Here is a 236465-nt window from a genome sequence, read left to right on the forward strand (position 1 = left end):
TTTTTCAGCAAGGAATTCTAATCAGCAGTCAGGACCTTCACAGCCTTCACAGCCAAGATTAATCAATAGGCTCTCATCACTGTAATACATTCAAAAAAGGCCTGTCTGCGAGGAGGCATTGCAAGTGTGGTTCTGCAAGACATACTGTGCTGGGCTGGTACAGGTAAGTATTTACTATTTTCCTTTCTGTTTGATATTGTTAAATAAATGTGTCACATGAGATGGGCTTACAGAGGGTGTAGAGAGAGAAAACAACAGAAATTTGGTACAAAATCATAACAGCATTTGCACAGGGGAGGGAAATCTACCCCTTTTTAAAATGGAGTTTCTCAGTCTGTCCCCTCTCTACAGTAAGCACTTTCCTGCAGAAGATTGGAGCTTCTTCTACAAGATGTATTTCTACTGGAGAGTCTAACACCCGTAAACTCTGCATTACAGGAGTAGAAAGCAGCAACATAGCCAGGCCCCTCCTCAGCCTGGCTGGACCTTGCTGGTTACCAGCAATGCTGCTGTTCCAGCAGCAGCACCTGCCTTGCAGACCATGGCACTGCATTTCCTAGAAATGCCTTATCCTTCATCATCACCTAAAATGCAGAGGTGCTACCTCTGCAAACAGTCCTGTGATTTCCAAACACCTCCTAAGCAGACAGTATTGACTAGAGAGTTGTGGGGATAGCTTGGGTCTGAGCCTTTTGCAAAAGACAAGCAGGCAGCATGTATCTAAGGAAGTACCTATGCTTTTTCCACGCAAAAAAAAGGAAGGTTTGGGGGTAAACAGGCTAAAATCAGAGAGATCTGCTGCCAGCACTGTATCCCAGGTCAGCAGTGGCCCAGAGAGGAGTGAGCATGGTGCACGGGCTCTGCAGGGGCGGACAGGGTTGACCTGCGGTGTGACAGCTCCTCTAGCTAGCGAGCTGCACTCTGGAAGGGAAATGGGTATTAATAGTGACATAGTAAATTATGTCTAATAACATGTCAATCAACTTATTTTCCAACCTGGTTCATTGCCCCAGCATACACATGTCCAGACTCTACCAAAGAAGCATCAGTGTTTGTACCTGTGTACAAGGATACATGCACATACATACCTACATATCTCTCTCAAGGAGAAACATGCAGCAGTATAAATGGTTGCTCATTCTGCGTGCCGTTCTTCCAGTTATTGTGTTACGGCTGTCCGACACTAACTGCATGTGTGTATCATGAAATGTGAAGGCAGATGCTTTATACCAGAAGCATTTCTGTGACATTTGCCATCTAATTATTAGGCCATTTGACTCCTTACATGTTCAGTATTTCTAGAAACTTACATTTCAATCAGCACTTAATGGTTGTGTGAATACCCAGTCTCATGATTTATTATCGAAAGCTTTTTTCTCTCTGCATGGAGGCTCTCTAAAAGTTTCGCACTATGAATTGCAGTTAACACACCAACAGAGAAGTACATGCTATGAATACATGCTCTTAACACTTTGTTTTTATCATTTTTACTGTATGTTTAGCTTGCTAGGGGAAAACAATATTAGACAAAATTTCTTTATGCTATTTCTGGAAAGGGCGAAATGGCATTGCAGAGGATACTGCTAGTATTCTTTACACTTGAATGGAACCAAAAAGAATAGGCCATGACTGACAGTCTGGATAGGATAACAGATGTTGATACTCATAAAATAGAACAGGTCGTCTATAATTATACCTTGAAGTATTCGATCATGAAAACCTGTTTGAAAATACTGAATGCTGCCTGTTTCCCACCCAGGAAATTATGATAGTGTTCCTACAGTTCATTAACAACACTAGCAAAAAATGAGAGGCAATTTAGAAGCTTTTATTCCACAGAGAGTCTCCTCATGTTCAGCATACTGATTTGAAATTTGTATATAGCTTTACATTAGTAAGACTTTGTCCGATTTGCCTTAGATATTAACAGAAGTTCCCACTGCAAGTGCATGGCCCCTGTGCTCTCTGTGCTGGGCCAGTTGCCACTTGGGTTCTGAAAATAATTTAAGATGGTGATTTTAACATTTAAACTAGCCCATGGTATGGTGGTAAAAAAAGGAGATAAGCTCAACTGCATGACATACAGGAAAAGCTGTAAACTCAATATTGCTAAATTAGACTACTAGAACTGGTGAATTATTCCATTTACCTGTGTTTACCCTTGCTTACACACTGGTGGAGCACATCTGCTTCAGCCAGTGCCAGCCTCCTTGCAGGATGTGGCAGCAGCTGTGGCCAAATTAGCCTCAAAGCCAAATTAACTGCTGCTCTCTGTTGCCTGTCTGCGGTAAGCTTTATACCAGGGGAAAAGAGAGGAGCTTAAGAGACATGCTCTAATGCCCTCCCAGAGTTGCCTTCCCTGCCTGACAGAGGGGTCTGGCACTCAGGACAGCCTGCATGTCCTAGAGGCAACATCAGGCAGTCTAGTGACACAGGGGCCTTTCTCAAACATCCCTGGGATCCCCTGCGCTGAAGCTGCACTCATGGGTTTCTGGCCGCAGGAGGAAGCCAGGCTTTGGACTGCTCTTCAGGGTGGACCTGGCAGGCTGTCATCCACTGTGAGGCCTTACAACACCTCAGTCACCCGTTGTTGAACACTGTCACGGGCAGGACACTGGACAAGGTGAAACTTTGGTCTGAACCATACATAGGCAATCCTACCTTGGGACATAATGACCTAAGAGAGGCCTTCCCAAATTTTTATACTGGAATGGAAGACTGAGTGAAGACACTGTTAGCGGTAAGGGTAGGACATGTGGTATTATGGAGATGTTGGGAAGTTATGTTTTAAATTCTATTCACTACATTAAAATCACCTTTGCAATCTACTTAGAATAGCATCCAGACACACTAAAAAAGACTAATTTTAAGTAGAACAAATAAATGAGCTGTGAGAAAACTATTTTGGGGGAGTTCATTGTAGGACTATTATAAAGGGGAAGTGAATGCCTGTGGTGGGACCTCAGTATCTGATTAACAAAGCTATGAACATTCATTAAGTCTCTCTCTCCTCCTAAGACTACCAGCTCCCACTGCTGTGGACTCTTTCCCTAGCCCTTCTTGGAAGAAGAGTGCCTGAAAAACAGGCCAGCCCCTAGAAAGGGGTGTCTGAGGGAAACCCAGATGCTCCAATCTGATTTGGGGGTCTCTTACAAAACACACCGCCTCACAAACTGGACCACCATCAGCCTCAATTTTGGGGAGAATAAGTAAATTACGTAGGTCCCAGTCCTCAAAGCTACTCCTGAGACAGGCAATATTTACAAATGTTTTTTAGCAAACATATTTTCAACAGGAGAAGTATCAGCAAGCAAATCTTTACCAACGATCGTGTCAGTCTGGGTAGGCGGTCTCAGCCTTAATACAGAAATTTTTTCTGCAATGTTGTTAGCATTTCAATCAAGTGAGAAATGAACCCAAAAAGTCTGGCTTTGATCTGGATGCTTGCTGCCAAGAGCTCTTCTCAAGGGCTGACATTTATATAAGCCAATGTGTGGCTTGGCTCAGCATGACCCCTGACACAAGCACAAGAATTTGCCATTAACAAACCCAGTAGATACCTCTTTTGCCAAACTGTTAGCAATAGTGACCTCCTCATTTGACAAGGACTAAGTAAAAAGATTATATTTATACATTTTATTCCCTTTGTACCTGGCTTCAGTTATTGAATTCAGATGCTATGCACAAGGGTCTAGATATTTTTATTCAGGATTTCATACAGTTAATGATGGGGCTAAGTTGTCATAAATGTGATGCAAAATATTGCCATTCATGTTGCCCTGTTGAATGATGCTGACAGCATGCAGCACAGAGAGAGAAAAATGCGAATGATCAGAGGTCTAGAGGACATGACCTGCAAGGAAAGATTGAAGGAGTTGGGATTATTTAGCCTAATGATGAGAAGTCTAAGGTAAATTGTACAACAGATTACAAATGTGAAAAACGTTGTTGCCAAGGAAAGATTCAGAGAACAAAAATAATGGAATTGCATAACCAAAACCAGATACAGAGTTAGATACTGAGAAGAATTTCCTGATGGTGAGAATAATTAAGCACCAGAATATATGGCTTGAATCTCCATCATTTGAAATTTCACAGAGTAGACCAGATAAATCCCTGAGATGTATGGCTGCTCCCGTCTTAGAGCAGGATAATGGACTAGACGACTTCTCCAATCTCCTATCTCATGTCTCCTCTTTTCCATACTGCTATGGCCCAGGTATGGTTTTCGTATTGCTTCTTCAGAAAATGAACAAATGAATGAAAGGAAAAAAAAATCTTTCTCTCTTTTTCTTCTGTTTCCTAAAATAAACATTAAAACGCTCTAGTTTGACAGCTTCTGAGCACTGAAAGTCTAAAATCAGTGTAATCCATAGGTTCATAATCCACTTTAAAAGCTACATTGCAGGCAGCCACCAACAGCCAAACCAGGTGACCTGCTAGCCTGAAATAGTTAGCCAGGCTCCTGCAGCAGTCAGAGGTAGCTAATTTCCATTAGGCTTCTGCATCCCAGAGAATGCTCAGTCAGGTCTTTCTGTACCCCTTGCTCCATTTGGAACATCGACATGGTACCAAAAACCTTGTGAAACTGCAGAGTTTCACGTAGTACTCCAAATGCATGCCTATTATCTCGGCTATATTAACCATTCCTGCTGTCAGGGCAGGGAGGTGCCACTGAACAAGAGTCTGAAAACAGTGCAGACAAAAAAACTCGTGGATGCCTGGAGAGAAATCGTGGGAGAGCCCTAGCCAATTCCCCAGTTTTTTTGTCATTAACATTGGAACTGTACAGACTCTTCCTGTGAAAGTACCATGTATTTATTCAGTGGCATAATGATGGTGTTTTGTTTTCCATTTCTTCCCTAGTGATCTCTAATGTGGTTGCCTTTTTGACCTTCTCTGAGCATTACATTGATGCTTTTTAGAGTATTGCCCATGATAACTCCAGATCTTTTCTCCATGAATCATAGCGACTTATTCAGAGCTAATCATTATATCTTCCTAGTTGCAGGGATTCTTTTTTTTTTTTTTTTTTTTTTTTTACTCCAAAGGCATTAACTGCACTTATTGGCACTGAAATTCATCTGTTGTATTGCTCTGCATTTATTCTGATGAGGTCTTCTCTGACTTAAATGTAGCAACATTGCAACATATAGAGCAAACAAACTAATACAATATGACTTCATTGTACAGGCATCATGTAAAGCATAGCAGAACTCAAGGTACAAATCTGAGGTCCCCACATAGATTGCAGCCACCCAGAAGACTGAACTGACACATAATGTAACCCAAAGAAAAATATGTCTCTCTGCCTCTGTCTCTCTGTCTCCTATTACCGGACAGATTTCTCTCTTTCACAGAATGTTCCAGCAGATCTCATATCCAAAAACAGCACTAAGGTGTATTCGGTATCACCAAAGGTTTCAAATTTAACATGAGCTATATTACTTCAGTTCTTTCACATGAAATAAAATTAAAAAGTAAAGCCTCTGTATTCACTTTATTGTTGGAACAATCTATACATGGTGATCATGATGCTCGCTAATGAACACAGAGTGCTCAGAAAGCTGTATCTTGTTGAATATCAATAAAAGTAAAGGGTAAATCATAAGGGAAATGCAAAAAGTTATTGTACTGGTTGCATGAAGGGTCTGTGTGTGGTTTCTTTTTTGGGGGGTGAGGGGACTTCAATCTTGAAAACACAGGCTACTCTAAAAGTAACTGGAAAATAAGGGAACAAGCATTTAAAATTATCTCAGCAATGATTCAAGGACACTGTCAGCTGACCACACAGTGTTCACTTGTCTGTGAGCTTCAAGCTGAAATTTTGTTTTGTCTATGGAGCCATCCTGTTTTCGATCCTAATAAGTCAGTAAGTACAATATGACTTCCTGATACAATGCAATATAAAAAAGAAACAAAACATGCCAAATATTACCTTCTAGGATACCATGAAAAGAAGTCAACTGCTATTCCTATTGCAGCGATGCTCAACATTGCTGGTTTCCCTGATGGATGACACAGTGCTCTAGCAGGCAGCTCGGATATGCAACCATGGAGATCAAAACAGTGACCAGGGTATGGGCTTTTCCTTCCTTCTCTTCTGAACAATAAGCGATTTGCGCTTTGATGTTACTCACCCTAGAGGGGACCTGGCATTACCTGGGCCTCAGAGAAGTTGCCCCTGCAGGCACTTCAGTTCCAATTGCAGACTTTGCTAGCAACATTTGTGTTTTCATATCAAATACCACTTGTAAGTTTGGATATAGAGAAAAAACAAGGTGTTAAATAGGTCAGAATAAATTCCTGATCATACTGAATGCGATGTGTTAGAAGACACGGTGCTAACACAATCTATTTCCCTCTGCCTTCTATCTTAGCTGCTTAGTTTGTATATTTGCTACTCAATTTTCTTGATCTTTCATCATTTAATTTCTTACCACAACCACTGAACATCTCTTTTACCAAACTTGCAACTGTGGCATTCTCCGAAGTCTCAAAGGCGTCCAAATGGGGAAGCACCGGACAATTTCGCTAAATACTGCATCAGAATCATCTGCATCTCCCTCAACAGCAGCGGTGGTGGTGGCATGTCTCCTCTCTGAAGCATTTTCCTGTAAGGATTAGAGACATTAACATCAGCAACTTGACAGCATATAGTATAGTTCTCCCTATATATTTGCTCAAAGCCAGCAGAGGTGAGGGATATTCCCACCCAGTGACACAGCCTGTGGCTGAATCTTCTCTTGGAAAAAGGCAACTGTCCTTTCTGAATTGTGGCAAACACCACCTATATGGTGTCAGCCATATTTACAATGTCAGCCATATTTACATAGAAATCCTCATAAAGAACTGAGATCAAGCTCTGTGACCAACCACTACAAAATTGTATCCAAATTTGTGTGTTTCAATATGTATAAGGTCCATTCAGTCAACAGGCAATATTCCTGTGTTAACAATCTACTTCCCTATCTCCTCCTGCCTGCACAGTGAACCGTGGACATGTCCTTCTGAAAGCTTTTTAAAAGTAGAGCAACTACATATATAAACAAATAGGTCAAATATGCACAACTGAAAACACAAAAGGGGGAGATCAGACAAATAGCAACACCTACTCTAAAATCTGCAGTGTTAGTACATAAGATCATTTCAATGGATGGAAACTAGTGCACAAGCACTTTCAGTCGCCTCCTACACCAGTCCTGGAGGGTGCTATGTGCCAGCTATGTGGCTCACCGCCTGTAAGGTCTGAATGGCAGTATCTGCTTGTCTACTCTCTTCACCAGAGGACAGCACAGTCAGACTGCCCTCCCTCAGGTCCAAAGTGCTGGGCTGGATTTTACCTCCATATGGCAGCAGATGGTGTGCTAGGATCTCACTTTGGAGCAGTCCCATAATATTCACAGAGGGCCACAACTGGATTTAGGAAATTGAGATTTAGGAAAACTAGAAACCTTGATGTGTGGACACAGGCAGTTCAGGCACTCCCTGGAGTCTATAAGGAGGCTGCCACAGAGACATAGCAAAAACATCTCCTTAAACAGCTAGCAACGTGGTAGATCAGTTCGTTCAACTAGATGCTCTTCTTGTTGTCACTGAAGCCTGAGGGACAAGTCTCACTGCAGTGCCCATAAGGTCCTTGCAGAGAAGAGATTGTTACCTCTGCACAAAAGATGTAGTGTTAAAAAATCAGTGCCTTCACCATGCCAGGATGGATGGCCAGCAGCCTCTACAGGAGAACGGATTTGGCCTACTGCTAGAGTGGGCCAACCTAATAGACAGAGAAGTCAGGCCGAGCCCCCATTTTGATTGCATTCACTGCTTAAGGTTCTTCTTTCACTGACTTTTCTAATGCCTCTTTAGAAAGCCATTTCTCCCACCTGCCATATAAAAAGAGAAACATTCTGTTCTGATTTAAATAGCTTTGCTTCCCCCATACCTTACTTAATCATTAGGGAATTGTGAGATTGAATAAATAGATGCCATTCAGAATATAAACATTGGAATGACTTTGATTTGTTCCTTTTTGGCAGAGTACATTTGAAAGAATGATGAGAAAAGATAACATATCTTGAAATTCCACCCTAACAAACAATAAATTACCCTGCTGAAAACAGACTTTTAAAGTACAATCCACACTACGTCTCAGCCCAAAATTCAGGCAGATGCCTTGATGTCAAGTAACTCACTTTAGAAGCAACAGCAAATGGTAAGGCAAATAAATGGCCAATAAGAGCATCACATAAATCTCTGGATATAGTAGCAAATGAATGTCATTAGAAGCTCACATTCAGCATTTTGGAAGAGTAGAAGTTCTGAAGCTAAATACCAATTTTAATATATTTCATTTACTATCTACCAAGGGACTCTAAAAGAATTCACCACATAATTAAAACCTTTCTTTGGGAAGAAAGACCTAAACAGGAAAAATCAGATGCTCAAAAATAAAAAGGTGGCTTCTAAATATAAAACCATATTATTTGTAACATCTTTCATAATTAGCTTCTTTTTTAGCTCTTTTAACTCACTTCCTACTGGGATATATTCAGAAAGCTTACAGCTTCCATTATTTCCATGTCTAGCAGGAAAACATACGAAAATTAGGAAGATAAAATAGACACAAAGGATTTGATTTGGACTGCATAAATAAAAAGAAGGACACAGCTGCAGTTCCTTAGGTAATTCTGATATAAATAACCAAGAGTGATTCTCACAACTGCAGAAAAAAAGATGAGCTAGTGTTTTAAACACCAGCCTTTCTTCCTCTGGAAGCTGCTGCTTCTCAGCTAAGAAACAGTAGCTGATTATGTGTATCTTTCTGAGGCTTACACAGTGGGAAATAAAAAAGATTCACCAAAGCCACCTTCAGGCTGATCATTAACATGAAATCCAGACTAGAGCTGTACAAGCAACTGTTCTTGGTAGTTGGCAAACTAGCATATAGAGGAGTGAAGAGACCATGCTTAAGGAAGAGGAGAAGGCTTTTTGGCTCGCCTCAAAGCATCTTCTGTTTTATCATTACAAACAAAGAAAACAAATAAGTAGCTTCTCCTCAAAATGAATTTTTTATTGAGCCCAGGATGAAGCAATCTCATTCCAGAAGGTAATTTATTTTATTTATTTGGGCTGTTATTTTGAAATGATAAATCAAACCATTCTTTAAAAGATGTCAAAACTTTCACACTATTCCACCTTTTTATAAGCTGTTAAAGTACTGATAGATAATGTCTCAGACTCATGAACAGTTTTAGTTAATTCACATCTGTAGTTCTCAATTAATAAAACATTTGAGTGAAACTTTAAAAATCTGTAGTATCTTCTCAACTATTCAAATGGCATGAAAGAGAGTTGGAACAGAGGACCCAGGACAATGCTGGGAGGCAGCAGTTGGTGGAAGAGGGGATGACACCTGATAAACAGCCATTGTGTGAAACCACTCAAAGAAGTCAAAAGTGATAGAAAAGAACAGTTCTTTCTGCTCTCTACAAAGTCCACAGGCTAGACTAGAATATGAGCTCAAGGTTCCTGTCTCCTTCCAAGAGGGGAAGTAATGATTCTTACAGAGATGTCAGGGACTAAAGAGAAATTCAGAGGTGAAGTGCACAGCCTCCTACGCTTTAAAGACAAAGCCCTGGGAAAGGTGAGACCATGAACCATGCTGACAGAAAAGGGAAAAGGGAACAACAGGAGTGACATGATCAAAAGCAGGTGATGGGGGCACTATACTTCCTGAGCCTTTGGACAGATTGTAACAGGTGAAGTTTCATCCTCTTTAATCATAATCATCTAGATCTATGCCTTATTATCCTTTTATGAATGTCTGTGCCTTACCATTGCTTACCCTTCTTCATTGATTCACGCATTATAAATCATTATCTCTATGTTCTGATCTCATAGTTTGGTCTTCCATTTCAGTTCTAACTGAATGATGTATAATTATTTTCTTTAGGATCTTCCCCTACGCAGATTCCTTTCTGCTTATCAAGGAACTTACCAATTAACTATATCATAATTTAAGTATCATATTTTAAAAATAGGAACATTATGACTGCCTTCACCCAGAAAGGAGAAGTACCTTGTATCAATAACTGCAAATAGGCATTTACATCAAGCTTTTCTAACCTAAAAAAGCAGGCACAAAGCAGTTTCCATGTGTTTTGTGATATTGCAGTGGTGCAAACAGGCTGAATATCTGATACATCTTGTCCCTAAGGACTCCTACAATACAGGGAGAATATGGATGACATTACAGCTAGAAGCCATATACCTGTCCATTTCACAGCATGGGAGCAGAGGACTGAGGCACAGCCAAAGGCTGATGCTCAACTGATGAAGCCACATTAAGTGCAGTAGCAAGTCTCACAGCAGCAATCAGTAATGGTTATGTGCCTACCTAACACTAATTCAGTGAAGGAGGAGTTTTTTCTGATGCCAGCCTCTCTAATCCTGATGAGGTGAAGCATGGGCAGCTATGGTATCTACCTGCATCAGGCTGCACCCCAGCACAGTGAGAGGCTGTGCAGAGAGTAGTTCTGCTACTCTCTGCTCCACAGCAGAAAAAGGAAATATTTTGTAAGGGAACAGGATGATTGATCATTCTCCTTTTCATTTCCCCTCCCACCAGCTGGCAGGATCTCACTCTTTTGCAAGATCCTTAGTGTTGACAAGGGGAAGGCCAAGGAGGTAGAATAGAGCCAGGCACACAGAAAACAAGACTATTTTGGGGAGGGCAAAGTGCTTATTTGAGTTGGTACCTCAATCCTGGTATATAAGCCACTGCGCTGCCAATGCAAAGTTGAATTGTGTCGTTAATTTGTCCTCTTCCTGGGGTCAGCAAAACTGAGTTTTGCCTACACGCAGAGCTGGCTCTGTAAAGCAGCACTAGTTAAAAGTGACAGAACTACTGTACTAGCACAGAGTACCAGAAATGCCCTTGATCTCCACAGAGATTGCCTTAAAGTTGCTGTAAATTACATGGGGACAAGTTGGTGCTCGAACACCCTTTTGGTTCCTTGATTTCAAACCTGAACAAAGCCATCACACTCCTATACTCCCTGCTGAGGGAAGTGCATCTTGAACTCTGTTGCAGATCCAGTCCTAGGTCTCTAATGCTCAGAGCTCCCAACAGTACTAAGCAATTCTAATTGCATCTCTCGAAAGGTTCATTGCACAGTGAACAGGCACTGGTGAGAACATCTGTGCTGAGGAATAATCACACCTCATTCTGAGAATCTCTTCCCATTCAAACACATCTATAGTTACTTCTGAAACTGTATTCTTTCAGACATAGGAAAGGTTATTTCAAGGATAATCTTTCTTCCTGAGATCAATTCCCCAATATGATCTTTAAAAACAGCTTTCTTTTACATCTTTCACATCAGTCAGGAAAAATAAACATTTGTTGCAGCACATCATTCTTCAAAACACAGCAGCACGATAGCACTCCTTGATGTTGTGCTCTTTGTCATGTTTTAGAGATGTAATGGCTGTCTAGGCACTTCCATGTCTGCTGATAAAGGATTATTTCCTGAAAAGATAATACATAATGGGTTTAGATTTATATGCAACTACGAAAAAACATTACTCATAAATTCTCCTGCATGAAGAACCCAAAATAATGGCTCTGACCTTTGATTACGCATGAGAGATGGAAGAGAAGTAGCAAAATGGATTGGAGTTCACAGGACTGTTCACATCCAGCATCTCCAGCCTCTGATGCTGGCATCAATTGGAGAAATCCCAGACAAGCCAAACTGTAATCCAGGTTCCTAGACAAGTAAACAAGATTTGGAGAAGCATAAGAAATATGTGGAAGTCATCAGGTTCAGACAATTTTGATTTAAAGACAAAGAGAGCAACTTGAAGAGAATGTTGCTCTTACCTGAGGAGAGAAAAATAAGGGGGCAGGGAGCTCTTGAACATCTAACTTTTTCTACAATGTTTTTTGCCAGAGACTGAGAAAACTGACACTAGGATGAGTGAAATAAAAGTCCTGTAACAGAACCATGTGCTCAGGGCTGAGACTGGCAAAAACAGAGTTTCTATTAGCTTGTCTTGAGGTCCTAATAGACTTCAATTCATTCACCTCTGGCTAATGAGGTTTTGGGTAAGGGACAGTACCATACATGCAAGCCCTGTGTCTGTTTTCAAGGGCTGAAATCACATTCCAGCAACAACAGATTCTGACCATATCAGCTAATTCCTCTCCTTCCCCCAAACTGGAAAACTGTCATTATTTAATGCTATGAAAAAGATGTTAAATCTGAAAGGTCACTATATAAGACTGTCCTAGGCAATGTCATTTAAAATTTAAGCCCTATTTAATACTCTGCATATCAAATACTTCCTGGCCAAAGGTTCTATAGTAAAAACATGAATTCCTCTTCTATAGTTATGTAATGTGTTAACACCTTTGACTCTGAGACCAAAACCAAGGTATCCAAAGTATCCACTTTGTATCCAAAGTGGAAAAGCTCAACAGGATGACTGAAGCAAATTTGCTCCCAGTCTGGGAGACCAGTGTTTAGCTCCTTTCCAAATACCGCTGACAGGTTTGACAACTGCTCCAGTGTAAGAGGTGTAACTACAATGCTTTGGGAACATCTGGGTGGCAAATTTCCTCTCCTTTCTATGACTGATGGGGCTGGGAGCACTTCAGCCTTTTGCTTATCGTCCACCGCCAGATTGTCCCTTCCATCTGTCAACAGACCCACATTTTCTCTGATTCCTTTTGCTATGGCACCCTTGTGAAATCCCTCTCATTTCCCCTTATGTCCTGCACTAGTTTTTTTCTCCAACTGAGCCTTGGACTTCCTGATCTCAATTCCACACATCTGAGCAATGTTTTTGTACTTGGCCTTTGCAATCTACTCTTGTTTATGCTTCTTGAATGCTCCTTTTTTGGGGGGGGTTAATTCATCAGGAATGATGATTAGGCCTTCTACTGAATTTTCCAGTCCTCCTGCACAACAGGATGGTTTATTCCTGAGCTCTCAGTACATTTCCTTTAAAAATTAACCTGCTATAGTGAGGCATCTCTCCAGGTTATGGCAGCTTCACAGGTGATTCTGTCTAGCAATATGCTACACAAACAGAAGTCTGCTCTCTTGAAGAGCAAAGTCCTAACTCCACTGCTTTCCTTCTCAGCCTTCCTCCAGCTTTTGAGCAACTCATTGCTGTAAATATTTTTAAATAGCTGTAACTGTTGCGGAGGGGGGTATATCATGGAAACTTGAGCTTAGGCTTAATTCTTCAGTATTGAAGTCACTGGACAAGGAAAAATAGGATCACAAAATCCACCAGGCCAGATATGAATGCAATTTCACAAGCAGTTCTATTTCATGAAATATTTCTCCACTTATAGCTAACTGAAATTTCCAAACCTAAATTATACAAAGCCTCCTCTAAGTCAGTGATAACCAGCCTACAAGTCTTCGAGCCAGAACTATTCACACACACACCTGCCCTGTTTCCTGACAAATCCCCAGATATAAACAGTGAATAAACGGCAGCTCATTTGAATTGTTGAGACAGCTCACACACCACCACCCTTTTGCAAGTGCTCTATATCACTTCCTTATCACCTGTGTAATTGCCACGTAAATGAGACACATACATGAATATCATATGAGATATTCTAGTCATGTAGAAGAGCATAACTGGTCATGTGCCAGAGGGAACCGCAAAGCACAGCTCTAGAATTCGCCTATGGGAAATTACATCCCTTGCTCTCCAGAAATTCATTTTTTAAAAAATTGCAGTTTCAAGTCATTTTTAAATGGTACTGCAACCATCTTAATTTATACTGAAGAATTTAAATGATCCCATCATCCCCATACAGGTCATGTGATACAGAAACTCATAGAGTGACTCATACCATAATGTGATATGCTAATATAGTTTTATTTTAGAATACAGCCAAAATTCCTGCTGGTACAAAACCTGCCATAGTTCTTCCTATAAGCATAAATGATTTGCCTTGGAATCTATTAGATGGATGTGACATACAAGTGCATGTCTTTATGCTATCGAAAGCAAAAATTGTGCTGGTACAAAATGGACAGAAGAGGTTTTCTGTATGTACCACATGGGGGAGGAAAGATTATAATCCCTGCTAACCACAAAGCAGTCATTTATGCTACTGAAAAACCTTGGAAGTTTATGCAAACGGACAATGTATTGGTGTTGGTTTTCTAAATATTTTTCACATTTATCTGTTTTAGATTTGTACTAAAATTGTCAAAAACTGTGGAAACAAGAGTTTTTAAGAGGATGCATTTAATCTATTGCGACAGCAAATGAACCATGGAGATTTTACCTGGTAGGAACATCCAAGGAAATCTTAAAGGATCAGGGAACTGACTTTACCGCCTTCCTTCATTATATGCCAAGCTAAGAAAATACTGAAGATGAAACAGTTAAAGGAACAAGGGGGAGCACGGTTTAGAGTGGGCATGGCAGGCATCAAACCCACCTGGCTTATTGGAAAGGTCTAACTGGGTCCTGAAACATATGTTAAAAAATGTGTAAGACATGAAACAATCCTGAAAACAGCACATATGAGTCCTTTCTTTGTGTTACAGGACACAGCGTTTTAAACGGATTTATGCTTTGAATGGCTATATAGACAACGGCCTGGAGATACTACAAATGTAACACATGCCACATGGGAGGAGAACCCTTTGATACCTAAAAATGCCTTCAGATAAGTCTTGTATCTGAGAGAAGCATAAGAGAATGGAATATGGCAGTTGGTTTTGCCACTAGGCTGAAAAAACGCTTCATTTGGATGCTTCTGCACGACATTATTTTCTCAGAAAGAGTCTGTTCTCATTCTAACACCAGCCTTCTTTCTAAGAAACTATCAAGCCACTCTCTCACTGATCTTGCTGTACCAGAAAAAGAGGTCACTGTCCTCAGCTGCTTCCCATGGTCAGCAGCTGCTCACCATCATTCCCCTGCCAGAGGTGTAGCAGTCCAGGCACCATAATTAGTTTCAAGGAAAACTGAAGTTAACCTGCACTTGCTTCTGCCGGGAGGATGGTTAGGGTGAACTCCTATGAACCAGAGCCAGCGGAGTGAAGCCGTATTTCCATCAGTGGAGCAGTAACGAGCACCCGGGGCCGTGACCTCTTTCTCCACCAGAGACCTACCCGGAGGTAGCCCTCTGTCAAAGCCCAGATTCCTCCCGCAACCTCCGCAGCCAGCGGAGAGGCCTTCCTCTCTGCCCACGTTTCTTTGATTGCCTCCTACAGACTTTTCCCTTTCACTCTTCTCACAGTGCAGCCTAACAGCAGATCCCAGCTTGTGCACAAAAACCTGTAACAGCAGCTGCTTACCAGACCCTGCAGGTGGCAGTAGGAAGCTCCACAAACTCCTGAATGAAAACGGGACTAACAAATTACAGAGCGGTAATTACACCACACAACTTTCCCATAGAGATTCTGGCAACAACTGTCTTCATTCCGTTTTCTCATTAAATGTCTGACGCTTACTTTCATGCCTAGTTGCATCCTCAAACTGTGCTCAGATCTGCATATGTTACCTATTGACCAATATAGTTTTCTAGAACTTCCCAATGACACCTATCAATCAATTCCAACCTAACTGTCAAAGGCCTAATAAGCAGAGACTAAGTAACAACTGAGTAAGACAACTAACACCACAGAATTTAATAATGGTTTTAATTTGAAAGGTGTAAAGGAGACAGAGGAATAATCTACTGTGGACAGGCAGGAGAAGAAAAATTAATCAGCAGAAAGCATTGTTTTTGTCATAATATATACAGAAAAAAATATTTTTGACAGAAGAAAAGCAATTGAGTCCCATGACTGGTCTAATCCATGTTTGGAAATGCAGTGGAAATACCAGCTTCATCTAAGCGGACAACTATTTCCTAAATGCCTGGTAGGATACTGTCACTGCTCAAAAGCAAACTTCATTAGGATGGTTAATATCACCTGTATCAATCTTGCAGTATCTTTTACAACTTGAAAACTACCTGGTGTATGGGAGAATGGATTTTGACTTAAGCTTCCAGCAACCTTCATAATCATAATTTCGAAATTCCATGATAACTTTCATTTGTTGTAATGAATTCTTGCGCAGAACAGGCATTCATTGAATATACTTAACACCTCTCTACTTTCTTTTTAGTCTTTTTTTCTATCTCTAATTACACTGTTATTGAACCTGATGATATCTTTCCCTTGGAGCTCACAATTTATAATGCCATATAACTTAAAGGACTTCTCCTGTTTAGTTGTTTACTCCTTAAAGTCCTTGCTGTTAAATAGATTTTCCTATTTTGTTACAAAACAAAATGCTGCCTTTATTCAGTACCTTTCATTCAAACAAAGATTTAACTATTTTAAATTGACTAAGCTCCACAACACTCCCAAAAGTTTAGTTTTATGAATATTTTACAATAAGTTGGACCACCACAAGGCAAGATAATTTGCCACAAGATCATACATGAAGCTATCTCAGAGCTAAGGAAAGAATCCAAGCCTGCAGATTTACCAGATTTGGGGTCAGGAGGAGAGAATTATTTTTTCCATGTGTGATTAGCTGCTGCTTTTCACCTTCTTCTGTACTGTAGGATTTATCTGCTTCTTAGTATCATCTAGAAGATTAAAATAGTTTGTTTGTGTAGAGGTCTAGGTCATGAACAGCGCTCTTGATGTCCCCTTCTCTCTTCTTGTGACACGTCATTTGGCTTTTGTTCTTCTAAAAGAGATCTGAAGTTTATTATGGAGTACTAGAAAGTAGTACTTCCTAGACCTTTGTAGGCCACCACTGGCACTATGTATGAAGTACAGGCAATTCCTAAATTTGGCATCTGCTGCATGGTTTCCCATGATCTCAGGAGACTCCATGGTTAAGGTTGTTCCTTCCAGTTCTATGTTCCCGTAACTCATGTCTCACTATAGTCTGTAGACAAAGCTCCTACTCTAAGATCCTCACTCATTTAGGCAATCTGTTCAGTCCATCCCAGAAAGCCTCTTAGTATGTTCTTAGCATTAAGTATGTTCTTAAGTCCCACTGGTTTCAACGTGATTCAAGTTTGCATCATAGGAAAAGCATTTACTTGAGTCTGTCCTGAACTCACATGGATTTTTTTGAACAGGAGCCAAAGCTCTTCTTCTAAAATTAATATCCTTTTTTAAATTAGGTATTGCTTTTCCATCCTGTTCTATCCATAGAATGAGTTAACGTCACTTGCAAAATGTAAAATTAATTAATGGAGGTAGGAAATGTACGATTAAGATGTATGTTCAGGAAGTATATGCTGTTCCTTCTCACATCTTTTTTCGCTCTATCTTCTGCATTTGAATTTCTTTCCAAATCATCAAACACTGTCATCTACTCTGAAGCCATAAGCCACTAATGTTGCTGTAAGACTTTGTTTGATATTGCCTGTTTCTGCCTGTTTATCTCACTTGTGGCTGGCATGCCTTTCTCATCTGCTTTAGAGAGGACCACTGTATCATTGCTGTTGTGAAAGGCCTGCTGATTAATGATCTCTAGTATTCCAAATCACATTTGCTTTTTGCATTTTTTATTGAAATGTCCACAGTCAAAAACAGACTTTCACTCGATTTATAAAATGGTCTATAATCCAAACTCTTCTTAGATTAATCCTTCTTGACTTTTCCTTTCTGAAGTCCTGTGTTATGTTTATAAGAAATTAACCATATCTGTGTGGGGAGAAGATAAAACTTTCTGATCATCATTCAAAGCAATGATTCTATGCAATAACAAACCTGCGTTCCCAAATGATTTAACATTTTACTTTCTTCCTTGCTCTTCTTAATTCAGTTCTATTGCCCTCGTCTTCCCTTTTGGTTCTACCATTTATCTTACTTTCATTGTCATATTCTGTTTTAAATTAAACAGTAAACTCTTAGTGCAAAGGTTTCCTATGAATTTTTGTAACTCACAGAACATGGATCCAGATACTGATACAGTCTAGAAAACAGACTGCAGTCAAAGTTGTAAATGGTTTAACATCAGTCACTACATAGCTCATGCCTCTGATCTTCCCAAAGGTTATGACTATCCCACTTCACTGTGCATTCATACAGATTCAGCAAACCAGAAAGGCAAAAGTGAATCTCAGTCTTCATTTGAAAGCATTTATCTGGTGCACTTTTTCCATATAATTATAAATCACTTTAAATGAAGTAAGGTGGTCGTGATACAAAACAAGAACAAGCATATGACCTTTACTTCTGCAACAGATTACTTCTAGTACTGACAAGAGCCACCTGGATTACATTCGGGTTTTAAATGGGTAGAATTAACACTAGGGTTACATGTAGGATTAGTATCTGTGCTGTGATGAAAGTGATGAGTCAGACTAAGGCAGACATTCAGAAAGGGATGCCAGAATAAAGTGATCATTGCTGTCACTGTAAGTCACCAGGATACATTTCTGGTTTAATGAACATAGAGGTCATCAAGTTAGATTTAGGATTTGGCAGTCAGCTGACTGTGAGCCTATTTCAGAAGACTTGCTAAGGCAACTAGTTACATCTTGGTTTGGAGCAAGCAGAGGCCCACAGAATAAATTTTAGACCAGAGTCAGAGCAAAGTTTAGTGGTAAAGAAAAATCAAGCAAAAAAAAATGCTGAGCTCCAGATCATGCTGCAGGGTTGTGTGCTGTGTTAGAAATCTGTATTATAGCAGACTCTGTCCATGCTTAGAGTATGTTAAGGTCACTGTGCTTTTGGCTTACATTAGGACCATGTCTAAGTTTAGAAGTCTGGCTGGTAGAGGCCTAGCAAAACTGTAACCCCTAGTTTTAGAAAGGGCTGAAGGAAAGCCTAAAAATCCATTCTCTTCTCATGTAAAATGACCCAATTCCGTTGGTGCACAGCATTCCCTCCTACGTAAAATCCTCATGATTTGACAACACTGGTGAACCCACCAATCCCACTTACGGGTCTGGTTACATGGCAATATCGTGCAGTTCATCGGAGGAGGCAGCTGCTGGCCAGGGCTGCCCTTCCTGCAGCCTCGCTCGGGTGTTTCTGGCCCTGGCCACAGGAGTTCACTAACTGCTGGGCACGGACAATGGCAGCGCTGAAGCGGGGATGCAGACGCAGCTCCAGCCCACCCTGGGACTGTATGTATTGGATGCAACAGGAGATGTGTGTTTTTCGCTGTAGCTTCCAAGGCCTTAAGTTGTCTAACCCTCCTGCACTGATCTTCAACGTGTATCAATGCTTTATTTTTGCCTTTTGAAACCCGCAGCACAGCGAGCACCCAGCACACTAGTGCCCGGCCTCTGGGGTGCTGAGGGGCGGCCGCCCGCTGCTCCGCACCGCGGGGGCAGCCGCTGCAAGGAGGATGCCGCATCGCCCGGCCTCGAGAGCGGGGAAACGAGCTGGGACCACGGAGTCTCGGCTTGGCCACCAACCTGCCTCTGGTACCCGGACGAGTTACTTCAGGCCGCTGGGCACCTGTTTACCTTCCTACCGCGTGTCCCATGCTGCACAGCGGGCGATGGGACCGGGGCCCTGAGGCGCCTCACGCCGGCACGAAGCCCCGCGGCGAGGGCGCCAGGGCCGGGCCGGGCCGGGCCGTGCGGGCAGAGGCCCCTCCCCGCCGCCCGCCGGCGCCCCCGCCCCGCGCCGGGCGGGATGCGAGGCGCCCGCCGCCGCCTCTGCTCCGCCTTGCTCGTCGCTTACGGCCTCTTCTCCCTGTACGCGGCCTACAGCGTCTTCCTCCGGCCCCGCCGCGCCGCGCGCCGCGACCGCCGCGGCCCGCGAGGTGAGAGCGGCGGCGGCGCCCGGCTGCGCGGCGGCGGCGGCGGCGCCCGCGCCCGGCGCTCCGAGCCGCCCCTGCGCCGGCGGGCGGGGGACGCCGGGCGGCCGCCGTTACCGCCGCGGCCCCGGTGGGGGGAAGGGGGGCGGCTCGCCGCGCGCAGCGGGAGCCTCGGCGCCCCTCGCTCGGCCCGAGGGGCCGCGCTGCGGGCGGGAGGCCCGGGCCAGGCCCGGGGCCGCCCTCCGGGTGCGCTTCCCGACGCCGAGGGCTGCCGCCGTGGCGGGCGGGGGCCGGGGACAGGAGCAGCCCCGGGGCGTTGGGAGCCCGTGGTGGCGCCCCCCCCCCGCCCCGCCGCCGCTGCGAGGCCTTGCTGGCGACGGCCATTTCCGCGGTGGCTTGTGCGGGCCCGGAAGCCGCGCGGTGATGGCGGGGGGCGGCGGCGGCCCGTGCTGCTTCCCCGCTGCCTTTAATCTCGTGGGGTACCGAAACTCTTCCCAGGACTTGCACGGTGCGGGGTTATTACCGCCGTGTGCCCATCCCGAGTGAGCAAAGGCGCCTGAGGGCTGCCGGCAGGAGTAAAGCAGCAGCGGTTTGGGAGTTACAGGCCCCGATTATGCACCTGCGGCCCCATCTGCAAAACAGCTCTTGCTCCCCAGCCCACAGATGAAAACTCATTTTTATCACGGGTTAGCTAGTCCGCTCAGCATGAACAGTCACCAGTGACATCGCTTGACTAGGAACAGCTTTGTAAACCTGGGGGTCTTTGCGTTTCTGAAACACAGAACATGTCGCGCTGGGCGGTGAGGAGTGGAACCCCTGGGAGGCCGAGGAGAGAGGCGAGCAGGCCGCCTCCCAGCAGAGATACGAAGCTAATCTTCAAATGATAAAAAACGTGAGATCTCACCTAGAACACACCAGTCTTAGAGTGCAGATCTGGGGCAAAGCAGCAGTGGGTAAGCAAATGTAATTAATATGTCTGTTAATCACTTAACCTTTCTGATATGTTACTATTCTCAGTTTTTCTTTCTTTAAATGACTATAACTTGTATACGATTAAATAATGTGGGTATCTGCAAATGAAAAGCATCGAGGAAGTGGTAACTTATTCAAAATCTTATTAACACCAACATAACAATAGTTAGGCTCTGGTTCTTAATATCAATTCTTTTAAAGACTATTTTTTACCTTTGTCAAAATGGCACAAATGGCAAACAAACGCTGTTACTTTTTAAATTGAATCTAGCTCATAATATGACGTAAGTACAAAGACTGTCTTTTTTCTGTCACATTTATACTTAGTGAAACAAAGCATTATATGGTGGCAAATAAGGCATTTTGTGTACTATAATACAGCTACCACTGATAAACTGCGGCTCAAGCTCCTCCTGACCTCTTTGACAGCTGCTGAAGACATTTCACTGTTCTTATGTCCACTTTTTTGAAAATGTAAAATTTCCAGCTTCGGTTGAGCTTTTATGTGGCATTAGAGAACACATAGGCATATTATGTGCTGCTGCATTCCATCATAAAAATTTGATGTGTTTCACAAAAGCTTTCAAAGAATTACATTTGTCCATAAAATGCTGATTAATATTTGTTCATTTTTTAAGTATGACATGTACCAGAAAGAGATGCTAACAGGAATGGTAGTATGATGTGCCTTCATACTGACTATCTTGACTGCCAAAGAATCCTTTTAAATGCGCTGGTGTGTGAAAATACCATCTTAACTAATTCCAAATAATATGGAATTTGGTGAGAAAAGTCCATATTATATAGGAAGCTCTGGCATTTCTTTACCAAATTCTTACGTTATTACATGAATATTTATCTCCCAGAAAAAATACTTTGCAGGAACTGTAAAGTAGGCAAAATGTGTGCATTCAAATTCTCCATCATATCTTCGTCATTTATGTAGGTCTTTACCTTTGGCAACATATTTTTGAAGGGCTCCTTGAGCCAGCTGATGTAACTGCACAGTGGAGAGAAGGAAGCCAAAAGGCAGGAAAAACGCACTTCAGGTACTAGCTGCGTGATATCGGTTTAATTTGTGTTAACTTTAATCTATGTTGGAAACTTAAAGAGTATGACAAGATACATAACATAGGTGCATTATTTTTTCCATCTCCTCAAACCTGCAATTATTTTAATACCATCAGTTGCAAATACCTTAATTTTACAGTGTTTTGATACCTGAGGAGCTTTGTCTTAGTTTTAACTTCAACTTGGACACTAGCTCTTATAGAAACATAAAGTTTAAATCAGTTACTAATAAAGCAGATACTAAAATTTGACAGGCTGGTAAGGACTTTTTGTGCAAAGTACAGAAAACATACAAATCAATCTGCCTTTTTAAGGATTGGTCCTTAGAAATTAAATAGCTGAGGTTCTACTTTCTAGTCAAATTAGAAAAGTTATTTTGTAGTTTTTGTGATGAAGAATTAGTGTATGAATTTGGCTGCTTACTGATAAGAAAATTATTTTCTGGAACTGTTGACCTCTTTATTGTCTGACAGAGTCACAGAATATTTGGGGTTGAAAGGGACCCCTGGAGATCATCTGGTCCAACCCCCTTGCTCAAAGAGGCTCAGCTAGAGCAGCTTACTTGGGACCATGTCCAGTTGGATTTTGGATGTTCCTAGAGACAGAGACTCAGCAACCTCTCTGGGCAACCTGTTTCAGTGTCCAGCCACCCCCACAGTGAAGAAGTGTTTTCCTGTGTTCAGATGGAATTTCCTCCATTTCAGTTTGTGCCCATTGCCCTTTGTCCTGTCACTGGGCACCGCTGAGAAGAGCCTCATTCCATCTTCTTTGCACACTGCATCTTTCTGTTCTGTCACACAGGAGGGTATCATAGAGCAAGGAAAGTCAACCTCCATACCATTAAGTAATGACATTCCCAAATTTCTGTGCTTCTGAGAGTCACGCCCTCTATGTTTTAACAGTCACTGCTGCCTTGTCCCAGTCCCAGTCCCTGACAGCCCCAGTTGTTCAGCAGTTTTCTTCTGTCCCGTTCCCCTTGTTGCCTTTATGCAAACTACAGCCATCTAGATCACTGAGTGAAAGCATATCAGTCCACAGACAAAGTAAACTAGCAAAGGTTTCATTACCTGCCAAAGGATTTCCCAAGGAACATAATCTTCCTTTGAATCTTCCATACTCTCAAAGCAGCCTGCATCCTACATGCTCCTGACCTGCGTAATTTTCTTATGCCTTGAATCAGCATCCCACATTTAGTCCCAGCACTATGCAAGCATGGAAATCCATACCTACTTTCCAGCAATGACTGCACTTCATATTTTTGCTGTGCTTGTTGCCTGTGTAACTCCATGGTTCTTAACACAGATAGAACAGTTTGCTTGATCTGTGATCCAGAGGCCTGCTGTAGATAGTATACTGGGTCACGGACAAGAGAGCAGAGCAGTTGAGGAGCATGTGCAAGCGCCTGCCCTCCAAAAGCCCTACAAGAAGGCTTGCACCCTGAGTTGTACCCAGCACCATGAACAGAAGACATAAGCAAGTGTATAGTTGAGGAGCCACTTCAGCTGCTTTTGTGGTGCCTAGGGCAAGTTAAACACATGTGCTTGAGCTGCTCACAAGCCTTGCACATAGTAACAAGGTACTTCGGTGAGTGTTCTCACTATCTCCCTACTGAAACTGTACCACCAAGTAGCAAACAGTGACAGCTTTCACATGGCCAGTGGGAAAAGGGCTCTGGAGTTTTGTGTAGCGGTTAAGACATGCATCTGAAAAAGGGAAACCTTTGTACTCATCTCTTTTCCCAGGGTGAACAGAGCAGGTATCAGAACGTGGAAAATACCCTGCCAGTTCAGACCAGTGGTCAGTCTAGCAAAGACTTTAACCTTACAGTGGTGGTGGGAGATGCTGTTTAGGGAAATGATGTGAACCTGGCCACTGTCCTCAGTCCTTCCTCCTCATCTTGTTCCAGTTCTTGTGTTAGGGATGCTAGGAGTTACATCCCTGCTTATTCCCATTAGTGTGTGTTTATAGGCCTGTTACTCATAAATTTGTCTAGTTCTTTTCTGAATCCGCTGTTACTGTCTTCCTCCATAACATTCTTCGGCAGCAAACTGCAGATGTTCGCTATCTGCTGTATAAAAATGGACTTACCACTTTTAAACCAATCTCCTACTAGTTTCTCCCCTGCTAGAACTGTCCTTCATTCTAGTAATGCAGGATTCGGTGAATGGCAATTCCCTGTTTACCCTATCCACCCAATCTTCTCCAAAGTGGAAGAGTCTCTGCCTGTAAACTCTTTCCTCCTAAGACTGCTTCTCCATCCCCTCAGTCATTTTAGTTGCCCTACTCTGTGTATTTCCTCATTCCATTTTGTCCTTCTTGAGATGTGGAGGCCAGTTAATACACAGTAATCAAGAGGTGGCATCAAAAGAGAGCTTGATTTTTGTCTTCAGCACTCTTCCTGATAATGCCCAAAACTAGTTGGCTGTTCAGCTGTTGCTGCACAGTGAGTGATTTCAAACTACTGTTAGCAATGACCTCTCTATTGATATAATACTACTTCTATTTTACACTATGTTTCTTGCTGCAGAGAATGAGTTGGGTGTGAGAATCTTCTCTGCTATGCCTTTGTCATCTCTTGAGTGTGTTTGTTATACCTTTGTCATCCAGTGGTCCCACCAATTCTGTAGCTGTCTTCCTGTTTTTGATATATTTAAAGCACCTTTACCTATCAACTTAGGCATCCTTTTACAAGCCAATTTTCAAATTGCTTTCTAACCTTCTTAATTTGCTGTTTTATGAGCTTTCCTGTCCTCCTTATTTGGACATTTTTTTTTAATGTTGACCTTTTACCTTTGACAGCCTCCCTGACTTTTCTCTTAAGCCATTTGGGGGTTTTACTGGATTGCATTGTTTTCTTTTTGATTTGTGGCACACAATTTACTTGGGCTTCTTATACCGTACAGTATTTTTAACAGCTTACAAGCTGCTTGCAGACTTCTTGTTTAGACTACTCCGCTTAAGGGTTTTCTTCTTCATTGTTTCATTTTTACATAGTTCCTTTATTTGTTATTGAATATCTCTGTGCTGGATTTATTTGGTGTCCTCTCTCCTGCTACCATATTAAACTTAACCATATTGTGATTGCAGTTACAGGGTGGCTCTCTGACTGAAACCTTTGAACTAGGTCCTGGATATTACTGAAGACCCAGTCCAGAATAGTGTCTTTTCATATGAGTACTAAGAATAGAAAGGAAAAGCAAGGACTTTGTAGGAAGCAGTCGTTCGATGAGCACAAAAATGTAATCTCTACACCTCATCCTGATGAGGCATTAATCCAATCTATATGTGAGTAGTGGATATCTCTTAGTACTACTGTCTGTCTTAATTTTGCAGTTTCTCTGATCTCCCTCACATTTCCTGATCACTATTGTTTTTATGATCAGGAGTTAATAGTACAACCTTAATACTTACTAGAGTATGGGATTCCCGTAGTGCTTCTTTTTTCCCCACTGTAGTTTTATGCTGTTAAACTTCATGTTTTTTATCACATGGGCCATTGCTTCCCCTTCTGTACATCCTGTTATTTCTGCAAAGTTGGTGGCCTTGCAACACTGTGTCCATTGATTTAAACCCTTTTCCCACCCGGGTTTCTATTTCAAGGTGATCATCGAATAGAATACATATCCTATTGACTGCTTTAGGCATTCTGATGCTCGAAGTGTTATCTCTTAAGAATCCCAGTGATGAGTGTGTGCTGGTGAGGGTGTCGCAGTCCTTGTGCCCTATGGAGTATTTTCACACTATGTTAAACCTAGGCTTTAAGCCTTGACCTAACTTACATTTAAATTATTAAAAATCTTGGGCCCAAATCACAGGTCTCATGAGCCTTGTCTCCAGAATACTCTCAGTGAGCCAGGAGCCTGTCAGCTAAGCTCAGGTTTAGAATACACTTGCCTAAGGCTGGTCTATTTCAGATATTCTCACTGGAGTAGTTTCTTCTGCTTTTGCTGTGAATTTTCTTTTCCTTACCAGGCACATTTATCTGGACTGAAACTAGCTGTCAACCTAAGCACTTCATGGGTTAATTTAGAATGAGCATGCATTTTAAGTTTAACTGGAAGTTGAAAGTCTGTAGTAATGCAGAAGACCTAAAAAACTAACATTTCATGGATTCCTGAAAAAAAGGCTTGCAGTTTTTTCCCCCACCAGTCTTTTTTCCCAAGTTGCGCAATCACTAACACTTTGAGTTCAGCCAGTAGTCTTAACACAGCAGTTGGCTGAAGCAGGAGACAGCAAACATTGGTTACTTCATGACAGTACATTAATGGCATTTAGGATTTTGTTACATGACTGAAATTCCTCTGTTAGAATAGAGTGTGCAAGATCTAGAAATGCAGTTTTATACTGAAAATGATTGTGCTACCTAGCTTGTATCAAAGCTGGATCCAGGTTATACAAGCAGCGTAAGTTTACCTTTAGATGAATACCTCTATATTAACAGATTCAGCACTAGAATCAGATTACTCGGTCTCTTTGTTGATCTAACCCTGACTTATCCATAATTACACAAAAGATCTGTAATACAGCAGACCATCCAAACAACTATTTCTCAAAAGAGTGTCTCTTAATATACTGTGACAGATTTTTGAGGGGTCTTCTCTCTTGTTTTTATAGAGTATTGTTGGTCATTTCTGGAATGAATAAGAAGTTTGTCATTTCGTGAATAACAAAACACATCCTTCTTTAAAGTTAATTGATTTATCCACATTTTAATGTTTGAATATGGTATTAGTTCTGATATATTGACAAAATACCCTATTTCCATTTAAGTCTAAATCTCCTTATTTTTCAGAGTAAAGCTGAAAGCAAGCTTTATTCCTGTGTTATAGCTGTAGAGGTTAACAACAGGAATTGTTGCACAGTTGCACAGTTACATTACAGTATATTGCATTTACTTTATAGAAGAAAAAGTCCCCAGAGTACAGACTATGTAGTAAAAATATATACAGGATTAGATAATGTCAATAATTTGTCTTAAAGGTGTTTGGTCTTGGTATTTTGGTTTTTACAGCTTCATCACTGGTCCGTCTGTCGTTCCTGGGTACTTCTCAGTAGAAGCTGATAATGTTGTGCTAGTTCTGAATGGAAGAGAAAAAGCAAAGATCGCTTACGCCACTCAGTGGTTGCATTATGCACAAACTTTAATCCAAACTCGCAAGATACAGCGTGTTGCTGTTGTGCTACTTGGAAATGAGCAGTGCAATAATGAATGGATTCAACCATACCTGAAAAGACACGGAGGATTTGTAAATCTACTGTTTGTAACATATGACTATACATTGGTAAATGAAGAAGATATTTTCCAGTGGCCTTTAGGAGTAGCTACGTAAGTGCTATAGACACAAATTATAGTTGAGACTTACTTGTTATGCATGCATGAGGAATGGAAAATACCTCTGAATGTTACTGCACTGTCCAAAATAATTATACTAACTAAATTGTGGAACATGATTCTATTCAATTTTCTAAATCAAGCATTAGGATCTTTAGAAATTACACTTTGAAATCAAAATAATAAACAGGAATGCTAGGATTTAGGGAGCTCTATGAAAAGTGAACCTCTGTCTAGTAGTGTTTTTTGTTTGTTTATTTTTCCTTCAGTAGATCTGTTCTTGACATTTATTTTAACTGCTGATGTAACATAGAGATTTAAGATTTTTATATAATCAGCTTTCAGCTAGTGCTTGTTTCAGACAGGAAGGGGTTAGTACTGGTGATATATTTTTGGTTTTTTCTTTCCTTTGTGGCTCATAAAAAGAAATTGCCTCTGCCTCCCTTCTGTAATTGATATACTCCAGTATCGCAGTAAGATGTAATTCTCCAGTAGCCTAAGCTGGTTTAACTGCTTCCACAGAAAAGCTTTTTGCTATACTTAGTGCTCAGGCTAGTTATGTGGAGTAGAAACAGGTTTAGTTCAGCTAGATACATTTTTTCCCAAGGTTACCCACCTTTAACAGAGTTATTCCAGTTGCAGTGTTGTAGCTACTTGTAATGGTAATAAAAGATTAAAAGAATGCAGGATTATTTTCGTATCTTGTGTTGAATTTGAATTTCCTATCTTGTATTGAGCTAGCTTGCAAGCTGTATGGTTGTTGGTTACACTGATGATATTACACTGATTTTCGTTCGGTTTGATCTGTGCAGATTGCAAAAAGGTGTTTAGGCCACATCATTCACTCAGCAGCACTTGATCCTAAATCTGTGCTACCATTTCCAATTCTTTACCCACAATTAAATACATTCATCTGCTTTATAAGAGAGAAAATATTGCAGATTTCGGCTGGTTTTTATACATAGATTAAATTTGCTCTGTCATTAAATTACAGTAAATTTGGATTCTTGAAAGTGTCAGAGAATTAATGGTATTAGAGTTTCTAAGCAAAAAGTAGTTGACTTTTGAGGTGCCAAGATTAAGATAACAATTAGATAACAAAGCAACAATGGTTGCAGTAGTAGACCGGGGTGTGTAGCTGCATGGAGAAAGATAAATCAGGTATCAGAATGGGACTTTGGAGCTGTTCATGTAAAAGCTCTAGAAGCCATGTGAACGGGCAAGGTTTTCCAAATGAAGAAAGAAAAGAAAGATGTAGCATGCTGCAAAAACATTTGGTATGAAGAAAAATGATTCTCTAAGAATATCAAATTAACATTCCTGGTTCTCCTTCTTGTTTGAAAGGGCTGTTGCTCTGAATTTGGAGAGATGAGGAAAGTGAATGTGTCTTCAGGACCATTAAAGTTGTTTAAGAAATCAGTATGAGATAAAATGAAATAGAGACTAGCTTTGAAAACAGTAAAGAATGGAACCAGGATACAGCTTTCTTACAAAAAAAATTCTCACTGCAGTAATATTGGGAGAAACAGGGAAATAGTACAGTGATCCATTAAAAATAATGAAACTAGAAGGAATATCTATCTTAATTTAAGAATGTGAAGGAGAAGAATAAAAGACTTTTTACCATTTACCTCTTCCAGAAAAAATACTAAATAAAATTTATATAATGAAAAAGTTTGTACCAGCTCATCAGCTGAAGCAGTGTTTCACTAGCTGTCATGTTGACTAAAAGTAGTGATTTAGGAGTAGCCAAAAGATTAAATTAATGTAGTCCACAAAGATCAAAGTGAAATATTCCTTTGACAGGGTACCAGTGGTATTTTCAGCTGATAGGCATATTCAGAGATTCAGGTAGCTGAGATGCGGACTCCATAATAACCATTAACCTGCCCATTTCAGTCAAAAATAGTATTTGCATTGAGAAAAGCTGCTTTTGAAAAAATGCATTTCTTAAGGACATTTTGTAACATATATACATAATTTCTTTGATGCTAAGAGGAGACATAGTCTTCTAGAATGTCTGAAGAGAGTGGGGGACACAAATAAATAAAGAATAAAGATCAACATTTAGGTCAGGACATTTGCTGGTTTGCTTACATGTCTGTCTGTAGTTACAGATTTGGAATGGTAATAAATAGACATTTTTAACTTTAAAGTCTGCTACAGTAAACATGAAATGGTGCAAAATGTTTTTTCTCTGACATAAAACATATCATTATCTAATGTGTATGTTCTCATTACAGCTACAGAAATTTTCCAGTTGTAGAGCCCAGCTGGTCAATGCTACATGATCCAAGATCATATCTGTGTAATTTTTTAGGAACAGTTTATAAAAACTCTTCTAGGGAAACCCTGCTGGAAATTCTGAAACAGGATGGGCTTGATAAACTTTGCTGGATTGCAGCCAGAGAACAGTAAGAGCTTTGATTTACTTCATGAAAATACTCTGACTTTCTTTCCTCATTTATTATTACTAACCTTTTCTTCAATGTTAAAAAATAGTATAAGTAAAGATAATCAGTCATAAATGAAATAAAGAGAACATTGCCAAGTCTTTTTGTGTAGGTCTTCAGTACAGCTTAACAGCTCTGATTTTGCAGTATCTTGCATAAAGTATAATTTTAAATACATAGAAAAAAAATCCTGTGTATACTTACTATATATAAAGACAGTCATTTTGTTCTTGGGCACATTTGATTATGGTGGGAGGAAAAATCCTTGTCTTGCACATTGTGCATATTAATGACCTAGCAGAAGAAAAGACAACTGCGTTTTGTTGAATTATTTCTGCATAAAAGGGTGGATTTAATCTTTTGTTTCAAGTAGGTAGACGGATCTTTTGACTAATAGGAGTAGGGTTCTGATTGTATTTGTTAATTTTCCCAAGCAACACCTCTAAAATGGTTGGTAATAGGCACAGTAGTGCTTAAGAAGACCTTGGTTGTGCTGACAAAGAATCTCAGATTTTATCTGTGGCATAAACTGTTTCACAAAAGTTCCAAGGCACTCTAGGCAGGCTGGTGGGGATAACAGATTGCTTTACATCATGATTTTTGAAGAGTAAACCACCACTGATTTAAAATATTTGGGGCAAAAAGCTTTCATTAAAAAGTCCATCAAATGTCTCCCAACATGTCTGTTTGTGAACTCTGCTGTGAAGTAGGTTGATACATGCTTCATGTGAATAATGCAAAAGACTTTAAAATGAAGTTTCAATTTGTCTCTTACACTTCTAAGCACTAATAATTTCTTAAAAGGACCATATCTAAAAAATGTTATCATCTGTTCTTAAGTGATTTTTCTATAAATATTTTAGAAGACTCTTTAATAATATTTAGTTTTAAAAATAAAAGCCTGTTGATTTTGTGTGTGTGTGTGTATGTAAAATGTTTACATCCACATGTTCATAAATTTCATAAATAATTGAAATTATAGCATATCTTCCCTTTCATTATAATGCATTTATGCCTGTTGAAAAACGTTAATTTTCAACCCCTTTACTTTCCTAGATGGCAGCCTCAAGAAACAAATGAAAGTTTCAGAAACTATCAAGATGCTTTGCTGCAGAGTGATCTGACATTGTGCCCAGTGGGAATAAATACAGAATGCTATAGAATATATGAAGCTTGTTCATATGGATCTCTGCCAGTTGTAGAAGATGTAATGACACCAGGTGACTGTGGAAATTCATCAATGTATCACAGTGCTCCATTGCAATTACTAAAGACCATGGGGGCTCCATTTATCTTTATTAAAAACTGGAAGGAGCTTCCTGCTGTTCTAGAGAAAGAAAAAGTAAAGAGCTTGCAAGAAAAGATTCAGAGGAGAAGAAAGCTGATAGAATGGTATCGAAACTTCAAAGCATGGATGAGACAGAAATTCATTAATACTTTGGAAAATTCATTTTTACCCAGTGATAAAGGATTAATTGCCCCTTTTGAAAATCAAAAATAGATTGAAAGCTTAATTTCCATTAACCTTCCAATGAAGCTTTTATACAAAAAAAGAAATCTCACAAGGCGTTCCTTTTGATGTCAGCAGAGTTGTGCTAGTTTAGCCAAGAGCTAAGTTTGGCCCTCCATCCTTAACGTTTTCAGAGGAGATGTTGACTTGGAAGGGTGGTAGTCTGCAAGGATGACAACAGTAATTTTATTACTAATTTTACAATTTCCATGTTGTCTCTTGACTTACTAAAAAATTTTTAGGAGAATATTTTTGAGCATGTGAACTTGTTAAATCCAACATGAGAACAACATTTGCATTTGAAACAGAAGCGTGAAAGCTGAATGGTACAGAATAATGTATTATGAAGACATAAAAAGTATGGTTATTGCAAATTTACCAGGTGTAGCACAGTCCTTAAGGTATATCCTGGTAACTGTTTGTTTTGAAAATGTGAACTGTTTATTTGATTGACATGTTTCATTTCCAAGAAAACAGCCATAAAGCTAATTAAATACTCTGTGGAATAAAAATGTATATTTCAAGGTAAAAACAGAATTATTTCTTAAAAGCATTTCATAGCAGTATGTTTTTCCTTTAATATCAGTTATCAAAATATCTTCCTTTCATTTCTGTTTAATTTTAGGACATATCTTTCTGAAGTTATTTTAAGGGAGCATTCGCTACCTGCAGTTACAGCTGTATGTTTTGAACAGTAGGTCTTAAACATGAACCCGCACGTAGCTACCTCATTCTCAAAATCTTTGGAACTATCACCTCCAAAGGATGGTAAAAGTATAGTATTACATGTTATGATACTACATGTACAACATTTTCAACACTTCTCTTTAAATGTGGCCAAATGAATCTATTATTCTTATACATCAGAGATGCATATGTGCTGTTTTCTTTTCAGTGAGTTAGGTCAAGTTGCTTTACTGCATACAAAATTTCGGCATCCTGAAGGTGGTAGAGCAGCCAACATTCTCTGTCTTTGAATATCAGCATGCCATATGGGTTTATTCTCATGTGTGAATTCAAAAGCCCGTGTAACTCTACTGCTAAATAATATCCATTATTGTAATGATACCATCTAGTTTTGGAATATGTATCGTACAAGAGGATTTTTGTGATATTTTTCAGTTTTCTTACATCCTATCCCGTGTAAAAAGATCACCAGCGGATTTTAGTTTGCTAAGAACAGATGGCATTCACAGTGGCTGCTTTAGATCTGGAATAAGGTGCGCTTCAGAACACCTAGATTGAGGAGTCTGTGTTCCTTATACAGTCAAGAGAAAAATAGATGCTCTCAGAAGACCAAAATATAAATCCAAATTATGTGAATCACATATCTAGCATGAATTTCCTATAACTATCACCTATCTATTGTGCCTGAAGCATGCCTACATCATGCAATTGCAGTACAATGCAAGCATGCTGCAGTCAGCTGAGACTGGAAGAAGTAGAGCCTTCACGGTTCTCATTGAGTTGATGAGCACTGCGTAGAGGTGGAGCTTGTTAGATCAAATTTACAGTAATGTTACTGTACTGTTTGAGGATCTGAGATAGCACCTACACAGTGGTACACAGCACTTGCAGGGTGAGAGGAAGCTTGGGGCTCTCTGCACTAGTATACTGTGCATGTAGACATTGCTATGATTTCCTTTTACTAGGTCTCTTTTTTTCTACACAAGCTACAAAACTGTAGAGCAATGACCTAGAGGAGCATTTTTCACCCTGTAGTCTGCAGATCTTTAGGCATTCCTGAAGGATTTAAAGGGACTGCAAAAGAGAGCTAAGACAGGTAGGTCTTTATCAGTCAGATTAAATTCTTACAAAAGGGTCTGCACCTCCTAAAGATTTTAAAGGTATGCAAATCAAAAAGTTTGAAAAGCAGTAAAGTGTGTTACACAGTTACCAAAGGAAGAAACATGATGGTACTCCTGTTTATTTCTGAGTAAACACATAGGAGTTTATTTCTAAACTCTCATGTGGCAATTATATCTTAAGGGAGGCCAAGACATGCAAAAGAGTTTTAGCAGAATTTCACCTTGCAGTGGCTTGCATGTTCTCAGAGTTCAAAGAGGAGTAATTTACATTATATTTAGCCAATCCTTGACATTTTAAATTCACCTGCTTCAGTGCAACAGGAATTGGTGCTAGAAGCGTTTTTCATTTTCATTCTATTTCTAGTGCTAATTGAGCAAAGAATCAAAACATCTTGGAACAAAGGGAGAGTTCTTAACACATTAGGCAGATTACTAATATTTTCATTACTTCCTTATTCCACAGTCCAACTCGTGAGAGAGATTATAGTTCTCTTGTTTGTTATTTCCTAATGTTTTCTGATTTGGAAAGATTTTCAACTCTGTTCTGTCTGGATCCAGTTTCTCACTTTGTTCTTACCCCACAACCACCATCGCCTCATCTCCACCATCTCTAAACACTCCCCTCATTTGCAGCCCCAGGATCTTCTGCCCATTGTTCCATTTTGGGGCATTGCCCTGGCTGGTAATCTGCAAAGATTTGATGGGTCAGGGATACTAGCTTTTCTGCTGGATTCTAACTGCTCCTGTTTGTCACATAAAATACTACCCATATGGCAGCTGTGTTTTGTTAAAGTGAGAGTATTTTATGATTTAGAAATGGAAAGCCCATGCAATTGTGATTGTCATTCTAAGGACCATGAAAACATACTGTAAAGTGGGGTCATTACTGTAGAAGAACTTTTAAAGGAAGAGTGGAGATTTGAAGGAAGAAGGGGAGAAAGTAGTTTGGGTAGCACAGGCATAAGATCTGACATGCTACAAATTGAGGAGGTAAGTGAAATATATGTTGGGAGATCTGGAGGAGGAGGATGCTCATAGGAAGCAAGAACCAGAAATAAACAATACTATATGAGGGGCCTTACTAGCAGATGACAAGACTGAGGGAAGGAGGCTAATGAGGGACTCAAATCAGAGGTAAGGTCTGGTCAGTGGTAAAGGAAACTGAAAAGAAGGGAAGTAGTCAAGCCATTGGACAAAAAGATAGCTAACCCCTACATGAGATCTCCAGGTGGGAGTAGATAGCAACTCTGCTGAAAGGGAATAAGTAAAGAATCAATTTAGTTGTCTAATAGAGGAAAATGCACATTCTGTTTTTGCGGTTAGCCCTCTGGTTAGAGATAGCGAAGCAACAAGATTTTGCAGAACATAAAACAAGGACTTGAGGTCTTTGGTAACCACACACCATCTCTACAAGAGAGGGAATTCTTAACAATCAAAGACTACCAACTGTAACAGCAGATGTTACACTTTTACACAATTATGCAGTATTTTGCATCATACTTGTATTTGTATGACAGATATGTAACACTACCAATTTCATTATCAGTGGTATTGCCTGCTGATGAAGACTTTTCATAAATTAAACAGGATTACATGCTGTATGAAAAAACTGAGATTTGGCGTCTCACAATGTAGCTTATTTCTGTTGCTCTGAAGTCATTTTGAATCCATTAGGAATAGCTATGAATACATAGAGTGAGCTGTTTAAAAGCTCAGCTTCTAAAAAGCAGTGTGTTTCCAAAGAAATGTTACCAGCCTTTGTAATAGTGGATAATCCCCTAGATAAGGAAGTAGCTTGCAAAAGATAAAGATGCTGATCATTTACCATTCTCAGTTGGTATAGGATATTACAATAGATAGGTATTTCAGTATTTTTAGATACTGTCTTAGACACAATTTTAGATATTGTCTAAGAGCAACGCAAGTAGCAGTTCTGTAGAAGCTTTTGTCACAGTAATCATTAAGTATGCATTAGGATCCCTATGTGCCAGTATCACCAGTTTCTTGGCTACTGTCCTCACCAAAATACTTGAGAAACCACAGAAATAAAACTGTTACTTCCTGGCAAACTTGCATATAGTAACAACCTCTAAAAGCTGGGCAAACTCGGAAGCAGCTCCCATACTACAGCATCCTAAAATACTGCTAGGCATTCTTCCTGTTGGGAATGAGAGAAATGAATGATAGTGGAACAAAGTTACGTTTATTTCTGGCATATTCACGTAGACTGACAATGGGAGAGACAAAAAAGTATTTCAAATACCACTCCAGATGTGCTTTAAGAAACTGTTGTTTCTAAGAAAGTTGCTGCCATAAGGCAAGTTGAAACTGCAATTTTTCAGCATTAAGAAGGAATCTAAAGTTTACATAGGGCCGTGAATCCTACAACAAAGGGTTTCATGAATCAATCAAAACCAAAAATGCCTGACCTGATGAAAGCATGTCTACAAGGATGACATAACCCTTTACATTGGATCCTGGGACTTTGCATTGGTTTTGTTGCTTTATGAGTCCAGAAAGACAAGCTAGACAGTTTGTACAGGAAGATTTCCATCCAGAAGTGATGCTGTGCAGCAAAAATTATTCTAAACTCCTTTTCTTTCTTCTCATCCCACAAGCTTTTGCAGTTACAAAGAATTACATAGATTTCTTATTAATCACCAGTTCATAAATCATGACGGATAATCCTGCAGATAAGAAAGCAGCTTGCAAAAGGTCAAGCTACTGATTATTTATCAGTCTTTGACACTTAAATTCTTTGGGTGGGTCAAATTTCAGGATTCCTTCAGTGCCCCTCAAACAAGTAGAAACCAGAAAATGAGTATGTACTTTCAGCTCATTAATATAAATACTTTTCACATTGTTAATACAAAGCTGAACATGAAGGGCTGCTTGAATGATAAAATCTTTCCATGTGACTACTTTTAAGGAACTTAAAAGCCAAAAACGCACTAGAGGTAAAATCCAAAGGCCAAAAGGAATGATAATCAAAAAAACATTAATACCTATAAAAATTTCTGATGTGTTTCATTTAAAACATTTAAGACTTATTTCCTCTGAGAAATGCATGTGAGTATTGGAACTACAGATTAGTAAAATGCAGAGGCCAAGATATTCAAAGTAGGCTAGGCAATGTTAGTCCTCCAAGGTCTGGTGTTTTAGTATGACTAGTATTTTAAGTGTTTCTGATTCAAGGTCCCATAAAGGGGCCTCACTCTTCAGAAAATGCTACACATTTTTAAATTAAGAATCTTTTATGATTTCTTTAGTTCAGTATCCAAAAGGCAGTATCCATTTCTGAAAAACCAGCCACAGAGCAAGGCATTTGTATGTACTATGGTAACACATCTTACCTCTTAATTGCCTTGAGTACACCTGGCAGCTGCATTCATTGCTGTTGTATTTTCTTCCCTGAACGCCCTTAGGGTTTTAGTGCAATTACAGTGAATGCCGTTATACTAGAACACAAGATATTTCTAGTCCGTAGTCTCATAGCACAGATGTGTTTTGGAAACCATGCCATACTGTATCATGACTCATTCTCTCAGTCAGTCTTACACCAGCCTAATCATGGAAGGATAGTTTTAGGAAAATATTCTCAAACTGCTTCCTCTTTGATACTCCCCACATTCCCGTCTCACAGTCTGAAATTCTTGCTTTTCGGGTGACAGCATTCCTATGATCCCCATTTTTTTTAATCTTCAGAAATATGTCATTCGTAGCTTGTGCTGCATTTTTCTCTAGCCATTTTTTCAAACATGCAAAATAGAACTGAAATATTACACACGATTTCCATTAAATGGGTGTTTTCAAAAGATGCAGGATGCAAAATAAATGCATCAAACAAAAATGAGTCATTCACTAAGATTCAGATGAAGACACAGAGCCCATTGAAAGAAATCAAGTTTTGCAGGTGGCCAGAAATAAAGGAAAATGAATCTGAATGACTGAAATTAGCCTGACTCTTCCAGATGAAGTTATTCAAACAACATAAATATGACAAATGTCATATTTTGAAGTTTGCCAGATCTAAGAAGTTGTGCTCACAGCCGAAAATGTGCGGTTTGTACACAAATTTTTTTTCATTCTTTTTCTTTCTACAGTGGTGTTCTTTTCTGAAGATTAAGGCCACTCCCTTGGCATCAGAGGAGATCCACCTTCAGTAATATTTACCCTGGGAGATGCTAAAAAGCCCTCCTCTGTGGCTCAAGCATTGTTTATTCATTACTCTTTAGTATTTGTGTGATCATCTGGAGACCCTCACCTGCAATCAGGCTACCACAGTGCTAGATGCTAATGTATATGGTACGCTCAGGTATGATACACTCAGGTTCAAGCCTTCGGTCTGAGCTGGACAGAGCAGGCCCTGGGACACTGGTCTCCCACATGGCATTTGAGAATCCTGACCACAGGGAAGGTCCTCACTGAATCTCTTTGCTTTTATTTTTGACTGGGAAAAGGGGGTTTCCCATGTCATGGTGGAGAGCCAGGAATAACAAATCTTGAATACTTCTATGAGGCAGGAAAGCAATCTGTGCTATGGAAGACACAGTAAAGCATCTCTGCCTGAAGAAACTTGTTTACCTAAAAGACCAATGGAAGAGAAAATGCTTTCTGAACCTCTGAACCGTGGTCTGGCACAACAATTGACTTTTCCTCCCCTCTCTTTCATTTCTATTTTCTCTTTCTCATATAAATCATGAGTATTAGGTTGAATGGCATTTCATCTAACTAAGTAACGCTAGACGGGAATCAGTTAAACTCTCCGAACATTAAGGTGCAAACTGATCAGTAATGGTGGAATGTGGAAGCAATGCTGGGACCTGCCTTGCCATTTGGGAGTTTTACAGGAGAAGCAGTACTCCAGGAGGAACTTGAATATGTCTCATATTCAGGATAGGATTGTGTCTCTCTCTAAAAATCTTTCGTTGCACATCAAAATGTTTGAAACTATGCACATTTTAGGAAAGGTGTCATTTCACTGAAAGTTGCTGACAAGTAAACTTTCAAGCATTACGCTAATCCTAAGCAAATTTAAGAATAACTTCGCCACAAAGCACTGTATCAAAAACAAATTTTTAACAATGTCCTACTGTCTGCTGTCATTGGGTAAGTGGAAAAGTAGATATTTCAGTTTCAGGAGTTGCTCATCATTTCCACAAGCACAGCTCAGCGGACTTCAGTTCATGGATTTTCTTTTATGAATGCAGATTTCCTGGGGGAAATAGAGAATTAAGGACAGTTCCGCTTCCCTTAAGGGAAAATGGGATGTACTGATAATTGCTAGAGGAATTAAATGATGCTTCACACTTCTTTCAAATACTAATATAGATTTAAGGCAGCAAGTGACATGTGCTCTCTGGTATGCAGTCTTTAATTGCATATTCCTTTTGCTGGAGGGTTCTGTTTCTTCATTTAATAGCAATATATCAATCTCCATCAATGCAATCCTTTGTTAATGATTGTACAGTGTATCACGATTGTTTTACAGGGAAAACAGTAGTCTTACTAATGCTAAAACTGAAGACAATATCCTATCTGGTGACTATACAAGGAGGAATTCGCAAGTTATGCCATGTTGTACAATTTTCATTCCTTCCCCTGTCTAATCAGACTTCAGCTGTTTCTTCTTGTATGTCTCTCTCATTCTTTTCTTTTTCCCCTGTGCCCTATAAAATGAGCTGAACTCCTTTTACCCAGCTGACCCTCTTTTCCCATTGTTATTTTCAGATTATAGCAAATTTCATTCCATCTGGTAGAAATATCATTTCCTTGTCCCCATGGAGAATTTCTACCAGGTAGGCAAGCTCGGCATAGATGTCGTTAGGCTTTTGCTGAATTTCTGCTACAGTGAAGCTCTTGCTGTTACACAGCATTCTGTCAGAATATCTCTCTGTAGGATATTACATCACCGGAGTGCTTGTTTCTTAAACATTTATAGTCTGTTGTTTAAAATTTTTGACTGTCAATGTATTAAAAATTCAGTGAAAATGATTATGTTTTTAGGAGCAGAAAAGAAGAACAATTTCAAACATCTCTCCATTTTTGAGCAAGGAATGCTCTTCGTTCTCTGGCTGAAACTTGACATGCAACAGATATCTGAGCACAGCTTCATCCAGATTTCATCTGTTCATTGCTGACAGTCTGGCTTCTTCAGTTTCTCATGTCTTGTCTTCAAATGTTCACACTGTTCTTGCCTGCCATTTTTTACTTCTGCTTTTTCAGTATTTTATTAACCTTCGGAGATTAAAACTGCATTAAGCATTCCAACTTTTTGCAGGAGCTCGGGGGCCAAATGTTGTTTTTTCTGGGGGTTGTTGTAGTTTCTCTGCTAGAGGAGAGCTTACTAAGAACGGGTGGGTAAAAAAGATGCCACCATACCTGAGACTGGGATCTAGGATGTATGGTTCTGCACTCTGTGACATTAGTTCATCACTTGTGAGATCTGAATTCAGTCCCTCACAGCATAAGTTACCCGGGGCCAAATTTCCCAAACATAAAACTTCAGGCAACTCAAATCTGCTTAAATTAACCGTCCAAAAGAACAATCCTTTGATGCTTGGCCTCCTGGTGAGCTGTAAAACAGCAAAAAGTCATCTGTGAAATGGTTACTTTTTCACTTCTCAATTGCAAACACATATTCCCCACATGCAGATAAATAAAGCAGGTCCCAACTGCTGCTAGTATTTGTGGTCAAACAAGATCACTTTGTTTGCTACTGATTTTTAATGAAGTGTTTATAAAAGTAAAATACGATTTTATTAAAAAGTTAACCTATGTGATAAAAGTATTTTATTACAATTTCCTCCAACATCAAAGAGAAGTATGATGAACGATGGAGGATAGATTTTTTTTTCCCCCAAAGGAAGTTATCTATTCCTTTGATTTAAAATCTCCTGTTTACTTCCAAAGCTCCCCACACTTTCACCAGTGGAATCCCCTCAATTTCTGCTCCCCCACGTGCACCAGAGTTCCCCAGTTTGGGCTGAATGACTAGCACTTTCCTCCAGCCAAATAGGAACCTTGAACTATATATTCTCATGTACCTCTCCTTTGGGGTCCCAAGCCATTGTAGGTGTCCACAGCATTGTCTACTACACACCTCAAAAGGAAAAGGCAAATGGTTTTGTTTGGAGAACTGCACCTAAGAAGGAGGTGATTATGCTTGTTCTTTCATGTAATTGTTCAGGGATTAGAGCACTTCCCCAAGTTATGTGAGAGTTGGACTCCGTTCCCTCTTCACTTGTGAAAACTTGAACCCACATGTTCCAACTCCCAGATTAAAAATGTCCTAAGTGCCAGCATAGAGTAGAGTGGGCTTTTCTCCATTTAAGGTCATCACACTCTCCATTAAATCTTCCAATATTCCCTGGGATAGCGAATATGCATAAGAATGGTTCTAGTATGTATTGGTTATGGCATTCACCCAGAGGACAGGCATCCTGAGTTCCTATCTCTGCTCCACGAGATGTTCATGTATTGACTGAATAATCGCTAAATAAAAGAGCAGCTTCCTGATCTATGTGTCAATTGTTGCAAATCCCCCCATAAGGCAACTCCATTTTGTAGGGACTTGGACATGCAACTCAGCAGTATGTGTTCCGCTCCAGACATCACACACCGAAGTTAAACACTGCAATGCTGAGCAGAAGGCCACTTAAATCCCCAGGCTGAACCCAGCTCGGTGCACCTCTGTGCCTCTGGTCTAGTACAAACATGAGCTGCTTCATCTATATAGCATAAAACAGTGCAGTGCAGAGCTATAAGCTTAGTTCTGACAGCTGTAATGCTGCATCCCTCATGCATCCAAATGTGGTGGCATGTCCACAAGCCTCTCAGAAAGGATCAAGAGGAGTAGCACTGTGTATGCAACAATTCCCCAGTTGGCACGAGTGCTACAGGCTACTGTACTTGTTACACGCTCCCAAGCACAATGTAAATGTGAGATCAATTAGACAGAAGTTAATAAACATCTGTTTATAAATATTTTGGAAAGAAACAGAGCAGCGGGAGTACTGTGCCTAAACAGTGACTCATGAACACCTGAGTTTTAGCTGTGGCTCTGTCCCTGACATGTTTTGGCCTGGGACACAAACCCCCCTGTGTCAGTTCCCCTAGCTGTAAAATAGTTGTATTTCTCCCACTTCCCATGGATGCCAATCTTGTGAAGCTGTACTGATCTGCTAGTGTTTGTTCAGTACCCTGATGATTCAGATTGTTATACAAATTATTCTTCATATTAAATGAACTATAGATGACTATACATTTTTAAGCTTTGGGAGTTTGAGAATGGCCTTCCTATCAATGTCACAGCAACTTCTACTTCAATTTGTATTTTTGGGTTGTGATTTTATCTATGGCTTACAAATACATTAAAGATGATCTTTCTTAAACAGAGCTGACAACTGGGCATGGTGCTCTTCTGTTTAGTACATAAACCAAGCACTTAACCTGCTTCTGTGCCTACAATCAACAAGACATTTCTGCTGTATATAGCAGCTATCAATCTCCTCCCTTTGTGTCTGTTCACATTAAAGAGTGCTTCAGCACTTCCTGAGCCCTATGGGCTCAGCATTAAATGTTTTATCAAAGGTTCATAGCTTGTCCTTGCTGAATTCACAGCCTAACAGTAACACCCTATTTTCTGTTGTCTTGATTGCTCTGATCTTTTGTTAGTGGCAGCTATTTTCCTTCTGGACTTTGGTTAATTTGGGTTCCTCAGGCTGCAAAGGTTATGGTCTAGTCATCCCTCACAGTCTAGTCATAATCATGGCTATTCCACCTTGTGCTACAAATAGTGGTAATAGATGATACTGAAGAACACCATTATTCTGCTATGATCCAGAGTCTTAGAATGATTATACATCATTTTGAGATACCCAGTCTTAGTACGAGAAGTGTAAATCTTTCAAAGACTCCGTTAACAATTTCTCAGCTGTTTAATGAAGCAAGCATAATGTAACATTCATGTGAAGGATGCATTAGATGGCAAAAGGAAGACAAGTTTGACTTATAACAGTTCAGCAGGCAGAAAAGAGAGAGAAACAAATACACTTACTGCATATTTTATGAACTTGCAGCAGCACTTGACAAAGAAATATTCAAGTTGCTAAGAAACAACTATGACTGGACCAAAATAAATACAAAGTTTTCACCTTCATATTTTCTCATTTATCACCTATAATCAATTAGCAGTCTGAGGTCTGGTGACCTTATTCACAGTGCAAATGTTCCTATATATCTGATAAAGTTAACTATGGGGACATATTAAAAGTAAGTGTGATCATGAAAACTATAGATATTTATCAATATTTTTAGAATCCTCCCTCTGCCCTTTCCTGTTTGCAGACAGGTTCTGGTGGGTATCTACCAAGGAACACTTCCCTCTGTGTGCCAATAAATCCCCTATATTGAGCTTTACAGCTGAGTAAACCCAAACTCCAGATCTTGAGAAGACCAAGCTGGCAGACACTCAAAGATTATGCCAGTCACAGAAATATAAAATTGCTCTGAGAAAGCCATCTGTTTGTCAGATCACTTTGAGCTCATTCATTAGTACAGAAAGTCAGTCATGCAAATAAGTCAAGGTCATTTCATTTATCCACATAAAAGACTGCTTAGCTGAGTGCAGAATTGGGAACTAAGTTGTGAAAGATAGAAGAACAAAATGAATTAGCCTCAATAACCTCCCTAGAAGCTTTCCCCTATTCCCAGCAAGACCTCCTCCAAGCTCTCTGTTACAAGCCTGTGGTAAAGGTAGAGCCCTTGGACACCTGCCCTCTCAAACGCTGCTCCATGGACTCAGCTGCAGAATGTTATTGCTGGGAGTGTCCTATTCACACAGCAGCATCCTCACAGTGTTGCCTTAAACTTACCCCCCCCAGACAAGTTGTTGTCCAGCTTTTCCATTGCAAATGGAATATTGAAAGATCTTCTTGGGAAACTCCCTCTAATCATCTCACTCCTTCATTAAGGAAATATGTATTTCCCAGCTAGCCTAACCTTCCTGATACTTATGCAGAGATAATATTGTAAACCTGTTTCTAGCACAAGGCAGCACAGACACCAGGAGAGGAAACGCCATCCCCCGGCCTACTCATTCCCTCCCCTGTCCTAGGGAAACCTTTCTCCTCTCAGAGAGACTCCTCACATTATACAGAGCTCCTTAGCTTGTTCTTTCTGGCTCAGATAACCTCATCAGTCACAATACTTAAAATAAACCATGCCTCTTAAGATACTATATTTATAAATATATCTCATAAATATTGTAGCCATTTGTTTCTTCCCAGCATCTCATAGAGGCCATATAAAGTATCTAACTATAATAGACGATGGAGTGGGACGCAGGGTGCATGTGCTGAGTGACAGCCACATGCAGCTCATTTCAGAATGCTCTCTCATACCCCAGTAGCATTAGAAGTGAACCTACTTGTTTTTCATTTTAAAAGAGTTCATAATATTATTTCTAAGAGCATCATAATTTCTTTCTTTCATAATGTCTTTCATTTCCAAGAGTGCTGGGGATTTTAGCTTACATTTCACATGGATGAAACTGGGGAACAAGACTGGCAGATGTGCAGAAGGACAGCAACCTGAGGATATGACAGGATGTTGTAGAAATGAGGATGGAGGACAGTGACAGCAAGGCCCACTTGGAAAAGGTTTGAGGACTCCTGCCTAAGACAGCAGCTTCACTGCCTGCTCCAAGTAACTTGGTAGTGTGGTGCTTATTATTACCCACATTATGTGTATATCCTGAAGGCCACTGTTTCTGATGAGGTTACTGTTGTTCAATAACACAATGTAAATACACTCCTGCCAGATACAAAAGACTGCCAGCAACTAAGGCATTGAGACTTTGGGCAGATTTCTCTGGGTCTGTCCAGGACATACTTGACTTCCTGTGTCTGGCTTTCTGAAAGCTAGATACACAGGCTTGGAGAAAGTAATTGCAATGGCTAAGCAAGTCAACAATGTGAGGATGTAACGAGATTCTGTACAGTCCCAATAATCCCACGGGCAATATGTTATATTACTGCCCTGCACTGATCATTAAAGAAACAGCAAACATCATTCTGATAATGGGCAACCCAGTTATCCCGATGGCAACCAAACAGTTACAGGTAAGCAAATAATATCCCAAATTATTGCATGCCTCTGGTGTTGGTACATCATTAGACACCCTTGTGATGAATGCCCTCTAAGAATGTGCCATGGAGCAATAGTCATAAAATAAACCAGTTTCATGAAGAAAGGCTGATTTCACAGTCCAGATCTAACTTCTGCCAACACCCTCCTATAATTAGGTCTGGCATATAGACCTGAGCCAAGTCACTGGACCTTGTACACTGAGACACTTCAGTCTCCTTCAAGATTGACAAAGGGACAGAAGTTCTGACTAAGAAGTTGCATAAATCTATTTTAGCTCATTTTAAGGTCTGTCCTATTGACAGGAAACTTTTTGCGCAAGAAAGATGCCCCTGCATATCATCAGGATGTTGAACAAGGAGCGGCAACACAAAATGGTAAGTGTTTAGTCAAAGACCTCAAATGATCACTGCTGAGCTGCAGTGGAAGTGAAGAATTAGGCCTGGTTCAGACACTGAATTAGGGCAAATCTCTGGGCAACCTTTTCTTTTCACAGCACCCCATAAGTCCTTTTCCCTTGCTGAAGGCTGCCAACAAACAAATCCAAGTCATGATCCACAAGAGTTATTGATTCAGCTAATGAACCTTCTGACTGACATATGCCATAGTCATTGTTTGGAGACATACACATCTGCACTGATGATGTGGAGTTCAAGAAGAATATAAAGCATATGTTTTCTCCCAAATAAGATCCGACTGCACTGGCTAGCCCAGCAAGCTCAATGCCAAACTTTGTGTTTTGGCAAATACAACTGGTGATAATAATTCTGAGAGATCCAGTTGCTTCTTGCTTCCTCAACATCTGAAATCTTTCAGAGAAAGAAGAGCCATATGTTGGAGAGTCTTGAAGGGATATTCTGCCATCTTTACAACATTCTGGTCCATAATTCTGCTGTCAAGACTAATAACAACTTCCTATGCAAAATATTGCAAATATTTCAACTGAAGCATAGCAAATGTAAGCTTCAAAGAAACAACATTTTGCTTTTTGGGCCTCATAATCACGAGTGACAGTGCTTTCTAAAATAGGACCAACTCTGAAGCCATCTTCAAAATATTAGCTGAACCAACTAGAGTTAATGACGCAAAATGTTGTCTGTTTATACTAATTTTTAAGGTAGAGTAGAAACTAGAACTTCTGATGTCTACAACTTTTGTATGAGATTTATGCTGAAATTGTGGTTACTGACACCAATTTAGAAAGTGGCATTTGATTAGATCAATGAGATTCTTGTGTCCATTCCGAATCAGGTAATTTTCAACCTGTGCAAAGCAATCATTGTTTTGACTGATGAGCTGTCCTACATCAGATGCAGGAAAACAATAAGGTGAGATCTCTACCACACATAGAACTGTCCAACCCAGAGAAAAAGGAATTCCTAGATTAGGGGAAAAAGAAAAGAAAAGAAAAGAAAAGCTCTGGCAATGACCTCAACATGTGGATCCTTTTGCAGCTCCATTGTAGACTTCAACGCATCCAGCAAAAATAACTGCAAGCCATCTTCTTTTTGAAATACCTTGGATCAGAACAAATAAATATCCATCAATATTTTATGACTGATTATTGATTTTCTGATCAATATTCATAAATGAGTCTGTACTTATGTATGACCCTCCATATATAGTGTAAGAATCTGGTTGCAGTAGATGCAGTGTGAAGAACCCTGAGAATCGTAATGAAGAGGAGAAGAAATTGCAGCAGCCAGCCCTTACTGCTTTACTAGTCACAGATCAGAAGTTATCTGAACTGATATCATAGCTGAAATTCAATCAGCTCAGCAAGCTGACAAAACTTATAATCAACTTGCCATGTGGTGAATCAAACATGAAGTGGTCTCTGATCACAGGGTGTAATGGGAACATGGACTGTACATTGTGGTACTAGATGGATCACTGATGAACAGGTATCTTTTGATCATCGCTACAACTCCGTTAGCTAAAATTCTCCACAGGCTACATGATACACATCAAGACATCACCAAGTGCTCAGCCCTGCAAGCTGTCTAAAGGCCAAACCATGTCTCAGGCAAGTACTCCTCGGCACTGCCTGATAAGTCTGTATGAAGAGAGCAACAGACATGGACAGTTTATGCTCTCAACCCTTTATGAATATCATGTTTCACTTGAATTGTCAGTGGTGTTTTTTCATGTCTGACTGCTACTCATGTTATTTCAGCTAGCCAGACTTGAGGAGCTTTTACTTAAACAGTTATCATTTGAACTTTACCTTTGTAAGATTTGATTTCCAAGAGAATCTGCTGAGAAACCATGCTTGAACTTTTCTAAAAATGTCTCTGTTCATTGTAATTGCACAAGACTAGTTTTACCCATGTTATTTTCACCCCTGGCTGTTCACAAGAATTCAGTTCACTGAGGCCACAGTGAAGACAAAGACCCATTTAAAGGAGGCCAGTGATTCAGACAAGGTGTTACTAGCTTGTCATATTACACCATGTGCAACTGCACTGGACCCAACTCACAAAGACGTGTCTGCCACACAGTTCTAGTAAGTCTATTGCAGTTTATACCATACATCTCTGAAAGCCGCACAAAGGACAGGTAACACATGGAACAACAAAGGAAAAGTTGTAACAGATGATAGATAGCATGTGACCTTTCTGAACTCCAGTGTAGGCTAACCAGTCCAGATTATCAGTGTGTATATTGAAGGGTTGGACAGTTTGTCACCTGGACAGTACTGAAGACACCACATGCTTGTATCTCCTTCACTGCAAGTAGCTGAGGAAGCAATACAAACTCAAACAAGACATCAGCTGTGCTCCTGCACCAGTTCCCTGTTATTCAAGCTTGCTCTTCTTGTTGTATGTAAGGTTGGTAATTCTGGTTCAAGTTAAAACTCCTCAGAGACTGATTTTTTTTAAAGTCACATTTCCTTCTTTTCATTGGAAGTAGATGAGCACTTGCTCACTGGGTTTTTCTCCCTGTCTTTCCATGGAAAGGATTGGCTTGCTGGAGAATCTGAGTAAAGACAGACTGAAGAGAGTAGAGCTAGCTTCTACATAAGCAATAAAAAAGCAAACTGCAGTTCTTAATTAAAGGAAGTTTGATACAATGATGTAGTCTAATGATCTGGTAGAGCCTTTTCTTCTTCAAAGAAATGCTACATTCTGCAAGAGGCCATTGGGGAAATACATCTAGATTATCTCACAGTGGAACCAGTAAATAGCAAAGAAGCTAAAGCAGCAAAGAGTTTTCCATTTTAGGAAGTACGTTTTGGGACAGATTCTCAGTACTACTTTGTGCCCCTGAGTGTGTGGGGGATGGAGTGGGGGGGTATTTACACAGAAGTGTTCTCAGAAGGCATAGAGCTGGTGTCCCCTCTCCTATGACACCTCTTCCCATTCCTCCCCCCATCCCAACAGTTTAGCCGCACCAGGTAATAAACTCCAGTACTGTAGACAAACATTGCAACAGTACTTGGCAATTCTGGACTATCAATCTGTGCAGCTACATAATTACTTCTCAAACTCTCTTTTTCTCTGCTCTCTGCAACTCCTAAATCCTTTTTGCAGGGTCATAGATGCATGAGTTACTTCTACACAGCAGAATCTCTGCACACATACTGGTAATATGTTCTGTGCTTCAGAACCGTGCTATTTCAGCAATAGCAACTCACCTGTAAATGGGACAGGGAAGGGACTTTACAAACTAGGTTAAACATATACAAAAGTACTTGTATTTTGCTTTGTCTCGGTATTTTCCCCTAGCATGCCTTGAATAGCTATGGCTAGCCACAAGAATATTACGTTCTGTTTAGATCGTACATACACACATGGTGACTGCAGCAATACCTTGTGTTCTTAAAGGCTGTTTTGTCTACAGCTGCTTTAAAAGAAAGACTGAATTTGTGCCTTACTTTTCGATAAGCACGAAGCCTTCCTCAGAGCAGCAGGTGGCTGGAACCATTTAGTCATGTTTGTTCCAGTAATTTTCCTCTGGTGATTGCATTTACTAATGTTTAACTCCTGAGACGCTAATGAGACGCAGGCCCACTGTACTGAGAGCACTTTGCAAAATGTTGGCAGAGCTCTTCTTGGCCTCCTTATTTCTTAGCAGCTGAAATACAAGCTGACCCTGATGGTGATCAGCTCAAATAAGAGGTTTGTTCCTGGAACCACACTAGGACACGAACAGTGTTTTCAGAACTATTTTCTGAATAGGATTTATAGGGATAATGAAATACACATCAGGAGAAGATTTTACAGAAGGGCCTATAATTTTGTACTATACTTCTCTTTTGCAGAATCCTGATAACTACTAGGATATTGAACTATGTTTTTTTCCAAGTGGTATAAATAGAGAAAAAGGCACATTTTTCCGTGATTACAGGCTGGTATGAAAGGGAATATTGAAGGGCAATTGTTCGGGTTTCTTTCTCTCCCAGAATCTGAAAATAGAGCATTTCAATCCCGACAATTTAGGATAACAGTGAGTATGCAGCCCAGTTTTTATACGGCACCTTTTTCTCAGAGGAAAATAGTGCTTTATAATACATTGCTTTTCAAAGGAAATTGTACATGTCTTGTTCTGGAAATCCTCTTTCAATACATATTTTGATGCAACCTTTATTTATCTAATGTGTATTTACATAATTAATTCAAGCCGCTTATTTCTGAAAGCTGTCACATATAATGACTCATTCATACTGGGCAATAAAAAGACCTGGTTGGATAAAACGAAGCAAATCTTTTGGGTATCTCAATAGGACCCAAGATTAACCTTTGCATCTGGAAACTAAGTAGTTCAGTTCCTGCTAAGTGACAGTGAAGCTGAACACTGGCTGTAGCATTCACCAAGTGAACTTGTGAAGAGCTAGTATGGGACAAAATAGGCGACGCAGGCCATGATGAGCAGAGGAAAGAGGATCTGGAGGAAATCCGTATTGCTGCATGCACGCGACAGAGCTAACGTTTTCAGCCTGGAAACTGTGGATAACACCGCTGCAGACCCACCTTCCTGCATACCCTGCACAAGGTATGCTGGGGGACCGTTGTTCGGGTCAAGACTCCCAGGCAGTCCCACAAGCAGAGGCAACCAGAGAGTTATTCTGGCTCAGGCGTTCTGCTAAAAACAACAAAAAACAATTATCGTGCAGGTGCTCAGCAGAGAGCAGGAGCTGTGCTGCTTTCCCAGAGCCAGCGAAGGGAAGGGAACGAGTTTCCGAAGCGGAGTGAGCAGGGCTCCGTTGGTGACCGGCCTGTGGCGACCTGCCGGCATGGCCCTCGCCCTCAGAGAGCATGAAAAGCAGGGGAGCACCGAGAGCATTTTGAAGGTCCTTCCTGCCCTACAATCAGAGGAAGACAAAAGCCCTTGAAGTGACCGACCGGCTAAGTAAATGCTGTAAGGTTGATAGCTTAAGCTTTGTGGACAATGGAGCCACTTCTGGTGGCTGGGTGATATTATTGGTTTGGCTCCAGCTTGGTGGTAGCGGGAATGAGCTCCTGGACTAGATCAGCGAGAAGGTATGAACTTAATAACTAAAGGGGCTTTGAGAATGGTCTGAAGTAAGAAACTGCAAGTTTCCTACGTGCTGTGGAAAGTGTCAGGCCCTGAGGGCACCGTAGGCTTGGCTGGCCATGACCAGCCCCCCCAGACCATCCACCCCCAGCCCCAGTGCCAGCTCCCTCCACTCCTGGCTGGGCCCCAGGGGGCCCTGGACTGGGTCATTGCTCCCCAGTGGGGGCTGTCAGCAGAGTCCGTCCACAGCCCAGCTCTGCCGGCGCACTCAGCCCCGCGGGACGGTGAGGGCCCGGGATGCCCTGTCGGAGCATCGCCCTTGCTGCACTGTGTGAAGAGGAGGAGAAAATGAGCAGGGGTTTAACATAAAATCAGGTTGGCAAGAACAAAAATGCCCAATATAAAGGGAAGAAAAAAAATGAATTGCCTATGCACCAATGTGAGGAAGCCGGGTACCACACAAGAACTAAAACTGGTCCTTTAAGAACATAAATTCTACCTCCTTGGGGTTTCTCAGAGCTGTGGGATGATTCAGACGATTAGACTGTTAAAAATACTGCTTACAGCCTGGTTAAGAAATACAGAAAGGGCAAAAACAAAAATGGAATAAGTTTTGGTGTCCAACATATCACCGCTTCTGTCTGCGTCACAAGCAGCTGGAGAACGAATTGCCATGGTTACATCTGGATCCATCCTCTGCGGAAGCAGAAAGCGAGACACAAGTTGGTGTTCGCTACAGACCATCACGTCACTTTAGAAAACACAATAACCAGCACGTAAACAACAGTCTGTAACGTGCAGGGAGAAAAAAAACGACACTGTTGTAAGGGATTTCAATAGGAGTGATCTCAGCAGCAGCTCGTAAAGCCAGAATGACACTGTAATATTTCTGTATTACAGGTGGCATTTTGCTGCCTAGCAAAATACTGCATCTACTGTCAGGGAATTCTGTTTTAGACTTTCTCTTGAAAAGAAGAGAAGGAAAAAAAGCAGAAGTAGTTCAGACTGCACTGATCACGTCTTGCTCATAAGTGATCTGTTTGCTACAGAGCAGGATCCCAGGCAGCACAGCAGATTTTGAGGGAGGCAATTTCATAAAACTCAAAAGAATCACTAGCTGCATTAGCTGGGAGAAAAATATTTTGAATAAGCTGTTCTGGTTAATCCTGTGTATGTGTTTTAAAAGTAATGCTCTGTACCATAACTTTTTGAACACCGGCAAGTTCCAGAGGATGGAATGATGCTAATATGGCAATGCTTACAGAAGAGTAAGGCGGTGACTTTTCAGCTTGATTTTCATCCTGAACAAAATAAGAGAAGAAGTATTGCAGAACTTAATTTAGCTTGATACTACTGCGTCTAGTAGTGTTATTTATACTTTGAGAGGATGTTGACAAACTGTGCAGTGTTTAGAAAAGAGTGATGAGAAGGACTGGAAATCCTGCCTTTTACTGAGAGACTGAAGTGTCCCACCCACACAGGTTACCAAGAGTAAGTGCAGTGATGCATGATCTGACCATAGTTAAATCCCTACCCGTAGAAAATAAATTTGCATAGTCTTATCATCTAGGAAACAAAGGCACGACAAGTTTGAAGGGGTAGATGAAACAGGGTAAATTCAGGTGAAAAATAAAGTGCGTATTCTAAAACATGAAGGCAATTAACCACAGGAACAACTTAGTGCAGGTTTTGGGGGATCCCGCTGCACTGGAAATAGTCAAATCAACAGTGGACAATTTTCTGAAAATTATGCTCTAATTCAATCTGAACTACTGGACCTGAAGCAGCCATTAATTCCTGAAGTCTCATGGTCTCTATAATGCGGAAGATCAGCCTAGGAGATGATAGTGGCTGTCTCCAGCCTTAATGCCTCTGAGTATCAATATAGGCTAGTGTCATAATTTACTTGTGGTGCAATATGCCCAAGCACTTGGCATTCTCAGTGTAAACTCTTTAAGCTAAACTTTAAAAATTGATTAATTATAATTGCTTTCAGTAGGAGATACTCAATTTACATTTTGTTTGCTACATATTACCCAGATAGAGGTCAGCTGCTTTTTCTAACATCCAAATGATGTAGAATATCATGGCAAGTATAGTGAGAATTGTTTTCATGGAACTAAGCAGGGAATTACCATCGAGAGAGTCCTATTACCCTATTAACAAATGTCCCCCAGGGACTGGGAACCATGCTTGCCTCGAATTCCTGATCCTCTAGAAGGAAATCGTGATTGCCTTTTATGAAATAAAAACATGTATAAATACATACATATATATTACATATATATATATATATATATTTGTCTGTTTTCCAAGAAATCAAAGTTTGGGCTGAATCTAAATGTTACAGAGTCCCAGTCCTGTTGATGACCCACGCTGAGGTTTTCTTGATAGTACTTGATGTAATTCATGTTTGCAGGACTCCAGAACACACTTTTACCATGATTCCTTGTGGCCTTTAAAAATCTCACATTCTCACTTTGGCTCTACAGTTTCTATTTCTATTTGTCTTAAATGCCTCTTTGCCTCCCCATGCAAGCACCATAGGTACATTTAAAGTGTTTTTCTTTGAATCCCTCTTTTCAAATCAGCCTCTAACCCTGGACAACAAGCGTCAAATTAATTATTGTTATGTTTACTAAAATAAAGAAGGAAATGTCATGGTATCAAGCATCTCTAAAACCTATATTTGTTTGTTGCTTGCTTTTCATCATCTTCTTTCCCAGCTTTATTTTTGTACTCCTGCTCAAGGCAGAATGTCATGTGTCTAGAGCAAATATTTAGAAACTACGATGCGTTATAAATTTCTGTCTTACCATAGCTGAGTAGGAGTATATAGTTATTAATAACAATGATAATTATGACAATGATAACAATAATTGCACTAAAATCAGGTATTTGAAATTAGAACTTCTTTTTTTGCCTGGAAGAAAATTGCTGAAGTCTGACACTGTAGGTTTAACCCTGTGGGGATGAACTAGTTATCACTCTGATTTGTCATTAGGCCTCCCAGATTTTATAGAGTACCATCAAATCAACTGCATGTGAGCTTTCCTCTTGCAGATGTAAATCAAAAGGAGCTTGAAAGATTAGTAGGGTTGTTGTTTTTATTCTGCTGGCAAAACACGGTTCCTGTGGGTTTCAATCAATCAGTACAGTAAGTCAAAATTCCAAATGGTCTTTTACTTTTGTGTAACTTTTAAATCTTTGCTCAAAAAGATGCAAATAAGCTAGTCAGTGTCTATTTTCCCAGTGAAATACTGCCTTGACTCTTGTAAAAATGCCATTTTCTAGATTTCTCATCAGCTACACTTCCTGAGGCATTTTTATTTTAATTCAGTCACAAGAAAAAATTAAAGCAGAGATTTCTAATAAAAAACCTATATCGAGCCAATCTGAAATAACCAGGAGTGTGTTAGTAATAGCACAAGGAAAGTCAGAGTTAAGATTGCACTGAAGTGCATTCACACTCAATTCTCACTCAGCAGAGTCTCTTCAATGACTTTTGTGGGAGAAAATGTAAGCTCACCCTGAAGTGGAGAAAAAAAGGATTATGTCCTGTCTGATGGAAACACTGTTCAGAAGAAGCTTTTCTTGAATCATAGTGATAGTGTATGTAACAGTGCATTGATTTTTATCTGATTTTCTAATTAGTTAATACAAGCTACTTGCAGTTCTCTCTCACTTCTGTTCTCATTCAGCTAATAAGCTTGGAAATAAATCTGTGGACCGTGGAAACATTTTTAAAACCCATTAGTAGTAGTATTAAAAACTATTACATTGATTTGGGTGGAGTTTTTCCCAAATTTAAACATCTTCATAGGTCAGTCCTGCTAACAAGCAACTAAATAATTTTAATATTACTTTTTCAGTTAAACCATGCATGTAAAGTTGCTCATGCACATACATTTGTAGAGGTGTGGAGCGTTATCTGTTCAGATACTTCTTGGTGTTTTTCAAAACTATATAGTCAAATCCTAAATAAAGAATAGCCATCATAGCCCTGTTCCAAATTCAGCACACAACCAAGATATTCTGGGACTAAAAATATAAACCAATACTGTGAACGGAGCACAGCCCGGGAGCAAGTCCGAATGAGTATACCACTCATTCATGGGGCTCCACAGTTCGGGTTCCCTGCCGCTAGCGATGCCACACCGGGCTGCGTGCGGCGGGGGGACAGGCATAGTCGCGGCCCAGCCTTGTAGGCAGCATGGCTGTGGTGGCAATGGGTTTGCTCTCTCCAGCCTACACAGTTTTCCAGCCCTATTGCAACAGGCTTTGCAACCTCTGACCTTCCTGTCTGTCCTAATTCTGTACTCCAGAATAGGCAGCACATATTCTTCTTTTCATCCCATGAAAACTACATGCTGCTGGTCTGCAGTGTAGCCCATGTTGTTTCATACAGGTTGAATTGAAGAAAAAAAATTAAACACCCAAAAAATTACGTCTTAAGGCCACAGGGGCACTGCATGGATCCCAGATGAGCCCAGAGACTGAGTACCATGTAGTATGGATATAACCACCCTGTGGCACTTAGCCTCAGGCCCTGGTTTATTTAGCAGTCTAGTCATAGCCTGAGTTTCCATGATTTATAGTAATCGTAGGCCTCATGAAACATACAGACATATGCAGAGTATTATCCCTTATTGTGTCTCTTTAGTTCCATGTGAGGGTCTGGAAAAGTGTAGCAGAACTGAGGAAGACAGAGTGATGCTAACTGCAGACTGCATTTCAACCCTTGAAAGTGCTGCAGCTTCATCTAAAGGTGAATTACTGTCTTGTTTCTCTCTGATTTTGCTGTCCTTGGGAAAGAGTGCTGTGAGGAAGCTTAGTCCTACCTGTGTGCACTGAAATTGCTCCTTGGAGTATAAATTAAGCATTTTAGTCTAGCGAGCAAAATTTACCATATTCCAAGGAAGGCTTGCTATTTTAGTTACGGAGACAACAGAGAAAAAAAAAAACCTCCCAAAGGTGGAATTAATGGCTGACGGCATACTGTGCACACACAGCTCAAGGAAAGGGAGGCAGAAAGAGGCTGAGCTTCTGATATAATCTCCAGACTGGCAACTGTGCCTAAAGGAGAGTGCAAGTTTCAGTTGGCCATCGAGGAAATACCAGGCTACATCACTGTTGTATATCTGTACAGAAAGAGGCTGGTAACAGAATCTGAAAAGTCCATCAGTTCATCATTACTGTTTTTCTACTATACAGGGCTATTTTTTTAATTGTGATACTTACTGATTTAACCTGACAAATCTAGTAGATTTCCTCACGTTAGAAATATTCCTCATGTTGCGTATTCTTTAGCGATTAAAGCTCTAAAGCTGCTATAAGTTATAACAGGATGTGTGTAATCTAACAGTGACACACCTTGGTGCTCAGCAGCACCGGGCCTCCCGCCTTGGGCATCTCAGCTGCAGAGCACGTTGCTATTAGATCATAACATTCACTCCCTCACAGCTTAGTGCTCTAGGGCCCAGATCTGCTCCCACTGAAGTGCAGGGCAAAGCTCCAACCTTAATTGGCGTTTGCAGAAGAAGTTTAAGCTTTTCAGCTGTGGAGAAGGTGTTTTCACACTTCGTTTCACAAGCATAGGTAGCATTAAACCAACAGAAGAGTGCAGCAGCTGTTTGTCAAGGTGAGGAAAGCCAGGCTAGTACAGAGAGCCCCTGCCTAGAAAGCGGAGGTCTGACTATGGTTTGGTGTTCTGCCACGGACTTGCCATAACTTAGGCTTCCTGGCTGACTAGCCAATTCAAGCCTAGGCTTACTAGCTATAGCCATTCAACTGTGCCAGCTATCTCTCAGCTTCTATTTTCAAGACAGCTAAATTTGCATTAGTACTATAGATGTTGTTTCACAGCACAACATGGCAGGCAGTTTTCTTGTGAGATGACATTTTGTTCCTAATTAGCATGTGCAGTTCTGTGCTAAGCCTGACTTTGCTAAGGTGATCAAAACAAGCCTTGCCAAGATGAAAGGAAAAAGCATCCACAGCTAGAATAGTGGGCGAGCTTTCTTAACCATTTCAAACAATTAGTTCTGAAGACTGTATGAAATCTATCTGTCCTTCCTGTTCCTTTTACCGGGGTTAGATTATGTTTATATTGTCTTCGTCAAGATCACAGTTAAGGTGAGGCCATTGCAGAGCACACTGTTCTTCTGGGAGATTTAAAAGGACGGCAAGGCTCTCATTTTCCTGTTCTTCCTCTATGAATTTCCATTTCTGTAAAATAAAAATGAATAGTGAGCTGTTGTTTATCATCAGAGAATTTATAAGTTCATCCTTAGAAAGAAGACTGTGGAAAAGGATAACATTTGCATGTTCATATGCCATTTTGGATGATACAAACCAGAAGACAGTAGGTGGCAACAGAGGTAGGCTGAATCAGCAGAGCTCTGGAAAACCACTGGAATCAAGGTTGAGAGTCAGTCATTTATAAATTGAGTAAGGAGAGCTGGTGGAATAGTTTCTTTACTTAATCCTGGCTTCCAACCCTGACTTTTATGTGAGCACTGCATGTTTAAGAGATGCTCCTGCTCAGGACTTGTGTTCACACCCCACAGCACAGTGCAGACTGCCAGAGGATTCTGGTCATGAGCAATAGCTTAATTTTCTTGCCAGGAGCTTAAGTTCCAGAAAGCAAGCTAGAAACTGCTACGTTTAGACGCAAGACCTGTTATGGCATATTTTGAAATTGAAGTGTGCCTTGATGACAGAGACATTATTCACATGCAAACACGCAACAGGGTTCTGATATGGGCTTATCTCCAAGCTCTTCATGAAAGGAAAGCCAAGTACTAGCATAAGCCCAAGGTTTCCTTCCTGCAGTCCAAATGGAGCCAGCCAGGCTGGGCCAGCCTGTTACAGCTAGGCTAGCATGTCCTCAGTCCGGACAGAAAACACAACACAAGGGCTTGACGTGCTTAGTCTTGCTCTGAGAGCAAAGCACCAACTAAAACTAAAGACATAACTTCTGTGTCTCTGATCACTATTCCTAAATAGGAAATCACAGAACTTCTCTCTTGTCATCGGGCCTCAGTGAGGATCGTCTTACAGAAAGTTTCAGATGCTCAGGAGCTGCCACGTTAGGGGCAATGTAAATATTGTGGATACAAAGTACCTGAATTGCTCTTTATGTTTAGAGGTTTGCTCCTTGCCCTGAACTATTCCTCAAATGTGGAGTTTGCCTCAGTCACCTAGTTAGCAGCATCCTCTCTTAGCAAAAACAGTTAGCCATGTGCTCCCCTGCCATCCCACAGACTGCACAAAAGGCCCCACCTCTCAAAAGCAAAGCATGCGCTGCTGTGGACAGACCAGGGCTTGTGATCTGTAGCCAGACGCTTGAAGGATTCTTTGGGTTCATCTGCGTTGTCATGTTAGCTCAGAGCATAGGCATGCAGTCAGCCAAAGCTCTTTGATGCTTCGTGCTGTGTCTTGCCTCTCTTGGTGCCCTATTCTGGAGTGAGCCAACTAGTTTTACCACCAGTCAAACTCAAGTAGTCCAGTATAAAGCAAGACTGGCCTGTATGTGTGTTCAAACCCCTAGACAGCAGGGATGCATCCACATCTGCAGGTGTGTACCTGGCAGCGCTGGCTTAGCCTCTGCCCACCAGACTAGTCCAGTGTGTAGGACAACACAGACACACCCCTCTACTCGCCATTCCTGTACCTGTGAAGCAGGAATGGTGGCTGCTGCTATTACGGAGGTAACTTATGCTGTAAGTAGCACAGGAAGTCACTTGCCCCTAGAAGTGGAACATGCCACCTCCTCTTCCTTCTCTCCTGTGGGAGGACATCCTTCATAATGCCCAGTAAGAGGAGAAGACTGATGGCTCAGACATGGCTTGGCCCAGAGAGGGTCACAAGAGGAACAAAACTCCCTGAGCTGAGCTTCCAGACTTGGAGTGAACACTAGGTGATGACTTGGGCCTATCGAATATCTAGAGAGTAAAAGTGGCAAGTGTGTGCCCACGGAGGTGCAAATACCCATTGAAAGGGAGGAGATACAGTGGGGAGGGCTGGACAGGCAAGAAATGAAACCTGTTCTTGGGACAAGGAGGAGCTGTTCTTCATTCAGGAGACTCTCCTTCAAGGTTTTTTATTTTTTTTAATTCAGCCCACAACAGAGGAAAGTTTATTAAAACATGAAAAGATGTTGGGATAAAGTATGTCACTGTGTGCTCAGCTGGGAAATCTACACTAATATCCTAATGAACTTTAGTTAATACACAGCAATCTCTTTATCTTACCTGGTACTGTGAGGAAAATTATCTTATTTGTCCTCACAGTATGAGTCATCCGCAAAAAGGAGCTCATTGCATGTGTTTGCCATTATTAATGATATGCACATAGAATGAGACTTTTGCCCCTTCCGTGAGCTAAAGCTTAAGTTGCAAAAGGATCCTTTTGAACAATGGCACTAAACTTATCGGTGGCTTAGCAGAAAGCATTTCTATATTGCTTTGAAGCTGTTTATGAGGGTCTTGCAGCAGCAGAGAATAAAGTTACCTTTCTCTTCTATGTGCTGCATCATTACAAGTTCCCTAAGGACCATAGAGAAGGTTTAGTTAACATTTGTGCATGAAGACTTTCAGTGGGTTTATGCAAAAGCACATTTGAGACTTTGTTGTGTTTCTGTATATAATTTCCAGAATATCACCCACTCAGAAACAGTCATGGCTGTCTCTTTCTCTAAATTGTACTGCAAGACTTTATTCCTCCTGTACTTCATCATTTTATCATCAGAGAGCTTTAAATAACCCTTCATCTTGAGAAAATTACAGGGTACGGTGGACTAAATATGACATGCAATAATCCTTAACAATTTTGTCATAGGACTATGGTAAAGCTGCTTGCCTTTAATTATTTTTATACCTTGAGGAGTTTTCCTTCTTTAAAGCATGTGGGCTGTCTTTTTCCTTAAAGTTAGTAATCTTGCTGAATCACACTTCTTTTTCTAGTCATTTATATTATGCAAAATATATTTTAAAAAATACGACCTTTCCTCATTCAAGGTGCTTTACCAATCCAGGTTTGGTCAGAGTACTGGAATAGTATAACCATCTACTTACTCCATGCTTTCTTCCTGAAGTCACTTCTGGTTTCCTCTTTTTGAAGACTAGAAAAAAAAGAAGGAAATTACAGATTCTGGTATTTTTAGCTTTCTGTTATTACTGTCAGTAATAAGGTATTTGCAGTTTTCATCATCTAAGACATTTTTCCCGGTATTGCAGAAGGGTAAAAGAGCAGTCTTTTGACCCGAGTCTCTGTGGCATGCCTCCCCCGCATCACCATCACCACTAGCCTTAGCCGTGAGATGGTTGCTGAGGAAACGGAGCCCTTGCGATGTCCCACACTGAACCCACTGGGCAGCTGGGGCTGCATCTGGCAGGAAGAAAGGGGAGTCAGGGGCAGCGGGGGGCCCAGAGCCAGAAACTGCCAGCGTTGGACAGCATGTGCGGTCCCAAGAGGAGCAATTCTGGTTTGGGCAGCAGGGAGAAAAGGGGCAGAGACAGCAGCGTAGACAGCTCAGGCCAAAGACAGGAATCCAGGGGCATGGTGAGATTGACTCTGGCATGGTGACAGGAGTCACAGGGAACAGGACTGTTGCAGGAGCCCGCAAGGTGCAGCAGGGACTACACTATCGGGCAGAGGGCTGGTGCCAGGAGTGGTAGAAATCTCACCCATGGGCTCTGCAGTGTGGAATTGTAGTGCTGTGAAGACAGGAGCCTGTACCACACAGGCGGCTATCTCTTGAGCTTCTCATCTGCTCTCATCTCACCCACTGAGAATCTGTTTTGAAAAACAATCATTAAAAAGTGAACTTCTTAGGTTGTTGGTACAAGAAGAAAGAAGATACTTTTTGGTCCATGTATAAGAGTTGGATTTTGAAAACATTTAAACAGTTCCAAAGAGCGAAACAAAAATTGTACGATTGTTGCAGGACACAGCAATTGAGAATGAGATGAGGTCTAAAATAACTATGCATTGACGCTAAATGGACCTAGAGCCCTACTCCACCAGAATCACCTCACATGAGTGCTGCGGTCTTCATGTTCTGTTCTGACCGTGAGGTTCACTTGCGAGGTTGTGACTACCATTAATGTCTAGTTTAGTATCTTAGTGAACAGTTACTGACAGCATAACTGAAGGGGGAAAATACATTTTTCCCAGAAAAGAAAATACAGAATATCAACAAGTAAAGAACTGTTCTAACCAGAATGTAATTTTCTCTTCACCTTTGAGTATGCTCTCAGTAAAAGGCATTAGCTTCATACTCCATTGGCAAAGTCAACTGCAACAAACATCCACAGTCTGAGCTGTGCTATATATGCACTTTGAAATGTTCATTTTCAGAATAATTATTCCACACTCATATTAGAATTGCAGTTGCCGTGCTAAAAAAAAAGGTTAATGAGAATGAGATTTCTGACAGTGAGAGAACGATGTCAGATAAAATGCTTTCTAAATATTACATACAGATTTATTGTATTCCTTTCTAGAAAGGAATAGCAAATCAGAGTACCTATCCTTTTTTCTAATTCAAAGTAGGTTTTATCCACTGTTTCATAGTGTTTCTATGTTGACTCATCTCAAATTAACAGACAAAGTGCTAACAAAAATAGTGACAGAGAGGTTTTTTTCAATATCTCCAGGTTTTTTGAAAAGTTAATGGAAGAAAAACTAACTGAAATTCTGTTTGCCCAAGGCAAACAATTTTTTTTTGATGTGTGAGTAACGTATTATTAGTCTTTTTCATCACAGTAAATATAAGACAAGTAGGACTGTGTGCCCAGGCTTGTAAATTTTCATGACAGCTTTGCATGCTGGAATGATTCATGTAATGAAATAATACTGGAAGTTAATGAAAGAAATGCAGCTTCTCACATGATCTAGACACTCACCAAGATACAGAATCCTGACCCACAGCTTGCCGAAGTCAGTAAAATCATGCCAGATGATATCAGAAGTTTTGGAACATGTACCTAAAGACCAGTTTAAATTTTCCTTCCACGTTGGTACCTGTCCTGTGCAGTGACTTATCCAGGGCGTTGTTCTAGCAGAAAGTAAGTAAAATACTTAATACTAAAGTCAGAAGACTCATTCCTGTATTGGTTCTAAAAATGGAGAAAAAGGGGAAAAAATCAAGGGCTAAAGGAATAGAAATCAAGGAAAAGAGAAGATCTAATCCTGAATAACAATCCAGGCATAGTCATGTCTTAGAAGAGGTCTCAAGCAGACTCAGATGCCTGTCTTTGTAAGCACGATCTAAACATCACTAAGCAGTCAGACAGACACCTAGCCTTGCTGCGTACACACTTGTCTGCTTGACTTAACAGTCCCCTGAGTTCCCACTTTTGCGCACACAGAGGATCAGACTCACCTGAGCAGCAAAACAGCTATTCCACACCTAAACTTGGACAGATCCCGAAACCAGAGGCTGCTTAGCCAGAGAAAGAGGAAAAGGACAAAAAAAGGGTTATTGTCCACAATTTATATGATGAGCTTGAACTTTGGTGCTGCAAGGCTTAGTGTTGGATGTCTGACCACAGGGGCCTGTGCAAGGTACCACAGCTTCATACTGAATGCACAGAGGTAGCTGGGTATCTCAGCTGGGCAACCAAAAGCACCACAGTCACTGTGGGAAGTCTCTCGGCCTAAGCCAGTAGCCTGTGGGAAACCCAGAGCTGAGGTACCCACCTCCTAGTAGGCTCCAGGCACCCTGCAAGAGGGGAGCAATGGGTGCTGCTTCCGTTGCTGCTTGTAGATTTTACATTACGTAGGCACTGGTTTGCTGTAGAAATAGACTTTGAAGCAGGGAGCAATATCCAGGTTTCTATGATTGCCACTGACTGCCCTTAGTAGTAGACTATGGAAATATATCCCTCCTTGTGCCTGTTTGCCTGGACCAGTGAATATTGCATTCTTTGCTGCATTGGGGGTCAACTCCACCAGGAGGAGAGGAACACGTCTTGCTCATCTACTTCTTCTTTAGCTGGGAAGTGGGAGGGACATCACTTTAAGTTCTCCTGCCATAAAGTAGGTATTGGGCCTGTGTCACCTGCTTCCCAGCTGAGTGGTAGAATATTATATAGGAGATGAGTAATTCTGGCACCCACTTTGCCTTCAAGTTTTAAAGTGAATGTGTGTGCCATGATCAGACTTTGGGGAAACGTGACGTAAGAGCAAGAGGGGAGTCAACCCTGGATCCCAAAACAACTGATACTGGTGCCCAAATTCTGAAGGGTAACAGCTCATCCACCTCCCCATTTCCTACAAGCTGCTATTACATCGTCCTGCTTACACATCAGTTTTGTAGCTCCTCATCCTGATGTGTGTCTTTCTCCCCATGCTCTACACAGCCTCATGCCTGACTTTGTACCAACTTGGTAGATGCCTGACACAAGCCTTGGCACTCCATTTTGCAAGCCACATGCCTAAAGGCCATTACATCATCCAGCTCACGGGCACTGAAATCCTCTGTTGAATTTAGCCAAGTGAAGTAGCAGTTTAAATCCATAAAACAGAAAACCTGGTATGTGAAGGGAAAAAAAAAAACCTTCCTGGATAATTGTCAACATGCCCTGGGGCATTTTGGTAAAGTGCAGCTGCAGTTGCCGGTGTTCTTGAGGAAACAGCAAAAGCTGCAGTTTTGCAAAGTGAACCTGATTTGACTTGTTCTCCATGGCTCCTGGAATTGAGTCATACTGTTCAGTGTGTCCAGCTTTGGTACAAAACTTGTTCATTACATCACCTGCAGGTCAACTATGCAAGTAAAATGGGTTTGGCCCAAATTTTTAACTGGCAATGATTGTCTTTAGCAACTTTTCCTAATTAGTGCAGATTGTCTGCATGACCTATTTTCAGGAACTGAGCAGTGCAGTCAGGACTGGCTGATAAGAGCCTGCACTTTTAGAAAATATTGAAATGTTCAGCTGTAACTTCATATTTCTCTTTAGCTGTTGCAAAAAGGTTGTGGGTACAGAAGCCACTTTTTTTCAAGGTTAAGCTGGAAGTCCTCAGCACTGAGACGTTTTTAATCAGAGACCTTTTCTCCACTTCATCTCCACATTACTCTATATCTGCCCCATAAAGCAGACATGACTCCCCCACCTCACCTCCTCATCAGATGACAAAATGAGACTTGCTCTCATGTTCTTTCTCTTGTGGTCCTCTCTGCCTTTTTTCTGTGAATCGTATTATTGTCTCAGCACAGCTGCACAGTTTAACAGGGGGAGCAAAGTCTGCTTTCTCTGACAGCTTCTTCTGCTTTCTCCTGGCCCACATGAGACAACTCCACACAGCACACAGGATTTTCTAGGCAATTGTTTCTCCCCATACACTGTAAAAGGAGTGTAAGTACCTAAGACTGCTTCTGGCATTAGGCATTACAGTGCTTAATTTGTAGGGACTTCAGTCTTTCACTGAGCCAGCTCAATGCATCTGGAAGACATCCTCTGAAGTCCACTTTCACTGATAACCCTTTATCAATCCTTCACAGCTCTCTTTATGAAGAAAGACATAAAGTCATCCCAATCTAACACAGTTTTGATCCAAAGCAAAAAATCCTTCAAAAAAGTCTTGTGCCAGATTGTTCTGTCCTGCTCTGTCCTGACTGCGCAGATGGGACACTGCCAGTCCCCCATCTCACTGTAGCTGCTTGAGAACTGCCCATAGGGCTCTAGATTTAAGAACTGGCACTGCTCCAGAGACCAAAGTTGCCAACTTCTAAGTTACATCCTCTTGACATAGTTTTGGTTTTTGAGATTTTTTTTTTCTCTGTAGATACTTTCAAGTTAGGTGAGAAGGTTTGGGAGGACGGAAGCAGGGAGAGAGATAGACATTAATATGGGGACTTCTGATTAGATTCCCTTCCTTATATGTTTAAGCACGTATATCTTCATATGCATGGTAAGTTTAGCACATTTTTATATTTTATAAAATTATGTGAGAACTCCGTGCACATAGTAGGAAAAAAATAAATAAAAATATTAAATTTGCGTTCAAAATTCTGAGTGTGAAGCAATAGGGCCCCCAGAAATGTGGCCTTCATTCTCATGCAACCATATAGTGAAAAATTTGGCAGGATAGTCTTTTAGGCAGCACAGTACAGAGTACTGTGTACAGAGTACTGAGTGTGATGAGAGGGAATTCTATTAATACCATCCTTCGTTAGATCATGTCCCAGGGCTATTCTCTTAGAAGGCAGTGATCTAGCACTCCATTAGTTCTTGAAGATTCCGTAATAGACAAGTAGGTGTAAAGGCACCAAAAGAGAAAAATCTCTACAGAGACTCAGATTCACATCCAAAAGGGAAAAAAAAAAAAAAAAAAAAAAAAAAAAAGAAAAAGACTAGAGTTTTGATGAAATAAATAAATAAATAAGGTGGAATTGAATGACTTGTGTCCAAGATTTCAGTTCAAAGAAGTCTATGTCAGCTGGCTAACTCTGGAGGCACCTTAACTCCCTAGAAACTTGTCTGTGCAACTTGAAAATTCTCTGGTTGGTGTAGCTGGATGTCCACGTGTATCTGGGATTCTCATATATGACGACCCCAGCATCTCTTTTTGCCTAAAACTGATCAGGATCTAGAGAGAAGACAAGGGAATTCCTAAACTCCTTAAATGGTCCAATCCAAGAGGCAGTCTCAGAGTTTATTTAAGACTCTCAGACAGGTATGAGTCCACAAAATAGAGATGTGGTGAAATCCTGGCAGCCTTTCTATCACTCTCTGGTTAGCGTAGTCACTCAAAAATAGGAGAGCTGCCTTTAATTCCCGCTGACAAAGTAGGCTAGACTAGAGGGCTGACTCCCAGACCACAGGAGCATTGTGCTAGAGGGAACTGTTGACTGTGCAGGTGCTCACTTTCCTGCTAAAGCTGGACCTGCAAAGACTAATGAGTTTTACAATTTCTTCTCCACATTCTTCACAGAAGGCTACGGCTTGGACTGGACAACAGAACTGGGATTAGTAAAATGCGTCTTACTAATGTGTTCCGTTCTGAGCCCTTTTGAGATAAAGTACAGTAGTTACAGCTCACAGAAACCTGGAAATATAGCATATATTGGATCTAATTGTTCAAATGCATTTAGCCTGCCTAAATCCAAATGAAGCATGTTGTAAATTACTGATAAGAGACAAGAAGGTCTGCATGTTATTAGCTTTCCCTACACAGAGAATGTGTCCTAGCCACAGGAGAACAGAATAGCCTCAATTTATCATCTCTGTGAGTACAGAGATGTAAGCAGAAAACGATAAAAAAAGAAGAAGGAGCAGCATCCTGTGACTACATGAAGGATGCTTTATAAATCCTATAACTGCTGAAATATTCAAGGAAAAGAAAACTGCTTCTGCATAATTATCCTTGAACTGCAATACTGTCATACGTACTTAGGAACATCAGAAGGACAGGATGCTTGATTAAGACAAGGCATACTGATGACTGGAAAAAAGAAGACTCTTTTTTCTAATAAATATCATTTTTAAAGTGATGAAGCAGATTCAGTTTTCTTAATTCTGTGGTCATGCAGTATCACAGAGACGTAATTAAAAACACTTACTTTGCAGAGCTGGGAGACATGCAGTTGCCAGGCAACATCTTATGTACCTTGAGAACATATAACAATGCACATGATTTATGTGGTGCTGTTGTTGTGTCTCCAGATGCAGATACCATTGTATCTAATTCAAATTCTCACAGGCTGAGCTACCATCTAACTATAACCATCATGGTGAGCCCTCTCCTTGTTCGCCAGCACCATCCATCACCTGCAAGCCCATTTTTAAATCTACAGCTTGCATCGCTACTTAATATAGTCAGTAACGTAAGCAGACTTGCTTAAAAGGGAAGAGTAATGAAGCGCATTAAACTCCATTAATTATTTTTAATATTAAATTATCAATCTAATAATATTAAATTACCAATCTAATAATTATTAATGTAAATTATAATTTTAACTGTATTGGGGGAAATTAACTTAAGCTATTTATAAAATGTATATGTTACAAGGTATCTTCTCCCCAGAAACCACAAAGGTTTCTGAGATGATATAAGCCACAGAAGGGATTATATTGGGGATTAGAAATATTGGCGAGCCCCTGAAATAATTTTTCAGTGGAAAGTTTCTGAATCCATTTCCATTCCAAGTATGTTACCTTGCCTGGGTTAGACTATGTCATTCACATGGACAAGGCTTCACCCAGTGTCACACTTGCAAGCACACGAAAGGAGACATCAGTTCTTGCAGAGGTTCAAAATACTGGTAATCTGTGTTATGAAAACAAACTCAAGACGATTTACATATGCTTAAATGAATGGCATGTATTTTGTGTTGTATTTGTTGCAGCGGTTAGACCCCGGAGAATGATACTGGTAGGATGTTCCTTGTCCTGGCATATCTCAGATATTGTGGTTTGAAAACTTAATCCTTGTAGCCCTGCTTAGTATGAATGAACCTATTAGACTACAGTCAACAGTAAATATCCATTTTGAATCCGTATGAAAATCTAGTCCATGTAGTTTACTTTGCTGAGCTTTTACACATGCCTTTTGGTCAAATATCATTTTGTGAAGACAGAAGGGAGAATCAGCTACTGTATTCAGACAAAAAAAGAAAAGGTACATTATAAATATTTTCTTTTCTGAGCTTGGAAGCATTTAGTTTGTTGTCTGTAGAAACCTCCTCCTGGCATTAGTCCACTTCGCTTATCTTTCCACTTGAGGGAGCTGTGACACCTGAAATATATTAATAGCTGCAGCTGGGGGCCCATAGGAAATATTTTCTATAGATCTTTTGTCTTGTACGGTTCTGGAAATTATGGATTATGTTAAACAGTTATTGTCAGTTACATTTAGACTTGGTAAAAATATGTTTTTCAAGCAGTTAGTGTTAACAGAAGACTATCAGTTGTATGAGTGCACATGAGAAAGAGAGATGACTCCATAAAGACATTGTTTACTTGGAATCAGGTATCTGTAATGTTTGCAAACCCAGTTATTGTGACATTGGGCTAGTGAAACAAATAAGAAAAATAAGCTAAAACTAAGAAAAGTGCAAACACACACCAAAAATGAAAGAAAAAATAGATCTTGAACTTTTTTCAGATTTTCTCTAATGTAGAACATAGGTCTTCTTGGACAGTGGAACAAAAGCTTAAAAGCTTTACTTCTAAGCCCCAGTTGTGAGGCTAAGATTATTATATTTCATCTTTGAGCTACTGTGCATCTCCTGTTGATGTGAACGAGTGGCCATAGTGTGCCAATAGGGCCAGCTATGACCCGAGGATATGACTGCAAATTAGGCTCAGCGATGGATGTTGGTACTGAGGGCGCCTCCTGCCTCCCCAGCCCCTGTGACATCCACTCCTCTGCAGCAGGCACATGGGCTCCCTAGGCATTGCCTGAGGAAATGTAGGCACCTCAAAATCCATCCCAAAAGCCTGCACACCACATGAAGAGGCTCTTAAAGCCAGGCAATAAGAAAAGCCAAGCACGAAGAGATGACTGAAGCCTCTCCCCTGCCCAGGGCTCAATGCTTAACGCAACAATTTGAGAGCGGGACTGTAGCAAGGGCCACCTTCCCTTTAGAGGATCACACAAGCATCAAGTCTGTAGAAGGACAGCATTAGTGTTACTCTTGTTTTAAAAGCTCGTGGCAGGAGAAGAAGGGAACAGCAGCTCAAGAAGCAGGAAGCCTGAATTCAATTCCTTCTTCAGCCTGAAACTATTCCAGCTGCCAGCACCCAACTCACACTGGAGCAATCTCGGACTGTGCAAGAAGCTGTGCTTTTGAGTGACATTAAACTGACATTAGGCAAAATGTAGAAACACTAGATCTCCCCACTGCCAGGTGAATGGCTATATCCGTTCCCATCTCTACATGCCCAAGTAAGACCACCTTCAGCCATCTGACACTCGTCCCGCACCAATTCTGTGTTGTCCTTTCGCAACAGCAAAGGCAAAAGTAGCTGAGGAAAAAAAGAACTCAGTAAAGCAGCATTTTGCTGCTATCAGTAATAATCAGAAGAGAAAATACTACAGAAAGGGCTTTGTTTTTTCCACCATGGTTTCTCTCCACATACACCTGGCTCTTGGGTAGGGGCTCAGTCAGAGGGTGGTCCAGGGGCTGAATCAAAGAAAGGGCAGCATGCTGGGTAGACCATTAATAGCAATGCACTTTTTTAGCCTGATAGGCCGCAGCTGTTCCCACCCTTCTAGCCCACACTAATGAATAAGCACACTAGCAAGATGTTTCTGCTAAAATGAACAAGGCTGACATTTGAAGCGTCATTGCTGAGCTTCAGAATGAATACCCTTTTGAGACAAGTGAGGGCAGCTCACAGCCTTTAAACCACTGGCACACGCTGAAACAAAGCAGAAGGCTAAGATTCTGCAAAATCTGGATCACCCATGGAGACCATATAAGGATAGCAAGCCTGGGAGTTGGATTCCCCTATCTAAATTCTGAGGGTACAATCCAGTAGCCGTATTCACATAAGCACTGTTGTTAGAGCCAGATAGCAATAGCATGATGAAGCATACAGGACTGATTTTTAAAAACACAATGTTCTTAATTTTCTGATGTTGCTTCAAGCACAGTTTCTTCTCCTTTTAAATTTAATCTAACTTTTAATGTTCTCCACTCAAAACCATTAGCATCAGAAGGCCAGGAGTAATGAATTAGCAGAAGTATTTCATTTTTAGCTGAGAACTGATGGAACAAACATAAACAATGCAAATAGAAAATGTAAAACCAAAGGCTAATTATCAGAGTTGCAATTATCTGCTCATCAGAGACTTGAATTACCACTAACGTGGCCCCTCAGGCTCACTTGGAAGAGCTCTCTCAAACACGCTGATGTTCCCCCACCAGGCTCGGAATGAAAAGCTAAACCAAAAAATATACTAGAACTTCTCTGCACAATATAGCTGTTTTATTTAAGTAAATAAGATAAAGATCCAAAATAATACTGGCACATGTAAGCTGGCAGGTGGAAGGCAAACGTAATTGCCTAAATTTAGGTGTGCGAAGCTTACAAACTGGACATTCAGATCATTATGTTCAGAAGAACTGGAGTATTGGAGTCCCAAAGGCTACCAAGAGACAGAAAGGAGCCCTACAGAGAACACGAAATGTGCAGTGGGAATGCAATTACTCATATTTCTTCTCTTTTAAAATGGCAAGACTGCCCCCATCTCTTCTCATTAAGTGAGAAAGTTATTATCTGGAATTCATTCTTCCTTGTAATTACTAATTGGGCAGCGAATAGCAACACCATATAAAAAAGGATAATATTTTTGACAACAGTCAAAGGCATAAAGTAGCCTCATCACTTTTCATATATTAGTGATGTCATTAGCCCTATTAGCACTGCTCAAAATGAACAAGTTAACAAGGAATCATTAAACTGCACTTCACGACTGTAAAGCCGAAGGACTAAATATTGACGTACCAATTACTGCTTTAAGTATCATTAATTTCTTCCAACAAAATACCAACTAACCTTATGTGAGGAGGTTTGGCTCTTTTTTTTTTTTTTTTTTTTTTTTTTTTTTTGCTTTCAAAGTAATACAATGATTACTGATGTACTATATCAGTCTACATCATGTACTGTATCAGTCTGTATCAGTCCAGGGCTGAAATCCTACCTTATTCATACAGAAGGATCTCTTTAATTTCAAGTCAGTGACTTTACCTGGAAGATGATGTATTTTCTATAATGTGAACAATTCTCCACCAGATTCAGATGACTTACGCATTTCAACCAGAGAGGGCTATTGCACGCATTTGGACATAGCAACTTTGGGTACACACACCCACACACACACCCACCCCCATACGTATAGATAGCATGTTACCTAATGATGTTTTTCCTGAATCCTCCTTCAGAACAACAGGCTGGCAGGATTACTTTCCCAGCATGTACAAACAGTAAATGAACAAATACAAACTGCAGAACATTTATCTAAGCATTTTATTCAGGAACAAGGTATTAAAGTTCATAATTATATTTACAACAGACTGTTGTTAACATTCAGACTATTGCTTTCAGATTTTGCTAAAAGGATGTAACTCTCTTATATCAACATTGGTTATGGTAACAAGGGAAAATGGAACAAAATTCACCTTAGACTAAGTGGAATGTACTGATCACTACCATGGACAAGCCCACCTCTCCTGATTGACTTTGGAAAGACGATAAATGACGTGTTTAGATTAGACATATAATTTTAGCTGCCTAAATTTAGGTGTGTGAAGTTCACAAAAAAGACAGTCAGATCATTATGTTCGAAAGAAACTCAGCAATTGCTCAATAGACGAAAATGGTAATCCTAAAAAGTAGATGATCAGCCCTTAGGGCTTGTCTACACATGACAATGATTATGGATCCAAGTATAGCATGAATTCAAAGCAAATTACCAATTCTACATACTCCATCTGTAGACACTCCTATTGTGAAATAAGAATACCTTTTACTCCTTTAATCTTCTTCCAAAAGAGATTAAGCTAATTTTTATTTCTGAATAGGTCTTCTGGAATAACCTCATGTGTAGACAGGCCACAATCAAGATACCTATCTCGGGATTCAGAGTTATAGTACTGTCCCTGGAGATGTGAGATTAGTGGCAGCTTAGGCTCACAAAGCAGCTCAAGAGAGGGAAACACTCTTCCCTGGAGTACTGGAAGTTTGGGCAGCTTGTGATTCTCCTTTTGTGGCTTGGGTCATTACTGCGAAGGACCAGCTGAATGCTTCAGAGCCACTCACTGTCAGGTCAACCAAGGTGAAGTCCCAGCTCTTGTATAGCCAGTGACAAACCCCATAAACCCAGATTTCATCTCCGTATCTCAAGAGTTTATGAGCGTGGAGCAGCAGTAAGTGCTGCACTGCTTGGGAGGGAGAAAAAAGCCTCACTGGCTTTATATCTTAGATAAATAACTCTGTTTACTAAAATAAGCAAATAGATTTGATTCTATAGAATTGTGCATGCACCTTATCAGTGACAAACATTTGAACAAGCTTTTTGAATGCTGCTCCTTACTGTTTTTTCAATAACAATCAAATGTTTCATTGTTTCAATTAAAACTTGCTCTTTCATTTAGAGACTTACTGTCCAACTGTAAAATGACTGATTGACTGCAATTATAAAGCATGATGAATTATTTGTCTCCTTTTCAGCCTAAAGAAAATTAGTGCAGGGTCTTGCCATTTAAGGGGGTTGATGTATTTCATTCCATGCTACACAGAGAGTAGCTCGGTGGTATTCCAGCAATCAGTTATATGGTCTATTTTTATTAGCAGCACACGAAAGCAACTACTGCACAGCTCATCAGGCTGTGTAAATGAAATGCAACAATGAAGTTCTCAAGCAAGCAGAATCCAGCGGGCCTCTGTTCTCCCCTTTTTGCACTGATATGCATGAAGTATTGCAGGAACTGCTCTCTGTATAAACACATCTCTGTTTTATCATACATAATTCAGGATTTCCAATTCCCTGATGGAGTAGATTATCTAACTCCATACACTGAGGTGCAGTACACAAACCCTGCACCAGTATTGTACTGCTGCAGTACCCTACTGCACAGTATTATTGATACAACTCTGTGTCTTGCAACAGCATATGTGCTCTCAGTCAGCTTTATCCTAATACTTTTTAAATGTCTACAGCATCCTCCTTCCCAAGACCTGGATACACTGTACACGAATAAATTTTTAGAGTCCACAGAGCAACACTGTGGATAAGCATTTTCTAACATCATCCATGGATGTGCAGGGGTTCTTGTAACAAGACTGTTCCTCAGCTGTAGCACTTTTGTTCTTGAAATTGATGGGAAGTCTGTGGGGACCTTTCTGGGAAGAGGATTCCCGAAAAGGAGTTTCTGTAATAACCTTCTGTGTCTTGTAAGTAGCCTCAAAACTGGCACTGCAGAGCCTGGGCAGGGTCTGTCCCTGTGCAATCACCGTCCTTGCAGAGGAATTGCAGGCTGTGTAAATTAGTGTGGAATTGAGTCCAGAGACTTGAGCTGCCACAAACATCTTAAAAGATTACACCCATGTAATAATGCTCAATCCCTTGGCAATCCCTAAAGTAGGAGGAGGGGGGAAATCAGATTTCTCGGCTAGCTCAATCCTGGCTGTCCTGAAGGCCAACCCTGACTCAGGGATCCAGGATATAGGCAGCCGCGAGCCCAGCATGCTCGGACCTACTGTGGACACAGGTCCATCCTTGGCCAGGGAGCCCGCCACGGACACAAGCCCTGAGCCAAGCAGGCTGAATGTGCTAGCGGGGCATTGACATGCAGGGAGAGCAATCTCCAGGGGCAGGAGATGGTTTCTGTATCTTCACAGGCAATTGCCCTCGCAGAGAAACAGAAATGCTGCATCCGTGGTCTGGGGCTTGCCTAACTCCACAGAGCCAGGTGCATCACCACTGCTAGTGGCAGTGGCTAACACAGAGGGAAGGGGTGGCATTGACAAGGGCTTCCAGCCCCCTCTCTGCACCCTTCTGCTGTGGAAAAGGATCTGGGGGGCATATCCCAGCGTAGGCTGCGTGGCTGTGTTCTTGAGCCCTGGGGATGGGAGGAGGCAAGTAACTTCATGTCTACGCTCCCAGCCACATCTCAGGCAGTTTGCATGCCCAGCTCCCAGACAAGGGAGACCCCTGGCCAGGGTGGCCGAGCTAGAGCTGCCACCCTGCACAGCCTCACCCAGGGCAGAAGGGGACTCGACAGCTGCCCTCTGTCCTCTGTCCCTCACTGACCATGAAAATGCCATTCTCTGCAGGACTAGGCGAGACTCGCAGCTAATCTACAGTTAGCACCTGGGTCCCCTGGGCATTTGGCCTACCGCCGTGTAAACCAGCGTGTCCCCAGCCTAACAGATGGACTGGAGCAGCCAGGAGGCAAGACGTGACCGTCAAAGGCTGAGCTGAAAATCAGAGTTAGGTGGGATTATGGAGATGACTGCTCTTTTGAGGCAGGGCTTCTTATTCAAGGGATGTAATTTGACCATCCAGCTCAAGACTAACTTGGCTTCAGACAATAGTCTCCTGCACTAAGATTGCTTTAGGTGATCTGAACTGGGATCGGCACTGGAAAGAGAGTGCTGGGAGGGCAGGAGGAGGAGATAGAGTACAGAGTAGAATTATAGAGGGAGAAAGGAAGATCCCTTATAGAAGGGAGAAAGGAGAACAGGAATCCTATTACACCTGATCCTGTAGCCCAAGAGAGCATAGTACCTAATGAAACTGAAAGACGAACTGCAAAGGATAGAGGTACACTGACCACTGAAGTGCTGAGGCGTGGAAGTGAGCGACTGCGATGTTAAAGCAACGGGTTTATAAGAATTAAATGTAAACCAGGTAAGAATGTCAGCATTAGTATGGTAACTGGCATTTACCTCCAGGCGCCAGATCCCTGTAGCAGTAAAACTCAAGTGCAGCCAAATTACTGGGTAGCTGGTTTAAACTTTCCCAGAAGCAGATGATCCCATTATTCCCTCCTGTTTGTCCTGAAGGACCAGGTCCTGGCCTTGTCAGGACTAGCTGTCTGGGACAGGAGCTTTCGCATTTTATTTCTTTGGGCACTTGTGCCACACTAATCACACAGTAGCCACCTGGGTTGTCTTCTGAAAGTCCTTGTGAACAGTTTGCAACTTTGTCTAATCACTCCTGGACATACGTGAAGGCACCGGAGCCCTGTTTGCCTCCAGAACTGATTGACTTTAACTCCTTAGAGATGAGGAGCTCAAAGTCTGCATCTATGGCCTTGGCTTTTGGCTTCGACTCCACGAAGGCAGCCACACTCTTTGCTTGTCATAGGACAGCCGCCTTCTTCCCCCCCATGCTTTCTGCTTCACCTTTCTTAGCAAGCTCTTCTTGGGCAAAGGCTGGCTTTCAGGACAGGGAGGAGAAGGAAAAGGGGTTGTGTGACCTGAGTCATGTCTGACTTTTCTTGCAGGTGGGTCCAGGCTGAGCGCTGGCACCCGACAAGCACTCTGCTACAGGGTTTGCTAACGGGCACGCTCAGCTCCTGGCACCGCAGCCGCGGCCCTGTCCGCGGAGCTGCCAGCTGCCTCGCACCTCACGACCTCGCAGGGGCTGAGCCAGGCGCTGAGGCTGCCCCCACGCTGGAGTCCCTGACAACATGGATGCGCCTGGGCCACCTCTCCTCCTTGGTGACTTGCCCCACACTCCGACCCAGAGCTCCTCACTGCCGGGCTCCTCCTGCCCTTCCAGACTGTCGCCCACTTACTACCGTGTGTTTCGCACCAGCCCTGGCTTCGTGGGGTGGACTGCACACCACCACCACACCCGTCTGAGGTGTACTGATCTAACGCTAGCGTCCTACTGGGTGACCCCCTCGCATGTGCCACACAACACTTCACAGGAGCAGGACTTCTGATGTCCTCCCGCCCTGTTCTGTTTGTTCCCCCATGTAAAGTGTGTGGAATGCCCCGCACAAGGGCTGACAGCAGCCCTGCTCTTGAATCAGCTTCATCAGAAGGGGAGCACCAACATGAAGCCGACGCAGAGGGAAAAAAACAGGCAAGGATAAGGGAACGAGCTCTGCTTAGGGACAAGCGCTGGCCGCAGTCACATCTTGGTGCTGCCATGCCACCGGCCCCTCTCGGGCCTGGGGTGCTCGGGTGGCCCAGCCCCGGTCAGCGCGAACGACACGAAACCACGGGCTGCCCTCACACAGGAGCAGTGCAAAGCCACGGGCTGCCCTCAGAGAGACGGGGAAGCAAAACGCGACCCCCGAGGGAAACCCCCCTCCGGCCTGCCCCTCGTCCTCCGCCCTGCCACGGGGCTTTCCGGCGGGGGCACCGTGTGGGCTCAACTCCCCACGCCGGCAGCCGGGGCTCGCCGCCGCCGCCTCACGGCCGCCTCACCCCCCTTGCGCAGAGGGCGCCCGGCGCCGCACGCTGCCGTGTCCCTCCGGTCCCCGCCGCGGCCTCCCGCCGCGGGGCGCCGGGCCCGGCCCCGGTCTGGGCGGCGGCCGCGGGCCGGGGGAAGGCGGAGCGGGCGCCGCCGGGGAAGAGGCGAGCGCGGCGGCAGGAAGGGAGGAGAGAGCGGCCGAGGAGGGCGGGGAGAAGTTTATTCCCGGAGACACCTCTCCGGGGCGCGGCGGGGGTGCAGCTCCGCGCCGGCCGCCGCTGGGGCTGCGGCGTCGGGACATGCGCCTCCGCGGCGCGGCGCGGCGTTAGTCACGGCGGGGGGCTGGGGACGTCGCCACCCCGCGGAGCGCCGCGGCGGCAGTAGCTGGTGCCTCTGGCGTGCGGACCGCGCTGCCCGCCCCGCTCCCTTCCCCGCCCGCGGGCGCGCGAGGCGGCGCTGACAATGGCGGGGCGCAGCTGCCGCGCCCCCGCCCTCGCCTAGCGGCAGCGGGCGCCCCGCGGCCGCCGGCAGCTCCCCCGCCGCCCCGCCCTGCGGCGGCTCCGCGCCGCGGACCGCGCTGCTGCTGCTGCTGCTGCTGCTGCTGCTGGCGGCGGTGCCGGGAGGCGATGGTGCCCGCGCCGGGGTTAGCCTGATCGCCACCTCGCCGTTGCCTCACCGCCGCTGGTGCCGGCGGCGCTCCCCCGGGGCCAGCCGCGCTCCGCCGCCCCGGCCGCCTCCCTGCCTGCCTCCCTCCGTCGCTCGCCCGGGCTCGTGGCGACCTGACACAACTTGAGAGCCTTCCCAGAAAGATAACACAGAGAGGCAGCGGAGAGGCGGAAGAAGCAAGTGGATAATGTCAACCCCGAGCAGATTCAAGAAGGACAAAGAGATAATAGCCGAGTATGAAAGTCAAGTGAAAGGTAAGCGGGGGCGCGGGGGGCGTCTCCACTCCCCGGGGGGTCGGCGCCGAGGGGCGGCGGCCTCTCCCCTGGGGGCTGCGGGCCGCCGCCGTCCGGGCGGCCGCTCCGGGCTGCCTGAACTTCGGCGTAGCGGCGGCAGAGCCCGGGGGGCGGCGGCCGTCGCCCCGCTCCCCCAGCGGCGCCGGCTTCTGTGAGGGAGCGGGGTGGGGGCCAGCGGCGGTTAACGGCCGGCGGCGGCGGCGGTTAACGGCCGCCCGGCCCGGCGCGAGCACCTTGCCTCCATCGATGGAGCTCGGTAACGTCAAAAAAGAAGAAAAAAAAAAAAAAAGGAGAGGAGAAAAAAAAAGAGAGAGAGAGGAGAAAAGGCTTGGCAGTGAAACCGAAGCAAGAGACAATAGTAAGCCATGCCCCTTTCTGAAGGCACATGGCTGTTTTCCCCCCATCCTTCCCTTAGGATTATACTTTCAGTGCTGGGCTATAGACGTTGGCTAATAAAGAAATATTGCTGGCTATTGAATGAGCCTTTTCAGCAATCCCAGGAAGTATTTCAGCCTCCCATCGCCTGGCTGTATTGCATCCAACTATTGTGCCGAGGGCAGTGCCGGCAGAGCCCAGCTTTCGCCGCTAACGTTCCCCAACCCGTTTGGTTTCCTTGCTTATCCTTCCCTACGGTGCAAACGGCCTTGGGTGGCACGGAGGATGAGAAAGTAATGCCGTGGGCGGTGGGGCGTGTGCGTGTCGCTACGCGTCCTTCTCTTCTCGATGCTCTTGGTGAATATATTGCATAATACACAAATTACACCGAATTTAAACTTCAAGGATGGACGTGGACCTGATATGCGGTGTTTAAAAGCTCTATAATGCTTGAACTCTGCTTACTAAAAGGACGTGGGTGTGCTCTTCTAGCACCTCGTGAGGGCCCTGCGCGCCACTGCCAGGGGTCTGTGCCGCACAGAGACCGCGGGTGTCCCCGCACGGAGCTCACCGGGCTTTGGGAGCCCTCCGCCCAGTATGTGGGGGCTGCGGCCGCCAGGCCACGGGGTCTGGAAGGGGGTGGGAGGAACGAGACCTCAGCTGTTCAAAGATCTGATCAAAGACTTTCTATAATTTCACAGTATTTTTTTCCTCCTGCTTGATCCTACTGTGAGATCAGATTTCCAAGACAAATCTCGGGTTTTCTCTGGCTTTTTTTCTTAAAAGGAAAGGGGTAGTTTTTCAGTTTTCTGCCTTCTTCCTAAGCTTAACTTTTTTTGAAGATTACCTGTTTTACGAATGAAAGCCTTTTGGGTCCAGGAAAGGATTTAGGCTTAAGATAGGAGACCTGCCAGACAGGTGGGCAATGAGCAGTGAGGGCACTTCTCTAAACTGGCAGGCCACGTGTCCGTTTGAAACGGGCAAAGCTGAGGCAGACCTCAGGTAGCTCATAAATTCACTGCCATGGAGTCTGAAGGGCTGGTGCTGCTACCTCTCTGTGGAGATGTTTCAGATTGGCCTTGATCATTCAGCAGAAGAAAATGTTTAAAATCCTAATCCCTTTGCAGGATGTGCAGACTGTTCTCTGTCTACTTCCAATACGACTGCCACAAGCTCGGTGTTCATTAACTATAGCTAGTTGCTATATAAGCCTTTATTTTCTCATGAGTAAAGAATTTGTAAAGAAAAAAAATACTGTGCCCTTCAGCTACATATATTGTCTCATTTGAAAGGCAACAAAGACTAAGGTGGCAAGCATCTCTGATAACCTGTCTCTCCTTTGGTGCCATGGTCCCCCATCAAGAGGGAAGTGTCATTTGTAAGTGTGGTTTACTGGGAGTTTTGGCTTGCATTGCCCCTTTGTGGCGTTCTGTGATGTGAATAGTTGCTGGTCCTGACTGTCTTGCTTAAACCTGTTGATTAGCAGCTGTTTGAAAAGGTATGCTGGGCAAGATACCATAGCCAAAGCTTCTCTTTCTTTAACCAGTATCACTAAAATTTTGTTTCAGATGATAAGAACTCTTTGTACCCAGACATAATTCTTCTCAATGGTAGCCTGCATGATAACAAAGTAGTGATACCATTGTGTGATACCTTGAAAATCTTTTGGATATTGGAGAGGTCTGCTGGCTAATTAGCCAGCAAGGTAACTTTAAGGTTATGTAAACACAGGAAGCCCAGGTGCCTACCACCTACCTCCACTTTTATGCATTAGGGTAGGAGAACAGGTGTGGCCAAAACACCTTTGCTGCTCATGATTTCTGGTGTTTGCAATGGCTAGCTGATTTCTTATTGCTGATGTATGTAGTTGCCCGAAGGATGTGGATGATATGGCAGCCAACTGGCCATTTGAGGTCCTTTGGACAAGTGCACGCAAAGTAGTATAAGACCACGTATATCCCTTACCTTGTTATGAGATTGCACAGAGCCTAGCATGCTAAACACCAGTGTTGGCAATTCAAAGACCATACCATTGATATGTGTGTTTGCAAATCCAGTGTGAAATATATCTGAATACTGATGCTGAAGAAAAAGGGACCTGTAGTGTACATGGCTAGGAGAGTATGTATATGGCGCCATATTTGGAAATGAGGATTTAACAGTGTCATTCTTCTCATAGCTTCTCTGCTGTTAACGCCTCAAATAAGAAGCAGTAACAGATGTTAATTGTTCTGCCTAGTTCCTGGGTGGTGTAAACTGACAGCTACTCCTTGGACTTTTAGTAATATCAGTAGAATGGCTGTTGCTATAGCAGCGATCATGTAGAAGCAGTAGAAAGCCTGCAAATGTCACCTGCTTGTCAGGTTAAGTGGGCAAGGTACTTCTGACTTATGGGCAGAACACCTTACAGTATGGTTTTTTGTATGGTCTTATATCCTTCTTGTTCTTGAGGCTAACATGTATCAGCAAGAGTAGACATACCATCATTGTAGAAATAAATGAATTGTGCTCACTTTCTTTCTTGCACATCCTTTAGAAAGCAGAAGGGTATGGTATCTTAGGTCATATTACAGAACTTAGATCTGTGTAGATGGATACTTACACTCATTGCTTTGGGGGATTCAAGGGCATCATGACAACAAGGGGACCTTAATTGATAAAGACATAACAGTGGGTGGGAAGTTTTGCTTGGTTCTGTAACTCTTACTAGTTGGAAATGAGCTATCTTGATATACTTATGTTCTGCTCTGACCTTGTTACTTCATAATTTTGTACAAACACCTATTCCTCAGCAATGTTTCACCCTCTAATTCAAAAACCTTAGGAGGGGCATCAAGATCTTACATATTCCAGAGCCTTTTGACAGTTCTGAGGAACAATTTATATTATTGGTAAGGTGGCTTGGGCAATGTGCCTTGCAGACCTTTTTTTCAGAAGGTGTTGGACAACTGAGTAAAATAGCTTCTTATACTGTCCATGATCATCCAGACTATAAATTGCATGTATATTTTTTTTGGAAGAATGTGATAATTTTATAGGGGCTCTGAAGTCATTAGAGGCCGTTCCTTCTTTTTCTGTGCAGATGGGTGTCCTTCTAACTTTGCAGTTGGTTGGAGGTGTGGTGGGTTGGTGCTACTGGAGCTAGAGAGTGTAGACAATCCTGTTTAAATGAGCAGTAGACTTGTCGTCTAATTAGGAGTCCAGCAGCATTACCTCTCTGATGCTTGGTCTTATTTAGGTTTACACACAGCATTCCTTAACTCAAAGCTATTTGTTCACTCAACTGAGTATTATAACTTATTATTATACATTATTTTTCCTGAGGACTAACTGGTTCTTGATTTTGCTGTTAATGTAAGGTACGGCCTGTTGATAACATTACCGAGCTACCCATAGCAGTGAAGAAATACTAGAGCATCCTGTGGGGTCTGCATGGGTATCTCGGCTATGGTGAATGGTGAGTTAGTGAGATCTTGAATACCTGACTCACTTCGGAATCGTATGTCTTTGGAGAACAATTATGTGGCAGTAGCAGAGGCTCAGGAAAGCCTCTCAATAGCTTTCAGATGATTCACATGTTAAACTGGCGTGTTTGCCTTTTTAAGGCTTGTAACTGGCCTTCCGAGCACAGGAGAAATATGCTTTAAACGAGAAAGAAGTGTGATTATTTAGGTCTGTCTACAGATCCTCTGTATTCTTTGAACTGTTGAGGATCTTTGGAGTTAAACAATCGACAATCGCTTAGTCTTCAACTGTGCACAGTCACACAACTGCGTCTTTAACGGAATGGCACTAGGAGAAGAGCCACTTAGATGTTTCCATTTTCCACCTTCATTTTCCAGTTGGAAGTGACAGACTGAGTGGAAATACATTGCTTTAAAAATTTAGGTCAGAAAGCAACTTTGTGAAGGAAAACACTTCCCTAAGAGCAATATTTATATGGGCTTTTCTGAGCAAAATACTCCTATTTTCTGCAAGAAACAATTTGTTAGAACTCTGTATTGTATGGACTAATTCATTTTTGTGGAAAAATGAAAATTCTGATTTGTGAAACTGAATTTCAGCTTATTCCAGGTTAAAACAACCTAGAATTAAACTGACAACCGAAACCTCTCTGAAGGAAAGCTGAGCTCTAAAATAAAAATTGTGCTGACTTTTTAATTATGTTATCTAATAAATATTTTGAAAAAAAGTTCACAATGAAAAATTAGGTGCTAATAATGCCTTGGATGCTGTCAGAAGTCTTAAGTTTCCTCTCAAAGAATTCTGGTGAAGGAATGCTGAATTCCAGTGTTTCAAGTTTATCACAGTTCAGTAGATACTTTTCTGATCAAAGGACATGATTACAATGACTGTTGTCTTACACAAAAAAGATATTGTTCTCCATGACATTTTTTGATTGGAGTTAAATGTTCAAGAAACAGGTTAATGAAGGATAGTTTCTTACCTTTTTCTATTACTTCCTTTTTGGTCTCTGATTCTTCACTTCAAAGTACAAATCTTCAATTGTCTACCTAAATATTAATGATTTGTAGTTGGTTTCTCTGTTGAAAGGGGTATCCGCAAGCTTAGATAGTTCAGTCATGAACTGAAGAGTCTTTCTTTATTTTTTTTACCTACATATTCAGTGTCCTTTCTCTTCTCATAGCTGTTTTGAAAAGAGATCTAAGGAATTTGTTTTAGCTGAATACTGCACACCAAATTATTGGGGGAGAACCCTACAAAAAGGCTACTTCCCAAAGATTGTGATTTAAGAACTTCAGCAATTTTAGCCTCTTAGCCTTCCTATTTATTAAAGAAAAAAATGCTCTTTTCTATACCTTTCTAAAAGTATGGCCCAGAGTCAGGAAAACAGATCTTTTCCTCCTTTGACCACGCACTGTAGATGGTGTGTCCCAGTCCTGCTGTGAAACTACATTTAATGTTTTACTTGTATTTGAAGGTGAATAAAGTCCTAATTTCTATAGCACACATAAAAGGGCCAGCAGAGAATGGACTGTCTGACCAGTATTTCTTTCTTAAAAATATTTTATATTCAAATGTTCAGTAAATGTGGCAATCATAATGCATAAGTCTTCTCATCATGTGTATACCTGCACATTTGTTGTTAGCCTTTAAGAAGGCTTTAACTTGCCTCTGAATCTGAAGTAGTTTGGATCCTTTGACGACTGCTTCTTTTGGACTTTTTTCCTTTCCAAATGTACTTTCTGCAGGATGCTTCACTATTGCATAGTAAGGTTCTAAATCATGCTAAGGTTCATTTAATTTCCTGCCATTATCTTTTATTGGTCACTTTTTATGAACTGAAGTACTAGTTGCTAATAAAATTAAACTTGTAGCTTGGAAGTGGCTATGGTAAGACAGAATGGGATCCAAGCTTCACCTCATGTTCTGCCTCAGACTTTGCTTGGATTAGGTTTTGTCTGTGTGAAAACTGATTTCCCTGTCACTCGGAGGCGATGCATGGTAGCTCTGGAAAAAAAGTGGGTCAGTGCAGTTGAGACTGGATAAGAAATCCCCTGCTGACCATTACACAACCTATTAGAAATCACTGACCCTGACCTGACGGCCCAGCACATCTAATCTCTGTTTTGGACAGGGCTGGCATGGGGGGAGTGCAAGTGGGCCCAGGCAGGTGTCAGTGGAAGCACCCGCAGGGGTGGGTCTGCCCTTTGCCTCCTCATCCAGCCACACCATCCCACATCTAACCTTTCTGGTCTCCATAGTGGAAATTAGCGCTGCCTTAACTTGTATTAATCCCTATTAGAGTCTAATCTACTCTTACTGCTTGGCTTTCGTGGAGCAAATTAGGCTTTGGAGCATGGGGGCTTGTTTTCATCTGGCAGCAATTAGCATAAACATGCAGCAGGACTCCTTGTGAACGGTGTGTGGCTCCCCTCTGCTTTCAGGAGGTTTCATTCCAGTGGCAGCATTTCATCTGCAGCCAGCTTCTCTCACCTTGCCAGCTGTCAAGCCGAGTTTCCTGGACCCTTCCATGCCCCGGGCTAGGTCTGATCCGATCACGTGCTGACCACCTCCGAGGCGAAGCTGGCTGGCTGTCCTTGCTCTGCGCTGGGTAGTCGGTGAGCCATGAGGCACAAGCAGCTCACTCTGCCTGAAGTGACCTGTGGCTTTTGCTGCCCCGCTTCTTGTCTCTTGGGCACCAGGCCAGTCTCCTGCGGCAGGGAGGCTGCAGGGCTCTGCACACACGGAGAAGGAAGAGTAAAAGCCAGAATCTAGAGGCAGTGGCTGGAGGCAAAGTGGTCAGGCATAGCAACCTCAGTACCATGAAGGAGGATGGGGGTAGCTGGGATGAAGGACAGAGGGTGGCTTACAGCTGAGAGCGCGAAGCCGTCGTGCTCTGGGCAAGAGACACAACAGTCTGGGCAGGAAAGCCGGTATCTTTTACATTATATCTGTGTTTATATATGTATATATATGTATATGTATATATTATATCCAAGATTATATCTGGCACAAAAACCAAAGGAGTTGGTTATCACTGCTTTTTTTCCTTTGTTTCCAAGCTTTAAACAACTGTAGGCTGTTATGGCAGTTTGTGTGATGGCTCGGTCCTGTGGGAGTGCTCTGGGACAAACAAATCCGCTTTGAACTGTTCTAATGGGAGTGGTAACCCTGAGACACCACTTCCTCAGGAATCTGCTGTTTTCGGCAGCTTGTGGAAGTTATCTCCTGGTAGACATAGAAACGTGTCACGAGTTCGTTATAGCCACCTGGTAGACTAAAGGTGGTATATTACTTATGTTCCACCCACTAATCCATCTTGTCTAGGACAAAACACTAGTACTCCTGAGCATTTTCCATTAGCTAGAGTTTAACTGAAGAACAAAATCTCTTCTTAGTCTCTTTCCTCCCCTTGGTTCAAGTGACTATCATTCAAAGGTACGCCAGTATGAATTTCAAGGTGCAATATTCAAGCTTGCGTCATACAACCCACTGGAAACCTGGTTTTTACCTTGTTGGAAGGATGAGGTGATCGATACATCCTGAGATTCAGACACAATCTCTTTAAAACAAAACATGAGCATGTTTCAGAAATATCTCCAAGCACGAGTGTTCTGCTTCCAAGAACTTGCTTGTGCATGTGAAGGGCAGTGACTTAGTGTCCGCTTGTCAATGAGTGCAAGCATTGTGATGAATAGTTTGTCTTCTCAGGAAGGAGAAAATGCTTGTTTTGATTCATGGTTAGCACAATAAAATCACCCAGCTCTGTGTGTATTAATGAGATAGGTGTTGCAGGCAGGGAAAGAAGATGCTCTTCCTAGTCTTTCCCTTGAAACATTTGTGGAAGAAGAGGGACCAGCCTCCTGTGTCAGAATGACATGTCTGGGAAACAAGCAACAGCAAAACGGCTAACTACTCCCGGAAAATGCTGTGCAGTCAGTATATGCTTTATGACTTAACTCTATAGTAAAGATCTGTGAAATGAGTTTAGGTCAGCCTGTGGCATTATTTTCTAATGAAGTCCCTGTGTAGGTGTGCAGGTGCTTAATTTGCATTTACCTTGAGCATAGTATGATCATGTATTCATCAGTTAAGCATTCATCAGAATATCTTCATTAATTCTGTTATTTTGTTTATTACTGACCAATAAAACCTGTTTCAGTTGCAACCTCTGAGACTTTTCATTACAGATGTAGAAGTGCTGACAAGCAGGCAAGAGAGCTATATTAGCATATGAACCAAAACCATTTCAAATACACTAGACAAAATTAATTTTTCTATTGTGAAATAGAAGTAAAGTTACAAAAACTATATTTAGAACATTTTTGGTAGAGTATTTCTTGTAAACCTTATTGAGAATAAAAAACAAATGCAGCTGACTTACCGGATGATGACTTCCAGGAAATAATGATTGTTACCCTTTACATAATTAGCTGTTGTGGGAAACATAAATGACTACTACAGCTTCATGTAAATGGACTGTCCAGACCACTTAACTGACGCAGTGCTTGCTCATCTGACTTACTCCATGTGAAGGGTCTACTAGTGGTTCATAGGTGCTGTATTGTGTTGGGAGACTGCAAAATGCTGCTTCGACTTGTTTCTCCAAGCCATCAGAAATGGAGTAGTGTGTACTTTTTTTTTCCCCCCGCTTTGTCCATGTATTAAACTAACTAAGGACATGTGCTGATCGCCTGTAACTTTCCAGTGTGCATACTTTTGTGTGGTCAAAGAAATTTGTCTCTAATGTTCTAGTCAGTTCCACAGTATCTACTTCCTGAAAATCAGAGGAATCTGCCTATATTTACAAAGCACAGAATACGGCAGAAGGCTAATAAGATTCAGTAATAGCTTTTGTGTGGCTCTGTTCTTTCAACAACCTCTCTTCCTTTGGTCCTTGTTTCTCTCCTTTTCCCCTCTGCCTGCTTTTTAAAAGAGAAGAGAGGATAAACCATCTAAAGCATTAGGTGAGAGACAAGATAAAATGAGTGTCTGTTCGGTACCAAGATGAGCAGGCATCCAAGCCAAAACTTTTCTGACTCAGCAGTTAAGTTACTGCTTTGGAAAGCAGTCGAGAAATTGAAAAGATTGCAATTTCCTTAATTAATTGCTTTATATTATAGTACAAGAAGATACACCATTCTGCATTTTCTGCTGCAGAAACCTTCAACCTTTCATCACTAACTAACATTTTTTTTTTTTTGGAAGATGCCAACTGTCCAATAAATCTTTTAGAAAAGATTATATGATATGTTCGCTTTGTGAGAGCAGACTGGACTTGATGACCCACACAGTCCCTTTCTTAAAGGTCTTATGTTCCTAGTAGCTCAGGGCACTGTGTTAGACAGCTGTCTACTGCATCTAATCATCATTCTCCTTGCTTGCTAGATAGATACTCTGCAAAACAGGTCTCTGTATCAAAATGTACTGTGACTGTGTTGATAGGAATAAAGTTACTGTTATTCCTTTGACAGTATTTATACATTAAAAATATATACTAGAAAGACAAAGTTCCCACTCTTGTTGCAGGGTAGTTAAAGTAATAATGAAGTATTAGAAGTGTTCAGATGGTGCAGCACACTTTTTCCTCTTGGAAATGACTAGTTTGGTGATTTCTACAAATCACGGTGTATAAACTCTTGTTCACAGGTGGGTTGTACATGTGTCAAATTGGTGTGTCTGCGTTTTTGGCACCAATAATGTCAGCTCTATGAAGAACCAGCTATGTAACAGAGAGCTAGCTTGTTTGTTCTGTGTTGGAAGTGGATAGCCCCTATGTTTAAGAGCTTGATTTTTTTTCTAATGTATGTTGGCTTTGCTGCGCAATAGACTGCTTGAGGTTAAGAACCAATGTAATAGGATTGTAAGTATTATGTACCTTTTTAAGGCTGCCTTTGTGTATTTGTGCCTTCCTAATTTCCAGGTAACGGTGCATAAAATTAGTCAGATTCTTAATGTCATGACAGAAAATAGAACTAAAGTGTTAATCTGCTCAGATGCTCTTGCACGGAAGTCCTAACAAAGTGCAGAGTGGGAAAAGACCTGCTGCGCAGAAGAGATGAGAGAGCCCAGTGCAGGTCCCTTACCTACAGGGGCTCATCTCCCCTGGGTCTGCTGCGGAGGAGGCCTCGCGGCAGCTCCGGCCATCCTGCGCGCCCAAACTGCTGCTTCTCCCCGCAGCCTGCTCTGAGCAATCGCTGTGCATCTGCAGTTGGGCTCCTCAGATTATAGTCACCTGTACTGTAATCCTTTAATTACCAGCCATTTCTGAAGCCATGATGTTACAGTTACAGGTCAAATCCTGTGGTTCTTAAGCAGATCTCCCATTGCTATCTTTAACTTTGCTTGAGGGAGAGTGACTTACACTACTCCACACAAACTTGATCTTTTGGCTTTATTGAGAAATAAGTAGCCAGGGGCATCCTGAACCATCCTGTTCTTTGTACCGGGCTTAAATTACTGGAAGTTTACTTGACTGAAGTCTAGAAGGTTAGCTGTCTGTATCAACAAACTGTTGTTACAACCATGGCCTATAAATTGGCGATAGGGAATAAAATGTTACTTTTTCAGGTTTCTGTTGAGGCTCAGAGGTTAGGGAGTGTGAGGGTTGGGGATTTTATTGTTTTTGTTCCGATCCTCCTTTGAGGCTTCTGGCTGCTTCAGGTGTCTGCTGCCAAGGCTTTAATGCGTTGTCATGCGAACTGTTCTGAGTAAGGCACCTCAGGGAGGCACCAGTGTCTGGCTTTCCAGAGATGTCCCTGGTACTTGTGAGAAGTAAAAAAGAGAAATATGAAAATGTTAATGGAAGAAGTGTGGACAAGTAGTGTTTGGGGGTGGCACCTGCACTGCTTCTACCTGCTAACGTAACAAAACTAGAAGTGAATACTGCATTATGATCAGTGGTGGCTGACTATTCTTAAACGCAGAAAACTGGAGCACTTATTTTCCTTAAGAGACTGTTTTTACATAAAAAAAAAAAACAGTAAAGTCTAGGTAAGTAGCACAGATCACCTAGATTTCAGCGAGGCATGTAGTACTGAGAGGCTGGTGAAAGAGCAGGAATATTTCTGACTGCTGAAGACCAAGCAGCTAATGTGTGTAAAATTTTGCTCAGCAGCTTTTGCCTGTTTTTTCAGAGCATCTCTCAAGAAAACCTTTCCAGACGATCCCTGGTGACTGCTTTGACAGTGCCTGGCAAGAAAGCCCCTCTTTTCATATCAAGAGGGCAAAATGGTTGAAACTAGAGCCAAGGGGAAATTCCTCCAGGCTGTAGCTCCCTGGCTAGCAGTGTGGTGGGTTAGTGAGGAGGTGGGATGGGTTGGCGGAGGGCCTGTTCGAGGAGGTACGAAGTGCGCTCAGCTGGCAGCCGGCCAGCCCATGCAGGATAGCTCTGTCCCGACTCTGCTGTTTCCCAGCGGTTGGGGGATGGCCTCTGCGTAATGAGGGAGGTCTTGGCTCAGGCTCGAGGGAACAGACTTTCCGGCTACAACAGCAGTTTTGACACACTTCCATATGGGCTCAGAAAGGCTTGGGGTGAAAAATATCTCATGGGATTAAATCCATAAAAGAACTTGAGCTCCTGTGTTTGCCGTTCAAATGCCACGTTTAGTTCCCCTTTCACTGCAGTCTCACTTCGGCAGTGTCTGTGGGTATGTTTATATGACTGCATATACTGGGCCACATGTTTATTCTGCAAACTGTTAGCAAGGGTTATAATCTGAAGCACAGCACCTCACTAACATAGCTCCCTTATTTATAGACCAGAAGCTGCCTTGCCTCCGGCTGGCATAGACAAGAGATAAATACTGACCTCCATCCATGCTGTTGTAATTGGAGTTGCCACCAGAGAAGTCTCCAGCCACCAGAACGTAAAAATTTCTTTTTGTAAGCCATGTGGAAATCTGTATGATACTGGAGCCTGAGCAGTGCATCCTTCCTAGCGATCAAAGCATTCCCATGAGGCGTCTGCATTCAGACCTTGCCACCTTTATCTTACTCAAAATTGAGTCTTGAATGCAGATCTCCCATGTTGCTAGGGATTGCTCTAACAATGAGGCAACAGAGTGTTCTGGGACAAGTCTTGCTCTGTTGTCTTGGTTCATGAAGCTGCTCTGCTTTTTCCCAGACCCAATGAATATTTAATTATTTACAGAGTGATTCTGAACCTATTGCCTCATGGTTAGGGCAGTCACCTGAGAGAGATGGGTTTCCCTATGTTTTCTAGCAAATGTGTCTTGCTGGTCTACTTTTTTGAGTAAATAATAAAAAATGGGGGATGGGTTGTAGGGTTGAGATACTTGTGAGACCATTCTAAAGTATGAATACTTATTTTATAAATCTGGAGGGGGGAAATATCCAGAGGATAGTTTGCTTATTCATTTTACATAGTCATTGCAGTAGTCAAAAAAGATCATGTTGTATTGATTTTTAATTTTAACACTTTGCAGGGCAATTTCTGAAGACTGCCTTTAGTTTTGCAGAAAATCTGTGAAAAAAATGTTTGTTCAGAGTTATTTGAAAGGTTCACGAATGAATATATTTGCGTGAACCTTTGCTCGAATTACTCTTTTTGCAGTATTCTATTTGTACAGCATATTTAGTTGTCTGTCACATGGTGTTTCTGCTCTCCAGTTGCCTCAGTTGCAGATTTGCAAGTAGCTTTCATTACAGCCACCAGAATCTTATTCTGCAAATCTTCCTGACTTATTTATATGAGTGAAGAGTGGGCTTTTTGAGAGTGGAAAAATTATTTCAACTAATGCTCGAGGAGGAAAGAAAGGGAGTGGGTTTGCAAATATTACTGAGGTAAATCTGCAGTGGTTAATCAAGTAACACTGAATGTTTTAGCTATTAGTGACTAGAGCTGGAGGACTACAGTGCATTTAGTGCATCTCTAAGAAGAAAAAAAGGCCTGAACAACTGCTTATCAGTCATGACAGTTGATCAAGTTATTTCACCTGCAGAATTGTTTCATAGGACGTAGTTACCTCAAACAGCCAAGGCACTTAATGCATATTGGGCTTTCCCTGCGTGTAATAAGATGCCTATTCTTCACTTCTTCACTATTCTGCTGCATATGGTGAAGTCAGGTTGTTTGAACAGCTGTATGCAAAGTACCAAAGCTCCATGTCAGAAGCAGCAAGAAGATGGAAATCATGGAAATGTTCCAGTTACTTCAAACTTTATTTTAAAAAAGGGATTTAAGAGAAACTTCAGGTACGTTTCTGAATTTCTGCACTGGCATATTTTGTATTGGAAAGAATAATATCTTCTTAGTTCTATCCTGCATTCCACCCAGTTACCAGGTAATTTATCTGGCCATGCATAGTTTTCTTAAAAAAAAAAAATTGTAAATGAATATTGTATTAAATGAATAGCTAATGCATCCTGAATCAGTAGCAATTCTTACATACTGGATAGGAGAGATACTTAAAAGCTTATTAAAAATACTGCAAATAAGGAGATAGAATATATGAGGAAGCTTTACTACAAACCTCAGTTCTGTAACTTGAAGTATTAATATGTAATCTGTTGTTTTCTGAGTTGTAATATCTGACTTACAGAATATGTGCTGCTTACGTTATGTGGTGCTTTTCTTCCTTAGCATGGCTTGTGTTTGGATATTTGAGAGTAAATTTAAGTCCACATGCAATTTTCTTAGATTGCATCTCCAAAATTGCCTTTCTCTCAGTTAATAAGATGTCAGTAGTATATGAGATCATGGAATTAGTTCTGATAATGACCTCTAGTTGGAGAACCTGAAGGTCATGTCTCACCTCACTTGTAGGCCAATTTGCAAGTCTTTTGGAAGGACCATTTTAAAGTTATAATTTGTACATTGTATAGTGCAGTGGGGATTTCTGATCTGTTATTGTGGTCATAGGGGTCATTCTTCATGTTGTGGTGTATTTACAGCCTTGGAGTTATCTTTTTGAATCTCATCTAAAAGGTTTGTGATTTTTGGAAGATGCACCTCTTCCGTAGTTCTTTTGCCAACAGACCTGATCTGGCAAGAAAACACCTTCAGTGTTTCTTCTCTGACTTGGGCAAGTACACTTCATTTAAGGTGAAGAGGAATCTTCATTTCAGGAGACAGAATGTACTGGCAAGAGTTTCTAGGTCTGCAGGCATTTAAGGAGAAGTTACTAAAGGTAGCATTACGCAAATCAATGTACTGAGTTCCTTGTAATTTGGTGCAGACTTAGCAGCACCAAATGAGTATTGATGAATCTGGTGTTTTCTTTCGTGAGTTTTATTTTTCCAGCAATGGCCAAGAGGTTTGCCAGCATCTGGTAATTAGTCAGGTTGCCTTCTTCACCTTAGCTTGTGGTTTCCCGAGTGGTGAGGTGGGCCTTGCCGAAGCACTGCCCATGCTGCCGGGGAGGCGCCCGAGCCAGTAAGCGCTGCTGAAATTCACTGGCATGTGGACATGCCAGTTCTCCCTAATGAGCCTTGGCTACAGGAAAAGCCTGAGACCTACTGCTGTAACATTTCAGTCAGTTAAAGCATTAGGCTTTGTAATGTATTCACTGCTCTGAATAGCTGCTAACGAATGCAGGACTGGAGGGATGAATGAAAGTGGTATTGCTTTTACAAGCAGTATAGTAGCTGCCGTGTGTGTCCTGTTATGCACAGCCTTGTTTACTTTACACACATGAATTTGTTGACCTCACCAGGGCTCTTAACCTTCCTAGGGTTGCTAATCTCCATAAATGTCTGCAGGATTGGGCTTAATTTTGTCATGGAAATATGCAAAACAAATGAATCAAACTGTGAGTCATCACTTTTTACAGTAAAGTGCTCTGACCTAGTCCCAGTGTCCACGTGCCAGGCTGATGCTTGCTCGAGAGCTTGTGGGATTTGACCCATGCTTTGGGAATCCTGACTTGAGGGTAACAGGGCCTCTGCAGAAGCCACGTAAGTGTAACAGAAAATATACTGAAACAAAGCATTCAGATACAGCTCTGAAGATAAAAATTAATTTAGGTTGCTGCCAGGATTATGCACATATGCTATGGAATGTTTCAGTAGTGCTCAAGATTTTTTTTAAAACTGTATCAGAGACGTTTTAAATTTACGGAATATTTTTATCATGTGAGCATATGCCTTAAGTAAAGTATGGTACAATCAAATAAACTCACTTTATTTTTAAAACTTACTGGAGGCAGCAAATTGTGGAGCTAATATAGATAAACTATGTGAATGTCACTTTCATGTCTGTACTTTAAAATGCAAAAGTACAAACATAGTAACTGCAAGGCCGTTTTTGATATTTTAATCTTTTAAACCTTTGAAATGTTTGTGTATATGAAAGGACTTTTAAATCCACTGGATAGTGAGTTTTTTTCCACTATCTCAAATATTGTGTTCAAAATCATAGCAGATAAAGGAAGAGTGATCAGAAAGCTTAATGCAGTCAGAGCATCACGACCTGTTATGTAAAGCAACATTTGGCAGGGCCTTCCCAGCTGCTGTAAATGAATGTTAACAACATTTTATCAGATGCTTTCACTATCTTTATTACATAATCTGAATATTTATGACCCTATTAATACGTTTAGCTGTGAAATTGCAATACAGATGGAATGAAAGTTCCATAGAAGAGTGAAGGAGCAGTATGATTCTTGCATTACAAACAAAAGCTGTGTGAGTATTAAAAAGCTTTGTACTCATGTTTGAAAGAAGGTTGCTGAACTGCTTTATAGATGTAAAATGCTATTTCCCTAGACGCTTTCATACAAAGAGTACTTTGACGACAGGACAGTGTTGCTAAACATTGTCTGTGTGTGTAATAGGCATCACTAACCAGGCTGCGATGATTTTTTTTTTCCATGCCCTGAATCCACAATCATGATACTCTGTAGTTTAACCAATGGACCATAGACCAGACGCAGTTTGTCAGAATAGCCTCCATCCAGAGAGCTGCCCCAGGTAGGATGTTGGGGCAAGCTGTGAGCCAAGTTATTATTTATTTTTATTTCGTCCTTTTTTGGTGGCCAGGATCTTGCATGCTGCCTTTTGCTCCTCTTTCTTGTGGCCTTTCACCCCGTCCTTGGGGTACCTTCCCCTTCCTATGGCTGGGAACTGCTTGCAAATGGCATCATGTCACTGAATACATACATGCCTGTTGCGTGATCGTACTTGGAACATGTGGGAAGGAACGTGCTTGGTCAAGAGACAGAGCACCTGAAAGGTGTTTCCCTTGGGAGCCTCCTAAAGCAGTTATATTGTGCCTCCTAACAGAACTGTGCACCACTACTTCAATAGAGATCTGCAAATATTTAACAAGAAGAAGATATGCAGAGCCCTGTCACCGTTGTGCGCGGTGGCTCCCAACTGCTAAATTTACACACAAGGCCTCTTGTTTCCATATTGTTCTGCAGGATAAATAGCTCCATTAGCTACAGGCTCGTGTGGGCAGGTTGCCCATGAAAAACTGAGTTGAAAAAGAGTTTTGCATTTCATTTGATTGGGGTGAAGTCCTTAGTCATTTTTACCCTTGCACACAGAATCTATCCTATCTGAAAGCTGCTGTCCTTCATGTCTTCTTCTCTTGTCACTAATCAACTGTGATCATTTCTGAGAAAGGCAGCTGTTGCTGGAGGTCACATTTGTTTGCAGGAGTCGTCTCTGGGTGCTAGTGCCAATCCTGTGGTGTGTTCTTACACTGTACCTTTTTCCGATATGGTCTCTACTTCTACCCTCTCCACAATTCAAACCTTATGAGCTTGTGCTGGTACGGAAGGCAGCTGCACTCAGCTGAAAGTGCACAAAATATTAGAAAGGTAAAGATAAGTGGGTGCAGGATGTAGAACCATTAGGTTAAAGGAGAAAGAAATGAATAAGTGATCCTTTTGGATTAATACATATTTTTAAATAGTATTTTGTCCCCAAGCAAGTTTGTTATAGCTACTGCAGGGCTCCAGCTGGGCTCTATTCCCTTTTGGGGATTAGAGATTTAAATATGTATTGTTCTTCTGGGCAGTATTACTGAGCAGTCAAGTAAGGTTCATAATAGAACAAAGAAACCTTTAATTAGGATAGGAGTTTCAGTTGCATTCTGTTTTGCTTTGTGTAAGACAAACTTGCATTAAATCAGATAAATAAATAAAACAATGGATGGGGTGGAGGAACTTTGGAAGGAGCACATCTGTTTACAAAGTTAAGTGCTGAGTTTACAGTAAACTAGTAATTTTTACTTGGGAAGCTCTTAAAACAAGATTCCCCTTCTCCTCATCCCTTAGCCAAGATATTTTAAGGAAGTATTTTTCAGCTTAATCAGTGTTTGGTTTTGAGTTTTTATTCACTTTATTTTTTCATAGAGGAAATATCTATATTGCAATGTAAAATTAATAGCAGTCTGTTTATGCTGTTATCAGACTTCTTTTTAATGTCTGTGCATGCATTGTAATTGCATCACTCCCCTACTCATCTTTGTACTTAGTTTATATGAGCTAAATACAATGCAGCATTTCCTTTAAACATGAAAAATGACAATAAATCTTTCCTAGGCTGTTGCAGAGTACACATTGCTCTGTGTTGCTGAGGTCTTGAAGTCAATAACTTTCTGCGCAGGCTCAGAAAATTGCCAGTGTGCAATAAATTACAAAACTGGGACCCTTAAGGAATAATACTTAGTAGGTTCAAGGGTTTCTTAACTTTTCTCTGAAATGACCTTTGGCAAAAATACAAACTGTAGTCTCCTCTATCCCATCAGACATTGGAAAGGGGAGGCATAGCAGATTTGAAGCAGTTTTTCTTTTTATTTCCTTATCTAATGTTTACTGGCTTATTACATGCAATTAGACAATAGAATAATCTCCTGGTTTAAATGAGTTTTCCTTTTCTTTTTTTTAAAGGAACACATTAAAAAGATGAGTATGAGGAAGCTTTGGCCATCTGTCCTATGCCTGTCCTCTTCATTTTAGATGCCAAATCCAACAATGACAGAAGGCAGCTGTTGTCTGAGAAACGATTGATTCTACTTGTTTGGGCAGAAGAGCTCTTGAACATGGCTTGAGATAGTCCATTTCCCTAATTACCTATCTCTTCATGTATTTTACTGCCTCCTGCCCCTCTCTAGCAAGAGGGTGCTTTCCAAGGCAAAATCCATAGTATCTCTTTAAAGGACCTATTCAAAACTTCCTGACTTCAGTGGAAAGCTGCTATTGACTTCAGTGAACTTTCAGTCAGGCTTTTGGAGAGGAAAAGCATAGCCCTTTGCATTAAAGAATTGACGTTATCTTCATCAGTCAAAACTTCCTTTTGCGGGATGTTCTAGAAGTATAATATTCCAGTTTTACTGGGTGAGTATTAAACTCCATTTTAAGTGCAGAACACAGTGCATCTTACTTGTGGAGCTGCATAGGGTGCTTCACAGTAACAATATACTTCGAGATCCTTTAAATCTCTTGCCTTGATCCACATCTTGCATCCCTGTGCTGCATCCCATGCAAATAATTAACTTGCAGAATAAAGCTATTGCTGTCCCTCCCCTTGGAAAAAACTCAGCTGGTATGTGGGAGCTGTTACCAGGAAAGAGAGGCAGGGATGTTGTGTTGCATTTATGGAGTGTGCTACTAGATAACTTTTCCCGTTGCCTGACTTGACCATAACTTGTCCTTGTTTGTCACAAAGATCAGAACAATAACCTCACATAAGGGGAATACCAGTTACTTGAGAATAGAGATTTTTAAAATGTCTTCCACAGTTTTGGCTGTACTAGAATGACAGAATCAGAATCACAGAATGGTTGAGGCTGGAAGGTACCTCTGGAGTTCATCTAGTTCAACTCCCCCTTACTCAAAGTAGGGTCAGCTAGAGCAGGTTGCCCAACATATTGTCCAGTCAGATTTTGAATTATGTCCAAGGATGGAGATGAGGCTCCGCAACCTCTCTGGGCACCCTGTTCCAGTTTTAACCACCCTCACAGTGAAGAAGTGTTTTCTTACATTTGAATGGAATTTCTAGTTTGCATGCATTGCCTCTTGTCCTCTCCCCGCGCATCACTGAGAAGAGTTTGTCTCTGTCTTCGTTACCCCCTCCCATCAGTTATTTATACATGTTAATAGGATTCCCCCTGAGCCTGTTCTTCTCCAGAACTGGACACAGCAGTCCAGACATGACCTCACCAGTGCTGAGCAGAGGAGAAGGATCACCTCCCTCGACCTGCTGGCAATGCTCTTCCTAGTGTGGTCCAGGAGACTGTTGGCCTTCTTCACCACAGAGGCGTATTGTGGACTTATGTTCAACTTGGTGTCCACCAGGACCCCCAGGTCCTTCTCTGCAAATCTGCTTTCCAGCCAGTTGGCCCCCAGTCTGTACTGGTATATGGGATTATTCCTCTCCAGGTGCAGGATTTTGCATTTCCCTTTGCTGAACTTCATGAGATTCCTGTTGCACCATTTCTCCAGTCTGTTGAGATCCCTCTTAATGGCAGCACAGTCATCTGGTGCATCAGCCATTCCTCCCAGTTTTGTATCATCTGCAAACTTGCTGAGGTTGCACACTGTCCAATCATCCAGGTCATTAATGAAGATGTTAAACAGTACTGGCTCTAGCATCGACCCCTGGGGGACACCATTAGTGACTGGCCTTCAGCTGGACTTCATGCTGCTGATCATAACACTTTGAGCCCAGCAGTTCAGCCAGTTTTCAGTCCACTTCACTATCCGTTCATCTCTCCCGTACTTCATCAGTTTGTCTGTGAGGATGTTGTGGGAGACAGTGTCGAAAGCCTTAGTAAAGTCAAGCTAAGCAATGCCCATTGTTGTCCCTTTATCCACCTAGCCAGTCATCTCATTGTAGAAGGCTATCAAGTTGGCCAGGCATGAATCCATGCTGATTACTCACAATTACCTTCTTGTCCTTTACGTGTTTGGAAGCGGCTTCTGGGATCGCTTGCTCATCACCTTACCTGGGATCAATTACCATGACCTTTCAAAGATAATTGAGAGCAGCCTTGCAGTGACATTGGCCAGCTCCCTCAGCACTTGTGGGTTCATTCTGTCAGGTCTCATGGACTTGTTTATGTCCAGTTTAAATGATCCCTAACCTGGTCCTCCTCTACCAAGGGTAAGTCTTCCTTCTTCCAGACTTTCCCACTGGTCTCAAGAACATGGAATTGCTGAAGGCAAGTTTTACCAGTAAAGACTGAGGTGAAGAAGGCATTGAGTACCTCAGCTTTTTCTGCGTCCTTTGTCAGCAGGTGACCTGCTCCATTCAGTAGTGGGCCTGCATTTCCCCTAGTCTTCCTTTTGCTCCTGATATACCTTTAAAAACAGCTCTCGTTGCCCTTCATGTCCCTTGCCAGATTCAGCTCCGAATGGGTCTTGCCTTTTCTGACTTCATTCCCGCACATTTGGACAGCATCTCTATATTCTGTTTCCCCTGCCTCTTCTTCAACCTCTTATATGCTTCCTTTTTACGTTTGAATTTTGTGAAGAGCTTTTTGTTCATCCATGCAGGCCTCCTACCACTCTTGCTTGACTTTCTGCTCATTGGGATGGACCATTCTTGAGCTTGGTGGAGCTGATCCTTGAAAATCAACTAGCTGTCCTTGACCCTCTTCTCTCCAGGACAGTATCCCATGGGATTCTTCTGAGCACGTCCCTGAATATGCCAAAGTTCTGCCCTTCTGAAGTCCAGAGTTCTGATCCTGCTATTTGTCTTATTCCCTCCTTTCAAGATCCTGACCTCCATCTCATGGTTACTGCAGCCAAGGCTGCTCTGGACCTTCATATCTACGATGAGTTCTTCCATGTTTGTAAGTATGAAGTCCAACAGAGCATCTCTCCTTATCTGCTTCTTGATCACCTGTGTCAGGAAGTTGTCATCGATGCACTCCAGAAGCTTCCTGGATTGTTTGTCCTCTGTTGGGTTGCCCTTCCTGCAGATATTGGGGTGGTTAAAGTCCCCCATGAAGACCAGGACGTGCAAACACAAGGCTTCTTCCAGTTTTCTGAGAAGGCTTTAGGGCCTTCCTTCAGAAAGGAATATATGTTTTTGTTTTGGGGTTTTTTTAAAGAAGAATTTCCTTTGAAAATGAAATGCAAATGTGTTTCCATGTCACCAACTGGTTAAAGATTGCCTGGGTCTTCTAACAACTGTCTTAAAGCTTACTTTCAGTCTGGAGGAGGTTTCTGTGCAAAATGGCACCTCTTACTTTATCTACTGGAGAAAGATCCAGGAAGCTTTCCTGATGTCTTTCTGTGTCTTAAATCAATAGTCTGCCAACCTTTCGTCTGCCTGCCCATGTACACACACAAGGGGTTTGCCTACAAACTCAGCAGAATTTATGAATCAATTGGTGTCCTGTCTCTATGGCTGCCTTTCTCTGTGTTGCTTGACTGGATATATTTTGTCATACAAGGGCAGCGTTAAGACAAGCTGGCTGTGCTGCTGTTGGATGATGTTCTTGCAACTGCTCTGTGTCTTTCCAGGGAGGAGAGAACTGAGAAAAGTTAATATTGCTTGTAAGACTCCTAGTGACTGCACTACAATGATCTGTGTAGTTTAGGGGATTTTTTTCTCCCAGCCCTCCATCTAAAATCACTTCCTCACCTTAGTCCAAATAGAACATGTGGTGAAGATGTAAGTACATGCATAAGTACATTTAAGATAGATTAATTGAGGTAGTTCAGTAAATTTAATACAACTTAGATTACATAATTGAAGCAATCAGGGTAATGTTAGTCTATAGCTGGTAAAATCTATACCGACACTAAAGATTTTGTGAATTAACCTCTTTGGTTAAGCAACAATATTCCTCTGTAAACTTTTTAAACCAATCTTGCACTGCAAAATTTGGAATGAGGTCTGCAGGGTGGACTTAGGACAAGAATGTCCCTAGGTCAGTGGCACGCACTAACTATAGTCTTTGTAAGATTTTTCGCTGTGAACAAAAAAATCTGTGCATCTTCCATCTTAATTGAACCCTAGAAATTTGAGCCTACAAACCAAATGAAAATGGAAACTTTCTACGTCTTGTCAGTAAATTGCAAGCTATCAGTCACAGCTACCGATGAAAGCTAGCACGACCTACATCTGCCGTGTTGATACAATGGTGCCAGCATTACAGTTCCATTGTTTAGATTTAGGGTCAAGCCTGCTGAGACCTCTTTTTATTCAGCTTTGAATGTATCCATTTTCATTAAGTTTTTTCAAAGCAATATAAAAGACTCAGTAGGGCAAGATGTGGCAGTGTTGAACCTAAGTTAGTCTTGCAGCTACCAAACTATCTCACAGTCACAGATGGTCACTGCAATTGTCCACACCAATCTACCACCGGAGCTGCTATTGAAAGGGCACAAAACTGATGGTACAAAGGGGCGCCTTTTTTCCCGCCAGTAAATGAGTCTACTGTTGCTTTGAGCTGGCATTGTTGAAGGTTTTGTGCAGGAGAAGAATAGCTGTTGACAAACCAGTTTCCATGCTAAAACTGCTACTCTTATTCTTAAACTTAGAGATCTTTCCTTGGGTGAATAACACTGTCTGACTAATATCAGAGTGGCATTTTTGCAAACTATTTTCATTGATTATGTGGATGACTGCTGTACTGGGAGGTCTAATGCTGACAGCAGTGAATGCAAGCTTGTTAACATGCTAAACAAGGCATGCTTCTGTTTTGTAATGCCATTAGAGGAAAATCTCTTCGACTGTACACTGTTAAAAACATTGGGAACATTAATTGCTGTTTTCTATGTTTAATCCTCAAATGTTAAAGTGTCCTTGCACACATTGAAGGAGTTCAGTCGGTTGTCTTGCTATTTGAGTTATGTAACTTTATTAAAGTTTGGAATGCCACACTCTTCATGCTAGAAAAATGTAAGGTTTTGGAGCTAGTAAGTAAATCTTCCAAGTCCTCCTTATTGACAATGTGAATGTGCTTCTCTTTTGTTTGGTTGGTTTAGTCTTTAAATAGATCTGCTTCTTCTGAAGCCTAGTCGTAACTACCATTTTGCTGCTTTTCTGCTGTGTTGAGGTGATGAAAGCCTCCATACAGAAGAGCTGCATGTTTGTTAGCAGCCTGCTGAAGGTTGTTCTAAGATTAAAATAGTTCTTGCCTGCAAGAACAATAAGAAGCAATAAAGCTGATTTCTGTTGTATAGGAGCTGTTGTGGCCTCTAACAGATCAGTTTACCTCTAGCAAGGGAACCCTTGAAATTCAAGTGACCACAGTGATGAAATGGAGGCTTGTTGCTGGACAGGAAATATCAGACCTCTGTGGAGACTAGTTGAATGATTCGCCCCATAACACTTAGAATTCTCACATTAATAGTAAGGTTTATTTTTTTCTTGTCACTCCTATACAGCTGAAGGCTTTCACATGCCACAGTGGAATTTTTCAGTCCCCTTGAGGACCTCCATGATTTCAGGATGGCAGTCACTAGAATTAAACATTTCTATGCCCAGGATGGAACTGAAAAAGAGGAATATTTTTCCCGTAAGATGAAAATTATTTGCAGAGGGATGGGTCTGACTTTTCCAGAAACTTCCAGATTTCTTCTGTATGGATTATTCTGTTAACAAGGGATTCTAAAGAGTGAAGCTTGTTGCCAGAAAAGAGATGAATATTGATAATTTTCATGATTCTGAACTACAAGGAATTTGACACTGACCTAAAGCCAGGTTAGGGCACTTGAGCAACTAGTCATTCTTAATGGCTTCAGTCAATGCCCCCTTCTAAAATCATCCTTTCTGCTGCCTTGCTTAGGGTCAGTTCATGTATTATTTGTCCCCTTTCTCTTTTATAGTATACTACATGCAAATAACCCCTAAACAAACATAATGCAAGTCATTACAATTTGTCAATAGTGACTTCCTGGAAGCTGTTCTATTGGGGGGAGCGGATTTTGGTTTCTGTTTTTTTTTTTTTTTTTTTTTTCCCCCCCCCTCTTCCGTTCTCATAGCTGGTCTGCGTTTATCATGATGTCAGTGTAACCTGGGCTCTGTGTGACTCAAGCAGAAGTTGTTCCTTATTGTTTCTGATGTTGCAGATGCTAGTAGACCAGGCCATAAAATGTACTTGAGCAAAGCAATACAGACTTCACAAATCCTAAACCTTGTGCAAAAATCTGCATACGGCCCACAGACTGCAACTTGAAGGTTTGAGAGAGGGGAGCGTTGGGAGTGACACTCACATCATTTCCTTCAGTTTCACTGCTCCACTGAGGGATGGAAGTGGCCTGGGCAAGTGTTGGGAGCAGCAGGAGCTGCCTCAGCAGTCCTGGCACCAGCCCAATCCTGCTCAAACAAGACCAAAATGCAGCGCAGTATGGGTGCTGTATATTGCTTTATGTCTCAGCTTACAACGTATTTTAACCACGAGGACTATTTTCCACTGCCCTGTGATGCTTCCCGTCTTTTGTGTTCACTCACTTGGCCTCCTGTGTCTCAGAGCGAGCTGCTGCTCTCCTGTTGCCTGCAGATGCTGGCGGAGTCTCACCTCTGAGCTCCTCCACTGAGTTCCCAATCAAGCAGTCTGCACGGTGAGACCGAGCGTGCTGCCTCTGCCTCTCCCCCGGCGAGAGCAGTGAACTGATGTGTTTGTCTTTCTGTGGCTGGGCCTTGCCCACTGCGCGTCTGTCTGGCTGTGAGGGTTTTAGGCATTTTAGTGTTAAATGTCTTCCTGTGTTTTTTGTGATATTGATTACCAGACAGTTTTGTGTGACCAGCTGCTTCTGCTTTTAAAGCCTGTTTCTCTCCATCCTGTGGCTTGCTTTCAAAAACATGGAAGAAAAAGCGAATATTTCAGGTGCTGCTATTATTGTCACGGCAAACCTTTTAAGGCATTCTCTTGAGGGAAATTAGCTACATCTTACTCAGCAGTGTAATTCACAATATTGTCCCTGGGTTGTTGCTGTCGTTTAGTTACTCTGCATTCTGGTACAAAGAATGAGGAAAATCAGTGGCATGAATTAGAAGTGCTTTATATCTGGAAAAACTGGAATTTACTTTCACTCTTCTTAAGTGTACGATTGCTTCATAAGTAGCTTATTAAGTTAATTACACCTCGAGCTTTACCTAAAGCCTAGGAGTGGCATAGAGTAAAAGGCTTCAAATTAAAGAAAAGTGGTATGGTGGGGATGGGAAGGGGCAGCTGGAGTTGGGCCCCACACTTCCCAAAGAGATGGCCCAGCATCTGCAAGTTTGTCACCTTTCATCACCTTGACTCAACCAAAGAACTCATTTCTTTCTCCTCTGTGCTGCATGGTGCTGTCTGTTGGAAAGTAGCTTAAGTTAGATTTTTTTATTATTATTATTTAGGCAGAGATTAACCTTAATGTTAACTCACTGCATTTTTTAAAGAAATATTTTTGGAAATCTTGTAATATAAAAATCTCAAAATAAAAAAGCACAGAGAAACTTCGGAGTGCTTGGGCTGAATATGCTTAAAGTTTATGAAAAGAGGTATTCAGGGACATGGTGCAGTGTTGTGTCTTGCATCCTCAACACAGCTGCTTAGCAGTGATAAGGAAGCAATGCTCTATTCATGCTGACCTTGTTTCCAAAGAAGCCTTGTCCTATGAACTACTGAAAATAAGGAAGAATTTCCTGTGACATGCTGCTAATGTTGGCTTTTAAAGGGGAGTAGAATGAAATCTCTGAGCATGACACATACTGTATCTAACCACACAGGATTTCCTGTGCTGGAATGGAAGCTTAGTGGAAGCCACGTTTTTCTCTTCCTCTTAATTCATTCAGAAAAATAGAGGTCAGCGTCATGAATTGATATGGCTGCAGCCACTGTTAAAAGCTTAAATCAGCAATTGCTAATGGGTATATTGTGATGCCAAGAGGGCTGCAAGACAAAACTTTTTTCCTTTAATACAATAAAGCTTCCATGCATCCGATTGTATTTTTAAACTCACATGAAAGAGTAGTTGGGCATGGGTGAACTCCCAAAGATTAAAAGTATATATGTTACAGTAATTAAAAATTCTGCCTCACTGAAGTTCAGAAAAACAAAACACTGCATTAGACTTCAGTGCCTTTTGGTGTTGCACTTTTTTCTCTAATCAGAATGAATTAAGCTATTGATGAACTACATAAAAGACACAGAAGAACACTTGAATTTTGACTCTAAAAACATTGCTGAAGCTGTAGAGGATTAAAAATATTTGTTTTTCCTTTAATTAAACTTCATCTTTATAGTATTTCAATAAAATAAAATCCTGTCCTTTTTCTGTTTTCTGCTGACTTGCAACATTATCTTCCTGGTAGTGTTAGTAAAATCCACCATAACCACTGTGCTTGCTGGTATTATGCAACTGATTTTGATAGGATAGAGTGCTTATATTTTTAATCCTGTTTGAAAAAAAAAAAGAAAAACCCACACACATGGTTTGCAGTAAGTCTTCAGAGAGTGAGCAAAAGGCCTTAGCCTTTTCCTGATGTCCTGCTGGGTCTAAAGGAGGGTGCTCTAGGTGTGCTTACGTTTCGTAGTGGGAACAGGCAGGCTCACTTTGCCCCAGAGCCAAGCTGAAGAAACCGCCTCGCGACTGTTGTTATGATGGTGAACCTGAGCTTAAAAACCCAAGGGCTCCTTAGTACTTGTTGACTTGGGTTCAGTGCTTTTAATTTGGTAACAGGTTTTTACTCTCTCTTAGTCCAGATTGTGGTCTTGTGTCATCCTGGAATAAGGGCAAGCGTGTGCTTTTACTGACTCTAGTTTCTTATGTGCACCCTATGCAAGTCTTCTCCCCGCACCTGGCATTCACAAAGGAGAGGTGATTAATTCATGTATAGCTTCCACTTTTAGTCCAGTGATGTGAGTGATTTTTACTAATTTAATTGCTATGTGGACTTGCTTGGGCCTGGTGCAAGCTTTATTATACCTGGAATGATTCTGCTTCTCTCTAGTAACTCTGTGATACTTGTCTATCTTAAAGAGCTTTTTTCAGCAGCATAAAAAGTCATCTTGTACGGCACATGTACGGTGCTTCTGCTTTGTAGAGTCTCTGTACTTCTTCATTTTATTCCAGGGTATTCATAGCCTGGTGCTGCAGTCCTTCACTGTCATGAAAGCCATATGCGAAAGGCCTATAAGGCTGGACTCCACCTCCTTTTTAGCACAGTCCCACCTGACATGGTTTTTTTTGTTACACAGACCAACCTAGCACATCAGCTCTTTCTGTACTATGTCTTTGCAGTTCAATTTTTACTTGATCAATTAAATCAGGATTTCTATTTGTGAATTACTGAGGGAGTACTTGGATCTTGTATGTCTCACTTGTTTAACCAATTAAATACTTTCATCTCTTAGTAAAATCCTAAGAGGCAAACTTGTTAAGGAGGGTTTTTTTTATTTTTTGCATGAGGACTTCCTTCTGTGCCACTTTACATACATTTTGGTGGTATATTTATCTTGAAAGAGCAGAGCTGTACCCTGGAGTCACTACAGACAGATGGGTATGTAAACAGTGTGCAGAACCAAACACAACTTGTAGATCAGAGCATTTCTGCTTGACTGGATGATCTGTTAAATAAGGCAGAATTTAAAGGCATTTCTGAACAAAATGGTTTTCTTCCTCTCTCTGTCTTTCCTCCACCCCCAGATCCTCCCTGGATTACTGTTTTAACAAGCATACTGTTTATTATTGGAATTGGGATAGTTCACAAAGAGGGGATTTGATTTTTTTTGTCTTAGTTGACTGTAAAACGTTTTGATTGTAAAGGGGAAAAGTAGCATAGCTTTTAAAAGTAAACTTTACTCAGAACTCAAGGTATCACAGCCTTTTAAAGCGACAACAACTTGAAAATATTGTATATCTTGCAGCATATTGAGGCAATAATGTCTTAACTTCTTACCGAAAGTGTGCATTGTTCACCTTTGGATTTCAAATTGTATTATGTGTTGCACTCTGGAGGATGATGATAGCATGTGCTGTTCAGTCCAGGCAAGACCACAGGCACTGTTGGTCCAGCAGGAATAGTTTGGCAACTCATGGTAAATCCTAAAAGTACTTCATTAAAAAGAGTAAAGTTTTCTCCATTCTTCCAAGATCTTACCAGTTTTGGCATCATTTGCAAGCTTCCTGTTTCTTTGCTTCCCTAAGGAAACACACTTCTATTCATCAGATGAATTTCCTCTTCTGAACAGTCTTTATAGATTTGCACAACTCAACCAAAGTTAAAATCCAGGACACATGGGTCTGCTTGTCTCAGCCTAATTTTTTTTTTTTTTTTGCTTGCCGGTTACCTATTATAATACAGCTAAATTCTAGTAAAGGATTTTACTTGGTCTGTAGGAGAGTTCTAGTGTATTTATCCTATATTTTCTGAACCTTTATATTTAAGTAAAATTGGGCTGCACTAAGAGGGAAACAAGTTGGTCACTTTTAAATTTATGGTTCCTGAGCTTCTGCTCAACAATTCCTATGAAAATCTGTAAGCGATGGGAAATATAGCTTGATACATTTTCACCTAAATTAAAATTTGACTTTAGTGAAGTTTGCTACCTATTTCCTAAGGTAGTGTGATAACTGTGCTCTGTAAATGCCTTTGATGAAGTAAAATATTTTTAAAGAGAGAATTTGCGGTTAGCAAGGGTCAGATAAGGTACGGGTGTTGATAAAACCAACATGAAGGCATCTGATACCACACTGAGTGTGGCAAGCCTTTGCTCTATTGGCTTAGAGGGAAATTCTGCAGTATGTTGCTTACCACATGCACTAAATTCATATAAGGAAGACATCACTGCTGCTTCCTCTGATTATAGGCTTTTCTTTCAATGCTACTTAATGAATGAATTGCCAAGAAGAGATTTGCATCTGTGGTTTATGAATGAAACATTGGATTGCATATTAACATGATGTCCTTCCTGTGTGGCATTCTGCTTGCTCAGAGACACTAACCGCACTTCCTTCTGATACCTGCTTTAAATACATATATATATTTCAGGTATGAGGATGGTATTTTAAATGAATATGGTCTGCTTTTACTGTGTGTGGTAAACCAGAAAACCAGTTAAAAAACCCAACCCAAATCTAGCATGCTCAAGAATCATACTCTAACCTGGCTGTATCAGTGCTTTGCTCACACTACGTGCAGGAGTGTGTGCCAAAGGCCGCCTGCGCGTCGGCCGCAAAGGGGAAGGGGGGACATGCGCTGCTCTTTCTGGGTTCCTGAGCAGTGATGTTTGTAATGCCTGTTGTGAAGACAGTGGAAGGCAGATTAATGAAGGCAATTCCAGCTCTCCTTTTTTGTATATTTTTTCTCCCACTTGCTGGAGGGCAAAAGAAATATCGGTGGAAGCTGAAGAAGCCAGTCTGACGGAGGCTTGTCTGCTGGCTTGTCAGGCAGTTCGTCACCAGTCTGGGAAAGGTGCAGTAGCATGGTTATCTGCAAAGGAGGAGATTACATGTAAATAAAATAGACACAGTTGAAAGAAGAAAGTAAATATTTTAAATAAGCCTTTTTAGTTAAGAGAATGTCCTAGAATTGGTTCATAGGGATTAGTAAGGCTATATTACCAGAATTAAAATTGGAGGATATTTTGTAGAATTAATAGGTAAGGTGAGGAAAAGGCAATTCTTTTTTGCATCCACCATGATGTGTGTGTAGCACATATCCAGAATAGGAAAAGTTATACTACTGAATAGTAAATCTTTGATGTGGAAGCACCTGCTAAAGGACTTCAAGACTTCACTGGGTTAATACTTTGTATTTTCTCTGCATTTCTGCTGAATCTTTATTGCTACTGTCAATGAAAACAATCGCTAATATGCATGCATAGTCACTACTTTGGTTGTTTAAGTAGACCAGGATCTTTTCCTTTCTTAGGCCCAGTTTCACCACTGCGTGCCCTGGCAAATTCTGACTTGGAGATGGCAAGGTCCTCCCTGCAGATGCACACTGGCGAATGGCAAACAGCAGCTGCAGCTGGTCACCAGTTTTTTCAGATTTGGCCACCTGGTCAGTTTGATGATGCTGTTCCTAAACGGTGACTGAAGTAGTGTTCCCTGTGCCTCTTCAGAGAGCTAATGGCTAACTGTCAGATGCCAAAACATCTTTGGCAAGCTGGTGTCACAGAGTATGTGTGGGCTCTCTAGAGAAAAGAAATTTAAAAGGTTCTCTGTTCTGATGTACATTGGTGGAGGATTGCACCTCCCAGCAGACTGCTAGTTCAGAAGAGGTGCTGGTCTTCTACGAATGCTTTGCATTAGGAGTAATCAGTGTAGCAGAGTAACTCGCAGAGTCCACAGCCTGCATCTTTCTCCTTCTCTTTTGGATCAGGCAGGGGGTGGGCTGCAAGCTGCAAATAGCCACCGATTCTCCACAGATCATGAAACAGTTCCTTTTGTCCCAAGGGACCTGTTTCCCTTCTACTGTGACCAAAAATGCCATGGCTTCCCCATCATGGGCTGGACGTGCATCTCATCACAGGTCTAGATATATGTGCAAGACACCTGCATTTGCATGTAAAACAGTTTACAAGTGACTTCTGGTTGTATGAGCAGTTGCACTTAATGTCATGACTGCTCTATATCTGGGTATAGGGATGTCTGTAGGTTAGCACGTACTTCTTCAGAAGGCTTTCCAGAGCATCACTAGATATCTAGACAAAAAGTTGTATGTATACTGGAAGAAGAAAATGAACTGGTGTTACACCAATGTTCATTTTCCTTCGTAATCTATTGTTTGTTGCTGCATCAATTAAACAGCTACAGGAATTTCTAAGCAAAATTGAAAAACGAAAGTCCTAGAAGCTATTTCAGTATCAGACTGTGAATTACTTTTCATATAGAAACTCACAGCAGGCTTATCATGTCTTCTAGCTTTGAATTCTTTTTATCTGGCTTTCAGACTCTTGTTTAGTTTCTCATCTTTCAAAGGATAAAGACACCTATTGTAGTCTCTTTAGGACGAACAAAATCAGGATTAAGAGGGAGAAAAAGCCCAGACAAAACAGAAACAAGCTTGTGGAAGGAGATTTAATGGATTATAGAGGTGAAGGCTACTTCCTAAACTTTGACCCTTACCTGAAGTCTTGATATTAAAATGTCATTGCATATTATTTTTAACATTTTAAAGCTGGGGTGGAAAGTGTTTTCTCTGTTTTTGCTGGGGACTGTAAAAAAGGAGTGAGAAACAATAACAATCAGTCGATTCTTCAAAAATATCTGGCTTTGCTCTGTAAATCAAATCATAGAAGATAAATACATGTTCTTGCCATTTGAAAAGATTTGATCTTTGGTAAATTATTTCTTGTGGATGTTACAATAGTTCATGAAAATTCTGTAGGTTTTCTAGGTGGTTTTAGTTCAGAAGTGTAAATAGTGTCTAATCAAAGACATAGCAGACCTGGGCATGGTTATTGCCTCCATCTGAACAGATCCTGTCTCATAGTTCCCTTCCCCTATGAGAATGCCCTCATTGTCAGACAAAAGCCAGTTTTGATGTGAGGGCCTTCTCCTCCTGCCTTCCTGCTGGCAGTGTTTGGCTTTCCATGGAGTTCAGTATAATTGTTAGGTCAGGCAGGGTCTGAGCAAGAGGGATAATGACTTCCTTTTGAAGCTTTTACTTATAAGTGAGAGTTTTCTTACGAATTTCTTACTGATAAAAAGAGAGACCTTACCTAATGAAGGTTTTCATTTGCTGAAAACTAGGTCTGAGCACTAGGCTGCAGTCATTGCTTTTTGTTTTTCCTGATCTCTTGAGGCAATGAATCTCTGATCTCATGCAGCCTGAAGTGAGACTTCTCCAAATAGTCTACATTTTGGTCATTGGGGCATCCTGGACCTCTCCCATTTCTTTCAGACAGAAGAACTTCAGCCTAGACTTTATCATAATTAGTGACCACTCTACCCAGTGGTCTATTGATTTTTTTTTTCTTTTTTTTTTTTCTTTCAAGAAAGAGTTAGATATTTGAATACTCTCTTGAAGTGAATGCCTGAGCTGTGAATCTGTGTAGGGAATTGTTTCTGAGCACCAGAAATAGCCTGCAAAGTCCGTTCAGTATCACAGCACAAGGCAGAAATCTTCATCCTATCTGTGGAGCATCAAGGTGTGTGGTGTCTGGAAGCAGCAGGACTGCATTCATAGGATACTATGTTGGAGCAAGTAACTCTTGCTTCTCCATTTAGCCAGTACAGGGGTAGTAATACAGTGTTCCCAGTCCCAGAGTTGGTGTCCTCACAGTGTAAACATGCTCCCTTCCTTCTTAGAACTCAGAAGGGAGTTAGGACACTGGTCTTGATATAGTTTCTTATTCTTGTCAGCAAGTGATTCAATTCACTTGGGTAGAAATACAGTGAAAATATAGAAATGATTTTAGGAATATACAATCACTTTCACAATCAGAGTGGTGATAAAAATGCAGAATGCTAAGAAAGATGAGGGTTGCTGCGATGGTAGGCAACAGTAATGACAAGAGGGTTCAGTTACTTCTACATAGACAAGGTAGAAGACCCAGAAGACATGATGTGGAAATAATGATCAAGTATAAATGCCTTCCATGGAGAACCCATAAGAAAAGTTCTGATTTTTTTCCTGGAGTCTCACTCAAGATTAATCTGCTGAAGAATTGTAGTAGCCACCATAATGTATTTTTTTCTCCAGAAGCTGTTAAGTCAATGTTAGGCAGATGGAAATATCTTTTGACTGACAATTGAAAAAAGGCCTCTTTGTGCCCTGTTAATAGCACATAGTTCTGTCTTGTTATGTTTAATTCCTTACTTAGAGGAACATCTCCAGTTCAAGGATGAAAACAAATACTTGGGATGCTGAAAAGCCGTGCCTTATGTGAAGTGTCACCAATTCAAAGGCTAATTTTATTTCATATTTTTTTCAAGAGAGCAGGTTCTCAGTCTGTCTAAACCTTGGAAAATTCATTTACTTTTTTGGTACAGGTTGTTGTTGCTTAGAGTGACTTAAGTTTCTCTAATAGTTGTTAGCATTTCACCAAATTGTCTGAAAATATTGTTTTGTGATAGAAATGAGAAGGAATTGGTTTTATATCTCTTAGGTTAGATTTTCAGGTCTGGATTTTTTTTTTTTTTTTTTTAATTTTCAGTCTCTTTTGGCCTCCAGCAAGTAATTTTACCGACATTTCCAATATGTCTATTCCATACTGGAATAGTAAAACATATAATACATATCATTTAGACACTTACATCTTGACATTTTTATTCCTGAAGATTTTCTTTTCCCCTATATCCTGAAACTGTCCTACATTCTTGTGCAGACACTAAGTTGCATGGAGAAAGGCAGAGGTTTTTTTTCTCTGGATTTTGTAAGGCAGATCTGATTAAGCTTACATTTTTGATGACACTAACCTCTTCCAAGAGCTAATGAGTCTAACAGCATGAATCAGTAACTATTGACTTTGTCGTATTAGTTAGAGCTTTTAATACACCCCAGTGCGTGTCAGATAAGCGTAGTTCACCACCACCACCTTTGTAGACCTCTTTGTGTTCCATAAGGGAGATCTGGATATCTTCCTAATGCTGGTAAGTTGTGTGTGTGATAGTATCAAGCATTTTTATTTTGAGAATGATTTTGTGTTTTTTTGTTTCCAAGTGAGTTTTGCATATGAATTTGTTCATTTGAGCAACTTTTAATTAGGGGACTGTCTATAATATGTGGAAGAATTTAGTCCATTTAACACAGTTTTCTTTAACCATAAAGTGAAGCAAAAGTATTCACTAAAAAGTAAGTGTACATAAAAAAGAATATGTACATTCACTTTACTAGTGAACATGCAGGTTAACTTTTCAATTCATCTGTAGAATCATGCAATAATTTATGAAGGGGCCTCTGAAGATCATCTTGCCCAACCTTCTGCTCAAAGCAGCAGCCCTTGTTAGATCAGGTTACTGAGGGCAGTGTCCACTTGAGTTTGGAATATTTCCAAGGATGCAGATTCCACAACCTCTCTGGGCAACCTGTTCCCATGGTTTGGCCACCATCATGGTGAAAGCTTTTTCCTTACAGGTAGTCAGAATTTCCTGTCTTGCCGTTTTCGTCTGCTGCCTCCCATCTTAACACTGTGCGCCTCTGAGAAAAGTATGGTTCTGCCTTCTCTATACCTTCCTATTCAGTAGTGGAGGACATGAGTACTATCTTGCCTTGTATTTTGGTCTATCATTAAAAGTGGGGGAAAAAAATCAAATTGCCATTTTGTTTTCTTATGGGAATTATAATAGGGATATCTTTTGCCTCAAAAGACCTTTATCAGCTGAATATCCTACTTGGCAGGATTTTTTCCCTTCTTTTGTAAGGGAGTGTAGTTCAGTTGAACTTAGCCATTAGATGATAGCGGAGCACTTGAATTACAGTTTTCTGAGAATTACAATTGCAGTTTGAATTCATTTTTTTTAAGCTAGAAGAATATCAAAATCTTTTGTGTATGTAAAACAGTCCCTTTTAGGAAAAACTTGAGCTTTGGTGTTTGACATAAAATTTGAGTTCAACTTAATTTTGCAAGGATGCATTTAACCAGCTATTTAACACGTCTAACAATACATCTGGATGTATTTCTGCTGCTGCCTGAGGAGCTGTACTCCAGTGTTTTCTGATAATGATAGCTATTTTTATTTATACCTTATACTGTTTTCCAGGCCATCTTAATGTTCATTTTTGGTATACTCTATCTTGTTGCAGTTTCTAATGTTGTAGGGAATGATACAGAAGTAAAACTTACAGCTACATATTTTCTTTTCATTGTCTCCTAGTAAAATGTGGAAGTATAATATCTTCTCACAGGATATCTGAACCATCTCTCAAATGTCATTCTTATCCATTTTCAGACCGCTGTGTTTATTGAGTCTTCAGAAAGAGCTGATTGTTTTACTCCATTTATTTAAATTACTTATGCTTCTCACAGAACTTGCAATATTACTCAGAAAAATAAATGCCACAATAGGACACAATTTAGATTTGGTTGGAATTGTTGCCACTTCTTAATAACTGATTGATTTTTCTTTCCTGCCATACCAAGAAGCAGAATATGAACATCTGATTTTTGTTTTGTGTGCTTTTCAAATATTAAATATGGACTTCCTTTGGAATAGCCACAAAAACAAAAAGACAGGAGGAGTTGCTGTAGTGAACTCTAGTGCTTATGTTTCGGAAGTATCAATTCAGATAGATTTAACTGCTGAAAATGTACTGTGTAGAAACAAACATCCTGCAATACTTGGACCACAGAACCTTACTGAATTGGCAAATTCAGTACTTGTTAATAATACTTGTTAAATGACATGTGTCTTCTAAAGCTTATGAAGAAGGATTTTATTGATTGGAGACTTACATGATTTAAAACATACAGTATATTGGTATTTGCAAATTAGTAGAAAGGAAGAAGCATCAAATAGCAGGATTTACTGTGGCCTCGCAAACAGTATAACTCAAGTTGACCAGACGCATAAAGACAGGCATGCAATAAAATACTTAAGGTCTGATGTTTGAAGTTGATGGGCATAGCCCCATGGCTTTAATTTAGCATCCGGATGTGTTTATCTTGTTTGAATATTTGAAAGGGACAAGATACCTTCACCTGTAGCCATTGAAAGCACCAGGTACTTCTCAAGCTCATTCCTTAGAGGTCAGGTTTTGAAAGCTCTTTCATGCAGGAAGTTTTTCAAATGGTTCATTGTGGCAACCGAATGCAAATTCAGTCCTTAGACTTAGATTCCCAGGGGAATAAAACAAATGTGTGAAAAGAATTTTGCAACTTATTTCGTAGAGGTAACAGCAGCAATAAAAATGAATACAACCATGTGAAGGCACCAAAAATTTCTTTTTCAGTATTACTTAGGACAAACACTGAAAGTGATTGCAGCCACTGTCACCAAGGAGTTCAATGAAATCCTGAAAACTCCTAAGGTCAGATGTGAGCACCAAGAGAAACTCCATCCTGATTAACAGGTTTTCGGACCTTGAGGCCTCTCCTCCCACAATTCAACCTTTTAAATAGCTGAAGTACACAATGGGGCTGTGGGGAGAGAGGGAGGTAGAATTAGCATTACTTAGAATAAAGAGCAGACCTTCATTTCTGAAAAAAAGTTACACAGATGCACAGTATTACGAAAGGCTAGAATGGGGTTGGCATCCTAATGATGTCAAACTTAGAGTAAGCTGTCAGGATACTAATTGGCTGTGAAAAATAGTTGTGACAGAGTCTGGATTCATGCCTAATTTTTCCCAATCGTAAATGTGTCCAACAGCTTACAGAATCTTTACTTTTTTAATGTGTAATTGGCCTCCTCCTGCAAGTACCATCTATATTTCTTTTGGAACTTAACATGTAATTTTAGGTAACATCTGCATCTTGACAGATTTCTGTTTTGGGTATCATGAAACAAAGTTGTTTGATGCAAAGCTTGGAGGTGTGCCAAAGGATGTGTTGTCCGTGTGTGTGTGTGTATTTGATTTTGGGGTTTTTTTTGTATTTTGTTTTTTTTTGTTCTTAGCTTGTAAATTGGGAGCAAGTGTTTCACGATACTGTTGCAAATATTAAGTAAAAAAGATTATTACAAATTCAGAATGTGTAATAGGCACATTCTGGGATGGTTTTTCCATGATTTGCCAGAGGGCGACTGCTGGTTCCAAATGCCCTGTTTTGCTAAAAGCGCTGAGAATAGTGGGGATGACATCTCTAGTGGCACCGTCAGAGATTTGCCATTTGCTTCTGTTTTCTCACAGTGCATTCTTGAAAGAATAGCTTTGCATCCAATGCTTCATACCTCTTAGTTGCCTCCTTTTTTTCAAGCATATTTTGCAGTGTCCAGTACTTCACTCTGTTACATTATAGTAAGTTTTAACGTATATTGTTGGCTTGAGATTTATCTGTAGCTGCTGCCAATTTTATACATGGGATGTGGGAAATGTATGCTGATGGAAGTCACATTCTGTGGCTTGCTCTCCATCTAGTCACAGCCCTCTGTTTATCTGACATATCTTCTCTTTTGTGGCCTTTTTATTGCTGCTTTTTAAATTGAAAGCAATAAATAGGCCATGTGGCATAAGAAGTGGGGATAGTTGTTTTCTGCTATTGATTAACTTAACGCATGACCACGCTTTTTAATTTGTGTGGATAAACAAAAATGAGGCAGTACAGCCAGCAGTTCATTCTTATGTAACATTTACAAATAATTCCCTTTGGACTGTAGCCTAGATCTGTAGATCTGGCTTGTATTGATGCAACTTAGCAGTAGTTGAAAGACGCGGCATCTGTATTGTAACCAGCTTCACTAGTCTGTGACCTGATGAACTCTGTGTAAAACAAATGGGTCGAAGAGTCGTTGGGGTTGTTCTGTGGGGCTTTTTTATCTTTAAATTCTGAAATAAGTCAGATCTCACAATAGCGACTTATTTTAAAATTTCCACTAAGAGAGACCCGCTAAGACAGCAACCTGGTTTGTTGTTAGCAAACAAGTGAGTAGTGAGATTGCAGGAAAAAAAAAATCTGAATTTTTAGTATCTCTTACATAATTTGCAGAGGTTTGGGGGTTGGATGGGAGGGACTGATTGTTTGGTTTGGCTTGGGTTTTTAAGGCAGAATTGCAAAACGCACAAAAGCAGGATGTATCTTTTTATGTGACTTCTATAAATGCCTGTAATATGCCTCTGATAATGGTATCCCTGCCCATCCTAAGCAAATAAATGTCATGGCATGTGCTGAGAAATACATCACACACCATTTCGTATTTTAGATTCATAATAAAATGCTCTTGAAAAGAATGTGGCATTGCATAGCACAGCACAGCATAGGAATATGCTGTTTGCTCTTAATAATAGGTGGAAATGCTTGTGACTTAAGAGACATTTTTTATTTTTACTGATGTTGTTAATGGAAGTATGTTCTGTGAGATGACAGGCTCACAGAACACAGGAAAATAAATCTTTCATTTCACTAATTTGATTGTAAGCCATCAGTTTGCCTAGGCTATAAGATTCAGTGAATTTCAAGATGAAAAGAATGGGGTTGGTTCATTAACTTGTCCTTTTAAGTATTTGATTCTTCACTGTCTTGTTTCTTAATAGGGAAAACATAGTAATTCTGAATTTTAAAAGGATGGGACTTACAGTATCACCTTATTGAATCACTGATAAACTTTATAAATTACTTAACTGATGATTTATATGTTCCAAATGCTGAAAACAATTGGGATGATTTTGAATTTAAGGATTTGAGGATTGCTTGGGTTGGAACTTATAAACTGTATGTCAAGCGCTACATTGAGATCTTGCCAGTCAGTTAACATGTATTTATAGCAGACTTAGTTTTTATGCTGATTTAGCTTGTCTCAAATGATATTGTAGAGTGCAGTCACTGCCACAGAATGAACCTAAACACTTTGTCCCTAGAAACCTCACTGTAGCCAACGTCTTGATTACTGGGTGGACAGCAGCTGTCTGAACACTCTTGGGATCCCCAGTTACGTCCTGCCAGAGATGAAGACCTTGGACTGTCAGTGTCGTCTCAGGGAGGAAGTATGCAACCCTCCCACTCCTAGGCGGTACCCGGGGTTGCAGGCCACTAAATATAGATTGTGGTTACCTCAACAGGCCTAATTTATTCTCTAGACCATGTAATTTTGTTCTTTTTGGAGCAAGGACTTGCTGGATTTAGAAAAAATAATACAAAATAGACTTTAGCTTTAGAAACAATAAAATGGTTTAAATGTAGCGTCTGTTTACCAAATGTTTATAGCCAACATTGGCTGAGCTCAGATCCCCCTTTGGAGCTTCCCTCTTTGCTATCTTGGTTCTGTCAGCCCTCGCTCTCTGGGGAACCCCTGGCAGCTCATCCTGCCTGGGTAGCAAAGGCACTATTTACCCTGTCTGGTAGGTCTTTGGTGCGGTCATGCCAGCTCTCTTGCAGCAAGATTTTCACCTCATTGGAGACAGAGGAAACAAATTCCTTGAAGCTAACAGCTTGGCTCATTGCATTTCAGATGTATACCTACATGTTCTTATCTGGGAACCCATTGTGTCGCTTCCATGTTTGCTCTTCCCACAGCCCTATTGAATTCAGGCATTAAGAAGTACAATAACTGTTCTATTAAACAATGGTGAGTTATGTGGTCTCCATAACTGGCTTATGTAGCAGTGCCTTGGCTATTTTTTTACATAGCAACTTTTATAGTATTCATAGCTTTATTGTATATCACTTCCATTTGTGTGACAGCTTGTATCATCCATCTTCTGAATCATGGCTGATATATTGATAAGTTCTTCCAGGGACAGAGCATGGCCCTATCATGGCACTTCTAGTAAGTGTGCTGGAGAAGTCAGACAACACAATTAATTTTTCCTTATAGCTAGTTTGCAAAATACGAGGTCGTTCTATCTTCAAATAAAGAGCAATCTCTGTGCACCTACTGGGATTTTCTAAAACCTACCTCTAAGGGTAAACTGCTTGCATCATCTCCAGTAAAAAGGACATTCATAACCATTAAAACAAGCCACTCAGAACAAAAACTTAAACATTTGCAGCTAGAACATAACATGACAAAATCCCAGTGAAATGTATAAAATGCTAATGGTAAGTAGGGAGGAATTTAATGAGGCATTCAGCCAGTTTGAGTTGAACTGCTTACAAGTGATTCACAAAAACTCCAAGTAATGAGTGGGATACGGTTAAAAAAGGGTCAGTTAGCAATGCAGAGGGAAAAATGGCGAGGGAGGTCGCAACTTAGGAGTGTTACTAGAGACCTGAGGGAAGACCTCGGTTTGATCCTCACCACAGCTGGAAGAAGACATCATCTTGTGGTTAAGTCCTTTCCATCAGACCTCTGCAGATCTGGATTCCTTTCTCAGCTTTCCTTAATGTTTTGAACAAGTCTCTGTCTCCTTTTGTTCTGCTTCCACAATGCAAAGCAGGGGTGGTATTTTCTTTGTTGTCCTGATGATCGGAAACTTTGGGACAGTGTTGTCTGCTATGTATTTACACATCATTTAGTACAGTGGGGTCCCTTCTCAGCTGGCATTTATGGAAACTTTTATGATTAAAGCATAGAATAATTTTATCTAACTCAATTATTAAGCAGTTATTGTTTAAATATATACTTAATACCAGAGAAATATCCTGTCAAATCCACTCAAAACCTGCTTTGAAAGAGAAAGAGTTTGTAGTCCTTTAAGTGAAGGAGATGATGCTTCTTCAGCCAAGTCAGCAATAGACCTTGTATTAGTTTCATTTATGCAAAACTGGATCCTGAGTGAACTGTGCTCTGTGCCATTCTGATATGTTTGCCTTGGCCTTAGTATTCATTGTGTCTTCTAAACCTGAAGATTTTAATCTAGTAAATAATTCATAGCTTTGTTCTTAAAAGAAAAAACAACAGCAACAAAACCCAGGCAAGAACTGTAACCATTCTTGAAATGAGCAGTTTAAAATATTGAAGAAGTTATGCACTGGATTTGTAGTGACCTCTCAGTGGTGCCTTTCGCAAGACTGCTGTGTCTCCGATACGCTTACCTTGGGTCTTCCACATGTTCTTGCACACATGAAAACTCTGGGAGACTTAGGTGCTCTGAGATTAACTAAATCCCAATGCATGGAAAGATTCCCTCTTGCCAAAAGCAAACTTTGGAGGAAAGAAGACATTATTGCCTCAATTATTCTTATTTTTATTTATGTGACATTTTTATATAAAAATGTAAACATAGTGTTGCCTGGGGTACTTGGACATTTGGCCCTTTCTGCTCTCCTTGCAAAAAGAGATGCTCCTTGCTTGTTCTATTAGAAAACAAATATTCCTGGGTGCAGTCTTGAGCACCCCTTTGCACTGGATTGGGGGAGGGCAGACCTTGAGTTTTGTGGGAGTCAGACTTTTCTGAAACATCAGCTACTCAGAGTGAGCATATGCTTAGCTCTAAGTGCCTGCAGTCCTGCTGGTTCCAATATGACTACTTGCATTATTCATGTTGGAAACGTATGACTCTTCACAGGGTAAAGGCTGTGTAAGAAATTTTTACATTACGCATAAAACTTTCTGTTGTGGTAACTGCTACGGGGTTTTGGTGACACTACTACTCTGAACATGAGAAATAGATTATGGTTTAGAAAATGTGCATCACTTCACAGTTTAATTTCATGCCTGCTTTTCTGACTTCCTCAATATATTGGAATTTACTAACAGTTATGTTGATATTTTGAGAAGCTGTCTTAAAAGGGCTCTTAAATACACAGTGCTACATGTCTTTTCCATTCCTGCTTCTTTTCTCTCAGTGTAAGAGGAACATGCAAGTTTGTATTCCTTTTATCCTAGAGACTTTTAACCTGTTTTTCTAAGGAAACGTTTATTATGAGATCCTGCTGCGCCTGTCCACCTGGCTGCCTGCCCTCCACTCTCCAGTACCTCTTGAACTCCTGGGCAAATTTCAACCAAACTGGTCAGAGGGTCAGCAGTCTGAAAGGCAGGATGTTCCTACAGGTTTTTAAAATATGCATAGCTGGCTGTAGGAGGGAGGTTTTATTACTCTTCCAGCCGAGGGATGTGCTAATTAGCTCATCTTTTAATAGCTATCAGAAAGCCTGTACAGGCAGGAGACAGAAGCAAACAGGTTTCATCACTTCTGCTTTTATTTTTTCCTTTCCTCCAACCTTGCCTGCACTTTTCCCCGTTTACTTCCCCTCTGAACAATGCCACTCTCTTGGGAGATCCTGTTTTTTGTCATCCTGTTATTTTGACCAGTCTTTGCTCCACAGTTGCTTATCTTTCTAACTTTACTTGCCTAAAAATTATTAGAGATGCTGTAGTGAGGCCAGCTGGGAGTCACAGTACAAAGGACATAGAGCTGAGAGGTCCATCAGGAAACAGAAAACTTGAGTTTTACCTTTTTTTTTTTCTCTAGCTGCAAGGCAGTTCCCAATCTAAGGCCTAATCCCGCCATCCTTTGCTCAAGTGAATAATCCTAGTTTGGATGATCAAGCCCTGGGAAGTCGGCAGAGGCTATCCATGTGTGTAAGGAGTTGCTGAACTGAGATCTTATTTTGAGAGCCAGCTAAATTGTTTCTTGCCTTTGAAATTCATGCCAGCAGAAGCAGTCTGTGTGCACTGAAAAACTGATGTACTTCAGTGAGTTAATCACTTGAATGTTCAACAAATAACTAAGTGGTAAACTTTAAGCAGATTATGTTTTGCTGGATTGTTTTTCCTGTTTGTTTTTTAAATGACAAATATATCAAAATGTAATTTATGAAGACAGGCCTTTGAGTAGAACCATGAACAATTATAGGGACACTTGCTTCAGACAACATATGGCACAACCTATGAATTATGCACAGCCAACATATGGAGAATGGAGACAGCCTAAGGAAATGATTAGACCTGTTATCATAGCAGTAACTGCACATTATTTTCACTTGACTGGAAAAAATGCAATTTTACTCTAGATTGGGGCTGTGATTGTTGCTTCCAGGTGCAATATATTAACAATGCATATGAATATTTAATGGTTGCTAGGGAATGTGGTATTCTAGTGTCGTTTTAGTTTTGGCTACAACATTCGTTTACTGAAAGACTGGTTCTTTTCTGTACTGAACCCTGTGTTTCTAAAGTAGCTGATACGGTCTAGTTGCAACAGTAGTGGCATAAAAATAGATTTTAATTTTTGTAAGTGTATTATTGTAAAACATAAGTTATACACCAGCAAATATCACAGTCCAGATGGGCAGCTTTCAGCAATTTTGCATTTACTGACTCCTTTTTTTTCTTTGTCTGAAAAGTACAGCAAACCAGTTTTTAGACTCAGGTTAATCGCACTGTTCTATGAATAGGATCAGTTTGTCCTCCAGCGGAAATGCTATTTGCAAAATGCTGATAATGCAGAGGTTGGACTGTTCTGGGGTGAAGGGCCCAAAGGTTTTTAATTAAAATCCTGGCTCTGGTTCTCAGTGTTGTCATGTCTTCCAGAGCATTTACTTCCTGGAAAAAGATCTAAAACTGGCTTGCTCCCCTAGAGCCTGGCCTGCAGCATTTGCCCTTAACCATAGAGTTGCCTCTCTATGCGCCTGGCGCAGAGGACATTGGGGCTAGCTATGCCATTCAGCACTGGGTGGCCTTGCTGCACCCAAAACTTCTGCTGAAGTTACAAGAAGAAAGCAGGATGTAACATTTTAAGTTTAAATAGTTCAAATTTGTGTTACAGGAGTGAAAAGCTTCTGGAACTTCATCTGTGTGATTTGAGTACTGCAAAACCCAAGAAAAAGAAGCCATAGAAGAGAATGAGCTTCTTCACATCTTAAGGTTTATAGCGAGACCCACCTTGTGATTAAGCCAACAGAGGCTTAATCAGGCTGTGCTGCTCCGGAGCGTGTTTGAAAATCCCTCTGTACAGTTCATTATCTCCTCTTTTCTGATAGGACTAGTTTTTAATTCTTCCCAGCTGTCTGATAAGTAAGTGTTGTGCAACCTCTGTGCTTCCCCTCACGCTTTCTCTTAACCAGCCTTTTAAGAAGTGCTACATGCTGATAACTAACTAAACCAGGATCCTTTCTCCATATTAACATTCCTTCTTGTGCCGCTGTCACTTTCTGCACACTATATGTTAGGGGTCTGAAAGTGTATTGGCTAGGAGGTATTAAAGCATCATAGCTTTGTAATGTCTAGTTGTACACATGGTAAACCCATAAAACTACCATGCTTCTGGAGCATTAATAATGTCCTCTAGCTTTACCTTTCATGAAGACATCTGTCTGTGTACTATAGGATAGCTTTCACCGTAGAGAATTCACAGATGTTTCACAAAATTTATATGCAAAAAATTTATGGAAGAGCTGGTAGCTTCTGAGGAGGGAGAAAGGGAAAGGGCAAACACTGAACAGCGTTTGGAAGGGAAATGTGTAGGGTAAACCTTTTTGTTCTTGTGAATAGACTATGCGGAGAAAGGTGTTTAGCCAATTGATTCTCCTTCTGGAAATCCAGGTCACCTTCCTTTAAAGAAAGTAGAGTGAACATGTCTCATCTTCTTAGAAATTATCAAGATTGAGAACAGTGCTGCCTTGCTCTGCATAGGTACGGGTTAAGACAAGTACTTCCAGAATGATGTGCAAGACTGATAGATTTGAATGTCACATATGCAGCTGTAGATGAAATAACTCTAAAAGAGATTGAATTTATTCATCTTCACGCCTCTAAAAATTGAGATCAGAGCCTGATCCAAGTTTTATTATAAAGGAGACAAGAATCCTGGGGGTTTTCCTTTTCATGTTCATCAAGTCTGTGTCTGTAGGAACAAATATCCACACTGCAGGTAATTCTGCCTTGTCGTGTATTGATTGAACAAGATCCTTTTACAACTAGTCAAAATTTGACATAAAGCTTGAAAGATATAAAATCAGAACAAAATATTCTGATAATCTGTGTCTTGAAAATCTCCGACTGAATCAGCCTGCTCCCAGGGTTTATTCAGTGAGGCCAAGATTTTCAAAGAGAAAAGATATCCCAATGTATTTTCAACTATCTTGGCTTCTGTGTGTTACTCAGCCATTCCTGCTGAGGTGTAACTGGCCTTGAAGTGTGAATCCCTTCTGAAAAATAATGGTTTGAAATGGAATTGAATTTGTATGATAATATCTATTATTATATACTCTGATAGTTGAAAAAATACAGATGAGTTTTAGGATGTATGGATGCAACAGACTTGAAAGTAAGCTTATTTGTCCAAGACGCTTTTATTACCAAGTATAGTGACCTAGGAGCTAACCTTGCACCTCCCCAGCCTCCTACAGTGCAAGTCATCAGGCAGGCTTGTAGTCAGAAAAGTATCTTTTTACTTTTGAAGCAAATATGTTTTTCCTATTTAGGAGGCAATGAGAGTATAGCTCTATATTTTAGAGGCACTTTTTAACTGAGTCAGTCACACGAGGTTCTTTTATCACTAGCTGAGTCATAGAGGCTGGGTGGCCAGTCCTCCTGCATGGGCATTAGCTGTGTAAAAGCATTACAGAGGTATAGGTTCAGCGAATTGCAGTCTTTTGGGATGTGAGGGGATGGATCAAATAAGACTGGCAGTCCCATGGGCAATAGGTAGATGGCCTGTACAAATAGTGTGGATATGAGATAAAGGAATTTTGGCATGATGGTGGGATGCTAAAGATCTTTGAGTAAGGAGGAGAGAAATGCAGGTGTGGATGAGCAATCAGATGTGAAGAGATTGCAGGCTAATGAAAAACATAAAAGTGAAGTCTTTTCTATTTTTCTACAATGTATTATCTGAAGGCTTGATTTATTCAACTTCGAGGATTTTAATTTTAATCTAGAGATTTTGCACCATATTTCCTCTACTCTGTTAAATGCAGTCATTGCACTGAGTTTCTTTAAACAAGTTGTTAAATTTCAGGAGGATGGTTTAATAATAAATTTTATTTGTGAACAAGAAATTGGCTTTAACTGCTGCTTTTCATCTCACTAATGTATGTATCTACTACTTCCAGGATAAAGCAGCTTTTTCATATAGCAAACAAAAAATGATAAAGCAACTTCTTACTATTCAAAAGCACCATTTAAAATTTTAGAGTTAGAATTTGAGACTTGCAGCCAAGATTATACAGAATCATTTTAGAGTCTTCCAGGATGAGTAAAGTTACAAATTATGAGCAAATCATACCATAAATGTAGGTTCGTTGAAATGTTGCCAGATGATTTACAGCAGCTTCTCGTACTTGAAATATTTTTAAGTTTTTTACTTTTTTTAAGCATTTTTCCTTCTGTAATGGAACCTTTTGCACTCTCTTCAATGGTAGCACTTATTTCTTCTTTTAGCCCCAGCTGCTGAAAGTACACATAGACAGCTGTTAGGCTCTTCTGCTTTTAAATGTGGAGAATAAACTGCTTGTGACTATGCAGATGTTTGTTTTGCACACTGAAGGCAGCATTACACACAGTTGCCTCTCTTCAGCCTAGATACAGATGTCTACATATTTGAATTCCAGAAATAGACTTCTTAATACCTAGAATAAAATGCTTTCCTTAGTAATATCAGGAGGAAGTTATTAGCATGCAAACCTGCACCAAAGCTTTAAAATGAGCTATTTCAAAAGTAGCAGAATGTTAGTAAATGTCTCATGGACTCTCTGCACCAGAATTGTTCACTCTTCCCGGATTTCCTTTACCATCAGTCATACACATTGTGTCTACCAGCGTGTATACACATGGTCAAGCATACAGCTGGAAGGAGGTGGGTTTTTTGGTGTCATGGCTCTGCTTTCACTCAAAACTGTTCTTTGTCTTGCTACCGTTTCCTGTATGCTTCCCTTTTGTTTCCTACCGTGGGATTGCAGCAGTAATTCTACCCATGTCTGCCTTGGTTCCCCTGGTGCAGCACAGGCATAACAACAGCTGCCTCACTTTATACAGTGCTTTAAGTTCTACAAGATAAAGACAGTATACAAGTGCAATGTATTATTAACTGTATTTTGTTTTATTAAGGGCTATTTCTGTGATAGCCAAGCATCTGTAGCTTGAAAGCTTGTGTCAGCCACAGGAGAACAGAATAGAGTCATGAAGGGTGAGAGAACCTGAGGAAGGAGAGCTGATTGCAAACTCTGACAATGAGATGTACAAAATCAAGGAATAGTTGGGGTTGAAGAGGACCTCTGGATATCACCTGGTCCAGCCTCCCATCTCCGCTCAAGCATGGTCACCTGGAGCAGCTTGCCCAGGATCATGCCCAGTCAGGTTTTGAACACATCCAAGGATGGAGACTCAACAGCCTCTCTAGGCAACCTGTTCCAGTGTTCAGCCACTCTCACAGTGAAAAAGTGTTTTCTTGTGTTCAAGTGGGATTTTCTGTGTTTCAATTTGTGCCCATTGCCTCTCATCCTGTCACTGGGCATGACTGAGAAGAGTCTGGCTCCATCTTCTTTTACACCCTCCCATCAGGTATTTATAAGCACTGATAAGATCCACCCTGAGCCTTCTCTTCTTCAGGCTAAACAGTCCCAGCTCTCTCAGCCTCTCCTCTTATGAGAGGTGCTCCAATCCCTTAATCATCTTAGCGGCCCTTCACTGGACTCTCTCCATTATGTCTATGTCTTTCTTGTAATGGGGAGCCAAGAACTGGACCCAGCACTGCATATGTGGCCTCACCAGGGCTGAGTAGAGGGGAAGCATCACCTCCCTTGACCTGCTGGCTGCACTTTCCTAATGCAGCCCAGGATACTGTTGGCCTTCCTGGCCCCAAGGGCACATTGCTGGCTTGTGTTCAACTTTTTGTCCACCAGGACCTCCAAGTCCTTCTCTGCAGAGCTGCTTGCCAGCTGATTGGCCCCTGAATGTGCGATAATCTCTGTCCCTCTTAGGGCCCTTGTGCCTGACTTTATTAAGGTCAGGTGAATGAGTGAAGATATTCTGATCTTCTCAACACCTTTCATCCTTGCAACACCCTTCCTCCCCTACTGCAGTGTATATGGTGTGGCAAAAACATGCTTCCCTCCTCAGCATATGATGGCAGCAAGAGGAGAGACACTGTCATCTCCTTTTTCCTCCCTGGCAGCATGAAGGCAGGAAGAAATGAGATATGTAAGCTTTCACCCACTCTCTCTCCATGCTCAACAGCCTGGGGAAGCCAAGCAGGAGAAAATGAGGGGGAAGGAGGCATTTCTAAAGGCAAGAGGGGAGCAGTATGATGTACTAACAGGAGGCAGGGGAATCCTGGTGCCCTGATGGTGCAGGATAGGAGAGGCAGAAAGGGATTGAGAGGGAGCTTTCAGGAAAGAATGATGGACATGTCTTTGGAGCACAGAAAGCAGAGGACGTGAGGGGTAGGAGGAATAACCTGGAAGTGGGAGCAGTCTTGTCACACATCACATGGCCATGTAACATAGGCCTGCTCTGAACCAGCTCCGTGACACACACTGTGTCGAGTACCAGCAGCCAGAGCAAGGTGAGGGCACTTCCCTGGGAACAGCAACAGCAAATGCTTGTGGGGAACAGTTAGTGAAAAAGGTTAGAAGGGAAAATGTTTTTCATTCTCTTGGCTTTTTGATCCCCATGCAGTTCACCTCTGGCTAGTTTCCCACCTTTCTTCTACAGCATCGATTCCCCCAGGATGGTTTTTTGTTTGTTTTAAACATGTCAACAAAAAAACAAGGTTAAAATCACAGATGTTCACCTGGGTGACTCTTTCTGATGGCTTGGAAATTGGTTAGAGTTGAAGTTGGTGGTATGTCTTTAAGATTAAAAATGATAAGGAAAATATGAGACAGACCAGCTGAGCTTTGCAGAGAGGCAATTCTGGGAAGATTATCTTCACATTAGAGCTCATTCTGCCATAGTTATGGGCTTGTCATTACTGCCGTTTTCTAGCTATCATCTTACACCTGGAAAGTGTTAATGCAGGATTCAGTTCCTTGTAGAATCCCTCATATGTATTTGTTTGTGGAAGTTAGCCATTGCACTTGATGTGACATTTATAATAATTATAGTTCCTTCCTCCTGAGACAAATCCTTGTTTTGTTCTTGTGAATGGTTTTTTGCTATAGCGTTTCCTCTCTGATGTACTTGCTTTATAGTTCTAAGTCCGTTTGAACAAAGAGATTTTTGTTTTTGTTTCTTATTTAATTGCCATAACTACAGTCTTTCCTGAATAATATGCTTCTACGAGTTCATAGCTTTTTGTGTGTTAGCATTCTGACATCTGAACTTAAAGGTTCATACTCTAATCCATACTATGTGCTGGATATCTTCTTCCGTGAAGCTCTTACGTCAGCATTTGTCTTGGGACATCAGAATACATTGCATCCCATCTTTGTAATGCAGAAAAGATTGAGTTGGAAAGAGTGACAGCAAGAAGGGAAGTGTTGCTGTAGCTACAAAAGGCATCCCACTGATGCAGGAGAGGTTGACTCAAGTCAGTTTGCTGTGACGCACAGCGAGAAGGCATGTTTCTACTTCTTCAGAAAAGAGCAGTGTGTGTCTCTGTCTGGCATATGAGTATTAGCCAGCTGGTGACCTGGCCAAGCTCCTGCTTGGCAAATCTGTCCCTTTCACACATTGATGCATGGGCCAATGTTGTATCCATCCCTTCACAAAAGGGAGAAGTCCTGAGCAATGCCATAGCAGAGAGTCCTCTCTTTCTGGGACTGACAGTTTTAGAGGGCCAGCTCCTGTCATGGGAGGCTTTTCTCCCTCCCCAGTAAAAATAGCCAGATCTACACGATAAAATATTTCCTTTTCCTCACAAGTGAATAACATCCTGACTTTTCATGCCTCGGGCTTAATGCACATGTGAAGAAGCAATTACATGAAATGCCATTTCCTCCCTGGCTTCCTCTGTGATGCAATTTCTTTATGTTCCCATGTACTCTCAGCACCAATTTATCAATCCCTCAGCACAGGTCTTCTGCCTCCTCAGAACCAGTAGCTTGCACAAAGGTGATGGAGGAGGTATTCTCTTTGGACATTTTACCTGCTCTGAATTCCCGCTGGAGAACCCCTTTCTTGGTTAGCTAAATAAAGAATTAGGGTCCTGAACTTAGGTATCGTAGTATGTATCCTAGATATCTAACACAGATACATGCCCTCCTGAGTAATGACATCCTATGGATTACTCCTCTACACCACTGAAAATCCATTAGTGAGGTGGATGTGTTCAATGACAGTCTGATCCACAAAATCAAAAGAAAATTCTTCCCCAGAAAACAAGGTGAAATATGTGGTTGTGTGTGCTGCAGGCTTAATGCAACAGAGTCATTCATCAATGAGTTGGTGTGTCATTTTTATAGAAGTATATCTTAACAAGTACTTCACTGGGGTGCTTAATGCCCAATTGACAGGTGAGACAGCACCTTTGTCAGGCCCTGCAGGAACTAGTAGCCCATCTGATCAGATGACAAATGCATCACGCAGGGTGAGGGCAGGTTTTCTCACTCCCCTCTTTGTAAAACACCTGACCACATGTATAAACTACTTAAGTGAATTTTTGTGCTTGTGCCACTGCACCTGTGTGCGGCTGTTGTTCCCGGATCATTTGTGTGGGGTGCTCACTTTCCTGCCATGAACAACCTCTCTCTGGGAGATGAGGAGAGAATGCTGCCATTTGCAGCCAGGCAGACCTTCAGATGTTACTGATCTATTTGCCAATGCAAAAATGGATTATACAGGGACTAATAGTTTATAGTTATCAAGCATTTTTGGAAAAGGTTCATTTGTGTGACTGCTCCACCTGGATGATTCTCATTCCAATTCCAGTTAGATGCAGAAATGGGGCCACTGGGAAATGGCAGTATATTTTGCCTGTTTTACGGTAAGTCTTTCTTGCTCTTTCAGAAAAGCTGCAGATGTGCTCTGAGACTTTAGAATACTTAAAACATCAAATCTACATAGCATAACATTGGAGTATGTCCCTTTGTCTGGAGATCAGTTTGTCCTGATGAACTTCAGCACTGAGGGGCTACTCTGTAGGTTGCCTCGATCAGCAGTGGGAAGGAAAGTAGCTCTTCCAGGGAGCAGATCAGAGCACATGAAGCTCAGCTGCTGCTCTGTATCATTGCCTGAAGGAAGTTTATATCTTCATGAATAGAGGAGTAGTTTGGGAGATGAGCTTTCCTAGGCCAAATTAGTAATGCAACTCTATAATAATAGAACTGATGGGGACAGAAAACTAACCCTACCCTCACTGCCCCCACACCTTTTTTTTTCCTGGTTGGATTCAGGCTTTGATCTGACTGAGCATGTGAGCACATGTGCGTAAGCTCTGGAAGAGCTAGAAAAAGGTGTGTGGGGTGGTGACCAGGGAGAGAAGGGAAGGTGGGACCACATCTTTCTGCCCACAGCTGACCAGCTAATAGCTGAAGCTTCAGTCTATCTGCACTTGAGGTCTCAAGATCAGCCTGATATGGAGTGGCCCTCTTAGCCCCCATGAGATGTTCCTGCCTTCTCCTCCCTCTGGCATTGGCAGTGCTGTGACTGCAGTGAGCCAGTTCAGAGAGCTGATCTGAAGGATAATCTTTTTGGCTGGATTAATTTTTAGCTAGATCAGTGGTCTGAACAGGCATAACATGCATGTTAACACAGGTGCATTATCGTTAATCCATCTTAGGTTGGTTTAAGTTGCATCTTTCTGCAATGTGCAAAGGAAAAAGTCAGATGGAGTTTGTCATTTAATAGTAGGTGTAAAAATAGGCTATCAGATTTCACATATCTCATAGCACTTGGTTTTTATAATATTATAAACATAATATTATAAACAATTCCACTTTTTGCTGTTACCCATTGTAGACAGTATGGCTGCTGGGTTTTCTTTCTACTGTATTTTTTTTCCCTCTTTCTCAAAGCACTGTTAAAGTCTTGATTTCAGAAGGCAAAGCCAGGCTCATCTTCCACTGGCATTGTCTTGTCTGGGTCAGCACTTGGTTTTGCTTCCCTGCTGTTGTCTGAGTTCAGCTGGATTTTTAACTATGGTCAGTGGCACATGGTAAAGAAAACATCGCCAGGTCGAATCCTATGAAACTGAAGTTTTGTGCTTTTGTTCACAGTAACCACTCACAGACAGCATCATCACAAGGTAATGCTTTCTCAGTTAAAACTGCTATTTTGTTTTTTGGGGTTTTTTTAAGCAGCATAAAAGCAGGTCTTGGACTGCTTTAGGTTTCTTTGTAACAGTCCAAATTTTGTACTGAAAAGCCCTGCCATTTATTAAGAAAAACCACACAAAACAACCCACTCTTTCTTAATAAAAGAATTGAAGATCCAAATAAATTTTTAACTGGAGTGAATAAGTTGCAGGGTGAGTGCGAATTCAATCACAGAAGGCAAAACAACTTGGCCTTAGATCACACAAGGATTTCATGAAAGCTGAGAACAGAATTCCTGTTTCCAGGTGTTGTATTTGTACCCTGCCTTCACCCTGGGCCATATAGCTTCTGTCTAGTCTGCATCTGTGTCCCGGCCTTGGATACTTAACGCAGCACAAAAAAACACATTGCGCTGTACATGCAGCATTTGTCAAACAGTGGTTGGAGATTTATATGTTCATGGTTGGTAGAAAGATCACCATTATGTAACACACAAGAATAAGCATGACTGTCCATTAGTTCATATGATCAATACCGCTGTTGTGAGCTGTAAATGATTTCCTTGACCCTGTCGTAACAAAAGATCTCTCATATTGACGAGAATGCAATATTCTGTCTTTTTATACAAGAAAGGTACAGCTTTGAGCTGACCTGATCTTTACCGTATTTTTTCTTAAGTAGCACACCAGTATTCAGATGTTTATGGCTCTGATAAGGAATGCCCTTAACGTTGCAGACCTTGTTCTGTATTTCTGATGAGGACTTTTTGTATTGAAAGATAAAAATTTTCTCATGAATTCGTCAAGTGGGTTTTCTATCCTCTTCTCCTGCTCCAAAATGTCTGTCATGTAAGCTTCCTGCAACAGAGCAAGTGATTCCACTCCTACTAATTTATTTTTAAAAAAGCCCCAAAACATATGGGAATACAGAGGGAGCATATGCGTGCTAAGTAAAACATATTGGTAAATAGAGAGGAAGCGCCCTGCAAATCAGCATTTTACATGTCTGTCTACTGTCTGTGTAAATAGATAATGAAAGGATTTCTTTTTGCCCCCAGGCACTTAAGGTTCTTGCAGTGTCCCTTTCCCTGCATCCGGAGAGGATCAGCTAAGCTCTTGAAGGATGGAAGTAGGTGGTGGTAAGTCCTGCTGGAGTAGGGAAACATAGGGAAGGCATCTGGCAGGCCCAAAACTGACACCAAGATGGATGTAAATTCACAGAGGAGCTTAGAGGGAGAGCATAAATGGTGGTGATCCAGCCCACGGCAGAGGCAGATACATTGGACATGGTATGTACAGCTGCTAGGTGCTGTGTTCCCTTGTACAGCTAACATGAACAAGTGCAGGTTTCTAATAAGATGGAGCATCTGAGATATGTCGCAGTTCTGAGCTGATGGAGTATATGCTGAATGACAGCACAAGGAAGGAGAGCTGCTTTTCTTTTTACTGTATTTAGGTGAACAAACACATACAGCTGAAAGTGCAAATTGGAAAAAGTCTAGGACTCATGAGAATGGTCACAAGTTTGTCAGGTATCCCACTGCCAGGTACAACCTCTCCAAAGTTGCTACTTCTCCTTAAACGTTTGTCACTATGTCACTGCAGGCTTTCTTTTTTTTTTTTTCCCCTGTCCTTAGGTTTTTTTTGGCAGCAGTTGTTTACTGCTTTTTATTATTTATTTATTTGGAGATTTAAATTCTAAAATTTCTATCTAAAGCATGCTGATTAATGCCATGCTTAAAAAAAACCCTGAATGCCCCTCCTGCAGGAAATGGGAATGTTCTGAACTTCTGTTTACATCTTAATCATAAGCTTTTAATAAATCAAAAGACTGAAACTTTGCCGAACAGGGAACTTTTAATTAAAGTAATTAGGTGCTTTAGAAGTGGAATATGTTTGTTGTCTTTTCTTGAACTGAAATGCTTAGGTGCTTTTCTGTTTTCTTTAGATGGATTTTTTTTTTTTTAATCATCTCTGCCTACTCTGCCCATGGTGCCTTATAGGTAGTGATGTGCTTTGAGTGTATGTCTCCTTCTCCCCTGCACCCTGGGCGAGCCTGCGTAGCCGTGATGGTCCTGCGTGCCTGAACGATCGTTGCAGAGGTGGGCAGCAGGGGAGCCTGCTGTAGAGCAAGCAGGAGCTGCCTGCAGGGCAGCTGCCACGAGCCGTTCGGGGCCAGCAAATGGTTGGGCTAGGTGTTCCTGAGAAAGTACTTGAGGCATGGACACAGGTTCAGGTGAGTGGCACTCTTGGCTGGTGATTAGTAGTTTTTTTGAGAGGATGCAGGGCTCCCCATGTTCAAAATTGAAAATGTCCTGCCCTAAAATTGGTTTCTGATACGTTTCTATCAAAATGCAATTTTTATATCTAGCTTTAATTATTTGTTTTATTTAGTTCTTCTATTTGTTCTAGTAACAAATAATTATTCAAAAGAGTTAAACTGTTGCAGATGTACTTCTTACTCAAGGGACATGAGATATGTCTTCAATTGTTGTTTCCGCATGTTGCTTCAGTCAGAAACTATACTAATTCTGGGTGGCTTTACACCCACTCTGAGGAGCTCAAGCAGCTAGTTTGGCTCAAGTGAGAAATGCTTGTAGATCTGTTAGAAAACTTTTTCCAAACAAGCTGGCCTACAGCCAGGTTTTTGTATTTGATCTGCTGGCTTTTCTGCTTTGATATTTGCATATCTTTAGGATGTAAAGTGGCTTAAAAGGGGGTCAGCCATAAAGGGAATTCTTAAGAATGGAGATTAAATGGGTTTCCAAAACTGGGCACAGTTGGGCACTAAAACAGTTATAGTTTAGTGTGACTTGAATACAGACATGAATGCTTGTAAAGCACTCAGCATTTCTAAAAACCGAATGGACCGCTGTCAATGTTCAACTTTCCAGTTTGGTGGCTAGAACGCATTTGGGTAGAGGCATCTCAGTTTTTAGTTGCTATGTTAATAAGTGTTTAATAATTCTACAGAATGAAACAGCTTCAACAGGTTTCATTAACCAGTACGGTATATCGCGTGGTTAGAGAGCTGTCCGTATTAGAAAGCAGGAAATGTAGGTTCTGCCCTGGCTTTGCAGAGACAAACGTTGAGCTCTGCAGTCTGTCCTGCTCAGCGATCAACCCCACTCAGTGATCTTCCAGGCTATTACCAGCTTCTCTGTCAAAAGCAATTTCGTGAATCCAGCCTTAGGAAAAGAAATGTCTAGTCGCATCTTCTAAGTAAATTTCCGTTATATTAACAAATAGTTTCAGGATGACTGACACAGTTTGGGGGTTTTATTTGTTCTGCAAGCAAATTTACTGTTGTTTGGGGACAGGAAGAGGACCTTACTTTACTAGTGAAATTACCTGGCTCATATGCACCGGTGTCTGGATGTTACGGTTCTGCGAGTATACCAACCAGCCTTTCTTCACATATCAAGTCCATTTGTTTTCTGATGGACCAAAATCAATACTAATTTGGGATGAAACTGGGTTTTACAGACAAGGAATGAATTGTTATCTGGTAGAGCATGGACAGCTTCACTTGTAGGACTCGAGCGTTATCTGAGCACTCACAATCTTTGCTTTCCATTATAGGAAAAAGGAGAAGTTCATTTTTTTCTCCTGTCAGCATTTTGTTCCTTCAAAATAGATAAGAACAAGTGATATTCAAAGCCCTTTCAGCATCTCCCAACTATCTTATGCTACTTCCTCCTGACCTGAATGGCCAGAAAGTCTGTGTGAAAAATAAATGAAAAAATTGTATCTGAGAACTCTTTGATAGGACTACTTTGTCCGAGACATCATTGCTTAGAATTTATTACTTGCATTTGGGCTTGTATTTGTAACAAAATGTATTTGTTATGTATAGTACCACCGTGTTTAGAAAGGCTGGTGTGGAACACCAGTATCATACAGCTTTCAGGCCTGTGCAAAGGTGGAACAAAATTCAGTCTTGTACCTTTCTGAACAGTGTTTGTGCATGTGCTCCCAAATGGGCCATGCTACTTGGATGTGGTGAGTCTACTAAAGAAAGCCATGGCTTCACAAGTAGTGTTTGGTGTGTATTGTGTTGCTGTCTACAATCACATCTAGTCTTGGCACTGTACCGACGTACAAGAAGTTGGAAGTAGGGGCTGAGTTATAAATGACTGTCCTAAGGAGGTGCAGCTAGTTATGTTAGGGTTGTTGCTGGATAGAGAAGCTGCAGAGGTGGCCTTTCAGACATGCCCAGTGTGGAAATGACTAATCTTCAGTTTTAGACTTGACAAATGTGTGTGGTACATAGGAAGCCTGCAAGGACGACTTGTTCTCTGTAGTCTTCATTTATTCAGGATTTCTAGGTGGCCAGTTGCCTGGGTTATGGCACCCCAAAATCTAATAGGGATCCCAAAGTGGCAAAGCAGTAAATTAGCACTAAAGGTGAAAATCTGTATCCAGGTAGAGAGGACAGGACAGCTCCTTCAGTAAACCCTCTCTCCATACCCAAAGAGACTGGGTGCAGGAAGGAAACTGCAGCCAAAGTACCAGATGTGCTGTAACCTGGAGAAGCTGGTTAATACTCTTCAAGCACTAGGACCTTTATTTTTCATGCCCCTTGTGGGTTTGTTGATAGATATTAAATGCAATGGGAATAGAATAATTTGAGGCTAAGGAGTGGAGGTAACTTGAAACTGAAGGTCAGCTGGGTTTCTGTTAGCCATTATTTGTTGATAAGCTTAAGTAATTCTACTAGCTTGCCATAGTACAGTTTTCTTTTGCAGGACTTGTACTGATTTCTCCTTATTTCTTTATCTACCTTTGCTTTATAAGTATTTTTAACTGGAGTTTCAGTAGTAATACTTTGCTTGCCTGTACTTGCCAGAAGCATGCTAACATCTCTCTCCACATCCCCTGCCCTTTTCCAAGAGATGCTCTCCAGCTCTTCGGTCACAGCAGCCAATTTCAGGGTGTGAGCACACATTTTTGTTAGCAGTTGGGCCAGTGCACTGTTGGCTTCATCCAGGCCGTGTGTGTCTATACCTTCCAGACCTCATGACATTTTGCTCTTTAGTTTATCCTTTCATTTCAGCTCTTTTCCCAACACTTCTGACTGATACTACCTCATCTTTATTTCCAAAAAAAGAGCAAGCCTAAGGTAAACAACTGGGAAATAGCACTGTTGTGAAGATCAGTATCAAGAAATCATCTAGCTTCTCTTGACTATTCTTATCATCCTTAACTGAGGATAAAGACTCCTTTGGCAAATTGTTAGAAACCTCTGAGACTCGTATCACTTGCTGGCATATCTGGTGTGCCCTTTCCAAGTACCCTTGCTTCTTTTCACAGCTGGTATCCAGGTTTACTGTGTTTCTTCTTTACAAAAGTTCCCCTAAGTTTTTGCCCTTGTCTGGAGGATGGGCTTCTACAGCACAGAGATTTCTCAGTCTTAGATGTCACGTCTTTGAATTCTTCTCTGAGATCTGTGCAGATTTCTGCCAACCAGCAAACTGCAATTTTTCCCAGGATAACAAACAACTGTCTTTTTTCAGGTTACCAATTTACTACCATCCAACTGCAGTGGCTGCTGCTGTTCTGCTTTGCTTCTCAAAGCTGACAGTATATACATATGAAAATTCAGTGGCTCAGGTTCAATTTTAGTTTACCTACAGAAAGGGCCTAGGAGATGTTGCTGCTCCCCTGCCCATTGCGACCTGCGATATTTGGATTGCCTTCTCCTTTGTTCACTCCAGCAAGGATTTTGCTACCAAAATGTGCGCTTTCAAGTTGAACCAGCCTAATAACATAGGCAATAATAGCTTTTTTTACTTTCTTTTTTATGAAGGGATCCTGAACTAAGTAGCACATGAAGGATTCTTCCCTTGGCCTGTTACTGAAAGTGTCCTAGGTGGAAAACATCTGCTTACTACAGCTGTTCTTGGTGCCTTTGCTTCCACAGAGCAGTCGTTAGAACCCTGCTGGAAACCATAACCATCCATATGTCTCTTGAAAAGAGACAATTTGCACAGTAGACTTAAACTAGTGAGTTATTGCTGGAAGAGAATGCAGATACTGAGTTCTACAAATCACCACCTTTAAATTTTGCTGGCCCTGATGTTTCCATCTCCTTAAAAAAAGTGGGTGAATGTTTTAATTTCTGTCAGATTGAAGATTGTTTTCAGGGGAGCTGGTAATATGTAAATGATTTTAGCCCGAAGATCCTTTATTAGCAGACACCATTCTTCATCTTACTGTTCAGTGGGTGAGCAGGGGTTGCATACAAACAGTCCAACAGAGGAGTCTGATTTTTTTTTTTTTTCTATCCCCATTAGCGGGAACCTCAGGGGGGCTTTCTTCTCCTCCTACTGTAACAACTGAGGCTAAATTTAATTAAATGTGGTCCACAATCCAATTTATACTTCCCCGTAGCAGGAAGATGGAACAAAGAATCTTCTCCGTGACAGTAAAGGATTTGTTTTTTTTCCCAGCTGCTGTTAGTGGAAGTTGGAGCTATGGAGTTCAGACTTGTCAGAAAACCTTTCTTTGAGGGAGATGCTTTATTTTCTCACTTAGAAATTATATCTTTTACCAAATCAGAGCAGTGCAAAAGCAAATATATTCGAAGCTTGGCAAAATTTATATCATCTTATTAATTCAGTGACGTATAAAAATACCTGGCTGTGTATAGCAGGTCATTACTTCTTGTTTGATAGTTGTATTTAACCAGCACTGTAATTATCATCTTATGTTGCTAGGATTTCCACAGGCAGAAGTTCTTCCAGCATGATAGGTATTACTGTTTCTTTTAATTAGTAAAAAGACTGACTTTTTCTGCTCAAAGTTTGTCGTATGAAACTTTTAATTCCCAGAATGCTATGTTGTGGTGCTTCTTAAATCATCTATTGACTCAAATACATTTTTATTTGCTATGCGAAATTGAGACTAGACACTAGAATATAATTTTGGAGAATACCCCACTGATGCTCGGAGGACCAGCAATCACAGACCAGGACTCTGCAGGTGCTCAGGCCCCGTCCGTACTAACACACGAGGCGGCTCTGGGCCTGTCCTCGGCCCTGGGGGGCAAGCGACCCATCAGGGCTTGCATTTGTGCCACTAAACCTGTGCGAGGAGCCTGAAGCTTGGCAATATGGGAATGACGTGGTTGAAAAATTGGCTGGCAGCCCCCAGCCTTGTCTCAGCACAGAGCAGGTGAGGGCTGAGCCCCTGCCCGGCTGCTGCCCCCCAGCCCTTTCAGCAGCCACGGCTACTCCAGCACGCTGCCCGGGACAGGGTCTTTGACCCGCTTTGTTTACAAGCAGAGACAGGACCTTCGGCAGCTAGAAAGATTTACTCAGGTGAGTAAACAGCACGCGGTTGGGACACAGTGTTTTAAAACTGGCATTTAAGGCATCGCGGCAGCACAGATATTTGTCTTGGAGAAAAAAGGGTCATTGTCACAGCAAAAAAATACAAAGTTCTCATTTTAGGGGAAAAACACAAAAGTGTTAGATTTGTGATTCTTAATCATTAGAGCAAAGTTAAATGTGTAAAAGATAAATGAACAGTGGTCAAAGTCTTTTGCTGTGTGTTAGACAGGTTGGGTGGGAAAGGCATGTGGGTAAAATCTTGGCACGCAGAGCCCAAATTGCGATTTTCCTTTTGTCCTTAGCTGGACTGTGACTTCACCTTGGGATTTAAAAAGCTGTCCTTGAAAGTCACGGCTGGGTCAAATATCTAGTCGTATTTATGGTATGCAGTGGCGTCTGTGTCACACTAAAAATGTTTTACTGAATTCTTAAAGATGCTGCATGCATGAAGAATCCTTTCACAGCACGCAGGGAGGGCATTTTCTGTAGTTATTAATTCCAGAGTCTTATCACAGTGATAGTAATCAAAGCACAGAAGAAACCATGAGCAGCACATCTGATTGATACAGAGATAGTGACTTTGGTTTTCATTGCATTTTTTGTCGCTCTGCTGTTCAAGAATTCATGTGTTGCACTGTTACCAACATAATTCTAATTTTAACAGCTGTGTGACCTGCTGAAGGTTCAGAATAATTTATTTTTTGTCAAGAAAAGACAAATCTCACAACATTTAATTTATACAAAAAGCCTCGAGGCATTTTTACTTGTCAGTTGTCCAGCTAAAATATTAAGAATGAAGGGGTTTATTGTAGCAGAGCTTAATGGATCAGCTTAGTGGCTGCATCTATATGTTAGGGGGGGTTCTGCTTGTCCTGAGATGAAGGATCCGTGTTAGCGTGGAGGCTGGTGTGGCTTCGGGAAGGCACCGGGTGACGGCTGATGTAGCGGCTGTCGCCATGTGGACGCTGCAGCGCGGAACAGCGGTTGGCCCCGACGCGGACCTCCAAGGGCAGCCGCCCTCGCAGCCAGGTCGGGGGCGTAACCCGCCTTTCCCGCGCTCAGCAGTGAGAAGGTGACATTAGATTTTCATTACTGTTCTGATCATGACACACTGCTATGGATTTTTCTCTTTAATGCTACGTACTGGCCTATATACCGTATTCTGCACTTTGAAGAAACTTTAGAAGAACAGTTTAAAAGCAGATGCTTTAGCTACTAAGTATTTTGTGTTTAGTGCATAGACCCAACAGTAAGGACATATGTTGCATGTTTAAATATTGTTGTATTGCCTTTCTGTCTCCCTGGCAGTTGACTGCTTGACTCTGCTTGATCTCAGCTAAGGCAGATTTATGGCAAACATTCTTTGCACTGTCACATTATGTCTTTCAAGAAAATAAACTCTCGCAACTTAAGCGAGTAGGGAGTGGGAAGGGCCTCTCAAATTAGGGGTCTGAAGGGGTGGCGTTGCTTTGGATTATTTCCAGGGTAGCCGAGAACTTGCTTTACTATAGATCTTATTTCCTAACCTGCACTTGAATCATAGCAATTACAAAAACCTGATATCAATTTTAGATTTTTTTCCCATCTAAATTGAATTAGAGGAGGAATTAGTTAATAAAAATGCTAAAATAATTGCTAGCTGCTAGAAAGAAAGAGGTGCAAAAAGTGGACCTAAATCTGTCATGTTGAAATAATTAAAGAGTGTCAGACAAGATATAAAGTTCCCCAGCGCTTCATCATTCCTGCAAGTTCAGAATGCTGTCTCCTAAGTGCAAATTAAAAAAAAGAAAAAAAAGTCTACAGCTTCTTCTGTCTCCCTTACAATTTCCTCCTTTTTCCTGCTTCTTACTGGGAAGTTGCCAACACTAATACAGCAGTGACCAAATATGTATATATATGGGAAAAAGAGATTATACTGAATTACTCCATTGCAAGATTGAGATTGTTTAATGAAAGTCATTTTAGTAGCAAGTTTATGATGGTGATCCCAAGGTCTGTGAATGTGCATACATTCAGCATTTGTTTTTACCTCGTACCGTCAGTTTTAAGACTACCGGCTGTTGCTCCTTTTGTTCTCCATTTCTTGCCATTTGTCACTCGGCAGTCCCCCCAGTGTACCACTAATCACAGAGGTGCCCTGCGGTGCGCAGCACCCCTCTCCACCACGCACAGAGGCTGTATGGCCAATTGGCCATCTAATCTGGTAGGTGCTCTGCTGAGGGCTCTGGGCCCCGAAGAGCCCGCAGATGTGGGGTCCTAATCCTGCAAGTTTTATTGAAAACAGAGAAGTTTGGGAACAGCTTATTAAGATACATGTAATGGATTCCTTGCACTTCCATGGTCATTTTGCACTGGCAAAGGCTCAGTGATGGTTTATATTATACTGTGTTTTATTAGACAGGTAATTAGCTTTTTAAACAGTACCCTGTGGATTATGAAACTTCATAACTGTGTCCTCAAGTCTATTCAGACTTTAAAAGAAAATAACAAAACACAAAGCAAGCAGAAATCGGTATAGTAACTTAAAAAAACCAAATGTTATCTGTTCAATAATAATAATCAGATAGTGAATTCATAGGCAGAGAATTGCTATGAAAATAAGGAGCATTTTTTGAAAGTTCCAAGCAATGTGAAATAAGTGCATATAGACACACGATATACATGTAGAGAGAATAAACTAGCCAGCAGTTTATGTATAAAGAGCAACAAAATGACTGTTTTCCGAAAGTTGGTATTTTATGGTCTGATTTAATTTATAAACCACATACAGCAATTTAAGAGCAGTAAGATCGCCCCATTCTGTGCAGTAACAGTGTGTTTCGAAAATGACAGCGTCCCGTTCCTCTGCTGATCGGTGCAGCAGACTCATCCAGCTCGTAAGGCTGACTTTATCTCTCAGTCCCAGCCTTCTGATACACGTGTCTGGGTGCCAAGATCCTCACTTCCCTCGCCTCTCTGGCTCCACAGTGCATGTCTGTATTTTATTGTCAACACAAAAATGTGTAGCATATCTACAAAAAAAGAAAGTGCTTTAGTGGCATCAGGAGGAGAAAACGTGCTATCAAAACAGAATTAGGGACTTTGTAGTGATCATGTTATGAATTGTTAATTACTGCTGGCAGAATTTCCAGTCTTGTGTGACAAGTTTAAAGCAGGAATCAGTTTACTTCTGCCGAGTTTGAATTAGCCTTCCCAAAGAGTGCATGCATGATCCTGATAAGCCTTAGTGTTTCATATACCAGTGTAGACTACTTCTGCAGGGAGATAATATTTGCTGTGGCTACCAACTTCTGGTTAGATTTTGAAAGAGATTGAAGCTGGTCTATAATGGCACTGGCAGAAGAGGCCTGAGCTGCACCTTCCTGTCCCTCCCTTGTCCTGACAATACTTCAGAGGCATAACTGGCAGAAAACACTTCCCCCTGCCCCTATGGATTAGTTGTTTTGGCTGCAGAAGTTCTCATACCGGGATATGATGATCTGGAAGGACGGCGTGCAGGGTGCGGGGGAGCACAAGACTGCCTCCTTTGGTAGCAGCATGTCCACTAGATGAGCATAAGCTTCTGTACATTTAGGTGAAGAGTAGGGTAGGTATCCCAGCATGGGTAAAGTTAGAGACAAATCTCTATTGATTTCATGGAGGTCAGAATTTAGCTTAAAAAGTCCTAATCTTTTGCTGACGTGAATTTGCTGACAAACGTGAGTTTGGCCATCAGTTAATGCTAAAACTACTTTTAACGCTCTAGAAATAGAGAGGTTCTTTTGTTCCAATTTATGAAGTGGCATAGCTGAAATAACATTTCCTTAGGTATTAGTTAAAAGGTAGAATTTACAATTTGAACACTGAAGAGCAAGCACAGTGTGTGACAGGAAAATACAGCATACAGCATATAACAGATGAATGCTGTTTGAATAGTTAGAGAGTTAGTCTGTGTAAAGAAAGAATTTTCCTGTGTGGAAAGCATGCAGAAGGAAGGATAGATCTCATCTACTGATTAGAGCAATCACAGCAGGCTATAATAATCAAATTAAATAATAGATGTATAGAAATCTGTGGCCTGGAATGGGATGTTTTTTCTTGTAGAATGCTGTTGTAGATCCAGCGTTCCAGACAGTGCTGCAAAGAATTATTCCACAGAGAGTTTTGAGGCATTTTTCTATTCTGCTGGTAGATACCTCATTGGTAAGAAGAGAAAGATTTGGGTATGTTGTCTTTTTATTATTATTATTTTCTTGTGTGCCCAAAATTTAAGACTTGAGATAATTCTTATGGTATCTTGAACAAGCATAAGAAAAATCTGCATGGTCTAAACCCTTTGGAAGCCTCAAAACAAGTTGTCACACAGATCTTGGCGGTTTAGTTGGCCTAAATGGGTTTTTAGACACCTACTGCCTCTCTGCTTGACAGACAAAGGTGCCCACAGACTCCTTGTCTCTCTGTCTCTCTCTTCCACCTGAGGCTACAGGCCTTTGCCATGAATGCCATGACTGGCAAACTTTCTTGTTTGTTTTGTTCTTTTAACATGTGTTTTGGGGCTTGTTTGATGTGGCTTCTTTGCTTTTCTTTTGTGTGCCTGTGGTTTTGCAGAGCTAATTTGTACATCTGGAGGTGGGGCAACTGGACGACAGGAGAGCATCTGCTCCCACAGTGTGAGGTTCAGAGCAGAGCTAGTCTGTTCCCTGTTGCAGACCACGGAGACAGAGGAAGGGTCCTGCACTTTGCTCTCCTTTGTCTGGTCAGTGCTGTTCTGGGATGAGCTGGGGTTTTGCTGTTGACCAAAAGAAAGTTCTCTCTTTCTCCTCTGAGGGATAGAAGTTTTTGTCCTCAAAGTCTGAGCTCCAGACAGACGGTGACCAACAGAACAGAGTATGCTGTGCTCAGGTTTTGGTAGGATGTAGTGCCAGTGCTTAACTGCCAGCGCAAAGAAGCAGCTCCTGCAGAAGCAGTGGCCCTCGAAATGTGGCATAGGCAGATTGCCTGCTGAAACCCACGGTTGCTTGGCAGTCGTGCTGTGGCAGAAGTGTCCAGCCAAGTTGTGAGCTGGCGAGCTGCCCTCCATTCAGGCTGTCTGTAGGCAGCCAAGTGACCAGCAGCTGTGGCTGTGAATAGCAAGAGGGCGTTAATCCAAGAACAAGAAGAAAAGCTTCTTCAGCTACATATAGAGGCTTTCTTGGCTCTTCTAAACATGTCCTTGCATTCCAGCAGGAACTGAACAGTGGAAGGTGCCTTAATGCAGCCCCCTTCCCCTCCCCGTCCTGTTGGATCTCGTCCACCAGGATCCCCCAGTTACATGATTCTGGTTGCAGGTATGTGCGTTGCTGAGGCTGTGTTTGGTGTGATTAAGACTAAAGCGATATCCGCTTGAATGTGTAAAACTACATTTGCAGTTGCACTGAGGAGAGAATTCATTCTTTATCTGTTTTCGTTGCTTCAGCAGGACAATTGTAGGGACCTGTACGTAACTGTCTTCATCATGAAAATGGTGTCTACACCAGCGTTCCTGCTAGTGGCCACAGAGGGACTCTTTTTTGCTTTAAGCATACCAAAGTGCTTGAATGAATTAGACTTACCGTTGTGAAAGGGGAAGAGAGCACATATATCAATAGGGATATCAGAGATCATATATCAATTGACCTCTTCCGTTTGTATGGCTCTTCATACACCAGAAATGATTCTCACTCCCCTTTCCACTTCCACAGACTATTACAGCCTGCGACCATGATCCACAGAAGGCAGCCTCAACCATGTCCCAAGGAAAATCCAAACAAACAAAAATCCTGAAATGAATTCTCTGGGAAATGGCACATAGCCATACAACAAATTCAGAGCAGAGGTGTGCATTGGGGAGGTTTCACTTTCTCAAGTGGGAGCATGCATAAGCCATATGCTGAATGTCCTGAGTAAAATTCGCTAGGGAATAGAAGAAAGTCCACAAAAGCCTTGTCTTCAAAAGCCTAACAGTATCATCTTCAAACTGTGTATGTAGCCACACTTCTTACTCACATATTAAAGAGAGTGAACAGGCTAGTGTTCTATTTAAAGACATATCTCTAGCAGCCTGCGAGATCTTCACCCCAGCATCTCTTGTCAGCTGTCTGGCTGTTGGAATTTCCTGGCTGTTGAAGTGCCTTTGGTCTTAGAAAATGGCAGGAAGAACCTGGAACAGATCATAAGTCAGTCTTCCTGCCGAACACAAAGCTTCCCTCTTGATTTGCCATTGAAACTCTTTGATAGCTTTCTAGTCATGGCTCTGAGAAGTAAGAGCTTGTCCAGCACTAGGACCTTTAGACTCTGTAGCTCCGTATCTGCTAGAGGAGTATCAGCAGAACCAGAACCACCATCACAAGGCTGATACCTCTCATAATCTTTATCTTTTTGTCTGCTGAGAGACATGATAACATCCCAGGAAGGTTTGGAAGCCCTGATCCTAGGGGTGACTAGGAGTTAGGGACTACTAAATGTGCTTAGAGGAGCTCCCAGAACCCTCTCAAGGATGCCCTGCTGCTGTTTTGTTGTTGTTGTTGAGGGTGCACTTAGTGAGCTGGAGCTAAGCACTTTCCTGAAGCACAAAACCTAGATGATGTGACGAGCTGGCTGTATAAATGAAGTTACCTGTTTGGCCTTTCACGGGAATGAGGAATGTCTTCACTGATGCAGAAAGTTGCAGCAACAGCTAACCTACAGGTGTTGGCCAGCTGTGTTGGGCTAGACCAAAGTTCTGCCCGTCTCAAATAGAAGCCAAAAGCAGGTCCTTAGGAAGACATAAGATTAGGATAAATTGGAAAGATCAGTCCCTTGATGTAGCATCCCAGCTTCTAGCAACTGATTCAGACATGAGCCAGTCTTGCACTAAGTAGCTGAGATTCAGGAGTGAAAATCTTATAAGATCGTATCTTCAAGGAAGAACTACAAGATGAATAATGCTCCAATATCTGCTTAATTCCAAATGCATGTCAGTCACCAGATGATATCTAGACTGAATTTAAGGTCTGAATCTTTTCCTATGTAAATATAATCTGGATATCATAAATGTAAGAGTAATGTGTATGTGTGTTTGATAGCTCACTGGAGTAACAAAGACAAAGTTGTAATGGTTTGGGGATATCAGGTCTAGTGGCCTTACTGCTTTTTGCAAGACATTTTTGAATGTTTTAAAAGTAATCTGAAATTTTAGTTTTTTAGGAAGCATATGCTTAAAGATGTGTAGGTGATGTTGCTTTGACTGAAGTTACTGAGCAGATAAAGACCTGCAAAAATAAACATATGCCTGTGAGAGCCTATTTGTACTCTCATGTAGTTCTGACAAGCCACTTGCTTTTATAATTGTTAGCATGATGGGGCCCTGGGGCTGTTTGTGCTATTATCTGGTAATACTACTGGATTAATGTGTCTGCGTAGTTTGTATATTTTAATCGCTACTTAAATATAGAAGCATCCCAGGCAGGGTGAGACGGCAGGTGGGAGGCTGGCGATGCTGCTCCCTGCCCTGCAGGAGCTGGGGGGTGACCTGGGAGAGGTGTCCAGTTCAGCGGCACTTTTCAGGAGCTTTGAACAAACAGCAGAAGGCACGCAAGGGTTGTTCTGTTCAGAGAAGTAACTCCACTTAAACAGGAGTGAGGGATGGCAGGCTGGCATAACTCCTGGAGCCGTTCTGATGGGAAGCAGCAGGCATGAAACTGCACTACAAAGTGTCCAGAGTCGTTTCAGTTGAGAGTCTGGTAATGAGGGTTCACGATGGTCAGGAAGAAACTGAGGGTTGACTAGACGTGGCACGGCTGTGCAGTGCAGATGGAGGCTGCATGACCACGCGGGCACCACATGACAAGGGACATGGATCTTACAGTGACAGTGCTGTGGTGGGGCAGCAGTCCTTATACGGCATTGGTCTGGCCGTTGGGTTGGCCAGAGAGTTAATGAGCTTTATACTGTGTATTTTCAAGGTATCCAGCTGAACGCCTGCTGAAGTCAGGAGACTCCGTGGCTCCCCAGGGTTTCAATTGAGCCTGGTGCTTTGGTGGTTATAGAAGAGAAGGTGGCAGGTTTTACTCTCTGCTGATCTGTAGCCAGCGTGGTTGTTGTGTGTCATGCAGCAGCGTATCACACCACGGGTGCCTTTAGGTTGTGACCATTTTGTGCACAGACCTATTGCCGGTTAGCCACCATTCTTCTAGTGCAATACTGTGTAGTGCTGCAGTGCTATGTAAGTCATCATCTGTAACACTATACTGTGTACAAAGAGGTAACCTTGACAAGTTTATTTCTGGTTATGATTTGGATGATGTCAGTAGTTCAGCTTCATCTGTTCTGTGCTTAACTCTCACAACAGCTATAATCTTGTCTCCTGTTGTTTTTCTTAGTGCACTGACTTAACCTTTTGTCAGAGGAGAAGAAAGATCTGTTGAAAGATTAGAGGTGATATCTTGAAGGCTGCCAAAAACAAAACCTGATTGTGTACTTAATACCGTAATTCTTGAAGATGGTGTCATTCAGGGCATAAATTTGAAATAATTTTTAATATGATAATCTTTAGCAATAAAACTTTTACTCAGAGGTTGTTGGTTTAATTACAGTCACATTAGCTGCTTCCTTGCTATGGTCATGTGTGCAAATCTTGGAGAAAGGGGGACATTTTTCACTGGATGCAAATTCAGTCTGTTTAAGCAGCACCGTAAATGGATGGGATTCCCTTTGAACCAGTGCGTGCCTAGGAAAGCCGTGATTGCAACTCAGAGTTGCTGTACAAGGAAGGAGATGCTGTGAGTTCATCCACTGTTTAAACATGTCTGTTCCTGGCACATAACATCCTGGCAGTTATTTTACATCAGCCACCCCACAAAGCAGCACAGGACAATGTCATTGTCCATTACAGCTGGTATCGATTCAACTTTGCATTTAAAAGTGCCAGCAACATCAAGTAAGGACAGTCGTCTTTCTGTTGCCTGCTGCACCTGTTTTGTGCATCTACAGAGAGTGTGGGCTCTAGTAGTTTTGAGATTGGCACCCTCCCAGCCTCTTGGCTATTTATTTCTTTGAATAAAATGCAGCAATATTCTACATAGCTCTTTGTAGCTCCAGGGAAATTGCATATGTGGATTGGTTAAAGAAGATAGTGTTGTCCTGATGAAGTTTTCCATAACAGTAAGTAATGGAAAACTTATACTAATTAATAGTACTTGGACAGTTATTTGTGATACACAGCCACTCAGGCTGACTGGCTGTTATGCCGATATTAAAAATAATAATAATAATCCACAGCTTTCTCTTATCAGAAAGTGAAAATATCAACATTTGCTGATCTAATGTCTTACTCATTGCCATCTCCCCAGCCTACCAATATGGCATTACACATATTATTAGAGAAAAAAAGAAAAATTCAAAAGAACAAGAGCAGAAGGACTTGAAAGATCAGAAGGAGAATGACTATGTCAAAGTCTCTCTTGGCCAGACTCTGGTCTGCTGACATGAGGGGAGCATACATCTCCCTTTTTCTCCCCTGACGGGAGGCCGGTCTTTTGGAGCTAGCACGTTCCCCCTCCTTGCTGAGGGACTCAGCTAGTAGAGACTCAATCATGGAACTTCTTTCTTAAGTCTCCAGCCTTGCAGTCACTAATGTACCACCCTACCCTGGGCTTTGAGACTTTCAGCCACTGTCAACATTTAGAGATCATGCTCCAATTTTTTTATATGTACAAGTTTGAAGGAAACCAGTACTGTCCACTACAAATCCACAGTGTCAGAAAGCTAATGTAGTTTCTGATACTACATCTGTCCTCCCTTGTTGATTGATTGTTTTTTGTATCTCTATTCATATATTCCTGTTTCTAAGATCTTTCTCTTTCCCGTTGCTATGGTGAAAGCCTGCCTAAAAAGGAAGAATTATAGCAGCAAGATCCACTGACCTACAAAATAATCAGAATGTAGTTCTGTGCAGAGCTCTGCTTTTAAAGTCGCTGGTGGAATATCTGTAGTGGGAATGGGAGACGACTGAAATAGAGGGAGAATGTACGTGGATTTTGATTTAGTCAGAATTCCTGCTTTCATGCCAAATATCTGCTTTTTATCAGTGAATCTGTACAACTGGTTTCCTATAAGCAGGGATTTTCCGTGATTACAAGTATTGCAAGTAGTGAGCATCCAAGAATCCATTCTTGGGTTTCTGTTTCTGTTAATAACCTTTCAGCTCCAATGTGATTTTCTCCTCTGTGTACATGAATGTCATTGATACAGTGTTGTATTACAGTGGCTCATCCTTGCTGACGGCATGTTTCTTTTCCAATGAGCTGATTTGAAATGAAATGAAAACCAAACCATGAATTTTTTTGTTCACCTCCCAGACTATAAGAAAGGATGGTCTCATTAATGATTAACACAGCAGCTGGTAGCTCAAAGGAAATTTGGAAGAAAACACTGCAGTGTCTCCCTCCTCCAGTAAATATATTGGCTTAACAGTTTTCTGTGCTCACCCTAGCTTATTTGTTTACATGTTTGAATCCCAGCAGACTAGATCTCAGCCTTCGTACCTCCTTTAAGGTGAATAAGGATGCCTTAGTTTCTAGCTGCAGTCTAATAAGTTTTTGCAAGGTTATTACTACTAATTGGTTTGCAGTTCCCCATAATGTTAGTGGTGGTGTTAGAATGCTTTATTGTTTCAATCCAGGGAGGCAGCTAAGATTTCCAAAATCTCTTTACCCACAGCATGGTTACATCATTAAAGATCAAGTAAAAGTCTATAACAATTTTGCCTTTACATCGACATCACCTCTGGTGTATTGTCTTGCTATCCAAAAGTCCTTGTTATAGTGTTATACTGTTTAAAAATATTTATATATAATTATGGTTGCAAACTGTTTACACTTACCACAGTGCAGTGCTTTTGTTGCAGTGTGCATGGGCAGCTAATAAGACTCTAATGAACCAGTCTCTTAAAAGAACTAGAGGGATGGTTTTTAGTCTAAGTGTTCCAAAATGTGATGATCTGCTTAGCACTAAAGAAATAAAAGTGCTAAAAAAAAAAAACAACTCTGCCCAATAGTAATTGTGCATATGGCAAACAGTAGGCAATACAGCAGTAAGAAATCTGGAGGCTTTTCTGTGTTAATCTAGATGATCATTGTGAGCATATATTCTCTTCTAAATTGACTGATTGTGTTTTACATTAATAGAAATACCATAGTCTCTGGAACCTTGTGCAAATTTTTTGATATCTCTGTATACATGTGTGCTTTTTCCTCTAAATTCACTAAAATACTGGTGAATAGATGTATAATACACCAGTATGCCCTCTGGTAGAGATGGGGCAGATGTGGAATTTCATCTGTGCACAGTGATGGTGGATGATGCCTCCAGAGTTTATTGCAAAGTTATTTACGTGGGGTACGTGATGATATGAGCCAGTGTGAGGCACCTGGCAGTCCATAGGCACTCCGACCCCAAGAGTGCTTATTTGGCCTGCCGTTCTTCAGGGTAGAAGAAAGAGCTGCTGCTCAAACAGTTGAAGTGCAAGTAGACATCTTTGAGCCAGATGTTGTGTTAATGCCACAGGCAAGGAAGAGGATGGGGGAAGAAGTGGGAGGCAGACCTTCTGCTCATGTGAGCCCCACAGAGTCCCGCGCTCTCACTGTGGCGGTTTGTGAGGGGCAGGCAGGCAGCAGGGCGAGGATGCTCTGGCCTGATGCGGAAGCAGGTCATGGCAGACCCATGAGCAACCACTGCTGCTTCGCACCACCAGACCCACAATCAGATCCAGCTTGTGCAGCTGCAGAGGCTGAAGCATTTGTAATTTTGACTGATTACACTCAATCCTCGTTTACTTTCACTGACTTGAGTTGCATGTGTTTCTTTTAGAGATCCGAGCTCAACTCATCGAGCAGCAGAAATGCCTGGAGCAGCAGACTGAAATGAGAGTGCAACTTCTTCAGGATCTGCAGGATTTCTTCCGCAAGAAGTCAGAAATAGAAATGGAGTATTCCCGTAACCTGGAAAAACTGGCAGAGAGGTTCATGGCAAAAACAAGAAGTACAAAGGACCATCAACAGTACAAGTAAGAGGCATTGCCCTCCCGCTCACCCACGCTAACCGTTGCTGTGCAATTGGACTGCTACCCGGCACTTTGCTTCTTCTGTTTTTGAGTACTGTTAAGTAGAGCCCAGGTTCAAAGGCATATTTAAATTTCCCACCCCTATTTAACAGTGTAGCAGTTTTCATTGCAGTTGAAGGTAACTGGGTGCCTAAATACTGTTTTGTTGATTTGGCCCTCTGCAATTATTCGTGGAAAATTCTGACAGATGGTTTTAGTTTCTTAAAACATAGGCTAAACAAGTATTATACCTCACCTATCAAATAAAATTTAAACCACCCCAAAATGCAGTCAGCATCTAGAAGAGATGCGGAGGCCCAGATAGGCTGGAAAGCTCTGTGTGGTCTGTTGCAGTGGAGCTGACAGAATTTGAAAGGGTCTAAATAAAGGCCACTCACCCTTGCAAAAAAGGCCAGGGATATTGGCAAAAAAGTTATTGAGATGGAAAAATATTTTGATTTGTTGCTGCATGTGAACTTATGCTACTTCTTGATTCCTCTTGTTCCTAGAAATAAAGAAGATGCAGATTTTATGCTTGCTAACAATTTAATGCATCCCTTTCATGGTATAGTAACTTCTGTGCAGAACAGAGGTGGTCAGGTAGTATCTGTCAAAAAGAGTGAACAGCACGTTTTATAAAATGTTTCAAATACATTACTTGCTGACATAGTCTTGTCTGGTTATTTTCCTGACTTGAGCTGATCAATTAACATATTTGCCTGGCCCTGTTATGTTTAGGTGTATAAAACAATACTTTGTGTGTGTAAAACTGAAAAATAAGTACCTTTTTCCACCATCCATTTGGTGTTGTGCTCTAAATATACAGACAGATCTTCTGTTTCAGAACGAAAGTCTTCAGCAAACACATTTGACAAAGAAAAGATTAATCTGAACGCAGCTTATACAGTTCCAGAAACAGTACTATATATTTCTTAAAATTTAGTTAAGTGATTCAGTGATTCTCTCAAATATGCAGCATGTGGGGATGTCTCTGCCTCAGAGAGAGCCCAGGCTTTTATTCAGGTTCGGTAAGAATCTTTTTGCTTGATGCATACCATCTTTACTTGTTTCTAAATGAGTGTTAAATCCAGGCTAGCCCATGTGCACAGGGGTCACAATTAGACCCTTGCCTTTGGCTTTGTTATGCAATTGCCTGATTATTTTGAGGAGAGGTTATAGCAAAAGTCAATTAAACTGGTGGTCCCCCACACTGTTCCTGTCATTCCCCCCACAGCAGTCAAAGTTTCTCCCAGCCTTGACAGTGCTGGCTGGTAAATAATTCAGCAGGATTGGTTTTGGGACATGCAGAAACAGTAAAGAGCAAGTAATACAGGCATGGCTCTTCAGGGATGTTCCCAGAGGCTAACCTGAGTGATAAGACCCTGAAGGGCATTGATGCGAGTAACTCTGTTAAGATGTGCCCTCTCATACAAAATGGAGAAGTTTCATTAACTCACTTCTGAATTCACAGCAAAGCAACATATCACTGAATGAATAAGAAAAGGCTTTCGTCTGTTAATCATTCATTGTCACTTCGATTGCGGAGGTGAAAACTAAAGCTAAACAATCAAATGAGGAATTAAAGGGCAAATTTTAAACCGTGAGAGTAGTTAATTATTAAAGCAGTTTACACCAAGGGCTGAAGGAGTTTCTCCCTCAATTCGTTGACACCTCTGGCTAGTCTGTTCCCGCTTGTGTGATCCTTACGACTATATAAGAATATCTGTGCAAGAAACAAGAAAGAGCAGCAAGTCTCTAGACCACATAGTTCCAAGGAAAACGTGAACTAAAAATTTCAATAAAATCATAAGACAAATATTATAAATAGGTTTTTGCTGTATAACAGTTGTTGAACTATATGTATTTTTATTTTGCTGTGTGTAGAAGATATGATAAGTTGTCTGTGATTTTGCTTTGCTGCAATATTAAAAACTTGGAATGGGCCTACAACCCAGAAGGTCTACAAAGAAAATGCAGAACTGGACCACTGTGGAAAAAGTCCAGTCCTCTTCTTTGTCCTGCAATTGAACTGTCTGTGTCTGGCAGCACCCAGCATAGAGTTTATGAATGCTGATCACAAAATATGTACACTCATGACATTTCCTTTTAATTTTATAGCAGTTATAAAAAAAATTACAGTGAAACAGCTTTTTGATAGACAAGCACTGTTACAATTTTGCTCATGAAGGGTTTGAAATGCATTTCTGGCACTTACTTATTTCTAATTTCAAAAAAATAGTGTTACTCTTTCAGCATTGGCCTTTGTAGATTTTGAATATTTACATATAGTCCATCTGTGAGCAACTGTAAGCTTTGTGGCAGGGCTTTTTTTAATACTGTCAGCTGGGTTGTAGTGTTCTAAATTCTCGTTCTTTTTCTCTTCTTTTATATCTGTGCCTCATGGGATTTGAAAAATGTGTCTTAAAGCATCATCTGAAGCTTGCCTAACCTGAGATATTCCAAGCGTGGATAGATGGGCTGTTCAGAAACAGAAGTCCAAATCTAGCATACTCTGTTAACAAGAGTAAGAGTATTGATTTCACTCTGACTGCTTGCATGAGTAAAGGCAAGAAGACTTGACTTCTAGTGTGTGTACTGGTAGACTGTTTATTTGACTTCCACTATTCGTTCTCACAGATCTGCTAATGCCTTTTTTTACAAAACTCAGTGGTTCAGTAATTTAAATGTAAACTTTGGGCTCCTACTTTTACATAACGAGTTATGGGTGTAAATGTCAGGGCCTGTTTGTGTTAATTATGTAAGTTTTTCATTTATGTATGTAATATATATGTATCTTTCCTCCTTAGGAAAGATCAGAATCTCTTATCGCCGGTGAATTGCTGGTACTTACTGCTGAACCAAGTGAGAAGGGAAAGCAAAGACCATGCAACGTTGAGTGATATCTACCTGAACAACGTGATCATGCGCTTCATGCAGATAAGCGAGGACTCCACCAGGATGTTCAAGAAGGTAATGCCTGCCTTGCAGACCTCCAGTGGGGCCTGTAATGTGCATGAGGGAGACCATACTGTCTTAACTGGTAGCATTTGAAGGGAAGATTCAGAACACGTAGCGTAAAATCTGTTTTAGCACACTTACAAATCCTTCATGACCATTCTCATGGAACAAACCCTTAGTGCTGAATTGCTTGGGAACCTGCCGAATATGCTGGTGACCTTAAGAGTTGAATGGCAAATTTCCAAGAGGCAAGCAAAAAGTCCTATTGTCTCAAAAGAATGTTTGTCTACCCATGCAGAAAAGAAACAGTTTTAACCTAGGACTCCCCAAAATGTTGTATTAATAAATTATTAAAACAGTAAAAACAGTATTTGGTTATAACTGTCATGAGGAAACTCTGATTCAAGCCAAAGTGAAGGTATACCTTGTAATGAGTTGGTATGAAGATGGTAGCCATATGCTGTGATTCTTCTAAAAGTGTTTCCTTTCTTTCACCATTCTGGATATGAATATATATTTTTGGTAACACAATTGTCTCTGTTAGGTCATTTAAGCATTGTCTTTGTACATGTCTGTCCTTGTACATATCTTTTATGTGTTTCATAACACAGGTATGTATAAGTGCCCCTTTGGCTAAGCAAGAACTCTAAGGGAGCCTTAGTTTGATATCTATGTAATGTTTATAGCCATTGTCTTTACAATGTTCTGAAATAAAAATAGTATATACATGGGGGACCATCAGTCACAATGGAATGCTCGTAGGCAAACATCATATTTATTACAGAAATGAGTCCCAAATGTATAAAGGTTAAAGAATATAAAGTGCCTGACTAAATGATGGCATTTCCTGCAAGAGTACCCGATCAATGCTTTCCGAATAAGGAACTGATTTCACGTACACCTGACCACAGTCCTAAACAGGTAGCTATGGGGTGGGGACAAGAATCATTTAGGGAGTGCGGAGGCTGTACTTGGAAGAAAAGAAGTAAAAATATTAATCAAATCTATTGCTGTGCATGAAAACCTTTAATAGTAATAGAATTTAAATTCATAGTTCCTCAATCAGTAATCATTTGTTCACATAATATATGTCTGATGCATGAAGCTGTAGTTCACAAACTGCTAAACTTACTAGTAAGGAAGATTATTATAGAAGTTGAAAAGATAATGGGAAAAGTAATTTGAACATGCTCCGGTACAGTCTATATGCTGAGTTCCCAGACTCGTACAGACCAGTATAAATCTTTCATTATTGAATTTGACTGTTTTTTCAGCTGATTATGTCATATCTCAGTCTCTTCTTTACTCCATATGCATTATTGGACTAGTCTATCCTCTTGCAGCATAGTTCAGATTGTTTATATAGGAAGTCTTGCTTTGCTTCCTTTGTCTCCAGACACACTGTATAAAAATATCTAGATAAAGTTTTCCATGGACAAGTATGTCCCCTTCTTTATTCACTCATAATTAATTAATGGAGATTGCTGCAGCTTCCATCTTAGAAGGAAGAAAAAGTGGATGATTTTGTCAGCACATTAATAGGAACCACAGTGTCAGAGCTCCTTGACAGAGTTGTTTCTTTCCCCCATACAGTTTCCAACAACATGTAACATTTCAAATTTTCTCTTTCTGGCATAGCTTCTTGAAGAAGAGCATTTTTTTATGCCTAACTAGGATCTTCCACAGGGGAAAGAAGAGAAAGGAAATTGAGGGAGTACTGCTGTGCATAACCTGTACCTCACATTAGTGGAGCCCAGATCCCAAACTGCTGTATCCTGCCTTTCATCAGAGTTTGCTAGCTAATGCTGAGAGTGATACTGTCACGTCAAGCAGCTGTTAGTTAGCTTGGCGCACAGGCAGAGCTAGCTCACCAAAGGCTGTGTGCAGGGATCTGAGCAAGGCCCAATAATGTGAGGGGAAAGGTGGCTAGAAGATATACAACATCCTGAAGTGGTGTAAATGGGCTTTACAAGCATGTGGCATGAATGTGGCAGTAGTCATTTACCAGTGTTAATTCTGAGCACTTATTTTTAGGACTTGAGTCTGTCGCAAATTAATGTTCACTGGAGAATGTTGGTACTTCCACTGAGCTCCAGCAGACACAATTCTTGCCGTAGAATTTGGGTCCTGGTGGGGTGATTTGCTTGCTGTTAGTTCCCAGGTGCAGAGCTGATCATAGCTTGAATGATGATGAAGCTCCAGTTTCTCTTCTGGGTAGAAGGAAAGGGTGGTATGGAGTGAGATGAGCTAGTTGGACAGGGAGAAAACCAAGACCTGTGTGGGCAGTGAAGCTGTTAGCAAGCTATCTTGCTTTATTAATGAAGAACAAAAGCCCCCTGCATCTATGTTTAGTCCAAATGGGCAGCTTCAACCATAATTTCTGTCAGATGTGAATGAGCAAGATGAGAAAGTACATTACAGGCCATCTCAAAACTGCTTAATGGACATCCACCAGGGAATGGAAAGAGATTAGGTGCAGAAGTGCATGTGTTATATACTACAGTCTGTCTACAGAGAAGATGCACTTAAAGTGAGAAAGGTAACATCCACATTCTCCTCCATCAAAATTGTATTCCCACTAAAGAAAACTGCATAGAATTTGTTAGAGAACTGTAAACATCCAGTAGAGGATTTAACCAGTTTCAGTCACTTTCCCTAGGTTAGGTTTTTAAAGATTGGATTTGGAATAAAATTCTGTTAGAAAAAATTTAATCAGTCTCAGTGGGTTTCATCATTACAAGAGCATATGGGGTTTGTTGACTGTTCAGAGGTTTCAGATTAAAGAAAACAAACCATATCCTGTACATATTTCTACACTGATGTTGAAACACTATTGTTCTTTGCAACCGTTCTGGTCGTACTGTTCTATGGAATATGTACTTTCTCTTTTAAGTGATAACTATCAATAATAGGAACAGTAGTAATATCAAGATTTCAAAAGTAAACACTGATAAATGCAACCTTAATGTCTTACTGCAGTCTGCGGTCAAGAATACGACGTCCATCCATCCATCCAACATATCTGTACTCAATCTGGCATTCACAGCATTTCACATAGGAGCACTTAATATCTTTAAAAGTACTTTGCAGCCACTGTCTAATCAAGCTTTTCCATATTCAATAATTAGATTAATTACATATCTATCAGTTTCTTAACCTTAGTGTTATGCATCACTATTAACACCTTGTTTTAGTTCTCCCTCGGTCTTGTAGCAGCTGCTTCTACATCTTCAGAGATGCTTCATGTCCCCTTCCAAGTCTGAGGACAACTACACCAAGTCCTTGTTTGCTGTCTGTGTTGGATCTTCACAGTCCTGCTCTGAACTGCCTGGCTGTCTACTGAGGAAAGGGAAGGTGTCGGAGAGCGGGTTGCCCCATTGTTCACAGTTGAGATGCAGGCGGACAATAGCAAAGTCGCTCTGAGCTTCTTGGCTCTTTCTGCACCCTCTTTTTTCCTGTCTCTCTTCCTGAGAGGTCCTCAGATGAAACCTGCTGTGAGTTGAGGCCAACATTTTCCAGAGGGCTACTCTTTCTGTGCCATCCCAAGACCGGCTCCAGCTTGAATTGTGATAACGAGAAGAGTAGTTTCCTCATTTGCTGGCTGTGCTCAGCAGTAGGGTATTGCTTTGTTCCCTTTCCTGCTCATGTCTCCTTTGTGTGACAAAACACAAAGTCATGGATCTGTAGCAACCCCTCTCTCTAGCCCTTCTGAAAAGATGTGTGTAGTACCCAGCAGTGGGCTATATGGAAGCCTGGCAGTGAGGGACATCTGCGCCCCTTGGTCCTTGTACCTTGCACTCATCTCACTGTGCACTCTTCCTGACCCATGAAATACTCTTTCTTGTTCTGGTTCTTCCTTTCCTCTGTGTGTGTGGTGTGTGTGTGTGTGTGCGCGCGCGCATGTGTATCTGTCTTAACATTTGGATTACATTTTGTTGAAATGACCCTTACGCATTCTAACTTAAATGTTCTGATGGGTCAAGACGTATTGTATTCATGAATTTGATTGTATATGGTTTTCCTGTTTAGGCCAGTCCACTTAACATTTGGATATTCATTATTTTTGCAGACCTGGGAGCTCTGTCAGTCTTTTTCCAGGGGTCAGGAACTAGCTACTGTTTAAATATACTAATTGCATGACAAAGATAGGATCTAGTTCAGAGATTTTGTGGCATTTGTCTGATCATATTATGTCAGGCCTCATACTTTCAGCCTGGCACTTAAGCTCCTCTTCTTTTCAGTTGCTGGCATATAAAAGCAGTACAGATTGCTGTTCGTGCCTGGCCTTCATGCTGCACATAAAATTGCAAACATAAAGTAGCAGAGTTCAAACCTTGCATTCTTGCATGTTTCTTCAGGCAGATGGGGTAGATGGCCTCATGGGGACAATTAAAGAATAAAGCAATAAGGAAAAATGTCAAGCAGAAGGGGAAAGTATTATGCGGAACATTTCATACAGTGATTCTGGTTACCCCAGCATCAATAATCAACTGCATAAACACATACCCACAAAATCCTTAGCCAGATTTTTATATTTATAATTTATAAAAATGTATTTTCTTTGGACAGAAACCATAATGAGCCAAGATGAACATATCTTCCAGTGTTTACAGTAAAAGATGCTGGAGAAGCCAAACACAATAAATATTTTAGTTCCATAATCTGGCTATTAACAGTGAATATGACTACCTGCCAAATCTGCTTTAAAGTTATAAAGATTGTGGAATATATACGGATTTTTGGCATCATTTTCTTAAACCATTAGATTTAAAAAGATAGCAAACTATTTGTTAGTATAAACTGGCAAATCTGGTACAAAATTTTACTGTGTGTTGTGTCAATGTCACTGCAGCTCATGAAAGCTTCTTTTAAAAAGGACTTAAATACAACTTCCCCCAGGGACCAGCAGCAGACTCATTTAAAAGAAATAGTCACAGATTATTTTCCCTAAATGGTGTAACTGATAGTAGCATTGTGCATGCTAAATACAGACACTGAGGAAGAACTTAACTGACTCTAAAATGTCAGTAAAAAAACAATTCAGTAAGGTTTGGGTGCCCAATTATGCTCTAAGTAAAATGGATGAAAAACTTCCTACAAACTTTAGTGAAAGGCTGTTGATGTGGAATAAAATTTTAAGTTTCACAGATGTTAATCCATAAATATAAATCTTGATAACATCAGTTGGACTGCTGATGTGTTGAAAGTTGAGCACATACCGAAAAGCTGTTACTAGGTACACTTATTGGTGTCTGTTGCACAGGTGTGATCTACCATTAATTTAGGGAAATAAATATGCAACTTTTACATTTATTGAGACAGTTTTTTCAAACTGTCTCTTAATGCTTTGAACCAGATTAGAAACAAATATCATATTTTTAGCAAGAGTTTACATATACTCTAACACGTTTTTACTATGGTCTTTGTTCTTTTGATTAATAGGTTAATAATAGGTTAATAATAATATCTCTAGGATACAGTGAATAAAAAAGCACCTCCGTGATTGTTTCTAAGGTTTTAATGGCCTGAATAGAGCTATTAACTCAGCTCCAGAAGAATGTGTGCTGCATCTTATATACTGTTGTTTGGCTACCCTGAGGATCGGCTTCTAGCAAAGCACACCATTCAAACACGCTGAACTGCTGCAGCAGCAGGGAATAGGTAGCATAAACAAGAAATAGGAGAGAGCCATTAACCGCTGAAAATAAGTGCATTTCTTGTCTGGTGCTCAGACACGATATATATTACACACTAAAAGCCATATTGCTTGCCACTTGAGTCAGTATTTCTTGATCTTAAATGCTAATGTAAAATGTGTTGGTTCTTGAAAATAAATCCATTTTACATTGTGCTCTAAGGTTAACTGAATTTCCTGATTTTTATCAGAGAATTGCTACAAAATCTTTTATCAGAAAAAGACAGAAGCTGACACATCATACATCACTACAGGCACCCTTACAAGCTTCTCTCTGCAGGCTGGAGTACCCCTGTGAACTGGTGGAAAGATTACTCATCTGTGATCATATGGAATTGCTAGTCTGTGTCTTCCTGCTTTTTACTCTTTTTGCTGGTCACCTCCCTCCCTCTCTTTTTATTTCCTATTTTAGAATCTATTTTCCTTTCATTAAAACATCTCCCTCTTTCCTCTACTGTTATCTCTTCCATTCACATTCAAATTTACCATAGATTGATGAAAAAGAGTGTGTATGGTGGTAGCCAGAACTAAATCCCTAGGGCTGGACTGCTTCAGTGCTGGACAAAGCTCTACAGGAGCAGAGAGGAGAAATGTCCTAGAAAAGGATGATTTTCACCCTAGTCCTTAACTCATCCAGTATCCATTTGCATTAAGGCATAACTGAAGAGCAGAAAGGGAAGGTGTGTCTTGTATTCGAAACCCCGGCAGGCAACAAACCTCTCTAATCAAGAGGTCGGATTGGCGGATAGGTGCCTCTCTGTCCCCTGCAGCAGGGAGTCACCCACAACAATGACTTGCTGCTTCTTCCAGGTGTTCCCACATGGCACAGGGTCTGTCGGCCCAGGTGCTTCCCTTGAAGCCATGCCCAGCTCCTCCTCAGCCTGGAGGGCACTAAACCTGTTCCTCAATTGCAAATCTTCAGGAAGAGTAAGAGCCTTTCCCCTTCTATGAGAAGTGACCAGTTTTCCAGCCTTCTTCTCCAGTGTTACGATGAACTGTTTCACACGGCAGAGAGCCCTCCGGCAACTCCACTGCTGTGGGGGGTTGGGACTCCTGGAGCTGTATGGTCTCCGAGAATACCCTGTCTATCTCTTGCTCATCTTCTCGGATGCTGCACAGCCTGCTTACTTCCTCCTGTACCTCCTTTACCTGATGACAGAACTCGTCAACAACAGCACACCTTCTGCAGGAGAGCTATCAGCCCAGGCCTCACGGAGAGGCCCCAAGCACTCCCTGCAGCCTGAGACCTGTAGAGCTGCATCTGCTGTCAGAGGGTCTGTCTGGGTCAAAGCCCCTGACACAACTGATGCAGCAACTCCACCCGCTACTGGGGAATGTGCTCTGCAGCATGTCATGACCATACCTGAAGAAGCATACACTAGGATTGGAAACCAAGGTGCCTTCTTGTGCCCTTTGGCATGAACTGCTGCGCAAACTGCTGTGTCTGTCTGCTGCCTCTGTTGGCTGTGCTCAAGCATTTTACAAGCACTTCATACAGTGTCATGCATATGAATTTCTGTCTGTAATTATCATAATATTGGATGAAGATAATCTGATATTTGCAAAGAAATGGAAGTAATAAGCCTTGTTTGTTAGATACTGCCATTGGAGCATACCTCTTCAAAAATACCAAACTTTGAAGTGTAAAGAATGAAGAAAGTTTTGTAGTAGACAGGTATAACTCAGCTTCAGAGCATCTGTCTTACTGTGCCTTAGCTGCTGAAGCTGATGCCCTTGGGAATAAAAGAATCTCCCTAACTTATTTTAGCTTACGTTTCTAGACAGTTAAAAATCATCTTGCATATAATGATTGAAGTAAATACTGATAAATGATATGGCAGGTTCCTTAAAATACTACCCAGAGTTTCAGGTAGGACAGTAGGAACAGGGGCTACTCATGCAAAGTTATCTGTTCCAGCTACTGTATGCGTTTTTCGTCCTCCTGGAAGATGTAGTGGTCAGGAAGTGTTGCGTGATTCCTCCTCGTATGTGGGTGTTGCACTGGAAATCCTCATCCAGAAACCATTATTCCTGCAGGTGTTTTAGTGCTGGCCAACTATGTGTTAGCGGCTTGGGAGATGGGTTGTCCCAGAAGATTTTCCTTTGGCTTCTATACAAAGTACTTCTCACAGTTAAGACCATTATGTATTATGAAGTTGGGTTTTTTAGGAGCTGAGCTAATTATCAATTTATTCACAGAAAAACCCTGACATTTTCGGCGTGGTTAGACGTTATGATGACAAGAAGAAATATAGCCAGGCTATTTGCCAAGTCCTATAACTCTATTCTGTAGTTATTTTCCAAAGGATGTGGTGCAAATGCCTTCAACTCTTGCACAGTTGCCACAATTTTCATCTGTTTGAACTGCTGTGGACAACTAACAAAGGAATATATTTGAATGAGATTCCAATTAAATACTCCTGTTTTGACACACTTGCTTTCTTTAATAACCACTGCCAAACATTTCTTTTTTCTGGGTCAGAATGAAAGTAAAGCCACTGTGCAGAAAAGCTAAACAAAGCTGTTCCAGCAGCAACCCACTCTGTGGCTTATTTTGCAGTTGGCTATCTGTTTCAAAGAGGAGCCACAATTATTTCTTGCATAAATATTTAGATAGTTGCATGTGCTGAGAAACAAAAACTGTTCTAGATATAAAACTGGGTAGGTTACCCTTCTAGAATATTGCATTCCAAGTGGTTTAGTTTATGTATGTGTCATAGCAGTTGTAAAATAGTAAAGAATTCCTTCCAATTAAAAGTCTTATAACATTAATCTTAAAAATCAGCCCTTCTGTTGGCACCTAATTTCCTGATGCTTCATGGGAATCACACCCTTAAATTACTTCTGGGTTTCCCTTTAGAAGTCCTCAGTCTAGCTGTTGTCTATCTACTTCTGCATCCCTGAATCCTTGTTTTTCATGCACTGACAGAAATGGTGTCTTTGTGAGCCCCATTGCATTCACTATCTAGTATTAACAAGCAATAAATACAAATATCCAGAAGCAAATTTATGTTGTGATATTTGTGTGTTTATTTCTAATGATTTCTTTTTAATTACAGAGCAAAGAGATTGCATTTCAGCTTCATGAGGACTTAATGAAAGTTCTTAACGAGCTTTACACAGTAAGTACAGTTACTTAGATTCTCTTATACAAATTCCATGTCAAACCTTTCCTATAAGCTTTAAGTATCCTTTTATCTAGCAAGTTGCCACCAGTGGAGATACTAATTTTTGTCTTTTTATGCAAGTCCAAACTATTTTGTTTGGAAAGACTACTCATTTGTTCAAAACATAAATGCTAATGTTTTCAGGATTGCTCATTAACTTTCCACCCTGTTTTTCCCCCAGCATATGCTAAGCCAGTTTATTAAAAGTTTCCTTACCAGAGCAAAGCTCATCCCTTTTGGGCCTCGTTTTCATCCATGCTGCCATCTGCTTGGTTTGACTAGTGGACTATATTCAGTAAAAATCATTGCTTCTTGCAAGTCCACTACCATAGTGTCTAAATGTTAAATATGTGTGCTCCCCCGCTCACTAACTGGAATAAATAAATAATGGGGAAAAAAAAAAAACACCAGAGGATTGCGTAGGCCTTCCAAACAGTGCAGAGAGATCAAGAAAAAACACTTGGAGCATTCTGGCAAGCTGCTGGTAGCTTACTGGAAATTCTAAGAGAAAGAGTAGGTCTCAACTTCTTTTCCTCTTTGTAACTTAACACAGCTTATTACTACAAGGATGAGTCTTGTCTATCTAAAATCCATTTCCCAAAACCTTTTTTTGAGGAGAGGCTCAAAAAGAATATTCTGAGAAAGTACAAAGCAAGATTTTTTTTTTTAATGTAGCTATAGAATGAGGAGGGACTGGTGATATTCACCTCCTATGAAAGTCTGTTCATTAAATTGCTGGTTACATTGCTGCTTAAATCATCTTTCCTATCTTGAAGATTTAAAACATCTGCACTTTCCAGTACCCTACCCAACAATCTCTGGGCTGCTCCTTTCCATAACCTCTTTTCAAGATTTGGGGGAACAGAAAAAAGAACCCACAATGTTTATATCAAAAAACAGTTCTGTGATTATCTTTGCGCATCTTGTCTGTTTTTCTTTTGATATAGGGAAAATTGTGCACTATCAGTAGATGGGTTGGAGAGCATTTGAACTCAAGAACAGCTTAGGTGACAAAGCTTCCAGAGATCTAAAGAAGTTTACACCTGTTGGCCTGCCCTATGTGGTTATGGATGCAGATTCCCAAAACCTACCTAAATATTTTTTTCAGAGCTCATCACTGGGGCTTTTTTTCTGAACTAGCTGCTGGTATTGTAAAGTGTGGAACTGCAAAACCTTGTTGGCTCAGGCTGGCAGTCAGTTAAATATCAGGGATATCAGCTGGGATCAGCTTCTGCAAAGCAGAGACAGCCTCAGACAATTCACATGGCTGCGGGGGGTCTGAGCCTGTAGGAGCTATTGCACAAACAGGGCTTCAGTGTTGAGTAAGCCCTGAAGATACAGTATTGTTCCAATTAAATAGTTACATAACTCCAGTGCCTGGCAAGGCACAAGATTAGTTTCTGTGCTCCCAGGATAGGAAAATGTTAAAGCATGTGCTGAAATACTTTGCTGAATCACCAATGAAAATTTGCAGGATGGGGCTTTAGTATTTTCACCTTTTTTCTTCACGTTAGTGTTCTCTTCCCACTGATGGTTCCAGAAGTTTACTGAGATATTAACTTCCATGTTATGGCTTCCAGTGAATGCTAACTCCTATCTTAGCATTTAAACATCTGGGATTTTTGTAAAATGGGAAGGTTTTTGAAATTTATGAAGTACAGAGTACACAATTTGCGCTTAGTGACTGATGTATGATTTCATCTAATTTTTAGGCATCTGCAGTGTAGGTATAAATATCTTTGCTTGCCATTTGAGTTCCAGTTATAACCCCTGGAGATCTGAGAAGTGCAGATCAGAACTCTTCATCTGACCGGATGTAAGCATCTGCTTCAGATGAAACTAACTACGCCATAAACTCTGCTGTCCAGCTCTTCACTGATTGCAAAGGACTTGGTCAGCTGTAGACACCCACATTTAGCTAGATGTGTGCCACACTTAATAAAGTGATGGAATGGTGCAAATAATCGTCTCTTCCATTGGTTGCATCTTTAGAATGATCATCACCATATCTCTGTAGTATAAATGCTTGTCTACATAGAGATAGAAAGATATCTAGACAGATGGGTAACTCATGTGCCCAGCCTTTTAATTCTGTGTAACATTTAATGTTTACAGAATAAGACCACAGTGGCTTTGCTAAAACTAGTGTCTATATGTTTAAACTCCAGGAGATATGTTTCTCAATTTTAATCATTTACAAAAAGGAGAAATCATCTTTCTGTTTGCCCTGTGAGTTATGGAAAAAAATAAAAGTAGTAAAACTAATTTTAGTCTTACTATTGTATGGTAAGTCCTTGTGTTCAAAAGAAAGTTACTGAATTTCAGGTCGGTGAATGATATACTCATTTTGAGAAGTCTCTCCTTATTACTCCATTCTGTGTTTTTTAAAGGAATGATACTATCATGTAGTGTAACTGTTAAAATGTGGAACCTCACTGGAGTTTAGATACATTTGAAGTCTCTGAGTGAGGGGAAAGCTATCAGCATTTTTGATGAACTAAGCATGTGGATGAAGAAGAGTTTAATAATCAGTTTACTCCTTGTGACATCATTGCTCATCTTACAAGAAAGGCCTGTAAAATTAAGGTGACCTTCCAGAATTCAAACAAACAAATAATTGTGTTTACACATGGATTGAAGAGAATAAGAGAACTGAAATCATGACAAGCAAAAATAATGAGAAACTGCCTTTCTGGAGTCACTGTAAAGAAATTGCATGTTTTATGTGCTACTCCTTCAACTTCTCAGGTAAGAAGTGGGTCCCTTAGACATATGTACACTGGCACACACAGTAATAATGCAGCTTCACAGTGACTCAACCAAACATCATGTTGTTAGCTCCAGTGTCCTTACTTATGCTTATGTGCAAGGTCTTGCCATAATGTATTTTCTGACAAGACTTGGGGTATTACTTGCCTACTGACTTCTGCTGAGTTTGTTCTGTTGATAATGCTGCATCATGTGTCCTTATCTTCTGTATCATATAAGGTGCCAGAAACAAATGATGATTTTGAAACTCATCACTGAAAATTAGTTTTGAACTTCTGCCTTAGAAAATCCCTTTTAGCCTGTTTATAGGGAGGTGTATTCATTAATTTTAAAGGTTTTTAGATGAAATTCTTCAGGTCAATAGACAGTGCCATGGATTTTGCAAAGAAGAAACTGTTCCAGGAAAAGAAAAACAAGAGAAAACACTAAAGAATCCAAGAGACTTGCCATCTTCCACTGAAAATGCATTACAAAGGTTTGCAATTAAAACAACTCTTTCTGCTCAAGGATATTTTTAAGCTTATGAAAGTTTGAACTTCTGTCTTTTGAGAGAGAGTGAGCACAAAGTGATCTGGCTGCTTATTCAGTGTGGAAAAGCTCAGAACTGCAATCAGATATCCAAAAAAATACTCCTGAGTGTTTGACCTTAAATTCCTACTGTTCTTTAAAAATGTGGTCTACCTAGAGACCTTTCTACTTACTTATACTTCATGTAATTCCTTCCTTTTCCTGTTTCATTACTAGAAATTATCATGAAAATAGGAGATTTGTACCATAGGTTTTCATTTATTCCCTGGGAAGTACCTTAGCTTGTGTTGACTTTGGCTTGTGCCATCCTAATTAAAATTATGCATCATATACAGGATTGATGTAAAAATAGAAACAGAAGCAGATGAACCAAAGCTCCAGAAGATGTTCTATGAAACTGTGAGTGAAGAAGGCTTATTTTGCTGGAATGATCTGTTCAGAATTTTGTAAGGGAAACTTGCATTTTTCATTTTCCATCCTTTTTCCGTAGAGGAGGGTTTTTCACACATTGTGTTAAATATTCTTATGTTTTCTACATGTTAGTCAGATAATTAGTGAAATTCCTACTTAAGATTTTAAGACTCTATATTTTCAGTTCTCAGTATTTTATGTACTGATTCTTACATTATGATTCAAAACATCATGCTAAAAATAATCAAATAGCTAAGCTTCAGTCTGTATCTTTGCAAGTTCAGTAAATTATAAGTGGCAAGTACCTTTAATTATGCATGGCTTCTCCCTGGCTGTGCCAGCCAATCAGTATTTTCAGGTTTGCAGCATCCCAGCTGCTGCATTCATCTCTTACTCCTCTCCCCATTACTTTCAGTGAATGTAGACTAGTAATTAGTCCCATGTTTTACATAAGGATATAAACTGTTGGAACTAGAGCTAGGCATACATTTTGAGTGAGCGAGGATAGGGGGAAGGGAAGCCTGACTATTTGTGTGGGGTTGCAGAGGGGAGGTTATTTCCTGGCAAAAAAAAAAAAATATATATATATACTGGTCAAACCAAAAATGGCTAAAGGTTTGGATGGGTGTTTTATGTGAGTTGAGAGACTTAGGAATCTCATTGCCTGTTAGATGAGATAAATATCAAAATGGAACATTTTGAAGTGTTTCTAATTTAGAAGAATCAAATAGATGGGTATTTTAAAAAAAGGCCCTTTAGGCAGAAAAATCAGAGAGTATTTTAATACAAAACATTTTTTCTGCAAGGGACTTGAGATGACCTCTTCAGTGAAACATTTCAGCATCAGTAATTCTGCAATTTCTGCTAAAAAGTCAGTTGTTCATCAGTTTTTTCCAACTCTATTTAAGATGAAAAGATTGAGGGTGAGGGGGCAGAGGGGAGGATGTCTGAATAGATTGTCCTCCTAAGATACCCTTACTAGAATGTGACAGTCAACTTCATCTGAACTTTCTGGACACACAAAGCTTGCAGGAATTGAAGGGAAAACTGGCGAGTACTTGGAAGAGAGATCCATTAGGAATTTCCTTAGGTGTCCTACATCTACTCCTCCTGGTCTTTCCTTTTAGGGAGAACTGACTAATGCCCATTCCTCCTTCAGGAGAGGAGCTAAAGAAAACAGAGAATAACCAAAGGATTATGGGGGACAATAAATGAAAAGTGCAAAGCAGGGGAGGTGAGAGTGTAAAGATTAAAAACATGGAACTGGGAGGGGGGTGAAATTAGCCCCGAGCAGAGCAACCCTAAGAGTGCCCACCACTACATAGCTGCTTTTGAGGACAGGCTGTTGGACCAGGGTGATGGTGTGTCTGAACTGGTACAACTGCTCTAATATATGAAGTATACGCTTATACTTACCTAACTGGATTTTTTTTTACACATCCAACTGGAGCCACTGAATGAAGATGCTTTTGATAGGATGATGTGTTAGAGGGTTGCTGACTGAGAGCTAGTTCTGTCTCCCTTGCTCTCCTTCTTTGCTCAGCCTTGCAAATTCCCTCTTATTCCCAGACTCATCATGAGGTGGTCTTAAGCTTTAATTTTTACTTCACAATGAAGAAAATAGACTTGCCACTTCTAGAGCTAACAGTGGAACAAGAACCAGCTGATCACAAACGCAGTCTGCTCTGAGTAGACTTCTTCAGCTGTCTAACCTGGGAGAGCTTCAGACCTCTAGCCCGCTGGTATGCCCAGGACTGAGAAAGGACTGTGAAAGGTTCAGTAGGTAAAAACACTAATGTGAATCAGCTGCAATATTTAGTGGCACTTAGACACCTGAAAAGTGCCTACCTGCCTGTATGCATCTCGTCCAAAGTGTCTAGCCCCTACTTTAGGGGAGAGGAGCTTAACAACATCCTATGAGTACAAGGCAGCCTTATAATAATCCCTGAGCCTTCAAATTGCCTAAAGCAATAACTGCTGGTTGCTTCTCCAGAAGACTCCACCATTTCACCTATCATGCAGGACTGCAGACACCTGCAATTTGATTTCCACTATCAAAGCCAATCTAAGGCAACTGAAGAATGGTGTAAGTGACAGACCTGTTAACCTGTTAAGGATTTGGAACATCTTTTTTTTTCTTTTGCTCCATTTTGCAGAAGTTGACAATGGAAAAAAAACATTGCATATGTCAAGGAGCAGGATTTTTTCAAGCATCATAAAAATACGTTTTCACATCTCCCATTTGGCTTTCCAAACTACGGAGCATTGGTATCACACTTTTCACAAGCAATATAAATCTAAGGCTTGCTGAAAAATGAAAAAATAGGAACAGTCCAAAGCAAACAATTTAATATTAAATAAGACTAGGGCAGCTGTGCCACTTGCATTTTCCATTGCCTTATCTTATTCATTAAAAATCTTGGCTGTTTAATTTTTCGAAGTAGTTGCTGCCAAATTTTCTTCTTTCTTTGCTGAAGTAACACAGTATCTGGATACTCTATAGAAAAGTTTAGCCTAATTTACTGCAGCACACCAGAGATCAGAGAGATGGTGAGATCAGTAATTCTGTATTGGTAATAATGTATCAGTGACAATTCCTGGAACCACATCAGAGGCTGGTTTGGATGTGAAGAGACTTATGAAAATATATGATGCTGAGCCTACTTAACTGCTAGAAGCCAGTGAGGTAGTGAAATTGGCATAAGATTTTACTTATTTCTTGGGAAAAGCACCAACTAGCCTGATTTATTGAACCCCATGCAACTGCACTTTCTGGTAAGAACTCACTACTTAAAATTCTGAGACAATTCTGCAAAAATTTAAATACAATAATTGCAGCAGAGGTAAACTACTGTTCCATTAAATGCCTGTTTCCTAAGAAACACTGTGAAAAATCTATTAATTATTCAATGTAAAAATAAAGCTTGGTCCTGTGGCCAGCACATGACAATTCTAATATATTTTAACTTTGTAGTATTCAATTTTGGTGCTTTGAGTTAAGAAGTTCACAAACAGAAGTTTGTATTTTAGCTCTGAAAATGAAAACCAGAGCCTTGTTACAGGAATGCTGCCTCTCTTTTCCTCCACAAAAGGGCAGCACTAATTGCTGTCTGGTCGATGGATTTGCACAGGTAACTATTGTGGATTTAAATAAAATAATTATCTAAGGGCTGTCTCTAGTGTGCCCATCCCTGTGGTGTGTGTGTGCTGTATTCTGTCCTTAGCCTACTTGTTGAGCTCTTATGAATGATGCTGAGTCTTCCACACACAATGGGAGCAGTTTGTATACACAGTCCTAAATGCGCAGTCCGTCACCTGCAAGTGGGAGGGTATATAATTTGGGTAGCATAATCTGTTTCAACTGCTTGTAGCCTCATTTAGTTGTCTGTCAGAAATCTATGTTTTACATCATTGCAGCTGCAGTAATAAACTTGCTAAATTAGTAGGAGATAAACTCATTGTTTAATTTTAGGAAGGAGCTAGTATGCATTTAACAATGCCTGTTCGCTACAGAGAAGTGCAGCAGATCTGTCATGTTGACAGTTCGCCATCTGCAAAATTACGGCCTTGGTCTCTTTTTTCAGTGAATACTTGATGGTTGATCAATAACCACTTTGGGGACTAATTAAAGTCAGCTCAGTGATGGATACTCTCACAGGATAGTCTATCAATTCAACAGTTTGGCAGAAATTTGAGAAGGGGTATTGCTCATTTCATCTGATTATTTGTAGTTTGAATAATAGTTCTGTGGATCTATTACATATTCGGAGACCTGAGATCTGTGAATCTCGGAACGATTCATACAAGTCTATTTACAAGAATTAGGCAAGGCCTGTCACTGTCTTTTGCAGTATTTAACAGTCTTTTAAGAACCCCTGGGACAAAAGATGGCACAACATTAAGGAAAAGAGTCATATATGCAACTTAGAATGCAAATTCTAGGCTAATTTATTGATAAAACATGCACTGAAATACTTGGAAGCTAACTCCCTCAATTGTTGCCATCTATTTTCCGTATGTGTCTGTCTACTGCTTTGTCAAGTGAAGTTTAGCTGCTGCTATATCAGCTCTTAAAAAACATTGACAAACCATGGAAAGGAGCGGAGGTGTGAACTTTCCCCAAAGGCTTGCAAAATAATAATGTCACTAGCATATGAGATAAGAAGTCCTATCAACATAACAAACTGGACAAGAGTCAAATGCATAGACTGATGACTGCTCCGTACATCGTCTGTATTAATTTCTAAACCAGTGTGGCTCAGGCAGAACAAGATCTCCTGTTGTCTAGCCCTGAGTATACATCCAGAGGAAGGGCTTCTTTTTCAATTTTTGTCATCTTTAAGACTCATTTGTAGCAAGAACTTGTGTGGAGTTTATTGTGGGAACATGAATTTCAAGTGGACTTCTCAGTTCTTCACAGGGAACCTTACTATGTCATTCTGTCATGAAACTGGAGTTTGTGGGAGTCACTGGGTACTCAGACACTGAATTTGGTAGTGTGTACTATAAGCAGGCAGAGAGAGGAAGAAGCACTCCTTGGTGATGTGAGGTTGATAGTGGTGAGAGAGCTGGTAGTGATGCACTCATGCTCCTTTACTCAACAGCAAGGCAGGCTGAAATGTCACAGCCGCTGCAGAAAGACATTTATGCCTAGGCCACTGGGCTCCATAGCACTCAGAAAAAAATGCTTCAAAAACTTCTGTGGTTACTGCCTTTGTCACATAGAGCAAATCCTTGCTTCAGCACTTCTGTTAGATGCTTTGAGATGTGTGAGAAAACTCCAAGATACTGCCTGTAGGCAGAAAAACTCTCTGCAGGCGGAAAAATAGTGTGTGTAAGTTCCTAGCTGGGAAGACAGACGGGTTAGTCTTGTCCCACCAGCTAAAAAGTCTCAGTTCTTGCTCTGGAGCTGAATTTGGACAAAAATTAAAAAAAAAGAGAAAAGGAGGGGTGAGCAAAACCGCTGCAGACTTCTGTAGAAAAGCACTTACAGGAATTCAGTAAGAAGGCCGAAAGAGAAGGGCACAACGCTTGGTTTTAATTTCCTTTTCCCATCATCTTTAATAGAGCCATATCACTTTTTGTGCCTTTTCAGGTTTATTTTGTAAATCATTTCTTTAAAAAGTGTGTTTCTTCTAAGTAATCCTTTCCACATGGCTATATAAGTTGGATTCCCTGAGCACAACTTTAAAAATGATGTTGATAATAGTGCAGGATGTAGGAAGCTGAGCATGCAATTTGGTTAAACCGAGAACAGTATAGATCTCAAGTCTGCAGACCCACATTCTGTTCGCAGCCCAGCTTGTTTCATCTTCACATTTTTGCCTCATCCATTGAGACTGTGAGGCTGGTTGGGGCACTGGCTGTTTCCTGTGGGTGTAAGCAGTGCTAGAACAGTAAGGTCCTCATTTTGGTTGGGCCTCGGAATGCTGTGCTGTAAAATAATCACAACAACAGCAACGCTAGTCCCTGATCCATGCAGGCTAATATTTTGGCAGAGAGCTATAAACATGTTTGCAAAAACAAAACTAAGGCCACTCTTCCTGGTGTGGCACTCCAACTTTTTTAGCTTGCCTTGGGAAGTCAGTGAAGAGCTGCCTGTTCTATTTTTAATATCAAGAGCATCCGTGTTACATAGCAACATACACAGATATGTTATGCAAAATTGCAGCTCTCTAAGAGCTTCCTTTCAAAGCACAGCGCTTTGCATATGCATCTGGTCAGCCATCATCCACCATGGCACGTAGCTGGTTTGTGTGGGTCCCTGCTAGGCCATGTCTCAGCTATCACCATGAAGGCTAATTTATTCCATCCAGCTGTAGTGTCCCTTCAGGGGTGCGAGTCTGTGGATGCTCCCTAGGGGGTATTTCAGGGCAGCTCCCCAAACTGGTCTGTCTCCAGAGCCGATGGCCCACGGCTCCGCTTCAAGAGGGCGGCCCATAGGCTTCCTTCCTGGCCACAGCCCTTAGAGGAGATGCACATGGTTTGCATGGCCCAGGCCTGCAAAGAGCCCCTGCTGGGAAGAGCATCTGGCACCATGTGAAGAGGAGAGGAGGCCAGGCAGCCACTTGAGGAGTCCTCCCTGTTTTGTTCCTTGCTTGGATCTAAAAAAGAAATGAAAAAAAACTAATGCTGGGCAAGGCGGGAAGAGAGTTTCTGTGCTGCCAGTGGGCATGCCACATTGCGGCCGCCCAGCAGCGGCCTCCCAGCAGAGATGGGGCGGTTTGTGGCTGCTTCCCCGCATGCTGAAGGCTAGGGCTGAGGCTTGCCGTGCTCTGCAAAGAATGGGAGGACAGGCCTGATCCAGCCTCTCTCTCTCTGTGGTCTGCACAAGCATGTAGCTGCAGCCTGGCAGCCCGAGCTCTTCTGGCTGCAGAGGCAGCATGTGCAGGGGGAGATAATGGTATTAACTTGGGGCTGTGTGGGAAGGGGGAAGTGTCTTCGCAATTTATTTATCAGACCATTTCTCCTCCTGCTCTGGTCTGCAGAGCTGGCTAGTTCTCCGCTGTGCCCAATCCGCTGGCTGAACAGTGGAAAGCCACTTCTTCCCAGGCCTTTGACAGCCGTCCAGCTGACTGGGGATGTGTTCCCAGACTAAAGCTTCCTGTTGTCTCTGCTTCCTTCCCCTTCCCTCCATGCTAACTGGGTGCTGTTGTTTTCAAGCATTCAGCCGAGCTGTTAAAACTTAATACTGAAGAAGTCAGAAAGATAAGCCACTGTCTAGATTTAATGTTACTGCTTATATTTCAAGTTTTCATACAAAGACAAGAATCCTGAAATTTAATGACAAGGATTTGTTCTTTCCTATTGGATCAATGAAAAAAAATCCCCAAAGATATTTCTTGCTTTCAACTGAAACAATTGCTAGCTTGCTGCTAAATCACCCACCAAAATGTTTCTGCAATACAAGGACCTTCTGCGAAGAAATGAGGCAGAATGAGAGACTCTCATATGCTTACATTATTACTAGTTCTCCATCATCTTTCTCTTTATTCATAATGGTTGGTGACGCACTCTGAACGTTCAGAGTTTTACACATGTAAATGCTCATTTCTGTAAACAGACTAGCCAATTCTGGCATCACCTAAAGGCAGTCATACAAAGTCAGACATATAAATGAGGTCTGTAGGCTTGCAGTTACCTATTGGAATACAATTAAATAAACCAGAAAAGAAAAATGCAACCAGAAATCCTCAGTCTGTGTTGGCAAAGAAACTTATCCAAGGTCCATGTTTGTAAGAGAGTGTTTTACTCAAAGCCCCTGTGCTTTTTCTGTAGGTACCCTTGTACTTTCATTTTCCCTTAACTCTTTTTTGACTGTCTTCTGCAGGTCATGAAAACTTACCACATGTATCATGCAGAGAGCATCAGTGCAGAAAGCAAGCTGAAGGAGGCAGAGAAGCAAGAAGAAAAACAGATTGGGAGGTCAGGAGACCCTGTCTTTCATATTCGACTAGAAGAAAGACACCAGAGACGGAGCTCTGTAAAGAAGATTGAAAAAATGAAGGAAAAAGTAAATGGTCTTTTTATTTTGCTTCATTTGAAGTAAATTCAATACATTTCTGAAATTCTTTAGCATGATGTTAGATAGAGGAGTCCAGCTGGGAAATAAAATAAAAAAATTCATAATAAACTGTCATGGGTTACAGATAACTTGATTTAATGGTAGTTCAGGAAGGGAAATACTTGCTTCCCAACAGAAGTTTTATTATATGATTTGAAATAAAGTACTAAGTTACCTCTTTGTATTATATATGTTATATATTTAACAGGCTGGCAGTTAAGGTTCTTTCTTGTTAATAGGAATATGTGCTTGAATTGTTACTGTTTTTGCTATGTATCAAAAATGAAGTAGTTCAAATTCATTAATATGCATCTCTTTCCTAGCGTCAAGCAAAATATTCTGAAAACAAGCTGAAATCTATTAAAGCCCGTAATGAATACCTGCTCACCCTTGAAGCAACCAATGCTTCTGTTTTCAAGTATTATATTCATGACCTTTCAGATTTAATTGACGTAAGTATCACGCATTTGTTTTTATGTTTGTTCTGTTCAGGAATAATACATATTTTTATTTTGCTTTTCATTTTCGAAGGGCATATATTAGTGATATTAGTTGCCTACAGTATGCTCATTATCTATACTATTCTATAATATAATCAGGAAGTTTTCCTTTCAGCTTTATTTTTCACAAAACAAGGTGTCAATAAGATGCCGAGCCTATTTAAAGTTAGAACATTATGTTTCTTCCCCAAGCAGCAAGAGAAAATATGACAGGAATAACACAAAAAGGTGTGTATATCCATTGTATACTGTAAAAGGATTTCTGCAGTGAAAAATGGTTTTTACAAGATAAACTTCTTAAATGAGCATATAATCATGGTATTTAGCTCAAAATAAGGCATTTCCTGTGTATCTTTAAAATCATTTAGTTTCATTCATTTAGTCATTCAATCAAATATATGCTGCTTTTTATTCCTGTTGCATACAGTTTGCAAAATAGACAGAATCAATCCAGTATTCTATAGTGTCAACAGAACCTGTTACTGATTTTCAATAAGTTATTACTGTGAGAATGTCCTAAGAGAATGAGGTGATACGGTGTTGTTGGCTTACACCAGTATTTGGTCTGCAGAATCTCTTATTATTGATGTTTTTACACGGTGTGGAAAGAACCTCCCACAGTCTGCCATGTCCCATGCTCTCTTTTTAAGCTGACCACATTTGATACACAAAATCTGGAGATAATAAACACAGGTTCAATAATATTCATTCAGTAGTGATGTAATGTTAAATAAGTCAGTGGGTACACTCCTGCAGCCTGTATGGAACACTAGATATTTGCATAGGCTTTCTACTGCAACAGTTTACATTTACAATAGTAAATGCTGGGCTGATGGTTTTGTAGCCTTTAGATAAGGCATGTTTGACAAATGTAAACTTCATCAGTACTTCCTAGTTGCTGAAAGGAAGGAAGGAGAGATGCTCTTTCCCTCTGTTCCCAGCACCACCACCCCTTCAGAGGTCTCACTGGAAAGATGTTGATTCTGTCTTCTCTCCTGTCTCCTGTTTTGGGACTCACATTTCCCAATGAATGTCTCCAGTATGTGTTTCTTTTTGTTCAAAACTGTCTCAGGCTGGGGATGTCCACAGAGCTTGCCATAGCAGGGAGAGCTGGCAGGAGGAGCCAAGGACCTGGAGCCTCGCAAAGAACTGTGAGGAGAAGCCAAAGTGAAGCTCTCCATACATGTATATACAAAGACAACACTCAGTGGAGTTAGTGCTTGAAAAGATATTTGCACAGCCATGAAGACTAGAACTTTCTAGCTGCTAGCTTTTAATGGAAATATATGTTCTACAAAATTTAGTAATGCAGGAAAAGGATAACTACTTGGAGTGCTTTCTCCAAGCAGTGGATTAACGTAGGCAATAACAAATTCTTTTGGCAAAATGGCTTTAGAAATGACTCTTCTCTGAGGAATTTAAATGGAAGATCTAGAAACCCCTTGCATCACATTTTTGTACGAGTTGGCTGTAAACATGTGCAACCAGAATTTGCTTCAGAGCCAACTTAATCCAATTGTGGGATTGTTTAAATGAAGCGTCTTTCAGGCAGTTGTATTTAATCAGAATATTCCGTGAAAGCATTGGTATCTAGACAGAGTGTTTACTACTTGACAAAGGAAACAGTTTTTGTAAATGCTAGTCTTGGCAAGATTTTGGGGTTATATCATTGGAATGTGAGACATGCTTCCCACTGACCATATGTTGCAACAAGCCAGACATCTCATTCTGTAAATCTATTAATGGAATGGTACGATCTTGAGTTTTCAGAGTGGTGGTGATGATTTCATTCTTTACCTTCTCTACTTTGTCCCCAGCTGCCTTCCTTTCTCTGCTTTCCTGATCTCTCTCTCTTTGCTTCTACTTTGAATTCCAGTTAACATGGAAAGGATTTAGATCACCTCGTGCTGGTGGTTGCCTATACATGCAACTGAATGGTTTCCTATGTTATTGATAAGTATGTCTAGTGAAAATGTGAAAAATATGTGGAAGAGCGCAGTAAACTGTACAATGTATTTGTCTGTGTTTGTAACTATATTGGAGAGGGTCATGGGACCTTTCTTCAAGAAACAGATGTTTATAGTTTTTTCATTTAGATTCCACTGCAACTGGATTTGTCAGGCTACTATGGAAAATCCTGAATTGCAGTTCCTAAGCTGAACTTGATCTGAACTGTTCGATTCATTTGTTTCATTAACAGAGCTCAGTGCTTTTGACTTAAAAAGATGATGAACAACAGTTCATAATCTTAAGCCCTTGTGATAAAAGCAAGATAAAAAATTATTACTGGAGACTTAGCTGGATGTTTTAATGCATTGAGTGAGCTGAGGGTTTGGACCAACCTTTGCCAAGAAGTAGTGGGATAAACATGATTTGATATGTACAGTCTATTTCTGTCCTCTGCATATTGTAGCAGAAGTATTTGAATTTTCTGTTAAATGGCATATTTATTCTCTGTTGAATATATAGTAGGATCTAGTTCAAGTGAAGGGCAGAATTAGTTTTTTCTCTATTTGTATCAAGTGAAAAGTAGCAAAGAATGCTTTTTAGCTAAATTAAATAAGCTTCATATAGTATGTAGAAATTTGTTTGAAAATTGTGGATTTCTGAGGAGTGGTGGAGTACACACCCCTGCTAATCTGTCTGTTATTACCAACATCTGACCATATGGCACATATTATAACTCAGTTACTTGAAGGTTTCCATGTAGTTGAGATTACTAGATGGGCATAAGAGGAAGGTAGGGACCTTTTTCAGACTTGCCATGTATTCATGATCTGAAGGTAAATGGTGAGAAGTTGTGATCTAAACAAATTTGCCTGTAGTTCCGCTGCTGGAATAAATACAATATCTAGGTGTTGTTCTTTCTTAGGGTGGAATTTCTGACCCTCTAATTGCAGTCTGTAATAATGCTTTGGATGGTAAGAAGTTAGAGAACATCTAGCTATTATGAACTTAATTTATTCTATAATGGTGCTTTGTTAATCATTCATAGAACCAAGTTTAAAACCAGGCTAGAGTGTATTCAGCTCACAATCTTTATTACGTAAGTTCTCGTAAATATAATATATACAGCCAGGTCCCTTTGATATAAATGTTAATGTCAATGTAACAGGGATGATTAGAAAGTGACTTATTAGAGGTTAGTACTTTTTTATGAACTTCTCTTTCCATTGGCATTAGAATTTTATTATTATTCATGAAATGAAGTAAAGAGCAGCTTGGTTGTTTCATTGCAGCTCTGTGCTAAGCACTGCAGTTTTTTGTTCAAGCCTAAATGTACTCTGGGGTGCAATAAAGACAGTAAATGCTCTTGAGACTGCTTCAGATTTAATTCCAAATAAGAATAAAATGCAAATTACAAAATTAATTTTTCACACATATCCCAAATGCATCACTCGTCTCCCTCTATCCTTTCCCAACCAAAAGTCTTTATGAAGCTTGAAATGCAATAAAACTCATAGGCTATGACTTCATTCTCTCATTTTTCATCTTGCATGTCTTATTGCACCACCTGACATCTCATCTCCCCAGCCCATAGATTGACAGCACATCTCATTAGGCATCCAAACTGTAGCCAAAATGTGCTGATGAGTGAACCTCAGAGATTCATATTTATTTTGGCTAAAAGTGTGGTTTCTCATTTGCGCTTTACAAATCTTCTGGATCTACAAAGTTCCCCTGATAATTGTGCATGCATGCATGCATGTGTGTGTCTGTGTCTGTGTGCATGCAAGTGTAATTTTTTGTGAACTTGATATGCTGGAGAATTTTTTCTTGTGTTCCATGCCTAGTCAGACAGCATGTTGGGGGGACAGCAGTTTAGTGGCCGTACCTTACATTTTTAGTCATAAAACAGACAAATGCCCTAAGTGCTGTCTCCATTCTCTATCCATCTCCTCCCTATCCATCACAGATTAAAGCAGAGCCCTTCTCCTCGCTGAATAGCCATGAGTTGGTATTGTAACAGAGCCATTCCCAGGTTAAGAATATTTATGTCTGCAAATTTTGGAGAAAGAGAATTATACTCTTGCAGAAGCAAGAGTTATGATATGATTAGGAGTTTTTATCTTTTGCTTTTAAAATACAAGATTATTCATACAGATTTTATTTTTACCTATATTTTTGAGGCAAAAATCCAAATTCAGGCATTTTAAATTCCATTCAAAGAGCCATTGTGGACAAGGCATTTGTTGAGTTCCTGTTTTCTTTGCTGGCATTAGAATTGCTAAGGAATGCCTTAGTCTGGCAAGATGTTCTGCTTTCCTTGAAGAATCCTTGTGCTTGGCTGAGAGGCAGTGTTTGTTATCCTGCACAGCTGTCATCACCTACAAATGATGACCATGGCTTTCATTCATGAGCAGGTGATAGCCACTGAGTAGATTAAGGGTTAAACAATGAAGTTCTTGATAGTGTCATGACATAAAGGCTGCAACCTTATATTCCAGCTTGCAAAAAAGCTGCATCAGAACCTATGTATCTATAACTGAAATCAGTCGGCTTCTGTTAGCTCCCTGATGCAAAATTCAGGCTCTAGATGCCTGTAGTTTTTAACACGTGAATAGTTGCCACTCCAAACCAAGTGTTGCCCTCTGTTTCTCAGTTTAATCTTCTGTGAGGTCTTTCCGAAGCTAATGCACATGAAATAAAACAGCTGTCCTGATTCCATTTCTTATCATCACTTTTCGTCTGTCTTTTTCATCCAAGATAGTGAATTAAATGTGAGATCTGATTTGACATGAAACAAGAGAAAAACACCAAGAGATTTTTCCTTTTAGAAACATGTGCAAACAATTATATTTTTTAGGCTGGAGATCTTTGAAATATGGATGTGCTTAAGTATAAAGGTTGAGTGATTGTTTTGGTAAATGTAACACAAATTTCCATTGTATAAATGCAAAAAAAGAGAGGTTAAGCTGTGTGTGTTTGATAAAATATCTTTTTTTTTCATTTTCTTCTCTGGTAGACTTTAAATGGTTCAAGACCTGTTCTTTGGGTGGCCGTTCCCATCAGCAGTAATGACCTGCTGTACTCTACAAGGCTGAAAGCTGCTGCTGATCAAAATAGTTTCGTTGTCAATATTGTGAATAAAACAGTGACAACAACAATATTGTCGTCAGATTCCAAAGGGCAGTTTGATCGCTAGTGATTAGTGTATTAAATGTAAGGCAAGGTGTGCGTGGTTTGTTTCTCTCATACACACCGGTTCAGATTCAGTAGAAAACTCTCTCCTTCTCTCTGCCTCTCTTTTTCCCCTTTAATAGGTAAGAGGAAGGGGAAAGGAATGTGCTTGTGTGAGTCGTAAGGGATTGTAATAGTTGTGAGGAAGGTGTGCGTCTAAACCTAGTATACAGTGGGCTGAATTCAAATTGCTTCTTTGCCCTCCTGCATCATGTTGCTTATGAGTTCTGTAGGAAGAGTGATTTTAAACTGCAGGTGGGCACCTAGAAAGAACGGAGGGGGGCTGAGGGCTACCCTGGAGCAGTGCTTTCCCTGACTGCCCTGGCCAGGCATCGTCCTGCTCTGACAAGGGCAAATCTCTCCTAAGACTGCAGTGATTTCCTGCAGACAGCCTGTGAAGTGGGGTGTTTTGGATATTTCGGTCCCTTGCAAACTCTTCTCCCCATAAATGTTTGGTCATTGTGACCCTGGGCTGACTCAAGCCTAAAAGCACTGTTTAAAAAGAAATTGCTTTGTGTGCAACTGTTAGCAAACCAGCGTGCCAGTGTTGGGGTGGCAGAGAGGTTTGCAATCCTCCTGCCACTATCTAGAAGCTCACTGAGTAGACCCTGAGGATATTGTTCACTGCATAATGTGGGGAGAAATTAAGAAAACAATCACTGGATACACTACTGCTGTGACATTTTGAAAATATATTCAGCTGTTCCTCTAAAATATTAACAGATCATGAATAATGCAAACCAAGGATGTTTAAAATTCAAGAACAAGCTCAACTTTATATTTTACCTATTAGATTTCAATTATATTTCACATACATTCCAGTGTTAATCTCACCCCTAGAAAAAAATATATAAATTATGATTTTCTGCATTTAGTAACATGATGGGCATTGCTGGCTGTCAGAGCATGGGATATAAGGTGTTTACAGTAAATATGTTGTACTATCAGGGGAAGGATGTTAAACCATTCTCATTAAATCAAAAAGCATTTTATACAGTCACTAATATGGGAGATAGTTGTGGTCTTTGTTTTTGTTTTTGTTTAGGCGTAGACAGGAATGCCTTTGTTTTCAGTTTGGTGCTACCATTGACTTAGATGGTAGCGGTCTAAGTATATGATCTGAGGCTTACCTATGACAGTAATACTGAAAAGCTCACTTCTCTGTGGAGCCCCAGACCTTCTTGTGTAAATGTAGTTACTGCACGTCTGTATCTGATGAACAAATGCACACCTATTTCCATACTTGTACACCTGATCTATCTTCCAACCCTGTCCCTGGATCTTTGCTTCCCTTTTTCTGTCAATAGAATGAGGATATTAAATACTTATATCTTGATCCCAATATTGTATTTTTATTTACAAAGTATTTTGTAAAATATTTTGAAGATAAAAAAATTGTGTACATAAAATTATAATGATAACTTGTGGTTTGGGGTAATAGTATGGAGTTGCTGCTTTTTAATTCATTTTCTTCTTCTTTTTTTGTGTTATTAGTGTTGTGATCTTGGATACCACGCGAGTCTGAACAGAGCCCTAAGAACATATCTTTCTGCAGAGTATAACCTTGAAACCTCCAGGCATGAGGGCCTAGACATCATTGAAAATGCAGTGGACAGCTTGGAGCCACGAAGTGACAAGCAGAGATTCATGGAAATGTACCCCACTGCTTTTTGTCCACCAATGAAATTTGAGTTCCAGTCTCATATGGGTGATGAGGTCTGTAGTTAGTGACAAATACAGGAAACCCCGCGGTGACTGTTTCTGTTTCTATATACAAGGAAGCTTTCCTTGGCCTGAATTTTGATTTATTTTCGGCAGGATATAGATTTTATCCCCATTTACAAAGAGTTTGGTAAAAGCTCTCATTGCTACGCAAAAGCAAGTGGATCAGAAACAAGCTTTTGCAAAACTGGCAGCAGCACTCTATTCTGAGCTGCTTGAGAGTTCTCAAATAAAAAAAGTTATGTTTTACTCTATTCTGTATTGCCCCATAAGGACATTGCTGCAGATTTGCCGGCCAACCTGTGCTCAGTTGACTTTGAAGTAGTGACTTTATATCTTCACTACCTGCCTCACCCACAACCGAGCTTGCGGGAGTGATTCGAGATCAGCTGCAGAGCTGCTCCAAATTGTGCCCACTGAAATGCAGCCTTCTCCCCTTCTTCCTCCCCCATGTTACCATCTGGAGATGTCAAGAGTACAAGGTTCCCCACATGTGCCCTGTTCTCCTATGCCAAAGGCCAGTAGCAGAGCAGAACACAGAATCACCTGTGTACACCTTTATCAAAGGTAACTCCAGGGTTTTCATTTCTGTGTGTTAGAGAAGCAACACAAAGCAGCCATACAACAAGGCTGCACTCTGTAGTCATAGGATGTGGTATGTAGTTCCCTACCTTGTGACACATAATACTTTAAATTTAGATAGGCAGATTTCACTGTCTGCTTTGTTATGCTTTAACAGCTTTGGTAGGAATTCACCTAGTTTTAAGAAGAGCAACCCAAGACTGGATTTTTTCTTTCGTTGCATCTTACAGCTCTTTTTGATTCTCTGTTAGGTTTGTCAGGTCACTGCCCAGCAACCTGTGCAAGCAGAGCTTATGCTTAGGTACCAGCAGCTGCAGTCACGATTGGCCACGCTCAAAATCGAAAATGAGGAGGTAAGATCTCTGTCTGCTTCAGCTATGCACTGGACACCATTTTCAGGGAGGTGCAGTGTTTTCTGCCTTGTCAGACACATATAAATGAATGTATACATGAATAAAGTAAAATGGCTTCAATCTGTATGAGCTATTTTAATTTTAAAAATCAAATACTGGAAAATATGCCAAGTTGGAAGCATGAAAGAAAAAGCTCTTTATACCACCTTTCCTTTCCTGCTAGTTGGAGACATTTCAGGGAATGTAAATTAGTGCAGGATTTGGCATGCAGTAAGTGTAGCTATGTTTGCCCAAGTCATGTATAGTAACAGACCAGAACAAAACACCAACATATGTTGGTTTCACATAGCTCTTGTTCTTTCAGGAAAGGTTTGAGATAATTCAGTTTCAACTTATTAAAACATATGTATATTTGCATGCTTTTATACTGCTGTCTGCAAGATTATTTTATTCTGTTTGTTCAAACTTTTATTTATCAATTCAATTCTGTGAAAATAAACCGGTTGTGTAAGTATCTTTCAGCTCAGAGGAGAATGCTGCATGTTTTTTAGCTAACACTTGTATTCATTTAACCCACATGTATCACATAATAAGTTGGATTCTAAAGGAAACTCTTGTGTTCTAGATAGTGTGTTCTTTTTAAAACCAAATAATGTTTGGTTGCATACAGTCAAGTGTTAGTTCTCTTTGGGACTGTTGAAATTACTGTATTTTCCTGACAGCTGCTCAGTCCAGTTTTAGGAAACCATTGAACAGAGAAGAGTTGAAACAGGATGATTTTTCCTACGTTCATATGTCCATCTGCAAATTATATTCATTGCAATCCATTTATGCTTGTTTAGAACTTAACTGTGAAGGTCACTGTCCGTGTAGAACCTCCTGTTGCAGCCACCTTTGTGGACCTAATAAATATGGAAAGCCATAGATTCTGCAACTACCTTTTTTCTGTACTCATCTCTTTCTTAGAAGATTAAACATGAATTAGATACATGTACATGTAGCAGGATGAAACTACTGCTCCTCCTGCCTGCTACAAAATGATCAAATGTGTTGAATGTGGAGGCAGTTTCTGAGATGCTAAAAGAAGCAGCATTTGGCAAGTGACATAAAATGTCACCAAGGTCTACGTTTCTGGAAGTCTTACTTGTTGTTCAGATGATTCTCGCATGATGTACATCAAACTCTAACAAGAATCCTGACTTAGCTGACTGTCCACAGATGCAGCTATGTGTACGAGTACTTCACTTATCCAAAGCACTGAATTTCCTTAGTCTCCTTTTAAGGGAAGGTAGATCCTCATCTGCATATAGATGTTTGGAAGCTCTATCCTTTACCTGCCCGTATGGTCACCATACTGAATTCTGTATTTGGCAGAAATTACAGTGAATACTTGTTCAAGCATATTTTTTAAGGTTTTGTGGCAAAAAGCCACTGAGCACAGGGTTATTGTCTTCTGTGCCTACCCTCTACTCCATCCCCAAATTGCTGCTTTTGAAAGGCAAAGTGTTTTGGACCGTCTTTTGTGGTAGCTGAGTCAAAATCTGTTATGCTCTCAGCTAGAGCTATTTATAAACAGTAATAGTGAATGCCTGTCATGGGGATAGCTCACCTAGTAAAATAAAGTGCTTTTTTTCTTTATAAAGAACAAAAAAACAATGCTATTCTCTGTCATCTACTCTGGCAGCAAAGAGAGGCCGTATGGTGGGTAGAAGTTGCACTTTGGAGAATGAGAATCTGTTCCTATGTTAAAATATCAGGTTATTTAAATTTTTATTGTGGTTTTTTGATAAGTTTCAGGGATTAGAATTTTTCTCGTTCTGTTTTATGTCATGAATGCCCAGCTCAAGACACTAATGTCCATGAGACATGTACAGTAGTCTAAAAAACTACCTAAATTCAGGAAATAGCTCAAGGAGATGGAAGGTGACAAAGACAAAAGGAAGGAGAAAGAGTTTTTGCCAGATAAATGCAAGGGCATGGGGGAGAAATCATGCTGGCAGGCATGAGAAGGATCCTTTCCTATGCTGGAGGTGTGTGTAGGAGAAGCATGTACAATTCTGCGAGTCTCTCTACTAGAGACTCTTCCAGCAGAGCTTGGAGGTAAATCACATCCTTGTGGATCTTGCCAGTTACTTTTACTGCACTGTGGAGAGGCTGCATTCCCTGTTTCACTGTCTCCATGCCCTGGTTTCCACTGCAAGTGACCACGCTCCATAACTCATAGGAAGGGGTGTAAATTGCGCTTTCTCCAACCCTCTCCTCCAGCTGCACTTCTGCTGTCTAAACACCACCACACACTGCACCCCAGCCCTCCGCAGCACCCTGTCATGGATTTTTCCTGTGGAAGAACATGCTGCTCTGCCAGCCACATCCTCAGATGTAGTTCTGTTCAGCCACACAGTCATCTGGTGATTTGACCATTCAGAGCAGTGTCTCTCTATTGCCCGTTGTCCCAAGTCAGGGACCATAATCAGATCATGTCACATTTCTCTTTGATTCTAATTTCGAGAAACAAATGCCTGAGACTGCTATACAGACAATACAAGAGTACATCCATGTTTGTGGGTTGTACCACAGTAAAGCAGAGAACTAAACATAATATCTACTGATATCTACTACATGACATCTTGACATACATGACATAATATGACATCTACTGATGTCATTCTTTGGTTATATATGTATATATATAACTATATATATATGTCTGTTCTAATGCACCTCATTTTTTACATTAGCACATCACAGTTGGTTTTAGGAGAGCATGCCAGAGGATTCATTTGAGTAGTGAGCTTCCGTTCTAAGCTGTTCCAGTATTTATTTATCTTCCCATTTGGTAAACTGTGCTTTTTAACACCAGGTTAAAAAAACAACAGAGGCTACCTTGCAAACAATACAAGACATGGTCACCATTGAAGACTATGATGTGTCAGAATGTTTCCAGCACAGTCGCTCGACCGAGTCTGTGAAGTCAACAGTCTCAGAGACATACCTGAGTAAGCCCAGCATTGCAAAAAGAAGAGCTAACCAGCAGGAAACTGAGCAATTCTATTTCATGGTATGTTGGTTGCTTCCTCATTCATGTGACACAGACCAAACACCTGAAGTGAATGTTATGCAGAAGTTCCTGGAATTTAGGTTACATACATAATAATAGATTGGTCTTCATCTCTACAGAAATTCAGAGAATATCTGGAAGGCAGTAATCTCATCACAAAGCTTCAAGCAAAGCATGACTTGCTGCAGAGGACGCTCGGAGAAGGTAAATATCCCACAGTAAACTGAAAAGTGATTTGCAGTCATACAGCGAGCACACTGAAATATTTCCAAGGTATGCAGGAGAAAATTACAAAACACAAAGCTTAATTGTCCAGTAAGCACAGGCCTGATTTTTTTACCAGTCATAGTTTTGGTGCAGTGGTAAGACTGTTGGTTTTATTTCCTCTACAGATACTCATTTCCACTGTGCAAACATTTAGACAAGTGACTTTATTTGGAAATGGAGCTGTTGAATGGAAAATCTCAATTCTGAAATGAGAGCTGACACAGTCTGTGTAGGTTGATTTCAGAGCTGTCCCAAAAGCATTGTTCTTCCCAACAATTTCTGTTGTCTTCGGGTCTTTTTTTAGAGGTGGGGGAAAATAATCTTTTTTTAACATAGAAAATTATCCAGGACCAATCGCTTATAATGGATCTGCTAGTGCAACTTTTCTGATATGTGGATTTGAATGTCCTTCTTGCAGCCTAACTCATCAGTGGAGCATTTATGAAAAGTAATAGGTAAATCCTAACCTCCCTAATGTCAGTAGGGAGACGCTCATTGACTTACTTAGTGGTGGGTGGGATTCTGCCAAGTATTTGCTCAGTGTGAACTAGAATAAGTAAAAACTTAATGGATAATTCTATACCTGTTAATTACCACTATTTCATATGAAATTATCTGGGTTTTTTGTAAGTTACGATAACCATATCCATTGTCCTGGATGCTCTCCACAATTTTTAATAATGCATTTTAAAATATAAACTGACTCAGCAGATGTCCATGATCAAATGAACTAAAGCTGAATTAGGACAGTAATGAATCAGCCCCTATGTACAGCTCCAGCCTGTCTCTTACCAGCCTTCCCAACAGGCACTTCCTCATGGACCCACGGGAAAAGTAGAATCATACTTCTTGCCTTGAGGACTAGCCACACAGCGTGTTATAGACTTGAGAGGAAGTAAATTACACAGCAGAGTAAAAATCCCCTCCTGAAGGTTAAAGACTATAATTCAAAGTTCAGACTCAAGAAAGCAAACTTGTTCTCTGAAGAGCAATAGGATGTGCCGATTTATTTTCTTTTTACTGCCAAAAATCTGTTGTTAATCAAATCTCTTCTTACTTTTAATACAAAAGCATGGTTCCACAAATCCAGCTGTGGAGGTGCCTAAAGAGCCATTAACATTTCTGTGGCTGTGACCAAAGCCCTAGTCCAGAGAGTGACTGAAGTTGGGGGTGAGAAATAAATAGTGTTTTCTTGAAGGGCTGAACCCTAGAAGATAACTGCTTTTAGACAACTAACTATTATCTCCGTTCTGGTGGACATTTTCATGTAATAGGATTTTGTTTTAAATGTGTGTGGTGAGCAGTTTATTCCTGCAAAACAACATGCAGCTTATGTTAGTCAAAATTGAGGAAATTTTTCCTCTAAATATTTACAGAAAATGTATTTGGAAAAATAGAGTAAATGTTTGTTATTTGGAAGCCCAATAAAATACATTTTCATAGACTGAAGGAAAAAAGAAAAAAGGCAACAGAATCCTTTGCCTAATGCATGTTGGAAAGAAACAAAGAAAGAACTGTATCAAAGGAAACCAAAGAAAAACTTCTCAGCAGGATGACCAAAGTGATAAATTGCCATCAGACTCTGTGTTACTCTGCCATGCTCAGGCATGCTTGGACTCTTCTGTTTGAAGAGTTCCCTTTGACCCACCAGCTGTATCCCCAAGCAGTTAATCTATTTTGCCCTGTGTTTTTGCACATAGTTATTGTGTTATCACACCATGGCACAGAGAAATAGTACCCCAAATGTATACATGCACTTTCAGAGTGGAGATTTGAAGCAAAAGCCATCTTTCTTGCAGGTTAAAAAGTTCAGATACCCCGTTTTATTGAGAAAGCATGTCTGCATTACGGTGTATATGCCTAGGAAGGAAAACCTAGATTCTGTGTATGCCTGGACCTGCTCCACTCAGGCTGCCTTTTCTGGAACCTCTTGTGTTAGCAAGACAGCAATGCATCAAATAAAACAGGGTGTTGTTTTAAATCATGCGGGGGAGAATAGAGACGAGAGAAAGGGAAGGAAGGGTTTGTTGAACTGTGAGTTTTTCTTTGGCACCCTCTGTTGCTTTTATCTCATCACCTCTCCTAGCTGTGCAGATGCTTGACAGGATGATGTAAGTTGAAGCTGCGGGTTGCGAGGTCAAGGGTTAAACAGTCATTCTTCATGACTTAAATATGAGTGAGGCCCTCACTATGCTCATGTCCCTGGCAGGATGACTAACAGCAGAAAGTGGGTTGTGCTGTAGTTGGTGATCATAGTGAAATGAGCAGGATGGGTTGAGCCAGCCTCCCTGTTCAGAATTTACCTATGGATTGTTGAAAAAAGTGGTCAGATTTAGGTTCTCAGAAGCACCAGGGAAGGGGTAAGAAAGTGTGGATAGAGTCATCTTCCAGAAGATAGCATTAGCAAGCATGGGCCACTGAACAGGAGAAATTCGTGCAATGTGGTAATGAGATATGTTGGAAACTTTGCAATCAGGATTGTTCTCAAAAAATTCCACAGGTACGATTCGAGTGGTAGATCTCAGAACTCAGAACGAGTCCAGTGTAAGGATGTAGGTGGAATAAATCCAGATTCCAGTGTGATGTCCCAAACATGGGCAACATTTGGAACATGTTCCAGTTGATCACCTACCTACTGCAATCCGTTTCTGTTTATGGACAGAGCAGACAGATTAAATGCTCTGTGCTGAGTCCGCATCTGCAGAGTTGGAAAACTATATGAGAAATACTCAAATGATGGTGATGCTAAACATAGGAAAGACATTGATTGCCATATTAATTCGAACCCAAAGCTCATCTGTTGAACGAGGCAAGGGGAAATGCAAGAAAGCTAACAGGAAGTTGTAAAATAAATTGTTGATTTCCCAGAGAAGTTTTGCTCTACTCTCTTAAGTATCAGAGATGTATTTAAACCCCCAAACATGGAATTCTTACCATCTTTTCTATGTCTTACTAGCATTCATTACTGAGATTTTTAATCTCAGTGAATTTCCCTTGGTTTTACGAGTAGGGAGAAGGAAGTTGCTGACTTTTCCTTTCCATGTCATAGATTATTTTACATACTCTTCTTTTGTCGCCTCTTTTTCACCTCTCTAAAATAAATGTCTGCAGTCTTTACATGTCTTATTAATGCCAGAAATTTTTCCCAGAGCTACTTCTTTGTGTCACCATCTTCAGATCTGCACCCTTCTGGTACTGCAAGATACAGTTTCAGATCAGGGTATTCAGTACTGTGCAGTATTTCAGGCGCAACTGGATATTACCACATAACAATGCTTTGTTTTGCGTACCACTTTGATTTTCGTTCTTTTTGCAGTCTGATCTCTGATAAGCTTTTTTGGCATCACTTTCAAATACAGCAATGGTCTACTCAGACCTAGCCCAAGTGATGCTCAGAGTGATTTTCTGAGTCAATGTTGTTATCTGTAGTTCTGTTAGCTGCATGAGTGTTTAATTCTTCCCCAATATTTATTATTTGAACTTGTCAATACTGAATTTCATTTGCCATTTTGTGTCTTGTTCCCTAACTTGATTAAACTCCTGTGAGTGCTTCACAGTTTTGTCAGGACTTGATACAAATGTATTTTAGTCTTCTGCACAATTTTCTGCATCCCTAGCTGCTGTGATCTCCGTAAGACATTAACAAATGTATTATAAAGCAGATCATAATGAGGAGGCTTGAGTGAATGACTGTTATGTTTTTGTCATGATGAAAACTGGCCAATTAATTCCACTCAGTTTCCATTTCTTCAATAGTTTTTGATCAATGACAATATTTTGCCACTCAATCCATGGCTGTTTAGTTACTATAGTAGCTTCTTGTGAAGAAATTTGTCAGGCATCTTTGAAAATCTAAATAAATTAATCCTACTGATTTTCCTTTATCCCCTGTTTTACTGACAAGTTCAAAGAATTCTAATAAATTAATAGAGCATGGTTTCCCTTTGGGGAAACTAGACTGGGTGGAACTTATCATATCGTGACCTTCCTGCTGTTTCATTATTTTGCTTTTCATTATTATGAGTTTACACAGTGCACATGCCTGACTTACTGGTCTGCAAAGGTTATCCAGGAACCTTTTTGGAATACAGTACTTGCTTCTCTACAGCTCTCCGCAGTTTTCACTCTTTTTATGTCTGTGTTGCATAGATTCCACATGATAGCATTGTATATTTTTCATGTGATACACAGACAAAAGAGAGGAGGGGGGCTTTCGCTAGCAAGCCACTGGTGTCCAGAGCTCTCTGTTTTGGGCATTGAACAGGTTTAGGCACAAGGGGAGATGCAATCTTATCTTGGCACAGCTCTGTTTCCATACTGATTTAGCCATTAAAATACATGAGCATAAACAATGGAGGTTGTTTGGAGCTGTGCTTCAAATTATTCAAAGTATCAAGTGGTTCTTTAATCTATGGGCAGGCTTCTGAGAAGCTGCTTCATGCACAGGTTTTGTTTGTATTTTAAATGTAACTGTGGAGGTGGTAGATAATTGCACTGTCCTGTTTGTTTTATAATTGTATATCTTTGCCGGTAACCTGAAAGCTAGGGTTAAATGTAAACTGTCAAGCATAATTTAGACGCTAAAAAATATATCCAGTTCCAAATTCTACACATGATTGTTTCCTGTTCATTGAACTCTTTTTAGGTCATAGAGCTGAATACATGACAACAAGGTAAGGCCTTTTTATTTGACTTGCTTTAGAGAGCTACAAATATAATAAAACTTGAGGAATTAAAAATTTTAGAAGAAGTTCTTATGGGTATATAAATAATTAAATATAAAACATCACAATTATTATTAATAATATTATTGTTATATACATTTTGTATAGGCACTGTATGCATTCACTATTCCCCGTTCCTGCATACTGATAGATAAAGGACTAGCCTGTTCATCTTCCTCCTTCTTGTGAGCTGCTTGGGCTGGTGTCAGGGTGGCACATGCAGAGAGATCCTTGAAACAGCCTGTGAATTGGGGAACACATCAGATTTGGAAGTTGGAGGGGGCTTTTTGGTGCTAGAAAAGAAATCTTTTTCTGTTGCTAGAAGTATCTTGGCTCTCATGGTTTTTAATGCATTTGGTCAGGACACACAGTTCAGTAGAACGTGGTACAGAGATGAATTCAGGGGATAGGCTGCATCTTCAATAAGTTAACGATGAATAGCAGTACCTGCCCCCACCAATGTCCACATATTTGGCATTTAAATAGATCTGTGTATTCAGAGAATAGCAGGGAGAGTGTGTTACATAACCCTGCTTTGTGCAGGACATACTTTTTAGGTTTTGTAATGCCATACCTGCGAGACTGCCTCCACATGTAAATGCAGACAAGCTCACTGCTACAGTGCAGCCCCCAGCAGTATCAGAGTGTGGGGGGCAGTGGCCACCATCAGGATTTGCAGCTGCTGCTTGCAGGTATCACAGCTACAGGCACCACCCCTCCCATCCTACAGACAGCAGGAGCATCCAGCCCCACTGTCCTGGGCTCACTCTTCCCTTTCCTTTCCATACAACCCATCCTAGTTCAATGCCTTCCCTTTCTCCTTTTGACTTCCCTGACAGGGAAACATTGGGATGGGGGACATTGCCCCCATCCATCAACTTTGAGTTAAAAAAATAATAATAATGTTGCCCTCACAGCTAAGAAGTTTGGATCCAGCTCTGGCTCTGCATTCAGTAGATCACTTGGTTTCATACTGTCTCTCCTGCCTGGCCCCCATATCCCTGGGGGCATCTCTACAAAGACTTCAGAGCTCCCTTCCTCCCTTAGGTCCGTGATCCATTTTAGCTCTGTCCGCTGGACTTCTTCACCTTCTTTCCTTACAGAACCCCAGCTGAAAAGTGGTGATAAATCACACATGGCATTCTTCCATATTGCTGACATTAATTATAAGAGATGTGCCTGTAACCTTAACTCTGCCCCTAGATGCTACCAGGAATCTATGGAGGCCACCAAGCCTATGCCTAATGAGAAAAAGCTCTTTCTTGACCCCAACGCAGGTGACACATCAGGTCCACAGCATCCTAAATTTCCTGTTCTGCAAGCAGTTGAAAGAAGATGGTGTACCCAGGCAATGTTTTACACTAGTGAAGTGAGGGAACAGCTTGAAGCCATCTTAATGGCTGTCTTCTCACAGCTGGTCACGTAAGCTCTGGAAAGAAGCTTTGGAGGAGCAGGGCCTGCCCATCTCTTCCTCGGCACTGATTCCTCTGCTCCTGCTGAGGTCTGCCTATTGCCGCAAGGTTCAGCTGAGTTTCCATTTTGTAAGACATGCAAATGGAAATGTTCTTCAAAGCCAAAGTTAAAATACAGAAGGGAAGAGGATTTCTTTAAAGATGTGTTAAAAATAGTAGCTAGTATAGCAACCACAATTATGTTTTAAAATATTGTTCCTTACCCATCTCCTGAAAATACTGAATTTTCTGGTGATTCCTGAAAGAACCATAGAAACATTGGATTGCTGATGCAGGGGAATTAGGAAGACTGTTGGCATGCAGAGTGCCACGCTATTCACAAAATAAATCGTGACCTAGAGAAGAATACTTATTTTCTGTAATCTCTTTCAGTCGTAGTCATCACATGTGTAACATGTAACATACTAGGTAAACATTTTGCAGACCGAAGTTTTGTGTGTTTTTTTTTTGGGGGGGGGGTTATGCTGCTTTTGTTTGTTTGTTTGTTTTAAGTTGATGATATTCTTTTAATTCCTTTAGCTAATATGCAAAGTTTTTATTTTCTTGTGTAATGTTGGTGTTTGGATGTGGAAGGCTAAAGCTGTTTAACCTTACTGGCTCTAGCTGAAAATGCAGACAGTTTGTTTTGGAAGCATCTGAGGAGTGTGCTGAGCAGCTTTACTTTGCATTTGAAGCTTCTCCAGCATGAAGCAACTTTCCTGCTTGATAAAAGAGATTCTCAGTGTGCTCTGCCGTGGCTGGCAGGGGGGACTTCAGGGGGGACTGCACATTTCATGCATGACAACCACAACAAAAGGCCATTCCAGTTGTGCAGTGTTTGGAAAAAGACATATATGATAAAACGACATACCAGGAATTCATCAAGAATGTCAATATTTATCCATAAGTAATGTATTTTTAATGGAGGGGGTTCCCTAATCATGTTACACTTGAATGTGATGGAATGTCTTTGCTTGTTAAGTACTGTGTTTGTTTCTCCCTTTACAATGTTCTGTTGTTTTGCCATGAGCTTACAGATGTTTCATTTTATTGTGTGACTTAATTCTACCTTGCTCAGTAATGATATTCCCTTCCCTTAGGCCTCCAAATCTTCCCCCTAAACCCCAGAAACACAGGAAGCCCAGACCCCGATCACAGTATAGTGCTAAGTTGTTTAATGGTGATTTGGAAACATTCATTAAGGTACTGGCACCAGCCACCGGAGTGGCTGATCTCAACACTTCTCACTATAATGGTCGAGGCCTCACGTGAGCTGAGGCAGATCATTATGTTTAAGTCTGTCCTGGGGCTCTTTTCTTTCCCAGTTGATCAATATAATACTTCCTGAAGTCAGAGGGAAAGCCGAGGATTCACTTCCCACATTAGACTTGCTACAATTTCGTTATTCAAGTAAGGATAGTATTGGCAGCCTTGTTTTATTTAGGGACTTGAGCATCATTTAGAAGATAGGAAATAGTGGTGTATCCCACAGCTTAGCACAATTTCCTGCTTGCCATTTTAGTTACATTCAGTATTCAAAGTCTGTGAAGAAGCAGTGCTACCCTGGGTTTGATATCCAGCCCTTGATTTCCTATGACTTTAGGAATTTATTATATTGTGTGAAATTGTGATCACCACTATTCTAGATCTTGTATCTTTTCTGTATTTACTATCTCCTCCTTTCTCATACTTTTATTTCTAATAATGCTTCTAGCCGGGGCCGAAGGAACTCTCACACGAGACATCAGGTATCGTTTGGTGAAAAGAGAACCATCTCTGCTTTGCTCTCAGGTTGCATTCACGCCTGGCTCAAAATTAGCTCTTTCATTAAGCTGAAAGGCGAAGTTTGCATTAAGAAATGAGTGTATGAGTACAGCAGGCAAAACTGAACCAGACCATGACTGTGGAGTGATTGAAGTCTTAAATGATGGATATTTCCTTACTCTTTAACAAGCACTTGCTCACCACAGTGAATTAGTGTTCCTGTAATCAGAGTCCTATGTTAAAGGAGAAAAAAATCTTCAAAACATAAATAACAATACATTTACAAATGAAGTGACTGAAATCCTAACTGTAAGTTCTGTGAACTGGATTTCCGTGTTATATGGATTTTTTTTCTTGCTGTGCAACATTACTAGAAGCACGTATTTTGCAGAGCCAATTTCTGTCTTCAGTGGTGCTGTACCAGTTTAGCTGTCTTTGAAGGGAGCTTACAGCCACTCTCAGAAAACTATGTGGAAAACAACTTATTATTATGCAGGTGCTGCTGTGAGGTGCAAAGACATTCAGCAAATCGTCGTGCAGGAGATGAATATCATAAGCAATTTCCTGCTCAAAGATGAAAGTAAGCAGAGAAACAGAAACTGCCACAACAAAAAGCCCTTGACTAGAAAAGCACAAATGAAATGGGGAGAAATGCTACCTCATCATTTTCCCTCTCACTGAAAAGAGTCCTCCATGGCAGTAGGGGTGTGAGCTTACTTGCAAGTGGAGAGAGTTCTACCTAGTTAGTCTTTCAAAAAAAAAAAAAAAAAAACAAAGAGAAGAAAGTTGGTAGCCTAATGACAGATTAGCCAGTGTGAGAAAACGTAGGAAGCATCCCTGGCCAAAGACCGTGTCATTCCTCATAGGGATGAATCATTTTGACAGGCACAAAAGGATGACAGCTAGTGAAAGCCAGTATTGCACCAAATTGCTTTGCATTACATTTTTGCATCAAAAGATACGATCATTCACTAATTACACACATCAGATTAAATTCACAGTGGTGGCAGGGTCCATGTTCTTGACATCTCACCAACACAGATTGTTACTTCAAATTATGTTCTTGTCATTAAATCCAAAACCCAAAGCTGGTGGTTTAGATTACTTAAGGGAATTACTTAACTATAAAGTAGTGGATGGTTTTGAACAGCTACTCTGAAAACGAGTATGAAAGCAGTTTTCTTTTTGGTAATTTCTTACTGCAAACTATCTTTTCAGAGGCTTTGCACTCTTTACATGAATCTGTGTACTAACAGGAGATGTGGGTGCATGTTGTGCATGTGTTCTAATATTTCGCTTTTTTTGGATGTCCAAAGTGTTCAGTGTATGTGAAGATGACAGTATTCCTAATTTAGCCATTGGCCTATTCGATGTTTTTTTTATTCGACTGTTACTGAATCGAGACACAACCCAAACAGAAATTTTTGGTCCAGACATCATTGATTCTTAGCTAGCCAGTTTTTGCTAGGTTTAAACTTAAACAACAAACAAGCAAGCCACAATTTAAATAATGTAATTACCGATGGAATCTTTTTAAGCCCCACTAAAGCAACATGGAGTACACAGAAAATCAGGGGTTCAGTTGTCTCAGGAAGTGCATTGTTTCATTGCTTCAGAGTGTGTTGCTTTTTGAAAAGGTACTTAAAAAAATAGTTGGCTTCTCCTCTGCTTGGGCATAATTCATAATCCTCCCATTAGTGTAATTCAGCATGAAAATGAAGGACTAGTTTGTAAGGGAAAATGCATATTTTGAGTAAAAAGCGTATTTTGAGTTACAAGGTGCTTTTAAAATTCATAGTTTTGTAATACAGACTGGTTTTATATTAAACTTTCAAATGAATTAGTCAATTCTCTGAGTGCTTACATATTTGAAATTCATTTTGGAAAGAAAAATTATAGCTTCCAAGACAAGAATTTTGAAGGTACCTATTATTTATGAAAAAGTAATTTTCCCAGCATAAGCACTAACTTTTCTAAATAATTTTTAATCGTACGGTTTGTGTCTTTAATAGATATTTGATGACTGGTAGTCATTAATGTGCAGTGGGTAAAACATCCATTTTTTAAAGTGCCAAACACACATCCAAAGGACTGTGACAGTTCTTTTGGATAATCAGTGGTTTAAAAAAAGGGCAAATCATTCACTGAAAATCAGTGTATAGTCAACTCATCCCCCTACCACCACAAGCATTTCTTTTCCTTTATTAAAACACCTCTGTTTAGCTGAAGAGATTTCTGTAAAGCTGCAGCTGTGTCACAGTGGAGACCAGGAGTTGTGCCATGTATTAGTGGGGCTGTGGAAGTGGGAAGCTCCCTTCCTGGTGCCCCACGGGACCATGCAGCCCCACAGCAGAGGCAGCCAAGCAGGCACACGCTTGCCTCCAAGTGCCTGCAGTTCATCACCGGTATTACCAGCTAGGTAGCACGGCCTGAAATAACGTGCCGTGCCATGACCTGCTGTGTTTTAGGACACAGAAGTCAGCGGAGCACATAGGAGCACTCTCAGGTCAGGCGGGAGACACCTGCTCCCCCGTGCAGTGTCATTTGGTGGCTCTTCTCCAAGAGCTTTTTGTAGTCCCACAGGCCCAGAAAAGGGACAACCTGGGTTTTGTCAGCACTTTTTACAGAAAAAAAACAAAACAAAACAAAAAACCACCATCTCCAAGAATTAGGCCCTTTGCATGTAAGATTTCCTCTAGCAGGAGAAGAAAGGTAAGTTAGATGAATGCAGAAAGATCATCTTCATGATGAATTATTATTGTTAACAATAAACTTTGAAAAAGGGCAAATTCACTGCTTTAATTCGTTTTGCTTCCAAAGTCTAGAATGAATGCATAAGCTTAGATGTCACATACAGTGTTAGGCAGATACAATGGTAGAGGCAGAGAATGAAGGCTGCAGATTTCCTGATTCAGTGGTTTTCATTAAGAACATTAATCCTTTCTCTTCACCTTTTCCTTCTCCCCCTCCCCCAATATGGGAAGAGAATTCTGTTAGAAAGGATTTTTTGGTGTGGTTTTTTTGTCAGCACTGTATGTCCATCTAGATTGATCAAGAAAACTAATTTTCACATTGAGTCTAGGGCAGGGAGGTTTCCCCTTTCAAGTTTGCCGTACACTCTCTCTGCTTTTGTTTTCCCAGGATTCAGGACAAGTCATTCCTCTCATTGTGGAAAGCTGTATCAGATTTATCAATTTATACGGTGAGCTCTGGAACATGTTATGTCACTTCTTTAATGCCCTGGCTATTTCGTGTATTTTTTGCATTTACCACTACAGCTTTGTTTTTAAAATACTGTCTTTTAAAAGTAGATTCATTTCTCAGCACTCTCCCCCATCTTTGCTTCAGGTCTTCAGCATCAAGGAATTTTTAGAGTGTCTGGTTCCCAGGTGGAAGTCAATGATATTAAAAATTCATTCGAGAGAGGTAATTGCATTTTCATATATTCAAGCACCTTAATATCTGATACTTAAAAAATCTGTTAAATTCTGATTACTTTCTTGGCTTTTTAAGCAATTCACCGTGTACTTTGTGTACTGCACCTAAAACTTTGCACCATCATATGCTTAATGATAAACTATAATAATGACATGTGAATGTTTCTCCCCTGTAATGTCTCAGGAGCTTGAGGTTATGTTTTACTCTTCGTGTAGACAAGACATACAACTCTTGAATTAACTGCAAGCTTTATTATTTTGTTAATGGTAAACTTCAAGGAATAGTTTTGTCTGTATTTTACTTTGAAGATCTTCTGAAAGGAAAGATTATGTTTTTAATTAGATTCAAGAGACTACTTAATGCAATTTGAGACTGCTGTTATTTGATCTTGTGGAATATAAGTGCTCGACTTTCGAGTCCCTCTGCCAAAGCGACATCACGATCCGTGTGGATACAGGCTGTAAAAGAGCTGTTTCCATGTTCAACCACTGTTTTCATTCCTGAAGGAAACTTCAGCCCCAGAAGAGGAATTATGGGAAAGATACTAGGAAGTGAAAACAGCTTTTTAAACGTGAATGGCCGGCAACACCAAGCCTAGGATTGCCCTGTTATAGCAGCCAGGATCCAGCAATCCTCTAACTGTGTTAAAACAATACTAGTCGCGATTTTTTTTAGTCTTATATTCTCTTTCTTGGATTTTAGAACCGGTCTTTTAATTTCCAGATCTTTTTGCAGATCATCTGCTAATGGAAAACCCTTGGAGCAATAAGTCTTGTGACTGATAACATGAAAAAATATGCACAATATTTTTCTCCCTGGAATTAGTTATATATCTTGTTAAACCTGATCGAGTCCTTGACAGGATATGTGAGGCAACTGTTTTTACATGCTAAATGAAGCCACATTCCCTTATTCTCCAGCTTTTAAATCTGCTTTATTGTTAACTGCTTCTCCTAGGTAGCGTGATTCTGGAAGATATGTACATTTCAAAATGTTTCAAAATAAAGATTAAATCTTTAAAATACACATAGTTCAGTCATGGGCTTTAGAGTTTTAGTTTCCATATGCTGTACCACAAAACTGTTGCACATATTTCTGAATGTTACTGTTTTTTAGAATGTAGACAAATTTGCAGTTTGAAGAGTTATTTTATCCCATTTGCTTTATGTAAGGTCCCAAAGAATAGTCTGAGAAGTCCTATTCAATTAAGAATATTTGCTTTATTATTTTACTAACTGCAAATCAGAAATATTATGTTGGAACTTCAGGACCTAAGAGATCACTAGGTTATGTAATTTAAAGGAAGCTTTATTCAGGCTGCTGTTTCAGTTTAATCACAGCCTGAGATTTCTAAATCAATGTTTATTATCTTACTTGAATGCTTGCATTACCACCTCCCACACAGTACAAGCAAAAAAGCCAAAAAATGTCATTCACTTATAAAAATGTTGCATGCAAGAATTCTCCTGCATGTGTGTTTTATTTGCTTTATTTACTTTTTTAGGTGAAAATCCTTTGGCAGATGACCAAAGTAACCATGACATTAACTCAGTTGCTGGAGTACTGAAGCTCTATTTCCGAGGGCTGGAAAATCCTGTCTTTCCTAAGGAAAGATTTAATGATCTTATTTCTTGTATCAGTGAGTAGAAATCCCTATTTCTTTTTCCTTAGAATTGTATTTTCATATATACAGTAGCTGCCTGGAAAAAGAGGTAACTTCACAGATTTTTCTGAGACAATTTGTTTGCCATCTGCAACAGTCTGGGTCAGTTATTAGTCATACTTGCAGCTGTGGTCATTCCCTTTTTCCAGTAGGATTAATGTACAGTACAACTCTTTGTTTAATACAGCAGGAAGAAAATCTTTTGGTATACAAGAGATAGTTAAATATATACACATTGTTATTTTCTTCGGCCCACTGGGGCAGATGGAAGGGGATGAAGTCATGACCGTGCAAACAGAGTATGCTACTTTTCACAAAGGTTTTCATGCCCTGCAGCTTGGAGTGAATCAGTAACTAACTGTTTGACGTTGTGTGTTTCTGGACTGTAGCTTAAAACCCCAGATCCAGCTGGTGGGAAAACCATTGGGCGCAGGCACTGAGGGGCAGAAGAGCCCGCTCCGCGTTCTGGCCTGGGTACTTGCCCGCGCTGGAGTGGGACAACCAGGAGGAGCAGTGTGTCGGTCTGTGCCCTGCTGGTGCTTGCAGCTGGGCATGGGGAGGTTGTAGTAATTTAGGAAGTTCTCAGCAGATGGCTGAATTGCCCTGGAATGCACAAAACCCCTTCCAGGGCCCAGATGCCTGCAGATGCCTGCAGAGGGGTGAGGCCAAGCCAGCAATCAATAGGTTCACTGTTCCCTGTGGGTCCATTAGAAGCAGGCAGAACTCCTGGCTTTGTGGAAGAATTTCCTCCTTTGAGCTCTTTCTTTGTAAATCGCCAGCTTCATCCGAATGGAGAAAGAGGCTGTTTCACAGGTAAGAGGGCCAGTTCTCTGGGGATATTAATTAGGGCAGGCTCTCTCCAGACGGTGTTGTTTAGGCAAAGGGGCCTCAGCCCAGCAGTCAGGACAGCAGAGGGATGTGTGCACGGTGTCCTGGGCTGGCCAGCAGATGGGCCATGCTGCTTTGTGCCAGGTGGAAACCAGCGTGTGCCGTTTCCTTCCCAGATAGGAAGGACTGCAGTAATTCAGCCCGGAGGTTACGAATCTGTGCATCACTGTGACCAGGTCTGCGTGCAACATTTTGGTTTTTGTCAAGATAGACCTGGGTGGTTTTCTGCAGCTGTCACTATTTACAGGTCCAGTGTACTGAGAAGGATCTCGAAACTGGACATTAATAGTCTGATCCCACGCAAAGGACGATGCTGAGGGGGGACACCATTTCTTTAGCAAGCATAATATTGGTCCTGCCAGGGTTCACCTTTAGCTACTTGCTGTGCCACAGCCCAGCAGATGTCTGAGAGTCAGAAAATTTGAAATCTAAAGAGGGTGAGCTCATTTTGGCTGAGTTTGATTTTCTGCATGACAGGGACGATAGAACTTTACCTAATAATTCCTGCACTGCTTTCCAGCAGTTATCTTGTGGATGAGTTAAAACACGTCTGCTGGAAAAATTTATTGATTTAATGGCTTCAGTTGACAGATAATCTACCACATCCTTGGATAAGCTGTTCAAATGATTAATCACTTTCATCATTAAATATGTGTACTAGGTTTCCTTTTCAAAATTTCTGCTGTCAGATTCTGCCCATTTGGTCTTTTTATGGGCTTATTATTTTGACTAAGCATTAAGAAAAACTGGACTGGTGGTCTTATATTTGAAGGTAGTATTGCCCTGTACTTGCAGATTCCTCCACTTGTGTTGAATGGCTTTAAACAGAATTGTGAAATACCAAGATGAGTCTTCAGCCTACAGAGATTGTACACATAAGGGCTTAGGAGATGGAAAAATATTTGCCCAAAACAGCCTTTTAAATTTATCGGAAGAAGAGGAACCTGCATGATTTCAAAGTGTTTCCGTTCACCATTGAAGCTTCTGAAGACAGGCTGGGATATTTGGAGTGGAGGCAGAGATTCAACGAACGGAGCATTTGTATACGTCCTTTGCACAGGGGGAGATAAGCCAGCCTCTCAGAGGGGTCCAGTTCAGTTATCCCAAAATGTTCTTTTGTTATAAACAACTTTAAGAAAAATGGCAAGGAATACCAGAGCTCTAGCACTGTGTTGTGGTTTCCTTAGAAGAGGTTGAAGTATTGCATGTTCAAGGTAGGCTATAGATTAATTTCTTGCAAAAGAGGAATTGACAACCTTTTTTTTTTTTTTTTGTAACAGCATCATCCAGTAGAACTGAAATCAGTCGCAAGCAATAGTCTTGAACAAAGTCAGTGCTTTTCCCAGCTACATTTTTGAATGGGACAGTTATTGGAAAAGGGGTTGTTGCCATCTGATCCTGTTTTTTAACTGTTTTTTCTTTGAGGCTGTTGTTTGGTTTGGTTTCCACAACACTATCTTTAGGGGCACTCTGAAAAGTCATGTCAATACCTTCTTTCAGTGAAGGAGGAGAAGTTTGGATTTTAGCAGGGCAAAAAGGCTTTTCTTTTTGAGCATATTGGGGTGTTTTCATTTTCTGTTGTTGCGGTAGGAGTTTTGATTGTGGTGCAAAAAGAGAAAGAAGCAGCTCTTGTACCCCGTATCCGCAGCCAGCCCCAAAATCACACGTGGGAATAGTGAGCTGTGTCTGCATCCTCTGATTATCTGGGAGAAGCCTGAGGTGGAGTGTTTTTACAGCTGTATACCTACTCTGTGTGCTTCACTAAGCTCTCCAGTACTTCCAGGGAATAAGATGCTTTTTGGGGAAAAAATAACAAGCATTTCAGAATACACTACCTGTCACAGTTCAATTTAAATAGAACCTGTGTGTGGAGTACCATTAAAATCTGTCTGTCTTGAAGACAAGGGTCCACTGCTATCTTTTGACCTTAACGCTTTGTACATCCTGCAAAGAGGAAGACAGTCTAGCCAGACTTTTGTCCCGCTTCAGACTTTGAGCCTGTCATAGCTGCATTAGTCTCTTTTTCTGTGCTCATGTGACCCTTGTACACCAGATAGTTACTTCACATATTCCTTTATGTTAACGGGAGCAGGGATAGACTCCATTTCCTCTATGAGAACAGAAGTCACTGTAAATTCTTTGTATCACAGTTGAGTATGCAAAGTCCAGAAAGCTTTAGTGTTTTTAGTTAAGAGGGTGTGAATACTGCAATTCTTCTTACATTAGTTTTCTGATAAAACAGTAAGGAAAGGAATAAACCTTTTCAACTTGTTTGTCAAAATTTGCCAGTGCATTTTTGTTAATGTTGGCAGAAATTGTTATAAAAGGGGGCAGTAGAGAAAACAAATTCCTAAAGTTAATGTTCATGTAAAGCTATAAAAGGGCAGAATGTCACACAGTTTATATGGGAATGTAATGTTGCTAGTGAAAAAAAACCTTGAAACAGCAGTACTTAGCTATGGATGTCAAGCATAATTGAGGCTACTGCTGTAAAATGAACCTTTCCTCAGTGCAGCCACTGAGGAATTCCTTTGCATTTATGCATATATTTTCAAATGAAATAGAGCATTGTGATTTAATGCTTTTGCTTTTGCTAATACATTGGAAACAATGCAAAATGACTGTGACTTTTAAGGCAATTTGTATTAATTAGGCTCATGAGAACACCGTTATTCTGTTTGGGTTTATGAACTGTTTTAGATAAAATCAGGGTCGAATTATGACTGCTCCAGTAGAGGCATGCAAGGTAGGACAACATGTAAAAGCTCCATCTCATTATGGGCTTCTGTGCATCACACAGCCATAATTTTGTATTCTCAGCAAAAACGGTGGCCATTGTTGCTGACAGCAGCACATAACGGTCCAGAGGGTAAAATAAGGTGGAGGAGAAGGGAGAAGAGTTGTGCTATGCTCCTTTTCTTCCCTTTCGTAGTAGCAAGTTGCCCCAAACAAGAGCAAGATACATGTGACAGGAGTTACATGTAGGCAGAGGGTCCTGAAGCTGTGTACTCAAGGCTGGCCATATTTCATCTTCCCTGCATGGGCACTCCTCTCTTAGTGTGAGTTCTTATACATCTGAATTACAGTTGACTTTTACATATACAGCTATGCAATGCAGCAGCAGACACACCTAAGCTGCCCAGACAATTTAGCTACTGTTTAGGTCATTGTAATTCTTCTTGCTGTCATCCCCCTTGCCTTAAATTTGAAACGCTAACACATCAGGATGGATAAAAACTTGTCTTTTTCCCTTCTAATTTTCATCATTTTGATCCTTTGCAGCCAGCAGTTTGCATTTTCCTGCAGATATAAATATGTTATGTCAGGAAATTATTTTGTTGCTTTTCCAGACTGTTGCCCATTATTTAAAAAGTAAAAAGCTGTATTATGAATTGTCAACTCTTCCTGAAGAAGTTTCAGCAAAATGACAAGAGCTGTTTCCTTCCCCCAAGTAATAGTGGAGACTGTTGTCTTTCCACTCCTGTAGTGCCTTCTTAAATAGATCTCACAGAGCCGTAAGTGGCATTGCTGAATTAATATATACATACCTTTGATTTGGATGAGATTCATCCAAAAGTGGAAAGAGGCACAAACTCTTAAGTTTACCACTAATACAGATTTATGTACATTGCGTGTGAGCTGCAAATTGCCCATAAGAAGTCTGCAAGTGTAACTTAATCCCATTTGATGTTCAGCGGGTGTGTAAAATAAGTATTAGACATTCACTCTATTATTAGTAGGTACTGCTCCAAGTGGAAGTAATGAGCGACCCCCTCCATAGATACCACGTTGGATTTTGTCCTTCGAAACACTGGTCCTGGAGGAGAGAAATGGCTAACTTTATCTCGCATTACCATTGTTTACTTTCTTCTTCCTCCTCTTCTGTGCTACCCTTGCCTGTGTATTATGCTTACCTTGCACAGCACTGGCTATTAGGTTAGCCCAATTAATTCAATGCTGACAGCAGGTTTCTCCTGCTATATGTGCTGATCAGTAATATCTTCCCATTGCAAAATGTTTGCCTTTCTTTTGTTACTACTGAGATCAGCTGATGAAGGATGTTAACAGGGTGGTAAAACAGACACAATCCAGAATTCATGTTTCTGATTTTGGACCTCTGAGTGCTCCTCTCCTCATGGGGTACCCACTTCTCGCTACCAGCACGGGTGAGGCTGTATGTAGGGCCATGTTGATGAACAGGAAAGTACAATGCTTTTATAGCATTTTTAACTAAGCTTGAATGACAAAGACATGTAGCTGTCCAGTTGGCCCAAAATATTTGGGAACCACCTGCAATTGCTTTCTTGCAAATGTCTTTTGATCTCAGTCACCAAAGTTTTGAGTTTATGTATTTGAATATTTATTGCCTGTTACGTGCTCCACTACTTCAGGATTATTGCTTAATTAAACATCAATTTGCCTTATGTTTTCTTAATGTACTTTAGGATGAATGTATCCCTGTCTTCATTTATAATTTAGTCTTGTTTTATTTACATTTGGGTCTTCCTGTTAGTAATTGTGTTTTCTCCCCTCTCTGGCTTTCTTTACTCTTCTGAGGCAGATTGTTCATCTTTTCACTCTAGAGTCTGTTTCAAAAAACCTCTCAGAGGTGATAGAGGTGAAGAGGAAAGTGAAGATGTGTAGACTAGGTAACTCTGAAGAGTTCTCCCAGACCACTGTTTTTCATGTTTTGTAGTAGGTCGTGAAGGTTCCTTAGATCCCAAACACCTTTGATGGTTAGATGTCTCAATAATTTTGTGGGTACATAGAAGACCTAGCTCCTTATATTATTTGGGGGTTCATTCAATAACTGTCTGATACAAATGCATTAATAGTCCTGGGAACCAGGCCTCCAGCCCAGATGTCAAACAGAGTGCATTAATCTTGAAACCCCAGAACCAACATGGCCTTTTTTCCTTCTCTTCTTTTGCCCCACAGCTGTCCCTTCCTGTCTTTTGGGCTGCACTGTAGTTTTCACTGAAGCACAGAGTTCCCAACTTGAAACACCTTCTTGCCTAGCTGGTAGGAAACTCTCTGAGTGGCGGGTTGGGCTCCCATGGCTGAGACAGGTGTATCTGGGATGCAGGTGTATCAGACAAGCTCCAAAGTCTCTTCTGATTTTGCTCTGCTCTGAGAACTGGGAACTACAAAATATGTGACCCTCTCCATTTGCAATATTTACCTGATGATAGTCTTGATTTGTGGTTGATATTCCTGTGTCCTTCACACAGATCTCCCTTCCCTGCCTCCCTCCATATTCAGAGAATATGCGTTAGTTCTCAGTGTGCTTGACCTTTCCGGAGGCTTATCCGATTGCTTGTGTCTGAGGATGGGAGTCTCATTTATCATTAGAGTAATGAACAAGTGCTCAAATTCCCTGATTTCCATTTCTGTTTGGCAGCTAATTGCATTATTTGGGCAAGTCATATGATATCAGTACTTCAGTTTTCATAGCTGAAAAATGGGAAATACCTCACTGGGCATTGAGGTAGGACTAATTACAGTTCTTAAAAATCAGAGTAATGAAAAGAGGGCCTCTAACAGAAGTGCTGTGAGAGGGAGGATGCAGCTAACCTTCTGTATCGGTATTGGCAGTGGTTCCTCGCAGCAGCCAGTTTGTAGCCTGGATGACCGCTCTCTCCTGAGGCTCTCTTTAGCAAAGTGGCCAGTGGAGGCAAAGCAATGCTTTCTGTTCCCTTTGTATGGGAAGCAGCAGAGCTACAAATTCTTCCTGCCTGGATGCAGAAAGATTTCTCTGTATTCATTCCTTCTTTCCTACATATCCACAAACACACACACACACTGCATACACACAAGCAACTATAAAATTTGGCTCCTCATTTAAAAGCAACATGCAAATACAAAATGTTATTACCTATCTCCTTTAAAACAAACCAGTGCTGAGAAAGAAAAACAAGCCTTTTGAAATAGTGTGGAAAGCACCCAAATTTACCACTTGGCAGTGGTTTGGATTTTCAATAAAGGAGCTTTCATGGAAACTGGGACTGAGTTACCAGGAAGGTATTAGAAATACACACACCTCATTCTAGTATGTATAGCTTGTAACAGTTTCAATATAGAGATGACCTACTTGTACTGGTTATGCCTGTACTAGGGCAACTGGGATAGCCTGACACAAGGCCATACAGCCAGACTCTCTGTACCTAGTCTGCCCTGTCCATGCTTCCTCCTGGGACCAGTCCCAGGCTCATACATCTCCTGAACGATGCCTGGGTACTGCCTGGGACAGCTGTAGCTGGCACAGACCAGAAGCACACCAGGGAGTGTGATAGCAGTTACACTGTATGGTAGCTGCCCATCAGTGTTCAAGACCATGTCCTGTCCTGGTTTTGTTTATTAGTTTAGACAAAGCTCTTGCATCCAGATAGGAAGGAGCTGGAAGGAGCTGCTGGACCCACCTGGGAGTTGAGCCAGTCCATTTCTTGGTTCAGCTCTGGTTTGAGTTCAGCTATGACTAAGTCTGTCCTGGTTCAGGTCAGTAAAGGTTTCTCGAACTGGCTGGAAGAGGCAGGGCCGCAGCCCAACGTATTAGCCGGGAAAGGCTTTAGTGCAGCAGGCAGATCCTGGAGCTGTGTCACAGCTTCTCTCCAGCTTCCCAAATCCAGGACACATGACTGAAAGGCTAGAGAGAAGCTGAGCCACACACTGTGCTGGGACCGAGCAGTGCTGCTGAGGCAGGAGAGCTGAAAGAGGTGACTAACACCCCTTTAGGCCTTTCTCCCCAAGCCCTGTTCCATAGAAAACCCGCCTGCATGCATACACACAGACTAAAAAACATCTAAACCTACAGCTCTGTGTACAGAGATACAGTCAGGCTTGCTGGGGGGAAGCGCAGGTGGCAAGGCACAGCTAGCAGTAATAGCAGCCCTCTTGGATGGAAGGATGGGATTTGCAGGTATGGTCAGGCCCCTTCCACTGAGAGCAGCTTAGTTTGGGCAGGTGGAGAAAGGCTGTGGGCTGTGCAGAACAGCAGCATGGCACTGCAGGGCAGAAGCAAGGGTGTGTGGTACTGGCAAGTCCGAGATGTGGTATGCAGAGGAAAGGCAGAGAAGAGGATTGCCATTGCTCTGCAGATCCTAGCTGTGCAAACAGCTCCCAGGCTTAGCAGATCCCTGCCGCGTACTGCTGTTCTTAACTAGTAATCAGAAATAGTTCCTTTTGGTTCATACAGTTCAGATGCAGCAGAAACATGGAAGTTTCAACTCCCATACTCCACTTGAGAAAATGCAATGGTGTGAACTGACTTCAAGCTAGAGTCTGGGTTCATTTCGACTCTTTAGCTTATAAATTATACAGCCTGGCAGCAGACTTTTCCCCTATAAGCCCTGATGCAGTTAATGACAGCTTACCAATGCCATCATTTCAGCATTCAGCCACCCTGCTAGAATAGGGTTTTTCTCTTCCTGCAAGAGTTTCACTTTGCTGCTCCTGCAATAAATGCTGCCATCCAAATGGCTTTATACAAGTGGGGGTGGACTGCTCAGCTTCTGCAGAAAGTCCCAGGGAGCCGAGTTTCACCTCATCCTGAAATCTTTGGTTCCCCAGCACACTGATGTGATGGGGCTGAGCCAATGGGATCTCCTTTAACTGCAGGTGTGGGAACAGGTTCTGCCCCTTTGTTTACTACGCAGGCGTTTCTTAATGAAGTGCAGCACCCCTGAGTAATAAACATAAGTCTCACTGCTGAGATACTCTGCTTATGCTCAGTTCGTGGTACTGAAATACTAATTACTGGACACCAGTTGTTCTTCTGAGAAACATAAGTCAACGCACATTTTGCATCTACAAATAAGTGCTGATTTGTGGGAAACAGACATAGCAAAAAGCACAAATAAACACCAGGAGCTCTGTTTACAGTTAACACATTTTTATGTAAGCAATTATTTTAAGTGTCTACTGTTAAATATCCCTTTTTTAGTACAAATGTCATTTCAGCTATTGGCATCAGCACTTGTTTCTCATTTCCAAATTTTTGAACTTCCATTTCAGAGCAACTGGGTAGTATTTCTCTTGTAGTCTACTAAGATTTTCCCTGAATGATGTTAATTGCGGCATTCTTTCTTGTTGACATGAAGAGCATTACTGACATTTTAGATTGTTTCTAGCAGTGTTATTTACATAGAAAACACACTGATTAGAAACTTCAGAGATTGGTTGTTCTGAAAGATAATTTCTCTTCTTACCCCATCCTTACCTCCAGTTGTAGCACATAATCTGTATGACCAACACAGAAAATAATGCATCCTTGCTATTAGACATTAGTAAGTGATGGTTTTATCAAGCTGACTTTGTTTTGCCCACTTCAGAGGAACTTTGGTGGACGGTTATAAAATTCAGGGAAGGTACATGTGATCTTTGGACTTGTTGTTTACATGTTGAACAGCATAAAGCCATTCTTCTACTTTGCTGTTATTGGAGTTACAGCTGGAGAGTTGATAAGAAATGCTAATTAGAGAAGCTTAGTGTTTGGAATGTTATTTCCGATATCCACATTCAAATAAAGAGAATGAATCTGTGTTTGAAACTGAGGGCAAACTTCTCTTCCTACTTCCCTCAGATTACTTTTGTACCAATACTGTGGTTTTATGAGCTGTCTCATTCAGCAGGTGGCATAGTATTTGGCTTCAGCAGATTTACAAGGTGTATTTAAAGGCAGTACTTTTAAACGGCATATGATTTTAATGAGAGAGAGAAGGACTTCTAGTGCTTCTTTTTTTAATAGCCCAAAATGAGAAGATATTGGCTACGGACCTGTGGTACTAAAGAGTCAAATGCCAATTGAGTGAACTGAGTGAATGCTGTTTTAGACCATAATAGAAAAGGGAATTTAAACTATCTTCTTCTACTTTACAGGAATAGACAATCTCTGTGAGAGGGCTCTTCACATCCGCAAACTCCTCCTTACTTTGCCCAGGTCGGTCCTTATAGTGATGAGATACCTCTTTGCCTTCCTCAACCAGTAAGTGCTTTAGAATTTCTCAATATACTGTGTCTTTTATCTACCTTCCTCTGCTGGTAGCAAAGTTTGTTGTGTTTACTCGTCCTCTGTGTAGAATTTACACTGAAGCTTCATCTAACACGAAAGATAATATTTTAATTGGCAATGAAAATAGAAGGAAAACAGCAGTTTTCATGCAAATTAGAATTCCATTTGTCCAAAACTGAGCAAAGTTGTAATAAGACAGATTGAAGTGTTGTCTGAAATGGGGAGTGCATGCTACAGCAGTAAAGCAAGAAAAATGGCATACACAAATTGTAGCTACATTAAAAGTAATTTACATAATTTAGAAGTAGAATTTTTCCTCATCTCAAGTGGATTTTAACCTCCTAATGGGAAAAATAAACAACATATACAAGCAACACAGGCACCACAAGCTACTTACTTGATGCTAATCTCAGCCAGAGAGAAACTCCATGTTTCTGCTTCTATTTTCTAGTAATGGGGCTACCAGTAAGGAGAACCTGTACCCTCCAGTGTATGTTTTGATATAAACTAGGATTTTCACATTGCAAAAGAAAAGCAGCTGCTGGAAGGAAGGGTATGTGAGAAAGGGAAAGTAGACTTCATGCCTCCATCATTCTCGAAAAACTTCTTCATTCTCAAAGAGAAAAGTAAAAGGCAGGCTGGATGATTACACTGTGTTTCACCCTCCAGTCCCTCACAGCCCTCTCTAGTTTTGCAGACCCCAGTATTTTCACTGCACTTTGCAAAATGTGCTCTCTTCTGCCCTAACTCTAGCTCTTCTCTTTCTGCTGCCATATTGTCTGCTTCCTGTTATATCTGTTTTCACATTGTCTTTTCCTCTTTTTTTCCAAATTTGCCCTCTGCTCATTCATTCTGTCTTTGGTACTTTCCCCATTTCATCATTTTTCTGTCTGTTCCTACAGAAACAGTGGTTTTGCAGGCCTGTTATGTGCACCTGTCTGTATTCAGAGCTGTTCTTGTTTCCTTTCTTCCAATAATTTCTGAATCACTTTCAAGCAGTATTTAAAAGAAGGGTATAGATCTCAAAGATGAAGTTTTATGAAAATAACTAGGTAGGAGAGGGAAGCACCACTCATTCTCCCAGCAGTGAGATGAGCTAAAGTGTGAATTCATTGAAAGCATGAATCCATCCCTCGTTAGACAGCAAACAATCCACACAGAGCAATGACGCTGTGTGAATACCTCAAAGGCTTCAGCCGCAGCTTCTCCTCCAGTTAGACACAGGTTAGCCAGAGTTATATGTGATTACGCTTGTTATATGGTCGTGTTTGCTAAATCTGTGCTCTCTACAGGAATGCAGTTCACAAGGGTGCTAAAGCCCTGACTGCCTCCAGACTGCTCCATCCACAGGAAAAAAAAATCGTATAGTTTGGCTTTCTGCAAATCCCATTCTGCTTTGCTGTATGTATCATTGGGCCTACTTGGCCACGTGGAGTCATCACACCTCATGACTTGAGATCATCAGGTCCAACCTGCTTAAAACTTCAAAAGTTAGATCAAATTTCTCAAGGACTTGTCAGGTCAAGCTTTAACTTTCTTCAAGGACAGAAAATCCACAGCCTCTTTGGATAGGCCATCCCAATACTTAGTCACCCTTATAGTGAAGAATTTTTCCCTGCTTCCAGTAGGAATCTCCCTTGCTGCAATTTTTATCTGTTGCCTCTCATCCTTTTGCTGTGCACCTCCAAGAAGAGTCTTGTTCTGTCTTGTCTATACCTCCCCTTTAGATAGTTGAAGGTTGCAGCTAAATTCCCCATTAACCTTCTCTTCTTAAGGCTGAGCAAACCCAGTTCCCTCTCCCTCGCTTTGTACTCGTGCTGCAGCCTTCTAACCATCTCAGTGGTCTGTCTCTGGACTCGCCCCAGTTTATCGATTTCTCTTGTACTGAAGGCCCAGAACTAGACACAGCACTACAAATATAGCTTCATGGGTGCCAAGTGGAGGGGAATAATCCATTCCCTTGAGCTGTTGTGCTATGCTCTTCCTAATACAGCCAGGTATGCAATTAGGCTTCATCACTGCTAAGGCGCATCTACTGAATCACATCCAGCTTGCTGTCCAGCAGGACCCCACTGCTTTTCCTTGAGAGCTGCTACCCAGCCAGTCAGTTCTAGACTATAGTAATGCATGGGATTATTCTGTCCCAGGAGCAGGACTTTGCATTCATCCCTGTTGAACTTGATGAAGTTCCCATTAGTCCATTCCTCCATCTTGTCAAGGTCACTTTAAGTGGCAACCCTGTCCTTCAGCATATCTATTGCTCCCTGCAGTGTAGTGCTGTCTGCAAGTTGGTTGAGTGTGCATGTCATCCGATCGGCCAGGTCGTTCATGAACATCTTAAACAGTATTGGCCCCAGCCATGACCCCTGAGGAACGCTGGACATTACCAGCCACCAGCAGGACTTCCCATGTTTCATGATGACAGTTACCACCTTTGTTGCACAATCTCGTACACATATAGAAGATGAAACACCTTTATAAATCTGTGGAACAAGATGTCTCCAATTAACACACAGGCTAGGATAACAAAACGTGGCATAAGAAAGGGAGAACATGATTAATTTTGCATGCAGGTTACGAAGGGAATCGTTTAGAAGGTTTGCCTCTTCAGTTTGTATTGTTTGTACGCGACAAACACTCCCCAAAATTCCCTTTCTAAAGGGAATATATGGCTATATTTAAACACAAGCAGACATACTAATCTATTTACTGCTTCAAGGTGCAGAACAATACTGAGATAAAGGGTGTCCAAGGGCTTCAGTTTATGTTTGACTGGCCCTGCACAGAACTACTCAAAAGCCAGAGTTTCCATGAGAAATTTCAGTGCTTTCAAATAAGAGAATAAAGAGCAACTTTTCATTCAAAATCAAAGTTGAAAACTGATAATGTTGAATTTTCTGGAAGAAAGAAAAGCATGCAAAAGTCATTTAATAAAAACTAAGTCTTTTGTTTGGATGATTCCAAGATGAACCTCCCATGGGATTTTCTGGGCAGTAGGCAAGGTGCTCAGGGATTTTAAGTTGCTTGGTAAAAACAGAAACTAGAAGTGCCAAGAGCCTTTGTAAGATCCAGGAACTGAGTTACCTCCAGAGGACAATTCAGTCTACCTAAGTTTTACCGCCAGTGGATGGGAAAGATGCATCAAGGTCTGATGAGAAATGGTAAGTATGAATACCCATTTAGGATCCAGTCCACTTGGGCCTTTGAGGATAAGCCTTGATGAGATAGAAGCAATAGCAGCTGATACATTTTACATTAGCCCATTAGCTCAATGTATGCTAAACTCGACAGTGTAGAAGCACATACGTATGCACACACATACATACCAGAAACTCACTTTGTAATTTATATGGCCTGTTGAAGAACTCCCCTTCCATTTTTTGTTTTGTTACATTGTGTGGGAGTAAATGTCAAGGAGAACAGGAAATCTGCACATTGTGAGGAAATTGAAATTTGTTGTGTTTTCAGAATAAGGTTAGTCACAGTGGATAAGTGAGTTTTTCTTGATTTTTCTGTTATAACAGCCTTTCACAGTACAGTGACGAAAACATGATGGATCCGTACAACCTGGCCATTTGTTTTGGGCCAACACTGATGCCTGTTCCAGACATACAAGACCAGGTGTCTTGTCAGGCACACGTAAATGAAATAATCAAAACAATCATCATCCATCATGAAGCTATTTTTCCAGATGCTAAAGAACTTGATGGCCCAGTGTATGAAAAATGTATGGCTGGAGATGACTACTGGTAAGTCAGAGTATTATCCTTCTTTCTCCTTAACAAAATCTTCAGACTGCTTTTCTGGTTGACTCCTGTGATCTAGAATGACTTTCACAAACTATAGAAGTATGAAGGTAAATGAGAGGAGCACTTAGGTTCACAAGGAAAGTGTTAATTGTAAAACAAATGAAGAAAAGGCAATTACAATGATCACAGGAGGTTTTCTGCAACTTTCTGTGGAGGAAGCTCCCCTTGTGTTCAGCCAGAGGCAGGCAGACTCCCAGGTGTACAGCCAGAGTGCACAGCCAGATAGGAAAATCTGAGAGGTGAACTGCCTTAACCAATTTCAGCTTATGATGCCAGACTCTTCCCCCTGCTCCTTTCCTCTCTTAGCCACTTGCACACACTTTTCATAAATGAAAGGATTCAAAAGTTCAAATAACATTTTAATGAATGAAGTTGTTATCTGAGGGACAGGTATGTTGACTTCTTCAATCATGATATATTCATAGCAGGGCATGAGAATTACTTTTCACATAACTTTATGACATTATAATAATAATTTTAAATAATGGTATGAAGGAGTGACATACTGGATATTGTGAAAGAAGTCAGTTACCCTCGACAGACTGGAAAGGACAGGGACTGAGGTTTAATGCCCACTGAAGCATCCATTTCATGCTGTGATTTCTGTCTCTGCTCGACCTTTTGTTTCTCTTCAGTGACAGCCCCTACAGCGAACACGGTACCTTAGAGGAAGTGGACCAGGATGCTAGTACAGAGCCCCATACCAGTGAAGATGGTATGTCTGTTACTTTATTGTGCCTTTGTTAGGAATGAGTTTTACAGGTGTTTCATGCAGGAGACCTGCTTCCTTTCCTCATTGTGTGTTACTTGAAAGAAGAGGATTTCAGTCCTGGTGTTCTGTAGCAAAGCCACCATTTTTAATCCTGTTTGTTTGCTTTTTCACTCTGATCCATCTGTGTTTGGCCAGCTGTTTCCTTGTCCTCTCCTGGTTTGCCCAGTCACAGGAAGGGCAAGAGAGGAACTACTTCAGTCAGCACATATTATTTTCTGATATAATGTTACATTTTTGGTGACCCTTTATCTGTTGTCTGAAAAAGCTAAACTTATCAAAAGCGTGTCTTTGAATATTTGAACTAAGAGATAATTGCCACTCGGTATGCCACATTTTGATACAAATTTAAAAGCTATGCCTTCTAAAGGATTTGTAACTGTTGAAAAGCTTGTGGATACTCCCACAGTAAGACTTCTGAACAATAGTTCTTCACTATAAACATTAACCACATTCACTCTGACAGTTCTGGGTGCTGTGGGTAGCCATGAAGAAGCTGATGCATCTCTATTAGGTTAATTCTTTTTAGCCAGTTCTCCTAAATAAATAAGGTTTATTTGACTGTGGCTTATGTCAATTGGGTCATCCCTCAGCTATCTCACCCAGTAACTTCTGAACTCATTGGCCACCTTCAGTCAAATGAACAGATGTAAAGAGGTGTCAAAACTGTTAAATACCTACACGTTTCCTGTCATTTAATAGCTGGTTAGAGGTGAAGGTTTCAAAATAATGCTCCCTGCAGGGAAGAGCTGCCATGTGAGCTCACTGCATATCTGGCCAGCTGCAACCCAAACAGAGTGACCAGCACACGTGCACTGAGAAGCAGCAGGAACAAAACCACCTCTTGTCCCTCTCGGAGGATGCATGGAAGGACAAACAGGAGACAGAACGGGGGAGAGGGAAGGAAAAGAGCTACAGCAGCAGAGAAGCAAAATATTTAAAAAAAAATTTTAAAGGACGTCACAAGCTGGATAGCAGCTGGGATGATTGCCATAGGGAAGGGGAACAGGAAGGTGTATCTATAGGAAGGCTGGCTATGCTGGTCCCGTTGCACACAGAACAATGTAAACAGTTGTTCCACTGTAGCGGTACCCATCTGTTTTGTCACGTAGACAAGCAAGTGGTGACAGATCGCCTGTCTCTTCCCCTTTGCTGCGGTGAGGAGGGGCAGGCAGAGTCTGTCAGTGCAGCCGTGCGGAGAGGGGTGACATTTATCTGGGCAGGCACCACAGAAGGGTAAAAAAACTGAGGATAGAAGAGAAGTGTACGTTAATCTTATGTCTGGGATATCTCCTCGTGCCTGAACCCACCATAGGGAATACAGATGGTTTTACAAGCTAGCTTGTAGGGGGTTTCCTCTTTACCAGTTCAGTAAAGGTAAAAACACTGCAATCTCTTCTTTCTGAAATACAGCTCCACAAAATGGTGTGAACAAACCTATAATTACACCTTATTTTTCCAAGACAGTGTACCTATACTTTATTAAAGAACTCCCTTGCTGCTGGAGGTATCGAGCAAGAGCAGAGGCTGAAGATAGGCACAGTCTGTCTGGCTCTCGTTCAGGTAGCGACATGCAGGTGGATGCACCAGCTCCGTACGTAGGGGCCAGCTGCTATGGCAAAAGCAAGTGGGGCCCATGACCAAACTGAGAGAGAAACGGAGAGAACGGAGCGGGCATGGAAGAGACGTACAGCTTTTCAGCACTGATCCAAAGAGGTTACTTGAAAACTGTGCCTAGAAAAGACTAAAACTTTGGCAGGATCCAGAGAGGCAGAGCCATGCAAATTATGGCTATGGAATTATGGCTCCACTCAAGGTCTGTGCAGTGGTAGTTAGTAATAACAGCCTCACATCACTGTTGTGGTGCTACCTGTGGTAGGACTGTGTCAGTGATGGAGACAAACCCTGAAGAGAACAGCTGCCAAAAGAAGAGCATTCTGGTAAAAGATTAAACTACGCAGAATGTGGGTTTTTGTTCACCAGATTGGCTAGCAGCTTAATTCTAGTTGCCCAATCACACCTTCTTAATGAATTCAGTTCTGAAAGGAAGCAGGCATTTGTGTTTACAGTGAAATAATTGGTAGCACAGAAATATTTGTGATTTAAGGAAGTACTGTTGCAAAGGTGAAGCCTGGATTACATACAAACCAGTGTTGGCCTTCAGTTCTCAGCCTGCAAGCTCTAATCCATTTTTTTCCATTGATAAAGACTTTCCGTTATAATAGGATGTTTTTCTAATGTAGGTTACAGACATTTGCATTAAATGAAATGCATTCACCATCTCTTTATATGTATTTTCATGTGTCTGTCCCTTGGACAGTTCCTTCTATAAAATACTCATGGTGCCCGATATGAGACTAGGTGATAATTTTACAGCTTGAGTATTGAATCTCATGAAAGTCATTGACTGACCTGGGTGGACAAAGAGAAAGCTTCCACTAAAGGTTTTGGAATATTTTGGTGTTTTAATACGATTGATTCATTGATTATAAGCTCGATGCATCAGTGCCAGTTATATGTGGGGAGAGAGAAAGGGAGGCACAGCAGGGTTGTTCTATGCTTGCTGGTATTGATTGGACATATGGTACTTATGTGTTTCCCTCTGTTAGGAGATAGATGAAGCAGATTCTGTAAATGCAAATTTTTTTAGAAAAATCTGATTAGTTTTATGCTAAAATGTCCTAGACATTCCCAAGACCAAGCTGCTAACCCCATAGGAATTACTGGGTTATTGAAACATAATCCAGAGGCTATGGTCAAAAGCTAAAGAATTTATTTTTCTACTTTAGTTATTGTTGTTTTAAGAATTATTTGATATATAAAGTTAAACTGCAAGCGAGTCACTCTGCCTACTAGAATAAACCCACCCATAGTGGCTGGCTGAGTAGTACTAGGAATGTTTAATTACAAATTACAAAACAAACAGATTTTTTTCAATTAAAAAAAAAAAGAGTATGTCTGCAGAGGTAAAACCTAGAAGCTTGGGGAAAAGAAGATGGGGACTTATAACTGAGCATATAAATACTTTATAACTGCTGAATTTTAAGCATATAAATCTCCTTTTTTTTCCTAAGGCTACTCACATGTTCATGCATTTCCATTGATTGCTGGAAGGGGAAGAGGGAAGGAGGAAGAAGCATGTTTCACTATAATGTTTTCAGTCTTTTTTAAATGTGCAGAATATATCTCTATCAAGGAAAAGACATAAGTTTATTTTTTCTCCTAAATTTGGAAATTAAATTTCATTTGTGAGGTTTAGACCATTTGGACTCAAGCTGAGGCACAAATAAATCTATCTATATCTAATTTTGCTGCAGAAAACCTTTACCTGATAGTGCCTCTTAGGTAAGAATTCAAAGGATATTATTTATGTCTTGCTCAAGCAGTTTTTAGAATATTTTCTTTACCTTTAAGTTACTGGAGATTTTTTATTCTTGTTGGAGGCATATGAAAAAGGGTTTGTTTTCAAAGGAAGTAAGAGAGAATTTCCTGAGGAAGTTAAACAGATGGGTTATTTCTGCTGGAAAAACATACATACCATTAATATCATACCGTTCATAGATATCTCATATATATGGGGTAGAAAATGAGACAGTAGTTCTGCTGAAAGCAAAAATTACAGGGACATGTAAGGTTATAAGTTACTGTTTTGTCCCCAACATGTACTATTTTTACTGCTTTTCAGTAGTTCATGCTGGGATCAACATTTTGCCAAATTCTGTTCTGTCAGCACCTTGCCACATTTCTTTGCTTTTGTTGTTCCCCCATCAGGGAACTGCTGTCTTGAGGACATGACCTTGAAGTTGCAAAGCCACTGTTGTTTGGTGGGATGCAGAAGAGGATAAACACATCAGGAACTAGCGTATTCCCAGGGAATTCAGAACATACTGTATTCCAGGCAGGCAGGGCCCATCCAGGGAAACTGAGGAAGCACAGAGCAAGAGCAACCACTAACCCCTCGCAGCAGCGCAGGGGGCGGTTTCCCCTCTTCTCTTAGCTCCTTGTTCCCTGGGGTGCAGAGGGCAGCATAGCACTGCCTTAAAGCCACCACCTTTGCAGGGAGGTTAGTGCCACATCTGGCCCTCCGGTCATGAGAATAAAATTGGCACCTCTGTTCTGTATGCCCTTTCCCCGCTCCCGAGCTGGTGGATCTGGACAGATCTACCTGCCATCGAACCTTGATTTTTAAGCACAATGCACCATAATGTGCCACTAATAATAGTAATAATATTAACAGAATTGGGGGTCATAAGTAAAAAAGTGAGAACAGAGCTCGCTGATTAACAGAGTCCCTAAAGCTTTTCCCACGATTCTTCAGTTTGTCCTAATTTTTCACTTCCATATCTCTGCCTGAATCACTAGGGATGATAGCTGGTGAGATCATGTATGTCATCAAGTACGTCTTGCCATTGTAGGCAAATGCCCCCAGGTATGGGCAGAGGAATGCAATTACGTTTCCTTCCAAGCTGTCAATTTTACTGTTAGACATTACAGTTCAGTTTCATGCAGAATTTGAGATACGGCTCCCAAATTTCACCTTTCATCACCTTTGCTTCTGTGAAAAATGCTTGTCTGTCATTCAGTAACCTTGATATTAAATGGCTTAGCTTTTCAAAATGCATTTATTTCTAGGAGTAATGGACATGCCATATTGGTTTTAACTATTAAAGTTTGACTTGTAAAAAGGTGAATTAGTATTTAAGAAATAAAATCGGAATGCTGTTTGCTATAGGCAAGTGCTGTCCATGTAAAAGGAGCACCTGAGCAAGCAAAAGGCCTCTTGCAAAATAATAAAATCCATCTGAACTTACTTCTGAAGTTCTGTTAAGAAAACTGTGTGAGATGTACCGAGCTTTCCTCCATCAGGAAGTAGGGTTTGTTACCCAGGAAATCTAACAAATATGTCTCAAAAGTCACATCCATTATCAGTACATTACCAGCTCATACAGCTGTTTCCAATGGGGCAACTTCCTTCAGGCAGCTGAGGAAGTATTTAAATCTGTAGTGAGGTACAGGACATGGGAGAATACAAAAAACAGACTCTCATCTTGCACCGCTCTTACGTTAGTGTGATTCCACTAAGGGAGATGGACCTATTTCTAGTTTAGTCCATTAAATTGTAAACAAAAAGAGATTTAGACCTGTATGCACAAGTGTGTGATACTATATCGCCTGTTGAAATTAATGTGGAAACAGGAAATTCCATAGCTAATCAGTTTAGAGGTTTATCAGTCAGTGCAGTGTCCATAACCATTATCAGTTAGCTTCAGAGAAAGTCAAAGAAAAACACGTACAGGCACTTAGGCATTCACCTACTTGTTGTAAAGGGGGTTTTGTTTGTTTGTTTTTGCTTGCATTTTTAATTCTTACCCATTAGTGGGTGACTTTCTCTCTGAAACCTGGGAGCTTATGCTTCCACTCTTTCATATCGCATAATTTACATCTAATGCAAATGTATGTTCATACAAATGTCTAGTCCTTTTTTGAATTCTACCTGAGATCACTGGTATCTTCTTAAAATGAATTCCACAAGCTACATGCATGATACATGTCAAAACAGCATTTCCTTTTATCGGTTTATATTATTGCCATTTGATTTAATATCACTTTCTTATAGTATGATGCAAGATAAACAGGCATGTTTAATTTACTTTTTCTTCACATGGCAATGTTGTCTTTCCATGCCTCTAATCACTTTGTTATATCTGTACTTTCTGTCAGAGATGTATTTTAGATGTATTCTCTAGAAATGAAAACATGATTGTATATTAAAATATTTCAGTATTACATATACCAGCATTAAAATTTTCCACATTTTCCAAAAACACCACTATATGCCATCTCTGGAAAGTTTCTGGTTTTGTAACTCCTGACTAACCAAAAGGGACTGCAGTTTGTCACTGATGGTTCTTAACTTCACTGCATAGCAGCAAACCACAGCACAGCCTTCTGCAGACCGGGCGAGTTATTAAAAAACAGCTGCAAACTATAACCTCAATAAAGGTACTGTCATTATGTTTTCATGCTGCAAGATGAAGTTAATTTTAAAAAGACATTCCTGCACAAAATGTTGTCATAAAGGGACAGTGGTTTTTATTATAAGTCTGGTTCCTTGGGGAATTACAGCCTCAGCACCAGACAGGAAGTTGCTATGCTAGTCATTAGCCCAGATGTTAATTTCCATCTAAATATTGCTCTAATTATGCAAAGAAATTTGTCATTTCAGGGGCTCTACTTTGAGTTATTCAGATCAACAAAGTGTGTGATTTTTAAACCAGTATTTTGCAGGTTTTCCTTTATGTTTTGAGACTGCAATGACAAATTTTAATCTGTTTGAGCTCAGGTGCATTTGGTTTTGTGCAGAAGAAGCTAGATATTGTTAAAATCACAGCTGTTTCACTGATGTCAAGGGAATAGTCTGACAGCTCTGATGCTACCTGCAAGTAGATGTTCAGCAGGGTCCCTTCACTGACATCAATTCATTTCTGAACCCAGCATAGGTTACAGACTAGCATCCTTTACCAGTGTAAGCCTGAATTTACCAGAATAATGGGGGAAGAAAATGTGGGTTTAGTTTCATCTTTGAAAGACAGTCTTTGAAAAAAAAGTAATCTTTTATTATTTCTTGATGGAGAGGCTTTTCCACACTGTGTGTAGAGAAGCTAGGACTGCTGTAAGCAGTGCGTGACTTCAAAAAATACCAAGCTCCCCAGAAGAAACCAGAGGAACGTGGGATGTTGGAACAGCCAGAAGTGCCTTAAGCAATTTCAGACCACACAGGGACTGCTCTTGCATAGGAGTCATCCTTAGGCGGTCTGGATCTGTTTGCCTTACCCAAGAGGGCGTCAGAAGAAGCTTACACACATTCAAGTACTAGGCTCAGCATTGTGTAAAATACTAGGTTTTCACTGTGTCTGCACAGTCATCACATAAAAGACGGAAATCTCATCGTTTTAGGATTTAAAAGCTGTTAACAGCCCAATTAGGCAGCACATCCCTACTCATGCAGAGGGAAATCCTGCCTGTTCATTCCTTTGCCACTGCAGATGTTGAAGGTGCTCCTGTTTACTTTTGCTGTATCACACATTGCTTCCTCAGATCTCTAACCGTTCACCTGAGTTTGTTCATCTTATTTTCAGAGGTCGTCATTGCCTCGCCTCCATCCCATTCCCCAGCCGTGAAAGAGCCGTTGCATCAGGAGGCAGAGGGCTCTCTCCCACCACCAGCTATTGTAGTCATAATTTCAGTTCTGTTCAGTTTTCTGCAGCTTCCAAAGCAACCCAGATGTTTCACAGTTGGGCACAGGCTGATTGTATTTCTGTGTAAGGGACATACTATAACCACTGCCTGAAGTCTGCCTTAGCTCAGCTGATCTCTGTCAGCTCTGCACTATAATGAGTGCTGAGTAAAAGCAATATATGCATTTTATGAAACCAAAATGAGCAGATAAGCCTATCTGGAATCTGATATCCATTCTTTCTCCCTCTTCCTATGCAGAGTGCGAGCCTATAGAAGCTATAGCCAAGTTTGACTACGTTGGAAGATCTGCACGAGAACTGTCTTTCAAAAAAGGAGCTTCCCTTCTTTTATATCATCGAGCATCCGAAGACTGGTGGGAAGGAAGGCACAACGGGATTGATGGCCTTGTTCCTCACCAGTACATAGTGGTGCAGGATATGTAAGCCGTGTCTAGTGTGACAGTGTTCTTGGTGGGGTATAAAAACATCCTGAAACTGTTAACAAAGTAATTCCCAAATGGAATGGTGCTTTGAAGGCTCAGATGGTTAAACGTTTGCCTTCTAAACTGGCTGTCTCTGTCTTTATTTCCCTGAATTGACAGCTCTTAACCAAAAGCTACTGCTAGGCTAAGCTGCTTTGTTTATGGATATGTTCCCAATACATTAAGAGACAGATGCTGCTGCACCTATTTTAGTTAGACTATCTCTTTTTAGCAATTGCTGACATTTAACTTCAGAATAACAGGAGTTGGAGGAATGCAGCCCTGAACTTTTGTTGTTTTATAGTATTAAGCATGTGCTTTGCCAAAGATGACAAAGTTCTTGCTTACTGAAAGTTGCAGTCAAAATGTAAAGAGCTCAGTAAGCAGAAGGATTATCAGCAATTTTTGGAGACATGGAGGGACTGCAGTGCATCATAACATGTCTGCTTTTCATTTCTTAAGGGGATTAAAAGCTGGGAGTGCCAAGATGCTCTCTGTCACACCTAACTCGCTTCTCACCTCACCACGTGTGTTTTGTTCAGGGATGACACTTTCTCAGATACACTGAGCCAGAAAGCAGATAGTGAGGCCAGCAGTGGGCCAATAACTGAGGACAAGTCATCATCAAAGGACATGAACTCTCCCACTGACCGTCACTCTGATGTGTATTTAGGAAGGTAAGTTTGAGCATAACAGGTTTGCAGCGGTACTCAGAGCTCACAGCTCAAGTAACACAGCAATTACTTCTTTGTGTGCTTATGGTGGGTCATGACAACTTATCCAACGAGCACTTCTCCATTCATGCAGGCAAAGAAAGAGATCAGAACCTCCCCCTCCTCTGAGACGCCCCGGCAGAAGCAGTGATGGCCATTGCCCGGTGCACCCACCGCACGCTCTCTCCAATTCGTCTGTGGAGTTGGGTTCCCCCAACCTGGCAACTCACTGCAGTCCCCGAGCCCTCCTGCAAAATCGCAACCTCAATGCAGACAGCCCTGAAAGGAGGCGTAGACCCGGGCACGGCAGTCTCACCAACATCAGTAGGCACGATTCTCTGAAGAAGATTGATTCCCCTCCAATTAGAAGGTCTACATCATCTGGTCAATACACAGGTTTCAATGACCACAAACCACTGGACCCAGAGTCAATAGCTCAGGTTCGTGTCTTTTTCATTTTTTTTGTCACTCTCTTTGTTTTTCTGAGAAGCAATCTCGGTGAACAGCATAGCACAGAGCACATACAGATTTTCTTGGAAAAAGCACACTAGTAGGAGTATGTGTGTAGAATATTTTACTTAGCTTTCTAAACAGAGAGCATGGAAAAGACGTTGCATTAAGGTATCCTGAATGGAAGAAGCACAAGGGGGAATAGACATTGTAGAAGCAATAAAAAGAAACTATTTCCCGTTATACTGTAATGAAATTGCCTCTGCCGCCCAGAACACTAGGAGAATGTATGATTACAATAGTTGCATAAAGCTCCATGCTCTGATGAAGGCTGACCTAATCTAACTTGCATAATTAGTGTTCAGTTATTCCTCGGTATTAGAGTATGCAGAAAAGTGCTGTGACTGGCTAGCAGTGACCTTTGCAATTGAAAACACAGATTTGTATTTCAGAGTCTTGTAGACATCACATAGCTTTCATAAAGCTTTGTTGATCTGATGCTTGTAGTTGTGCCTAAGAACACAAGGTGCAAGAAGTTACACCTGCATAAATCATGGGTCATCTTACTCCTGTGGGAAGAGTCACTAGTCTCTTTCCTGGCAGGGAAGAGATGAGAAGGATGGAATAGGGAGCACCCAATCATCAGATTGTTGTGTTGTACAAAGCTGGTAACAGTCAGGTCCTGAGCAAACAGATACCACTGTCTTCAAAACTCAATGTTGACTAGGTAGTATAACATGATTACTAAGGGCACCCTAAAGGTACAATATGATTATGAAAGTATTCTACTACAGGGCTGTCATTCATGTTTTAAAGTTTAATGCAGTGGTAATGCTTACTTTCAAACTCTGCTTCTAATGAGGTATAGAAGGGACTGTCATGGCTGGTTCAGAATGTCGAACCAAATATTAGAGAGTTAGAAAATGTAAATGTAATTAATGTTTTCTTTTACTCTAAGTTATTTATTTACTTTTCTTGAGCTACACGCAGTGCAGTTTGGCTGAAGCCAGTCTTTTTCATGCCTAGACTAGTGATTATTTGGCAGTGAGAGAACCTGAATTTTGATTAACCTACATGAAAGTTACTGTGAGCAAGCAGAGAGCACCAGATATTTAACCCCACTTAACTATTTAACTGTAGCTCAGTGCCACTAAAAAGTAGTAAACCAATCTTGGCACATTCTTTCAGCATTTGTATCAGAAATACTGATAGGAAAAATAATTTCTTAGGTAAGCTCACTGAACAATGTCTTGTAGTTTTCCTTCTTAAAATTTAACTGAAAGAAACAGGAGGAGAGAGGACTTGACAGACACACAAGCCTCATTTCCTTAGGAAACCAATCGTATAATCCCTGTGGGGGAATATTGATCCTGAACACCCTAGGGATTATATGAGGGGTGCAGTCAACTAAGAGTTGGCAAATGGGCTAAAATCTTAGCAGCTATCAGTACCCAAGAGATGACAGAAATCGTCACAATTAAAAAACAAAGATGTTGCTAAGCAAATGTCCATTCTCCTAACAGACACTTAGCAAAATGGTGTGCGGGGTTTGTTTTATTTTAGCTGAATTTTGACACTCTAACATCGGGTAAACAGAAAAAAATATTTGTAATGTTCAGCCAAAGCTGCCATCTTGCCAATTATAGTCTCTCTCAAATTAATCTGGTGGAAATTGGCTTCAATGCTATAATATTCATTAAAGAGGAGATGGTCCCCTCCCCTGCTCCTTCTGTCCTTTGCTTTCAGTAGCAACTGTACTGACGGGCCACTCTCTCTGTGCTCTCACCCAGGACATCGAGGAGACGATGAACACGGCACTGAACGAGCTCCGGGAGCTGGAGCGGCAGAGCTCGGCAAAGCACGCCCCCGACGTGGTGTTGGACACCCTGGAGCAAATGAAAAACACCCCCACCCCCGCCACCTCCACAGAGTCACTGAGCCCCCTCCATAGCGTAGTTTTAAGGAGCTCCGAGCCTCAGATTCGCCGTAGCACGAGTTCTTCCAGTGACACCATGAGTACTTTCAAGCCCATGGTGGCCCCTAGAATGGGAGTGCAGCTGAAACCTCCTGCTCTTAGGCCAAAACCTATTGTTCTTCCAAAAACTAATCCTAGCATAGGACCTTCCCCTCCTTCCCAGGGTCCAGCAGACAAATCTTGCACAATGTAAAAAGCTCAGCCACCCACAGCACGCGGCTGGGCTATGCTAGGGAGAGGAATGGATTAACGATAGAAGTCAGGGTTCCATAACATCATTTGTTCATGTTTATAACTGGAGAGGCTTTGTTTTTCAGTGTTTTTGAATGTATTGTCTGAAACTAGCTACATTAACATGGGCATTTGTATTTTGTATGGTTTCAATTAAAAAAAAACTGGACAATTGTGCATCATTTTAAAATACAAACATAGACTTACTTGAAAACTTGATGCTGCACCATTTGTAATAAAAAACAACACGGATCACAAATAGCTTGCCACGTTGTACCATATTTTACAGTCTTACTGTAGGTACATAATAAGGGATCCTGCACAAAACTAAGGGGTGGGGGGAATGTGAGGGACGTGGAACCTCTGATTTCTAGGTCACCAAACCAAATCTCAAGCAGGTTAGTAAGAACTGAAATCTAGCATGTGAGGATTAAGTGGTCTGTGTGGAATGTCTAAGTCATCCCAGGCCACATTTTCTTATTTAAAACGCACCAAAAAAAAAAACCCTCACACACTCACAGTTGGCACCATGTTTTAGCATTCTTGTTGGCAATCCTACTAGAGACAAGTGCTGAATAGATACGGAGATCACATTACTCTCACCAATAAAAAGCATCATTCCAAGTCATAGGTAAAGCATATCTCCAGGATAGTGTAAAGACACTCTTTTTGTTGTCCTCTGTAATAGTGTACTTTCTTCATGAAGCTGGAACTTCTTTCCCTGTTATTATATTTTTCACAAAAGTTTAATCCATTTAAAGTTCACAGTTGAGTGAGCCAGGCTCTGGGGAGCATATGAATCTGTTGGTCCATTTGGCAGGGTGGTAGGAGATTAAAAGGATCAACTGCACAGTAATTCAGCAAAGTGTCCCATTGACTTTATTGCTCAGTGGCCAATTAAAAACATGATTTGAGCTGTAATAGTCAGAGGAGTTTCAAGCTGACCTAGCGCTGCTGCTCGTCTTACACAGTGCAAACAATGTGCTCATTTCCTCAGTTATGCTGACTACAGCAAGAAAGGGGCCTCTCTGAAGATGGACTACCTCCTGCCAACTGTGCAGGGGTCAGGCGCAGGACAGACCGCTGATGTTCTACCACCTAGATTCAAGCTGACTAAAGTTTTCCATACCGTTTTTTTTCCCCCTTTTTTCTTTTAATGACAGAAATCAATACCTGTCTCATGTCTGTGTGTGAGTGAAGACTGTCAGCTTTGCTTAGCGCGCTATTGTTAGACTTTGTTACGTGTGAAGTAAATGTACAGCTGTTTTGCACATTACAACACTAAGCCATACTATTATTTCTGTGAATTGTATTTGCCAACATCCAGTCCATAAAATAAGTTTCATTGAAGACGAGGGGGAGGAAAAATCAGTTGAGGTCTACCTACAGGAGCACAACTGGCTTTAAGATCTGTCTTTCCTCAAATTATTTGTTATATTAAGATCTCATCAGTGGAAAGCTTTAAGTTCTACCACTCACTGTACATAGACAATTGAATTAGGGAGGGGAAGAGTAGTGACAAAATTGGATAAACATAATTACGAAGGTGACAGGAGTGATTTCCTGTTGTTATTTAGGAGCTGCTTATTCCTGCTCTGGTTTACGCTCTGTAGATAGGTAATGCAAGGCCCCGGTTGAAAAGCATCCCATGAACTGCATCCACGAGCCAAACTGGCAGGGCTGTTCCCACTGTTCCTGGTATTTGCAACCCCGCAGAGCTGGCTGCAGACGCTCCACGTGCCTCAGTGGGGTTGTCAGCTGCAAAGTCCTACTCCACCACGGTGGCCTGTGCAGGCTCAGTGAGTGAAAAAAACCACTGACTGCGCCCCAGCCCAAGCAGGGTAACTAAGTTCACATTGCCTCTCCATCTCTCTTGGCTGGACCGTCCAGTCCTTAACTGTAGAGCAAGGGCCGACGTCCCAGGTACGGACTAACACTCGTCTCCTCTAGGGCTGGCCACTTGTTCAGAAAATATTTTCAAGTAGTTCCCAAATTTACTAGAATCGGTGGAACAAACTGGAATTTCAGCTTTCATTTACATGCAGTTTTAGTCTAGCATTTTTAAAATAACTTACCTGGCATAATTGAGATGGATACCTGTATCTTTAAATTACATAGGGAATTTTGTATGTTTAAATAACTGTACTGGACTCCGTAATGCTTATATTAGAAATCGTTTAGCAAAAGAAAATATTAGAAACAGTGCATTTAGTGAATGCATCCACGTAGTGCATTCACACAGTTAAATGTGTAGTTTGATGGTTATTATAGATACTTAAGAGTATAGTAAGTGGATATGTAACAGGAAAGACTGATACAACTACAGGCGTACTAAAGGGTAACTCCTGCACACCTAATCAAATCAGTATTGTCCTTTACTGTCAAGTTTGATAAACTGCAGTACTGGTAGCTTCCTGCTTGTTGACTGTTACCTAATTGTGTCAATGTACATCTGTAGTATGTACATGTGAAAGTGCCTTTAAATTTTAGAGGAGCTTTAGCCTTGCTCTTGTACTGTTGCATTTCCATTGCACCCTTCCCCATTCTTGTATGGCTGCATTCCCATCGCATTCCTTCCATTCGCAAAGAACAAATAACAACACGGAAAGTTCACAGTTCTGGAAGAGAAATGTACTGTTAATCTGTTGTGACAATGCACTTTTATGTATAGTACTGTACATTTTGGCATGTACCATTACAAGCTTCAGTATACATTCAGGTTTGTTCCTCATAGTGTATCTTTATAATAAAGAAGCTAGTTCTGTCTGTGCGTGTAGTTTCGATGGGGAAACCGCCATATCTTTGTGGGAGGGAGGGGCACAGATACAGGTTGTCTCCAATAGAGCAGAATAACCATGCCAATACGTGTGCTGCTGGAACCGGCTCCAGAAAGCCGTGAACGCGCTCTCTGTGCTGACTGAGGTTATCAAAGTTAGCCTGATTACTCTGCAAGAGACAGAGCAAGTGGTTAGCCACAAATCCAGTGTGGTCAGGGACGATTTCTGTGGCTTGGAGTATGCCTACCCAGGTGGGCCTGCCTTCAGAGGGGTTTCCTTTCAACCTGGGAATATTATGGCAGAGATATATAGAGGGAATAACTATTTTTTCAATTAACCAAGGGCTTTGAGGGACAAAAACCGACTTGGATCAAGGTTTCCAAGCGTTGCTTTCAAAAAGTAATAAGGGGCAGCAGCTGAAAGGTCCGGTCGTTGAGTCACCCCCATGTTGTGGTGAAGGAGTATCATCTGGCCAGAAGGGAGGAGGAGACCCCACACAGAGCAGCGCTCTCACCTGCACCCGCCACCAGCGCGTGGGGTTAGGCGTTTGTCGCGGATGCTAAAAGCTTCGCGGTCTGCAACCGTTTGTGGGCTCATACATCAGCCTGTGGTGACAGCCTTTGTATTTCAGTGGCCAGTGACCTACTTTAGGTATTTCTTCTTGTCCTCTGCTGCACAAAAGCAGCTTGAGAAATTGAGGTGGGAAGGCAAAGGTCAGCCTTCATTCAGGGTCCTGCCTGCCCCACAGCAAGCACAACCTAATTTCCACAGTCAGCCCTTACAGTGGTAGGGACGGAGGCTTCTGGGCAGCCTTCAATCAATTTTAAAATAAATAAGAAAACACAAGAACAAGAGTAGCCTCCTGATGTTTAACTTACTTAAATATCGTTTGGCGTTACACTGTTCTGACTTTTTAATTTGCTTTCAGGTTTTGTAGTGAAAAAAACCTAGCTTTGATAGAGGCAGCCAAAGGTTTTGGTGGGTGAATAGGGACCCGTTGACTTTACAAGCCCTTAGAAAAGCAAAGGAGATTTGTTTCGCTGAGAGAAATGTATTAACTGAACAGAATATGATCAGCGATGGAAGCCAGTAGCAGCAATGAAAATGGTGTCTCAAGGTTAAACTAGGCAGGTCACCTCTCCAAAAATTAGTTTCAAGCGTCGTGCCAGCTCCGGGACGTGGCGCCGCGCCAGCCTGCACAAGGTCCTCCTCAGACGGGGTAAGGAAAGCTCAGGCGCTTGGGTGCAGGTTTTAAATGCCCATCACTAGCGCTGGGTGATTGGTTACTCACTCTGTGGCTTGGGGATCTGCCCAGAAGGAGCCACGGTCGTTCTAGGCACGTGACGGCCACTTAGTGGGGTGAGCCTTCGTCTTAGTTAAGCAAAGCTGCAATCTAGGTGGTGCAGATACACAGGGAACAATTAAAACTTGCCTAAGTATTAGCTGGAAATGGTATAGAAAAATACTGTTACTTTTTCCCTGCATTAGTATTACTTTTTGCATGTATTAGTACTACTTTTTCCATGAACTTGGCTCTTGGAGGGAAAAAAAAATACAATATATGAAAGGAGAGCTAGATCAATAATTTAGCACTCTAAAGTCCAAGTAGCTAACACAGCTCGATTACAGTTAAAAAAAAACCAAAAAAAAACAAAACCCAGTTCTGCTCACTTGCACATGCCACTACGTGTAATGCGCGCTTGCCAGTCTCAGCCGTTCCCAATAAAACCAGCTGACCCTCGTTTTTTGCGCCCGGTTCTGCAGCGAACTGTGTCCGCGGGCCACGAATGCCCACGGGCAGCGCGTCCGCGTGTTCCCCCCCCTGCACTGCTGAGGCCCCCAGCAGATTTGGGGCAAGTTACCCACCCCAGGCGGAGAGCGGCCACTTGCGTCTGGGCTTTGCTTCCTTGTTTGTTTGTTTGATTAACAAACGGTACTGCTTTTTTCCAAGAGCGTAGCAATGGCATAACAGCACGAAGTACAAAGGGAAACAAATCCAACTCTAAAACACAGAGAACGAAAAATTACGCTGTTCGAAGGAGGTCGCACACCTGGGGGGCTGAAATCAATACTGGGTACACTCAGTGCGGCAGCAGGGCTAAGCCGAAACCAAACGCCGTCTGCTGTTATTTCCGTGGGGCATATTGATTCCTTGCTTAATATCTCCTGCGTGCATTTTCAGTCTCACACATCTGAAGCTATAAACACTGACCATGCAACATAACAAAGTAATTTCCATTTATCTGACTGAAGTACTTTCCAGGAGAGTCAAATCACCGAGACCAACTCTGCTCTATAGGGGAATAAAACAGGCATTGAAATAGTCATTTTTCTAACAGTGGCTTTTTGATTGCAATGAAATCACATTAATATGGAGATTGTTACCATAGTCATGAACTACGAATTTTAAGCGTGCTAAAGGTAGGAAACATCTAAAATTCCCTGCCAACTTTGACCAAGAAATCATGCTGAATATTGTAAAACGCTTCACTGACCAGCACAATACATTGGCTCCGTTTTTAATTGTTATTTTTTTCCTGCCCCAAGTGTTTGCAGAGCTACCCATTGCCAAGGCACAGCAACATGACAGTTAAAAATCAGCAAGGCGAATACAACAGTTCTCCACCAAGACTCTCGCATCTGAGCAGAATTTCGTTTTGACAGTTTTCTCAGCTCTGTAATTGGCTCTTCTTGAACACTGCTCCGAGAACTTGTCAAAAATTCATTTCAGACCTATTGTCAAGACATTTTTTTTTGCTGTTAAACACAACGTAAGACTTACATTACCGTTAAGTTGAATTTATTCTGAACAAAATTGGTTTATATGAAAGGTTACAGTCAACAACTGAAACACTGCCAGTCAGAGGCTACCAAACCACATCGTAAGTTGTGAATGTTCTTCCATTCTCCTTCTAAAACTAAAAAATAATATACATATGTAATGATTACAGTGATGTTATTGTTACACCTCAATCCTTCAAAATGCTCTAAATAATAAAAATATACTTCATCAAGTACTGGAAGTTTAGGGATAGTTACATTTCTTATGTACCATAGACCTAAATGCCATTCATATCCGTGTTTATCCATAAGTAATTATTATGATCCTATGTACAGGATTCATACACTCCTGTGTATTCATTGCAACTTACATGTACAGTGAAGCAGTAGCCAATTTACAAGCTTTCCTGTAGAAACCCGATTTCTTTTGTATCTGTACTGTAATATTAGGTCTCAGTTTTGACCTCTGTAGAAATAACTTGATTTTCTGTTTACAAGTCAACATTACTGGTAATTGCTGTTTCAGTGTTTTTACTTTTTCCTGTTTTAGAGGTCTATCAATAGTCTCAAGTATTTCCATGCAATTTTTGCAGGCACTACAGCTCCACCTCTAATATCAGGTATATTTATTGTTACTCTAACGTAAATTCAACTTTTTCATAAATATATCCAGCAATGTTACTCATTACATGTAATGTGTTTATCATTTTTAGTTAAATAAAATTTTGATGAGAATGCAATTCCTGCAGATACTTCAGCTTTCTCTCAGTATTTCCATTTTTTTGAGACAACAAATGAGCAGCTGTCTCAGGTCTTACAAATTTCCCAACGGCTGCCAGCTGCTGCTACAAATCAACTGAGAAGCAGGACTCGGTGGGCGACGGCGCTGCTCCGGCCCGCTGAAGCACCGGCCGAGCTCTGCAGCCACCTCGCTGACAGCTCTGGTCTTTGCAGCCTCAGGGAGCCTTTTTTCCCCTCCAGTCACCTAAATGAGACCGTGCATGAGAGCAACCAAGTCTGCACGTGTACCGGGATACCACACGCATCCCAAATAGTGCCATCTAGAATAACGCAGGATTCAAACGCCGCAGGAGCCAGCCCCCACCTTGCTCCTGCACAGCCTCACTCCCTCGGAGGAGGGCTGCAGGTGAACGCGCAGCCTGCGACATCCCTACGAAGCCACTCGAGTGGCAGAGGTTGTCCCCGAGGCTCTTCTTGTTTGCTAAAATCATACGTGAAAGCCTCCAGCGCCGGCAGCGGCTCAGGTTTCACCCGGCGTGTAAGACATCTGCTTGTTCGAAGTAGTAGAGCTGTTATCCTCAGCTGATTAAAGGAAGGATCCCAGTATCAAACAAAAACGTTAGGCAGAAAACCCAGGTTTGTATGTGGCAGGAAACCTCCCAGAACAAGGCAGTGCAATTTTGCGAAAGGAAATATAAATCACTTTGTCATTAAGCCTATGTGCAGGCATATTTTTCAGTGTTGCTCATACTACAGTGAATAACAGTCAAGGATAATCTGGTTTGTTCGTAACTTCTGTCAAGATAGTGCTGAAGGAAGATAGGTGCCCTCCTCTCCTCGAGCATTTGTAATTCAATCCTGGTCTCTTGGAAATGTTTTTCTTTACGTCTATCAGCTGCGCAGCCATAAACTATGGTGAAGAAACGCCGAACAGCCCCTTCCTGGCTGTAGCATTTAATAGATACAGATGTCCCACTCTGCAAATGGCAAAGGTTAAGTGGGGAAGGGCCGGAATATGGGATGCTCTGAAGATGATGGGAAGAACATTGGTAACAGGACAGTGAGCCTGGTTATTCTGGTAGAGTGGTAAAAATATGCTGTGACCGAGACTAGGACTTGACCCATTATCATTTAAGATGACAGAACTCTCTTCTTCCCTGCATCATTCATAAAGTGTTCAAATTCTGGATAAATGTCTACTGCTAGTGCAGTATAATTATTTTTAGTAGCTCTGCCTCTCCCCAGCAGATTTGTTAGAGACAGAGATATAAGCTGCATCTCACAGGATAACGCCAGCCCAGCCAAACACATGCACGAACAAAAATACAGCACATCAACATGTATAAATATCAGTGCAAAAGAAGAAAAAACCCCAGAGATGTGTCTGCATGCAAGCTGCACTGAAAACAGGACACATTTATTGTGGTGGGTAAAGCCAAGGTGGGTGAAAGCCATCCCTTTGCAACTGCTGCTTTAGTCCATTGAGGCTTAGGATTTTTCCTTCCTAATCTCCACCTTCCCTGTCAGGGAAAAGCAGAAAGGAAACAGAAAGGCTGGGGGAAGAAGTTGCTTTCTGATGTGGCAGTGAGAAGGCAAACCCAGTGCACATTGACCGTCCTCCACCCAGACCCGCTGCTGGCCTTCCCCATCCTCATCCTCCTGCATCCCCCATCCCACCCCACACTCGCAGCTTCCCTCCTTCCTTCCTTTGCCTCCCAGCCTGTGCACGAGCCCAGCGCTCCCTTCACCCGTCTCCACCCTGGCGACAAATTCGGACGTCTCCCCAACATAAGTTTCAGGGGAGGGGGCATAAACTGAAAGGCAAAACTTTGCAAAACTCGAGATCCTGGGAAATGCCCCGTTTGACTTTCCGGTGCTGAAGAGGCAACTGGCAACTCTCCCGAGAGTCCCAGGGTCCCAGGCACCGTTTCTGCTGTGGCGTTTGCTGCCACATAATCCCTCCCAATAAAAACAAAGTTTCCCCACCGCGTTTTCTGTGCGCAGTGTTGCTGATTGCTCAGCACATGTTTCCAGTGAGATTATTCTGGTTTATGCGGAAGCTGAAAGAAATCTTTGATGAAAGCAGTCAGGTTTTCCGGTGACTACACACTCATTTAGAAAGGCTTTTCCATTTTGTTACCAAAAAAAAGAAAAAAAAGGCGATGGAGGGAGTCTGAATTACTCCCCGATACCCTAGACAGGAGGCGTTTAGCGCCAGGGCCTTCTCCCCTCTCCTCCCCAGGGAAGTTCCTGGGGTCCCTCCCGCACACAGGGATGAGGGGAAGGAAGCAGCAACGGGCCGGGGAAGCTGCAGGACATTTCTAACCCTACCTCCTCCGACATTTCAACGCTTGAAAGACCAGGACGGAAAAATTGCTGTAATTCAGATGAAAAGCAGGACTTGAATTCCTGATAAACAGAAGCTTCCAGGACAACTTTTTTGGTGTCCATGGTTCAAGGCACGAAGAGCAGCTCCAGGCTACGGCCGTTTGGGGACGGTGGCGCACGAAGGAGGGCAACGGTGGTGCCCACCACAGACCGTGGGGCTTTTCCAGTGAACCTCTAGCTACGCTGGCACCGCAGCCGGTGTGCCCGCCTGCTTTTTCTCTCGCCATTCACTCGCTGTACGGTTTAAAATTGCAGCAGGCTGCCTGAAGGGGCAGTTTCCATGGGGAAGAGGTGCATGGCTGGGGGGTCCTGCAGGGCATCCTGCTGCCAGCAGCTTCCCTGGCAAGCCAGGCTCCTCCGCACCATGAGAGGCTGACGGGGGAAACGAAAAAGGATCAAAAATCAAAAAAACTAACGGAACAAAAATATGGAAAAGAGGAGCCACTACTCCTCTACCTCTTCCAGAAAGGAAGAGAGGTCAAGCAGAAAGCGGAGGTCCGAGGGGCAGAGGGCCCCTCATGGCAAGAAAATCTATAAAGGGTAAAAAGGTGAGGAGGGAGGAATGGAGGAAAAACTGGGGAAAAGAGGAAGTAATAGAATAGATAAAAATGGAAGGGATAAAACAAAGAGTGAATCATGACCGAACGCACAAATATTTGGAAGGGGAGGAGACGACTCAGCCACAGCCAAGTGCGGACGGGACGTGAAGCTAAGCCATAAGGCAAAGCTTCACTCCCTCTTTTGCATCTCCAGTACGACTTGTGTCCCCTGCCGCTGGTTTCTGACTCATTTCCTAAGTCCAGATCAACCATGGCAGCATTTGGGCAACGTCACGGCTCCGAGGGGAAGCAGCTGGGGCAAGTCTCCAAGGGCAGAGAAACTCAAGGGCAGCGGGCACAGCGATGGCCACAGTAGAGAAAAGTTTACTAGAGAGAGAAGGAAGCTCTTACAGCAAGGACTATATTCAGGACGTTTGGGAGATGGGAACATCCTTCCATGGACAAAAGTCTTAATTGAGAAGGAGGCAAAACTCCAGCCAGGAAGAGGCAAAGAAAAGGGCTACAAAATTAATCCCCCCACCCCAGCTCAGAGCTCACACTTCTACATACGTGTTTTCTGAGGTAACGATTGGTAAAGCAACCCTTCTGAAGCCAAACTAAACAGCCCTCTGGAAACCTTAGTTCCCTTCACGTGTTGTTACATGCAGTACCTAGAGTATGAATTATAAAGAAATCTATTTTAAGCTCTAGTTTGTGCCTGAGGGTATCAGAATTATTAAAAATTCACGATGCAGTTCGTAATAGCTGCTCACCATTTACACGGGTTTTCTGTAGGGCTTACCTCTGAAAGGGTACTGAATGCATATTTCATGACACAAGTCCTAGCTTTCGGCCCCCTTGCACCGCACTCCCGAGCAAGAGGCAAAGCTCTTACGCACGCCCGAGCAACAGGCAAGGCTCCCTACGTAACAGCGTAGGACTTAGCCGACTTCTGCTCTGAAATACACCATTTGGATTTTTATAAAGCAAAACCACTCCAAAATAAACTGTCCAACAACCCCTAACTAGTTTCTATTAAAATTTGGCTAATTCTTTCCACAGTGGCACCCTCTACTCCAAACTCGCTCAGACACCGAGCCAGTGGGACCCACGGACTTTCCACAGACACTGAAGAATCACAGCTGCATCTTTCATCCTCTATATTAGACATTAACTCCCCATCGCATCTTTGCTGAAGTGTTTTATATCCAAACTATAAATTACAGAAGGCTGCACCATAAAGATATCATACAGCAAATAAATTTAAACAATCAAAAGGTCAACCACAAACTGAAAAAAATTTCCTGCACAGCCAAATACCTCAGTACAGGACATAAAACAACACATTAAACATCGCAGAGAAAGCAAAGCCAATTTGCAACAGACATTTTCCTTTTCGCAGCAAATTCTACAAGCTTCAATATATTTCACATAACGAAAATGGAAAAAAAAATCTCTGTAACCTAAATGAAATTTAATTTTTCATAAAGTTGAAATGCTTTGTTATAATTCGTTCACTCTTATAAGATAAATGCACTTCATTATAACAGCTTGTTTAAAACAACCCCATTTTAACATAAGCAAAATACTTTTCTATGCTCTTTCTAGAGTGAAATATTAAGAGGCATGTCTTCAAGAAATATTTTAGTTTTCAAAGATCAGCATTTCCTGATGGGATAACACCTTACAGGAAAATCGCTGGTCAATTCTACAAAATATCTTTAGGACATTTCAGCCCAGTTGTGAACAGAAATCCTCAGGGGAACTAGGCGAAACACCAAGTTCCAAACTTGGCTGTTGATGGGCAAATACGGCTATTAAACTAATATTTAAGATTGCAAAGGAAAAGTTAAAGACTAAGAGCTACTGTTTGAGAGAGACAGATGAAAAATTTAGCAACTGCTTGTTTTATTTAGGGAAGCTTAATTCAGCAACGGGAGGGAGCTGAAACACAAATGTTTTCCTTTCCTCCAGGAGCGCACACCTCCCTTTCCTCTGCAGGACCCTGAGGAGGATAAATTTAACCACTGAAATATGCAGCAGATAAGCCAGGTAAATAGTTTTTCATGAAACTCCTATTTGCGGCAAGTCTTACCCCACGCTCAAGAGTCTTATCTGGCGGCTACGTAACGCTCCCACCTACCTGCCGCCTGTAAGTCAACGCAAAGTCTCTTCTTTTACGTTCCAGTTGTAAATCATCCATGATTTGTAAATCTCCTACAGCCCCTGACTTGTTAGATGCTAGTTTTGATACTACTTTTTTTTTTTAAGAAAGTGTTAACATTAAGTATCCCTCCGTGAGCGTTTAAGAGTGTTTTATAGAGAAATAACCCTTTACTTTTTTAGCAGCCACTTCATTAAACTGCTACAACATCCTCTCTCACTTCTCCCACGTTTTGTGCAGTTGGTTGCTTTTGGGCCCCTGCGAGGACAAGGCCCGTAGCTGCGCTTTGCTCTTGCGGGTCTCTGCGATGCAGACAGGAGGGCTTCACACCTCTCTGCCCCCAAACCTGGGAGACAGAAGGCGGCAGCCTCCTCCGGGGGCCCTCGTGAATTACCCGCACAGCTTGGGTAAAATCCGCTAACTTCCTTGCCTCAGTCAACAGACCTGTGAAATAGGGATAACACTCCCCAGGCGTTTTATTGATATACTTTCATTTACATGTTACACATTGAAGGTGAAAATGTCACAAGCTGAAATTCTCCTTAACAAGGCTCATATGTTTCCCACCATCAAAACCAGCTCACCGGTAATCCAGCTGCCTTCACGTGGACACGGACTTTTCTCTCCTGGATTTTCTTCGCACTTTCCGCAAGCGGCGCTCTTTGCTACGCTCACGGCAGGACAGTGGGAGCACGGGGTCTTTCACTTGACTTTGTTCAGCGAGGAAAAAGATTGGGCCACAGAGCCAGCTGGTTTCGGCAGTGCTTTGCAGGCCCTTTGCTGCATACTCCGAGATTTCAGTACACTCCTTGCCAAGCAAGGAACGGGGGGTCTAGAGAGCAGAGGAGCTTTACTAGTGTTTAATATTGCCTCCACTCATCCAATAACTCCGACAGTTTGTTGAACATCTTAGAAAAACGTCCAGCATAGACGTTCGCTCATCAGAGCTTTGTGTTAAAATACCTGCAGCAATTTCACAAACCCTCCTTCTACCAAAAGGACAAGTTTCTGAACCATTACTGTTCCTGTAAATAAATGCTTTCCCCAAAGTTTCCCCTTCCCCAAAGGGGCGTTTCTAGCTGTATCTAATAGTTTGACACCACTGAGAGGTTCTCGCAATAGTCATAAAGCACAACTGTATTCACCAGTGGGCTTGCAAGTCCTTTAAGCCTGTGAAAAGCCTCTGCTGTGAGAAGTTACAGCATGACCTCAGACATGACCTTTCATCTCAGCGAGCTTTACAGTTTTTCAGAAGCTGAAAGCAGTTGCATTCACCACTCTCAAGACATGCCGGCAGACATTTTACTTTTGCTTTGTAAGGCAGAGGTGGGGGATATGCAGCAAGCCTGGGCATAGATCTGCTACTCTATGCCAAAGTAACTCCAGAGTTATTCGTGACTTCAACCAGCAGGTTTGTTTAATCATCAGTAACACTGATAAGATAGGCAAAAACCACCGTGCTGTGAGGCTCCTTGAGGTGACTTGGCAAAAGCTGCTCACTGTAGTGCCTGCAGGACAATAATGCAGATTACAAACCCTTGCTCACTGGCATCACCCCATCTGGGACCCAGCTGAGGTATTTCTGAATTAACATCACAGTTTATGCCTGAATAAACATCCAAATAACGTTCCTATGAGCTCTCTCATACAGATCAAAATGGTGTCCCTTATTTGTAATTGCACCATGGTACTAACATGTATTAATGCAACGAGATGTAGATTGAGGAGAACCTAGCAGAGACTGGGGTTTAGGCTGGGGAGGTTTTGCATGGTTTCCAAGGCTTATACAATACCTGCCGGACTGGAAGGGCATTGGATGTTGTCCCACACTGTGATTATTTTTTATCTGGATGAGACAGTTCAAGAAGCTTCTGGATTTAATTTCAGCACTTGAAAGATTCAGGTAAGTATAAGCACAGAAGATTTTGTAACAAATAATGAAGGCCACAACCCGTAGGAGCACAAGATGACCCAGCAGATGCGTCACACCTGCAAGATCTTTGTGGAGAGGGAACAACTCTTTCCCAATATTTTACACAGCTGCTCATAAAACTAATTGCTCTGTCAAACCTGCGTTAAGGACCCAAGAAAGGCTCTGCTGGGTTTGATGAGACCTCCATCCAGCTCAGTACCCAGGCTCTAAGAGGGGCCCCTAGAGACATCCAGGGAAATCTGGAAGAAGAGAGCCGGCACGCACCAGTATCGCGCCTGTTGGCCTGGCCACTTCCAGCAACTTGCAGCTGAGGATCTACCTGCCCCAGAGGCTGCATTTTTGTGCTTAAAGTAGCATGTTGGTACCAGCAGCACAGCAGGTTTCTGAAAACTTCGATTCTTAGGTCAATGAATTTAGCGGAGCAATTTTAAAGGAAAAAAAATAGAAGAAACTATCTGTAGATGACAATAGTGATGCTCTAAAACTGAACTTTGTTTAGAGGAACTGGAACAAGCACTCCAGCGTGTATAGCCAGCGAGTGCTCTTTACATTAGTCACATGCTGAAGTACACAGTAATCAGGGGTTCTTAAAACAAAAAGGACTTAAAAAAAATCGCTGTGATTACATTCCTAAATCCAAAGATACTCAGCCTTGAGCATAACCCAGATTCCAACCCAGCACTGTACAGGTCCAAATTGCAACAGCACATTTCTGAGCCAATATTGTTCTTATGTTCCCGGGCAATAAATATAGTTTGCCAGCAGACCCAAGACTTATCTGCTAAAAAGCACAGAACAAAATAAAATATTTAAGACATGTATGAAATACCAGTGCTATTAATTTGTACATCCAAAATTCAGATTTTCCATTTCCCAGACTCCCTGGTGCCTGCAAATAACAGTTTATGAAAGCAGCGTATACTCCTTGCCTTGAAGCAATGCTAATATCGTTTTCAGGCTTCGTTTTGAGGTGTATGATTTAGCACAGAAACTTAAGTGTCATGAAGGGTTTAGGGATTTTAAAAAGTAGATTATGCACAAAATGTTCTGTTTTTTTAAAAACAGCCATCATATTCAGTCAAGTTGTATATGTGATTTTAACCTTCTAAAACCAAAAGTTGAATATGCTCTACACTTTAAATGTTGTAGGATTTTTTGATTTTTTTTTTGACAAATGGGTTAAGCCAAAGTGGAAAAGGAGGGGAAAAGGACATTTACTATTTCATTATAAATAAACACCAAGACACTTAGAAAAAGATGCCTGATGTTCCAGAAGAGCTGGGATGCAGTAATTCAGCCTAGATTTGTTCCAATAAAATAAAGAAACACACATTCTGCAAAATGTCCTTTTTTAGTCTAGGAATTCAGTTTCTTGCACAATTGAGAAAACACAACTGATAGTTATCCTATGTGTTTCTATAGGTCTAATTATGAGTTACATCAGCTCTCCTAAGAAAAGGATCATTGAAAGCAATATAATTTACATTCAGCATACTTGTCCTGTCAATGACCTATATTAAAAAAAAAAACCAAAAGAGGAAACTGATGCAAAGCTCATTAGTAATGAAAAAAAAATAATGTATTGCTCTTAAAGCCTGAAAGGGAATAGAGAGCAAAGGCAATTCAAGTAAAACTGCGACAAAAAGATGTGTTTCCAAGACAGAACGTACATTCTTCTGTACTAAAAGAGAATATCTGAAGCAAATTTACTTCAGATCATGTTCAAATTGTTTTTTAAATAGGTACCTATTGTCCTATTGAATTGTACTATGTGCAGATACAGATGTGAAGAGCCCACCCAAGATTAAAGAAGTCTCTGGAAACAGCCTCACTAGCTGAAGCATTTTTTATTAACACGCCTTATATAATAGCGTACATAATTACGTTAGGCATAGCAATTTGTGTCTTACCAGAGGTGTTCTTAGCTTTCTAAGTCTGAAATAAAAATTTAGCACCAGGCCTTGGAAAGCAAAATAACTGTACAAAAAGACAAGTTCATACACTATTTGCAATGAGCATGAATGTTTCCACGAGGGAAAAAGCCACGAGGCAAACGGTCAGGTTCAGAGCCCCCCAAAACGACACCCGTTGCCCTCGCGGAGGAAGAACATGAGGAAAAATTCTGCTCCATTACCATGACAACCCCGGCTCCATCATTGCCATGGCAACCAGCTGCACCTGGCAGGGCTCCACCGGGGAGGGGTCCCCGCGGGCCACTGCGGGCCACCACCACGTGCCACCGCGTGCGGAGCCGGGCAGCGAGGGCACTGCGGGAACCTCCCCGCCGGCAGGGGAACCGCGGGGCACCCGCCTGGCCCGCACCCCCCTGCCCCACTGCCCCACGCGCGGCCACGTTTCCTCCCGGCCGGGCCCCACCGCTCCCCACTGCTTGGCCCCAACCTCCTCCCCGCCGGGGAGACGCCAAGCCGAGCTCTCCCTCGCTCTCAGAGCCCAACTTCACCGTGTTGGTGGAGGGGCCGAATTTTACTGGGTTCTGTTTTGTTTTGGTTTTTCCCCCCCCCCAGGGATTTATCTGGCTAAGATTAAATGCGACTAGAAAATTTTCATCTTCGCGATGAGTCACTGGAAATCTGTTCTATTAAACCGGTGCACTACGGGGTGGCTTTACGCATCCCATTTGCATCCGCCGCACGCAGTCGCAATATCAGCCCAAAGACACGGTCCTGTCCCCTGAAGAGCCGCGACTGCGCCGCAGTCACCTCGAAAGAATGTGTTTACTGTGCTCGCTAAAACCTATATTATCATCATTTTAGTATGCTAGTTCAGGCCAGGCTGCTGCTTTTTGGCAGAGTTGTCATCATGTATGGTGATGTAAAACAGCAACAGGAAAAACATGTACTAACGTTTCCACAGATATACATCAAAGCCCAACAGTTAGCTGCTAGATAATGTTTTTCATCCTGCTATCTCCCAGCACACAAAAAAGAAGAATAAATGCAATTATTACTGGCTTTTTTTCCTCCCCAGGCTGGAGACGGAGGGTGAAGCATAGGTGATGTACGATGATGATGGTGCCCCTTCCTGGCCCACCAGCTCCACCTGATCCCCTGGGACCAACGAGCTGCCCCAGCAGCCTCAGCAGCTCCCCACAGGGCTCACAGGGTCCCACGCGGCACAGCAGGATCGGCCCCGGGCGCCGGAGCCAGCCAGGCACCAGGTGCCTGCGCAGTCCCTGTGCCCACGGTTCAGCCCCCAGTACCCCTTAGCCAATGCTACATTTGAATGTCCAGTGTTGCTGTAACAGTACCAACCATGGTAGCTCTGCCCAAGGTAGGCTATCAAAACTGTCTACTTTGTGTTGGGTTAAATGCTAGCCTGATGCTCCCTTTGCTTCCTTGCCTTGTCTCCTCAGATGCCTCTTTCTCCCGAAATAAATCCCCTCTATGGAGAAGTTAATCAGTGTACACTTAAGAGGGAGTGACAGGGATCGGAAGACACCTCTTCGGGAACCTCGTATGGGGGCTGTCACACCTTCACCCTTTGACAGGCAACTTCTGCAATTCTCAGGTTAGAGAAGGCAAGAACAACACACATACAAAAAGGCAAAACCTTTGCAGGGACCCATTTAAAATGATAGTCTTGGATAGATTTAGTTCACTTAAAGACCACATCTTGACTAGTACTGGATTTGAGTTTGGAACAACTCACCTTGCAAG

At 41.2% G+C, this 236465-nt stretch overlaps 2 protein-coding genes and 1 long non-coding RNA gene across 7 annotated transcripts; 2 read left to right on the forward strand and 1 right to left on the reverse strand.

Annotated features, from left to right (window-relative positions):
* Window positions 1-9056: 9056 nt before the first annotated feature.
* Window positions 9057-19364, reverse strand: LOC112978705 (uncharacterized). 2 transcript variants are annotated; one of them, XR_003257979.2, is made up of 3 exons: window positions 18945-19364; window positions 11629-11768; window positions 9057-11527 (listed from the first exon to the last, which is right to left on the reverse strand). It is a non-coding gene; the product is annotated as an uncharacterized LOC112978705 (long non-coding RNA). The 2 variants fall into 2 exon arrangements; XR_010388197.1 differs by having other exon boundaries at window positions 16522-19364.
* Window positions 19365-19641: 277 nt separating this feature from the next.
* RXYLT1 (ribitol xylosyltransferase 1) lies at window positions 19642-31661 on the forward strand. The gene is made up of 6 exons (XM_064508483.1): window positions 19642-19776; window positions 20553-20723; window positions 21689-21791; window positions 26825-27139; window positions 29389-29559; window positions 30655-31661. The coding sequence occupies exons 1-6, from the start codon at window positions 19647-19649 to the stop codon at window positions 31097-31099; spliced, it is 1335 nt and encodes a 444-aa protein (XP_064364553.1). The 5' UTR covers window positions 19642-19646; the 3' UTR covers window positions 31100-31661.
* Window positions 31662-74583: 42922 nt separating this feature from the next.
* On the forward strand, window positions 74584-222231 carry SRGAP1 (SLIT-ROBO Rho GTPase activating protein 1). 4 transcript variants are annotated; one of them, XM_026092362.2, is made up of 22 exons: window positions 74584-75347; window positions 145877-146072; window positions 148916-149078; window positions 157821-157883; window positions 168967-169149; window positions 169524-169652; window positions 176376-176597; window positions 177437-177538; window positions 180399-180596; window positions 180716-180800; window positions 185509-185536; window positions 188139-188241; window positions 191944-192004; window positions 192151-192228; window positions 193745-193879; window positions 203666-203771; window positions 207323-207547; window positions 208243-208322; window positions 215874-216054; window positions 216639-216773; window positions 216904-217249; window positions 219050-222231. In XM_026092362.2, exons 1-22 carry the CDS (start codon window positions 75281-75283, stop codon window positions 219425-219427), a joined length of 3264 nt encoding a protein of 1087 aa, XP_025948147.1. In that variant the 5' UTR covers window positions 74584-75280; the 3' UTR covers window positions 219428-222231. The 4 variants fall into 4 exon arrangements, with proteins under 4 accessions (XP_025948147.1, XP_025948148.1, XP_064364571.1 ...); XM_026092363.2 differs by lacking the exon at window positions 188139-188241 and adding an exon at window positions 188753-188786; XM_064508501.1 differs by lacking the exon at window positions 74584-75347 and adding an exon at window positions 127780-127837.
* Window positions 222232-236465: the final 14234 nt, after the last annotated feature.

This window comes from Dromaius novaehollandiae, chromosome 1 (assembly GCF_036370855.1).
Source record: "Dromaius novaehollandiae isolate bDroNov1 chromosome 1, bDroNov1.hap1, whole genome shotgun sequence".
In the NCBI taxonomy this organism is placed as follows: domain Eukaryota; kingdom Metazoa; phylum Chordata; class Aves; order Casuariiformes; family Dromaiidae; genus Dromaius; species Dromaius novaehollandiae.

Bases quoted from the DNA above. Each gene is read 5' to 3' on its own strand.
- RXYLT1 (XM_064508483.1), top strand. From the start codon at position 19,647: ATGCGAGGCGCCCGCCGCCGCCTCTGCTCCGCCTTGCTCGTCGCTTAC. The intron at 20,724-21,688 runs GTAAGCAAATGT...TCATTTATGTAG, and splicing joins CTGGGGCAAAGCAGCAGTGG to GTCTTTACCTTTGGCAACAT. The intron at 29,560-30,654 runs GTAAGAGCTTTG...TTACTTTCCTAG, and splicing joins TGGATTGCAGCCAGAGAACA to ATGGCAGCCTCAAGAAACAA.
- SRGAP1 (XM_026092362.2), top strand. From the start codon at position 75,281: ATGTCAACCCCGAGCAGATTCAAGAAGGACAAAGAGATAATAGCCGAG. The intron at 149,079-157,820 runs GTAATGCCTGCC...TTTTAATTACAG, and splicing joins CCACCAGGATGTTCAAGAAG to AGCAAAGAGATTGCATTTCA. The intron at 192,005-192,150 runs GTGAGCTCTGGA...TCTTTGCTTCAG, and splicing joins CAGATTTATCAATTTATACG to GTCTTCAGCATCAAGGAATT.